This window comes from Oryzias latipes, chromosome 12 (genome assembly GCF_053564925.1).
Source record: "Oryzias latipes strain Hd-rR chromosome 12, Olatipes_Hd-rR_3.1".
NCBI lineage: Eukaryota > Metazoa > Chordata > Actinopteri > Beloniformes > Adrianichthyidae > Oryzias > Oryzias latipes.
In genome coordinates, this window is record NC_136248.1 from 6,661,186 (window position 1) to 6,946,267 (window position 285,082).

The 285,082-nt window shown below is 43.9% G+C and overlaps 9 protein-coding genes and 5 long non-coding RNA genes across 18 annotated transcripts; 6 read left to right on the forward strand and 8 right to left on the reverse strand.

The window, feature by feature from the left end:
* Positions 1-6,626: 6,626 nt before the first annotated feature.
* LOC144996608 (uncharacterized) lies at positions 6,627-8,196 on the reverse strand. The gene is made up of 2 exons (XR_013659516.1): positions 7,679-8,196; positions 6,627-6,696 (listed from the first exon to the last, which is right to left on the reverse strand). It is a non-coding gene; the product is annotated as an uncharacterized LOC144996608 (long non-coding RNA).
* Positions 8,197-44,706: 36,510 nt separating this feature from the next.
* LOC101171505 (protein SET) lies at positions 44,707-51,776 on the reverse strand. The gene is made up of 8 exons (XM_004075039.5): positions 51,529-51,776; positions 49,899-49,956; positions 49,677-49,819; positions 49,451-49,554; positions 49,254-49,367; positions 48,958-49,128; positions 46,512-46,640; positions 44,707-46,087 (listed from the first exon to the last, which is right to left on the reverse strand). The coding sequence occupies exons 1-8, from the start codon at positions 51,587-51,589 to the stop codon at positions 46,067-46,069; spliced, it is 801 nt and encodes a 266-aa protein (XP_004075087.1). The 5' UTR covers positions 51,590-51,776; the 3' UTR covers positions 44,707-46,066.
* Positions 51,777-52,216: 440 nt separating this feature from the next.
* On the reverse strand, positions 52,217-53,527 carry LOC144996409 (uncharacterized). Its single transcript, XR_013659372.1, has 2 exons — positions 53,406-53,527; positions 52,217-52,439 (listed from the first exon to the last, which is right to left on the reverse strand). It is a non-coding gene; the product is annotated as an uncharacterized LOC144996409 (long non-coding RNA).
* pkn3 (protein kinase N3) lies at positions 53,317-78,596 on the forward strand. Its single transcript, XM_011482014.4, has 22 exons — positions 53,317-53,713; positions 56,052-56,328; positions 57,335-57,507; positions 60,431-60,554; positions 62,370-62,527; positions 64,407-64,626; positions 64,775-64,948; positions 66,255-66,364; positions 66,747-66,890; positions 67,178-67,253; positions 69,309-69,453; positions 71,088-71,178; positions 71,290-71,351; positions 72,203-72,272; positions 72,960-73,051; positions 75,056-75,232; positions 75,313-75,375; positions 75,472-75,548; positions 75,769-75,911; positions 76,011-76,118; positions 76,237-76,317; positions 77,634-78,596. Exons 1-22 carry the CDS (start codon positions 53,693-53,695, stop codon positions 77,832-77,834), a joined length of 2,787 nt encoding a protein of 928 aa, XP_011480316.1. The 5' UTR covers positions 53,317-53,692; the 3' UTR covers positions 77,835-78,596.
* On the reverse strand, positions 78,230-84,206 carry zdhhc12b (zDHHC palmitoyltransferase 12b). Its single transcript, XM_004075065.5, has 5 exons — positions 83,781-84,206; positions 82,547-82,686; positions 81,353-81,445; positions 79,376-79,542; positions 78,230-79,301 (listed from the first exon to the last, which is right to left on the reverse strand). Exons 1-5 carry the CDS (start codon positions 83,875-83,877, stop codon positions 78,986-78,988), a joined length of 813 nt encoding a protein of 270 aa, XP_004075113.1. The 5' UTR covers positions 83,878-84,206; the 3' UTR covers positions 78,230-78,985.
* Positions 84,207-85,191: 985 nt separating this feature from the next.
* uap1l1 (UDP-N-acetylglucosamine pyrophosphorylase 1 like 1) lies at positions 85,192-92,303 on the reverse strand. Its single transcript, XM_004075038.5, has 9 exons — positions 91,883-92,303; positions 90,943-91,147; positions 89,304-89,479; positions 89,046-89,218; positions 87,593-87,786; positions 87,065-87,205; positions 86,790-86,975; positions 85,632-85,701; positions 85,192-85,496 (listed from the first exon to the last, which is right to left on the reverse strand). Exons 1-9 carry the CDS (start codon positions 92,160-92,162, stop codon positions 85,407-85,409), a joined length of 1,515 nt encoding a protein of 504 aa, XP_004075086.1. The 5' UTR covers positions 92,163-92,303; the 3' UTR covers positions 85,192-85,406.
* A 2,736-nt stretch (positions 92,304-95,039) lies between these two features.
* On the reverse strand, positions 95,040-123,679 carry crb2a (crumbs cell polarity complex component 2a). Of its 3 annotated transcripts, none has more exons than XM_020707833.2 (13): positions 123,547-123,679; positions 109,843-110,535; positions 108,299-108,494; positions 107,313-107,452; positions 104,504-104,674; positions 104,309-104,422; positions 102,353-103,306; positions 100,329-100,900; positions 100,073-100,238; positions 99,063-99,933; positions 98,731-98,847; positions 97,698-97,824; positions 95,040-95,801 (listed from the first exon to the last, which is right to left on the reverse strand). In XM_020707833.2, the coding sequence occupies exons 2-13, from the start codon at positions 110,459-110,461 to the stop codon at positions 95,580-95,582; spliced, it is 4,269 nt and encodes a 1,422-aa protein (XP_020563492.1). In that variant the 5' UTR covers positions 110,462-110,535; positions 123,547-123,679; the 3' UTR covers positions 95,040-95,579. The 3 variants fall into 3 exon arrangements, with proteins under 3 accessions (XP_020563492.1, XP_004075112.1, XP_078811992.1); XM_004075064.5 differs by lacking the exon at positions 123,547-123,679 and adding an exon at positions 120,036-120,298; XM_078955866.1 differs by lacking the exon at positions 123,547-123,679 and adding an exon at positions 111,255-111,386.
* LOC144996408 (uncharacterized) lies at positions 106,124-108,455 on the forward strand. Its single transcript, XR_013659371.1, has 3 exons — positions 106,124-106,249; positions 106,390-106,463; positions 108,320-108,455. It is a non-coding gene; the product is annotated as an uncharacterized LOC144996408 (long non-coding RNA).
* fbxw2 (F-box and WD repeat domain containing 2) lies at positions 123,327-134,188 on the forward strand. 2 transcript variants are annotated; one of them, XM_078955868.1, is made up of 9 exons: positions 123,327-123,381; positions 124,243-124,297; positions 126,014-126,306; positions 126,582-126,804; positions 126,880-127,074; positions 127,426-127,559; positions 127,629-127,715; positions 127,854-128,023; positions 130,985-134,188. In XM_078955868.1, exons 3-9 carry the CDS (start codon positions 126,040-126,042, stop codon positions 131,271-131,273), a joined length of 1,365 nt encoding a protein of 454 aa, XP_078811994.1. In that variant the 5' UTR covers positions 123,327-123,381; positions 124,243-124,297; positions 126,014-126,039; the 3' UTR covers positions 131,274-134,188. The 2 variants fall into 2 exon arrangements, with proteins under 2 accessions (XP_078811994.1, XP_004075085.1); XM_004075037.5 differs by lacking the exon at positions 123,327-123,381 and adding an exon at positions 123,685-123,852.
* A 151-nt stretch (positions 134,189-134,339) lies between these two features.
* Positions 134,340-165,855, reverse strand: LOC101170286 (ras-specific guanine nucleotide-releasing factor RalGPS1). Of its 2 annotated transcripts, XM_004075033.5 has the most exons (20): positions 165,567-165,855; positions 160,261-160,399; positions 158,835-158,939; positions 156,433-156,483; positions 156,087-156,170; positions 154,537-154,626; positions 153,618-153,710; positions 151,744-151,870; positions 151,047-151,184; positions 150,166-150,259; positions 146,773-146,840; positions 145,755-145,881; positions 143,334-143,485; positions 142,838-142,886; positions 141,151-141,231; positions 140,609-140,714; positions 140,425-140,517; positions 140,050-140,155; positions 139,872-139,963; positions 134,340-138,660 (listed from the first exon to the last, which is right to left on the reverse strand). In XM_004075033.5, exons 2-20 carry the CDS (start codon positions 160,315-160,317, stop codon positions 138,631-138,633), a joined length of 1,743 nt encoding a protein of 580 aa, XP_004075081.1. In that variant the 5' UTR covers positions 160,318-160,399; positions 165,567-165,855; the 3' UTR covers positions 134,340-138,630. The 2 variants fall into 2 exon arrangements, with proteins under 2 accessions (XP_004075081.1, XP_078811993.1); XM_078955867.1 differs by lacking the exon at positions 154,537-154,626 and having other exon boundaries at positions 165,567-165,843.
* Positions 165,856-169,761: 3,906 nt separating this feature from the next.
* Positions 169,762-175,256, forward strand: derl2 (derlin 2). The gene is made up of 7 exons (XM_011482013.4): positions 169,762-169,936; positions 172,797-172,862; positions 172,968-173,041; positions 173,375-173,468; positions 174,260-174,455; positions 174,532-174,622; positions 174,716-175,256. The coding sequence occupies exons 1-7, from the start codon at positions 169,844-169,846 to the stop codon at positions 174,819-174,821; spliced, it is 720 nt and encodes a 239-aa protein (XP_011480315.1). The 5' UTR covers positions 169,762-169,843; the 3' UTR covers positions 174,822-175,256.
* A 2,976-nt stretch (positions 175,257-178,232) lies between these two features.
* Positions 178,233-196,731, forward strand: LOC101169626 (SWI/SNF-related matrix-associated actin-dependent regulator of chromatin subfamily B member 1). Its single transcript, XM_004075030.5, has 9 exons — positions 178,233-178,636; positions 180,083-180,194; positions 181,380-181,488; positions 184,991-185,128; positions 185,648-185,775; positions 185,860-186,026; positions 186,564-186,754; positions 193,876-194,007; positions 195,626-196,731. The coding sequence occupies exons 1-9, from the start codon at positions 178,547-178,549 to the stop codon at positions 195,663-195,665; spliced, it is 1,107 nt and encodes a 368-aa protein (XP_004075078.1). The 5' UTR covers positions 178,233-178,546; the 3' UTR covers positions 195,666-196,731.
* A 37,799-nt stretch (positions 196,732-234,530) lies between these two features.
* On the reverse strand, positions 234,531-235,362 carry LOC144996313 (uncharacterized). The gene is made up of 2 exons (XR_013659311.1): positions 234,798-235,362; positions 234,531-234,720 (listed from the first exon to the last, which is right to left on the reverse strand). It is a non-coding gene; the product is annotated as an uncharacterized LOC144996313 (long non-coding RNA).
* Positions 235,363-249,240: 13,878 nt separating this feature from the next.
* LOC144996411 (uncharacterized) lies at positions 249,241-252,117 on the forward strand. Its single transcript, XR_013659373.1, has 2 exons — positions 249,241-249,389; positions 249,426-252,117. It is a non-coding gene; the product is annotated as an uncharacterized LOC144996411 (long non-coding RNA).
* The last annotated feature ends 32,965 nt before the right edge of the window (positions 252,118-285,082 follow it).

Below are 285,082 nucleotides of genomic sequence, written 5' to 3' on the forward strand. Positions count from 1 at the left end.
GCAGAAGTGCCCCTCTCGGGCTATTGCGCCCGCCCCTTCCAGGGGGGCCACAGCAGAGGCTTCTACCTGGCCACTCTCCCCAGGTAGAAGAGCTCCCAGCCTTTTCAAGGGGGGGGGGGGGGGCAGAGCAGAGACTCCCTTCATATTAAAAAAAAAATAGATAAAAACTTCTCTGGGCCTAATTTGGGCTTCATCCTTTGGTCATCATGCAGACCGCCCTCCCCAGGCAGATTAACCCCCCTCGGCCTGCTGTGCCCGGTTCTTCAAGGGGGGGCCACAACAAATACTTCCATTCCAATGACGAAAAGCTTTTCTGGGCCACAGTGGCGGCTGCCCTTTCTCAGGCAGAAATGCCTCCCTGGGGCTATTGTGCCCGCCCCTTCCAGGGGGGCCACAGCAGAGGCTTCTACCTGGCCACTCTCCCCAGGTAGAAGAGCTCCCAGCCTTTCCGGGGGGGGGTGGGGGCAGAGCAGAGACTCCCTTCATATTGAAAAAAAAAAAAAAAAAACTTCTCTGGGCCTAATTTGGGCTTCATCCTTTGGCCATCATGCAGACCACCCTCCCCAGGCAGATTAGCCTCCCTCAGTCTGCAGTGCCCGGTTCTTCAAGGGGGGGCCGCAACAAAGACTTCCATTCCAATGACGAAAAGCTTTTCTGGGCCACAGTGGATGCCGCCCATCCCAGGCAGAAGTGCCCCTCTCGGGCTATTGCGCCCGCCCCTTCCAGGGGGGCCACAGTAGAAGCTTCTACCTGGCCACCCTCCCCAGGTAGAAGAGCTCCAAGCCCTTCCATGGGGGGCAGAGCAGAGACTCCCTTCATATTGATAAAAAATTATCTCTGCGCCGAATTCGGGCTTCATCCTTTGACCAATCTGCAGACCACCCTCCCCAGGCAGATAAGCCCCTCACGGCCTACAGTGCCCGATTCTTCAAGGGGGGGGGCACAACAAAGACTTCCATTCCAATGACGAAAAGCTTTTCTGGGCCAAAGTTGAGGCCGCCCATCCCAGGCAGAAATGCCCCTCTCGGGCTATTGCGCCCACCCCTTCCAGGGGGGCCACAGCAGAGGCTTCTACCTGGCCACTCTCCCCAGGTAGAAAAGCTCCCAGCCCTTCCATGGGGGGCACAGCAGAGACTCCCTTCATGTTGAAAGAAAAAAAAAAATCTTCTCTGGGCCTAATTTGGGCTTCATCCTTTGACCATCATGCAGACCACCCTCCCCAGGCAGATAAGCCCCACGCGGCCTACTGTGCCCGGTTCTTCAAGGGGGGGCCGCACAGCAGAGGCTACCGTCCCAATCAAGAAAAGCTTTTTGCGGCCTGAGCTTGTGCTTCTCCCATTGGCCGCAGTGGAGGCTGCCCTCTCCAGATAGAAGAGCCCCTCTCTGCCAGCTGCGCTCAGTTCTTCAAGGGGGGGCCACAACAAAGAATTCCATTCCAATGACGAAAAGTTTTTCTGGGCCACAGTGGAAGCCGCCCTTCTCAGGCAGAATTTCCCCTCTCGGGCTATTGTGCCCGCCCCTTCCAGGGGGGCCACAGCGGAGGCTTCTACCTGGCCACTCTCCCCAGGGGAGGGGGGGGGGGGCAGTGACCTCCTTCATATTGAAAAAAAAAAAAAAAAAAACTTCTCTGGGCCTAATTTGGGCTTCATCCTTTGGCCATCATGCAGACCACCCTCCCCAGGCAGATTAGCCTCCCTCAGTCTGCAGTGCCCGGTTCTTCAAGGGGGGGGCCACAACAAATACTTCCATTCCAATGATGAAAAGCTTTTCTGGGCCACAGTGGATGCCGCCCATCCCAGGAAGAAGTTGCCCTCCCGGGCTATTGCGCCCACCCCTTCCAGGGGGGCCACAGCAGAGGCTTCTATCTGGCCACCCTCCCCAGGTAGAAGAGCTCCCAGCCCTTCCATGGGGGGCACAGCAGAGACTCCCTTCATGTTGAAAGAAAAAAAAAAATCTTCTCTGGGCCTAATTTGGGCTTCATCCTTTGGTCATCATGCAGACCACCCTCCCCAGGCAGATAAGCCCCACTCTGCCTGCTGCGCTCAGTTCTTCAAGGGGGGGCCACAACAAAGACTTCCATCCCAATGACGAAAAGCTTTTCTGGGCCACAGTGGAGGCCGCCCTTCTCAGGCAGAAGTGCCCCTCTCGGGCTATTGCTCCCACCCCTTCACGGGGAGGGCACTGCAGAGGCTTCTACCTGGCCACCCTCCCCAGGTAGAAGAGCTCCCAGCCCTTCCATGGGGGGCACAGCAGAGACTCCCTTCATGTTGAAAGAAAAAAAAAATCTTCTCTGGGCCTAATTTGGGCTTCATCCTTTGGTCATCATGCAGACCACCCTCCCCAGGCAGATAAGCCCCACTCTGCCTGCTGCGCTCAGTTCTTCAAGGGGGGGCCACAACAAATACTTCCATTCCAATGATGAAAAGCTTTTCTGGGCCACAGTGGATGCCGCCCATCCCAGGAAGAAGTTGCCCTCTCGGGCTATTGCGCCCGCCCCTTCCAGGGGGGCCACAGCAGAGGCTTCAACCTGGCCACTCTCCCCAGGTAGAAGGGCTCCCAGCCTTTCCAGGGGGGGTGGGGGGCAGAGCAGAGACTCCCTTCATGTTGAAAGAAAAAAAAAATCTTCTCTGGGCCTAATTTGGGCTTCATCCTTTGGCCATCATGCAGACCACCCTCCCCAGGCAGATTAGCCTCCCTCAGTCTGCAGTGCCCGGTTCTTCAAGGGGGGCCGCAACAAAGACTTCCATTCCAATGACGAAAAGCTTTTCTGGGCCACAGTGGATGCCGCCCATCCCAGGCAGAAGTGCCCCTCTCAGGCTATTGCGCCCGCCCCTTCCAGGGGGGCCACAGCAGAGGCGTCTACCTGGCCACCCTCCCCAGGTAGAAGAGCTCCCAGCACTTCCATGGGGGGCACAGCAGAGACTCCCTTCATGTTGAAAAAAAATAAAAAACTTCTCTGGGCCGAATTTGGGCTTCATCCTTTGGCCATCATGCAGACCACCCTCCCCAGGCAGATTAACCCCCCTCAGCCTGCAGTGCCCGGTTCTTCAAGGGGGGGGCCAAAGCAAAGACTTCCATTCCAATGACGAAAAGCCTTTCTGGGCCACAGTGGATGCCGCCCATCCCAGGCAGAAGTGCCCCTCTCAGGCTATTGCGCCCGCCCCTTCCAGGGGGGCCACAACAGAGGCTTCTACCTGGCCACTCTCGCCAGGTAGAAGAGCTCCCAGCCCTTCCATGGGGGGCACAGCAGAGACTCCCTTCATATTGATAAAAAATTATCTCTGCGCCGAATTCGGGCTTCATCCTTTGACCAATCTGCAGACCACCCTCCCCAGGCAGATTAACCCCCCTCGGCCTGCTGTGCCCGCCCCTTCAAGGGGGGGCCACAACAAAGACTTCCATCCCAATGACGAAAAGCTTTTCTGGGCCACAGTGGAGGTCGCCCTCCCCAGGCAGAAGTGCCCCTCTCGGGCTATTGCGCCCACCCCTTCCAGGGGGGCCACAGCAGAGGCTTCTACCTGGCCACTCTCCCCAGGTAGAAGAGCTCCCAGCCCTTCCATGGGGGGCACAGCAGAGACTCCCTTCATGTTGAAAGAAAAAAAAAAATCTTCTCTGGGCCTAATTTGGGCTTCATCCTTTGACCATCATGCAGACCACCCTCCCCAGGCAGATAAGCCCCACGCGGCCTACTGTGCCCGGTTCTTCAAGGGGGGGCCGCACAGCAGAGGCTACCGTCCCAATCAAGAAAAGCTTTTTGCGGCCTGAGCTTGTGCTTCTCCCATTGGCCGCAGTGGAGGCTGCCCTCTCCAGATAGAAGAGCCCCTCTCTGCCAGCTGCGCTCAGTTCTTCAAGGGGGGGCCACAACAAAGAATTCCATTCCAATGACGAAAAGTTTTTCTGGGCCACAGTGGAAGCCGCCCTTCTCAGGCAGAATTTCCCCTCTCGGGCTATTGTGCCCGCCCCTTCCAGGGGGGCCACAGCGGAGGCTTCTACCTGGCCACCCTCCCCAGGGGAGGGGGGGGGGGCAGTGACCTCCTTCATATTGAAAAAAAAAAAAAAAAAACTTCTCTGGGCCTAATTTGGGCTTCATCCTTTGGTCATCATGCAGACCACCCTCCCCAGGCAGATAAGCCCCACTCTGCCTGCTGCGCTCAGTTCTTCAAGGGGGGGCCACAACAAAGACTTCCATCCCAATGACGAAAAGCTTTTCTGGGCCACAGTGGAGGCCGCCCTTCTCAGGCAGAAGTGCCCCTCTCAGGCTATTGCGCCCGCCCCTTCCAGGGGGGCCACAGCAGAGGCGTCTACCTGGCCACCCTCCCCAGGTAGAAGAGCTCCCAGCACTTCCATGGGGGGCACAGCAGAGACTCCCTTCATGTTGAAAAAAAAAAAAAAATCTTCTCTGGGCCTAATTTTGGCTTCAGTCTTTTCTCTCTCTCAACAACAACAACGGAGGAGGAGGAAAAGAGAGAGACTCTCTCTCTCAACAACAACAACGGAGGAGGAGGAAAAGAGAGAGATACTCTCCCAATCAAGAAAAGCTTTTTGCGGCCTGAGCTTGTGCTTGTGCTTGTGCAAGAAAGACTTCCATTCCAATGACGAAAAGCTTTTCTGGCCACAGTTGAGGCTGCCCTCCCCAGGCAGAAGTGCTCCTCTCCACCTGCTGCACCTTGTTCTTCAAGGGGGGGGCCACACAGCAGAGGGTCCCATCCCTGTCAAGAAAAGCTTTTTTCGGCCTGAGCTTGTGCTTCTTCCATTGGCCGAAGTGGAGGCTGCCCTCCCCAGGTAGAAGAGTCCCTCTCTGCCTGCTGCGCCTTGTCCTTCAAGGGGGGGCCACACAGCAGAGGCTCCCTTCCCAATCAAGAAAAGCTTTTTTCGGCCAGAGCTTGTGTTTCTTCCATTGGCCTCAGTGGAGGCTGCCCTCCCCAGGCAGTAGTGCCCCTCTCGGGCTATTGCGCCCGCCCCTTGCATGGGGGGCAAGAGCAGAGACTTCTACCTGGCCACCCTCCCCAGGTAGAAGGGCTCCTCTCTGCCTGCAGTGCCTTGTTCTTCAAGGGGGGGCCACACAGAAAAAGGCTCTCGTCCCAATCAAGAAAAGCTTTTAGCGGCCTGAGCTTGTGCTTCTTCCATTGGCCACAGTGGAGGCCGCCCTCCCCAGGCAGAAGTGCCCCTCTCGGGCTATTACGCCCGCCCCTTCAAGGGGGGGCCACAACAAAGACTTCCATCCCAATGACGAAAAGCTTTTCTGGGCCACAGTGGAGGCCGCCCTTCCCAGGAAGAAGTGCCCCCCTCGGCCTGCAGTGCCCGGTTTTTCAAGGGGGGGCCACAGCAGAGGCTTCAACCTGGCCACCCACCCCAGGTAGAAAGGCCCCTCTCTGCCTGCTGCGCCTTGTTCTTCAAGGGGGTGCCACATAGCAGAGGCTCCCGTCCCAATCAGGAAAAGCTCTACCTCTTCTACCTGGCCACTCTCCCCAGGTAGAAGAGCTCCCAGCCCTTCTAGGGGGGGGCACCGCAGAGACTCCCTTCATATTGATAAAAAAACATCCCTGGGCCGAATTTGGGTTTCATCCGCTGAGTATCATTCAGACCACCCTCCCCAGGCAGATAAGCCCCTCGCAGCCTGCAGTGCTTGGTGCTTCCAGGGGGGGTGCACAGCAGAAACTCCCTTCATATTGAAAAGAAAAACTTCTCTGGGCCTAATTTAGGTTTCATCCTTTGGCCACAGTGGAGCCCCCCCCCCCCCCCCCCCCCCCCCCCAGGCAGAGGAGCCCCTTTGAGGCTGCCCTTCCAGGGGGGGCCACAACAGAGGCCCATTTAAAAGCAAAAAAGAGCTTTTCTCAACTTGAGCTTGAGGTTTTTCCTTTGGCCGAAGTGGAGGCTTCCCTCCCCAGGAAGAAGAGCCCCTCTCAGGGTGCTGCCCCCGGCCCTTCCAGGGGGGGCCACATTAGAGGCTTCCGTCCCAATCAAGAAAACCTATTCTTGACCTGAGCTTATGCGTCTTCCTGGGGCCATTGTGTCCAGCAAACAACAAACGTTGTCTGCAGGGAGATGAGTGCATGGAATGACGTGGGTTTGACTCATCTCCTGCATACAGCAAATGCTGTAAGCGGGGAGGATGAGTGGCTGGGGTGGCACGGTTTTGACTCATCTCCCGCAAACAGCAGATTTGGACCATTACTAAACGACCTTGGGAACGATTTCAGAAACCTGGTTTTCGGAAAGCGAGAAGCTCCAGGAATCGGCAGGGGAGCGACTCGGGTCACTCCGGCCGTACTTTGAAAGCTCAGAAGCTGCCTTGGGACGTGCCACTGTGGCGCTGACCCCTCCGCACATGCGACCGACCGACTGGCACACTCTACCTGCCCTCGGAGAGCCACCGCTGGCCCCGGCTTCACGCCGGCTGTCCAACGGAGGGCCACTCCAGCCTGCAGGTGCATTGCTCAAGCCCAGAGACCTTCCCAGTGAAGAAGAAGAGCTATTCTTGGCTGCGGCTTGTGGGGGCCACCCACCCCAGGCAGATTAGCCCATCTCGTCCAGCTGCGCCTGGTTTTTCCAGGGGGGACCACAAAAGAGGCTTCCGTCCCAATCGAGAAAAGCTATTTTCGGCCTGAGCGTGTGTTTGGCCACAGTGGAAGCTGCCCTCCCCAGGCAGAGGAGCCCATACGGCCTGCTGAACCTGGTTCTTCAAGGGGGGGGCCACTACAAAGACTTCCACCCCAATGACGAAAAGCTTTTCTGGGCCAAAGTTGAGGCCGCCCTCCCCAGGCAGAAGTGCCACTCTTGGGCTGTTGCGCCGGCCCCTTCCAGGGGGGCAACAGCAGAGGCTTCTACCTGGCCACCCCTCCCCAGGTAGAAGAGCTCCCATCCCTTCAAGGGGGGGGTGCACAGCAGAGACTCCCTTCATATTGAAAAAAAAAACTTCTCTGGGCCTAATTTTGGCTTCATCCTTTGGCCATCATGCAGACCACCCTCCCCAGGCAGATTAGCCTCCCTCAGTCTGCAGTGCCCGGTTCTTCAAGGGGGGGCCGCAACAAAGACTTCCATTCCAATGACGAAAAGCTTTTCTGGGCCACAGTGGATGCCGCCCATCCCAGGCAGAAGTGCCCCTCTCGGGCTATTGCGCCCGCCCCTTCCAGGGGGGCCACAGTAGAAGCTTCTACCTGGCCACCCTCCCCAGGTAGAAGAGCTCCCAGCCCTTCAAGGGGGGGTGCACAGCACAGACTCCCTTCATATTGATAAAAAATTATATCTGCGCCGAATTCGGGCTTCATCATTTGACCAATCTGCACACAACCCTCCCCAGGCAGATAAGCCCCTCGCGGCCTGCAGTGCCCGATTCTTCAAGGGGGGGGCCACAACAAAGACTTCCATTCCAATGACGAAAAGCTTTTCTGGGCCACAGTGGAGGTCGCCCTCCCCAGGCAGAAGTGCCCCTCTCGGGCTATTGCGCCCGGCCTTTCCAGGGGGGCCACAGTAGAAGCTTCTACCTGGCCACCCTCCCCAGGTAGAAGAGCTCCAAGCCCTTCCATGGGGGGCAGAGCAGAGACTCCCTTCATATTGATAAAAAATTATCTCTGCGCCGAATTCGGGCTTCATCCTTTGACCAATCTGCAGACCACCCTCCCCAGGCAGATAAGCCCCTCACGGCCTACAGTGCCCGATTCTTCAAGGGGGGGGGCACAACAAAGACTTCCATTCCAATGACGAAAAGCTTTTCTGGGCCAAAGTTGAGGCCGCCCATCCCAGGCAGAAATGCCCCTCTCGGGCTATTGCGCCCACCCCTTCCAGGGGGGCCACAGCAGAGGCTTCTACCTGGCCACTCTCCCCAGGTAGAAGAGCTCCCAGCCCTTCCATGGGGGGCACAGCAGAGACTCCCTTCATGTTGAAAGAAAAAAAAAAATCTTCTCTGGGCCTAATTTGGGCTTCATCCTTTGACCATCATGCAGACCACCCTCCCCAGGCAGATAAGCCCCACGCGGCCTACTGTGCCCGGTTCTTCAAGGGGGGGCCGCACAGCAGAGGCTACCGTCCCAATCAAGAAAAGCTTTTTGCGGCCTGAGCTTGTGCTTCTCCCATTGGCCGCAGTGGAGGCTGCCCTCTCCAGATAGAAGAGCCCCTCTCTGCCAGCTGCGCTCAGTTCTTCAAGGGGGGGCCACAACAAAGAATTCCATTCCAATGACGAAAAGTTTTTCTGGGCCACAGTGGAAGCCGCCCTTCTCAGGCAGAATTTCCCCTCTCGGGCTATTGTGCCCGCCCCTTCCAGGGGGGCCACAGCGGAGGCTTCTACCTGGCCACCCTCCCCAGGGGGGGGGGGGGGGGGCAGTGACCTCCTTCATATTGAAAAAAAAAAAAAAAAACTTCTCTGGGCCTAATTTGGGCTTCATCCTTTGGTCATCATGCAGACCACCCTCCCCAGGCAGATAAGCCCCACTCTGCCTGCTGCGCTCAGTTCTTCAAGGGGGGGCCACAACAAAGACTTCCATTCCAATGACGAAAAGCTTTTCTGGGCCACAGTGGAGGCCGCCCATCCCAGGCAGAAGTGCCCCTCTCGGGCTATTGCTCCCACCCCTTCACGGGGAGGCAACTGCAGAGGCTTCTACCTGGCCACCTTCCCCAGGTAGAAGAGCTCCCAGCACTTCCATGGGGGGCACAGCAGAGACTTCCTTCATGTTGAAAAAAAAAAAAAAACTTCTCTGGGCCGAATTTGGGCTTCATCCTTTGGTCATCATTCAGACCACCCTCCCCAGGCAGATTAACCCCCCTCAGCCTGCAGTGCCCGGTTCTTCAAGGGGGGGGGCCAAAGCAAAGACTTCCATTCCAATGACGAAAAGCTTTTCTGGGCCACAGTGGATGCCGCCCATCGCAGGCAGAAGTGCCCCTCTCAGGCTATTGCGCCCGCCCCTTCCAGGGGGGCCACAACAGAGGCTTCTACCTGGCCACTCTCGCCAGGTAGAAGAGCTCCCAGCCCTTCCATGGGGGGCACAGCAGAGACTCCCTTCATATTGATAAAAAATTATCTCTGCGCCGAATTCGGGCTTCATCCTTTGACCAATCTGCAGACCACCCTCCCCAGGCAGATTAACCCCCCTCGGCCTGCTGTGCCCGCCCCTTCAAGGGGGGGCCACAACAAAGACTTCCATCCCAATGACGAAAAGCTTTTCTGGGCCACAGTGGAGGTCGCCCTCCCCAGGCAGAAGTGCCCCTCTCGGGCTATTGCGCCCGCCCCTTCCAGGGGGGCCACAGCAGAGGCTTCAACCTGGCCACTCTCCCCAGGTAGAAGGGCTCCCAGCCTTTCCAGGGGGGGTGGGGGGGCAGAGCAGAGACTCCCCTCATGTTGAAAGAAAAAAAAATCTTCTCTGCGCCTAATTTGGGCTTCATCCTTTGGTCATCATGCAGACCACCCTCCCCAGGCAGATAAGCCCCACTCTGCCTGCTGCGCTCAGTTCTTCAAGGGGGGGCCACAACAAAGACTTCCATCCCAATGACGAAAAGCTTTTCTGGGCCACAGTGGAGGCCGCCCTTCTCAGGCAGAAGTGCCCCTCTCGGGCTATTGCTCCCACCCCTTCACGGAGGGAGGCCACTCCAGAGGCTTCTACCTGGCCACCCTCCCCAGGGGAGGGGGGGGGGGGGGCAGAGACCTCCTTCATATTGAAAAAAAAAAAAAAAAACTTTTCTGGGCCTAATTTGGGCTTCATCCTTTGGCCATCATGCAGACCACCCTCCCCAGGCAGATTAGCCTCCCTCAGTCTGCAGTGCCCGGTTCTTCAAGGGGGGGCCGCAACAAAGACTTCCATTCCAATGACGAAAAGCTTTTCTGGGCCACAGTGGATGCCGCCCATCCCAGGCAGAAGTGCCCCTCTCAGGCTATTGCGCCCGCCCCTTCCAGAGGGGCCACTGCAGAGGCTTCTACCTGGCCACCCTCCCCAGGGGGGGGGGGGGGGGCAGAGACTCCCTTCATATTGAAAAAAAAAAAAAAAAACTTCTCTGGGCCTAATTTGGGCTTCATCCTTTGGCCATCATGCAGACCACCCTCCCCAGGCAGATTAGCCTCCCTCAGTCTGCAGTGCCCGGTTCTTCAAGGGGGGGCCACAACAAATACTTCCATTCCAATGATGAAAAGCTTTTCTGGGCCACAGTGGATGCCGCCCATCCCAGGAAGAAGTTGCCCTCTCGGGTTATTGCGCCCACCCCTTCCAGGGGGGCCACAGCAGAGGCTTCTATCTGGCCACCCTCCCCAGGTAGAAGAGCTCCCAGCCCTTCCATGGGGGGCACAGCAGAGACTCCCTTCATGTTGAAAGAAAAAAAAAATCTTCTCTGGGCCTAATTTGGGCTTCATCCTTTGGTCATCATGCAGACCACCCTCCCCAGGCAGATAAGCCCCACTCTGCCTGCTGCGCTCAGTTCTTCAAGGGGGGGCCACAACAAAGACTTCCATTCCAATGACGAAAAGCTTTTCTGGGCCACAGTGGAGGCCGCCCATCCCAGGCAGAAGTGCCCCTCTCGGGCTATTGCTCCCACCCCTTCACGGGGAGGCAACTGCAGAGGCTTCTACCTGGCCACCCTCCCCAGGTAGAAGAGCTCCCAGCACTTCCATGGGGGGCACAGCAGAGACTTCCTTCATGTTGAAAAAAAAAAAAAAACTTCTCTGGGCCGAATTTGGGCTTCATCCTTTGGTCATCATTCAGACCACCCTCCCCAGGCAGATTAACCCCCCTCAGCCTGCAGTGCCCGGTTCTTCAAGGGGGGGGGCCAAAGCAAAGACTTCCATTCCAATGACGAAAAGCTTTTCTGGGCCACAGTGGATGCCGCCCATCGCAGGCAGAAGTGCCCCTCTCAGGCTATTGCGCCCGCCCCTTCCAGGGGGGCCACAACAGAGGCTTCTACCTGGCCACTCTCGCCAGGTAGAAGAGCTCCCAGCCCTTCCATGGGGGGCACAGCAGAGACTCCCTTCATATTGATAAAAAATTATCTCTGCGCCGAATTCGGGCTTCATCCTTTGACCAATCTGCAGACCACCCTCCCCAGGCAGATTAACCCCCCTCGGCCTGCTGTGCCCGCCCCTTCAAGGGGGGGCCACAACAAAGACTTCCATCCCAATGACGAAAAGCTTTTCTGGGCCACAGTGGAGGTCGCCCTCCCCAGGCAGAAGTGCCCCTCTCGGGCTATTGCGCCCGCCCCTTCCAGGGGGGCCACAGCAGAGGCTTCAACCTGGCCACTCTCCCCAGGTAGAAGGGCTCCCAGCCTTTCCAGGGGGGGTGGGGGGGCAGAGCAGAGACTCCCCTCATGTTGAAAGAAAAAAAAATCTTCTCTGCGCCTAATTTGGGCTTCATCCTTTGGTCATCATGCAGACCACCCTCCCCAGGCAGATAAGCCCCACTCTGCCTGCTGCGCTCAGTTCTTCAAGGGGGGGCCACAACAAAGACTTCCATCCCAATGACGAAAAGCTTTTCTGGGCCACAGTGGAGGCCGCCCTTCTCAGGCAGAAGTGCCCCTCTCGGGCTATTGCTCCCACCCCTTCACGGGGAGGCCACTGCAGAGGCTTCTACCTGGCCACCCTCCCCAGGGGAGGGGGGGGGGGGGGCCAGAGACCTCCTTCATATTGAAAAAAAAAAAAAAAAACTTCTCTGGGCCGAATTTGGGCTTCATCCTTTGGTCATCATTCAGACCACCCTCCCCAGGCAGATTAACCCCCCTCAGCCTGCAGTGCCCGGTTCTTCAAGGGGGGGGGCCAAAGCAAAGACTTCCATTCCAATGACGAAAAGCTTTTCTGGGCCACAGTGGATGCCGCCCATCGCAGGCAGAAGTGCCCCTCTCAGGCTATTGCGCCCGCCCCTTCCAGGGGGGCCACAACAGAGGCTTCTACCTGGCCACTCTCGCCAGGTAGAAGAGCTCCCAGCCCTTCCATGGGGGGCACAGCAGAGACTCCCTTCATATTGATAAAAAATTATCTCTGCGCCGAATTCGGGCTTCATCCTTTGACCAATCTGCAGACCACCCTCCCCAGGCAGATTAACCCCCCTCGGCCTGCTGTGCCCGCCCCTTCAAGGGGGGGCCACAACAAAGACTTCCATCCCAATGACGAAAAGCTTTTCTGGGCCACAGTGGAGGTCGCCCTCCCCAGGCAGAAGTGCCCCTCTCGGGCTATTGCGCCCGCCCCTTCCAGGGGGGCCACAGCAGAGGCTTCAACCTGGCCACTCTCCCCAGGTAGAAGGGCTCCCAGCCTTTCCAGGGGGGGTGGGGGGGCAGAGCAGAGACTCCCCTCATGTTGAAAGAAAAAAAAATCTTCTCTGCGCCTAATTTGGGCTTCATCCTTTGGTCATCATGCAGACCACCCTCCCCAGGCAGATAAGCCCCACTCTGCCTGCTGCGCTCAGTTCTTCAAGGGGGGGCCACAACAAAGACTTCCATCCCAATGACGAAAAGCTTTTCTGGGCCACAGTGGCCAGGCAGATTAGCCACAGTGGATGCCGCCCATCCCAGGAAGAAGTTGCCCTCTCGGGCTATTGCGCCCACCCCTTCCAGGGGGGCCACAGCAGAGGCTTCTATCTGGCCACCCTCCCCAGGTAGAAGAGCTCCCAGCCCTTCTATGGGGGGCACAGCAGAGACTCCCTTCATGTTGAAAGAAAAAAAAAAATCTTCTCTGGGCCTAATTTGGGCTTCATCCTTTGACCATCATGCAGACCACCCTCCCCAGGCAGATAAGCCCCACGCGGCCTACTGTGCCCGGTTCTTCAAGGGGGGGCCGCACAGCAGAGGCTACCGTCCCAATCAAGAAAAGCTTTTTGCGGCCTGAGCTTGTGCTTCTTCCATTGGCCGCAGTGGAGGCTGCCCTCTCCAGAAAGAAGAGCCCCTCTCTGCCAGCTGCGCTCAGTTCTTCAAGGGGGGGCCACAACAAAGAATTCCATTCCAATGACGAAAAGTTTTTCTGGGCCACAGTGGAAGCCGCCCTTCTCAGGCAGAATTTCCCCTCTCGGGCTATTGTGCCCGCCCCTTCCAGGGGGGCCACAGCAGAGGCTTCTACCTGGCCACCCTCCCCAGGTAGAAGAGCTCCCAGCCCTTCCATGGGGGGCACAGCAGAGACTCCCTTCATGTTGAAAGAAAAAAAAAATCTTCTCTGGGCCTAATTTGGGCTTCATCCTTTGGTCATCATGCAGACCACCCTCTTTCTGGTAGAAAGGCCCCTCTCTGCCTGCTGCGCCTTGTTCTTCAAGGGGGTGCCACATAGCAGAGGCTCCCGTCCCAATCAGGAAAAGCTCTACCTCTTCTACCTGGCCACTCTCCCCAGGTAGAAGAGCTCCCAGCCCTTCTAGGGGGGGGCACCGCAGAGACTCCCTTCATATTGATAAAAAAACATCCCTGGGCCGAATTTGGGTTTCATCCGCTGAGTATCATTCAGACCACCCTCCCCAGGCAGATAAGCCCCTCGCAGCCTGCAGTGCTTGGTGCTTCCAGGGGGGGTGCACAGCAGAAACTCCCTTCATATTGAAAAGAAAAACTTCTCTGGGCCTAATTTAGGTTTCATCCTTTGGCCACAGTGGAGCCCCCCCCCCCCCCCCCCCCCCAGGCAGAGGAGCCCCTTTGAGGCTGCCCTTCCAGGGGGGGCCACAACAGAGGCCCATTTAAAAGCAAAAAAGAGCTTTTCTCAACTTGAGCTTGAGGTTTTTCCTTTGGCCGAAGTGGAGGCTTCCCTCCCCAGGAAGAAGAGCCCCTCTCAGGGTGCTGCCCCCGGCCCTTCCAGGGGGGGCCACATTAGAGGCTTCCGTCCCAATCAAGAAAACCTATTCTTGACCTGAGCTTATGCGTCTTCCTGGGGCCATTGTGTCCAGCAAACAACAAACGTTGTCTGCAGGGAGATGAGTGCATGGAATGACGTGGGTTTGACTCATCTCCTGCATACAGCAAATGCTGTAAGCGGGGAGGATGAGTGGCTGGGGTGGCACGGTTTTGACTCATCTCCCGCAAACAGCAGATTTGGACCATTACTAAACGACCTTGGGAACGATTTCAGAAACCTGGTTTTCGGAAAGCGAGAAGCTCCAGGAATCGGCAGGGGAGCGACTCGGGTCACTCCGGCCGTACTTTGAAAGCTCAGAAGCTGCCTTGGGACGTGCCACTGTGGCGCTGACCCCTCCGCACATGCGACCGACCGACTGGCACACTCTACCTGCCCTCGGAGAGCCACCGCTGGCCCCGGCTTCACGCCGGCTGTCCAACGGAGGGCCACTCCAGCCTGCAGGTGCATTGCTCAAGCCCAGAGACCTTCCCAGTGAAGAAGAAGAGCTATTCTTGGCTGCGGCTTGTGGGGGCCACCCACCCCAGGCAGATTAGCCCATCTCGTCCAGCTGCGCCTGGTTTTTCCAGGGGGGACCACAAAAGAGGCTTCCGTCCCAATCGAGAAAAGCTATTTTCGGCCTGAGCGTGTGTTTGGCCACAGTGGAAGCTGCCCTCCCCAGGCAGAGGAGCCCATACGGCCTGCTGAACCTGGTTCTTCAAGGGGGGGGCCACTACAAAGACTTCCACCCCAATGACGAAAAGCTTTTCTGGGCCAAAGTTGAGGCCGCCCTCCCCAGGCAGAAGTGCCACTCTTGGGCTGTTGCGCCGGCCCCTTCCAGGGGGGCAACAGCAGAGGCTTCTACCTGGCCACCCCTCCCCAGGTAGAAGAGCTCCCATCCCTTCAAGGGGGGGGTGCACAGCAGAGACTCCCTTCATATTGAAAAAAAAAACTTCTCTGGGCCTAATTTTGGCTTCATCCTTTGGCCATCATGCAGACCACCCTCCCCAGGCAGATTAGCCTCCCTCAGTCTGCAGTGCCCGGTTCTTCAAGGGGGGGCCGCAACAAAGACTTCCATTCCAATGACGAAAAGCTTTTCTGGGCCACAGTGGATGCCGCCCATCCCAGGCAGAAGTGCCCCTCTCGGGCTATTGCGCCCGCCCCTTCCAGGGGGGCCACAGTAGAAGCTTCTACCTGGCCACCCTCCCCAGGTAGAAGAGCTCCCAGCCCTTCAAGGGGGGGTGCACAGCACAGACTCCCTTCATATTGATAAAAAATTATATCTGCGCCGAATTCGGGCTTCATCATTTGACCAATCTGCACACAACCCTCCCCAGGCAGATAAGCCCCTCGCGGCCTGCAGTGCCCGATTCTTCAAGGGGGGGGCCACAACAAAGACTTCCATTCCAATGACGAAAAGCTTTTCTGGGCCACAGTGGATGCCGCCCATCCCAGGCAGAAGTGCCCCTCTCGGGCTATTGCGCCCGGCCTTTCCAGGGGGGCCACAGTAGAAGCTTCTACCTGGCCACCCTCCCCAGGTAGAAGAGCTCCAAGCCCTTCCATGGGGGGCAGAGCAGAGACTCCCTTCATATTGATAAAAAATTATCTCTGCGCCGAATTCGGGCTTCATCCTTTGACCAATCTGCAGACCACCCTCCCCAGGCAGATAAGCCCCTCACGGCCTACAGTGCCCGATTCTTCAAGGGGGGGGGCACAACAAAGACTTCCATTCCAATGACGAAAAGCTTTTCTGGGCCAAAGTTGAGGCCGCCCATCCCAGGCAGAAATGCCCCTCTCGGGCTATTGCGCCCACCCCTTCCAGGGGGGCCACAGCAGAGGCTTCTACCTGGCCACTCTCCCCAGGTAGAAGAGCTCCCAGCCCTTCCATGGGGGGCACAGCAGAGACTCCCTTCATGTTGAAAGAAAAAAAAAAATCTTCTCTGGGCCTAATTTGGGCTTCATCCTTTGACCATCATGCAGACCACCCTCCCCAGGCAGATAAGCCCCACGCGGCCTACTGTGCCCGGTTCTTCAAGGGGGGGCCGCACAGCAGAGGCTACCGTCCCAATCAAGAAAAGCTTTTTGCGGCCTGAGCTTGTGCTTCTCCCATTGGCCGCAGTGGAGGCTGCCCTCTCCAGATAGAAGAGCCCCTCTCTGCCAGCTGCGCTCAGTTCTTCAAGGGGGGGCCACAACAAAGAATTCCATTCCAATGACGAAAAGTTTTTCTGGGCCACAGTGGAAGCCGCCCTTCTCAGGCAGAATTTCCCCTCTCGGGCTATTGTGCCCGCCCCTTCCAGGGGGGCCACAGCGGAGGCTTCTACCTGGCCACCCTCCCCAGGGGGGGGGGGGGGGGCAGTGACCTCCTTCATATTGAAAAAAAAAAAAAAAAACTTCTCTGGGCCTAATTTGGGCTTCATCCTTTGGTCATCATGCAGACCACCCTCCCCAGGCAGATAAGCCCCACTCTGCCTGCTGCGCTCAGTTCTTCAAGGGGGGGCCACAACAAAGACTTCCATTCCAATGACGAAAAGCTTTTCTGGGCCACAGTGGAGGCCGCCCATCCCAGGCAGAAGTGCCCCTCTCGGGCTATTGCTCCCACCCCTTCACGGGGAGGCAACTGCAGAGGCTTCTACCTGGCCACCTTCCCCAGGTAGAAGAGCTCCCAGCACTTCCATGGGGGGCACAGCAGAGACTTCCTTCATGTTGAAAAAAAAAAAAAAACTTCTCTGGGCCGAATTTGGGCTTCATCCTTTGGTCATCATTCAGACCACCCTCCCCAGGCAGATTAACCCCCCTCAGCCTGCAGTGCCCGGTTCTTCAAGGGGGGGGGCCAAAGCAAAGACTTCCATTCCAATGACGAAAAGCTTTTCTGGGCCACAGTGGATGCCGCCCATCGCAGGCAGAAGTGCCCCTCTCAGGCTATTGCGCCCGCCCCTTCCAGGGGGGCCACAACAGAGGCTTCTACCTGGCCACTCTCGCCAGGTAGAAGAGCTCCCAGCCCTTCCATGGGGGGCACAGCAGAGACTCCCTTCATATTGATAAAAAATTATCTCTGCGCCGAATTCGGGCTTCATCCTTTGACCAATCTGCAGACCACCCTCCCCAGGCAGATTAACCCCCCTCGGCCTGCTGTGCCCGCCCCTTCAAGGGGGGGCCACAACAAAGACTTCCATCCCAATGACGAAAAGCTTTTCTGGGCCACAGTGGAGGTCGCCCTCCCCAGGCAGAAGTGCCCCTCTCGGGCTATTGCGCCCGCCCCTTCCAGGGGGGCCACAGCAGAGGCTTCAACCTGGCCACTCTCCCCAGGTAGAAGGGCTCCCAGCCTTTCCAGGGGGGGTGGGGGGGCAGAGCAGAGACTCCCCTCATGTTGAAAGAAAAAAAAATCTTCTCTGCGCCTAATTTGGGCTTCATCCTTTGGTCATCATGCAGACCACCCTCCCCAGGCAGATAAGCCCCACTCTGCCTGCTGCGCTCAGTTCTTCAAGGGGGGGCCACAACAAAGACTTCCATCCCAATGACGAAAAGCTTTTCTGGGCCACAGTGGAGGCCGCCCTTCTCAGGCAGAAGTGCCCCTCTCGGGCTATTGCTCCCACCCCTTCACGGGGAGGCCACTGCAGAGGCTTCTACCTGGCCACCCTCCCCAGGGGAGGGGGGGGGGGGGGGGGCAGAGACCTCCTTCATATTGAAAAAAAAAAAAAAAAACTTTTCTGGGCCTAATTTGGGCTTCATCCTTTGGCCATCATGCAGACCACCCTCCCCAGGCAGATTAGCCTCCCTCAGTCTGCAGTGCCCGGTTCTTCAAGGGGGGGCCGCAACAAAGACTTCCATTCCAATGACGAAAAGCTTTTCTGGGCCACAGTGGATGCCGCCCATCCCAGGCAGAAGTGCCCCTCTCAGGCTATTGCGCCCGCCCCTTCCAGAGGGGCCACTGCAGAGGCTTCTACCTGGCCACCCTCCCCAGGGGGGGGGGGGGGGGCAGAGACTCCCTTCATATTGAAAAAAAAAAAAAAAAACTTCTCTGGGCCTAATTTGGGCTTCATCCTTTGGCCATCATGCAGACCACCCTCCCCAGGCAGATTAGCCTCCCTCAGTCTGCAGTGCCCGGTTCTTCAAGGGGGGGCCACAACAAATACTTCCATTCCAATGATGAAAAGCTTTTCTGGGCCACAGTGGATGCCGCCCATCCCAGGAAGAAGTTGCCCTCTCGGGTTATTGCGCCCACCCCTTCCAGGGGGGCCACAGCAGAGGCTTCTATCTGGCCACCCTCCCCAGGTAGAAGAGCTCCCAGCCCTTCCATGGGGGGCACAGCAGAGACTCCCTTCATGTTGAAAGAAAAAAAAAATCTTCTCTGGGCCTAATTTGGGCTTCATCCTTTGGTCATCATGCAGACCACCCTCCCCAGGCAGATAAGCCCCACTCTGCCTGCTGCGCTCAGTTCTTCAAGGGGGGGCCACAACAAAGACTTCCATTCCAATGACGAAAAGCTTTTCTGGGCCACAGTGGAGGCCGCCCATCCCAGGCAGAAGTGCCCCTCTCGGGCTATTGCTCCCACCCCTTCACGGGGAGGCAACTGCAGAGGCTTCTACCTGGCCACCCTCCCCAGGTAGAAGAGCTCCCAGCACTTCCATGGGGGGCACAGCAGAGACTTCCTTCATGTTGAAAAAAAAAAAAAAACTTCTCTGGGCCGAATTTGGGCTTCATCCTTTGGTCATCATTCAGACCACCCTCTCCAGGCAGATTAACCCCCCTCAGCCTGCAGTGCCCGGTTCTTCAAGGGGGGGGGCCAAAGCAAAGACTTCCATTCCAATGACGAAAAGCTTTTCTGGGCCACAGTGGATGCCGCCCATCGCAGGCAGAAGTGCCCCTCTCAGGCTATTGCGCCCGCCCCTTCCAGGGGGGCCACAACAGAGGCTTCTACCTGGCCACTCTCGCCAGGTAGAAGAGCTCCCAGCCCTTCCATGGGGGGCACAGCAGAGACTCCCTTCATATTGATAAAAAATTATCTCTGCGCCGAATTCGGGCTTCATCCTTTGACCAATCTGCAGACCACCCTCCCCAGGCAGATTAACCCCCCTCGGCCTGCTGTGCCCGCCCCTTCAAGGGGGGGCCACAACAAAGACTTCCATCCCAATGACGAAAAGCTTTTCTGGGCCACAGTGGAGGTCGCCCTCCCCAGGCAGAAGTGCCCCTCTCGGGCTATTGCGCCCGCCCCTTCCAGGGGGGCCACAGCAGAGGCTTCAACCTGGCCACTCTCCCCAGGTAGAAGGGCTCCCAGCCTTTCCAGGGGGGGTGGGGGGGCAGAGCAGAGACTCCCCTCATGTTGAAAGAAAAAAAAATCTTCTCTGCGCCTAATTTGGGCTTCATCCTTTGGTCATCATGCAGACCACCCTCCCCAGGCAGATAAGCCCCACTCTGCCTGCTGCGCTCAGTTCTTCAAGGGGGGGCCACAACAAAGACTTCCATCCCAATGACGAAAAGCTTTTCTGGGCCACAGTGGAGGCCGCCCTTCTCAGGCAGAAGTGCCCCTCTCGGGCTATTGCTCCCACCCCTTCACGGGGAGGCCACTGCAGAGGCTTCTACCTGGCCACCCTCCCCAGGGGAGGGGGGGGGGGGGGGCAGAGACCTCCTTCATATTGAAAAAAAAAAAAAAAAACTTCTCTGGGCCGAATTTGGGCTTCATCCTTTGGTCATCATTCAGACCACCCTCCCCAGGCAGATTAACCCCCCTCAGCCTGCAGTGCCCGGTTCTTCAAGGGGGGGGGCCAAAGCAAAGACTTCCATTCCAATGACGAAAAGCTTTTCTGGGCCACAGTGGATGCCGCCCATCGCAGGCAGAAGTGCCCCTCTCAGGCTATTGCGCCCGCCCCTTCCAGGGGGGCCACAACAGAGGCTTCTACCTGGCCACTCTCGCCAGGTAGAAGAGCTCCCAGCCCTTCCATGGGGGGCACAGCAGAGACTCCCTTCATATTGATAAAAAATTATCTCTGCGCCGAATTCGGGCTTCATCCTTTGACCAATCTGCAGACCACCCTCCCCAGGCAGATTAACCCCCCTCGGCCTGCTGTGCCCGCCCCTTCAAGGGGGGGCCACAACAAAGACTTCCATCCCAATGACGAAAAGCTTTTCTGGGCCACAGTGGAGGTCGCCCTCCCCAGGCAGAAGTGCCCCTCTCGGGCTATTGCGCCCGCCCCTTCCAGGGGGGCCACAGCAGAGGCTTCAACCTGGCCACTCTCCCCAGGTAGAAGGGCTCCCAGCCTTTCCAGGGGGGGTGGGGGGGCAGAGCAGAGACTCCCCTCATGTTGAAAGAAAAAAAAATCTTCTCTGCGCCTAATTTGGGCTTCATCCTTTGGTCATCATGCAGACCACCCTCCCCAGGCAGATAAGCCCCACTCTGCCTGCTGCGCTCAGTTCTTCAAGGGGGGGCCACAACAAAGACTTCCATCCCAATGACGAAAAGCTTTTCTGGGCCACAGTGGAGGCCGCCCTTCTCAGGCAGAAGTGCCCCTCTCGGGCTATTGCTCCCACCCCTTCACGGGGAGGCCACTGCAGAGGCTTCTACCTGGCCACCCTCCCCAGGGGAGGAGGGGGGGGGGGGCAGAGACCTCCTTCATATTGAAAAAAAAAAAAAAAAACTTTTCTGGGCCTAATTTGGGCTTCATCCTTTGGCCATCATGCAGACCACCCTCCCCAGGCAGATTAGCCTCCCTCAGTCTGCAGTGCCCGGTTCTTCAAGGGGGGGCCGCAACAAAGACTTCCATTCCAATGACGAAAAGCTTTTCTGGGCCACAGTGGATGCCGCCCATCCCAGGCAGAAGTGCCCCTCTCAGGCTATTGCGCCCGCCCCTTCCAGAGGGGCCACTGCAGAGGCTTCTACCTGGCCACCCTCCCCAGGGGGGGGGGGGGGGCAGAGACTCCCTTCATATTGAAAAAAAAAAAAAAAAACTTCTCTGGGCCTAATTTGGGCTTCATCCTTTGGCCATCATGCAGACCACCCTCCCCAGGCAGATTAGCCTCCCTCAGTCTGCAGTGCCCGGTTCTTCAAGGGGGGGCCACAACAAATACTTCCATTCCAATGATGAAAAGCTTTTCTGGGCCACAGTGGATGCCGCCCATCCCAGGAAGAAGTTGCCCTCTCGGGTTATTGCGCCCACCCCTTCCAGGGGGGCCACAGCAGAGGCTTCTATCTGGCCACCCTCCCCAGGTAGAAGAGCTCCCAGCCCTTCCATGGGGGGCACAGCAGAGACTCCCTTCATGTTGAAAGAAAAAAAAAATCTTCTCTGGGCCTAATTTGGGCTTCATCCTTTGGTCATCATGCAGACCACCCTCCCCAGGCAGATAAGCCCCACTCTGCCTGCTGCGCTCAGTTCTTCAAGGGGGGGCCACAACAAAGACTTCCATTCCAATGACGAAAAGCTTTTCTGGGCCACAGTGGAGGCCGCCCATCCCAGGCAGAAGTGCCCCTCTCGGGCTATTGCTCCCACCCCTTCACGGGGAGGCAACTGCAGAGGCTTCTACCTGGCCACCCTCCCCAGGTAGAAGAGCTCCCAGCACTTCCATGGGGGGCACAGCAGAGACTTCCTTCATGTTGAAAAAAAAAAAAAAACTTCTCTGGGCCGAATTTGGGCTTCATCCTTTGGTCATCATTCAGACCACCCTCCCCAGGCAGATTAACCCCCCTCAGCCTGCAGTGCCCGGTTCTTCAAGGGGGGGGGCCAAAGCAAAGACTTCCATTCCAATGACGAAAAGCTTTTCTGGGCCACAGTGGATGCCGCCCATCGCAGGCAGAAGTGCCCCTCTCAGGCTATTGCGCCCGCCCCTTCCAGGGGGGCCACAACAGAGGCTTCTACCTGGCCACTCTCGCCAGGTAGAAGAGCTCCCAGCCCTTCCATGGGGGGCACAGCAGAGACTCCCTTCATATTGATAAAAAATTATCTCTGCGCCGAATTCGGGCTTCATCCTTTGACCAATCTGCAGACCACCCTCCCCAGGCAGATTAACCCCCCTCGGCCTGCTGTGCCCGCCCCTTCAAGGGGGGGCCACAACAAAGACTTCCATCCCAATGACGAAAAGCTTTTCTGGGCCACAGTGGAGGTCGCCCTCCCCAGGCAGAAGTGCCCCTCTCGGGCTATTGCGCCCGCCCCTTCCAGGGGGGCCACAGCAGAGGCTTCAACCTGGCCACTCTCCCCAGGTAGAAGGGCTCCCAGCCTTTCCAGGGGGGGTGGGGGGGCAGAGCAGAGACTCCCCTCATGTTGAAAGAAAAAAAAATCTTCTCTGCGCCTAATTTGGGCTTCATCCTTTGGTCATCATGCAGACCACCCTCCCCAGGCAGATAAGCCCCACTCTGCCTGCTGCGCTCAGTTCTTCAAGGGGGGGCCACAACAAAGACTTCCATCCCAATGACGAAAAGCTTTTCTGGGCCACAGTGGAGGCCGCCCTTCTCAGGCAGAAGTGCCCCTCTCGGGCTATTGCTCCCACCCCTTCACGGGGAGGCCACTGCAGAGGCTTCTACCTGGCCACCCTCCCCAGGGGGGGGGGGGGGGGGGGGGGGGGGCAGAGACCTCCTTCATATTGAAAAAAAAAAAAAAAAACTTCTCTGGGCCGAATTTGGGCTTCATCCTTTGGTCATCATTCAGACCACCCTCCCCAGGCAGATTAACCCCCCTCAGCCTGCAGTGCCCGGTTCTTCAAGGGGGGGGGCCAAAGCAAAGACTTCCATTCCAATGACGAAAAGCTTTTCTGGGCCACAGTGGATGCCGCCCATCGCAGGCAGAAGTGCCCCTCTCAGGCTATTGCGCCCGCCCCTTCCAGGGGGGCCACAACAGAGGCTTCTACCTGGCCACTCTCGCCAGGTAGAAGAGCTCCCAGCCCTTCCATGGGGGGCACAGCAGAGACTCCCTTCATATTGATAAAAAATTATCTCTGCGCCGAATTCGGGCTTCATCCTTTGACCAATCTGCAGACCACCCTCCCCAGGCAGATTAACCCCCCTCGGCCTGCTGTGCCCGCCCCTTCAAGGGGGGGCCACAACAAAGACTTCCATCCCAATGACGAAAAGCTTTTCTGGGCCACAGTGGAGGTCGCCCTCCCCAGGCAGAAGTGCCCCTCTCGGGCTATTGCGCCCGCCCCTTCCAGGGGGGCCACAGCAGAGGCTTCAACCTGGCCACTCTCCCCAGGTAGAAGGGCTCCCAGCCTTTCCAGGGGGGGTGGGGGGGCAGAGCAGAGACTCCCCTCATGTTGAAAGAAAAAAAAATCTTCTCTGCGCCTAATTTGGGCTTCATCCTTTGGTCATCATGCAGACCACCCTCCCCAGGCAGATAAGCCCCACTCTGCCTGCTGCGCTCAGTTCTTCAAGGGGGGGCCACAACAAAGACTTCCATCCCAATGACGAAAAGCTTTTCTGGGCCACAGTGGAGGCCGCCCTTCTCAGGCAGAAGTGCCCCTCTCGGGCTATTGCTCCCACCCCTTCACGGGGAGGCCACTGCAGAGGCTTCTACCTGGCCACCCTCCCCAGGGGAGGGGGGGGGGGGGGGGGCAGAGACCTCCTTCATATTGAAAAAAAAAAAAAAAAACTTTTCTGGGCCTAATTTGGGCTTCATCCTTTGGCCATCATGCAGACCACCCTCCCCAGGCAGATTAGCCTCCCTCAGTCTGCAGTGCCCGGTTCTTCAAGGGGGGGCCGCAACAAAGACTTCCATTCCAATGACGAAAAGCTTTTCTGGGCCACAGTGGATGGCGCCCATCCCAGGCAGAAGTGCCCCTCTCAGGCTATTGCGCCCGCCCCTTCCAGAGGGGCCACTGCAGAGGCTTCTACCTGGCCACTCTCCCCAGGTAGAAGAGCTCCCAGCCTTTCCAGGGGGGGGGGCAGAGCAGAGACTCCCTTCATATTGAAAAAAAAAAAAAAAAACTTCTCTGGGCCTAATTTGGGCTTCATCCTTTGGTCATCATGCAGACCACCCTCCCCAGGCAGACTAAACCCCCTCGGACTGCTGTGCCAGGTTCTTCAAGGGGGGGGCCACAACAAAGACTTCCATTCCAATGACGAAAAGCTTTTCTGCGCCAAAGTTGAGGCCGCCCTTCTCAGGCAGAATTTCCCCTCTCGGGCTATTGCTCCCACCCCTTCACGGGGAGGCCACTGCAGAGGCTTCTACCTGGCCACCCTCCCCGGGGGGGGGGGGGGGGGGGGCATATACTCCCTTCATATTGAAAAAAAAAAAAAAAAAACTTCTCTGGGCCTAATTTGGGCTTCATCCTTTGGCCATCATGCAGACCACCCTCCCCAGGCAGATTAGCCTCCCTCAGTCTGCAGTGCCCGGTTCTTCAAGGGGGGGCCGCAACAAAGACTTCCATTCCAATGACGAAAAGCCTTTCTGGGCCACAGTGGATGCCGCCCATCCCAGGCAGAAGTGCCCCTCTCAGGCTATTGCGCCCGCCCCTTCCAGGGGGGCCACAACAGAGGCTTCTACCTGGCCACTCTCGCCAGGTAGAAGAGCTCCCAGCCCTTCCATGGGGGGCACAGCAGAGACTCCCTTCATATTGATAAAAAATTATCTCTGCGCCGAATTCGGGCTTCATCCTTTGACCAATCTGCAGACCACCCTCCCCAGGCAGATTAACCCCCCTCGGCCTGCTGTGCCCGCCCCTTCAAGGGGGGGCCACAACAAAGACTTCCATCCCAATGACGAAAAGCTTTTCTGGGCCACAGTGGAGGTCGCCCTCCCCAAGCAGAAGTGCCCCTCTCGGGCTATTGCGCCCGCCCCTTCCAGAGGGGCCACTGTAGAGGCTTCTACGTGGCCACTCTCCCCAGGTAGAAGAGCTCCCAGCCTTTCCAGGGGGGGGGGGCAGAGCAGAGACTCCCTTCATATTGAAAAAAAAAAAAAAAAAAAACTTCTCTGGGCCTAATTTGGGCTTCATCCTTTGGTCATCATGCAGACCACCCTCCCCAGGCAGATAAGCCCCACTCTGCCTGCTGCGCTCAGTTCTTCAAGGGGGGGCCACAACAAAGACTTCCATCCCAATGACGAAAAGCTTTTCTGGGCCACAGTGGAGGCCGCCCTTCTCAGGCAGAAGTGCCCCTCTCGGGCTATTGCTCCCACCCCTTCACGGGGAGGCCACTGCAGAGGCTTCTACCTGGCCACCCTCCCCAGGGGGGGGGGGGGGGGGGGGCAGAGACTCCCTTCATATTGAAAAAAAAAAAAACTTCTCTGGGCCTAATTTGGGCTTCATCCTTTGGCCATCATGCAGACCACCCTCCCCAGGCAGATTAGCCTCCCTCAGTCTGCAGTGCCCGGTTCTTCAAGGGGGGGCCACAACAAATACTTCCATTCCAATGATGAAAAGCTTTTCTGGGCCACAGTGGATGCCGCCCATCCCAGGAAGAAGTTGCCCTCTCGGGTTATTGCGCCCACCCCTTCCAGGGGGGCCACAGCAGAGGCTTCTATCTGGCCACCCTCCCCAGGTAGAAGAGCTCCCAGCCCTTCCATGGGGGGCACAGCAGAGACTCCCTTCATGTTGAAAGAAAAAAAAAATCTTCTCTGGGCCTAATTTGGGCTTCATCCTTTGGTCATCATGCAGACCACCCTCCCCAGGCAGATAAGCCCCACTCTGCCTGCTGCGCTCAGTTCTTCAAGGGGGGGCCACAACAAAGACTTCCATTCCAATGACGAAAAGCTTTTCTGGGCCACAGTGGAGGCCGCCCATCCCAGGCAGAAGTGCCCCTCTCGGGCTATTGCTCCCACCCCTTCACGGGGAGGCAACTGCAGAGGCTTCTACCTGGCCACCCTCCCCAGGTAGAAGAGCTCCCAGCACTTCCATGGGGGGCACAGCAGAGACTTCCTTCATGTTGAAAAAAAAAAAAAAACTTCTCTGGGCCGAATTTGGGCTTCATCCTTTGGTCATCATTCAGACCACCCTCCCCAGGCAGATTAACCCCCCTCAGCCTGCAGTGCCCGGTTCTTCAAGGGGGGGGGCCAAAGCAAAGACTTCCATTCCAATGACGAAAAGCTTTTCTGGGCCACAGTGGATGCCGCCCATCGCAGGCAGAAGTGCCCCTCTCAGGCTATTGCGCCCGCCCCTTCCAGGGGGGCCACAACAGAGGCTTCTACCTGGCCACTCTCGCCAGGTAGAAGAGCTCCCAGCCCTTCCATGGGGGGCACAGCAGAGACTCCCTTCATATTGATAAAAAATTATCTCTGCGCCGAATTCGGGCTTCATCCTTTGACCAATCTGCAGACCACCCTCCCCAGGCAGATTAACCCCCCTCGGCCTGCTGTGCCCGCCCCTTCAAGGGGGGGCCACAACAAAGACTTCCATCCCAATGACGAAAAGCTTTTCTGGGCCACAGTGGAGGTCGCCCTCCCCAGGCAGAAGTGCCCCTCTCGGGCTATTGCGCCCGCCCCTTCCAGGGGGGCCACAGCAGAGGCTTCAACCTGGCCACTCTCCCCAGGTAGAAGGGCTCCCAGCCTTTCCAGGGGGGGTGGGGGGGCAGAGCAGAGACTCCCCTCATGTTGAAAGAAAAAAAAATCTTCTCTGCGCCTAATTTGGGCTTCATCCTTTGGTCATCATGCAGACCACCCTCCCCAGGCAGATAAGCCCCACTCTGCCTGCTGCGCTCAGTTCTTCAAGGGGGGGCCACAACAAAGACTTCCATCCCAATGACGAAAAGCTTTTCTGGGCCACAGTGGAGGCCGCCCTTCTCAGGCAGAAGTGCCCCTCTCGGGCTATTGCTCCCACCCCTTCACGGGGAGGCCACTGCAGAGGCTTCTACCTGGCCACCCTCCCCAGGGGAGGGGGGGGGGGGGGGGGGGGCAGAGACCTCCTTCATATTGAAAAAAAAAAAAAAAAACTTCTCTGGGCCGAATTTGGGCTTCATCCTTTGGTCATCATTCAGACCACCCTCCCCAGGCAGATTAACCCCCCTCAGCCTGCAGTGCCCGGTTCTTCAAGGGGGGGGGCCAAAGCAAAGACTTCCATTCCAATGACGAAAAGCTTTTCTGGGCCACAGTGGATGCCGCCCATCGCAGGCAGAAGTGCCCCTCTCAGGCTATTGCGCCCGCCCCTTCCAGGGGGGCCACAACAGAGGCTTCTACCTGGCCACTCTCGCCAGGTAGAAGAGCTCCCAGCCCTTCCATGGGGGGCACAGCAGAGACTCCCTTCATATTGATAAAAAATTATCTCTGCGCCGAATTCGGGCTTCATCCTTTGACCAATCTGCAGACCACCCTCCCCAGGCAGATTAACCCCCCTCGGCCTGCTGTGCCCGCCCCTTCAAGGGGGGGCCACAACAAAGACTTCCATCCCAATGACGAAAAGCTTTTCTGGGCCACAGTGGAGGTCGCCCTCCCCAGGCAGAAGTGCCCCTCTCGGGCTATTGCGCCCGCCCCTTCCAGGGGGGCCACAGCAGAGGCTTCAACCTGGCCACTCTCCCCAGGTAGAAGGGCTCCCAGCCTTTCCAGGGGGGGTGGGGGGGCAGAGCAGAGACTCCCCTCATGTTGAAAGAAAAAAAAATCTTCTCTGCGCCTAATTTGGGCTTCATCCTTTGGTCATCATGCAGACCACCCTCCCCAGGCAGATAAGCCCCACTCTGCCTGCTGCGCTCAGTTCTTCAAGGGGGGGCCACAACAAAGACTTCCATCCCAATGACGAAAAGCTTTTCTGGGCCACAGTGGAGGCCGCCCTTCTCAGGCAGAAGTGCCCCTCTCGGGCTATTGCTCCCACCCCTTCACGGGGAGGCCACTGCAGAGGCTTCTACCTGGCCACCCTCCCCAGGGGAGGGGGGGGGGGGGGGCAGAGACCTCCTTCATATTGAAAAAAAAAAAAAAAACTTTTCTGGGCCTAATTTGGGCTTCATCCTTTGGCCATCATGCAGACCACCCTCCCCAGGCAGATTAGCCTCCCTCAGTCTGCAGTGCCCGGTTCTTCAAGGGGGGGCCGCAACAAAGACTTCCATTCCAATGACGAAAAGCTTTTCTGGGCCACAGTGGATGCCGCCCATCCCAGGCAGAAGTGCCCCTCTCAGGCTATTGCGCCCGCCCCTTCCAGAGGGGCCACTGCAGAGGCTTCTACCTGGCCACCCTCCCCAGGGGGGGGGGGGGGCAGAGACTCCCTTCATATTGAAAAAAAAAAAAAAAAACTTCTCTGGGCCTAATTTGGGCTTCATCCTTTGGCCATCATGCAGACCACCCTCCCCAGGCAGATTAGCCTCCCTCAGTCTGCAGTGCCCGGTTCTTCAAGGGGGGGCCACAACAAATACTTCCATTCCAATGATGAAAAGCTTTTCTGGGCCACAGTGGATGCCGCCCATCCCAGGAAGAAGTTGCCCTCTCGGGTTATTGCGCCCACCCCTTCCAGGGGGGCCACAGCAGAGGCTTCTATCTGGCCACCCTCCCCAGGTAGAAGAGCTCCCAGCCCTTCCATGGGGGGCACAGCAGAGACTCCCTTCATGTTGAAAGAAAAAAAAAATCTTCTCTGGGCCTAATTTGGGCTTCATCCTTTGGTCATCATGCAGACCACCCTCCCCAGGCAGATAAGCCCCACTCTGCCTGCTGCGCTCAGTTCTTCAAGGGGGGGCCACAACAAAGACTTCCATTCCAATGACGAAAAGCTTTTCTGGGCCACAGTGGAGGCCGCCCATCCCAGGCAGAAGTGCCCCTCTCGGGCTATTGCTCCCACCCCTTCACGGGGAGGCAACTGCAGAGGCTTCTACCTGGCCACCCTCCCCAGGTAGAAGAGCTCCCAGCACTTCCATGGGGGGCACAGCAGAGACTTCCTTCATGTTGAAAAAAAAAAAAAAACTTCTCTGGGCCGAATTTGGGCTTCATCCTTTGGTCATCATTCAGACCACCCTCCCCAGGCAGATTAACCCCCCTCAGCCTGCAGTGCCCGGTTCTTCAAGGGGGGGGGCCAAAGCAAAGACTTCCATTCCAATGACGAAAAGCTTTTCTGGGCCACAGTGGATGCCGCCCATCGCAGGCAGAAGTGCCCCTCTCAGGCTATTGCGCCCGCCCCTTCCAGGGGGGCCACAACAGAGGCTTCTACCTGGCCACTCTCGCCAGGTAGAAGAGCTCCCAGCCCTTCCATGGGGGGCACAGCAGAGACTCCCTTCATATTGATAAAAAATTATCTCTGCGCCGAATTCGGGCTTCATCCTTTGACCAATCTGCAGACCACCCTCCCCAGGCAGATTAACCCCCCTCGGCCTGCTGTGCCCGCCCCTTCAAGGGGGGGCCACAACAAAGACTTCCATCCCAATGACGAAAAGCTTTTCTGGGCCACAGTGGAGGTCGCCCTCCCCAGGCAGAAGTGCCCCTCTCGGGCTATTGCGCCCGCCCCTTCCAGGGGGGCCACAGCAGAGGCTTCAACCTGGCCACTCTCCCCAGGTAGAAGGGCTCCCAGCCTTTCCAGGGGGGGTGGGGGGGCAGAGCAGAGACTCCCCTCATGTTGAAAGAAAAAAAAATCTTCTCTGCGCCTAATTTGGGCTTCATCCTTTGGTCATCATGCAGACCACCCTCCCCAGGCAGATTAACCCCCCTCGGCCTGCTGTGCCCGCCCCTTCAAGGGGGGGCCACAACAAAGACTTCCATCCCAATGACGAAAAGCTTTTCTGGGCCACAGTGGAGGTCGCCCTCCCCAGGCAGAAGTGCCCCTCTCGGGCTATTGCGCCCGCCCCTTCCAGGGGGGCCACAGCAGAGGCTTCAACCTGGCCACTCTCCCCAGGTAGAAGGGCTCCCAGCCTTTCCAGGGGGGGTGGGGGGGCAGAGCAGAGACTCCCCTCATGTTGAAAGAAAAAAAAATCTTCTCTGCGCCTAATTTGGGCTTCATCCTTTGGTCATCATGCAGACCACCCTCCCCAGGCAGATAAGCCCCACTCTGCCTGCTGCGCTCAGTTCTTCAAGGGGGGGCCACAACAAAGACTTCCATCCCAATGACGAAAAGCTTTTCTGGGCCACAGTGGAGGCCGCCCTTCTCAGGCAGAAGTGCCCCTCTCGGGCTATTGCTCCCACCCCTTCACGGGGAGGCCACTGCAGAGGCTTCTACCTGGCCACCCTCCCCAGGTAGAAGAGCTCCCAGCACTTCCATGGGGGGCACAGCAGAGACTTCCTTCATGTTGAAAAAAAAAAAAAAACTTCTCTGGGCCGAATTTGGGCTTCATCCTTTGGCCATCATGCAGACCACCCTCCCCAGGCAGATTAGCCTCCCTCAGTCTGCAGTGCCCGGTTCTTCAAGGGGGGGCCGCAACAAAGACTTCCATTCCAATGACGAAAAGCTTTTCTGGGCCACAGTGGATGCCGCCCATCCCAGGCAGAAGTGCCCCTCTCAGGCTATTGCGCCCGCCCCTTCCAGAGGGGCCACTGCAGAGGCTTCTACCTGGCCACCCTCCCCAGGGGGGGGGGGGGGGGCAGAGACTCCCTTCATATTGAAAAAAAAAAAAAAAAACTTCTCTGGGCCTAATTTGGGCTTCATCCTTTGGCCATCATGCAGACCACCCTCCCCAGGCAGATTAGCCTCCCTCAGTCTGCAGTGCCCGGTTCTTCAAGGGGGGGCCACAACAAATACTTCCATTCCAATGATGAAAAGCTTTTCTGGGCCACAGTGGATGCCGCCCATCCCAGGAAGAAGTTGCCCTCTCGGGTTATTGCGCCCACCCCTTCCAGGGGGGCCACAGCAGAGGCTTCTATCTGGCCACCCTCCCCAGGTAGAAGAGCTCCCAGCCCTTCCATGGGGGGCACAGCAGAGACTCCCTTCATGTTGAAAGAAAAAAAAAATCTTCTCTGGGCCTAATTTGGGCTTCATCCTTTGGTCATCATGCAGACCACCCTCCCCAGGCAGATAAGCCCCACTCTGCCTGCTGCGCTCAGTTCTTCAAGGGGGGGCCACAACAAAGACTTCCATTCCAATGACGAAAAGCTTTTCTGGGCCACAGTGGAGGCCGCCCATCCCAGGCAGAAGTGCCCCTCTCGGGCTATTGCTCCCACCCCTTCACGGGGAGGCAACTGCAGAGGCTTCTACCTGGCCACCCTCCCCAGGTAGAAGAGCTCCCAGCACTTCCATGGGGGGCACAGCAGAGACTTCCTTCATGTTGAAAAAAAAAAAAAAACTTCTCTGGGCCGAATTTGGGCTTCATCCTTTGGTCATCATTCAGACCACCCTCCCCAGGCAGATTAACCCCCCTCAGCCTGCAGTGCCCGGTTCTTCAAGGGGGGGGGCCAAAGCAAAGACTTCCATTCCAATGACGAAAAGCTTTTCTGGGCCACAGTGGATGCCGCCCATCGCAGGCAGAAGTGCCCCTCTCAGGCTATTGCGCCCGCCCCTTCCAGGGGGGCCACAACAGAGGCTTCTACCTGGCCACTCTCGCCAGGTAGAAGAGCTCCCAGCCCTTCCATGGGGGGCACAGCAGAGACTCCCTTCATATTGATAAAAAATTATCTCTGCGCCGAATTCGGGCTTCATCCTTTGACCAATCTGCAGACCACCCTCCCCAGGCAGATTAACCCCCCTCGGCCTGCTGTGCCCGCCCCTTCAAGGGGGGGCCACAACAAAGACTTCCATCCCAATGACGAAAAGCTTTTCTGGGCCACAGTGGAGGTCGCCCTCCCCAGGCAGAAGTGCCCCTCTCGGGCTATTGCGCCCGCCCCTTCCAGGGGGGCCACAGCAGAGGCTTCAACCTGGCCACTCTCCCCAGGTAGAAGGGCTCCCAGCCTTTCCAGGGGGGGTGGGGGGGCAGAGCAGAGACTCCCCTCATGTTGAAAGAAAAAAAAATCTTCTCTGCGCCTAATTTGGGCTTCATCCTTTGGTCATCATGCAGACCACCCTCCCCAGGCAGATAAGCCCCACTCTGCCTGCTGCGCTCAGTTCTTCAAGGGGGGGCCACAACAAAGACTTCCATCCCAATGACGAAAAGCTTTTCTGGGCCACAGTGGAGGCCGCCCTTCTCAGGCAGAAGTGCCCCTCTCGGGCTATTGCTCCCACCCCTTCACGGGGAGGCCACTGCAGAGGCTTCTACCTGGCCACCCTCCCCAGGGGAGGGGGGGGGGGGGGGGGGCAGAGACCTCCTTCATATTGAAAAAAAAAAAAAAAAACTTCTCTGGGCCGAATTTGGGCTTCATCCTTTGGTCATCATTCAGACCACCCTCCCCAGGCAGATTAACCCCCCTCAGCCTGCAGTGCCCGGTTCTTCAAGGGGGGGGGCCAAAGCAAAGACTTCCATTCCAATGACGAAAAGCTTTTCTGGGCCACAGTGGATGCCGCCCATCGCAGGCAGAAGTGCCCCTCTCAGGCTATTGCGCCCGCCCCTTCCAGGGGGGCCACAACAGAGGCTTCTACCTGGCCACTCTCGCCAGGTAGAAGAGCTCCCAGCCCTTCCATGGGGGGCACAGCAGAGACTCCCTTCATATTGATAAAAAATTATCTCTGCGCCGAATTCGGGCTTCATCCTTTGACCAATCTGCAGACCACCCTCCCCAGGCAGATTAACCCCCCTCGGCCTGCTGTGCCCGCCCCTTCAAGGGGGGGCCACAACAAAGACTTCCATCCCAATGACGAAAAGCTTTTCTGGGCCACAGTGGAGGTCGCCCTCCCCAGGCAGAAGTGCCCCTCTCGGGCTATTGCGCCCGCCCCTTCCAGGGGGGCCACAGCAGAGGCTTCAACCTGGCCACTCTCCCCAGGTAGAAGGGCTCCCAGCCTTTCCAGGGGGGGTGGGGGGGCAGAGCAGAGACTCCCCTCATGTTGAAAGAAAAAAAAATCTTCTCTGCGCCTAATTTGGGCTTCATCCTTTGGTCATCATGCAGACCACCCTCCCCAGGCAGATAAGCCCCACTCTGCCTGCTGCGCTCAGTTCTTCAAGGGGGGGCCACAACAAAGACTTCCATCCCAATGACGAAAAGCTTTTCTGGGCCACAGTGGAGGCCGCCCTTCTCAGGCAGAAGTGCCCCTCTCGGGCTATTGCTCCCACCCCTTCACGGGGAGGCCACTGCAGAGGCTTCTACCTGGCCACCCTCCCCAGGGGAGGGGGGGGGGGGGGGGGCAGAGACCTCCTTCATATTGAAAAAAAAAAAAAAAAACTTTTCTGGGCCTAATTTGGGCTTCATCCTTTGGCCATCATGCAGACCACCCTCCCCAGGCAGATTAGCCTCCCTCAGTCTGCAGTGCCCGGTTCTTCAAGGGGGGGCCGCAACAAAGACTTCCATTCCAATGACGAAAAGCTTTTCTGGGCCACAGTGGATGGCGCCCATCCCAGGCAGAAGTGCCCCTCTCAGGCTATTGCGCCCGCCCCTTCCAGAGGGGCCACTGCAGAGGCTTCTACCTGGCCACTCTCCCCAGGTAGAAGAGCTCCCAGCCTTTCCAGGGGGGGGGGCAGAGCAGAGACTCCCTTCATATTGAAAAAAAAAAAAAAAAAACTTCTCTGGGCCTAATTTGGGCTTCATCCTTTGGTCATCATGCAGACCACCCTCCCCAGGCAGACTAAACCCCCTCGGACTGCTGTGCCAGGTTCTTCAAGGGGGGGGCCACAACAAAGACTTCCATTCCAATGACGAAAAGCTTTTCTGCGCCAAAGTTGAGGCCGCCCTTCTCAGGCAGAATTTCCCCTCTCGGGCTATTGCTCCCACCCCTTCACGGGGAGGCCACTGCAGAGGCTTCTACCTGGCCACCCTCCCCGGGGGGGGGGGGGGGGGGGGGGGGGCATATACTCCCTTCATATTGAAAAAAAAAAAAAAAAAACTTCTCTGGGCCTAATTTGGGCTTCATCCTTTGGCCATCATGCAGACCACCCTCCCCAGGCAGATTAGCCTCCCTCAGTCTGCAGTGCCCGGTTCTTCAAGGGGGGGCCGCAACAAAGACTTCCATTCCAATGACGAAAAGCCTTTCTGGGCCACAGTGGATGCCGCCCATCCCAGGCAGAAGTGCCCCTCTCAGGCTATTGCGCCCGCCCCTTCCAGGGGGGCCACAACAGAGGCTTCTACCTGGCCACTCTCGCCAGGTAGAAGAGCTCCCAGCCCTTCCATGGGGGGCACAGCAGAGACTCCCTTCATATTGATAAAAAATTATCTCTGCGCCGAATTCGGGCTTCATCCTTTGACCAATCTGCAGACCACCCTCCCCAGGCAGATTAACCCCCCTCGGCCTGCTGTGCCCGCCCCTTCAAGGGGGGGCCACAACAAAGACTTCCATCCCAATGACGAAAAGCTTTTCTGGGCCACAGTGGAGGTCGCCCTCCCCAAGCAGAAGTGCCCCTCTCGGGCTATTGCGCCCGCCCCTTCCAGAGGGGCCACTGCAGAGGCTTCTACGTGGCCACTCTCCCCAGGTAGAAGAGCTCCCAGCCTTTCCAGGGGGGGGGGGCAGAGCAGAGACTCCCTTCATATTGAAAAAAAAAAAAAAAAAAACTTCTCTGGGCCTAATTTGGGCTTCATCCTTTGGTCATCATGCAGACCACCCTCCCCAGGCAGATAAGCCCCACTCTGCCTGCTGCGCTCAGTTCTTCAAGGGGGGGCCACAACAAAGACTTCCATCCCAATGACGAAAAGCTTTTCTGGGCCACAGTGGAGGCCGCCCTTCTCAGGCAGAAGTGCCCCTCTCGGGCTATTGCTCCCACCCCTTCACGGGGAGGCCACTGCAGAGGCTTCTACCTGGCCACCCTCCCCAGGGGGGGGGGGGGGGGGGCAGAGACTCCCTTCATATTGAAAAAAAAAAAAACTTCTCTGGGCCTAATTTGGGCTTCATCCTTTGGCCATCATGCAGACCACCCTCCCCAGGCAGATTAGCCTCCCTCAGTCTGCAGTGCCCGGTTCTTCAAGGGGGGGCCACAACAAATACTTCCATTCCAATGATGAAAAGCTTTTCTGGGCCACAGTGGATGCCGCCCATCCCAGGAAGAAGTTGCCCTCTCGGGTTATTGCGCCCACCCCTTCCAGGGGGGCCACAGCAGAGGCTTCTATCTGGCCACCCTCCCCAGGTAGAAGAGCTCCCAGCCCTTCCATGGGGGGCACAGCAGAGACTCCCTTCATGTTGAAAGAAAAAAAAAATCTTCTCTGGGCCTAATTTGGGCTTCATCCTTTGGTCATCATGCAGACCACCCTCCCCAGGCAGATAAGCCCCACTCTGCCTGCTGCGCTCAGTTCTTCAAGGGGGGGCCACAACAAAGACTTCCATTCCAATGACGAAAAGCTTTTCTGGGCCACAGTGGAGGCCGCCCATCCCAGGCAGAAGTGCCCCTCTCGGGCTATTGCTCCCACCCCTTCACGGGGAGGCAACTGCAGAGGCTTCTACCTGGCCACCCTCCCCAGGTAGAAGAGCTCCCAGCACTTCCATGGGGGGCACAGCAGAGACTTCCTTCATGTTGAAAAAAAAAAAAAAACTTCTCTGGGCCGAATTTGGGCTTCATCCTTTGGTCATCATTCAGACCACCCTCCCCAGGCAGATTAACCCCCCTCAGCCTGCAGTGCCCGGTTCTTCAAGGGGGGGGGCCAAAGCAAAGACTTCCATTCCAATGACGAAAAGCTTTTCTGGGCCACAGTGGATGCCGCCCATCCCAGGCAGAAGTGCCCCTCTCAGGCTATTGCGCCCGCCCCTTCCAGGGGGGCCACAACAGAGGCTTCTACCTGGCCACTCTCGCCAGGTAGAAGAGCTCCCAGCCCTTCCATGGGGGGCACAGCAGAGACTCCCTTCATATTGATAAAAAATTATCTCTGCGCCGAATTCGGGCTTCATCCTTTGACCAATCTGCAGACCACCCTCCCCAGGCAGATTAACCCCCCTCGGCCTGCTGTGCCCGCCCCTTCAAGGGGGGGCCACAACAAAGACTTCCATCCCAATGACGAAAAGCTTTTCTGGGCCACAGTGGAGGTCGCCCTCCCCAGGCAGAAGTGCCCCTCTCGGGCTATTGCGCCCGCCCCTTCCAGGGGGGCCACAGCAGAGGCTTCAACCTGGCCACTCTCCCCAGGTAGAAGGGCTCCCAGCCTTTCCAGGGGGGGTGGGGGGGCAGAGCAGAGACTCCCCTCATGTTGAAAGAAAAAAAAATCTTCTCTGCGCCTAATTTGGGCTTCATCCTTTGGTCATCATGCAGACCACCCTCCCCAGGCAGATAAGCCCCACGCGGCCTACTGTGCCCGGTTCTTCAAGGGGGGGCCGCACAGCAGAGGCTACCGTCCCAATCAAGAAAAGCTTTTTGCGGCCTGAGCTTGTGCTTCTTCCATTGGCCGCAGTGGAGGCTGCCCTCTCCAGAAAGAAGAGCCCCTCTCTGCCAGCTGCGCTCAGTTCTTCAAGGGGGGGCCACAACAAAGAATTCCATTCCAATGACGAAAAGTTTTTCTGGGCCACAGTGGAAGCCGCCCTTCTCAGGCAGAATTTCCCCTCTCGGGCTATTGTGCCCGCCCCTTCCAGGGGGGCCACAGCAGAGGCTTCTACCTGGCCACCCTCCCCAGGTAGAAGAGCTCCCAGCCCTTCCATGGGGGGCACAGCAGAGACTCCCTTCATGTTGAAAGAAAAAAAAAAATCTTCTCTGGGCCTAATTTGGGCTTCATCCTTTGGTCATCATGCAGACCACCCTCCCCAGGCAGATAAGCCCCACTCTGCCTGCTGCGCTCAGTTCTTCAAGGGGGGGGCCACAACAAAGACTTCCATCCCAATGACGAAAAGCTTTTCTGGGCCACAGTGGAGGCCGCCCTTCTCAGGCAGAAGTGCCCCTCTCGGGCTATTGCTCCCACCCCTTCACGGGGAGGGCACTGCAGAGGCTTCTACCTGGCCACCCTCCCCAGGGGGGGGGGCAGAGACTCCCTTCATATTGAAAAAAAAAAAAAAAAACTTCTCTGGGCCTAATTTGGGCTTCATCCTTTGGCCATCATGCAGACCACCCTCCCCAGGCAGATTAGCCTCCCTCAGTCTGCAGTGCCCGGTTCTTCAAGGGGGGGCCACAACAAATACTTCCATTCCAATGATGAAAAGCTTTTCTGGGCCACAGTGGATGCCGCCCATCCCAGGAAGAAGTTGCCCTCCCGGGCTATTGCGCCCACCCCTTCCAGGGGGGCCACAGCAGAGGCTTCTACCTGGCCACCCTCCCCAGGTAGAAGAGCTCCCAGCCCTTCCATGGGGGGCACAGCAGAGACTCCCTTCATGTTGAAAGAAAAAAAAAAATCTTCTCTGGGCCTAATTTGGGCTTCATCCTTTGGTCATCATGCAGACCACCCTCCCCAGGCAGATAAGCCCCACTCTGCCTGCTGCGCTCAGTTCTTCAAGGGGGGGCCACAACAAAGACTTCCATCCCAATGACGAAAAGCTTTTCTGGGCCACAGTGGAGGCCGCCCTTCTCAGGCAGAAGTGCCCCTCTCGGGCTATTGCTCCCACCCCTTCACGGGGAGGCCACTGCAGAGGCTTCTACCTGGCCACCCTCCCCGGGGGGGGGGGGGGGGGGGGGGGCAGAGACTCCATTCAAATTGAAAAAAAAAAAAAAAACTTCTCTGGGCCTAATTTGGGCTTCATCCTTTGGCCATCATGCCTGCCACCCTCTCCAGGAAGAAGAGCCCCTCTCCGCCTGCTGCGCCTGGTTCTTCGGGGGGGGGGGGGGGGGGGGCACAGCAGTGAGCGAGTAAGTAAGGTAAGGGAGCAGAGGTTCCCTTAAAAGCAAATAAGAGCTTGTCTCGTACTGAGCTTGTGCTTCTTCCTTTAGCCACAGTGTAGGCCACCCTCCCCAGGCAGAAGATCCCCTCTTGACTCTCCTGAATGAAGCTGCATTTTTTGATTCAAAAATAAAATGAAAAAGCAATCCACCAAAATGCTTTTTCTTTTACTTCCTCAACACAGCTTATTCTGTCACTTGATTAAAATTAAAATGCAAATGGTATTTGATATTTCATTTTCAAGACGTTCTCTGGTAAATGTGTAGCATTTTTCATTTAGGATGTCTAATTTGACAATTAAAATGGATTAACAGAAATTCTTTTTAATTTTCGAAATGTAGCTGCATTAAATGACTCAAAATTCAAATGAAAAAGCATTATTTCAAAATGCTTTTTCATTTTATACTTAAAAAATGCTTATTCTGTGTCATAATTAAAACGAAAATGCAAAGAGGGCATTGCATTTGCATTTTCACATCCACCCTGGGAAACTTGTAGCAATATTCATTTCTTAAACGCATTAGCAGAGGGGAGGCGGGGCGATGACGTCACTGCTTTCTCCTGGTGAGAGACCTGGTGTGTCTGTGATCGCATTAAGATCACCTAAAACCGGGTCCTATTCACAAACCACTGGACCTGGACTGCTCAAACATGGATTCCTAGATCTTAATGCGAAAAATGCATTGGAATGTTCCTTTAGTGCCCTTGTGAATCAAAAGCTGTGAATCGCAACCCAACTTTTTCAGCGTCGTCTGACCGCACGGATTTAAAACCATATGATCGAGCAGAGCAGGCCCTTAATAATAATCATGACAGTAATAAAAGCACATTATGAAGATAGTCTCCTGCAGCTTCGCGCTGAGTGAGTGTTTTTTGTCCAACCAGCAAACCTTTAGCATGGAGGAATCTGCCATCTGTTGGGGCTCCAGCTGTCATCAAACGGCAAATTCAGCGCGAACCTGCAAATAAATGTGTAAATATGTGGGAATTCCATCAGTCTTTATTTTTGTTCTGGACACCACTGGAAACACAAATTCATATGATGGTTTCTCAGATCGCAGCAGCATTTCCGCCTTCAGCGATCATCGGAGGTTCGCGCTCCGCTGTGCGAAGGCAGCTAGCTAGCGGTCTGAAGAACAAAAGCTTGTCCGCGGTGCGTCAGCAGAAGGCGGACATGCTGCTATGTAGTCCTGAGAAGCTGTGGAAACTCATCAGAAGTTCACAACCATCACAAAACCCTCTTCTCTGTCGCTAACAGCTCCACTGCTCCTGGATGTTGATGTGTGTGTCTCTCAGCGGCCGGACACACGGAGAAAGCAGTGACGTCATCGCCCCGCCTCCCCTCTGCTAATGCTTTTAAGAAATAAATATTACTACAAATTTCCCAGGGTGGATTTGAAATTGCAATCCCCTCTTTGCATTTTCGTTTTAATTATGACACAGAGAATAAGCGGTTTTAAGTATAAAATGAAAAAGCATTTTGAAATATTGCTTTTTCATTTGAATTTTGAGTCATTTAATGCAGCTACATTTTAAATATTAAAAAGCATTTCTGTTAATCCATTTTAATTGTCAAATTAGACATTACTAAATGAAGTTTGTAACACATTTACCATGGACCTTTTTGAAAATGAAATGTCAAATACCATTTTCTTTATCATTTTAATTAAGTGACAGAAAAAGCTGTGTTGAAGTATAAAATAATAAAGCATTTTGAAGTGCAGTAAACCCTTGTTTTTCGCAGGTGTTACGTTCCAAAAAGAACCCGTGATAGGCAAAATCCGTGAAGTAGAAACCTTTATTTTGTTTTTAACAATTACTATACAATTAAATACTCTATTATTCATTGAAAAGAAAGAACAAACCATTTTACAGGCTCAAGCATTTGTTTCACAAATAGAAGTACTTTAGAAACGTTTTTTCAACAAATAACCTCTGTACTGCTGTCAAATAATAATTTCAATCATCAATGTGGACAGAAGGCTTCAAATCGCGGAGATTAGCCCCGCCCACCGTGACCCGAGTAATTGGATTAAACGGGAGGAAATTTAAAATGATTCTGAAAAAATACAAAGTACAGTGGGACAAATAGTGACTCAGGTGTATTTCACTCCTCTACAGACTGAGCCGCTGCATCCTGCAGTGTTTTCTTCATTTGAAGCCCGCAGTGCAGGTGTGTTTGATCGGGAGAAGAACATAATGATTGGCAGTTGAAGTCGCTCTTTTTTCTATGGGTTTTGAGAAACTCGAAATTTCAAAGATGATTTGCACCTGCGTAATGTAAATTTGGCAAGCTGTTTTACGTACGTGTACATATTAAACTGCAGCGTTATTGACGCACAGGTAGAGAAGAAGCGGAGTGACTTTTTAGCCAATCAGAATGCAGAACACAATGCACGATGCAAATCCGTGAAGTAGCGAAACCGTGAAAAGTAAACCGCGTTATAGCAAGGGATCACTGTATTGCTTTTTCTTTTTAATTTTGGTCAAAATATGCAGCTTCATTTTGAAAATTTAAAAGCATTTCTATTAATCCATTTTAAATGTCAAATTAAACATTTCTAAAGGAATTTTGATACACATTTACCATGGAACGTCTTGAAAATGAAATGTCAAATACCATTTTCATTTTAATTAAGTGACAGACTAAGCTGTGTTGAGGAAGGAAATAAAAAAGCATTTTGGTGGATTGCTTTTTCATTTTATTTTTGAGTCAAAGCTGCAGTGTTAGCAGGTTTAGTTCCTCAGTGTAGGCTTACACCTTTTGCCTACCTGCAGCGGAATAATTATGAAGAAATTACGACGGGCAGCCACGTCTCTCTTTAGCCATTCACCGGCTTGACTTTATTAACAGGACCGAACAGAAAGCTTGCTCCAACATCCAGAGTAAAACAGCGCCTCCTTCAGGTCACTAATAACAGATACAGTTACAAAACAGTCACACCTGTCCAAGTGGTATCTCCTGAGTCATACCATTTGTCAACACTCCCACTTATGAATGACTTGTAGACTGTACATTAACATTGTCAAATAAAACAAAAATAAACAAATCAAATCACTTAAATGTCAAAACACTTATTCACCAAACATGATCTGTGAAAACCTCATCAACTTCAGTTTAGTGACAGGTTTAGTCATAACATCTGCGACCATGTCTTCTGTGGGGCAGTAGACAAGTGATATCTTCCCATCTCTTATGGTGGACCTGATAAAGTGATATTTTATGTCCACGTGTTTGCATCTTTGTCTGTTCACTGGGTTTCTGACAAGTGCAATGGTCCCCTGGTTGTCTTCATAAACCACAGATTTCAAATACTCATGTGTATCCATGCCTTTCAGCAGCTGTTCCAAATAGATACACTCCTGAATTGTTAGGGCGAGAGCCATGTACTCGGCTTCACAAGTAGATAGGGCTACTGTTGGTTGCTTTTTGGTCTTCCACGAGATCAATGAGCTGTCTTTGCTCATAGTTACGCAGTAACCGGTCGTACTCCGCCTATCACTGGTGTCTGCCCCCCAGTCTGCGTCGCTATATGCCTGAAGACCCAGGCCCTCACTGCTTTTTCGGAAACAAAGTTGTTTGTTAGCAGTCCCTCTGAGGTAACGCAAAACGTGTTTGACTGTAACCCAATGCTCATCTGTGGGATCAGCAAAATGTTGTGAGAGTTTGCTTACCACAAAACATAAATCAGGTCTTGTGGAGGTGGCCAGATAGATAAGGCTGCCAACAGCCTCTCTGTATGTTTTAACATCTGCCATTTTAGGTGCGTCCTCCGAATAATTTAGCTTTTGGTCACATGGAGTCTCCCTTGTTCTACACTCCTGCATGTCAAAGCGCTTCAGGATCCTTTCAACATACCTCTCTTGAGACATTTTTACACAGCCATCAGATTGGCTGAAGTCTATGCCTAGAAAGTGTTTTAATTGACCAAGATCCTTCATCTTAAACCTGGTGGAAAGTAACGCCTTCACCTGGTTTAGACTTTTGATGTTACTGGCTGCAAGGATAAGATCATCCACCCAGATGACGATTATTACCTTTTCTCCCTGTTTCGACTCTTTTGTATAGACACAGTGGTCTGCTGGGTTCTGAGTAAAATTGTTATCTGTCAGACATGTGTGAAGCATCTCATTCCAATTGCGCCCCGACTGTTTCAGACCATAGATGGATTTTTTTTAGCTTACACACCAGGTTTCCTTCCCCTTTTTCGTAACCTTCAGGTTGCTCCATGTAAATGTCTCGATCGATGGGTGCATGCAGATAAGCTGTTTTGACATCCATCTGGTGTAATGTTAGGTTGTCTTGGGCTGCCTTCTGCATCACAACACGTACACTGGTCAGATTAGCTGTAGGTGAGAATGTCTCGCCAAAATCAATCCCGGCCCTCTGACTATATCCTTTAGCCACAAATCTGGCCTTGTATTGTTCATGTCCATCATTGTTCTCCTTAATGGAGTACACCCACCTACCTCCCACTGTCTTTCTGCCTTCTGGCAATGTAGTCAGGGTAAAAGTCTGATTATCCTCTAAGGATTTGATCTCTTCATCCATAGCTCTCTTCCACTTTCCTGATTCTGTCGATGACATAGCTTCTTTAAAGGTTAGTGGCACACCACAAACTGTTCGGTAGCAGTAGTCTATGCTAGTGAGCATACTGTCTTCCTCCTTGGCATCTCCCTGAATATAATCTTTCAGATACCCCGGGGGTTTACGTTCTCTGGTGGGGTATTTCCTACTGCTCGAAACCTGTGTCATCACTCTAGGGTGTTCTTCTGCGTCATTTTCTGGTGACTGTAGATCATCTGTCTGTTCATCTGTGATGGGGCAACTGGGCTGCAGTGCCTCTCTCTCCTCACAGTCTCCTAAGGAGTCAACATCTAGCTCCTGAGTCTGGGTCTCGTTCTCACAGGTTGTCTTTGTGATGAATTTCACCAGTCTGTGCTTTTGTACTTTCCCTGTACTGGGATAATAGACCAGAAAAGCTGGACTGCCTTTATCATGTCCTACGAAGAGCCCTTTTTCACACTTGGAGTCTAGTTTACCCCTATCTTGTTGGTAGGCATAACACACTGATCAGAACTTATGCATCTTTGCCAGATCACACCTTTTACCTGTCAGAGCTGTATAGGGGTAGTACCCGTGTGCTTATTAAAGCATCGATTCCTGGTGTAAGCTGCCTCCTGAATGGCATAATGCCAAAGGCTCTTAGGCAGATTACTGTCAATAAGCTTACACCGAGCCATCTCAAAAAGGGTGCGCCCTTCCCTCTCTGCTACCCCATTCTGGTGTGGGGAATATGGGCAGGACATCTCATGTCTGATTTTGTTCTTCCTCAGTAGCGTCTGGAACTCTTTACTGGTGAACTCAGTCCCATTGTCTGACCGAATGCATTTCACAGTACCATAAGGTGCTACATCAGCCAGAAACTTCTCAGTGGCTTGAGTTGCATCACTTTTTGCTTTCAGGAAGTAAACAAAAACAGCCCCTGTATACACATCTGTAAAAGACTGCATATACTTGAAACCATCTATTGATTCATTGTTTACTGGACCGGCTAGATCTGTGTTCACAAGTTCAAGTTGTGTCTTAACTTTGTCAGTTGGATTTCTGTTTGTCGTTCGGGTGAACTTTCCTTTTATGCATACATCACATTCTTTATCAGGCTTACGTTTTGCACCTTTAATGTGCATGCCGACTGTTACATCCTGCAATCGCAGTATGTCTTCGTAGTTGCAGTGACCCATGATCTCGTGCCAGGTTTGGATATCATAACTGACATTACAAACATCATTTTCACCAAAATCTGTCTGTAAGTAGTACATCCTTTTAAACACATGAATGGTAAATTTGGTGCCATCAGGCACCTCAAGAACATCTTTACCTTCATCAAAGTGTACCTTGGCACCATTAGCAGTTGCACACTTCACCGAGAAGAGTTCTTGTGGGAATGAGGGGATGTAGAGGGCGTTCTTCAACGTCACTGTACAGCGGCGCCCTTTACTGTCCAGGAGACATACCTGTGCATCCCCTCTGCCTTGTGCCAACCCAAAAGTACGCTTTCCGTCTGCAAGCTCCATGCTGTGTCTCTGGGCCCATAACCTGTTAGCAGGTTTAGTTCCTCAGTGTAGGCTTACACCTTTTGCCTACCTGCAGCGGAATAATTATGAAGAAATTACGACGGGCAGCCACGTCTCTCTTTAGCCATTCACCGGCTTGACTTTATTAACAGGACCGAACAGAAAGCTTGCTCCAACATCCAGAGTAAAACAGCGCCTCCTTCAGGTCACTAATAACAGATACAGTTACAAAACAGTCATACCTGTCCAAGTGGTATCTCCTGAGTCATACCATTTGTCAACATGCAGCTTCATTTTGAAAATGAAAAAGCATTTCTGGTTTTGACTTTGCTTTTTATTAATGCTACAGAATCGCTTCCATATCCCTGTTTCTAACCAAGTGATAAGCATTACGAAGGTTAAGTTTTGTAAATACCTTGGCCTGCTGGTGTTGGTCAAAATAGAGGTCATTTTTACTGGGGCCACAGTTTAAAGATGATTGATAAAAATCCCTAGGACGAGTTTTGGTTTGAATCTGGTACTAAAGGTGCTTTTTATTTTTTAATTCAAGATGGCCACCTCTTCCCAAGGTCAAAGGTCAACGAAACTTCCTTGGTGGTTCTATGAAGAACCATAGACCTTGGATTTTATCTATCCATATCATACATAAAATTAATTATTAATAAAAGCATAAATATCCAGAACCTTTCTTCTTGCAAATCAGTTATTAAAATAAAAACTAAATTGTAACACAGATAAAAGTTATGAATGCATAAAACATTCATATATTGGGATTCATTAAATTTCCATCCAATAAATTACCAATAAAACTGGTATTAAAAGATGAGAATGAAGGTACTCAAGACTTTTGCTTAACTCTTTATGTAAATGACACAAGAAATGTTCTAATGCTAAAAAAACAAAAAAATATTTCTTTTATACAGAGAGAAAAAAAGCCTTCATGGAAAAATGTTAATAGTTTGCTTAGACTCCGCAACCTGTTCTGGGATGACAAGTAGACGTATGGATGAAAAATTTATTTTTTTAGGAAACACAACGTTAACATATATAAAGAAATCCAAATATCTTGATTCAATTAGTGTAAAGGTTTTCTTAGAAGGAAGTAACTAAATTGAACAAAAAACACATTTTTGTTTTGAAGTTTTTCTTTAGCAAAAATAACTGGTTTGTCTGCAAATATTGAGTTACTCTGACCTGAATGATCTCAAAATGATCTTTGACGCATTCCTAACCTCTAATGAGGATCCGACAGCAATCTGCATTTCACTGTAGAAGTTTATTTACAGCATCTGACAAAATTCAAACAAACAGCTTGTAATCTGGTTTGGAGGCATCTATTATTCAGGTTACAAATAAAGTCATCTTTGTCATGAAGTAACAAGAATAGAAGCAGATTGCTATAGAAAAGACATGAATTAAACATCATATCCTAATGCCCTAGCATGTGGGGTGACAAACATTTTCCTCATTCTTTCATCAATGCTTTTTGTGAGTCCATAATCAGTCAAAGGTAGAGAAAAAAACATTTAAAAAAAAAAGCCACAATTTTTACTTTTAAACAAACTTAAACCAGACGGGCTTTACTCTACTCAATAGATCTTTACACATGCACAGATCAGAGCTAATAACATCCACCAAACTTGACAAAAAAAAAAAATAATAAGATTTTATTGTGTTGTCAAGCTATCACTCCATTCTAAGAGCTACAAATGATAAACATGAAAAACACTCCTTAAAAATGATCAACACTAAAATGGGACTCCAAAATAATAATAAAAAAGTGTTTGCATTTATTGTAACAAAGCAACAGGTACACTTAATGTTTATGTGAACACAATTCCAGTGGAGCAGGAGAAATGTTGCAGACTACTGTATCCCATGATGAAATATTACACAGACGCTCTAAAATATTCAGGTTTCACTGGAACAAAAAACATTTCAATTTCAGGGGCTGAAAAACTAGATTGAATCTTTATTAAAAAAAAAAAACTAGTTGTGTTGAAAAAGAGCAAGGATAGTTGTGAACAAAACATTTAGGAAAGCCAAAGAACAAGCTGGTGCTTTGTTAAAATCAGTTCCATTAGTACAAGAAATCACAAAAGGAAAATATAGCCATTAATTCCTGGTTTTCTCCACCATTGGACATATACATATATATGTATATATATTTAGAAAAGTTGCTAAGGATGCTATGATTCATTTATCACTGCACCATGGCTTATCTTAACTTGAACAGAAATGATTTTTTATTGTACATACAAATTGCTTTTGTTGGTACATTAGATCTACGTAGGATGATGTGCAGAATGCTACATTTTTACCTTTAATGTTTTGCATGTCTTTGTAAAATGAAGAGAGAAGGATGACAGTTGAGATTTTTGAAGCGTCCTTTCCATCTCTCAGCCCTGCTGCGTCTGGACATTTTCAAACAGGCTGTCGCAGCGGCGACAGACAAACAGCCTGACAAAAACTTCAGGTGAGAGACAACAAATTCTTTTTTTCCTTTTTCTTTCTCCTATTTAAATACAAAACCCCACCCACCCTAAATAATACATTTTGCTCCCCAAGCCTGTAGAATAACCCCGGAGGGACAACAGGAAAGTTTTAGACTAAATCTTCAATCTTCATCTCCGTCATCCTGAAAAAAAGAAAAAAGAAGAGAAGTTGGGCTCAAGCTGTGTTTTCACCAAATGTTTGACACTTTATCATCGGATTTGTCGCCAGTTTTTGACAAACCATGAAGCTAAGTTCAGGGGTCAAGTGGACACTTCCAATGAAAAGTTTATGTAATTAATCAAGACCATTCTCTGGCTATAAACGTGCAGCTGTTAAATGCGCATTGCTAGTTAAACCAGGATGAACTCTGACCAATCAGGGACTCTGATTTGGTAGAGATGTATGGATGACGTCCCCTGTAATTATGTGGAAAGGGTTAACAATAAAGCCAATATGATAATTTCCCTTCCTTTAACAGAAAACTGTGAAAAGGTTCATAGTCTTATCATGTTGCTCATTGGTGACCTGATGTTCCTGAACGCCACACCGGGTTTCATTTTCCTTACCTCACCATCATCGCCTTCACCATCATCATCTTCACCCCCTTCTTCTTCCCCCTCATCAATATCTTCCAGACCCTCCTCATCATCGTCATCATCATCACCGTCACCCTCTTCGTCCTCCATGTCTGGGACCTGAAAACAGAAAAAGTATCATCAAATGCTCTTAAAGCTTTTCCGCTTAGTGAGCTACTTAATTAGAGCAACAAGAAACAACAAACATAAAGTCGACCAAATCAACACAAAATGCCGCACAAAGGGAGACCAAAATCCATTTGAGAAACAAATCACCTTTGAAATGTTTATTAACTTGATCAAGCTGAGCAGTATCGTCTTGGCAGCACTACAGTAACCCAACACTATTGGAGCCATCTCAACACAACCTTTGTAGAGGCCAGTGAACTGCAGGTAACGCAAGTCGAATTCTAACATTCATAAATCATTTGAGACAGTCGTGATCTTGATTTAAAATTACTATAAAAAAAAAGCAGATATACCAGGATGTTTTTGTCTGTGTGTTTTAAACTGGCTGTTCTGTAAATGAACAGATAAAACTGAAAGAAGGAAATGAATTTGAAAAACAATGAATCATAAAGCCTGAAAGTGTCTGGTACATACGCAGTGTGGTGTAGTGAGGAGATGGAGGCACATCTCAATAAAAAAACTGATTAGAATAATGGCGTCTATTTCATTTGCTTGTCAGAGCTACTTTACTGTCCCCAAGTGGGCAGATGAAGGAACTGCAGGGTTCATTTTTAGGCAGTCTGGTCTGATTTAGTTTTGTTTCAGAGAAAGAGCCATAAATTGGTCTCTCCCTTTGCAGTCTCATTGTTTACAGATTTTTTGGGTGCAGATTTGCCCTTTTTTTGTTCTCTATCCTGGTTGCCTGGTAACATTGTCAATCAATCTTTGAATGTGAGTGGAAAAATGTTATTAGTGACTTACGTCTTAAACTGGGGAATGAGTAAAGTAGGTTACCGCTTCATCCAGTAACTACAGTAATCAATTACTCTTTAAACCTAATTTACCCAACACTGATATTTGTTGATAAGTTTGTTTGCACACATATTTAATTTACACTTGATCTTGCCAGAAATCCAAGGAATCTGGAAAACTTCACCTGCACTGTTCAGTACCAGGAATTTCTTTCTGAGCCACACTGGTTGAAGTTTTGGCTAAAGATGTTCGGATCAAATCGGTTCATTTAAAATGAAAAAAATATCGACAAAGAATTGTACCTACAGCCACGAATTATAATATAAATCAAATGGTTGTTAAATTGAATTGTTACACCATTAATGCAGATAAACGCAGATGATAACAAATCCCGACTGTAAATAAAAATGTAGACGGGGCTTTGTGGATTAACCATTTTAATTGATTATTGTACGAAAGAACTCAATAACTGCAGAAAATGTACCTGCTTTTTCATCTTTGTTAACTTTAGCTTGTACATAATCATCACTTGCAATCAGGTTATTTGAGTTAAGTAGATAATTAGTTGATGAATCTCAGTTTAAAACAGTCATGTCTTCAACAATCTTCCCTGCATTGTTCTTTTCTCAAAAACTTTTTCAAATATAAATTAATTTCTTTTCCGCATTTTTCACTTCTACCATTGCATTAGGTTTTATCCTGGACTATCAATCACAATAGTGCTAAGAAAACTGTAAGAATCATTTATTGTTTTTCTTTTCCTGTTGCAATGTAACCTCCAACTTGCACAGAAATATGACTCTTTGAATGGGAATTTGAGACAAATCTAACGTACCATGTAAGATGTGCATGCAAGTGTGTTTGTTTAGGGATTTAGCGGATAACATGAGAACAGACGGACTTCAATCCAATATTTCCAATATTTTTGCGCACAGTCGTGCGCAGATCATATAACGGTACGCAGTACCGGACCGTAACAGCTGTGTCCCCCCTTTTTTGTTTATTTTTTTTTTTTTTAAATCAGCAGTTGCCAACTGCTGATTTAATTTAAATGATAGTGCCTAACGTGCTTTAATTGTATATTTGTGGTTAAAAAATAAAACTTTAGACCACAAAGTAAACGTTTTTAAACTGGAATATATCATGGAATATGACCAAGATATCAACATTTAAGAGTTTTTAAATGTTTTTTAAGGCATCATTTCGAAATTCAAGGCTTTTAGGACTTTTTAAGACCCTGCAGGAACCCTGTTCTATAATACTGGACTAATTTAGCCATAAAGGTTTGAACTCAGAGTTTAAACGAGAGAGAAGATGTGACAATGTTCATGCCTGTGAGGAGTGAGGAATTTTACAACCTGAAAAAAATTCATAATGGCACTGTACGGATTTCACTTATTGCAGATTTCTAGAACTTGACTCTTGCAATAAATGAACCCTGTGTGTGAAAGCTAATCAAAGCTGGTGAAAGTGTGAAATCATTTGAACCTAAAGGCAGACATTAGCTTCATCTCACCAGATAGTACTGCAGTGGGTTAGGCCAGATGTCATCCTTGATCACCTCTCCCAACTCATCAGCTCCTGCGTCTGAGTGGTCGGTAAACCAAGTGAAGAAGCTCTCCGGCTCCTCGTGCTGCCTCTTTTTCCCAGCTTTGTTTGATGTCTGCCCTGAACGTTTTGTCAGATCCTGAGGAGTCAAATCATGGTTCATTGCATCAATAGATATTGATTTTTTGCTGCTTTCAAATAACAAACTGAACAAAGCCAAGCACTATATTATGTCAAGTTAGCATTAGGGTGCTGCAAACCCACCTTTCCAGTTTTCCATTTGATCTCAGTGGATTTGGAAATGGGATCTCCACCCTCGTTCACATTAAACTCTTTGGAAAGGGTTTTGTTCTCAAAGTACGGATTCTCATCAAAACACTACAAAAAAACAAAAACAAACAAACAAATGTCTTAGAATTTCAGACCAAAAGTGCAAAATCAAAGTGAGATGGGAAACTTACAAAATCTATTCTATATCCAGACTTAATGTCTTCAAACTCTGTGACCTCAACCTTCGACAAGTAATGGAGTGCTTCCTCATCATCCTCCCCCAGAAGAGCGGAAACTACCAGAAAAATAAATATCAGAATAATTAAAACAGTAAATAAATTCATACAACTATTGTAAAATAGATTTCAGATTTGATCAAATTTGATTTAAATAAACAAATAAATATGTTAAATGTACCTTGTGGATGGTTGACAAATGTCGTGACCCAGAAGTTCGGGATTTTGGCGATGAGTTCTGATCTCTTTTGAAAAAATGGCTGCCGTAATTTGTTGTATTTCTGCTCTACTTTTAATATTTCTTCGCTAGCCTGTTCGTTCAGTCTGGTGGGCAGAGAATACAAACGAGTCAGAAGAATACACATTTGTTTCTTTATTATTAATTTTAAACATTTAAACTCACCTGTCAATTTCATTCTGTACTTCATCAATGTGTTCGATTGCTTCCTGCTGCTCTTTTTCTGGAAAGACAACAAGACTTGAAATGATCTGTGTCAAACTTTCAAAGACAAGTACCAAAACACCTAAAGTATACAAGACCAAACTTGCTAAATAGATTTTGGATAAATCTGGATGATCGTATTAAATTATTCATTGATGTAATTTGTAAACCTCTCTAGGGGGCTGAGGGGTTGTTGGTGTCCCAAATAATACACCCTCATTCGGGTTTAGCGTTCTCTAAAAATACAGAGGGGGAATCGCATCTTGAATCATAATATAAAGGGCCACTCCGATTATATTTTTTTATTTATTTTAATAGTGTTCCCATGGTCTTAATTATGATTCTGCAATTTTTGGGCAAAATGAAAAAACCCTGTGTTGTTTTTTTAGGACAAAGTACCCGTAGAGTGGCAGTTCATTAGAAATTCACTTCTGAGTTATGGGCGGAACCAGTAGTGTGGCGTAAACCAGTCCCCCCTTCCCATCACCCATCTGTTTACACTCTCCCACTACTAGCTTACAGCTTCTTACAACCCCAACCTAAAACTAATAGTGCAACAACAATCCTGATCCATATATTGAAGCTATCCGCCTGTACAATTCAGATCCAGATTCCAGCTCAGAAAAGAAAAGCAGACATACATACAGAATAGAGCGGAGCAGGGGGACTTGTAGCGCCGCAGACTATAACTTCTGAATCACAAATAGGCTTTTTTATTTATTGCAGGTTTTGACCGTAAATCCTCCATTATGAGAAAAACTCTAAGATGTTAAAACACAATGTCACACACACATTAAAAAATTTTGATTATTCATTATGTGGATTTAAAAAAAACATCAAAAATAAAGTTATAGTGGAATAAAGATCAAAGAAGAAAAACGCTGGCGTGGATTTCTGCCCTAAACCGCGGTCAAATCCTTCGCTCTCTTACGGCTTCCTGTTGTCCCTAAGGCGGTATCGTTTGAATAAGCTTTTAACGTTGCGACACACGGTCCACGCCGCCACCTAGACTCAAAAACACGCTGAAGATTAACTAAACTTTACTTCACTGCAGAAGTCAAAAATTAAAAATGTGTTTACATAAAAGACATAAAACACATTCTACCTCACGTAAATATAAAGTGTTCTTCGGAAAATAGACGCTACGATACTGGTTAGAATGTCTCCCTCCCTGTGCCTTAGTTTGTATTGACGGGGATAACATAATGAGAGAACTCAAATAACCACTTCTAAACAACTAGACATGTAAAGCGACGCTGTGCAAAAAATACTAACATTCTCCGGTCACAACTCCGGCTTGTGGCTAGCTCGTGTGCGGTTAGCATGCTACCGCCTCACGCTGCATGACGCGCGAAGCTAATCTAAGCTACACGCTAGCTAACATCTAACGCAGGATGTAGGATTAGCCCACGCTACAACTCTGAAAATGCCCCGCTCAAGATACACCTACCAGCCTGCGTATGAAAAATTAAAACAAACCCCTGCACTTCACAAAAGAACAAGTCTATATGCAGACATCAGAACGGGGAATTCAAATGACGATAACACATGAAAATGGCGTTGTGCATCATGATAACCGCCATTCCTTTACCAGAGGTCTCGTCCGCAGCGTCGTGATTGGAATTCTCCTTCCTGCTGGCTTTTGCCGACATGGTTGATCGTTTCCTGTTACACCTTACGACCAAGTCAGTTGAAAATGCCCTTTTGTTCGACTAACGTTGTCTTCCCTTAATGCAAAGTGCGAAGCTGTCAGCCCACAACAAAAAGAAACCGACGCAACCTTGCACGCTCGTTTCCCTTCTTCAGCGCCTCGACAAACGTCAGCAGTGAACTCTACTGCCCCCGAGTGGACTGGATGATAATGTAGTTATGAGCGCAACAAAACAACAGTATCGTAAATCTCTACTAATTTCATTATATATTTATTGATTTATATTATTTTAACTATCATCAGTATAATTGATAGTGTCTGGTGTTTAAAAATCATATAAATAAACATATTTAATAATATTGGCAATTTAACAAACAGCAGCTGAAGCTTTAAAGACATTCTATTTTTCTTGTGCAGAACCAGTCATGGAGAGCCAAGTTTTGCATTTTTGTCAAATGTAAGCTTCACACAAACCTATGATTGACATGTACAATAATCTGGTTGAGTTGCAGTCACCGACTTCTTTCCCTCCCTTGTTGTGCATTGTCCTGAGAGTTCCCATTGTAATGGTTTTAACCCTTGTGCTATCTAAGATGACCCCACCCTTACATTGACGTGTTCTCCCTACCTTGACAAAGGTGGAAAGATTTCATGTAATCCATGGACACCAGTGAAGATCACAAATCATTAAAGAAAAAAGATTCAGCACACTGTCTAGTGGGTCTAGATGACCCAACTCCCAACATTAAAGTGCCTAGGATAGCACAAGGGTTAATGTCAACCCAAATTGTTTTCGTCCTCCATGAAGTGTTTGGTTTCAAATATCTTGTGATGCAGGGCAAAAGAATTCCCTGCAAAAGAGAAATAGAGCAGAAATACTAGTTAGTTTTACTTTTCAGCTGATGGCATTGTTTTATATTCAAATTATTTAAAGTTTGATTGGCGACTTGTCCAGAATGTATGTGATATTCGCCCTTTTGCTAAGGGGACAATTTTTTTGAAATGCAAAATCTTTGATAGAGTTTAAAATTCTTACTCCTAGCAGCTGACATGTTTTCTAAAATATTTTTTTCTTTGTAGGGTTGTTTTCTGGAGACTGTCTAAATAAAACCAAATAAATATTTAATTTTAGATTAACTGCACAATTAAGATACATCTCAACCTTTACAAAAAGAAATTCTATTTGAGTGTACTTGACGCATGCTTGAAGTTCACTTTTTATATACTATCTATATATTGTAAACTTCAACGGTTCCAATATAGTCTGAAGAAGTAGTTAGTTAGTTAGTTAGTAAACTCTTGTTAGTATATTCTATACCAGTACACTGCACATACCAGGTCTACAGTGTACAAGCTAAACTTATAGTCAAGTATATTTATTGAAATAAACTTTTTTTTTTTTGCTAAGGGTATATTTATGTAAAGTATGTTACATAAAGATTAACTAATACAAGTACTTGCAAATCCAAAAAGTTCATTCTGGATACCCTAAAAGTTGGTTTCATCTTTATTTTTGTGTTATTATTTTTCTCTTCCTAACTTTTTCTGTCCAACAACTGAGTGATCAGATGAGAGCTGAAGGCATTTTGTTGGACAGGAAAAGTTGGTTTCATTTTTAAAACAGACCTCAGCGGTAATATTTTTGAAAGACAACCTTTACTGGGACGATAAATCACGTACAGTGGGCGTGTCTCAACGCGTTTAACTCCGCCCACGTTCAGTCACGGCACGCCTTGGTTAGTCAGGTGATTCTCAAGACATGAGGAAATGTTCCTACTGCTGGAAAGACGAGCTCACGGGGACAATGCCAAGCTTACCTGGGCAGGTGCGCCAGACCGCTGCCTCTGATTGGTTCTTTCACCGTCGCTGTAACAGTTGTCCACCAATCGCCGCAGAGTGACGTCAGACCGTTCTTGAGTCAGCTTAAGTGGGTTCAAACATTTGGTTAGATTTGTTTTGATATGAGCTCAGGTGGAGCTCGCCCGGGACGCTGCTCGGTCGATGTAATTCTTCCCATGTGACGGTGACTTTCCTGAGGCTCACGGAAGCTTTTGCTCACCATTTTTGATCAGGGAAGGGTCCCCGGGAGGGTCAAACCTCCATCATGTCAGGTGCAGCTCCACAGGTAAGAGACACGCTTTAAGGAAACCTGGATTTTGGTCTCCTCGGGTTCACATGAAGCTGAGTTGGCCGTCTTTCGGGTTTTTTCAACCACAGTTAAACCTTTAAAGTATCACCAGATTTTCCTGTTTGTCTTGGTTTTGACTTTGACACCCCTCTGATTGTAGTTGTCACTCACCTGTTTCACCATCCACTGCAGGACATAAAACAACATTTATTGAATGTGTTTTTTAAATTGTTAGTTCGGAATTATTATTTGCTTTTATTATCTCTCATTATTTGATGCAGACAGGCAGTATCTTTAAAATAATGTCTAAATCTAATCATTTGGGTACGTTTGCTGGATAAAGATCTTCTACTTTCCATTACTCTGTCAACCTTTTGTTTTACTTCCATAATAAAGGTGATCCATCAAAGTGTTGTTTGCCATTTCCAGGTGCTCTTACTGAGTCTGGATTAGTTGAGTTAGATTCTGTCTTGTGTTGTTCCTGCAGTTGATCAGATATTCTAGTGCTTCCTTATGGTAATTGGAGTCCTTCGGGGCTCAGTCCGCTGTTATCCAACTTAAACATACTTTCCATTATTCAAGTCAATGCAAGTCAAGGCTTTGTACCCAAAGAACAGTTTTCTATTCTTCCCCAAGTCATCAAAAGCAGAATCTGGTAATAATTGGTTATATTTAGTTGCATCAGTACCTTTTAGAAAAAACATCCTGCTTTACTTTTACTTGAGTAGGTTAATGTGATTTAATGTTGTTCATTTTTAGCCTTTACTAATCATATCCGTGTTATTGTTATGAGATTTTATATTAGGTTTCAAAATGTATTATTTTCTCGCCCACCTGGTGGTAATAAGTTCCAAACAATTATTTAAACCTAACTTAAAAATTTTATTTAGTCCTGAAGATTTTAATACCTTTTGGATTTGATTAATATCTCTAGAGTACTTGAAAGTATTATTGTGTAGTATGAGTTTTAGCTGCTTTTCCAGCCCTTGAGCCTTAAATTTCTTCCAACAGTGTCTAGAGAACAAGTACATTTTTAAGAAGTCAAATCCTCCTCAGATAAACGATAATAAAGATATGAATGCAACACGTGTTTTCTGTTGTTCAATGAAAATGCAAAGCTGTATTCTACTGGCATACAGACTAATCCTTGTCTTGACCTTTTATTTATTTATGCTCTGACTTTTAATTGAGATAGTACAGCTGTAACTAGAACAGCTTTATTCAATAGCAGGACTTGATGTTCAGAGATGGGTGCTTCTTCATTTGATCCGGTCTGACTTCAGTCACTGCATGTGGTGTAATGGTGAGCACTCGTGCCTTGCAGCAAGAAGGCCCTGGTTCAAATCCCTCCTCTCTGTGTAGAGTTCTCATGTTCTCCCCGCGCCTGCGTGGGTTTTCTCTGGGGACTCCGGTTTCCTCCCACAGTCCAAAAACAAGCTTCTTAAGTTGCTTGGTGATTCCAAATAGTCCCTAGGTGTGTCTGTTAGTGTTTGAATGGCAACCTGTCCAGGGTGTATCCCGTCATCGCCCAACAGTTGACGGGACTGGTTCCAGTGAGTTTGGAAAATATATTGACTCCAGTCTTTTGAAATGGATTGTTAGACAAATGCTGGCTGTCAGTGTTAGTGCTTTGAGGTTTAACCAGAATTGCGACGACACGGCTCCTCTTCAAATCCCTGGTCACTGTTACCTACAGAAGTCCATTAAATACGCTTGCTTTCAAACCAGCAGGGCTCTGAGACCAGAAGTAAATCAACTGGTGGAACCTCAGGTCAGAAACAGACAGAGTTGAGCTGCTTTTAGCCTCTGTGCTGCAGACAGATGAAGCCAGCTTTACAATCACCTGAAATACCCTTAAGTTTAATACATATTCATATTAATGTCCAAACATAAATCATATCTCAAGCTAGTTTCACATCACGTTTTTATGCGTTCAAAAATCCACAAAACGCTGATTCTTAAACGTGCATTTAGCCCATGGTGTTCACGCTGGACAAGCAGGAAGGGGCTACTTCTTCTTTTTCCTACTGTTTATATGGAAGGGGTTGCTTGAACGCGTGTGGCGGAGGTTGGTGTGAACGCAGCTTCAGACTAATGTGGCGCAATCTGCTGTCTGACTGCTGCAAATTTCTCTTAAAATCTCCTAGATTTTACTCAATAGTTGTTCAAACCCCCCCCCCCCCCCCAAAAAAAAAAAAAAAATAACAAAAAAAACAACAACAACCCAGCCTACATCATTCATTCTATTTAAATTTTGCATAATAAACAGAAAGGCATGATGCACTATGTTGTTGAGTGTGAATGGATGACGTTTACCTGCTGCTTTGTCCCTTAGAACTGCAACCTGCAGTGCTTGGAGGAGTGGGATATTCTGGACCCAGAGGTTCAGCAGCGATTGGAGGATGCGCGCACGTCCATCAGGCAAGAGATCCAGCGGGAGCTGAAGATCAAGGAGGCGGCTGAGAGACTCAAGAGAGCCGTCACTAGTCGCAGGAATGCAGCGGATGTTGAGGGTCAACTGAAGGTTTCAAGTCGCAAGCTGGAGAAGTTGCACTTGAAACTACAGGAGCTGAACGCGAGGTCCATGACTGCAGAGAAGGAAAGCGCAACAGGTAACCTACACTTAGAAACTGCCTTGGTTCATTTGTGCTTCTAATTACTTGAGTAAATATTATAAATACAGTTAAAAAATTAGGATAAAAAGGATTACAAGTTACAAATGCAAACATTCATATTAGTTCAAGTGAGGTAATTTAAAATGCTTAGAAGTTTAAAGCTGGTGTGATTAAAGTAAGTACATCTGATGACAAATTAGAATCTGATCATTTTCAGGGAAGCAGAGCTTAAAGATGCACTCAGATGAAAATGGTGTTTTTGGATTTTTCTTGTAACCTTTTTCTGATAATGGAGGACATATATGAAGAAGATTAAGCTGAGTATGTCTTTATTTAAATCATTTTGACACAGGAGAGGGAAAAGATAAAAAGTGCAGTTTCAAAAGAGCTTAATTGTGACGCAGAATATAGTTGGTGGCCCACAATGCCCCGCTTCACTTGTAGACAAAAAGATTCATGTGCGTCTTTGTTTTCCTCATCCGAGCTGGTATATGGATCTAAACTGAACGGCTCCTATATTGCTAATGATAGGTTGGGGGGGGGGCTGTAAGCTAGTGGGAAAGAGTCAAAATAGATGGGTGATGGAAGGGGGGACTCGTTTACTCCACAATAACAGTCTCGCCTACCACTCGGAGGGGAATTTCTAATAAACTACTGGCACTCTGCAGAAATTATTTCCTAAAATGACAGGTTTTTTCAAAATTTGGCTAAGAACGGCATAATCGTAATTAAACGGCTGCTGGGAACACTTTTGCAAAAGATCTAAAGATGATCAGATTGGGACTTTAAGGTTATGATCATGTCAGTTTATTTTTTATTTTAGACTTTAGATTTATATGTGGTTTTACTGAGTAAAGAGGTTCTAGGCATGGATATAGACAAAAGCAGAGGGAAATGGGCTAAAACCAGACTTATTTTGGCAATGCGATTTTAAATTTGACCTCAAAGTTGGAAAATAAAGTGAGTTTTGCGAGTATCTGATTGTATATATATATTAATGCAGGTTCCGTGATCAAAGTAGACAGCCAAGTCTCAGACGAGTCCTGTCAGTGGGACGAGGCCACTTCACCGCTAGCCAATCGGATCAAGACCCTGAAGAAACAGCTGACCATGGAAACCAAAGTAAAACAGGGGGCTGAGAACATGATTCAGATTTACTCAAACGGCTCATTCAAGGTACTGTAACAGAGTATTGGATAAACTGATTTACACTTTTACCCATCCGTTTATGCTTCAAAGTTTTAAAATTTACTGTTCAAAAATTACTACAGTTTAGTAATTCCTGTCTCTGTGAAATGCTTAATGTTCTTATGCAACACTGTGATGTCATGGCAGCCTGACAGGCTTTCTTTACAAACCAGGAAGGAATGTTTTGTGTTTGTGCATTGTGGTAAAAACTGTGGGAAAACACGAGTGATTGTTGATTTATTCTAAGAAATCTCTTTCATTTGTGATAAAATTTTAGGGACCGTCAATTAGAAACTTGGCATATTCTTAATCTATGGAAGACGGGGTTAAACAAATCCTCTCATGTTAGCGCTGAGTCCAGGAAGCCCAACTTCACTGTCTCAGTGTGTCTTTAAAGTCTCACTCGGATCAATCCAAAATCATTCCCTGTGGTCTTTTAATTATGATTAAAAAATAAAAAACGTTTTCGCTTTGAATCATTAGGACATGTGAAAAACAAAAAAACAAGTTTTTTTTTTTATTGTGGACTTTTTAATTTAATTTTGCTCAAGCACAATTAAATCGGAACATAATCCTGGATATTTTTGAGAAAATAATTCTAGTTATTTAAACATGTCAACACATGGCCGACATTTAAAGCGTGCTCAACAATAGTGAATATTTTCTTTTGTTGTTTATTCTGATGCTGGATGTAGTTCTGGTTTAAACACATTCCTCACTATTTATACTCTGGCTCTACTAGCAACTTTCACTAGTTTCTACAGTTCTGAAGGTCACCCATATTCACACTCCCTCTCCAAAAAGTAATTCTCAACCAGAACCAGACTCTTTAAAGTCAACAGTTACCCCCAAATGAAACACCCCTAAATGAGTCAACACTTGCATTCATGGAGCGTTTAGAAAACACACCCAGTTCAAAATGAAGTTAGCACTCTGTGATCTTGACCTGTACCAACAGAACTAAAGGTCATGCTGCCTGGCCTTAACCATTTCTAGCCTTGAAGGTAGGAAGGTGTCAGCCTCCTAAACGGAAGCAGGACCGTCTTTCACTAGAGCACATTACCAATGAAGGGCTTTCTCACTTCCAGTTTCAATCTTCACGGGAAACATTCAAATGAGTTAGAACTGACGTTTATGACAGTAGTCATAGAAGCTTGACCTGTCCAGATGACATGCGAGAAGTCGTATCTGTGAAGCTCCATTTGAATTGGAATATCTTGGTGAAAATTTGCAACTGTACTTGATACACTTTTGCACTCATACTAACACTATCTGTTTCATGAGACTTCAAATAGTCTATGTAATCAATTTTCACTTTTAAAACACCCCTAAAGCCCCACTTGGGGGTCTAGTTCTAGTTGTTACTAAACCCTTAATGGCAGAGCTGGTCCTCAAGAGCCATAGTCCTGCCTACTTTCCAGTTTTCCCTGTCCAGCTTGCTGCTGATCAGCTGACTCAAGCGATTCCACATCCCGATTGAATGAACACACCTGATGTAGTCAGCATAAAGCAGTCCAGAGGGAGATGGAAAACAGGCAGGGTTGTGGCTCTCAAGGACCAGGTTTGGCCTGCCTGCTTTATGGTCTCAGACAGCATTGCATCCACCTTAACTGCTCTGTAGGATTTACAAGGGAAAGCTAATAGCTTCTTCAAAGTGCAGACCTTCATAACAAAAACAATCCAACAATTTACTGGTCTGCAGCATTCAGGTGTGTTTACACATAGGAGAAGGATATCGGCAATGATATTTGAGGATTTAGCTGAACATCACTCTGAGAGTCATTATTCATTGTTGTCTAATTAAGTGTCATTAAACAACGAGGAAGAAAAAGTTTACTTTTTTTTAAGGTTAAGGTTGTTTCAGGAGTTTGACCGAAGCACAATTACTTCCGTTTTGTGTATTTAAGAGTCAAACTGAGGCCATAGAGTTAAACAAAAAGGGAGGATATAGTCAGTGCTGGAGCAGGTGCTTCTACAACCTGATGAGTCACCGCATGAACTTAATTATTGACACACCTGCAGACTTTGAATAGGCATTTGCAAATCTTGTCTGGTACTACAGGATTTTCTCCTAATGTTTAGTGTATCATGTGTTCAAAATATGTCACAGTGTCATCATTCCTGCCTGGAGTCAGGAGAAAATCGAGTTTACCAAGACTGGAGACTGAACTTGAGTTCAGGCTTCCAAAGAATCAAGATCATTTATCTGACCATCTAGCTGACAATTCATGTTGTTTTTTAAAAAAAAAAAGACTTTGGGGAGAATTAACACATTCCGTAATTGAAAACTTTGCTTTATTTTCTACATTTTTATTAAAAAAAAAACCTTTGAGCTGCTTAGTTTTTTTATACAGATTGTTAAAGTTCCACTCCGGTTATCTTTTGATCTGTAGTAAGTAAGTATTCCCAGTGGTCTTTTTTATCATAATCATGCCATTTGTTGTAAAAAAAAAAAAAAAAAAAAATGCTGCTGTTTTCTAAAACATAGTTTTTTCAGGGTGGCAGTAGTTCCCTAGAAATTTGCCTCTGAATTATGGGTGAGACTGATAACGCACAGCAGCCCCCCCACACACACACACACTCACCCAGTTGATGCAGAAAAAATCAGCATCCTTCCTATAAAACAAATAAGCTCTTTTTCAAACTGCATTTTTTCCTCTGCTCCTAATTCACAATGATTTGAATAAAGAAATACTCAAATGCAATTTTGATATTAATTTTCCTTATATATCCTCCATCATCACAAAAATGCCATAAGAACATGTTAAAAACACCACAAGCACCATTTTCATCAGAGTTGATTTTTAAACACGTTTCTTCATATTTATTTTCTCATTCTGCTTTGTGTTATGATCTGAAGTCAGGTTAAGCACATGCACTGCTTGTCTGATGTGTCTGTGTTGGATTGCAGGACAGGAAGATGCTTTCTGCCGCTCAGCAGATGTTACAGGACAGCCGCACCAAGATTGAGCTGCTTCGCATGCAGATCGTCAAAGTCAGCCAAGCCAGAGACGGAGACGCAGAGGGCACACCAGGTCAGTGTCAACACACAAAAGCACTTTAGGCATTTAAGCAAGAATACACAATATCTAAATGTTGTCAGTATTTTTGCAGTTTGAGACATAATGAGTTACACTGGTTAAACACAAAGATGCATTTAAAAAATGTTAACGTTGAAACCATTGCTCATCAAGTACGGTAACTGCCCATGCAGTCTTTATGAAAGTAGCAAAAAAAATTAAGTTTCATTAACTGAACTACAGTAAAGGAGCAATAAAAGTTTGCTAGGTCTTAGGAATTGGGTTTCTTTCTGTGACAAATAATTGTGAATAAAGGCAGGAAGGAACACAAGGAAATATGAAGATGCTTGCTCTTGGAAAAGTGTTTAATGGGGGACATTCTGCCATGTTTACTTCTTAAGCTACATTCATACTGCCCTCGGCAACACTGGTTTAAGCGGCCACCTCCAATTAAAAAAAAAGGTGAATGCTCGTATATGTGCACTTCGGGCTTCTCTTACTCTTGCATCATTACGTATGTTTCTTTGACCATTTTCTGGCTCTATGTACGAAATGTGTGGCCATCGAACGCACGTTGAAAGTTCAACCAGGTGAAACTTTGACTAATCATGGACTCAGATTTGGTAGTGACACATGGATGGTGTCCCTTTAAAGTCACTGAAGTACCAACCATTTAAAAATTGATCATGAAGGACAAATGTATAATTTCAGTTTGTTTCCAGCTGGAATTCTATGACACCAAGTCTTTCATATATATCGGAATAGAACTGTGAAAGAAAAAGCCTGGAGGAAGATCCATGAGATTTGTACCGCTTCCACATTTCTCACCAAGCCTCTTCCAACTGTAAAAGATGGACGCGTGCTAGTAAACAGTAAAAAAAGAAGAAGCCCCACCCTGCTTGTTCAGCATGAACACCATGGTCTAAATGCATGTTCAAGAACGTGGCCCACGTGCCCGGTGTGAAAGTAGCATTGAGTAATTTAAAGGGGAAACTTAAAACAGAAGTCCTTTCCTATCATTTAATAGAAGGGTTTAAGTAGTTTAAAAAAGTAGTTCAAAGTTCATTTCCATATGCTGATGTTTATATATTTTGTTATTTTTATGTATTTTGGGCAGTAGTTGTATAATTATAGTGTTTTTCTTTGTAGCATTTTGTTTTTCTGCTCAAAAAGGTTAAATGTGTCTTATTCTGTGACAATTAGGTTTTTGAAAAGAAATTGGCAGCAAAAAACTGAAAGAGAGATGGTCTTCTTACATTTTAATATAATAAAGTCATTTGTGGAATTGACTTCCACATCTTGTGAAAACGACAACAACAAGAACAAATCTTTGAATCTCCAGCCCGACAAATTCATCACACGTCTCCACACCCTGTTTCTGTAGGATCCAAATGAGAGCTCCTTGTGTTATTTTAGCCCCTCGGTTCTTGACTAATTTTCAGGTTTTTTTTGTTTTGTTTCCTGCATGAATCTATACTGGGAAGGAAGGGACAAAATTTGTGATAAAACTTCCTGGATCTAAGTGAAACACAAACTAAACGCTAAGCGAGTGTGTTTTTGCTGGAACCAATTTGACAAAAGGAAGAACAAAATTCCTAAAATTTATTCCCATTCCCTTTTCAGAGCATTTGGCCACAAGTAGGGATCAAACAAACAAAAAACCTTACAGCAACACAGGTTTAAAGAATAATAAACCTAGAACATTAAAGTGGCAACATTTAAAGCAGCTTCCATATTACAAAACAAAAAATTTAATTATGGTAGCAAACTAGAAATCAATGTGTCCGTGTCCTTGTTGTTCATGCAGCTGTGTGTTTCTCTTGTTCTCAGGTCACCCTGAGAAGGAGATCATTGATCCTCTTGAGCTGAGAGTGGCTGAACTCATGCACCACATGAAAATTGAATCGGCCGTAGCCGAGGGAGCTAAAAATGTGGTGAAGCACACCATGAATGGACGAATGGTCATGGACCGCCGCATTCTCGCAGAGGTCAGTGTCCTTTTGTTTATTGCTGCATCACACCATTAACCACAGGAAACCAGCTGAGTGAGAACTCTGTTTTCAAATGTAACACAAGAATCATGAGTAGGGTGTTAACGTTATTTTATAGAATGAGGATAAATTAATCTTTTTTTTAAATGATTTAGGAACTTAGTTTTCTCAGTGAAATACGTGGTATTTCCTTCTGAGTATCAGTCGTATTCTAGCAGAACTACAGAATTATTATAACTAAAAATAACTGGGGACTGTCATCATTTTAAAGCAGCAACAGAGGACGTCCCCTTGTGTTCACAAGCATGGTTATGTGATGTAAAAAAAAATGCAGGATATTTTTAAATGCTTATACAATACCAGTTGCTCTCTGCTTTAAAAAAAACATATGTAGCTGCAAAAAGTATTTGTAAATAAGAGATTTACGGATTCAAGACATTTTCTGTCTTCAGGAATATTTTTCATGTCTTCAGAACGGCACATACACAAGCTTTTTTTTTTTCTTTTAAGTTCACACACACAGATCTGGAGACACAAACTCAAGTTTCAAGCTTTTTCAAATGAACTGATTAACCACTCAGCATTTTTCTCCTGTCTCCAGCCAATCAAAGGGCCTTCTCCTGCTAGCCAATCAGATGAGTTTAAATGAATGTGTTTTTTTATTGAGCTTTTTTGGTCAGTTTTTATTACTAAAACTACTGTTAGTGTGTCGTCATACAAAACCCACTGTTAGAACTGTGGAAAGGGGTTTCTTCAATCTTAGTTCCAACTGCCTGTAGGGGTGGAAAAATGGGAAAACCTGTACAGGGCACGTAGCTGGCCTGCACGCAATTTTAAATCGTACAACCCAGTGAGCCTGTAGAGCCTAAATGTTCATGCATGTTTTTCTATGGGTATGCAGCAGGTGTCAGGATGTAGTAAACACTTAAACAACACATAAGGGGAAAGTAGGTGAAACATAGGCATGTGGTAAGGATTTTTCTTTTTTTCTTTTTCTTTTTTCAACCATCCCGAAACCTGCACACTGGGCAGGAAACTCACTGGTGCTGGTCAAGTGAAAGTTGCAAAATCCTTGGTCATCCTGTGATTGCAGCCTTGCTGTTAGAAATGATGAAATTAAACAATCACAGGGTGGGCGTCCCACTGGGCATCCGACAGGATCTTGCGTATCACGTGTACACCCTATGTGTGCAGCATTCTCGTGCAGTCAGTAGGAAACCAGTGCACGCCCCTTACTAATGACTGGTCACCGTCTAGGACACCGTACGACAGCATCACCCGTTTGTCATAGGTGTGTGTAAATTACATTATCCTTGCAAATACTTCACGATACACTCACCACATGCACGACAATGAAACATTCCATTTCAGGTGGTCGCACAAGGCTTAGGCTAACTGCAAGACAAACCTGCGCTCCTCTTAAGCCGCAGTTACTCCGCTCCACGACCTACTACAGGCCCAGAAACCAAAGAAATCCTGCTTCACCCGTATGGGGGTTGACCCAAATGGGTGCCCTGGGTTTTTGCATGTGAATGTGGCATTTGCAAGACGCCCTTCAAAATCACTCATAGTAGATCATTAGATGTGGAAACAAGCCCCATAACGTTTAAACACTCGTTTTCAATTGTATCTCTTCACTTGACATCAGACGATCAAACATATTTCTTTCATTTTAAGTTATTCTTTAGAGATAGAAGGTGACCAAAAATCTGTTTTCACACAGGAACAAACTGCTTTTGCAAAAAAAAAGAAGTATTTTTTACCTGCACTTCTTTTTAATTTACAAATGCACACTTTTTTGTGAATGTCATTTAATTCCCACAAAAAAATAAAATAAATAAAGACCCCCCTTTTGTTTCATATTTTGTGAATGTAGGCTCAGGAACGAATGCAGGAGTCTTCTCAGAAAGTTGATCTGCTGCGACTGTCTCTGGAGAGGCGTATAAATGAGCTGCCTCAGGACCATCCCACACAGGCTGCCATTAAAGAAGTACTATCCTCTGGATTCCCCCACTCCTGCAGCACTCCAGACAAACAGCCCGGAGCTCCAACCTCTTCCTCCTCATCCACCTTCTTCAAGCCAGCCAGTCTCACAGGTTTACTTTAATCATCAGATGTATTCATATCTTTAAACATCTTTAAAATGCAACATTTTTGTCTTATCTGGAAAGCACATCTACTTAAGCGTTGCAGATTAAAACTCTTTAAGAAGTCTTGTTGAACTCAAACTGTGTTCTTTTTTAGGTCGTATAGAGGTGTGTTTAATGGGCTGCCAAGACCTGGTGGAGTCGGTGCCAGGTCGAACTCATGTGACCTCCGCCCTAACCTCCTCCAGGAACTTATCAGATGAAAAGTCTTTTAGGCTGAGAGGTTCAGGACGCATCAACGGCAAGACGAACAAGAGTGACGAGCTGTCCTGTAAGCTAACACTCTGAGCTTTCTTTCTGACTCCTATTTCGGCAAACACACCAACTATTATTTGATGGTAGAATAACACAAGTAGAAAATAATGTCCTTAAAATAACAGAAATTTAAATGTCATACCAGCAAATTTCAGAAGAATTAAAATTATGTAGTGATGAAAATTTGCCATCTAACTACTCAGACCTCATTAGAAATTATTTTATTTTCTGTCACATTGAACAGAATAGTTTAAGTAGGTCAAAGGTTTTTTCAGAATAAAAGGGTTTTAAAGACCAGATGGGGAGGCTTATATGATAGCCATGAATGTATCTAACATGTGTCTCTGACTTTGTGGCTGTGCTTAACGTTTGACCTTGTGTGTTTAATGGTGGCAGACTTCAGATGAGGAAACCGCCTCTATTATTGTTTTATTTATTGTTTTATTGATTTTGGTTTATTTCAAGCATTGTAGTCAAAGCAAAAAATAATTCACACAGATTGATCTAACTTGTTACAGAAATGATAAAATGCATAGATAGAAAAAACAGAAAATAAAACAAAAAAAGACACTTAAATCACATATGCTTAAATAAAAACAGTGATCATTAACTTAATTCAAGTAGAGCTTGATTTATTGCTTGAAAAACAAAAAATCTGAAATTGTGTTTTGACATTTAAAACAGAACATTTCTAGATTCTTTTGTTTTTCATGCACAGCGGAACATGCAAGTCTTCATCATATGTCACTCACAAGCCCTGTGTTTGCGTCCTAATACTCTAGATGTATTACTGCTCCATTGTCAGAAAACCAAGTACCGGTAGTTCTTAGGCTTTCTGTCAAGTCTTCCCATAGCATTACGTTTCTAAGCATCAATGCTGTGATTTTCTTTTTTCTTTCTTTTTTCTCCCTTTTTCTCCCAATATTCATCACTGATGACCGTAACAGCACTTGTGCCAACATTAGAAGTTATGTTTCCTGCATTTCCCTGTGTTTACATTAGTTCACACAGAAGGGGTTTAAAGTGTCTTATCTTTCAGTCACTAAAGCTTTGAACTGTTTAAGTCACAAATGCAGTTTTAATTCTGTAGAACTTCTTACAGGTGGTCTCAGATGTATGCCAGCTCTGATTTCAGACAGAAACCTGAATTATTGTGAGACTGCATACAAATAGACTCCAGAAAATACAAGAAAACTGTAATTTAAAGTTCAAAATCACAGCCTAAAAAAAAAATCTGTCTGAGGTGTAGAAACTGTTTAGAAGCAGCATTATGGGTAACTGATTGCAGCTGAGACTGTTCCTTCCTGTCGTATCTCTTTCAGCGGAGGTCAGTGCTGTGCTGAAGGTGGACAACAGAGTGGTGGGGCGCACGCACTGGAGGCAGCAAGGCAAAGATGCCTGGGGTCAGAGCTTTAGCACTGAGCTGGAACGGGTCAGTGGCTCACACTTCTTCCAAAAAAATAATCATAACAAACACCTTTTGTGTTTCTTCTTAACTTGACACAATTTTTTTATATAGTTTTAGTGAAATATTGGTGCTTTGGTCAAAACATTCCAGCTCCCTTGCCAGTCATCTTTAAACTTGTATTTAGAGCATTTAGCCCCTTCAGTCTGGATGCCTCTCTCCAATGCAACTTGTGTCTAAAACTCAGTAGATTTTCTTTTTAGGGATTGGTTTAGATTAATCCATTTATCAATCTTTCCTTAAAGTAATTGTTGTATTTATTTTGTATGTATTCTTCCTTTTGTAATTAGTTATGTAAAATGTAGTTTCATACCAAAGAAATGTGTCTGAATTCTGTGTGCTGACCCAGTCTAGGGAGATTGAAATCGCTGTGTACTGGAAGGACTGGCGAGGACTGAGTGGAGTGAAGTTCCTGCGTCTGGAGGACTTTCTGGATAACCGACGGCATGGCATGTGCCTGCAGCTGGAGCCTCAAGGCATCCTCTTCATCGAGGTTCTTTTTTGTTGTTTATATGTTCTCCTATCGCACATTTAACCTCCACCTCCTGACAACACTGGAACTTTAGTCAAGTGAGGCACATCCAAATAAAGGAAAATATAAAAAAAAAAGAAATCAAATCTTATAATAATGAAAGCAAATCTTTTTTCATAATAATTTAATGCATGCATAACATTTTATAGCATAAGGAAAATGAATTGTATTCAAATTGAAATGCACTTCTTTAGAGAAACCTACCTGTACATCAGTGATGTTCCTGAGTGACCTTTCTTAATATTTAGGTGACCTTCATCAATCCTGTCATCGAGCGACGCTCAAAGCTTCAGAGACAAAGGAGGATTTTCCCCAAAGAAAAAGGTTGGTTCAAACCGCACTGTGTCCTGTTTCTAAGGAGATAAATATCTGTAAACAAAGTGGTAAAATCAACACTTGGTTTTTTATTTAAATCTGTTTTCAGTTTTAACCTTTTAAGACCTGGTATCCAGTTACGTGGACATCACATTTTGGGTTATATTACCATAATTCTGCTGGAGCCCTGTGTGTAGAGGGTAGCTCAAATGTTAGCTTGGATCATAGAGGTTTAAAAATCCAATTTGATCTTTTTTTTAAATCCATTTTCAATGTGTTCCCAGTGGTGTTTTAATCATGATTATGCCATAAATGTGTCGTGTGCAGCAGAGCAGGGAACATGTGGCCCACCCAGCATATTTTTTACTTCACATATACAATCTTTGTCAGAAGGCTTTTTTTCATCAAGATTTGAATAAATAAATACTCAGAAATGCAGTTTTAATCTTAATTTTTCTTTATAACAGTCCTCTATCTTGAAAAAAATGCTACAAGAACATGTTTAAATCACCATTTCTATCTGAGTGGGTCTTTAACGAGAGACAGTAGCACTCTTTGATTTAATAATTATTCTGATGAAGAATCAAAGTTTTAACATTTGCTGCTAAAAGCTTCAATCAGGCTGATGAAAGTCATCATTACTCTGATAACTATGATCTTCTTCAGAGAGTAAAAATACATTTCTATTCAAATAAATGCCCGATTCAAGGAGGGAAGATCATAACCATGATGCACCCACATACCATCACTGGTTGTTACTTTTACACCCAGTCTTTGACATTTAAAAAAAAAAAATATTTACACGACAGTTTACCTGTACATTTGCTTTCATCTTGTTGGCATTTATGTGTAGTCTATTTCTCCTATGGCGAGTTTTGTCATTCTTTTCAGCAAAAAGCACCTCAAAACAAATCTAGAATTTTATTCCAAGTTTATGTTGTCTCTATGAAGTATTTTTTCTCCCTGCTTTGGTCAGCTTAAACTGTTAAAAGCTTTTAAAGGTGAGTGCAGATTCAAGTTTTTTTTGTTTTGAAACACATCCATCAACTGTTCCTTAAAGACCCACTCCAATGAAATATGGTGTTTTTAGCATTATCTTCTGGAATTTTTTGGGTTAATGGAGGACGCATGTACAGAAAATTAAACCTTAAACTGCATTTATGAGTTGTCATTGTAAATCAAGAGTAGATGAAAAAATGGCGTCCAGAAAAGCTTGTAGGTGCGACATTGAAGCCACAACAGCAAACCACAAACTCTCTGCTCTGCTCTGCTCTATTCAAATGCATCCATTTGAAGACAAATGGATCCATGCACGTCTTTGCTTGCTTGCTAAAATCTAGCTCAGATCTGTACGGATATATAACTCCGATATTGCTCGCCATTTTTGTTGCACTGGTATTGTTAGGATGGGGTGTGAGGGGCTGTAAGCTAGCAGGAGAGACTATAAACAGAAGTAAGAACGGACTTACTCCATCCTAACAATCCCGGCCACAACTCTGAGGTGAATTTGTAACCCTTGTGCTATCCTAGGCAATTTAATGTTGGGAGTTGGGTCATCTAGACCCACTAGACAGTGCACTGAACCTTTTTTCTTCAATGATTTGTGATCTTCACTGGTGTCCATGGATTACATGAAATCTTTCCACCTTTATCCACCTTTGTCATGGTAGGGAGAACACGTCAAAGTAAGGGGGGGGTCATCTAGGATAGCACAAGGGCTAATGAACTCCCGCCGCTCTGCAGAAACAATGTCCTAGAAAACAACACAGGTTTTTAATTTTTTGGCAAAAAGCAACATAATCGTAATTAAAATACCAATGAGAACATTTAAAAAATGGATCAAAAGATGATCGGATTGGGGCTTTAGTAACAAGTAGCAGGCACTTTTTCCACAAGTGCTCTAAGATAAACTTTTTATCAGAAGTATAATTGATGACACATTTTATGGCTGAGATTATGTAAATAATGTCTGATAATGCTTTGATCTTAAATCCACTCTGGCACAGGTAGTTTAATTTTACAATACAATAAAATTTCAAGTGTGATGCTTTTATTTCCTCACAGGGAAGAACTTCATGCGTGCCGCCCAGATGAACATGAATTTTGCCACATGGGGCCGTCTGATGATGAGTGTTCTTCCTCCTTGCAACTCGTTGGACCCCATGAGCCCCCCATTGGCAGCTCCATCACCCACTGCAGTTCAGTCCCGGTGAGAAACATGTCTGGAGCTGAGACCCAGAATCCCCTTCCAGAAAGTAGACACACAAAGGGATGGTGTTTTCCTCTCATCTTTTCTGAAACCCTGAGTACCATCAAAACTCACATGTTTGGATAACTTTGTCAAACATAAACGGTTTTGTACTGTAACATTCTTGAAAGATGACAGTGTTGTTATTGCTCAGTTCCTCTTGCCATCCTGCTGCTCCAAATGTTTTGGTAAATATCTGTTGCTGAAATTTGCCTCAGAGAAACGCACATTATTTCTGAATATTTAGTTTTTTATTTGTTTATACAAAAAAAAAAAAAAAGAGTCTGGTGTGCTGCTTCTACAAAGATGAACACATAGGCGAAATGATTCATTCATGTTCATGCATCAGATCTGTTCATCTAAAAGAGGGGCTCCAGCAACAGAGAGAGCTTGTACGCCTGTAGAGGAGCGGGCATGCTAAGTGATTTCCAGATCAGAGTGCCGTCCTGCTTTATATCTGTATTCCTGAGTGTCCCACACTCTGCTCTGCTTTTTCCAAATGCTTCAAAATCTAACAAATGCGTGCAGGAATTCATTTCATACGTTTATCATTTGCAAGACGTGGTAAAATTTTGCATGATGCTTGTAATTTCAAGGAAAATGTGTCAAATCATTTGGAGCTTAATCGTTGGAACATTTAAAGCCTGTTTGAGCTCAGAACCTTTGTATCGCTTAGAGGAACCCGAGGCTCCAGAGCTGTGTGCGGCTCTTTAACCCCTCCAATGTGGCTCTACGGTTAAAGAAAATTTTAAAAATTGTAATTTTATAAAAGGAATGTATTTTTTTAGACTACAAGGTTCATCAAGCGAAACAAAACAGTCAGATAAGTCAAACTTAACTCATTCACAAACAGTTAGGCATCTATGACTCTTGAGGCTCTTGACAGCAGTACTCCTAATGCTCCAAAGATCCATCAAGGGGTGAACCTTCATAGTTTACCAAAGTCGTACTAAAACATTTAACAGGTTTTTGAGCGCCGTGTACCACAAAATATCCAATGGAAATCAGAGGGCACAGCCAGAATTCATACACTAGGGGGCGCCGAATTATGAAGCCGATTGAAAGGTTGAAAAATTCAAGGATTTTAAAGTGCACCTTATGGGCAGAAAAATATGTCACTTATCTTAAGGGTCACTTATCTTGAAGTTAAGTCATAGCAACTGAACTTAAAATTTTCAAGGAAAAAGACTTTTAGTCAAATTTATTTGCGTTGATGTTACTATACGGTACAGGATGTCTTTTATTTTGAAAGGAAGTCATGTGAACCTCTATTCAAAGTTATAAACTATTTCATACTTAGAAAAAAAGGCCATTTTAGCTTTGTTTGATTTATTTATACCTAAACATTTCAATTCATTAAAAAACAATAAATTTGTATTTATCATTAGAGCAACAGTAACACAAATATAAATCAGTTTCTTATTTTTCTAGAGGGGTAAGTCAGACTATGTGGCTCCTTTTGGGTTGTTTTCAATAAGAAATGGACCCGAAAGGCTCTTCAAGTGTTAAAGGTTGCAGAGCCCTGTTCCAGAGGGTAAGACTGTGTAAACCAGGTAAAATGTGACCGCATCAATGTGTGTTTTCTCGTCTTTCAGAGAACCTCCTGTTGTGAAACTGAACTTTGGTGATGAACCAAATGACAGATCTCCTCATCGCTCAATGAAAGTCATTAAAGACTCCTCACTGGTGAGTGAAGCTGACCTTCTGACATGTAATGATCCATTTATTCTGTTATGTGTGAAATAAACCATCTACTGCACTGAGCTTCTGTCTTTCCTTCCTCTATTGTCTCAACAGTCACCTAGTTTGAGTAAAAGGCTGAAGCCAAAGAGAGATCCCTCTGTCCGTATTTCTCAAGAGTAAGTTTATTTATTTATTTTATTTTATTTTTACCAGGAAATTCCATTGAGACTAAATCTCTTTTTCAAGGGAGACCTGGGCCAAAGGGCATCAATACAAAATAAAATACGGTTAAAACAACTGAAATAAAAATACATTACAAAATACAAATGCAAAAAAACTTGAAATGAACAGTAGGACAATGACTAATAGGCTAATTAAAACTGGTACAGATAGGTCAAGGGTGACATGTGCATGTTTCTTTTAAGAGCTCAGAAAGTTTTGCTTTAAAACAATTCAAGGGAATAAGGTCACTTAAATGCAGAGAGTTTTGAATATTATTCCAGTATATTAAGTATATCTGAATGAAAACGTTTTTTTATGTCTAATCTTTATTTTCGACTATTTCCAATTAATAGTTAGAACTGTTCCACCAAAGTTTGACAGAGTTCTTTTGAACGGGCAGACCACACTTGAATTGAATCCCCCGTCAAAGTTTTCCTTTATTCTCCATTCTAATCTGACAAATCTTTCCTATTTGAACTGTTTTCAGTGGAGGAAAGGTTTGATTTCCTGAAGTAATTCGTCTTAATCCTTCATTGAAGTTTAGTTGCAGTTGCAGGCAGGATGCTGAGACCTCTGTACAGCTTCAAATTTGTTACTGTGGTAACAATGATGGCAGGTAATAACAAAACACTTAAGAGCAGTAGGGCAGTACTGCAGAAAAAAAGTCTTTAAATGTAATTATTTCTCTGAGCTAATGTAGAAGTACCTGGAGCTCTCACTGAAATAGTCACTTTTGAAATGATCTGTGTGCCAAAATGTTGTGTGGAAAACCACTCTCCACCTAAGCAGCTGTTCTGTCTTGTAGGAAGGATGCTGGACTTCAGATGGAAGACTTCCAGTGCCTTTCAGTCCTTGGCAGAGGTCACTTTGGAAAGGTACACATGCAACTTTCCACCCTGTCTTTTAAAATCACACTCCTCCTCAAAGCTGTTTGTTTCTTGTACATTGTGGCAGAGTAGTAACTTCTGCTAACTTTGCTGCACGCTCCAGTACAATCCAATGAATTCTGGGACAAAGACTCGTGGCTCGACTGCTTTTATTTTTGACTTAAGCGTCTAGTTTCTCCCCACAAATGCTGAACAAGAAAACAGCAAAAATGCAAAGGATGCAGGAATGAAACCAAATTTCACAACAAAGACATTCAGTTAATGCAGCACTTCAGAACATTTTTAATCAGATCATATATTTGACTCATTACTGATGTTCTCTGAATATTTGATTAAACTATTTGGATCTGCGTTTGCTTTCCTGATATGGTTGTTTTTATTACTTTTTATGGTTCATTACTTTATGCATTCACTAGTTACTAGTAATTGGAAAGGATTGAGGTTGTTATATTAACTACATATGACAGAGTGAATACATTTTACTTGCGTTTTACGTGATGGCATGTTTATAATAAACTCATTGACCAAGGAGGGAACTCTGGATGATTGCAGCAACTCATGCAATTCTCATTACTCCACTTGAATAGTCAAAAATGAATCTTGAGCATCTCTGCTCTCACTTAGTGAAAAATAAACGGTTTAAGAAGATTAATGTCTCTGTTTAACTCTGCAAAGGTTTTGTTAGCGGAGTACAAGAAGTCAGGCAAACTGTATGCCATCAAAGCCCTGAAGAAAGGCGAGATAGTGACACGTGATGAAATTGACAGGTGAGTGATTCTCCAGTTCAGCCAAAGGTTTCAGCTCAAGCAACTTAAACCCGAGAAGACATTTTAAGTCAACTTTTCCTACGCTCAAACTGTTTTGATCTTTTAAGGAATGAAATTACTCGTCCAAAAAATTTATGTCTACAAACATTATGAGAAAAATGTATTACTGAGTATTTAAGAGCCCATAAAGGAAAGGATCAAGCCTTATAGATTTGGAGCAGCTTCAAGCTTTTTTATCATGGTATGAATGGAAGAAAAAAAACAAAGCAGGAGAGATCCTGAAGGAGGAGTTGACTAAAAATGTTCTGGAGGTGTCAGATATGGTGGTTAGTCTAAAGCTGGAGGCTGAAGTTGTGATGTTGAACGTGGTCAGTGGTTATGCCCCCCAAGTCAGATGTTAGCTTAAGGAGAAGAAGAAATTCTGGATATGGATGAGGAGATCCAGGATTTCCCTAAGAGTGGTGATTGGAGCAGACTTTGAAGAACATGTTGGTGACAGAAAAAGGTTATCACACAAGTTGATTACACATTTTGTGGATTTTGTAATCTGAAATATTCATGACTAGAGTATTGTGGCTGGGTAAGGTGTAGCCAGACAGCATAGAATAGTTGTGTGAGGATGACTCTGGTGGTGAAGAAGAGGAAGAAGACGAGGATAGAACAGAACTGATGGAAGTTGAAAAAGGAAGAATGTTGTGTGGCTTTTAGGGAGGCGTTAAAACTGACTTTGGAAGATCAAGAGGTTTTTCAAAATGATTGGACAGACTGAGACAGAGAGGGAAGTTCTTGGTGAGTCATCAGAAATGAGGAAAGTAGATAGAGACACCTGGTGGTGGAATGAAGAAATTCAAGAGTGAGTTAAGAGGAAAAGGCGATCTGAGAAAAGGTTAGACACTGAGAGGACAGTAAGACAGGAAGATGCAACACAAGGGGAAGACCTAACAAAGTGCAGATGAGAACTTCTATGGCTGATTGGGCACAAAGGAGGTGGACACTATAGGTGAGGCAGAGAAACAGGGATTTAAGGATGTGCAGCAGGTTAGGATGATGAAGAAAATCTGTTGACAGGTTCCACAAGTGTGAGGAAAACTTTGCAGAGCTGATGAATGAGGAGAATGCTTGAGAGTACAGAGCGGAAGCGGTGTCTTTAGTGCTGGAAGTAGCAAAGATCAGTAAAGTGAGGAAGGCCCTGTACAGGATAAAAGAAGGTTGAGGACCTTAACTCCATAGTGTGGGAAAGAGGAAAAGAGGCATGTGGAAGCAGGTTGGAATGGGAAGAGGAAGGTTTCAGGTGTGATGTGTGACTACTAGTCATCAAGAATGAAAGGAAAGCTGTAGAAGACTGTGGTGAGAGCAGGAGACTCTGATGCAGAGGCAGGAGGCAGAGCTGGAGAGCTGAAGATGTTGAGGTTCTCTTTGGGAGATGCCCGGATGAATCAGGAATGAATCCATCAGAGGAACAAATCATTGTAGATGTTTTTGGAGATGAATGCAGGGAAGCAGATTGAAATGGTTTGGACACATTTAAGAGAAGGTAAGAAGATGCTGAGGATGGAGCTAGAGGGAAAAAGGCCTAGAGGATGACCAAAGAGGAGGTTGATGGATGAAGAGGAGGAGGACATGAGGGTGGTTGGCGTGAGCGAGGAGAATGCAGAAGAGAGGATTAGAAGAAGGCAGGTGATTTGCCCCCTAAAGAGGGGGGCGGCTGAAAAGACAAATAAAATTGCACCTCCAAGTTCTCCTTTTACTATTTGTGACTATTTTCTATGATTTAAAAACTTAATCTGGAACTAGTTTTGTTAAAAAAAAATTGGATTTTCTGTCCCAGTTCATCTGAAATTAAACTCAATCAAAAGTTTACCCTTTAATAATGGTGTAAATTACAATTCATTGGTTATATTTTCTTTCTAGTCATGTGCTGTATAATAACGAATGGATTAGTTTTCCTAGAAAGAAGTTTGTAAGTCTGCTCTCCATGTTATGTACTTGTGTGTTTGTGATCAGCCTCATGTGCGAGAAAAGGATTTTTGAAGCAATCAACAAGGCACAGCATCCGTTCCTGGTGAACCTGCACGGCTGCTTCCAGACTGCAGACCACGTGTGCTTTGTGATGGCCTACTCATCCGGAGGGGACCTAATGAAACACATTCACAACCACATCTTCAACCGAAATCAGACTTTGTGAGCGCACGGTCTATCCTGAACTCCAAAGGATCTGGCTTGAGAACTGCTGCCGTTCATCGACTCTTTTCTGTCTGCAGGTTTTACTCCTCATGTGTGCTGCTGGGTCTGGAGTTTCTCCACCAGAACAAAATAGTCTACAGGTGACTTCCTCTGATGGTGCCTTTTATTCATTTCCAGTGGCATGTTGGGAGCAGACAGCATAATGTGTCCTGTGTTTGCATGTTTGTGCCTTCAAGGGATCTCAAGCTGGATAATCTCTTGATGGATGCAGAAGGCTTTGTGAAGATCGCAGATTTTGGCTTGTGTAAAGAAGGTAAAGAAATTTTGTTTTTTACTTTTTCTAATAAAAAAGACTAAATAAAAAAAAAATCAGCAAATGGGGGGGGGGAGTAAAAAAATCCTTTGAGCAGTGATGTGCCACTAAAACATAGATTACAAATGCAACATCAATTTCTTTTTTATCATCTTTTTTAAGACAAAATGTAGTTATGGTGCATGCTGCCTGGGTAAAATGTAAGTAAACATGTGAACAGGAATGGGGCATGGCGATCGCACCTCCACCTTCTGTGGTACCCCAGAGTTTCTGGCTCCAGAGGTGCTGATAGATAACAGCTATACACGCTGCGTGGACTGGTGGGAGCTCGGCGTCCTCATCTATGAGATGCTGTTGGGGGAGGTCAGTATCCATCACAGAGAAAAGAGATTTATAATCATATATTATGGTCTTAACTTGTCAATTGAGGATTTTCATTTAACATTTATAATTTCTTTTCAGTGTCCTTTTCCTGGAGATGATGAGGAAGAAATTTTTGACAGCATTGTGAATGAGGAAGTGCGCTGTCCCGCTAGCCTCTCTAAGGAGGCCCAATCCCTCATCCAGCAGGTGAGTCTTCATCATATTTCTCACGGGCAACAAAGATTTGGAGTCGGAAGGAACCTTGAACGCTTTTCAGGCTCTTCTGTATCTGAGTGGGCCCTAAACGCTGCTTTTATTGTTTCAGCTTCTGCAGAAAGATCCCACTCTGAGACTGGGAGCGGGAGAAGAGGATGCCTCTGAGATCAAAAGACACCCTTTTTTTCAGGTGATTGTAAAACGAAATCCTGCATCAATCTGTGTTGGTTACTTTGTCAGACGACAAGGTTAGAAGCTGCTTGTAAAGCAAGGTGACACTCTGTGTGTTGCCCACAATGCATCTGGGTTTTGTGGCAGGCCTTTGCACAATTCTATTCAATTCAATTCAATTTTATTTGCATAGCCCAAATTCACAACAGTCATCTCGATGGGCTTCGTATTGGTAATTGAAAAAGTTAAACATAAAATCAAAAGGATCATGAATACATAGAATTCAATAAGAAAATACTAACCCCTGAACTGGACATCCCTGCCCTTAGACCCCCCCTTCGCGGTAAGGAAAAACTCCTAAAAAAACGGATTCTGGAAAAAACGAAGAAACCTCAGGGGTGCCCACATGAAGGAGGGATCCTCCCCCAGGACGGACAGGCGATTTACCAGAACTCATAGTTAAAAGGCATTTACAGATGTGGGAAAATAAACACTGCTTTTCTGTATTTTGTCTGTTGAGTCCTGCAAGGACCAATAGGAACTGGCCCTTATTTGAATTAAACTTGATCAGTATTTTGCAAACTATGAGAACAATGCAAGTTAGAAGTCAAGATGCAGTATTGGAGAAAGTATTTTTCAACATGAATTGATAATGATAGTCGTATGGGGTCAAATCAGGATCAGCTTCCAGTCAATTTGAAATTTAGACATTGTATATTAAAATTGGAAAACTGTTTTTAAACTTGAACGTACACATTATTCAAACTATTGAAAATTTGAAAAACAAATTTGTAAATTTAAAAAACAAAAATTAACTTTAAAGAATATAAATGCATAGAGATAGAGGTCCTCTGTTAAATTTTAACTTGACTCATTAAGATTTATTTGAATGGAATAACTTTGGCTTTCAATAAATATGACCTCATAATGCGGGTAATTCAACAAATTAACATTTCTTTAGGATCCATCAAATGTTGGGGAACTCAATTTTGTTTTAGTGTTTGGTGGAATCCAATTTTTCATTCTCTTTAACCCTTGTGCTATCCTAGGCACTTTAACATTGGGAGTTGGGTCATTTAGACCCACTAGACAGTGCTCTGAACCTTTTTTCTTTAATGATTTGTGATCTTCACTGGTGTCCATGGATTACATGAAATCCATCCACCTTTATCCACCTTTGTCATGGTAGGAAGAACACGTCAAAGTAAAGGTGGGGTCATCTAAGATAGCACAAGGGTTAAGCTGATCATGATTGGACTCCATAGAATCCTCCCCACACTGCAAAAGCTGTCGGAAGCCGGCAGCACATTCACTTTCATCCTGCTGCCTCCACAGGGAATGAACTGGGATGCTCTGTTGGCCAAAAAGTTGAAGCCCCCCTTCCAGCCCGTCATCCGGGCGCCGCAGGACGTCAGCAACTTTGATGAGGAATTCACTCAACTGAAGCCAGTGCTCACGCTGCCGCGGACGCCCTGCCCGCTCACCAGTGAGCAGCAAGAACTCTTTGCAGACTTTGACTTCTCCGCCATGAGCTGACCTCTGGGGCTCTGTCCGCTTCTGCTGGATCAGATGAGCTGCAGCCAAACATTTCTGCAGCTCAGGGATCTACACCCAAGGTTTTACTGACATACATATTACACCTAACTTCCTGCAAATGCTCCTGTTTTTACTTTTGTCCTAAAGAACACTATGTTTACACCTGAGCAACCTGTTTGTGAAACAACCATAGCGCTTTTCTGTCCGGAATATTAAAGTGTAAATACTTGAAATCTTAAGTTTTCTACTGAAGACATGACATTTTAGTTCAACCTTTGTTGGAATGTAATGTAAACACATTTTTCCTTTACATGTCCTTGGTTGTTCTAAATATTCAGAGTTGTGTAGTATAAGCCAATATTTAAATCTTAAATGTCAATGAATAAATGCTCAACTTCAAGAGTGAAACTCAATTGTTTATTGTTCGCACAACTTTATATAAATAAATAAAAAACATTGCATAAAATTCAGGAGTACACAACATGAACTGATAGTCTGAACAGAGGCTGTGTTTGTGTTGTTAAAACAGCTGGTATCTCAAACACACTTATTGCTTTCTTTTACAGAAACTATTGCACAGGGGAAAACACCTTTTGGGTATTGCAGTCTTTGTTCCAAGCTGATGGTTCTGTTCATTTCTCTGCCTAGAAATTGTTAAAAGAAAATATTACAATTGTATAAAAATGTTAAATATTTCAGTAAACATCCTGTACATCACTGTTGGAAAAAAAAAACTCAGGCAATAAAACGCTTTAAACTTGAGGTTTCAAAAACTTACTTGCACAAAAGCACACCCAGGTTTGTGGGTCAATTTACATTTTAAAAACATCACATGAAACAATTGGAACGGTTATAGTAGCTGTGTTCCCTAGTCATAGATCAGGATTGTTTTCAGATGCATTTGAAAAAACAGGCTTTTGTCATGCTTTCAGTTTCACCTGCCAACTTTAAACCAGAACTGAGTTCAAACGTTCGCACAAGAATCTCCTGAACTGGAAAATGAATGTAGTTAAAGTCGGAGCAGCAACCTGTGGCTGCAGGTTTTCATGTGCTTCCATCGGTGATCCGGAAAGTTGTCTCCTGTGCTTAGCTGAGAGTAAACTGCACACTAGGATCTAACCATCCAGTCAAAGGGAAGTTATGGTAGCTTCTTACACCTGATCGCTCTCTTCCCTGAAGTACACCTGCTCCCACACCACTGTGCCCCACAAACAGAAGAAGCTCCACAGGTTTTGGAGGGTTCCTCGGTCAAAAGGGTTTTCATCCGCGCCGCAGTGTTTGAGGTAGGATATGCGGTGGCGGGACATGAACTCCCACGTGGTGATGTTGAGAGATATCAGGTAGAAGTGAGAGCCGAGCAGAAGCAGGACGATGAGCGAGAGCAGAGCCAGAAGCACGGTGACGGCCAGCAGCACGCCGTTGGTGCGCAGCCACAGCTGCCAGCTGTGAGCATGACTCCAGCCTGTCCTGAGGAGAGGAGCAGGAACACAGTCAGGTGCAACCTGGGAGCAAAGAGGACCAACTGAAGCTTTTGTACTCACCAGGCGATGTGCATCCCCCACAGCAGCACCAGCAGCTGGACAGCCAGGTACAGGACGAACCAGCGATGGTTCCTCTCTCCTACGCAGTTCTCAATCCAGGGGCAGTGATGGTCGTAACGCCGCACGCAGTGCTGACAGGCCTGACAGTGCTTGGACCTCATTGGCTGCTTCTCAGAACAAAAGAAAGGATGTAAAGTTAAAATTCAATGATTCTTTTCTCCTCTGGTTTAGGTGGACTTCTATTTGCTCTAAAATATGTCAGGGGACAGCCTGGATGTCTTCATAATAAAGTGGAAAGAGGCGTTTTATTAGACGTTTCAGTAGATTTCTGCAATATTAGACTAAACATAACTCAGCTTTTACACCTACAAAAGTGTGAAGACAGTAATATCAATTAGTGAGTTTATCACACTCTTACATCTACATACATTTGTCTTTGTTATTATTAAACATAATACATGACTGCCTTATTATACATCACTTTCTGGTAAGATGTCAAACTCCTTATTGCAGGCAGCTGATTTATACAAGATTTCTTTGTTTTTTTTTACTCAAAACATTTCTGCCACCAGTGTGTCAGCTGTGCTCTTTTGCATAAATGTAATCATTTTTCTTTCACATTAAGATAAATTAGGCCAATGACCGTTTTAGTTTGATGTAAAAAGATGAAATGCAGGATAACTGCTGAATTTCAATAATCCAAGGACTGAAAATCCTACAGTTGGTCAGCAAAAGGGATGCCACAATTTGTAGCGTCCCCATCAGTATGTTTACATTGAAACTGTCAAACAATTGCTGTAAATTTAAGAATAGGGATGGGCCGATATATAAATTTTTTTCTGGCCGATACGATAACCGATATTTCCCCTGAAACTTTGGCCGATAGTTGATATTTGCAGATACTTGAGTATCTACAGTAACCCAAAGTTTAAATTTTCCTTTTTGTTTCTTTATTAGAAATGCACAACTTTTCTTTTACTGGACAATGACATTGTACTTGACCTTTTTAACATACAGCAAAGGATCTCATAAGAACAAGTATCACTTTAAAACGTTCATATAAATATATCTGAAAGCATTCAGACCATTTATGGAATATTGGACATAACTGTAAACAATAAACTCCCCATTGCCAGAGATCTATTAGGAACAACATGGATCCCTTTAAAAAATAACTTACCTGAAAACAGTCAATTACTGACAATGACTGTAAACATAAACTTCTATAAGGAACAAGTATATATTTAAAAAATAAAGTGTTTCTAAAAACAGTCAGAAGAATCTCGGTAGATTTTTTTAATATCGATAAACTCAAATAATGCAAATATTGGCTGATACCAATACTGGCACAGATATACCTCCAATCCCTATTTAAGAAATATTTATTATTAATTGTTTGATGACACCAGGCTTAGTATAAGCCTAATAAAAGATTTGTCTTCATTGTTATGCGCTTATTAGCAAATGTAAAAAGGAATTTTCTGAATTTTTTGTTTTTTATTCTGCAATTCACAAATCATATATCAAACCAAAACCAAACTGTGACCCAAAAAAACAAAGTTTAAACCAAATCCTGGGGGAAGTGAATCGTTGCATCTCTAAATTTCACTGTTAGCCCTTAACTGATTTACATTATTGTGTGGCTGTTTACTTCTGTAACAAACTGTTGATTTAAAACAACTTGTGTGTAAGGTGGAATCACTGGCCGTTTTCATTTGTGCAGTAATGTAAAATAACATAGCTAAGAACTGCAGCTATACAACACACAAACATATTTCCCAGTTTCTCCAGCTTTTCTCAAGGTTCTCGCACCCAGCGTGGTGCCTTTTGTTTGCTTTTTTTCTTACTTTATCTCATATTTTGCTTCTCTAATCTATAGTAGAAGTAAGATGAAATGACATAAAATAAGTAGATGTGTGCGTTCAAGAACCACCGGCATCCACATGGATCCATGGTGCAGAGGCGGATCCAGCTAACCTGCAGCAGGCAGTGGCCACAGCGGCGCTGTCGCAGCGATTTAGTGCTCGGTGGGATCATGTCTTGCTGCTCCTCCGTTACCCCCAGTGTGAACTGAAACAGTACGGGGGGGGTGACTACAGAAAGCAAAAAACTTTTCTTACATCCTTTACATTGGACTGTTTGACCTTCCTTTTGTAATGTAAAAACACATGATGTAACATTTGACCCTAAAGTCAAACCCTCTGAAGCATTTACCTGGCTCCTGTTCTTATAAAATAAAACCGAACGAAACAACCAGCATAGGAGTAATGGTTGACAGTTTGGAATTACCGCGCATGTTCAAAAAACAAACAAACCCTGACTTCCATTGTCTGGGTAAATTCATTCTGCAGTGACACATAGATGCATTCCAACACACCTCCAGCTGGACATCCCTGCTAAAATACTAAAAACTTTTAATTTTGATTCAAAACTTCACAATGTTCATATTTCCATTCAAACTCAAATTTATGGCAATAAAAAACACACAAGTAGTGATGCAAAGTGAACATAAGTAGAACTTTCACCAATAAAAGCCTAATTTTCTACATTAAAAACTAACTGAAGGCAGCTTTTGCCTGAAAATAATGGTATTTTTTTAAAGGAAAACTGATAAATGGATTTGAAAGTTTAATTTTCAAAATAAAGACCAATTCAATTGACTTTTTTTTTAACCCAGACCTAAACCCAACAAAAATGTGAAAAGAATAATTTAAGGCAAAATGTGCTCAACTCTTTCAGGTGGAGACTATGATCCTCTCAGCAGACACACCTGACTAAGAAATGTGTTTTTAATTAAATCCCATTAAAAACAATCATTCTTTTCCTTTTGGCTTTTCCCTTAAGAGATCATCACAGCGAATCAGCTTCCTCCATCTAAGCCTGCCCTCTGCATCCTCTCCTCTAACGCCAACTACCTTCGTGTCTTCATTCACTGCATCACCAAAAATGACCATAACGAGACATTTTGGGATGTTGGATATTCAAAGTTACAATTAGAGAAGGATTCTGACATACCGTCATGGATGGAAAATAGACATTTATATATTCTTTAAAACAGCTTTTTCTCAGGTAAATTAATAAATAACATCTGTGTTTCCCAAAAAGGCAGAGAAAAATGACGAAATGAATAATATCAGAAAGATACCATTCACCACTCAACTGACATTTTACCTGCAAGTTGCTGTTATCAGATAGGATAAAGCCAGGGTCCATCAGGGAAACTGCAAAATACAGAAGAACCGAAACCAGCACGAGGAACACAAAGACCACCGGCTGGATGAGCTGACCCGTTTCTTCCTGTTTCCTCAGATCTGTCAGAAAAACGCAGCATGATGAGCACAAGAGGTTTGTGTACATATATGTGTGTGTGGGTTACTTTGTTAGAGGTACAGCACTTCTAATCTACTTTCCCTCAATGAATCCAGACCTTCGCAGAAGCTTTTGGGGTTGTTGTACAAACGGCCAGCTATTATTTTGTTTTTTTATTCATTTAAATGTTTTTGTTGTTAAGTGTTAAAAAGTTTATTTGCAAATGATTTGTTTGGGTTGTGTCATTTCTAGAGTTAGAGGCTTTTAATTTCTTCAATCTTGTTCCAAATGTCAGGAGGCGTAAAAACCGTAGAATTATCTTAAAAAAAGTAAAAATAAAAAAGAAAGATATACGTTATTGTGATTATAGAAATAGCTGTGGCTGTTGAGTGTTGGTGTGCAACTGTCGTTTATAAAAACTAGATATTAACATGAGAATCGATGTCAAAATGCCACGTGGACAGTGGAGGAATTAAGTATTTGATCCCTTGCTGATTTCTTTAGATGTGCACCCTTATTAAAAAAACTGGTAATCTGTCATCCTAATAGTAGGTTCATTTGAAAAGTGAGAGATAGAAAATCAAGAAATCAACTTTAATTAATTTATATACATTTTTCTGAGTTTCATTGAGGGAAATTAGTATTTGAACCCCCTTGCCAAACTCCTTAGTAAGTACTTTGTGGTAAAACCCTGATTAGCGAGCAGAGCTCAGACGTTTAAAGGTTACCAGGGGTCCAAATACTTGTTTCCCTCAATGAATTCAAAATGTATTCATTTTGAGATTATTAAAGTTTATTTCTGGATTTTTTAGACCGACTGTCATTTTTATTTTTTTTAGGTTGGCATCAGTTCATAATCAGCAAGGGATCAAATACTTGTTTTCTCCACTGTATGCCTGTGTGATTGGAAATTGTTTCAAGAAATCAAAACAAAAGATTACTAAAGAGGTCCAAATAAATATAATCATTCTAAATCATAAATAGACATATTTGTATTTACAGATATAGTGCATAACACAAGAAATGCATTAAATGTAAATTTTGTCCAAAAAAAATTAGATTAACTTTAATTGCTTGAAAATCATGATAGACTTACCTGTATCGTACAGAAACAGTATTAGCGTTACAACCCATGTAAGGATGACATGAGCTGTTCTCACCAAAAACCCGGAACCAAAAACATTCTTGAACATGGTCCTGGCATTCTCTGGACGCTCCTGTCAATCTCCAGACGTGACACTGCTGGAATCCAGAGACCAGTGAGCTCTTAGCTAGCTTGGAGCGCTCGTCGAGCTAACCCCCTGTCTCTTGTGCAGTTCAACGCCTTCTGACGGTGCATAAAATATTCATAAAACAGGCAATATCACAGATATACTGCCCTTCCTAATGCGATACGAACCGTTCCCCTGCATTAGTGGGGCTTTTTTGGGGTCAAACATTTCTAAGATTAGCGTATTAGACAGCGGAGACAGTTCCGAGCCCACCAGGGGGCGGACCTGTGTATTTATTTGTTCGACCACGTGATCACGTTGGCCGTCATGACGTAGCATGTCAAAGCTGCACGCCAACTACCGTACCTTCGAGTGTAAACAAAGATCTGTTGAATTATTTGCAGTCGATGGTAATTTTCCGGTCATGGGATAGCACCTCCACACTGTACAGAATAGAGTAGAGTAGAATTGAATACTTAAAGATTATTAATCAAATATTTAAAATTATGTTTAATAGAATATTTTAAAATGATAAATTTATTTCCCAAAAACTGTTTTTTGGGTTATTTTGAAATTTACAACAATGAAGCAGACTTTGGTGTAAAGAAAACACAGGGAAAATATAATTTACATTTGATTAAGCATCGAGGGCTTTAGGATCAGCAGCTTTATTTGATAGTTTTTGTTTTTTTGTCCAGTTTTTTTCTAAAATAAGGTTTAGAAGCTTTTCCACTTTTGAGCACTAGATGAAAGTCAGTCTATACAATTAGATGTAATCACGTGCAGTTTTTCAATTTTAAAGCACGCTTGTTCCTTTTTTTTGTTCAGATAAAGTTGTGATTGCAATAAAAATCCTTCTTTTACATTCAACCTATTCTTACATTCAGATCTGCTCAGTTTATGTTTAACCCCTTCTTGCCTCGCTTTATTTCCAACTGTATGGGGGGGGGGGGGGGGAATCAATGTTTTTTTCTGTTTAAGGTGATGCTAAATTAAGAAGAGTCTTGAATTCAGTGGTACAGTGGGAATTAACGACCTACGGAAGGGATTAAAAGTGTATTTCTGCCCTTTAATTACATTTTTCTCCAAAGAATTCAGGGATGTTTTTCAGTTTTCTTTGCTTTCGGTTACAGCAGTTTGCTTTCAAAACCATTTGATTATGGTGGATGTTTCTTTTAACTGTTAAATATGTGATATTCTTGCAGTAAACTAAGAAACAAAGATTTATGAATGTTTGAGACATCCTTTACATATTAAATTTTTAAGTCAAGAAAGTAAAAACTACAATTACGCTCCTTCCATTTTGAAGTTTTATTTTTTCAATTTGTTGAAAAAGTGGAAAATATTTCTATAATCAGCTCTTTTCATTTCACATACATTTGCTGTCAAACAATTACTTTCATTTTTCAGTTTTAAAAACAACTGAAAAAAAAAATTGTAACAGTCTTGAGTTGAAGCACCCCCAGCCATCATCACAGGCCGTCATCTCCACGCTGCAACCACTGCAACTCTCAGGACTGGTTTTGTAGCTCTTCTGCCATTTTTATGTTCAAAATGAACGGAGTCGCCAGCTTTTTCCCTTTCAGGAGAGGCTCCAGGCCCTGACAGTGACATGAAGACTTCATTAACTGCGTTAACTATTTAAAAAAAAACACTGCTTTTATTTTATCAGAACTGCCTGTAAATGGTCTGGAGTTTAAAAAAAAAGAAAAAAAGAAATGTGTTTGTGCCATCACCTCTCCAAAGTATGAGACCAGGGGGGAAATTTCACATAAGGCCAGAGGGCTCTTCCCTGATGATACACCACTGCAAAGGGAAAATACACACATTTTCACTGGTCCCACAAATGCTATTAAACAAGGTAATAAACAATTGGAATTGGATCATTTAAAATTATAAAAAAGTAAAGCTTTGCCAAATTTGGAGTCTTTCAGTCAACCTTGGTTGTAAACTAAACTGACTTGTAACTCACGTCATTATTGCAAATACTACAGAGCGCTGGACCTGACATTCAAAAAACAAATTGTTCCCTCAAATGTCTGATTTGTCCCCATAATATTGTTTTTTGTGGCCACAATTTAGTAATTTCATCCATCTATTTTCTTCCGCTTATCCGGTAACGGGTCGCGGGGGCATCAGTCCAAGCAAAGATGCCCAGACTTCCCTCTCCCCGGCCACTTCCTCCAGCTCCTCTGGGGGGACCCCGAGGTGTTCACAGGCCAATGTGTTTATCAATTTATTTAATTGGAGCTATCCAGCCGTACAGTTTTGAGCCAGATGGCAGCTCAGACGGGGAAAACAAAGACGAACATGGATCTAGTCTTGTACAAGAGGATGCATCAGAATGGAGCAGAACAGGGAGCCTGTGGCCTGCCGACTGTACTTTGCACGGAACAACTACAAGCGTTTTTAAACTGCATTTTTTTGTCTGCTCCTAATATGCAATTTGAATAAAGAAATACTCAGAAATACATTTTTAATTCTAATTTTCTTTACATATGTCCTCCATCATCCTAAAAATGCTACAAAAACATGTTAAAAACACATTTTTTATTTACAATTTTAAATGGCTAAATGTTGTTGTTAACCTTTCAGCATGAAAAATAAATATCTAGATCCGTTTAGTTGAAAGAATTGAACTGTATCGTATTGCCGTAAAGTTAGTTACATATTTTATGTATCGATTTGTGGACCATTTATTAAGGTGCGTAACGAATCAAGTGAGAGGAAAAGTTACCCATCCCTAGAATAAACAGACTTTCCTACAGTATAAGATTTACCTCCAAAGTGTATTGTTAAAACAAACACATCATTCAAAATGATGGCAGTATTTTCTTTCTTTTTTTTTTTTTTTTTTTTTTTTTTTTTTTTTAAGAGAAACAGCATCCTCTTACCTGGCTGTGGCTGGGATGGAGTTCCCATGTTCATCCAGTAGTGTGGCTCCAGCTGATAAAGCCCACCGACAGTGCTGAGCCAGAAAGGAGTTCCTGGCTGTTGTCGGGCTGTCAGCGGCTGCACCGTCTGCGTTTTTCAGGGGGGAAAACTCTTCCTCCCTCATGGCCTCAAACACTACAAAGTTCCTTTGAGCAACAAGTTTTTAAGTATTTGTATGCAAACTAGGTCTTTCATTTAAACATATGAGCAGTGAAATAGCAGTAATAATATCTACCTTGAAAATGGGAAGACATCGAAAACAAATTTTTCCATCTTTATGCCATTGGGTTTAGTGGGAGTTACTTGGTTGCCATGAGTGTCCACATATGGCACTTTCTTTACAGCAACGTGTTGCTTCAGTTGACTCTCAAATTTCCTGCAAAAAAACCAAAAAACAACAAAAGACGGTTTTTAAATACAAAAAATATTTAAATTATAAACCATATTTGCCAATTGAGGTCAGAACAGGGTTGTATTTCTTCCCCCCCCCAGAAAGACCATAAACAGATTTGTTTTCATGTTTTTTCAAATAAAGTACTTGGCTAAAATTTGCATACAAGGCAAGGCCTTCAGCTATGCAGGAGTCATTTCTGCCCATGTACGTTAAAACGTATTTTTATATAATTTAAAGGTACAGATGTACTAGACTCCTTTTTCTTCTTTTTACTCGGATTTCTGCAGTGTGTCAGTGCTTCTGCTCCTGACAGGGAGAAGCCGTGCATTTCTGTCAGAACATTTGCTGTGATGAAGCGTGGTCTCTTACTCTGCCACATCCTGCAGAAAGGTCCTGGTGAAGAAGTGATTGCAGATGTTGCCAGCACTGTAAACTAATCCCCCTCCAGGTTCCCGGAGGTCAGCCGTCTCTAGCTGGATCTCGCTGTACTCTACCACCTGGGGGATCCCTCCCACTCTGCAGACCACGCCCACTGGCTCAGCAGGGTGTGTCTTTTCAACCACCTAATTGGCAACAAAGAACCAAACACACAAGATCACCAACAAACACCAACAGTTGTCTAAAAACACTCGTGAATGGATCTTTTCCAGCTGAAGTCTTTAGGAGACTTCGAGTATTTATTAATGTATTTAGTGTTTATCATAAAGGCATTATTGTCTGTTACATCAGTGACACATTTATATATTTAAGCTCAAGGCTGGTTGGTGTATTTTTAAATGTCATTTCTTAAAATGAAATTAAAAGAAGCCCCATCTTTCTTCATTGATTAAGCAACATGTCCCTTGCTCATTCGTCGCTCTTTAAGGAAAGTTCAGAAGATGTTTGAAAATGATCAACATGGTCACTGAATTTACCAAAAATCAAAACATGATGGTGGGCTTCCTGAAAAACAGAGTAGTTTCTGATACCAATAAAAAAAATAAGTCAAACTTAATGCCACTCAATTTTTTTATTTTTTATTATCTATGACATATTGTGTATTTCTAGTGGCTTTGCTTTTTCTTTAAATACAAAAAGAAAGACACAAAAATGTTAAATACTTATGACAAAAACCTGTTTGGGCTTATTTACAAAATTACATTAAAAAGGCAAAAGAACATCTAAAACAGAAAAAAGTGAGAATAAAATAAAACAGAAAAAAACTAAACAAATTCAACTACAAAAAGTCCGAAAATTGACATGACTGATGCGAGAATATTAGTTTTTCCATATTTCCATTCATAATTTCAAAATGTATTTTTCAATTTCAAAATTTTTCTTTTCTTTTAATTTCAAATTTCTTTTTTAAAATTAAACACTTTAGGTTCATGTTATTGTATATGAAAGATACTATCAATGAGCAAGATTTTGTGTTCACACAGCTGAGACGGTAAACTGTGGCATTTAGCCAGACCCTGTGAAAATCTCAGAGAATTAGTGTCTGCACTTCATAAATGTTACGACTCATATGGTTGATCAAATTCTAACAAGAGAAATTATAAAAGAATCTGCAAAAGTTAATAAAAAGACTGGCTCTGTACTGTGGAACCAGCCGATGCTGCATTTAAGAATGTTTCACTAAGGAACTTTGTTAGAAAACGTTTGACATTTCTGTATCAAATCATTTAGAATCAGATGTTTGGGCACCACCTTTATATTTTCTGTTTTTCCATTTTTACCTGCTGTTCTTTGTCTTTTAAAACAAAAGTTGCTATCTGAAGGTGGTTTGGTAAAAATTCGGACAAATACCTTCAAAAACCCAAATTAAATTCAATTACTGCACCTTGGCGCCGCAGTCAGCCCCTTTGGACACGCAGAAACCAATAAACACAGGGTCGGCCATCTTGACCAGGATGTTGTCCACACAGTACACATGCAGGAACTCCACCCCCCTCTTCTTCATGTCTTCCAACACTTTATTGTCCACCAGTGCTTTATACAGACCCCCATTTCCATCTGAAACAGAAAATTCCATATTTTCATCCATCTTTGAAGTGGTGGAATTTGACAGATTTTTTTTGATGCACTTCTTTACACCTACCTGGAGCCATGGCTATCTTTCCTTTACTCTGCATGATGACCTTCCCATCAAAGGTCACTGCTGGGATCATCCTCTGCTCAAACATGATGATGTTTGCTGGCTCCAGGCCAAAGTAGTGATTCTCTTCAAAGAACTTCTTTGTGGGAGCCAGAGTGAATTCACTGGTCATTATGTACCTAAAGACGTAAAAACACAAGTTTTGCCCAGTTTCTGTAACATTGTAAACTTTCGGGTTCTTCAAGAAAAATAACAATAAATATATAGAATACATCAATAAGAATCGTGTTTTTTAACATGTTCTTCTGGCATTTTTCTAATGATGGAGGACATGCATAAAGACAATTATATCTTTTAAATTAAAAGTTACTTCATGCCAATGTTTCGGCCCTAAACTTCGAGGGAAATTTCTGAGGAATTCCTGCTGCTCTGCAGAATCTATGTCTTAGACAACGACATGGGTTTTTGGATTTAGGCTAAAAACAGCACAATCATAATTAAAAGGCTAATGGGAACGCTTTTACATTAGATTAAAAGATGACTTGAGTGGGACTTTAACAAAGCGTGACAGCAAGTTCATATCAGAAACGCCAGAATACCATTGAACAGGTATAGTGTGTTTGAATCGGCTACCTAGAGAAAACCTCCTCTGCCTCCAACTTTGTGCATCTGAACATGTACAACTTTGAATTTTGTATATTAACAACTTTTTATGAAAATACATCACAAACAAAAAAAACCCCCAAAGAAGTGGGATTCAAAATAAACAAAGAATGGCCTTCTTTTCAATCTAAGTTTATGTAATTATTTGTTTTTTGCCCATGTTTTAAATATATTTTAATTTTAACTCATTTTATTTGTAAATCCAGTGTTTTCCTCTGTGGGATCCTCCTCATCGGTGACTGAGCCTTCTCAGTGAACGGGGTCGCTGCAATGGGATCTCCCAATTCTGACTCTTTTGATCAGAACTGGGGGGTCCTGTGGTAGTGTACTCCATGAACTTGGGTAGGGGGTCACTGATGTGGACATGTCCCCAAAATATCGTTTCCCCACTTCAAGACGAAGCCAGGACTCTACATTCCATCATTTTACCATTCTTTTTATCATGATGTGTGTGTGTGTGTGGGGGGGAAGTGCTATATAAATAAAGGTTGATTTGAAGTGAGAGGCTTATTTAATTGTGTATTTATTGAAATTGTTGTTGTTGTTTTAACTGTTTATTGTATTTTATACTGTATACATGCTGTGCGGCGACCTTGAGTGCCCAGAGAGGCGCCTTATAAATAAAATGTATTATCATTATATTATTATTATACAGACCTGTATGATAACCACATAATAAAATTATGCCCCCCCCCATGTGCTCATCCCATGTGTGTGGATGAGCACATGTTTCTTATCACTCGAACGAGACTGACATAAAAAAGTTAAACCCTTAACTTTAGATGGTAAATTTGGCCCAGTGATCTAGTAAAATAAACTGGGGAAGTTGATACACAAAAGTGTGTGTTTTTGGGCATTATTTGTTTTCTCTAAGCCTAAACGGGCACTTCAATCAAGACCACTGGGGCGCACCATCTGAAGTGTTTGTGAGCATCCCCTGGCCTTTTTTTTTCTCACATCGTCTGGAACTTAATCTCACCACGGAATGGAGCATGCTGTGCCGTGCTTGCAGTCTGCAATCTGCTGGATTTTGCGAATGCGCTCTGCCTGAATTTGATACAGAGTTTTGCCGCTTGGTAGACCAACGTTGTACATCCCCTTGGGATACTGAACGCCAAGACGTGTCCCTTGACCTCCAGCCAAGAGCAGGACACCGACACAGTTCTTTGAGATCTGCAACAGGCCTGTTCAGAGAGATCACAGAAAACTGCATGACAAAAAAAATCCATTTTATAGTCAATAAAAATGAATGGAGAAAAAACAGTTTTTAATTAAAGTATGTCTTTTCTGCCCTTTAGCTTTTAATCTCTCATTTTGCACTTTCAAAAGTTGTTTAGGAGCAAAAATAGTGTCAGCGAGTGATACAAAGATAAGTATAAAAGTCAGAACTTATACCTGGTAATTGCAATTTTCTTTGGTTTTTATAGTAAATGATCTGCAGGACAATTTTCCCAATTAATTAAAGGGCCTTTTTGTCCAATTTAGATGAATGTTTTTCATTTATTTAATGTTCTTTTCTCTCTAGACAAAACACTGGCAGGGTTACCCTGAGCTACTTCTTCTTTTTTGTTACACAGAGTAAAGATAAAAAGCTGAACAAGAGAAATTATTCTGGAAATGTTCATGTAAAATAACAAAACTTCAGAGAACCCGTGTTGTTCTCGTGTTCTAAGCAGCTGACTAACAGGGTTTGGCCTCTGAACTTGGAGCAGGAACCTCTTTGTGGTGCAGATGCTGACTCTGAACTTCAGGAGTCTGCAGATCAGCTGACCTGTCTGTCTCGCCTTCCGCTCATTCTGTTTGGCACAAAGATTGACTATTGACGGGGCGTTCACTTCGATTACTTTTATATTTATCGACGCAATCTCTTATTTTGAAAGACTTGAAGACTTCTGCCGTTCAGAGTTTGCAGGTGTTACCTTCGCTTTCCCACTGGCACACAGCCTTCCTGTCGCTTTTCCTCGAGCTGCCAATGAGCTCCGGGGGGATCGGCTCCATGTCTCGGTCCATGCGGGAGGGCGGTGAGGCTGCAGCCGCCGCGGCCGCCTCGCAGTGACCTCTCAGTCCCCGCAGATCCAGCTGAGCCAGCTCCCGCAGGAAGGAGTCCCTCTCCTCCTCGCTGAGCTCCGGCCAGAACTGCAGGACGTGAGCCTGTCCCGCACTTTCCAAAGTCTGCTTCGCTTCTCCAAAGGACAGCATTCTGTGTGAACAGATGACGATCAGAGATGGTGTTTAAAAAACACGCAGCTCTGTTGCGGGAGGAGTCTGTGCTTTAAGGAAGCTTTCTCCTGGAGCGAATGATGGTCACATCGCTACGGCACGTCAAAAAGGCCAGAATTAGTCAGAATTCAAATAAAATACGACTGAATAAAGTCAGAACAATGTTGGAAAATTATGACAAAAAAAGTTTCAGAAATTAAAGGGTTTTCATTTTTCGTAAAATGATTTAAATTTTTTAAATACCAAAACAATTCTAGTTGATAATCGGAAAATGTAAATAATTTTACGACACTCCAAATTAATGACATAGACTCTATGTCATAGAGTAACAATTATATGCAAACAAAGTAATACATGAATAAATTAATGATTTAAAAAGTTTCCATTTTACAAGGAAAAATTCATGCAATTTTTAAATACAATAAATCATGAAAATAAAGTTGTGGATTAACAAAATAAGTAAAGCAGATTCAATCAGAACTTCAGCAGTGAGATTTTCATCTGATTTCTCTTAATTGTTTAAAAAGGTAGGGTTTGATTGTATTTGTTTAAACATTTTAAAAGCTGTTTTCATTGAAAATAAACTGTTACACTATAAAATTCACTATTAAAATGATCAGGAGCAGGCAAAAATATGCAGTATAAAAAAGAGCTTCTGTGACATAGAAAATATGCTGGGCAGGCCACAAGCTCTGAGCTCACAGCAACAGCAATTAGAAGGGGTGTGGGGTTGCTCTCAGCCAGCGGTCCCGCCAATAACTCAGAGGTGAATTTCTAAAGTGCTACTGCTGCTCTTGAGAAACAAAAAAACGACACAGGTTTTTTGGCCTAAAAACAGCATAATTCATTCATTTTCTAATCTGTTTATTCCCTTTCGGGGTCACAGGGCTGCTGGAGCCTATCCCGGCCACTTGCGGGCGAAGGCCGGAGACACCCTGGATAGGTCGCCAGTCTGTCGCAGGGCCACAATCACACAGCCATGCCCACTCACATTCATACCTATGGACAATTTAGAGGGACCAATTAACCTATGAAACAGTCAGTGGGAAGAAGCCGAGAAAACCCATACATGAAGAGAACATGCAAACTCCACATAGAAAGGTCCTCCATTGATGTTCTGTTTCAGGTCCCCCAGCCGGGACTTGAACCAGTGGCCATCTTGCTGTGAGGCGAGAGCACTAAACACTGCGCCAAGACAATTAAAAGTCTTTTTAATTATTATTATGCCGTTTATAGCCAGAATCTAAAAACCTGTTTTTTTTTTCTAGAACATAGTGTCTGCATAGCAGCATGAATTAATTTGAAATTCACCTCTGAGTTGTGGGCGGGACCACTTGTGTGGAATAAGCCTACCTTCTTCCTCTCATCCATTTATTTAGATTACCAGTGGAACAAAAATGGCGCGCAATGTTGTTTTTCTTTTGATATGTCCTTCATCATCAGAATAATGCCACAAGAACATGTTAAAATCACCAGAAGCACAATTTTCATTGGAGTGGGTCTTTAACGAGATGGAAATGATGCAAAGTTTTGGAAGCTATGGCAGAAGATGCCAGAATCATGGATGGTAAAGTTGGAGGGTGGTGTTGGAGGTAAGAGTACGGATGGAGGCCCACAACAGCTTGTAAGTGTCTGGGGTGTTGCTTTCATGTTATGGTAGCATTCTGTCTTGACCTTGATGACACCGTCTTAGGAAGACACAAACAGGGCTCTGATACAGCTTAGATGGGATGTTTGGTTTGTGCCATTTCCTCCTGGCATCTCCCAGTGGAATGTGCTGTTCATGGATTAGATCAATCAGCATCGGATTAGGAGATGAGGGATTAGCAGACCTGGAAGACAGGGAGCTAACTGCATAAAGCAGGCAGTGTGTGGTGCTGTAGGTGTCAAAGGCTGAAAAAGTCATGTGGTGGATGAAGGGAGGACAGAGAAGGCCAAGTAAAAAAACAATCTAGATTGGAAGACTTGAGCCTGTCACAGAACCTCAGAAGTGTTATTGGGACATGAGATGATTTATGGAAGGAGACAGTAATCTTAATGTAAAAGGAATCAGATTAATTCCATAAAATGAGGCAATGAAAGCGGCTGGATGGCCCAGTTGACTGTAGGACTGGCACATGAGAAATCAGGGTTTGTTTACCAGGGGGTGCAATGAGCTTCATCCAGTGTGGGTCCATAAGCAAGACCCTTTACGCTACATTATATTACCAAAAGTATTCTCTCACCCATCCAAATGGTCAGAATCAGGTGTTTTAACCCTTGTGCTATCCTATGACCCCACCCTTACATTGACGTGTTCTCCCTACCATGACAAAGGTGGATAAAGGTGAAGAGGATTTCATGTAATCCATGGACACCAGTGAAGATCACAAATCATTGAAGAAAAAAGGTTCAGCGCACTGTCTTGGGGGGTCTAGATGACCCAACTCCCAATGTTTACAGTCTGGCCACAGGTGTATAAAATCAACCATTCAGGCATGCAGACGGTTTTACAAACAGCTGGGAGAGAATGGGCCGCTCTCAGGAGCTAAGGGAATTCCAGCTGGGAGTGGGACTGTCATAGGATTCTGCCTGTGCAGCAAATACGTCATGACATTTCCTCGCTCCTAAATATTCCACAGTCAACTGTCAGCTCTGTCGTAACAAAATGGAAGAGTTTGGGAACAACAGTAACTCAGCCACAAAGTTGAAAACACAGAAAACACAATTTTCATCAGAGTGAGCCCTGAAATTAGGCTCTCGGATGTGAACTGATATAAAAAAAAATTAATAAATCAACAGATTAACAAAATAAACATATCATTATTTTAAACCAATTTTTTTTTACTAATTTAGGCTTCACAAATCAAAACAATGTGTGCATAAATAATATTTATTGATGTTAGTTACGTTTTTAAAGAATTATACATCTTCATAGCACAAATAACAAATAAACAACTCTAAAACTGATATGAGGGCTGAGATCTGCCGAGGACAAAGTGAGAAAAAGACCTACCGGTAATTTCTCACAGAACTTCCTGGATAAAAAAAACTGACAGAGTGCAAAAAAAAATTAACCTGTCAGAAAGGCCATGTGTTGTTCTGTCTGTTTGCTGTTGCTACACCGTTAAAATCCTTTTTAAGAACTCAAATATTTGTACATAAAAAGTTCTGAAAAACATCATTACAATCGCCTTTGCTGGTGCTAAAAATTAGGTTGCATTCATCATTTTTTGACAACACAGCATTTACAGCCACAATGAACGCAAAACATGAAATGCTCCAAACAGCTTGCATGAGGCTGACTGCACTGCAGCAGCCGTGCTGCTCCTGCAAGAGGATACATTGTGCCAGGAAGCAATCCTTGCATCTGCCTGCAGTGTCCGGACCACATCCTGGTTCCTTCATGGGCAGATGCTAGATGAGTCTTTCTTCCGGCGGTACTTTGAGCATACTGTCCATCTCCAGCCGAGCTCCAGCCAGCTCCTGAGCACTGGGGCTGTACACACCTTCAGACTGGCGCTTCCTCCTTGCTGTGAGCACTACGAAGGTCAATCCAATGATCAGGATTAAAGTGCAGAGGCAGAGCAGCGGGACAATTACCACCAGCCAGGAGATGACTTGTTTATGAGATTCTCTCTGCAAGAGAGCAGACAATAAAATGGTCTACGTTACTTACAGAACCGATGAAGGAATGGCTTCAGAAATTATACGTTAGCGAACCAAAAGCTTGTCTTTAATTTCAAATGTACTCAAATCTTTTGCTAAAGACACAGGTTAAAATGAAAGATTCTGAGCATTTTGAACACACTTCCATTCAATATCTATACCAGGGGTGCCCAAAGTGGGTTAGCTTTTTGTCCGCCAAGACGTGGCCGTGGAAGCTGCTGAGTGTTTTTTATGTTCTTAACATCCCATCCGTTGTCTATCTATAGTATACCATTGACTGTAAAATTAGTATGAGTAACCCTCCCCCCATCGCAGAGGGTACCCGTTGGCTCCAAAAAGCTGAAATCCCATAGACTTATGTTGAGAAATGAACAGCTATATACTTATGAAGCACTGTACTACCTTCCTTGAAGTCCTAAAGTGTTTCACAGTGACATTTCTGCACAGTCTCACCATTGCACACACACATTCACACTCTGTTGCCAACATATAACCACCAGGAGCAATCTTGGGTTTAGGACAATGGGTGGGCAGAGCAAGAACCGAATCTAAAATTTTTCGATCAGAGGTCAACCGCTCTACTTCTTCACCACTGTTTACCCTGGTGATTACCTTGTTAATCCTATTTTTTTTCATGATTTTTTTTCTCGATTGCAAGTTATTCAGGTTATAGACTGACCAATCAGATACCTCAAAAAAGTATGTGTTTCAATCAATTGTTCAAAACGTTTGATTGACAGATTCTCTTGAGCCCACTTTCAAATGGTAAGGGTGTGGTCTTCCAACAAGCTCACTCAATATTGGAGTGTTTGACTCGGACCAATCACTGCTTACTAACTTGGTCTGTTCCATCTTGTCATCTGTATCGCAAAGAGAGGTGGTGACTGAATTGACTTCCTTTGGTTAGAGCTGGAAGGAAGTCATTTCTAAGGGTGATATCACACTCACTCGGTCCAGTTCTCCTATACAGTCAAGGGTCTACACACAATTTATCCAGATAAGGGTATGGGGATTTCTGGAGAACAGTCCAACCGTCTTTATGGAGGAGGAGGACGTACCCTGGACCTACTGCAAGTCCTTAACAGGAACATTTTCATGAGTATATAATTATACACACTCCTGATGAGGTTATGAGATCATCAAAATTACCTACACAACATGCAATAGTATCGGTTAGTTCAAAAGGGGCCCAAGTCCAAAGTTTTTTTTTTCCAGGAAATGATTTTAATTGCATATCTTAAAGGGAGGCTACACCAAATGATTAATACTTTACCCAGATTTAGCAACAGTGCATAGCTTACAAATGCTATAATATGAAGCACCTCACCTCACTTGAAATAAACAGGGGCACTGCCATATTGGATAAGTAGTGTTGCTATCTGTGGGATAAAGCAAAACCCATGCAAGAGAGGCCCAAGTCCAGGAATTTTGCACTTAATGCATTTTAAATGTCAAGCATAGTCAATACATTACAACGGACTTGGAACTTTTTTGCACATAATCAGATAGCTTTTCCCTTAAAGACCACAGAACATATAACAACTCTGTTTTGAAAAATTGTGGATTGGGCCCCTTTTGAACTAACCGATTCAATTAGACGGAATCAGGAAGCTGTCGTACGCAGAGAAAACCTATCCATGCACAAGTATATAAAACAAATTTCACACAGCAGCAGTTCGAAGCATGAATGGATGGACACACTGAAGAATAGATGTAGAATTTCCAGCAAGTTTAACAAAGGTTAGATAACAGCAACTCAACTTAAATTGCAACTTACCAGTTGTTATCAATAAAACCTATATTTGCTGGTCTACAAATGCTTACAATCTGCAAAACACTGAAAACATATAATAGTAAGAAACATACGTGATCGTCACAGACTGGACCACTGTAGCCAGATGGACATTTACAGACAAACATGTTGAAACGATCCAAGCAGGAACCCCCGTTTTGACATGGGTTAGATTCACACTCGTCCATCTCCAGTTCACACCTGCAATAATGAATAATAAATAAATAAAAAAATAGAAAAAAGCCTTACCCAAATAGTTACAGTTCCTCTGACTGTACCCAAATCACTTAAACTAGTAATTGGTATCAGATTCATTTTATTTAAATGGTTTGTTAAAAGAGAACTGAAAGTTTTCCATTTTTTCATACAAATATTTTGCCTTCCTCACACACTACAATCAGATATAATGTACCACAAAGCTCTTTCCTTCCAGCCTGCACATTCCAGTTTTTAAAGTTTCTATTATGTAAAATAACAAGCCAGAACAGGCTACATTTTTATTTATATTGCAGATAACACTAAGCTTTACTTAACTATTAACTCTAAAACATAATAAACAAATTCAGGTCAGTTTCATTGCATTTTTCTGCTAAAAATTAGGGTCCCTGTAAAAATAGGAAAGTAACATATTGATTTTCATCCATCCATTTTCCAAGCCTGTTCACTCCCTTTCAGTTTCAGTTGGTTGCTTGAGCCTATCCTGAATACTGTTGGGTGAAGTACACTCTGGAAAGTTTACCAGTCCGTCGAAGGGCCACACACACACATTCATAAGAAAGGACAATTGTCAATCACCAATTGACCAACTGTTGTCCCGATCATGTTTTTTCAGGCCAGATCTGAATACGAGTTATTTGACTTTGAGTATCTGCCGATACAGAGTCCGTAATTTTTGTTAAACATTTAAAAAATGAACAAATTTAATAAACAGATCTGGGTATTTTCCCCCTATTTTTCTTTTAATAACTTTCTTTTACCAATTAATACTTAAGCAGAGCATTTCTGAGAAGTAGCTTAAACAATCAAGTATAAACTACTGAAAATAGGTGATAAATAGTCATGTGAGAAAGTTTGGTGAGTTTAGCTTTAGTATCTTTGGTATCTTACCTGCTTCCTGTGAAGCCAGGCTTGCATGTGCAGTTAGCTCCCCACAGGCCGTCATTGCAGACCCCATCATTAATGCATTGGACATCTGTGTTACACTGTATAGGAGGAAATGTCCACCTAAAGATAAGGAATTGAAAGAAAAATGAACATGAAATGTAAAAACAAAACTGTCAACTCAGAATCAAAGTATGCAAAAGACATTTTCGCAAATATGTTGTCTTTCTGATGCAGCAAAAGACCACCCAAAAAGTGAAACCAGCACAAGCTGGTTGTCACTTAACAAAATAATTTCACCTAAATTCTCTAGAGCTGATTGCTAAATGAGTACTCACTGGCAACGGGGGCCGCTATAGTCCTTGGAGCAAAGGCAGGAGTATGCGTTTATTCCATCTTGACAGGTCCCTCCATGTTCACAGGCGTGATCTTCACATTCATCAATGTTCTCATCACAGATCCTGCCCGTGTAACCAGGGTCACAGTGACACTCATAGCCTGCCAGGTAGTCCTTGCAGCTGCCATGAACGCAGGGCTGAGATCCACACTCATCAGCATCTGTTTCACATTTAACTCCCTCCCATCCAGAGTCACACAAACAGCCAAACTTATTGAAGAGGTCTTCACACGTGGCTCCATTTAGACAGGGGTTTGAATCGCAAACTGGGGCACTGGTGCAGCCCAGCTGGACTTTTGGTTTTCCAAGTAAATAAAACTGAGACTGCTGTGGAGCTTTGATGTCATCCCTAAATGGTAAATACACTCCTCCTAACCTCACAGCACCCAAACAGCCAGTGAAGCTCTCTGCAATGGATACTTTGGCCCTGTCCTTGTTGAGAAAGCCAATACTTCCTGTGCGGTGTGGCACACTGCTTGCATCTGTGATTCCATCCACAATGATGATCCACGGGGAGACTCTGCGCTTCCTCTCCACCATGGAAACATTCACTCGGTGCCAGAGTCCATCTGCCACTTGACGGATCCCTTTAAAGGTCAGCGATTCAGCCTTGTTGTCAATGTGGATCTCCACCCAAACCACAGAATCCAGAACACCGACCATCAGAAGGTCAGAACCCCAGGTAGCCTTAAGAACCACAGCATTCTGTGATCGAGTCCGCAGCTCCATGTAGATGTTAGATATCGGTTCAACCAGTGAGCCTCCAGGGCTGAAATGGATGGGGTTGTTGTCAAATGTGGCATTATTAATACCTAAAAGCAAACACAGGGTAATGTGAGAATTTGCTTTTGATTGAATAAGCCCCACATACCCTGACTAAATCATCTAAAAATGTATAATTATAACAGTCTGGTACAAATGTATTAGTGTGGTAGTTGTAGAAGTTCTTACACTCGTATCCAGCAGGAAGGTCCACACAATGACTGCCTTCCATACAAGGATTTTTAACACACCACACTCGAGTTTCACAGGTCTTTCCGGTGTATTCCTCCAAACAAGAACAAGCAAAATCGTTGAACAGAACCGAGCATTCGCCTCCATTTCGACAAGGTTTCACCTGCAATGACAAGCGTTAGGAATTAATTTCATAGCAATCCATGTATTTTTGTCTGAAAAAAACAAAATATAGAAAACAAACATTTCTTACCTTGCATGTATCATCACTTATGCATCCCTTCTTTACATTTTCAGCTCCACTTGGTAAATAAATGGCTTCGTTTGAGCCACCCCAGGGATCTTGGTCCATTTTCACAGAGTCTATGCGTAGATCCTGGAGGCAGCCTTTGAAGTACCCACCCCACTTATCCAAGCTCCAGTCCCTGAGAAGTCCTCCTATATACGCCTGATCCCCTCTGTTTACTGTAACTTCAGCGATTTCTCCAATTCCATAGTAAAAACCTGCATGACCAAAAATCACCTGTCTCTGTTTGACCTCCACAAACAGAAGCTGCTTCTCACCAGTGGTCACAAATATTGGAGCTGTCAGTGATGCGCCATTGGGCAAAGAACTAACAAAGATTCTGCCCATCCCCAGGTACACTGAGAAGTAGACCTCGCCCTCATCTTTCACGCTGGGCCTCCTCAGCTGGAACAGCAGTCCATCTGGTTTCAATGACTTCAGGAAGAAAGAGACGTTGAAGTTACTCCCATGATTTTCTAGTACATTGAAAGCAAGGAAACTGCTGGTGTTCTCGTGGCTAAAGGTCCATGACGGGAATTCTGTAAAAGGAAAATGAAAAGCTTAGATTAACTATAAAAAATACAATAAAACCTGTATTTTGGTTCAACGATTTTTGTGAAACAACACTTAAAAAAAACGTTTTCTTAAAGACCCACTGCAATAAAAATTGTTTTTAATATGTTCTTGTAGCATTTTTCTGGTGATGGAGGACATATATTGAGACAATTTAGAAAAGACCGTATTTTTAACATAGAAAAATACACTGAGTGGGCCACAAGTTACCTGCTCCGAGCACTCAGGAACAAGTAAGGGAAGGGGGGCGGGGTTGTTCCAAGCCAACAATCCAACCCACAACTCAAAGGTGAACTTCTAATGAACTACCACTGCTCTGCAGAAACTATTACCTAGAAATGGCACAGGTTGTTTTTTTTGGGCTAAAAACAGCATTATCATCACTAAAAGATCACTGGAAACACTTGGAAATTGAACAAAAAGATGACCAGAGTGGGACTTTAAATTAAGAATCTAAACCTACCTGGACAGTATTACATACATTAATTAGAAAAATCCCTGTCTTACAAGAGCTGACAAAACTACCGTATTTCAGGAGAACTTCCTCAAGTCCATCCAAGCATTCATCATGACAAATAGAGGCAGCTCCCATGAAAAAGAGGTTGAGGTTATCCTTTTGACTGAAATACTGTCCTCCACAGCAGTAAAAAGCCTATAGAGATGGATACTGATACTACCATACCATAATTAAAATGTTGTGAAAAAAGGAAATTTTTACGCTGAAGAAAAAGGAAGTGTCTTCTAAATCCCTTTGAAATGATGTATCATTCTGATTGCTATGGGAGTTATTAGTTTCACATGTTTGAAATCTGAAAGAAAGAGTAGTTGTTATAGAAATATTGACTCATACCGACACGGACTAATCACTGCTCACTGATGACGTCTAGCTCCAACATGATGTATTCCAAAGAATAGCGTCTGAATTGATTTCATTTCATTTAGAAGTGGAAGTAAGTCATTTTCTATGGGTGACGTCACAGTCACTCAGTCCAGTTCTCTTATACAGTCAATGGGTTAAAGATATATATTTCTTTTGTCTATTGTTTTGTGTTGTTTTGGTTGTTTAAAAATAACCCAATTCCAATTCCAGTAGGTAAAAATACACAACCTTAAAATAAAGTTTCTTTTTGACCTTTTTACAAAAATTTTACAAAAATTCTTTGGTAAACGTATCATATTTGACTGGGATTATTATGAATAAACAAACTAAATAGTGACAAAAATGCCATGAGACAAAATTAAAACCTAGAGGAGAGTTTTTAATCAGATTTCCAATTTTGTCTCTTTTTTCCAGCTTTTTAACATCTGACAAAAAAAACAGAAAAGCGTTGTTTCTATTGAAGATCATTTTAGTGCAGTTCAAACTACGTAGTTTGATTAGACTGGCATTAAATTTACTAGGAAAGGTTATTTCTTACCTTCAGAGCAGTTTTCACCATGGAAAGGACGGAAGCAGTCACACTGGTAGCTGGTCCACAGGTCCACACAAAGTCCTTGTCCATCACACGGGTCATGTCCACACCAGTCCTTCTTATTACATCCAAGCTCAAAGTGTTGACCCTCTGGAAATGCTTGTGGTAGAATGGGTTTTGTGTCGATCAGTAGATCTTCCATGCATCCGATGAATCCTGTGCCACTTTGGGAGAGCTCCATCAGCTCCCCCACCGCTCCCCCCACATAAACATGAGTAAAGTCTTCCGAAGGGGGAAAAATGTGTTCATCTGTTCCACTGTCTCTGAAAGTGCATCCGTCTCTGTCACAGTCTGGGCTTTTCAGGATCAAAACCAGACCCTCTCCGTCCCAAAACACATGGACATCCCTCCACTGCCCATCGTTTACCACACCAGGATAAGTTATCTCCAGCTCAGCCTCCAGGGAAAAGGCTTTAGCGTGAATACCACCATTAACAATCTCCAAGAGAAGGTAATTATTCACGTTCCCTCTGAAGAAAAGCAGCATGTTGGGTAAAGTTGTCTGAAAACGCAGCTGTACTCCAAAACGTTGCCCTGCGTTGTGCTTGAGACTCCTGCGGGTACGTCCCTCTAGGTCAACCTGGAGGTGAATAAATCCAGAAGAAGAAAAGGAGAACGTTGTCTTTGTGGAGCACGTCTCGTCGTAGAAGCCATGAGGACATAGGCATCTGTGACCGTGCACTCCGTCTTCTAGCCATGGAAGGCAGGTGGCTCCATTCTGACACTCATGGTTGATGCACCCGTAGAGTTTCACATCACAGCGATCTCCCCCCCAGGGGTATTCCCCTGGATCGGCTTCAGGGCAGTGGCAGGTGAAGGAGGCTCTGCCGTCCTCACAACTGCCGCCGTTCTGGCAGGGCTGACTCTCACACTCATTAAAGTTTATTTCACACTGTTCACCTGTGGAGAAAGGATGCTGATTGTTAGATATGACAGAAATGGAGTTCAGTGGGGGGGTTGCAGGGGAACAGACAACAGACAACAATGCTTCTGTTTGTTGGATGAAGATTGTTGCTGGGGCAGCTGTGGGTGAAAGTAAACTGAATGTGTCTCCTATGAGCTGGGACGTTTTAAAACCTTATTCCAGTTAGTTTCAATGTGCATATCATGTATGTTTTTCTTTATTTTTCAGTACCATTTACCAGTTTTTGAACTGTACAGAAAAATAATATAATCTTTTATGCCTTAGTCACATGCATCCATACATGGGGTTGACCAATACGGGTCAAGGCTCATGCAGCCATCTTAAGGGATGTCATGAAACTGGAATGTACCATTGTCGTGTGTGTGGTAAGTGTATCATGACCCGTGAGGGCAGTTGGAACTACGGCATTACCAGCATAAATAAGATGCTAAAATTTTTTTGTAAACTTTAGTTAACAAAGTCTTATTATCGCCTCAAACCGAAGGTTTAAAAGAATCTTAAACCATTTTGTGGTGTTTTTCAGGCATTTTACAGATCAAGCGAAAGTCAAGTCTTTGGTGATATGATAATCCATTAGGGACTGATGGAATACCACACGGAAGGGCACTGTGTAATATATTTGTTATGATAAAGAGCAAAATGAGCTTTCTATAGTTGCTAAATAAACAAATGATGCAATTGTTGCATCAAAAAAAGAGCATGCATGTATGTTCTGCCTGACACACACAATCTCCACCAACTTTTTGAGGTTCAACAAATTCTTGATAATTTTTTTGATTATAAGTATCAATACAAGGGTTCGTTTCAATCACAATTATTTAAATGTTAGACGATAGTTAGAGAGAAAGGCATTTTTAGAAATGGCTTTTCTTAAACTAGAAACTATAGTTAATTAGTCCTCCTTAAGCAAACAAGGAGCTGTTAACCAGCAAATGCATGTATGACCTTTTGGATGAATACTTAGTATGTAAACTTACCTAAGAATCCAACAGGACAAGCACAGCTGTAGCCGTTGACCTTATCCTGACAAAAACCTCCATTCTGACAGGGTTCAGACTCACACTCATCAATGTTTATGGAGCAGTTCTCTCCTAGAATGTCAGTCAAATAAGAAGTTTGTCAGGTAGTTTTAATGTTGGATCATGTAAATGAAATGATGTAGCTTTACTGACCTGTAAACCCTGGTTGACAGTGGCAAATATATCCAGCAGCTTCTGCAAAGCTGAACTTCCAGTCCAGCTCCCAGTGAGACAGATCTGAGCGTTCAAAACACTCTCCGTCATTTTCACATGGATGCTCAATGCACTCATCTATGTCAACCTCGCAATTGTGTCCCTCATAACCTAGAAAACAATGAAAAAACAACCAAATTACCCTCATATCTTGCAGTTCCAGAAAACTACTTTTCTAATGATGCAGTATATTTACTTCGTTTTTACTTAAAAGTAATTTTTTTAAATAAATTGCCAGTTCTTGAACATTTACAATTTGGGGGTAAAAGGTACAGGAATGACTCCTTCAGGTTCTGACTCTTATGTCAGAGTTGTGTGTTTAGCTAAAACATGGAAAAGCACAAGGAAGTCCTTAAAAGCCGTTTTCTTCCCAGCAGCAAACTTTATATCATAACAGTATTAAAGTGGACATGAATGATGTGAAGCACAAGGGATGCAAGTGCAGTTAATAAAGTGCATCTCTGTCTATGTTCTCTAGTCCAGTGTTTTTCAACCTTTTTTGAGCCACGGCACACTTTAACCTTGACAAAAATCCCGCGGCACACCAGCATCCAAAAAATAAAAAAAAAACAGAAATTCATGGTCTGTATTGATCGACAGCCCCCCCCCCCCCCGCCCGCCCGCAATCTCACGTGTATTTTTGTGATAATTGTGGCCGGAAAAGCAGGAAGTTGCGGCTGTTTTTTCTAAGAGATGAAATGAAAGTTAAATTAGAAACATTTAGAAACTGTTTGTTTGTTGGGGTTTCAAGGCGTTTCGCAAGGACAACTCATTGTGCGCTGGGACACTGGCTCTTTAAGCCAATGCATCATGGGAGATGTAGTGTGAAAAGTGCCGAAAACTTGCAGAAAGACTGGCGTCTCTGAGATTTATTGTATTGTCCACTTGTTTCACGGTCTGACACCGGACTCTGTGGAAAGCTACACCGCTAAAGAAGAGCTTTAGCCGGTATTTTTGTTAGAACTGAGCGACTTTATCAGCAGAATTAAGAACAAGGAAGTGAAGACTTTAAGCACTTCTGATTGGTCAGACTGATGACATGTGATTAAGCCTTCAAGAATGATTGGTGGAGACAGTTAAAGGGACGGGACTTTTCCGCAAACTGTCATAGCTGCAGGTAAATCGCGGTAACGTAATCCTTATCAAAATGTCTTTAATAGAATTAAATAAACACAAAGAAAAAGTAATTTTAAGATCTTTCATATTCCTAACTACTCAGTGTTTTATCAGGGCCTGTTTGGATGAACAAAGAGCTGATATCCTGGAGATGAGAAATGTTTTTAGATCAGTGAATGATTAATGAGGGCAATTTCTCCACGGCACACTTGACCATCTCCCACGGCACACTAGTGTGCCGCGGCACACTGGTTGAAAAACACTGCTCTAGTTTAAAGCATAAAAAACGACCTTAACTAATGTAACATAAATAATGAATAATGGCATTTTGTGTTTTTTTGCATAAATGAATATCTGTGTTGTTTTTACTATCCCCAAACACACATCTATAAATCTGTGGGTGCTTTTTTTAAACGGTTTGGATCCTGTGGTGTTATTTTTTAACAGCTGGACAGCTCTCTTCTGGTTTGTTTGAACCACTGCAAAGCTATTTTCTGCAACAGCACTCTGTTCCGCACTGAGCTTCAACTTGGAGAGGATGGAGGACAACACATCACCTTGGGGTATTCTGTACGTCCAATATCTGCAAAATACAATCCTAATGCTTTCAGGCAGGTTTTTCTTCTGGATACAACTCAGGATGTTTTTTATTATTAAAGTGATTTACAGACTTTTACTAATTTGCCGTTAAACTGTTTTGTGCAAATCAGGTTTTGGGAGATCTGTGTGAGACCTGACAGGATGGTAACAGATCTGCAGCATGGACAAAGCTCCAGGAACTGAGGTTTCTTTCATTCTGTCTTTGTTGTTTTTCTGCATAATCTGACAAAAATCTCAGGTACCTGGTGACTCTTTGACTCTCTTGACCTTTTTGGGTTATTGTTAGGGTAAATATGACTCAGCAGGCTATAAATTGATCTGAGGTGGACTTTTTTTATGTCTGGCCACTCAGAGCAGGCTTTAAGTTGAAACAAAGATGTAAAATTTATGAATTTTATTTGAAATTTTTGATTTGATTTGAAATGGTTTATTTCAAGCAATCAAATAAGAATAATACACAAAAACATTGCAATCATCAGTTTTACATTCAAACAATGACGAATCACACTTAGGATAATTAGACAAATTAATAAATAGTGCTTGAAAGGGAGTAGAAGGAAGCAAACTTTTATAGTCCCACCCCTGTTGTACCATAACCATTTTATCACATGATTTATCGTTATCATTATGAATGGCTCTGGATAGTCAGTCAAAGATGGATGAAAAAATCTGAATTTAATGAACTATGGTATAAAAATTTTGAAAACCTTTTTCTTTTGGTCATTTTTAGTTGATTTCTCTGTAAAGTACGGGACTTAGCCTATTCAAAAAGATTTAGGACTATGATAGAATTCATTTAAATTGTTTGCTGTTCTCATTCTTTCAGAATATGATGGGCATCGAATTCCTCAAAGATATTGTGTCTGGTTTATTTGTGCAACCTTTCCTTCAAACTGCATCCAAATCAGGAAAACCACTTCAGCTTAAACCTCCAGACACAGATTTTGACTTCTTCACTCATATATAGCGAGTTACCTCAAACTTTCCCTCTGGATCTGAGAATATACTTTGGGGACATGTTGCTCAGTAGTACCTGGCCAACACATGCAGGTGTATCCTTTGATTCCCTCTACACATGTAGCTCCATGCTGACAGGGATCAGATGCACATTCAAGGATGTCCACCTGACAATGGTCTCCCTCAAAGCCTGTGTCACTGCAGTCACATTCATAGCTGTAAAAGACAAAACATATATAAGTATTTATCAGGATGAAAAAAAACATATAAGGTGAAAAACCTGATGTTCATCTTGTGCTTGAAAAAGATCTGATCTTGAAACACTACTTTTAGATGACTTCATTTGTCATTAAAACTTTCACAAGTTCTTTTGGATATTGTTTATTTGATCATTGGCTTGAAGAATACTTTAATGACACTTTAAAACTGTGTTGTATTTATTCACTTTCTTTGCTCACCTAGCCTTCACTAAAATAAAAAATATATTAATTTTATTTTGATGATTTGTTTGCTGCAAAACGTTTCATTGAGCCTGTTTTTCTTTTTGTCTTTTTGTTGCTTCATGTTTTGCTCAAGTCTCAAAAGAGCAAAAAAGTTAAATCCTAACATTTGTTTTCATGAAAAGGTGATTTTAAGAAATATCTCCTTTTAGAGTTTATTGGCCATTAAAAAATAAAACAGAAGTATTAAGTTGTTATTTGTAAAACAAAGATCATTTTAAATCTAACTTTTTGTTTAAATTGGGAATGTTACTTTTACTTCATATTTATTTTATTTGTGATAATTTTTTCTACATATGTTATGTGTTCTATTGCTATAGCTGAACCAAACTAACTCAGAGTTTTAACAAAAATAATTGTTTTGAGATTCTGCCCCAAAATTGACATTGGACCAATTTGGCCCCCACCATGATTATTTTTTGGAGTTCTCAATGGCCAAAATGTTTTTTTCTTTCCAAGACATCTTATATTTATTATTATATTTGGCCCTGGGACAGTAATGTCAAATAACCAGAAAAGTCAATGATATTTTTGACTGTTTTCACATCACAAAGACCATCACCTGTTCACCATGTCCCGACAGAACGCTCCATTCTGGCAGGGTTCGCTGGCGCATTCATCGACATCCACCTCACAGTCAGTGCCATCAAACCCAGGCATACACTCACAGGAGTACATTCCAAACAAGTCATGGCAAATGGCACCGTTTTGGCAGGGATGGGACTCGCATTCGTCGATTTCAGTTTCACAGTTCACTCCTGAAAATCAAGCAGAAGAAAATAACTGAATATTTTACACGGTTCATTGTGAAGATGTGGTGCTGGGGGTTATCAGTTCTGATGCTCCCAGTGGAGTTGAGTGTTATGAAATAAGCAAAATACAGACCAGATGCAAATTTGGAGATGAATTGTAAAAGTACTGTGAAAATAAATATTTGGTTATGAAAAAGACTTTTATTAGAACTGAGGTATTTTATTCACAAATATTCACAAATGTTCATATTTGTGTGTCTATTGGCCTGCAGGCGGAGGTACAACTGCAGTGATCTACACTCATTGGCCACTTTATTAGGCACACCTGGCAGTGGCCCAGGCTGTTGAGCAGGTCGTCCAGTGATTGAAGGGTCGATCCCCGCTCCCCCTAGCCAAATGCTGTTGTATCGCGGGGCAAGACACTTCCCCCTTCCTGGCTCCAGTGCGGCTCCACTGTAGTGTGAATGTGTGTGAATGTCCAGGTGATGGTCAGAGGGGCCGTAGGCGCGAACTAGCAGGCACGCCTCTGTCAGTCTGCCCCAGGGCAGCACTTGTTGATGTTTTAATTGCCTTTTCAACAAGGATATTTCTCCATTTTCTTATTTAATCTTTTTTTCTCTCTGTACCCAAACACCATCACACCCCTGGCGATCCGAACAGGAAGTACCCGCTGGTTCCAAGAAGCCAAAAAATCCTATGGACTTTAAAAAAAGCAACAACAGAAAAACGGCTATTAGTCCTTCTATTTGTCAGAGTAGCCATTCTTGTTCTGCTACCTTTGCTTAAAATATTCTTAATATAAACATTTTTATGATATTTTTTTCTTTATTGCAAGTTTATCAAGTTAAAAACTGACCAATCAGATGCCTCCATTAAAGTATGCAGTCTCACGACAAACGTTTAAAGCGTTTGAATGACATATTCTCCTTAGCCCACTTGAAAGTGGTAAGGGTATGGACTTCCAAAAATCTCACTCCTGTTTGGTGAGAGTGGTTGCCATAGAAATGTTGACTCAGACTGATGGGGGCAAATCACTGATCACTGAAGACTTCTGGCTTCATCATGGCCAAAAAGAAGGTCATATTTGTTTGGAACCAGAAGTAAGTCATTTTCTATGAGTGACATCACTCTCCTGTGGTCCAGGAGAGGTTAAAAGTTAAACACAAATATGATATTAGTGAAACAACCATCAATGATCGATGAATTAATCAAACGATAAATAGTAAATTGATTTATTTATTGATGTTGATGGTTTTAACTCATGATTTTGCAGCTCTACAACCAACAGGTTTGTTTTCACATGAATACATTGTGCTAATGTTTTAACTTTTCAGGTTTCTTGTATTGGACTCACCTGCAAAGCCTAGCAGGCAGTCACACTCATAGTGGTCCTTGTCGTTGATGCAGGTGGCATTGTTCTCACAGGGCTGTGAGGCGCACTCATTGATGTCGATTTCACAGTTGTGGCCCTGGAAACCAGGCACACAAAAACAGTGGAATTCTGCAACTCCGTCAATGCAGATGGCTCCATTCTGACAGGGCTCAGAGGAACACTCATTCACATCTTCTTCACAGGTCTTCCCTTCAAACCCAGGAGCGCAGTGACATTCAAAACCATTTGGTTTTAACACGCAAGTTCCATTGTTCCTGCAGGGTTCATCGATGCAGTCGGTCACACGTGTCCTGCAGTCCAGACCGCCATAACCAGGGGGACACCTGCAAAAGTATCCATTCAACTGGTCTACACACAAAGTTTGAGGTTCAGAGCAGGGGCTGCTGTGACACTCATCCACGTCCTCCGTACAGTTGACACCTGTAAGTCCTTCAGGGCAAACACACTGGTATTCTGTTTCACCAGGGGTGCTGATGCAGTCCAAACATGGAGCAAAGGTACAGGCTTCATAAAGTTCATCGCAGTTTTTGCCCATGTACTGCACTCCACCTTTAGCGCAGATGCAGGCATAATCGTTCATGGTGTCCACACAGGTAGCTCCATTCTGACAGGGTGCAGACAAACATTTCTCAGATGTAGCAGTGCAGAGAGTTCCTGCAAAACAAAAAGGCAATGAGCATAAATTAAGGGAGTAACAATTCTTTTTTTACAATGATTCAATTCATATAATAATTTTTGGTTGACGATACAATTCATAGTCAATTTTGGTTAATTTTGAACTATCCAATTCACTGACCAAAAATCTTTCCAGGAATTTTTTTTGTCAAAAATTCAACCAGTGACTGGGTACTGAACAGTGCAGGTGAAGTTTTCCACATTCCTTGTATTTCTTGTAAGATAGTCAAGTGTAAATTTAAAATGTGTAAAAACAAACAGGTAAACACGATAAATGGCAAATCCAATCACATTTTAGTTTCCTAAAGTTTAGCCCACTGTTGTTTTTCAGCATACATTTATGACAACTTTAATTAACAATGAAGTGCAACCAATAAAGATTCAGGTTAAACAATGGTAAGTTGACTGCTACTTCCGCCGCTATTTTTCAACATAAAAATACAAATAAAGCTAGAACATTATACCACACTGTATAGTCACATGTCTTTGCATGATTCCACATATTGGACTGTAATGGTAGCATGATCATTTTTTTGCTGACATCCGTTATCACATGTGTGTCCACTGTACTGGCACTTAGTCTTGACTTCAGATACAGAGTAAATCGAGTTCCATTCAACGTCTTTACTTTAATGTAAAGACGTTAAATGCATTATTAGGTGATCAAGGACTTTGTGGACTGGTGTGAACTCAATCACCTTCACATCAATGCCACCAAAACGAAGGAGATGGTGGTCAACTTCCGGAAAAAGGCTTCTCAGTCTCCCCCCGTGGTCATTCAGGGACTGGACATCGAGAGGGTGGATGTGTACAAGTACCTGGGCGTTCACAACGCCCAGGTACACACAATAAACAATAAATAAACACAATAAACTGGACTGGTCAGACAACACAAGGGTCCTGCACAAGAAGGGCCAGAGTCGCCTCCATCTCCTTAGGAGACTGAGGTCCTTTGGTGTGTGTAGGCCACTACTCAAGGCCTTCTATGAGACTGTCGTTGCATCAGCAACTTTCTATGCTGTGGTCTGCTGGTGTGGAGCAATCAACGAAAGGGACAAAAAGAAGCTGGACAAGCTGGTGAAGAGAGCTATCTCTTTCCTGGGCTGTCCCCTGGACCCAGTGGACTCTGTAGGTGAGAGGAGGATGCTGACCAAGCTGTCCAGCATCCGGAACAACCCCTCTCACCCCCTGTATGCGACAGTGAGGACTATGAGCAGCTCATTCAGGAGGTCCTTCATCCCAACAGCAGTCAGACTATTCAACAACATGGTCTAGGACTGTTGAAAACCGCTGCTGCTATTTATTGCCTTATTTAATCCATTATTTATGACCTGTACTTTTACTTCCACCTGGTATTATTATTATTTTTATTCTTACCCATTGCTACTTTGTTTTTCATACTTTCCAACTGCTATTTTTCTTGTTTTTGGCTGCTGTGACAACCTAATTTCCCCCCGGGGATCAATAAAGTCCTATCTTATCTTATCTTATCTTATCTTATCTTATCTTATCTTATCCAAATGGCATTTTCCAATTATATATATATATATTAAATATATATATATATATATATATATATATATATATATATATATATATATATATATATATATATATATATATATATATATATATATATATATATTTGATTATATATTTGATTTACTTCATTTGAAAATGATTTTATAATGGTCTCCGTCAATTCGATTGTCAACTTGCCTCAGACAGATCAATCTGGTTGGATCATGGGAATGTAAAATCGATTAATTGATAAAGTCAATGAATGGTTACATCCCCAGTCAAATAATTGATTTATTCACTAAAAGTTTTACTCTGACCAATAATCTCATAGTAAAAAAAGTCATAGTCACCATATGCCGAAATGGCACAAGCCTTATTGTATTAGCTAGTTGTAGCTCAGAGGGTTAAGCAGAAATCTGCAGATTGGTTGGTCATGGATTCAAACACCATCCTATAAGTTGAGATAGATTTTGCTGACAGAATCAGGAAACTGCTTCAGTCAGTGGCATCACTTTGTATCAACGGTTAGTGTTAGATTTAAACCAACAGAGGAGGCAGATCAAATCCAGTCCTGGTGAGGAGAAGATTCTCTGACCTTTCTGACATCCAAGGCTAATTCAGACTGTGACTAAGCCGAGACTTTTGCAAACGCCGAAATGGATATTTAAAAATCTGATTCTGACGTCAAACAATGTAACTAACTATATATAAATACATACACTAGAAAATCTTCTTTTCTTTTTCTTATTGTGCAGTAGCTGCTAAGATTAAACAAAAGGACCTAAGAAAAAGTGTCAATTGTTTAAGCTTTTTACTAAGATATTTGTTAAAGGTGTGGAGTCAACTTTACTGTCAAATATTCACAAAAAATACTTGGGAAAAATGATAAACAATTTCAGATCAGTCATAATGTGCCTACCAGTGTCTAAAGGGGAGAAATAAATACCTTTCATCTGTTCATAAATCCCCCTATTTTTCCAGTTGGAATTGCATTTTGCATCATGATTATTTTATAATTACTCTTTCTTGGTTTGCTTGACATATTATTCATATTATTGACATTTATTCAGTGTTTCAAACTATATTTGATTATTTCAAATTACTAAATTACAAATGTATCACTAACTTGTGGTGTGACTTAAGATTATGGCACAGAAAACCCCACGATAAACAAACACCTAAATAAAAAGACTAAAAGAATTAAGTGGGTCTAGGACCACAAGTCTCAGACCCATTCCTCTTGTTTTCCCAAAAGACCTGAAGCATCAGCGGAAGATTTTCTCAGTCATTCTTGTCAGGTCTGACAGGAATAAGCTTCTTTTCTACCATGACCCACCGTTGCTCTGGTAAAGCAGAAGGTTGTTGTCATTTCCAATTCAGCCTTAAGTGTGTAGTACATTAAGTCTTCGTTGGAGTCATTAATCTTGTTTGAACTTCACAGATTACAGTGGGCTTCAGAAGGGTTAGCTCACATCTCACAGACACAAGCAGCAGTCGAAGAGATCAATGAATCTCCATGTGTAAGACAAACGTGAGTTGAAAACAGATTAAATGGTTTTTCATGAAAAAAGGACGGCATCACACATTAAGGTTGTTTTGCGAATAAGGAGCTGCTCTTTATCCGTAACACATTCGTTGAGATGAGCCAGCAATTCAATTTATTACTGAAAATGACTTATTTGTCATCTTTTTATATCTGGCTATAGTTTCGGCACAAACTGATGACATTGGAATATTTTTTGCCACTCCTTTTTGTGTAATAAAGTTTACATTCATCTCTCTATTCAGCAGTTATAATTTCACGTTACAACTTTGTTTAACTTTGTTCTGGAAAAACTCATAATCAAGTTTTTTACTAGAGCATTTTGGGGGGGGGGCAAATGAGAACAGCAGAGTGAGAGAAATGGGGGGGGGGGGGGGCAAAGCTTTTTGCTGCCCCTGCCCCCATGTAGCTCCACCCCTCTATTTAGCTCATATTTATTTTTCAACTCCTCAGATGACATCAGAATCTGCCAAATGCAAGTCCTGAATGGTGGGAAGACTTTAACCCTTGTGCTATCTTAGATGACCCCACCCTTACATTGACATGTTCTCCCTACCATGAAAAAGGTGGATAAAGGTGGAAAGATTTCATGTAATCCATGGACACCAGTGAAGATCACTAATCATTGAAGAAAAAAGGTTCAGAGCACTGACTAGTTGGGTCTAGATGACCCCACTCCCAACGTTAAAGTGCCTAGCATAGCACAGGGTTACAGGTGGCATCCGCTCTGAGTGGGGTATAAAAGTTTAAATTAAGCAGCATTATTATTGAGGTTGAAACTTCTTCATATTTCAAAACCCTGAACAATATGCTTATTATATGTCTAAGAATCTGGTTCTTTGTCTCTCTAACCAGCGTTTTTGGTGTGTTTGAATGAAGAAATAAGGGCAATGACATTGTAAAGTTAATTTCAATAAAAATGAACAAACTTAAACACATCATTTTCCTGAAAATGCTTAAAATGCTCTTTTTTCTTAAAATGAATTTAAACAGTTTTACCTCATGACAGTCCTACACTGCAAAAACACAAACCTCTCCAAGTATTTTTGTCTTCTTTAAATACTTAATACACTTAATATAAGACTAAACTAACTTCCTAGTAACTTTTCAATAAAATGTAAAGACTTGTTAAAGACAATACATCTTGAATATCTTCTTGTGACATTTGAAACTTAGATTTATTATACAATTTGTAAGGATTCAGTGGTTTTGTTCTTGGTCATGTTTTTGGTTTTCTTTTTCTCAGTCACTCCACCTTCAGGTTCATGATCCACAGCTGTCTTCAGTTCAGTTAATTACCCTCAGCCTATTTAAGTGTCTTGGTTTCTGTTCTTCCTTGTCAGGTCATCTGCTCTGTTGTGTCACAGTTTTGTTTCTCCTCATAGTTTTGTCATGTTTCAGTTTGCCTATTAAATGTTTTAGTTCCTGTCACCAAGCTTGGTCTCCTGCATTTGGGTCCTCCACCACCAGTTCGTGACACAATTTGACAAATTTATCTTAAGCTACCAGAGTAATCCACCAAAGTATAAGTGTTTATAGCTAATTTCAAATATTAATTTTGTCTTAAAAGGGCAGGACATCTCAACTCATTTTAAGAAATCTTAAGACAATTTCTACTAATTCAATTGGTAGGTATTTTCCTTTATAACAAGAGGAAAGCATGTTTTATTCTCTATTTTTGACCTTTTTTCCAGTGTACAGTTTGTCTGAAAGTGTCAAAGGGATTACATGGTGTGCATAAGTGGAAACAGGGGATTCCCCACCTCCCCAGATCCACTTTCTCTGGTCTCTCTCGATAAAGAAATGTTCTTTTGCTAGCTTGAAACATTGTTGTGGGAAAGCTGAGGTTCCTATTCTCTCCCGTCAGAGAAAACTCACTGACAGGTCCCACACACAAAGATCTGCAGCAAACCAACGTCTGTCTTCAGTCAAGCGTTCAGATATGAACTGCATAAATAATTAGTGCCAGGTGGATGGAAACCCAGACTCACTACCAGTTCTAGAAAACACTTAAAAGTAAGTATAAAAATGTGGTTTTAAATGTAAATGTCCAGTGAAAAGACAGTTCCTTAGATCATCACAAATGTCTGATACTACCGAACAAACTGACGTTTTTTTAAGTCTTAATGTGTCCATGATGTAGTCTTATTTCTGTCAGTCTTTTTTTGGTTTACCCTTACCTTTTCGTAACAGTGTTCTGTTACAGAAAGCATGTTTCTCTACACAGAAGTGAGACAAACACAGTTCCAGAAACAGTGATGTGTTAAAACTCTGTAGTAATTTGCTTATCAGGAGATCCACATTACTCTTGTCACCTCTTATTCCCGTCCTTTAGTCCATCAGGTCCGATGGAGGTCCTGACCTCAGGATCTTCCCGAGTTTTAAAGCCTAGGATGGGGACAGTTCCCTCGACCGTCTAATGCCTCATCAGTGCGACAATTCCACAACTTAAGCCTTAGTCACATGCACCCATACAGGGGGTTAACCTGTAGAGGTGGTGTGAGTTTTTGTTTTTTTGTATGAACGTTTTCACTCTACAGCAGGGGTCGGCAACCTGGGTCACGTGGCACAGCTGACACCAAGAGGGATGGACTGTGACACGCAGGGGTGTGACATCACTAAGCACTTGATCTGTTGTTTGTTTGCATTTTTTGGATTTGAAAAAAGAATGAGGTTTGAGCGACAATCTTTACTCAAAATGAGCTTTTTCCCCTATGGGGTCATAAAGAAAGGGTCCATCCACTTGGTGGTTACTGTGACCCCGGCCACCTATATAAATACTGCCCCCCAGTATTGTTATGAACAATTTTTGAGGTAATGCTGAAATGTGTTTTAAAATGCTATTTAATGTGCTGTTTGTGAATAAAATACTATTTAAAATAATTGAAAATGTTTTGGGATTTCTTTGGAGTCACATTACAAAAGTTGGTGATGGCACAGTTGTTAAGGAGAAAATTTCCAATTAGCACCTCATGTCATAAACATTGCTGACCCTTGACCTGCAGGTCTACCCAGCAGACTATGACCTTGATAGTTCATGCAGACCATCTGCGTGCCCTGTAGGGGTTTCCCCCGTTTTTTGCCCGCAGACAGCTTGTATTCACCCATAAGGGCAGCTGTGACTAAGGCGTAACATGTTTGAACGTTAATTTCTGTCATACCCTTGATAGTAATTCCCTACTTTTTAATTATTTGTTTATGTTCATTGTCCAGTTTTTGTATGTGTTTTTAAAGAACCTAAGCAATAGAAGGATCCTCACCAGAACTTGGCTTCTCTTCAAGTTGAAACCTTTTTCTGTGGCACTTCATGTTATTTGTGTTATTTCTGAATTTTACCCTTCAAGCTTGATGCTTTGAATAAAGTCTCAGCCAAATGACAAAATAAAAAATTACAAATCCATTTCAATTCATTTAATGTATTTGGTACATTTTTGAATCAATCCATGTTACAGTTTCCTTAATGAAGAAAATTGTATCTAGGAGTTTTTACATTTAAAAAATGCCCATAATAGGCAATATTCAACTGATGTTAGACTATGGAATCATCTTGTCCATCTTTTTCAGTGACTTACATTCTGTCTGTGCTCTCCCCCTTCATTGATTAATCCAGTTTTGAGACATCAACCACCACAGCTGAATTTAAGATAATGGTTTAATGTGCTCCAAGTCAAATCATTTTATTTTCTTGTACCTATCCAGCCACTGATATGGATAGAAGCTGAGTCTCTTATTTTGAAGAAATTTTGTGAATATAACAGGAGTTATGCGATCTTTGGACATACATGTTTATATTTGAACAAACCTAGTTTGTATTTGAGGTTAACTTTCTTTTATTAATAATTGTATTAATTTTTTTAAACTCCCTTTAAGTTTGTGTGCTAACAGAGGAAGCGAGAAATCATTTTCCTCTATTTTGAATTTTTTTGACGGTTCATTGAAATCTTATTGGTCAAAGAATTGTAATGAAATAAAACCTTACTGCCTTTTACTTTGAGAAAAACTACATCATTGTGTTTAATTGGTAAAAAAAGAAATATCAGAAAAAACTGAACATCTACAAAACTTCCATCAATCATAAAAAAGTGAGTAGAAATTAAACTAAATTAAACTGTTCTGGTTTTGCAGATTGAATCTTTTTAACTCCAAAGATTAAGTCAATAAAGAAATGCAGGTTAAAGATCACACCCATGACCTAAAAAGATCATGAACTGGATTACATTTACATCCTAAAATGAATATTTGTTCTGGGTTTTGACATTAATTACCTTATTTGTTTACACTGTATAAACACGAGAAGCAAAAAGATCCATCTGCTGTTAAACTGAGCAAAACTCACATAAAGGTTGACAGATTTGAGTGGCTTAAAGATCATTTATCTCTGTTTTTGTGTGTAAAAATTAACTGTTTATTGAGATAAATGCATTCAGTCACCAGTGTGTCTTTTTTTAAATGTAAAATGGTCATTACATTGCTTTTCCTGTGACAGATCAGTGGGTTTTGTTCCTCACATTTAATTCCAGCAGCAAAGCAGCTCCATGCTGTGTTCTAGTGTCTGTGGCAAATCAGGAAATCTCAGTTTCACAAAAACCATTTGGGATGAACAAGTGATCTGTCATCTACAGAAGCCACTGACTCTCCTGTTTGCTAAGTCCACTAATGTTTCTGTTCAATGCCCTCAACACCTGCCTCTGACAGAGGATCACAGCCCACACCCTGAAGGTGTCTCAAGCTGTGAAACCTTCTGACTTCAGTCACATTTTCACAACAGAACACAATTAAACAAAAAAACACCTTTGATGCTCAGGCTCATGTTAGGATTAAAGATTTGTTTCTCTTCAAACTGTACAAGATTATTTGAGGATTTGTATACAGATGTTTTTTAGAGTTGTAAGGCACATTATTTGAGCCCCTCTAAATCATTTTTCGTTTTGTTCAACAATTGTGGCCAGTGGGCACACAGTTTGCCTCAAATGTAACCTACTACTATTATAGAGAAATATTGTTAAGTTATTAATGAATTCATAATACAGTCATAACAGATGGTGAAGCATCAGGTTTTTCCTGTTAAAACCTAAAACAGCAAAGCTCATTACTTTAACATACAGTTTTTTATCCAAACCACTACAAACACTCACATGTTTATGTGTAACATGGTTCTTTACAAACATTCCAATCTGATTTATTGAGTGGTTGATTTCAAAATATTTCAGTTGGTTGAAAAGGGCTTGGAAGAAGTAAACTTGAACACCAAACTTGTGTATCGAGAAAAGGGCACCTCCAAATGCACATCAACATGTTTTGCTTCGGTGAAGATAGCAACTGTTGGATGGTGACCTATAAAATTCTATAAACACAAGTTTTGAATACCTGTGAATGTATTCAGCTATTGAACGTTTTCTAAGATCTCTAAAATGAGCAATTGTTTGTCATTGTACAATTTAAAATCAATACATTCGGCGCAATCCTGCAGACAGGGTTTCCTTTAATTAGTGACAAAGTATGTGCCAACTGGCAACTTTTGATGCCACTCACAAAAATAACCCCTGAAACAAAAAATGGTTGAAGAAAAAGAAGGACAGAAGTGTTCTGTAACCTGTTTGCTGACATATTCTTCACTACTTGTGTTTCAGAGGTTATTTATTGATAATGATATATGATGTTGTGCAAATCTGTAAACAAAAACCTTTAACAAAGACAATAAATAGGGAATCACAGATGTATAATCCTCATAAAAAATAAATAATAAGAATAGTTTTAATACCAACCACAAATGTATTGGATTAGAGGACAAATGTGCTGCAGCAGGATAAAACGGTTCAGTTTACCCAGAAAAAGGCCAAACCTTCAGGAGTGGTTGTGACCTCGTTCTGCTCTTCTGTTCATGCGTAGACAAATATGAATGAGCCTTTCTGCTCATCTCCGTTAGCCCTCGTTAAGCATGCATGACTGAGGAGCTCTGCTTCATTTGGAACCAGTCATGTGTCAAATCTGACAAAAGTCCAACAAAGGCCTGGAAACCAGAAATGTCACACCCAAAACCTGCACAGGACTGTCTCCATCAACATGAGAGCCACTAAAGGAAACCGTGTCTGTGGGAACTGCTGTTTTATGATTTCATTATTAACAATAATCATTTATTTACAACTATTTTGATTAACACTCCTACAATCTAAAAACTAGTTTTCTCTCCTAAATGTGATGTAGCACAGATTAAAAAGAAAACATCTATAATTGCATCTCTTTTCCAACATTACTGTAGTCGTTCTAATTAGAACTTAGAACAAAACTGGCCCCTAGAGTTTGAATTGTCTCGTATGTTCAGAATCTGAGATTCTGGGATTTTTAGAATCGCAAGTTTCTGCATCATTGCAGCTTTCAGAGAAAAAAAAATGTGTCAAGCGTTTGCCCAACTCACCCCATTTGAACATCATCATAGTGAGCAGCAATGTCCTTAGGTTCAAATGAAAATTCCACAACTCCATGGCTTCAAGAGATTATTTTGGGATAAAAAAAATTCTTGACCAGGTAAAGGAACTCAAGAAACAAAAAACAAAAAAAACAAAAGAAAAAAGAAAGGAGAACAGCAGAGTTCCCGAGTTCCTGCTATGTGGACTAACTGTTGCACTCTGCTCAGGAGCTGCCAGAATGCAAGCTGCCCCTGCCCGGATAACCACAGCCTTCCCCTGCTCTAATAGACCGTTATTAGCTGGGAGAGACAATAGGAAAACAAGAGGTGGACTTGCACCTTTGAGAAGAGATGCTTAATCCCAGACAAGCTCGTTAACAAGACATTTAATGGCCTTTTTGAGAAAACAATGACTTATCCTTTCTGATCAAGATAGAAAGCCTTCACTTCGTACACCAACTGATGAAACAAATTCTTACTTTCATAAGTTCATGTGTAAGTTCTTGTCTAAACTGCTGGAAAGATTCAGGAACTCTAAAGTGAAGTGCATTTCTCTTTTACTGTAATCTTGTCACAGCTTTAAGTAGTTACATGCAGTGCTGCTGATGTGCTCCTGAGCAGACTATTCTATTAAGCAGCAACCTCCTGTTGATTTCTGTCCCCTCCAGTGAGTAAGTCACTCTTAAGTAATAACTGGAGAGAATCGCAGTATGAAAAGACGGTGCAATGTTATTTTGGAGGACTGAGGTGTCCGAACAGATCAGTCGGGGTGAGTCTGAAAACAGTTACCAAAAGCCTCTGAATGAGTCCGTAAAGAATACCAGGTCCTATCTGATTTAATCAAAGGAGGCGAGTGTAGAGCATCATTTGCTTCATCTGTTTCCAGTTTTAAAAAGAAAATAACTACCAGGAGCTGTAACAAATTGTCTGGTCACAAAATGAACGCAATAATAAATAATTTTATGGAAATGTTGTTGAATAGACGTAGACAGCGGACCAGACAGAAACAATGAACCAAAGACACACAGACAATGGACAGAAAAACATGGTTTTGGGACAAAAGGTACAAAATTTGCATTCTTAAACCCAACCCCTTCTTATCTGAGAGAAGATTTTAATGTCATCCGATAAAACGTCAATTTTAACATTTGTTTTTTAAGCCGTTTTTAACAAAAAATGAACAATGACTGACTTCAAGTCACTATAAATGGTGTTCAATCAAATCAGCACACGTGAGGACCTAGCAGTAAAGTGTTAAGCTGTTATGTATGTACACTCCAGTGACTCCAGGCCGGGGTTTGGCGTCTGGCACCTTCAGCAGCTTTACGTAGCTGCTTTATGTCGCAGAGCTTAGCATTAAGACCCAACAGTTTGCCTCTCACTGACCTGTGTTAAGCTGCTGAGAACATGAGCAATCTGCAAGTGTCTTCTGATTTTTGTTTCCCCCACAAGGACATGATACGCTATAAATAAACACTTAAGCAGTCGAAAATTACTAACCCCTGCCTGTTTTATAGCAAAAAATAGATAAATGGTAACAAATTGCATGTTAAAATAAAAAAAATGTATTAAAATCCATTTATCCACTGTTCAATCACTTTTTATAAACATTGTTAGCATACAAAATTAAAATTTGTTTACTCTAACCCTAGCACAACAAGTAAGGTTGTTTGTTAGATCTTTAACTGATGGAAAGCCTGAGTTTAATTCTTTTAAACTGTGCCACATTTTTAAAGATGTGCAGTGAAAACTTAGATCTTTTCTTCTTTGCACCCCAACAGCTTATTCTGACTGCTTTACCGAGAAACTCCACTGGATGTCGCTGTTGTACATAGATAATAAAGATGGTTCTCACTCTGTATTTCAGAACAATAAAAAGTTATGATATGGATGATTTGATTTCTTTTGGTTGATATTTTATCATAATGACAAAATTTTTGTCTATTTTAATAGAGTCACGTGAGCTTTTATCTTATGTTCTTTGCTGAGAATTCATGGCACATGAATAAGTTTAAATGTAAAATCTTGCCGTGTAATTGTCCCGGTTAGCAATCAAGGAGATACAAGCTGAGAGCCTCTTGTTTTGCACTGATAAGAATTGATGTATTTTTTGTTTTTAATGCAATTTTTCCATGGTCATAATTAGTTGCAGCCTTGTTTTTTGTTTTTTTCTTATGGGTTATTTCACTTTTTTTGTTTGTTTTTTTGTTTTAATGTTTAATATTGTTTTCAATTTTTACTAAAGTCCTGTCCAATACAGGTAAGAAAAGCTTTTTGTGCAATCCATCTTGAAGGGACCCTGAGCCTATAGGCTCACAATTCAAAGAAGGACAATATTCTAATGGGCCCTTGATTCCTGGAGAATTGCAATGAAAGTCGGCCTCAATGAATCAATTTGAACTAACCTGTAATTGTAAAAACATTAAATAAATTATGTTACCGTTCATCCATTTTCAGAACTCGCTAAATTGGGGTAATAGTAGTGAGTTGCTGGAGCCTATCCCAACTACTGTTGGGGGAAGGAGGTTATCCTAGACAGGTCAGAATGTTTGATTTATTCCTTTTTAATATTTCATTTCTGCAAAGAATCAAATTAGTGCTATAAATTTCCTGAAGATCTAAAGAATTTTTGCATTGGTCAAACCTTTTTAGATTATTTAACAGTTGTTTGCTGCTTTGCTTTCATTGCAATAAATACAAAGAAGCCAATCAAGTGAAGGGTCTTGCCTTAGGCGCCTAACCAAGTCTGGGTCCCTCTGTGCCTGTCCCCAACCTGGGTTAAAATCTCTGCCAAACCCCCTGAGCAAATCAGTGAAAGCTGATGGTGACCCCTTAATGGATATGCTGAAAAGTGAACAAACAAACTTAAAATGTTAAGAGTAAAATTGTTTTGAGTTTTCCGATATAGAGACATAGAAATATTCAAAAAAGCTATCACATCCAACAGAGAGGGGGAAAAAACAGAACAGATTATGAGTAAGCAGTAAATGGAGAAAATTACTTTTAATGAATAACCTGCAGAAATAAATGTGTGCATTCTTTTTTGTGATTCTTAATGTGAAGTTTTGGTTGTAGCCCTTTGTATTTCCCTAGGTTCCAGTTCCTATATTTGACAAATGTAAAGAGAAAGAATAATTTTAGGCGTTTTTACTGCTGACCTTGAATATTTTGAGTTGATCTTGTATATAAATAAACAGTAAAAGTATACCCGTGTTATAGAATAAAAAGCACACATTAGTAAATCGGCGCCAGATTGGAAAATTTCACATGTTTCACTACGTGCCATATTTAACGTTACACAGGAAGCGAGTCGACTTTGGCTAAAACCTTACCCGTTTTTTTGTCTTACAGTCAAGTGGGTATCATTATAATAATAGAAAACATAGAGTCGGACAAACTGCCAAATTAAACAAATAAGTTTGTACAGTGCATATCAGTAATGTTGAACAAAATACTATTTTTAAAGCACTTAAAGCAGAAGCGACAGCGCCTGTAAGACATGACTGTGGTTCAACATTACCCGCAGACAGTAGAATCCGTTTCCATTATCTTCTGGTATTCATGCTGTCAGAAACTGACAACCTTCTTTAGCCCAGCGTTTACCAGCCGCTATAATTGAAAGGGGAATGTTAGATTTATAGCATTTACATCAGATTGAAGGCAATTGAGTGCACCAGTTAAGTTGGTTCGCTGGTAAAAGCTACACCGCCACGTTGTTGTTACATGGTGGTAGAAATAAGTTCCGACAGGTTAGCTTTGCGGTGGCTATTCCGCTATTTACTACATAACCATGACGTTGGGGAAAGGATATATCCGCTACTTACTGGTTCGTGTCAATTTAAATGTGAATGGTTTTGTGTTTTTATTGACTGGTGTATACAACCTTTTTTGCTTGGTTTGATGTTCCGAATCTAAGATGATGCATGCTTTGGGTTAGCATAGACGGCACGAGTAACAGGTCCGTCAAGCCCTGCTAAATGTGTTTTTCTATGGTGCTTACATTTATAAGCTACATGTACTAAGAAATACTTGCAAGTGTCGTCTAAGATAAGTCCGTGAGGAGACTACAATGCTGAGGGTATTTTAAGCGCGCGCGCACCTAGGGTGTGTATGCGCGCGCCACAGTACAACTTAAAAGCCTTTTTTGTCCTATCAATGTATTCATCTTGAAATCTTGTGTTCAAGGTAACAAAGCATGTTTTCCTATCTCTGACAGGACTGCGGACGTCAGCCTACGGCGTGTGACTGAGAGCCGGCGGGGTTGCAGACAGGTAAAACGGATTTAATATCGTCTGATGGTGTCCGCAAGATGTGTGACTGTCACGCCTAGTTCCAACAAATACGTCTGATATCTTCGCCACGCATTAACGATCAGGCGCCCTAGTGTCCGTCGCGAGGAACTGCTGCGTTTCTGTGGGCGGTAAACCGGTGCTTTGAAGCCAGCTGTTCTTCAGTCTACCGAATTGTGGGCGCGAGACCAAAAGAAATGACGACAGAATCCAGCAGGAGCCGTCCAAAAAGATTTTTTAAAGGCTGGTGTAACTGTCATTTATGTCAAATAATTATCATTATATTCCAGGTTGTGCTTTTCCTTAAATATATATTTGTTTTCTTTCTGTTTTTGCTTCGTCCTACACACCTAGAATATTTGGTAAAAGTATAACTTTTCCAGAATAGTAGAGGACTAACGGCACAAGACGACCTCTTGTTTAGTCCAGTCATCGATTTAGGCAATTGCACAAAATTGACTTGTTTATGAAAGTAATTCTAGGGTTCAAAGTGTGGTAGTTAGCACTCTCAAATCAAAGTGAGAAGCCCCGGTTCGAATCCCAGCTGGGTTCTATCAGAGTTTGCATCCTCTTCTCATGTATGCGTGAGTTTTCTCCAGCTTCCTCCCACAGTCCAAAAAGACGTTCCTCAGGTATTCACACCTGAGGGAGGTGAGTGTATGTGATGTTTGTTTCTGTCCCCCTGCAACAGACTAGCTACCTGTCCCGGGTGGATCCCGCTTTTGCCTCAGCGACCCCGTGACCCCAAACAGGTTCAGAGAATGTAATCATCCCCAGTGGTCTTTTGATTATGATTTATGGGAGACTTTTGTCCGGCCATTTCAGTTGCTGCGTCACAAAAGAGAATCTTTTTCAAACAGCATTTTTTCATCCGCTCATGATTTATCCAGATTTAAATAAAGAAATACTCAGAAACACAGTTTTAATCTTAAATTCTTTTATATATATGTCTTCCATCAAGAGGAAACTTCCATAAGAACATGTGAAAAATGCCAAAAACAGAATTTTCATTGGAGTGAGTCTTTAATATCAAAGAACAGTTCTGAACAACCCCTAATTCATTTGTCTCAACCTCAAGCACTCACAACTTGAAATGTGTGAAGTTAAATTTGATCTAAGGCTTTGTCTGAATTCCCTCACCCCTCCTTAACTACTAAAAGACTATATAGTTCAGACTATGTTGTGCCCTGGATTTTAAAAGTAATTTGGACCCCTTTTTCCCCCCAATGCCATTATGACATCACCCATTTGAAGTACGATCTAATACATATGAACATTTTACAAAATCTATTTATGAGTCCACTATGTTCTGATGATGGAAACTTGGATGATTCATAAAAAAATTAATTTATCACATTTTTTCAAATGACAAATCGTTAAAAAACACAATGCATTGTGGTCTATAGTTCCCAATCTAGGGAGCATCGATGGGCACTAGTTTTTTGCAGAGACTTATCGGACATTTGCAGGGCACTGTCTTTTGGAATTGTAGATTCAGACACCTCAACAAAATGGCAAACACACTTTTCTCTTAAGATGTTTTTGAAACTGATTTTGTTGAATTCTTTTCTCCAAATTTTTTACAACTTTGTTTAGCCGGCTTACGTGGAGATCTTACAAGCTGTTCTTGTGGCTGGTGCTGTTTCACGAAGAAATCACAGCGAAGGCTTTTCTCATGCGATGCCATTGCTGTTGCAGGTGTTGCAGGTTGCTCCCATGTGCCCATGGACAAAACTTCCTTTGAGGGGTGGCTGGAGTCAGTCTCCACCACTTTCCTTTCTTTGAATGACCAGCAACGGAACCAGTGTCTGGACCACCTAATATCCTTAAGTGGTGCCGTCCAGCTCCGCCATTTGTCCAACGGTCTCGAGACTTTGCTGAAGCGTGACTTCCTGCGCCTGCTTCCTCTGGAGCTTGCCTTCTACTTGCTGCGATGGCTGGATCCTCAGAGCCTTCTCACCTGCTGCTTGGTCTGCAAACAGTGGAACAAGGTGAACATTTTGCTGTTTAACATAAGGAGAAATTGGCATCTTGTGAGGAACAGAAACCCTAAACCTGAAGCTAAAAACCACCAAACATGGCTAGGAGCTGAATAGTAAGCCACTTGGAAATGTCTTTTCCTCAGATATAGAATAAAAATTGGCTAATATATAAAAATACCAAATGGATGAATCGTTTCTTTACGGATATGTATTTCAACGTTTTAAAGTAATGAGCTGATGGTTGAATTAGCAGTTTTCACATCTGAACTGTTTATTTCTTGTAGGTTATAAACTCCTGCACAGAGGTGTGGCAGAGTGTGTGTCAGGAGCTGGGCTGGAAGATTGATGAGTCTATTCAAGACGCATCGCACTGGAAGGTGGTATATTTGAAGGCGAGGCTGCGTATGACTCAGCTGAAGGATCAGGAAGCCTTTGAGACGTCATCACTCATCGGGCACAGCGCTCGAGTCTATGCGCTCTACTATAAGGATGGTCTCCTCTGCACAGGTACACCTAAACTGTGGGGTTTGTAAAGGAATGGGAGGACAGCAGGGCAGAAACTTATCCATATCTGCTTTTCAGGATCTGATGATCTTTCTGCTAAATTATGGGATGTGCGCACCGGACAGTGTATTTATGGAATTCAGACACACACCTGTGCCACAGTGAAGTTTGATGAGCAGAAGCTGGTGACCGGGTCCTTTGACAATACTATTGCATGCTGGGAGTGGTGCACAGGAGCCAGAATCCAGCAGTTTCGTGGCCACACAGGAGCAGGTCAGTTCAAACACCAGACAGAATTTGTTGTAAGAAAAGGGAACTCTTGTGCATTGGTTGTGAATGTATTGTGGTGTATTGGTCAGCGCTCTTGCCTCAGGAATTATGGGATTGAAAACTGAATTCTTTCTCTTAAAAAATGCAGAGGATAAATGATGGTTCACATCTGCCACTTTGTGCCGTTGTGCCTTACTTGATAACAAAAGTCTGTTCTGTTCCTCGGTTTTATTTTCCAGTTTTCTGTGAAGTCGGTTTTAACCTGAGAACTACTTTGCAGTGGTTTTGGGTTTTTCCTTTCTTGTTGCTCATGTGTCTTATATGTGATTCCTCTGAATTGTTTTGTGTGTTTAGTCTTCAGTGTGGACTACAACGATGAACTGGATTTGCTGGTCAGTGGGTCTGCAGACTTCTCAGTCAAGGTCTGGTCTTTGTCTGCTGGATCCTGTCTCAACACTATGACTGGGCACACAGAATGGGTCACCAAGGCAAGTCCAGCTCATCTCCATCGTTCTTCTAACACCTTCTGACTTTGATAGAAATATGTTGCTTCCCAGGTGATCCTGCAGAAAAGTGAAGTTGAGTCGGTGGTTCACAGTCCTGGTGATTACATCCTCCTCAGTGCTGATAAGTATGAAATTAAGGTAAGCCAACAGTTATCTGAAGGAAAACATGCTTTCATTACTTGTGCAGGGATGAAGATTGGCTCATTAAAGGGGTTTTCTTTTTTGTACCACAACACTTTAAAAAACAAAAAAAACATACAAATTCTCCTTTTGCAGGTTTGGCCTTTAGGCAGAGAGATCAATTGCAAGTGCTTGAAGACGCTCTCAGTTTCGGAAGATCGCAGCATCAGCCTCCAGCCCCGGTTGCAATTCGATGGACGTTACATCGTTTGCAGCTCTGACCTTGGAGTTTATCAGTGGGACTTTGCTAGTTTTGAGATTCTCAGGTACAGCAGCATGCATGAACACCATTTTTAAATGGAAAGAGTATCATTTGTTTGACTGGATAAGTGTGCACACTGAGATGGCTGAGAAGGGACTTGGTGTGAACAATTACTTCTGGCTGCCATATGGTAGCTTACAGTGGGGCAAAAAAGGATTTAGTCTGCCACCAATTGTGCTAGTTCTCCCACTTAAAGAGATGAGAGAGGCCTATAATTTTCATCACAGGTATACCTCAACTATGAAAGAACATGAGAAAAAAAATCCAGAAAATCACATTGTCTGATTTTTAAAGAATTTATTTTTAAATTATGGTGGAAAATAGGTATTTGGTCACCTACAAACAAGCAAGATTTCTGGATCTCACAGACCTGTAACTTCTTTAAGAAGATCCTCTGTCCTCCACTCATTACCTGTATTAATGGCACCTGTTTGAACTGGTTATCTATTTAAAAGACACCTGTCCACAACCTCAAACAGTCACGCTCCAAACTCCACTAGTGAATGACCTGCAGAGAGCTGGGACAAAAGTAACAAAGGCTACCATCAGTAACACACTACGCCACACGGGACTCAAACCCTGCAGTGCCAGACGTGACTCCCTGCTAAAGCCAGCACAGGTGCAAGCCTGTCGAAAGTTGGAGAGCATTTGGATGATCCAGAAGAGGATTTGGAGAATGTCCTATGGTCAGATGAAACCAAAATAGAACTTTTTGGTAAGAACTCTACTGTGTGGAGGAGAAAGAATTTTGGGTTGCATCAGAAGAACACCATGCCTACTGTAAAGCATGGGGGTGGAAATATCATGCTTTGGGGCTGTTTTTCAGCAATCGGCTTGGACGGCTGATCCGTGTAAAGGAAAGAATGAATGGAGCCGTGTACCATCAGATTTTGAGTGAAAACCTCCTTCCATCAGAAAGGACATTGAAGATGAAAACGATCCCAATCACACTTCCAGGGTAACGAAGAAGTGGCTTCATAAGAAGGATTTCAAGATCCTGGAGTCTCCAGATTTCAACCCCATAGAAAATCTTTGGAGGTGGTTGAAAGCCCGTGTTGCCCAACGAAAGCCCCAAAACATCACTGCTCTAGAGGAGAACTGCAAGGAGGAATGGGCCAAAATACCAGCAAAGGTTTTTGAAAATCTTGTGAAGATTTACAGAAAATGTTTGACAGCTGTCATTGTTAACAAAGGGTATAAAACAAAGTATTGAGTTGAACTTTTGGTTTTGACCAAATACTTACTTTCCACCATCATTTACAAATAAATTCTTTAAAAATGTGATTTTTCTGGATTTTCTTTCTCATTTTGTCTCCCATAGTTGAGGTTTACCTAAGATGAAAATTGCAGGCCGCTCATCTTTTTAAGTGAGAGAACCTGCACAATTGGTGGCTGACTTAATACTTTTTTGCCTCCCTGTACGTACAGCGGCCCTGAAGTGCAAATCACATCAACAAATCACACAGCGCCAAAATACATTAAACATTAAAGCGACAATAATATGGGCATCACTGATTGGATGATGATGTTTTAGTTTTGAAAACAGAAGGATGTTTTGTTCAAACTGGTAAAGAGTTGATTGATCAATCACCAAACTCTTGCAGTGGCTGTAGCCAGAAGCTTACAGAAATATCTTCAGTCAGAAGAGATTTCCATGACTAACAGCTTCCCGTTGAAAACTTGAACAAACATCATCCAATCAGAGACGTCCCATAATACCAACCTTTTCCGGTTTCTTATTTTGTTTTAGTTTTAAAATTATATTCTGATTTCTGGAACTTACTTTTGTTTTTGCATTTTGGTTTGTGGAAATTTGTTTTGATTTCTAAAATGTTTATATTGTTTTTTGGAATTTGTTTTGGTTTATTAATTGTCATTTTCATTATTAATATGTTTCTGCGTTTAGAGATTTGTTGATGTGATTTGCAGTTAAGGGTCACCGTCTTTATCTGATGAAGTGACACATCAATGCAAACCTCCAGTTAAAATGAGCTCACTGTGAACCATTTGGTGTTGTTTGTCACTGCCGTCCGTGGTTCACAGTAGATGCAGTGAGGGTAGCTGGTGTGTGTCTCTCACAGTGTTTGTTAGACTCATTCAAAGGAGCACACAGCAATCTATGTGCTTTGTCCAGGCTTCCATTGTGTCTGCTTTGTGTTTGTGGACTGAATAATGAACTGAAAAGTACAATTTCAAACTAAAGCTAACATTTCATTTATAAAATAATACACAAGCAGTGTTTAAGATAAAGTTAAAAACTTGTCCAAGCTAAAACATTTTTGTAAATAAAATTCAACGATTCATACTTTCACTGCATTTAATTACGTTTTTTAATTCTTCTCGTAATTCAGATCCACTACAAACATCTCTAATTGGTCTCATTGACAGTCTCCTATATTTCAATTATATTTTTCATAAATAGTTTTTTTTTTTTTCCAGAGCTGCAGATTCTCACATCTGGTTTGTTGAACATGTGCTTCTATAGGACTAAAACTACTCTCTTTTAAGAGAAAAAGCTTTTTTAATATTGTGTAGTAATTGATCATTCTTAACTCAAGAATGGAAAAAAAATTTACCAGGTCCTGAAATTTGGTGAATTGTTGCTTTTGTGATTAAGTTTTAGAATATTCTTATAGCTTTTGTTTTTGGAAGAAAGATTGAATTGTGGTCTCATATGTGTTCCCCACATGTTCACCCAGTAAGACATACACAGTTTTTCCAAAAATATTCCTTTAGTCTGACTAAGTTAAAAAAAAAATCAATGTAAACATATTGTAAGTGCATAAAGTCAACAATTTTCAGCAACAATTAGAACTACAGGACTCTTTTACTATTGCTTATGTATGTGTTTTATTTTGAAAGGTTTTTCTAAACATGGCTGCTGGAATATAAAGATCTCCATAAATATTGAATCTTCATCTTCACTGTCATTCCAAATGATCAAGTGCTCTCTTTGTGTTTCCAGGGTAATAAAGCTGCAGGATCCAGCCAACCTTTCCCTGCTCAGTTTTGGAAAGGTGTTTGCACTCCTTTTCGACAACCACTTCCTGTACGTCATGGACCTGAGGACGGAGGTCATCTCAGGCCGCTGGCCTCTGCCGCCCTACAGGAAATCCAAAAGAGGCTCCAGCTTCCTGGCAGGTGTGACATCCTGGCTCAATGGCCTGGATGGGGGCAACGACTCTGGACTGGTATTTGCTACCAGCATGCCCGACCATAGCATTCACTTAGTCTTGTGGAAAGAGAATGGGTAGATGACAAGAATGTCCATAACCCCCCCACCTCCATCCCAACAGCTGAAATGAGAGCCAGCACCACGTGTGCTGTGGACGATGTAACTGCCAACATACATCCTACTCGGACCAAAGCATTTCCTTCAACCCGTTTCCTTCTCAGAGTGAATCTCCTCCAGACATTAACATGTACAGTAACGATGGAATTTGAAGGCCAGATTACCGACTTCTTTACTCAACACTGGATTAACCCCCGTCCATCAGAATAACCTCCACAAACACCAAGTTGTCTCAGCCAAAAACAAGCCGGCACTCAACGCAACACCTCTTGAAACAGATGTCAGTCAGGAGGAGTACATGTCGAGAGTTTTGCTTGATCGTCAGCCTGGCAGTGTACAGTGAAAAAAAAAAGTACATTTTCTGACCTTAATGCTTCAATAAATGTGCCATCTCCATGAGAAACTGTTTGGTGGGATACAGTAACGTCGCAGTGAACTCCATGGCCCACGCTGAGCTGTCCCGCTGAAGCTCGGATGTCTTTGATTAAAGAAAGGGTTGCCTTAAACGGTTAGATCCCAGCGCCTCCAGCTTATGTTCTCCCCCAGTTCATTAATGAAGCAACAAACGGCAAAAAACATGGGATGAACAGCCTTCTCTTAAAATCTGTTCCTTTTTCCTTTCATTGTATAGGAGAAAACGATAATTCTAGACTTAAAAACAATAGACCAACTTCATCTATTTGTCATCAAACTGGCAGATTTAGTTCCAATTAAGTTTTTGAAATACCAAACCAATGAAATGATAGAAATATCCAGAGTTCTGCTGCAAATCTACAAAAAACATTTGATTAAAAGCAGCTTGAAAGAGTTAAACCTCATCCTTCAATTTGGTCACGTTATGGTGAAATCTGCAGTGCATGCTGGGTGAATTCTAATGCAACAGAAAAGCTTCAACGCTCTCAGCTGTGTGGCTTCTAGCAGAAACTCTGCAGTTTACAGACTAGGCTGGTTCTGTTTTGCAGCTTCTGTTCTCTCCTGTGTTTTCTCAAAGTTAGCTCTCCTCCCTTTGCACTACAGGCGTTTACCAGCCAGGAATCTGTCCTAAACCTGTTCATTTCACATTTAGCTAGAACACATCTGATCAAAACCCTTAAAGACAAAAAGGAAAGTCATGAAAGCACTAAGCCAAAGTTCCAACTGTTAGCTTAGATGATGTACAGCAGACAGAGAGGCTCTTTTTTTGTAAAGCAGTGGAATATTTTGAGTAAAACTTTGTGCACATTTAGAGTGATGACCATTAATTTTGATCAGTTAGTGGAATTTTGAATATGAGAAACATTACAGATGAATGGAAAAGTCTCTTCTGCAACAGACATGCTTTTCTGTCATTGCATCCAAAATGCAGTCCAGCTGCTTCTGCAGGATGGGGGGGGGGGGGGGGGGCAATGTTTATCACAGCAGCTGCAATCCTAAAAGATTAAGTAATAGAAACTAAATTTTCCAAGTTGCTCTCAAATGTGATACAGCTTTTTTAACATTGATGTTTCATTGTGTGTTTTTGGTTCAAAGAAATATTTTTCAGTTGTGTGCTGCTTAAATCTTATTGACCAAAAAATGATTCAAACCATTAATTTAGTCCATATAGAATCAAGCATTTGGTAAAACAACAATAATAAGACAATGAATTCCTTAGCATGAGTATCTATGGAAGTACAGTCTGCCTTCAGTCATATTGATCCTGCGATAATCATCGATTGATCACTTTCTTCGCACAAGCATCTCTGTTTCATTGGATCTGCACCAAACTAAATTTATGGATCATCTTTGTTTGTGCAGTTTTATTTTCTGCTTTGATTTCAACTTTGATTTCTGTTTTCGATTCAAAAATGGAATTACTTTAAAGCAGATTTTTAACAATTATCAAAATAAGTCAACTTTAGTTTCTGTTGGATTTACTTTTGAAAAACATTTCTTACTCTTATGGTCTTTACTGTCCAGACCTTAACGTCTTCTGTGGCTGCAAAGGCAAACTTCTGGGGTTTTCCTTTGAGATGTTCACTTTTTTTTCTTGATCAAAGTAAAACTGCTTTAATTTTAATTCATTCATTTAACTTCTATGCTTCCTACAAAGTTGGTTTAAAAATAACTGCCACATTTAGCATTTTTTTAAATATCAGGAGGAGTACTTTGTCTGCATTGTATATTTTTGGGTTGTTTTATTTTTGTTAATACAGAATAAAATGATCCACCGTGAGAAGTTATTCATTGTTTACTCTTATTTTCCCGCGGATTAGGAACCCTTAAGAAGAGACTGGATCTTTTTTTTCTAAAAACAGCTTAACTTTACTGCAGTAACTGCGCTGTAAATGCTAGGGATGTGCAGATTCTGCCATGCTACTTTTTATGGCTTATACCACTTTTATGAATATGCTACTTTCAGGGTTCTTGTGTGAGGTTTTTGCACAATGCATGGCCACGGTGATTGCACTTCTGTGCGAAATTACAATTTTAGGATTGATTTTGAGATTATAGTTTTCCTATTGGTCTAGGAGAATGTGAGAAAATGTGCCTCAGTACTAACAAAATGTCTGTTTGGTCTTTAGCAGCTCTGAAACTTCAGGCTGTGTTTGAGCAAATGCCTGGATGTGTTTGCATTGGTTGGCTCCAAGTCTTTGCAGCACAACTGGTGCATATTCTGCACTCCTTTGTGTTCGATAACTCCGCTTTGTACAGATGACCTTTTCTTTTGCAGGGATACCTGAACAGCAGATGTTCCGTGGATTGTAGTTTATTTTTCAACTTTAATTAAACTATGATCAGTATAGTGGATTCTGGTTGCAGTTGACCTTTGCCCTACTTCTTTTTCTTTCCAGTCGTACCGTTTAGGTGATTTATGAATAACTTGGCTTCAATAAAGTGACCAAAAACCCCAAATAATACTGTCTTTATTTAAGTGTCGTACTTAACTGCATTACAGAGATGCACACTTTTTTATGGAAAACCTACTCAAATATATTTTGGAAGCCTTTGATCACTAGCATTATTATTATTATTGTTAAAACCTGAAACAAAGTCAAAGGTACAAGGGTCCATTGGTAGTTGTTTATTTATATAGCACAATAAAATTAATCTTAGGGCAATATACAGGAGAAAAAAAGCAAACAGGATAATATAGCAAATCACAGACTGTTCATGGCTACATGTGTTTCAAAAGGAAGGACACTGAAACCAGCTTAGAACTATTCTGAGAGGAACGGGTGGGTGTGTGGAAAACCAGCATGACAACACTTTCAACAATCATTTTTATTGACCGTACACTTGTTTACAGTAACTTTGTTCACACAAAAGAAGCAAGTATAGTTGGCTTGGTAGAGGGATTATGTAGGGTGGAAAAGTGAAAAGGTGTAAACGTCTGTCCTTGTTTTTTTTTCTAGCTTTGTCCAATGGCTCTCCTGTCTCTCACATGAGGCGACTCTGGCATGGGTTCTGTGGGACTCTTGTATCTGCAGTCATAACATTTCTCTTAAGGGGTCCAAATGACCCCAACCTTACATTAACGTGTTAACCCTACCATGACTAAGGTAGATTAAGGTGAAGAGGATTTCATGTAATCCATGGACACCAGTGAAGATCAAGAATCATTGAGAAAAAAAAAAAGGTTCAGCTTGTGTCTTGTGGGGTCCAGATAACCCCACTCCTAACTTCACGTGCTTAGGATAGCACAAGGGCTAATGGTGCTTTCCTGTTAATCAGGTGAGGTGATGACTTCAGGGTTTACTCTTAGTAAAACCAACTGCCCTTACGGGTGGATACCCCTTGTGTCATCTTGTGGGGTCATCTGGACCCCACAAGATAGCAGAAGGGATACGGGCTGTCCGAAGGCTACAAAATAGGCAAACCTGCATATGGGATACGCAGGAGGGCTGCAGGAAATAGCAAAGTCGTAGACCGCTCAGTGAGCCTGTAGAACAAACATGCTCATGCACATTTTTCTATGGGCATGCTGCAGGTGCAAACACCTATACAACATGTAAGGATAAGAAAGAATGAAGTGGATGAGATGCAGATGTGGACAATGGATTTTTCATTTAGCCCGTTAGTGCTGCCCATGTGAGGGTGCCCTATCTGTGCTCACAGCCTGACTGTTAAACATTTGGTTATTAGACAGTTTAGTTTGTGTGGACGAGCACTTACGGTTCACCTGTACACCCCAAATGGGTGAAGCATTTGGACGCGGTCGGTAAGGAGCTACTAACAACTAGAGTGCTGTGCAGAGGGCATCATACGACAGCATCCCATGTACGCCATAAGTGTGAGTAACTTGCATCATCCCTACAAATGCTTCACAATACATTAACCACAATGGTACGTTCCATCACGTCCTTTGGGGTAGCTGTACGAGCCTCCAGGGCACTATAAGACACACCTGATCATCCCATAAGACACGGCCGCGCCTCTCTACCCTCCAGGGACCCGGACAACCCCAAAAACCAGCACAGGTACATGTGACTAAGGCATTAGCCCCTTGTCTTACTAACATGCCAGTGTGGACTGGTGGAGTGGGTTCTATCAGTGAAATATGCCCTGAGGAAAACTCTTTTTCTTTCTGCCCCTTGTTTGATTTCACATTGGCGAACAATTAAAAATAAAAATTACTGTAGTTTTGTAAGATTTGAGGGGACGCAGAAATTCCCTTTTTCGATCCTGACTTTAAAGTACTGTCAGGATTAAGGCCAGAGACATCACTCTCTTTCCTTGTGTCTTTTCAACACTAAACAAGAGCCAGCCTCTGTTTAAAGGTTTCATATCTCACACAGTCAGTTTTTTTGCCTTTAAAAGTAACTTAAAAAATAATCATCATTTACACTCCATTCATTTCTAAAAATGTAGTCCTTCATTTTAAATTGCAACCGCTTCCCTCATCGCAGAGGCAACACCACGATGTGTTCACCCTGTGAGAAACTCATCAATTGCTTCTTTAATACTGTTTTTAAGGTGTCTAACCTTTTATTTTTAGGCCAGATAGAAAACATAAATTGCTTTTCACAAACCCACTGCAGAGTGCCTTAACCCAGGTCCAGCGAGATTGTGTTTCAAGGAAAGATTTTCACACACTGCCACCACGGTAAAACGTCTGCCTGAGACTCTCACAGCAAAGCAGTTCCTGCAGGACTTCTTTTGTTTGACAAACGGCCCCCCCCCCGCTCTTTAACCACATTGAACATTTTCATATCATGTCATATCTACTCTGCATCCTGCAGCTGTAATGCTGAGCAATGTTAGAAGCCTTTTAGGCACCAGCTAAAGGCAGGACTCCAGATCAAACCTTTTGAAAGTTCCAGTGCCCCCTTCCCTCCTATAACCCCCTGGGTTATATTGCAGTCAACCTTTATTTTTTTTTAAATATCAGTAGCAAACCAACCTCTGAGGTCAATGGCTTGCTGCACCCATGGATTGTAAAATTGAGGGAAAACCTTGAAGCCCCCAGATCCAGCAGCTTGAACAGAATCAAAAACCTTGTCTGAGATTCTCCATTCGACCTCCCCTTTGGTCGTTTCTCTGCTCACATTTATGACAGGATGTGGGTCCTTCACACCAATCTAATTGGGGGGCCTGCCTGATGAGTGCTTGTGGAACCTGGCTGACCTGGTTTCCCTAATGGCCAGAAGTAGGGATTGGATTTTAAGGACCTTTGATGACCAAAAGCTGGTCCTCTTCTTCCTTGGCATCGACTATCATGTATTCAAACAGAGCTTCCAGCTCTCAGATTTTCTAAATATGTCATGCTTAGCATCTGGACAGAACAGCACAGGGTCCAGGGGACAGGGGTCCTCATTTCAGACAGTTTATCTCTAGGCTGGACAGCAAACAATACTAAAACACTGTCAAGGAACAAAATTAAAGAACATTTCCACCATATTTAATCGTTTTTTGCTGTGTTTCTTTACAAAAATGTGACAAATAGTCTCAAATAAGCACAGGCACGCTTAAACAGTTCGTCAAGGATTGAATTCTCTATTTAGGAGAAGAGCATGTTGACAACCCAGACGTCCAGCTCTCACCTTCAGCCTTAAAGATGCACTCTGATGAAAATTGTTTTTTGCCGTTTTTTAACATGTACCCGTGGCATTTTTCTGATGATTGAGAACATATATACAGAAAATTAAGCTCAAAATGGCATTTTTGAGCATTTCTTTATTGTGAATCAGGAGCATATGAGGAAAAGAGCTTATTTGTGGCATAGAAAATAGGCTGGGGGGGGGCACAGGCTCCCTGCTCCAAGGAGAAGGGGTGGGGTTGCTTTACGCTAACAGTCCCGCCCACAACTCAGAGGCAGATTTTTGATTAACTTCTGCTGCTCTGCAGAAACTCTGTCCTAGGAAGCTATGGGGTTTTTGTTGTTGTTTTTTGGCTAAAAAAGGCATAATTGTAATTTTAAATAACAGCTTCTACAATACATCAAAAGAGGATTGGAGTGGGACTTTAAGAGAAAGCAATAAGACACTCATCAACAAGAGCCACTTATCAGTAAATGAGGAAAAATCTTAGACCCTCTAGTCCGATGGAGGGGGATTTCCAACAACAGGAGAAATGAGAAAGTGGAGCTCTGCACACCTCATCCCGGCCTCCTCCGGCTCTGAATGATCCAGCAGGAAGGATTTGGCACGTGTTTTTTTTCTTGGTGGGGAGGGGAATGCTGTTCCTGAAACAATCAGGCTGTGATTTTACTGGATTAACACCAAAATCTGCTTTTCACAAACCAACTGCTAAGGGCCACAAACCAGGTCTGGAGCCCATAAAGCCAATATTGTGAGTCACGGAAAGATTTTCACACACTGACAACATAGTAATCAGAACCATATACATAGAATGAAGAGATGATCTCCAGACAACAGAGAACAGAGAGCCAACAGTTTCCTGTAATGGTGTTGAAATGAAGCTTTTTTTTTTCTTGCAAAAGCAGTCCCATTTTTTCAGCACCCTCTAAGCTTTGAGTGTTCAAAGCTCAAGCCCCGGGTAAAGGCTGTGGAATACTGTGATGGAGCCAAAGATCCGACCTAAAGTGCTCAAACTGCTCTCCACATTTGTGCTCAAATGCACAAAAACTCGCTCAGATCACAAACTCCACACAGGTGGGAACTCCTTGTGCTTGCTCACACATTCACAGCAGATAATGAAAATGATAGAGGAGTGCTATAAACAGAAAGCACCTTATCAAAGTCTTCAGATGTCTGGATTACAGACATTACAGTCTCAGAGCCTTTCAGCATCCAGGTGTTTTATCAGGCAGATGCCATCGAAGTCTGAAGTTTCACTATAGAAGTCTTCCCACGTGATTGGAATTGGCATTAGAAAGTCCTGCTGGGCAAAGCATGCCTTCATTCAAACGACATGAGGTTTGCTGGTATCTGTTGAAAGAAACAGAATTCATTAAAAAAATGGAAAAAAATTCAGCTCAGAGAGAAGAAGCAGAAGAAAAAAGCTTTCATTTGAGCCCAAGGTCTGTCTATTGTGATTCAATAAAAAATGGTCTAAAACCGTGTTTTTCAACCAATGTGCTGAGAGATGCTCAGGTGTGCCGTGGAAAATTGATCAATTTCACCTAATTGTTCATTATCAGGATACAAGCTCTGTGTTCTTCCAAACAGGTCCAGGTTTCACGCTAAGTAGTTAGAAATACATAAACTCTGTGTTTATTGGAATCTTACTCAATACACTTGGATAGGAATGACTGTATTATAATTATGCCACAACTTTGTCCAATTGCTCTCGTTTTGGAAAAAGTTAATCCTTTAAACTCTTCCACCAATCATTCTGGGAGGTTTTATAATAAACCAATCAGACGTGGTTAGCGTCCTCGCTTCCTTTTTTCAACTTGGTTCACAAAGTCTGTCAGTTACCACAAAAATAACAGCTAAAGATCGCAGCTTCGCACAGGATCCGCTGTAAAAACTGAATAAAGATGTGAGTCAGTCTGGCATCAATGCCACAATTTGGTCACTACATTTCCCATGATTCACTGGGTCAATGTGACAGCAAAATAAAAGAAATAGGATTAATTTTTAAATTTAATGTTGGTCATTTATGGATAAAATGTATAAGGCATGCTGCAATTATATAGTTGTTCAAAATGTACAGTTGCTTTAGCACAAATATGAAAAAAATTCATAAATACTGTAAATCACAGTTTAAAAAGGAATATCATTGTTTCTTTGTAAGGTTTACATAAAATTGCATTTTAATAAATTAGAGGGAAAATCAACTTGTCTGTGTGAAGTTAAAAATTCCTATTATTGAAAACTATTGCATCTTTTAAGAAAAACAGATGCAACTTTGACATTTTTGTGCTGCAATTCTTAGAAAAAATACACACCAGATCCTGGAGGGACTGGTACATCCATAATAGAGCCTATAAAGTTTCTCTTTTTTTATGTTAGGTTACTGGTGTGTCTTGTGATTTTTGTCAAAGAAAAAGTGGACCGAGGTAAAACAAAAAAAAAAGGTGGTGGAAAAAATGCTGGTTTAATAGCCCAAGTTCCAAGTTCAGAGTTTCTGTGTATCACTTTGATTAAAGTCAGAATGTGTTCTGAAAGCAGTTTCCTGTGATGGCTGACCGTACCTGGGACTTACAACTCCTACAAGCCTCCTCCAGGTTTTTGTGCCAGACGATCGCGGAGAAACGGGATCCCGTCTGGAACTTGTAAACATTTCCTGTGACACAAAGTCCAAGTAAGACAACCTAAACTGGCTGAAATAGAAGCAGAGATTCTGGTCTTGTGTTTTTTTTTTAATCTGACCTCTATCTGGGTCATTTAACTGGAAGATGTTGGGTCTGGCTGGGTCATCTGGCAGCACTACCATCCACCCAGTCACACAAACCTTCTTACAGGGGGTTGACTTGTACTGTGAGAAATGAAGGAAAACAAAAACTTAAACCGTTAAAGCAAAGGACTCAAAGATGGAAAATTAGTCTCAATTTGTTCTCAGTTTTTAAGCTTTTGAGGCGACAAAGTGTTGTAAATGTTGGCAGTTCATGAACAGTTTTATAGAGCTGGTCTTATGAAAATTTCATAAAAATACATTTCAAGCAATTTGCTCTGCAGTCAACCCAAACGTCTGCATCTCTGAATATGTTTGGATGTTAAAGTTCTCCTTTGGGGTATCAGACTTACATGTTTTCTCTCGGAGGCCCTCAGTGCTTTGGCACTATAGAATATGAGTGCTGATCCAGACAGGCTGATCCAGAACCTGGTCCATGATGACAGCTGGCAGACAGCAAAATCTCTTTCAAATCTTTTCACACGGAAAACCACATTGAAAGAAGGACAAACAAGGCCTCATCGCCAGTAACGGCACCTTGGGCTTCCGTCCCTCCTTCAGCAGCGTTTTCCGTCGTACGGGTCCTTCAAAGGTCACGCTTTTAGCCTCACAGCATCTGTGGCAGGACACTGCAGCATTGGGGCTGAGGAGGAAATCAATCAATCAATCAATCAATCAATCAATCAATCAATCAATCAATCAATCAATCAATCAATCAATCAATCAATCAATCAATCACTACTTCTGGTGGTGCTCCATGATTCCAGTTGATCACCAAGACATTCAAACCCAAACAAAATGTCAACGAAATTCTCCTTTTTTTTTGTCTTTTATTTTGTCACAAGAAAAATATTATATACAGAAAATTGTACATGCCAACTTAGCACAGTCAGCAGAGGTTAAGGATGTATCTAGGCCTTGCTATCCCACAATGCACTGGGCTGCCATAATCCTTGTGTGTTGCTTGAGAAGTTAGAATATTTGTTTCTCACAAAAAGAAAAATTTGAGAAAAAAACATTTTAAATTGCTGATGAAAAAGAAAATCAACAGTTTTCTTGGCACTACATCACATGAATACCTGTAAACGTAGCTTCGGTTCCGGGGGGACAGGCGAAGAGGAACCTTCCAGTTTGGCCCCAGAGTGGCGTACATGCGGCCCCTGTCACACACGTTAACACAGTTAAGGACTTGCATTGTGGTAAATAGAACATGTTACTCTATTCAATGTGGACAGTATATCATTCAGAAAATTAGAACATGCTTTATTAAAGAACCACTCAACTGAAACAGCTCTTTTAAAAGTTTCTAATGATGTGCTCATGGCGGCAGGTTCTGGTCAATTCACCGTTCTCGTTCTTTTAGACCTAAAATCTGCATTTGATACTGTAAACCATGTCATCATGCTCGAACGTCTTCACAACGACTATGGTTTATCTGGTTCTGTCCTAAGCTGGTTTGTCTCCTATTTCAGTGGTAGATCTTATAAGGTCTGTGTTGACTATCTTTCTTCAGAAGCAAAAATCCTGTCTTGTGGCGTTCCCCAAGGTTCTGTATTGGGACCCATTCTATTCACTCTCTACATGATTCCCCTTGGGAGACTCATCAGCAAATTTTCAAATATTTCTTATCATCTTTATGCTGATGACATTCAACTTTATTGCTTCTTTGGTAAAAATAATTACACAAATCTATCAAATCTCCTAGACTGCTTGGCCAGCATTAGAGTTTGGTTAAATGACAACCATTTACTCCTGAACCCAAACAAGACAGAGACAATAATTTTTGCTCCTGATGACAAAATTCCCACCATCAAAAGACACCTTGGTTCACTGAGCTCTTCTGTCCAGCCCAGTCTCAGGAATCTTGGTGTCTGGTTTGACAAAGCTGTCTCTAGGCTCTCATCGAAGCGCTTGGTCAAAAACTGTTTTTACCACCTGAGGAATGTGACTAAACTGAAGACAATGTTGACCAGGTCTGACCTTGAGCTGATCATCCATGCTTTTATTTCCTCTCGTTTAGACTATTGTAATTCTCTTTTTACTTGTTTTTAACAAATAGTCTCTTAAACGTCTCCAACTGGTCCAGAACTCTGCTGCAAGGCTTTTAACTGGAACCAATAAGCGCACTCATGCCACCCCTCTGCTTTTATCTCTACATTGGCTTCCTGTTAAATTTAGAATAGATTTTAAGATTCTGATTTTAGTTTTTAGAGCCCTGCACGGACAAACCCCGATCTATATTTCTGACCTTTTAACTCCCTACACTCCTGCACGTTCTTTGAGGTCCACTGAAAAAAATCTTTTATGTGTTCCAAAAACTCATTTTAGAACAAGAGGAGACCTCACCTTTCAGGCAGCTGCTCCCCGACTTTGGAACGACCTCCCCCTGTCTCTGCGCCAGATTGACTCAGTCGAGTGTTTTAAAGCTCAAGTTAAGACCTTTTTATTTAGGAAAGCTTTTAGCTGACTTTTACTTGTGTTCACTTTTGCCTGTTTGTTTATTTCTATGCCTGTGTGCGTTTCATTGGGTATCGCTACTGATTTTATATTGTTTTTACTTTGTGAAGCACTTTGTGAGTCGCTCTCTGTGAGAAGTGCTATATAAAAAAAGATTACTTACTTACTTACTTACTATTTCATAAAACAGTAATATTAAGCATGAATCCAAAGCAGAGGTCTGCAGACTTCAACACTTTAAGAGACATTTGGGTCGATTTCTCACTGACAAAAAAACAAAATTTGGTGAGGGTGGGAAGTGTGACTCGCCTCTGGATTGTAGGTGAGAGCTCCTCCCCAAACGAGCTCGCACTGCTGCCTATCAAGAAAATAAACATAAAAACTTTGTGATGAAGATAACAATTAACAACCTCACATTCATATCAGTACATTGCAAAACAAAAAGTCACCGTTTTGATGAATCTGAAAACATTTTTTTAAACAGAACAGATAAAATTCCAACATCTCATGACTAACTGATCCAAACTGTAAAATAAAGTTTTTCAAACAGAAATAGTGTTTTGCTAAAATGTCGTCAAAGAATGGTAATTCTTTACAGTAAGGCACAACTGACCAGACACAAAGATAACAAATTCTTCTAAAGGAATCCCCCAAAGTTTCATTTAATACAACTAAAACAAATATTTTAGAGTTTTGATGTGTTTCTTTTGGACTTTATTTTGGCCAAGTTAAAGATTTAGTTCCAAAAGCAGAAACAAATGTTGGAATGTGACAAATGGCTTCTTCCTGGCAAACACAGACTTACTCAGTGACAGGTTGTTGGACACAGAGGTGCTGTATGGATCCCGTCTGGCTGGACTCTGAGACTCTATAAAGCTGCCGTCCAGCAGGTGGCGCTCCTTGTCTATGGTAAATGTTACACTTCTGCTTTGTGACATGCCATACTGACACATCATGCTGCAGACACACAAAAACAGGTTTTTATGAATGCTTCATTTCTACAGCACAACAAGGCTGGTATGCAAACAAGCTTGATGTCATTCACAGTATTTCACGTGTGTGTGTGTGTGTGTGTGTGATGCAACAGATATTTTAGATTACCAGAGAGAATGCAGGGCAGTGTAACTGAGTAAAGACTGAGTAGCTTTAAAGTGCTTCAAACTCTGCATGTTTGCATTCCACTGGTCTTTGAATCAGGAAATGATTCATTTCTCTGCCAATCAGCAGTTTTTTGTACTTTTGATTCTGTATGCTGATGCAAGCTTGGACACCTTCTTACATGTATGTGTTCCATTTCCTCTCATTTTGTAATAATAAAAAATAAGTAATAAATACCAAAATTAATAAAAAAAATTTGAGGAAAAGCAGCAGAAAATTTCACATGACACCACCCTGTCCATACTAAGACCGGACATTGTTTAAACCTATGAGGCCATAAGACAGTTTATGCTGCTGAAGCTGACCGTTCCTTTGGAACAGGAGAGGAAGAGGACCCAGTGATGGCTTATCAGGAGAATGGTTGGAGGACCAGATGGATCCCAGTGGAAGACGATGGTGAGGGATTTTCCCGCTACTCCATGAGTATGGCCTACGCCACACACTAGGCATAACAGGTATCAAATGAGAAAGAGCCATTAGCAACAACATGGAGGTGGCAGAGAAATCTCCATATTGGCTCTGGTTGGGGGTGAGGGGGGGCAGATCAGGCTCAGTCCTCTGGATCCCACCCAGAACTACAGGAAACAACCCCGATGATGTATCCAAGGGGACGTTTCTCAAACCGTGTATGCCTTTAGAAGTTTCGTTTATGATATGTGGGTTTTTTTCTAGCACGCTCTCATTGTCCTCATCACTCATGCAGCTCTAACGCAGATGTGTGATTGTATGAATGGGAATGTAGTCTCAGCAGTGTAGACATTTCAAGATTAACTATCCAGCTCATGGGCACAACATTCCAGGGTTGTTTTTTTTTGTGCTTAAATTAAAACTGAATCCTAAAGTTCACTTTCTTCCCTTAAATGTGAAAATCTGGCTCCTGTTCCTCCTGACCAAGAAAAAATATATCTTTAATTTGACCTTTTCCTTCTTTTTTTAGGGTTTTTATCTGAAAGCTGTTGTGTCTACTCGAGGTTTTTACTAGAGGACTACCTGTTTTAGTAGTCAATGAGTCTGCACTATGGCATCCACTATGGCATCCAGTCAAAGAGGAAAGCATGTATGAGACATCCTCATAGTTTCAGCTTAATGCATTGGTCACATTTTTTTGCCTCTTTTTAAATTCTCTTTAAAAATAGAAGATGGATCACCTCATCCAAAAAGCCAAACCCTGTTGGTGGGCAATGTTAGCAGAGCCACTGAAATTCAAGATGTTTACTTATTTTAATCATGAATTTTGACCCAAATCATGGGTTTGATATTTTTACTTTCCATTTAGGTTTTTAAAAGATATTTGGAATTTTTTTTGCTTGCATGTTACTATGAGAATATCTTTGCTAACATGTAAAGTTTTAAGGGAGATATATTTAAAAAAAATAACTGTTAGTAGAAAAACAACTGTGACATAAAATATTCTGCTCAGTCTTGCAGACCAGACCACATGCTTTTATGTTTACTCCAAATTGCATTTAAGCTTTCTTTGGGTTCTGTTTCTGCTCTGCCCCTTCAATCACCATCAGCGTCAGGTTGCCCATTAGAATAGCACAGCCTCAGTGTAGGTTTCCGTTTTAGTCACTCATTTGAGCTCATCTCTAAATTTAGTTTATGTTACTTTAAGTTTAATTCCATTTTTTTCTGTAGATTCAGTTGGTTGTTCCAGTCTCTGTCGACCCACTGCACACATCCTTTAAATTTGAGATGTGAATTTATGGAACGGGTTGGATGAAGGTTTAAAAGGAAGCAAAAGTTTACATGGATTCAAGAAAACCAACAAGACGTCACTGATGAAACTTTAAAAGGCTAAAAATGATCAATAAAAACAAGAAAAGAAATAATGTTACTACTGCATAATGCTATACAGAATGTAATTTGAATGTTTTAAGGAAAAAATAAATGTAAATAGAAATATGCAAAACATAGGGGGTTGTGAAAAGGGGTGGGGACCAGACAAGATTTTTCTTCTACACACTCCTGTTTTTGTTTTATCCGTCTATTTTGAACCCTTGTGTTTATTTTCATTTTATGTTTGAAATTAAAAACAAAAAAAAGTCGTCCAATCATTTGGACTCACTTGTTTCCCAAACTGTGACTCTTCCTGTGATGAGCTGGGGGAGGCGTGTGGATGTGCAGCTCCATGGATGCTTCTGGACAAGTCGGTCGTCGGTTATACCTTAAAGTAGCAGAGACTACAGAGAGATCTGAAACAAAGAAAGCCCCATCATTACATTCTAATCAAAGTTAAACACGTGATTATTGTGAAAATGAGCAGGTTTGACGAGACAAAGAATTCTACTTATTCTTAGCCACAACTGGCTTTACGAGTGGACAAAGGCTGTCTGTGGACAAAGAATGGGCAAACCTGTACGGAGCACACAGGTGGTTTGCAGAAAATAGCAAAGTCGTGGACCGCTCAGTGAGCCTGTAGGGGGAAAATGATCACACTCATGCAGCATGTGAGCACGGTCAGTGAGGAGCCAGTGCTCGTAGTTTACGGTGGGACATGAGAGCATCGTACAAAAGCATCACCTGTATGTCATAAGTGCGTGTAAATTACATTATCTGTCCAAATACTTTATGACACACTTACCACACACACAACAATCGTAAATCCAATTTTTGTGATGTCCCTTAAGGGGCCTGCAAGAGTCTGAAGGGAACTGAAAGACGCACCTGCACTCCACTTAAGATCCTCTCTACAGCCCTCCATGGCCCGGACAACCCAAAAACGTGCAGCATCCGTATAGATTGGGGGCATTTGACTACGGCTCTATTTAGGGGGTGTTTTTTTTTACTTTAAGTCCTATGATAAGGGCAATTTTGATCTTTAAAAGTAAATTAACCAAACTAAAAAAAGGGAATAACTTTGTCCAATACGGTACTTGTTGCCTTTTTTACCTTTCAGCTAATTGTGCATTTCTTGTTTCTCCCAGGAGCTAATTGAATTATAAATGGTTGTAAACCCTGAAATGGATCCTGAGCTCAGCTGTTACTGCAGCTCACTGCTCCCCTGAGGGATGGCTCAGATGACTTAAAGCTCAGTCAAGAATCCAGCTGTTAACCACCATTTCGGCTTAACTCAACGGTCTTACCTGCCAGGTCTTCTTTAGAGGATGCGATGCGTGGGGACCTTTTGCCAGGTTCGATCTTTAGGGATAATCTAAGAAATTGAACAAATATGCATATATTTATAGAACACTATCAATCCCTTTTATTGTACGATGACTACAGAATTAACAGTCGCTCAAAACAGCAGAACAATCCAAAGAACTTTTTCTACTGGTGTTTGTTTTGTTTATCTCCACCGGATCACTTTTATCCCACATTGACTTCTGAAAGTCCGTCTTTGTCGTATACTGGATAATTCAGCTTAAAATATTGACATAACTTTGTGTTTGAGGCCAAGCCTACTTTAACATATAAGATTTATTCTGTTCATACTCAGAAAATATAAAATGTTTAGATGTGCTTGATTAAGCTGCTCCTGCAGGTTCAGGGTCTGCTGGAGGTCTGTGGAGTTTACGGACTTGACCGACGTCTTTAGCTTTTGAATCATTTGGCATAAAGTTAGTTGAAACAAAAGGCTTAAACTGATTTGTAAAAATATACAGATGGAAATTCTATTAGTTTTCACTACATCCACCTGCTACAACTGTGATGGACAGATGGAAGGGGCACTTAGAAGAAATGATGAATAAGGTCAACAGAAAGCACAGAGGAGAAGAGTTGACTGCTGTGGAGCAGGAAGTAGCAAAGATTGATTAGGATGAAGTGAGGGAAAGACAGGAGGCAGAGGTGCAGGTAGCAGAAGTGAAGATTTGGAGGTTCTCTTTGGGAGTGAGAAAGAAAATAGGAGAAAAATTGTATTATTTGTTTGCTCCTGAGGTTTACATTCATACTAGAGGTAAGATCTTAAGCGAGAGCCAGAGTCATAACCTGACCCGACCCGAAATCATTACGTTCGGGTCGGGTCGGGTCGGGTCGGGCCAGGCCGGGCCGGGCTTCTGTCTCGCTGACTTTTTTAATAAATATATTTTATGGCTGCAAAGAAGCTCCTAAGGCGGGCGGTTGTCAAACAGCTCTTTAATGCTGTACGTCAGAACGGTTACCGCACGAACCGAAAGGCACAGTCAGCTTCTTCTTACTCAGAGGGAGAACGTTCACCGAACACACACACACACACACAGGTAGACCCCGCCCCCCAGTCACCAGCCCACCGTTGATTGACATACACTGTGGTCCAGCAACTGGCAGAAAGAGGGGGGCGCCGGCCAGCCTCAGCTCTGTCCAAACTCTGGGTCCTTACAATATGTTTATAAAAATGTATACTAAAACGATGTGTGGGTAACTAAACTAAGGAATACAAATAAATATTTGGTTAAAACAGAGAAGGCGCTGTAAGGTAATTGCTATAGAACTACTAACAGGAAGCGCAGACGCAGAGCCAGGGCACGCTTTGCGCACGTGTCGTGAATGTAATCTTCCCTCCGCAAGTCTGCATCCATTTTGTTTAGGTATCCCCGATATGGAGCAACAAGAAGTCAAGGATAAACTTAAGACAGGGGAACTGAAAAGGCAAACACGCACCGCCACGGCTGCAGTATTTCTCTGCGTACTTAAGCGAGTGCACATCAAGATCTCTCTTTGTCTGGCCTCTTATCCTTTGTTCCAGCGTTATTTCATTGTGCAAATGCATTTATCATGATCATAAGAATATGTAGACATTTTAACCTTAAGAAATCTGGCGTTTTTTTCTGCCAAAAAACTATGGGATAAATTGAAATTTCGGGTTTGCTTCGGCTCGGGCCTGCAAATCAACTTAATTGGTCGGGTTCAGGCCGAGTTCGGGTTTAACGCCCGCGGGTCTGTAGCGAGTCGGGCTGGATTTTTTAGGCCCGATCTTACCTCTAATTCATAAATCCAAATGTGTCTCCATTAGAAATCGCTGTGGAGGTTTGTGTCCCAAAAGACAGTCTTGGATTAGCTGACCACATTTCTAATTTGAAGCTTTTTAAATCACAGTGATCTTTTTGGGTAAACTTTATTATTTGTTTTTAAGTTGTTAAAAATTTTAAAATGTCATCAGATAAAAACTAACTTTTTTATTATTATTTGTTTTAATTGTCCTGTCCAACAGCTGGGCAGACAGATGAGAGCTGAAGGCCTCCTGTGTTGGACATATTTTATTTTAACAACAGGGGTTATGAATCTTCAGACAGAGGTATGTCTGAATAAACCCCTTTTGTAATCGAGGCCAAACTTTATTAATTTTAATCATATTTGAAAATCTTTTGTGTTGGACCGGATGGAAAACGAAAGAAGGGAAGAGAGAGGGATGTTAGAGAGGGGGGGCATAGGAGGGTGATTATAGAAAAGGGGGGGGTAGGGGGTAAAATCATGAAGCAGCATAAAGCAACAAGTTTCTGGATGGTTATACTCATTACGGTGAGGTTTAGATGTACTACAAGTCTATAAAGGCGGGGCCTGTCCACACACACTCAAATGTCACAAACATACCTGTTGGCTCCAAAAATGTTCACATGTCAACATGTACACGAGACAAATAATGTTCCCACACACATACTTATGCATTCAAACCAACTAGTGTGAAATATTTCATTCAATCTATATTCTATATTTTAATATTTCATTCAATTCAAGGAGGGAAAGTGTCCAGTCATCCCCACACCAAGACCCCGCCGCAGCAGCAGCGGCAGCAGATAGAGAACAACCACCACATCCGCCATCACATCCGCCGCCCAGGCCAGGGCCAACAGGACCGCCACAGGACCCCCCAAAGCCAGAGAGCAGGGAGCCATGGGGGGGACAGAGAGTGCAAGCTCCAGCCCAACCAGGAGAGCAGGCCCCCCCGCAGTGTCGGGAGGGCCCAACGTGGGACTCTGGCACCCCGCCCCAGAAGAGCGCCCACAGCCCCAGATGAGCACCTCATCACCACCCAGGAGTTCTGGGCATCCCCCCACCAAAACTCCAGGTACGAGCCAGGAGCCCCCAAGGGAGACATGCCCCAAGCTCCAGGCAGCCACCCACCTGGCCCACGATTGGTCCAGGAGAGAGCAAGACAGGGGCCAGCCATCCCAGGCCAGGGGGAGGATACCCAGAGGAAGAGGGGGTCCACAGGAAGTGTTGTGTTTTGGTAAAGGCCCAATGCTCAGGGGCAGGGACCAGAACCCCCACCACAGGGACACGGACACCCCCCGGCTCAGGTGTGATGTGAACCCCGGCTCTTGGTCTTGCCAGAGAACTCAGGGATCCCTCGCCCTACGTGGAAAGAGGGCCGCCGGGCCCAGGAAGCCAAGGGAACATGGCCGCCGTTGCCAAGGGCCAAATACCCCCTACCAGGGATGATGGTCCGAGGTCCCACCTTCCTTGTGAAATGCATGTGTGTTTGTGTTAGTGAGGGTGTGTGTGCATGTTTGTGTGTTTGTATTGGAGTGTATAATAGTGTATAATAGATTAAAACTAACTTGAAGTTGTCGTCCTCTACAAACTTCTGAAGCTCCTCAATGTAGCGAACCGACATCAGATACTTCTGGACGTGCGGCAAGGTTATCAGGTGATCTGCAGGAAGATCAGATGAAAACCTTCAGTCATTTCATAAAAAACTTAGTTCAATCCAAACACTAAAACATAAAAAGCTGATTGTTTGTCTGTAATTTGCTAAAATAAAAAAATCACCGTCTCGACTTAATCTTTTTAGATGTTGAAAAATGTGATGTTAGAAGAAACCTGGACAGCAAATATCACAGCCTTTTTTACACAAGACTTCAGCTAATAAAGACTAAGGCCGGGAACGTTAACACATGCCAATAATACAATTGAATGCCCTTTTTATTTTGTTTTTAATCTTTAAATTGAATGTAAAGTCTTTCTGAATACTGAGGCACAAAAAGCCAAACTGGATCTATGCTATTTGGCAGCTGAGGCTTCATTGTTCATATTTAACGGGATTGTTTGCAGGTTGTGACTCAGAGCCAGCGCCACAACAAACTCCTGATTTTAGAAAGGAAGCGAGGTTTTGTTTCTAAAGGAACAAAATGTTATGTCATTTTGAGAGACATTTATTTCACAAAATCATCAAGGCATTTAGGCTTTGGATCTGAACTCAACCAGCATGATGGTGTGGTGGTCAGCAATCTCGCCTCACAGCAAAAAGGTTCTGGTTCAAATCCCAGCTAGGTTCCTTTTGTGTGAAGTTTGAGTGTTTTCTCCAGACACTTTAGTTTCCTCCCACAGTCCAAAAACGATTGAAAACCCACACACCAGTTCAGTGCTGTTACTGAAGACTTCACAAAAATACTTTTTACACGAGAGGAGAACACCAGCCATAGATGGCATCACATCTCACCATAGTTACATGACATCTGCAGGTCAGAGATGACTCTCAGGAGGTTGTTCATCTGATTGGTCCGATGCTCTGTCTCCATCATGCTGCCTGACGCGGGGTAGGCGGAGTCAATGTAGATCATATCGAACAGGTAGATCCCTTTATGAAAACAAAAACACCAAACAATCCATCAACCTTTTCAAACAGAACTATTGAGCGATTACTATTACTACATGGTCCTATTTTTAATAAAATCCCCAAAGTTTGTTTTTATTCAACACTTATATTGCTAGCTTTTCTTTAAATTGTATTAGCCCTATGTTGTTTTTAACACGTCCTAAAAGTTTAGTTTTCAGTGTCTTCTTCCACATGACTGCAACTGTAACCCCAGAAATTCCCTGATGTGCTTTCAGGCATCCAGTTGTGTGGTAGAAGCTCCAAACTCTGATGGAAAACTCAACATCTCACAAAGGACGACGTTTGGATTATTTACCTAATTAATCCTCTTTGAAAATGATTTGGGAGGGTTTTTTTGTCATAAAAAACGTCTATTCCTCAGTTACCTAACAGCGTTAAGTCTAACATTTGTCCAGAGCTTCTCTTGAACCTCTTTGGAAAGCTTCTGCTTAATAGAAGAAGCAATAAGGTAGCATTTAAATATTTTTTATGTTTTTGTTTAATGAGGCATGTTTTGGGACAAGCCAAAAGAAAAACTTACCAAGGTAAGGTATGCAGGGCACCATCTTCAGAGAGCAGATGTATTCTCGCATACGAATGTAGTTCTCTTCCTTTGAAGTCAAGTAATTCAGCTTCTCGTATGTGGCTCTGTCTTTCCGACTGATCAACTACAGTAAAAAAATATATAAAATGTGAAATAAATCATCTAATCCATGTCATTGTAACCTTCAGAAACATTGTAGAGTCAAATTAACTGCTGAGAATCTGCAAAAAATATTCATAGTACAATCTGACCTTTGTACAAATGAATACATGTTTTATTTTAGCAATTAGGGGAAAGAATTTTCCAGTTTACCTGAAATTCCTGTTATAGATTTTTATCTGAGTATCTAAAGGTAATCTATGGAATAAAACCATGTTTTTCATAAAAAAGGATATTTGAAAGATTTAAATGAAGAGTATAAAAACATTTTCAACAAGCGGTTTGTTTGTGCTGCTGCTGTCACCACTTTTTAAAATATGCAAACACCTTAAAAATATATCAAAAGCAGGTGTTACAATGGAGGAGAGGTACATGTAAAATTCTTTATATATACATGGCTGCAGAAATGATCATGAACCGCACATCTCACTCAATAATGAGGATTGTATAACTAAATAATTAGGAGATGACACTACAATAATCCATGAATATATGAAGATGTTGATGCAAAACCACTAAAAATACATTTGGAGGAAAAACTCGGTGTTACATAAACAGAAATGTCGCCGCTGCCGCTCCTGCTCCAGTTCAGATCAGTCATTCCCTATTTTTCCTGTAGCAGTGGTCGTGCACATAAAAATGTTGTGACATTTTACATTTGGCCTCTCTATAAGAACCTGAATGTGCAGGGAGAGGATAATAATACATCAAATTCCACAGATTTCCACAGAAACTTAGTGCAGACAAGCCTTCCTTATATTATGAATAAAAACCTTAATGCATGTGTTAAAAGATAAAAACATTTTACAGTATTTATCTATATAAATTATATATCATAATGTTTAAAATCAGAGTATGTAGATGTCACCAAACAAATTTAAATGCAATAAAGAGATTTTCTTTGTTTTTTTACCCTTATTTTTTATCAGAACTTCAATATTTTTATGCATATTTGCCTAAATCAAGGTTCTGCTCTTTCATTCCTCCATTATGGCACTTTGGCTTTGAAAGAAAATGCTAAAACTTTAAATAAATGATGGGTTTGTAGTTTTGGCTCATTTGTTTTAGTTAAGTTAGATTTTTATCAAGTCAGATACTGATCAAAAATGATGGTGAAAGGTTTTATCTATACTTTTAGGGTGGTTTATAATCAAAATAAACTAAAAGCACACATTCGTGTCTTCTGCAGCTCAACAGTGTTTGCTTTTTGTTCTGAGACAAATTTCTTGTTTATGATTGCATGTAGGCCCACATGTAAACATGGTTTTTTAATTTGATTCAACGCCAATGTCGTCAGCGCCTGACTGAAGTCATATTAACAGAAACAGTTTTGTTTGACTTTCTTGCATTTTTAATTCAGGTAAATCTGCTGCAGCAGGAGGATCTTATTTGACACGGAGTGTATTTTATTTTGAAAGGAACTTGGATGTGCTGCTGTGAAAAGTAAAAAGTGTAACAATTCAACAACTGTAAATATTTGAAAGTTACATTTAATGAATGAAAAGCTTATTGGCCACGAAAACATAAAGTGCATTTATCTAAATGGTTAGAGGTGGAAAATTCTCAGATTTCTCGCTGGGTTTTGGTCATTTAGAAACTGGATCAAAAGGCTCTTTTAGCGTTAAAGGTTGCACACCCCTGGCCTAAAGTTACCCTGATTTAAAAACAAAACCTTCAAAATGTTTCAACGGAGGAGAAAGCTGCCGTCTTACCGCCCAGGTTTTGCCCAGTCTAAAGATGGGTGCACTCTGCAGAGCAGAAACTATGGACACCAGAGAATGAAGATTGTTCAACTCCAACAGTTTCTGCAAGCAAACACATGTCTCTTAGTAAACAGGTGCAGAAAAAACCTTGATCGTCGCTGTTTCACACTCTGCTAACTGAACCTCTTGACACCTGGAATTACTTCCAGCTATGAATAAAAAAATTCACCCGTGTTTTTGCTTTCAAGTCGATGAAGTACATTCGGGAAAGTTCGGAGCCAAAGGGATTTGATGCATAAGCTTGACGGCGTTAAAATAATTGAAAATAAAATCAAGTCTGTGAATAAAATCGAATTTTTAGGGATATCTTGAAGTATTTTTTTCCATCTCACTCTGTGGTCTCTGGCCTCACTGACAGCAGGATTCAGCAGCATTTACCTGCTTGATTTACCTGCTTGTTTCAGGAGATTCGTTTTCTCGTTTCACATGGTAGATGTTTCACATCCGAGCAGCACACATTTGAAAAGCTTTGGCAAACAACTAAACATTTAAGTTTTTATAGTCACTCGTCATGGCAACAGATGGACAGGGAAGAATAAAAGTGAAATCTGGGAATTCTTGAAGAAAAAAAGAGCAACTGTTGCTATGACACCTGACATGGTAACGGGCTGAAGGGATTCTGTGTTTCCACATACCGAATCTAAATAAAACTCATTTCTAATCATCTGGATGTTTATTAAAGGCTGAATAACAGCTTTTTCTCAGTCAGAATAAAAGTCCATCACCACTAAATTGCTGTTTTGTCGCTCTGACCTGATGGCCCAGATGATGTAACATGTACTCCCTCCTTAAGAAATAACAAATGTGCCCACGCTTTAGCAAGAATGACAGAAATAAAAATATTCGGTGTTTGCAGTTCTTAACTCACCTTAGCTATTTTGATAAAATGGCTCAGTATTTCCGCTCGGATTTTCAGCGTTTGGACCGTTAAGATTTCTCTAACCAGCCAAAAGCTCACCTGGGACAAGGAGGGAGACAAACACACAAGTCTGAAATGTACATATCTAGGAATGTACTGCACTTCTACTCATTTTCCTTGAATTTATTTGACCAGAAAAAGCACAATGAAGTAAAATTTTTGTTTCAAAGGTGTTGGAGAACAATAGGTAGCAGATGCTCCATTTGGAGAGACAGCTAGTTAATCCTATTCAGTTAGTCTGAATCTAGAAAAATGAACATAATTTAAAGACCCACTCAATGAAAACTGTTTTTGGTGATTTTAACATGTTCTTGTGGCATTTTTCTGATGATGGAAGAGAAACTATGGTTTAGAAAATGAAAAAGGGGTTTTGATTTTGGCAAAAACACAAATAATTGAAAGACCACTGGGAACACTTTAAAAAATAGATCAAAAGATGAATGATTGGAGTGTGACTTTAAGACTTTTTATGGTCTTGACCACTAAGAAGAAAAACCCTGCATTATAAAATGGTATATAGATTAGTCAAATGAACAGCGTGTGGTGTTGAGTACAAAACTGATAACAAATGTTTCTGTGATCAAAGTCTTCCAAAAGTCTGTTCAAGGGTATTCAATTCAGGAGCTCCTAGAAAGCTCAAATTAGATCTCACAACATGCGCTCAAGTTTGAAAGTTAGGACTTTTTCACTCCTTTCTGCTTCTCATCGAGTCCTCTCAAAACCCTCCCCTTTGTCTAGATACCTTCAAGAACGCAGATGGCAAACGCAGCGCTTTGCTAGAGAAAAAGAAACAAGGTCAAGCTCCTCGCTCTGACGGCAACCACATCCGCTGCTGCCTCTTTCTCTGCTGGGCTTCTGAGCTGCAGGAAGATGGCAGTGGAAAAAAGCTAACCACCCGTTTCTTGAGTGACAAGCTTTTACTCAAATCCAGTTTAAGCTTGAAAGTTCAGCAGCTTTGGCTGCACTCTGCATAATCATCATTCTCATTCTCCCAAGGCTCACGTCTCTCCTGCTGCAGAGGGGGAGCAGGCGTTCCATTTTAACAAATAGCTGCACCTTAATATATGCCTACATTTGCTCTGTAGAATTCATGATAGCTCCAAATGAAGCCCATCAATGTTTTCAGAATGTTAACACAACAAATTTGAGCAATCTCAACTGCTTCCACTGTTCTGAGATGTTTTCTCGATTCCTCAGGCAGGAATAGGTCAAACCTTTACCTAAAAATGTCTCCTTCAACAGGCAGAAAATAACATGTCTGGATCACTGATCCCAACATACCTGTCCTTTTTAAACATCTAAGTTTTTCCTTCTCACACAAACTCCTTTCTTCAAAAATAGCGACTGCTAGAAACCCTTTTTACAAAGCCGTTTGAAACCCCTTAAAACACACATATCAAAAGCAATATCTACCACTTATCCTCTAATATTAATGATTTGAGACATGAGAGAGTAACTGAGGCATCAAATGCTTGCTTCAGAAACCCCGTGGACTGTACCTGATTGAAGCGGCGTGTAAATGCAACCACATTTGGAGCCAAACTGTGCTTCTCCTTTCCATTCCATCCACAGCTTGCAAGCTCCTGCCAAAAATCACATCAGAAAAAGAGCCTTCAGTCAGTCCTGCAGCACACTTCAATCTGATCTGACAAAAGAATCTGAAGAACACACAGACGTTGAGTTTAGCGGACTGAACAGTAGATTTACTGTTTAACTTTTATCATGAAAACATTATTCAGGATTATTTAGTCTTAACAGTGGCAAAATAGCAACAAATAATTGAAAAGTCTTAGTTAAGAAAGGGTACCTGCACACATGACTTCTCCCTTTAATAGTTCATCTTACCTCTGGTTGAATAGCTTTGAAAACTGGTGCATCCATCAGAGTGATTTGGCTCTGAAATAAAAAAAAAATCTAAACTAAATATCTTAAAAACATGAAAATATCAACAACAAAACAGCCATAGAACTTTGAAATATTAAAATGACAGCTCATCATTTCTTTTGTAGAGATTTGGTTAAAAAAAAAGACTTTTTAGTCATTATGGTACATTTGCAATTAAAAACAACCCTTACAGAACATATAGACAAGGGCATCCAAAGCACTTTACACAAAATAATCACAGCATAAAATGAGAATAAATAATGTAAATACGAAATTACAAGTTAACGAATAGTAAACGGAATAAACTAAACTAGAGATAATATCACTCATCAAACAGGGGGACACAAAGTTCCCCCCATAGTATAACTATTTGGGAGTATATATAGTGTTAAGAGTTTTAAAAATTGATCAAATTCAGTAATAAATCCTAAGAAATTAGGAAAAAATATCAGTCTTACTCTGTATTCATGTATATAATTTGTTTTGAGGAAGTAATAAATTAACAGTGTTTTCCATGTCAAAACAAAAAAAGGGATTATTGTCAGGAGCTGGTGGTGTAGGACCCAAAATGCCGGAGATTGGGTTTAGTGGCAGAAAGTAAAACATTTAATAAACCATATGAAACAGGAAAACAAAAGGTGGCAAAGCAGAACAGATGACCTGAAAGCTAGACTCTTAAACAGACGGAGGGCAATTGACTGAAATGAAGGCAGCTGTGGATCACGATGAACCTGAAAGTGGCGTGACTGACAACGGGCAACTTAGAACACGACCAAAAAAACTAACTAAACTATAGAATCCTAACATTTCTATGTTTGAAGTTTATGATGCTGCTCATTTTTTATTTACCATTTACTTATAAACTGTTCAAATTGGTTCCAGAGTTCAAAAGAAAATCCGGTGATAGAAAAGTGAAGAACATATTCAGGAGAGTTATTACGAAAGCTACAGTTAATATTTGAAAATTTGGCTATGTGCATATTAGTTGAATAAATATTATGTAAGAGTTCTTTATGTGTTTCTTTGAATTTAATGCTATTTTTTTCTGGTAATTACCAGGCTTTATTCCAATTAACATTAAAAACAAAACAAAACTTTCTATGTGGTTACAACGTTGGCTGATGATAGTAACTTATTAACTTAACTTATATTGAGAGAGTAGATTTGTACAAGTACTTGGGTGTTCACCTCAACAACAAACTGGACTGGTCACACAATACAGAAGCACTGTACAAAAAAGGACAGAGCAGACTTTATCTGTTGAGGAGACTGAGGTCTTTTGGAGTGCAGGGATCACTCCTAAAGACTTTTTATGACTCTGTGGTGGCATCAGCCATTTTTTATGGAGCGGCTTGCTGGTGTAGCAGCATCTCGGAAGTGGACAGGAGGCGGCTAGAGAGGCTGGTGAAGAAGGCCAGCTCCGTTCTGGGGCTACCTTTGGACTCAATACAGGAGGTGGGAGAGAGGAGGATGGTAGCTAAGCTATCATCCATGATGGAGAACGACGCCCACCCCCTGCATGAGTCTGTGTCCTCACTGTGCAGCTCCTTCAGCGTCAGACTGAGACATCATAAGTGTCTGAAGGAACGACACCGCAGGTCGTTTCTACCTTCTGCCGTTAGACTGTACAACCTTAGCTGCTCCCAGTGAACCACGTTTACCAACATCATCGGCTCTGTCATATTTCTTTTACCCTGTGCAATAACTGACTATATGGTCATCCTGTGCAATTTTTTGGAAATATATGTGTGTATATTGACTTTATAGTTTTCTTGCTCTTGTACCTGTACTGCTGCTGCAACAAGGACATTTCCCCATCGTGGGACTAATAAAGGAATATCTTATCTTATCATACAACACCAGATGTTATCCAGTGAGAAATCACTGCTCTGTCATTCTGATACATGAAAATAAAGCTACTTTTCCTTAACCTGTTCATGAACATGTTCCATTTTTAGCCATTATTTCATTTTATTTTGAAATTGAAGTGAATAATTTTTGCTTTGATAGATTGGAATAAAATAGCATTATCTAAGAAGATCAACAGCGGTTGCAGAAGCTTTTTGAAAGAATGTGCATCTTTTTTCCTGAAAAGATCCTCAGGTTAGGAGTGGTGGGAAAGTTTGAGAACTTTAGTGAGAATAGGCATCGGTTTTTATGAAGGTGTGCAATAAAAGTCATTTGCCTTCATACTTTTACTGAAGGCTCCAAAATTTGTGTAAAAAAAACAACCTACAACTGATTTCCATATCAATCCTATTTGTTTAGGTGGACTGAGAGAATTAAAAAAAACTGCATAAATGAGAACTAGGTGCAAAAATTCAAATAATGTATATTTAAGTGACATAACATGGCATACTCACTGCAAACTCCTCAGGTGTCACCTTAAGCACGTCAAAGACGACTGCATCGTAGCTCTTGGCGCAGTCCACATACGGTCCATCCAAGGAGCATGAACTGCTGCTTGCCTGACAGACACAAATGTAACATCACTACTACTTTAAACAGATTCAACATGACAATGTAATAACTACTTTGTTGAGTCAGGATGCAGTTTTGCGACAAACTCAAATTCCCTTCTTGTGTATTTAATTTTTTTCTTCATAAGGTTATTTGACCGATTTGTGACAGTAAATTCTATCCAACCCTAATAAATTAATTGAAAGACAACCCAAAGGACATGAACTCCTCTGTCACACGTGGACCAGCGGTGCAAACATCTATGAACCTTAAGGACACTAATGAGAATTAATCTCTGTCTTGCGTTCCAACAGAACAGACTCTACCAAGTTCCTCTGAAGTTGTGGTTTGGCGAGCGGAGTTCACCAGGAGAGGCTGGGAAGCTTTTTTTTCCTGAGTAACATGCAGGTGGGATCTCACACTGATGCCCTGGATGTCATGCCAACATAAAAGAATGGGCCACGTGCTTTCTGAGAATAAGCAAAAGTCGATGCTTAAAGACCCACTCTCATTTTTTTTGGTTTGTTCTTAGCATTTTTTTGATGATGGAGGTCATATATAAAGAAAATTAGGACCAAAAATGCATTTCTGAGTATTTCTTTATTTAAATCATTGTGAATCAGGAGCAAATAAAAAAAAGATTGTATTTGTTAGGTAGAAAATAAACTGGGCGGGACACAAGCTCTCTGCTCCGCTTCATTCTGATGCATCCACTTGCAGACAAATGGATCCATGTAGATTCTAGATCAAAACTGCACGGCCGGCTATTTTTGTTGCATCAGTGATGTTAGGTTGGGGGTGTGAGGGGCTATAAGCCAGCGGGAGAGCGTCTTAATAGAGGGGTGATGGGAAGGGGGGCAGGCTTGCTCTGTGCTATCAGTCCCGCCCACAAGTGAATTTGTAATCAACTCCTGCTGCTCTGCAGAAACTATGTCTTAGAAAACGACACAGGTTTTGTTTATTTTGGCTATAAATAGCATAATAATAATTAAATGACGACAGAGAACACTGAAAATAGATCAAAAGATGCCCACGAAGGGACATGATGCCCTTATGTGTTAACCGTGTGATTAGAATAATGTCAACTTGACGACAGGCATGGAGCTGACAGAAACTTTAGGAATCCAGTCACATATAAAGACTTTGCATTCATCCCTGTGGACTGCAGCCTTGTGTGGTGTTGACTGTTGACATCAACACAACGGTGGTGAAGCACATGAAAGATATATAAACAACTAGATCTGCCAGCTTCTCTCCTGCAGTGGTGCTTCATTTAGAACAAACAATATTTCTCCAGTTTAGATGTAACTGTTGGAGTGGAGTTCTTACCTCCGAGGTGACTGAGTTGACGCTGGTGCCATCCAAGAGCCCGTTTCTGCGATACATGCTCACAAAGGCACTGGTGGACTGCACAGGTCAGGGCTACAGAGGCCTTCAGCTTGGGGAACAATTGACTTCCACTCCATGCCTAAACAGAGAAAACATGTGATTACTCTTTGGAGTCCTTCTGTAGTTTTTCTACACCGCATTTCCTTTGCTTTAATTAATTCATCCTTCAAGTATCTTGGAGTTCACCTTGAATGCAAACTGGACTGGTCCGTTAGACTCAGGCTTCTGACAAGAAAGATCAGAGCAGACTTTTCTTTTTGAGAAAACTAAGGTCCTTCAACGTCTGCAATGACATGTTTATGGTTGTTTTTTTAAGGCTGATGTCATTTGCTCGTATTTACAAGTGATGGAAATTAATGTCTGTTAATATGTAGTAGTAGTAGTAAGTAGTAGTAACAAGTTTATTTCAAATCAAATCAACATTTACCTGGAAAAGAAAATATAAGTCAATACATGACTTGGAAAATAAGATTTGAAAGGGGAATGGAAGAAGCAAAAGCTTATAAAAGTCCAAACCCCCACTCAACAACACTCATAACTACAAAACAACGAAATTAAACATTTGACATAATAACGCTAACATACAAAAAACACCTGATGACGACAGACAGACATGCCCAAAAACTCCGACCAAAAACCAAACCTGTGGAGCCAAGATGCGCATTGCTGTATAGCCTGCACGGATTTTTAATGCGTCCAAGGTTGCATTTTGTTCTTGGCTGCACGTCTTTAAAATGAAACTTAACGTTAAAGTTTCTGTCTGTGTGAAATGTGTTTTCCGCATCATTTGATCCGTCCCCTGGAGGAGCGGTGAGCTGCAGAAACAGCCGGGCTCAGGAACTTTTTGGTGGTTTAACCCGAACCACAACCATAATACTAAACACTTTCTTTTTTTCCATCTGTCAGTTATGGCTAGTGCTGTTTACTATGGTGTGGTCTGTTGGGGTAACATCACAATGAGGGACAGAAATCATCTGGAATTGATTAAGCAGTGTGTGTCGGTGCTTGCCGAGGGGCTTCACTCTGTGGGGTCTCCAGTGGAGGAAAGAAGAAAAAGCAGGATGCAGACCCTCCTCACCAACACAGGTCACCCACTGCACAAGACTCTGGATTCTCAAAGAAGCTGTCAGAGAACTGAGAGGGTCTGTACATCTTTTATCCCAGCCGCTATAAGAGTTATACTGATACGATTTTATAATGGCATTTTGGGAGTTTTTATTACATCTTTTATGAAGCATTTCAAGTATTTCTTTTGTTTTGCTTTCATTTTTACTTTTTTATTTATTGTGTAATGAATTTAAACAACTGAATGTATCTTGACAGGGATGATTAAAGTATTATCTATCTAAATATAAAGAACTTGATCAGCTCTACGGTGCACTGATATATTGAGTCGAGCTTTGAATTTGAGATGATGTGACATGACCTGGACACAGAGGCATTATGGGTAACTAAAGGGCTAAAGATCACTGCTGAGCTCTAACACTGCTGGCAGAGAAAATCTTGCACCCATTAGTAACTATAAAGCAGCAAAACTTCTGTCAATTAGAACAATTCTGAATATGGACCAACAACAGATTGATAGACTGAATATTTTCTTTGTTTTTAACTAAAACAGTGAAGTATTTCATGAATCTTTGGATGCACAGGTCTACATTATTATATATTAATTTCAAAAAGATGAAACTTACATAACATAGACTAATTTCTCACCGTCTGTTGCCAAGTGTTTATTCCACTGATAACTGTAATTTACAGCATTACTTCTGCGAGAAAGTTCAGTCTCACGCTCCATTCAATTGGTTATTTCTAAACTCAGTCAGTCTGGATCATTACCAACACAATAATGGGGAAGAACAACTTGACAGACGTTTGACAAAAGGATCCGTGACAGCCCACATGAGCAGAGCGAGACACAAAAGTCACAGCTAAACAGGCAGTCTGTTCACAGACGGCTGTATCCAAACACATTCGTGGAGAGTGACATGATAGAATACAATGTGGTGGAACAGAAAGAACACAATCAACAGCTCTGAGGGGATTTTGAGGGGATGGACTGCCGCTGGTGCCAGAACATCAGGAACAGCGCTCAGACAAACGCAGAGGCTGAATCAAGGTCACGACCTCCAGCCAGGAGGTTTTGGAGGCCTTCACCCAGACAGATCACCTCCACGCCACGCTGCATGTTTGCAGTGAATCGTGTTAAGGGGAGGCCCAAGTATCATTTGATGTATTTGCTTAAAATAGTCTAACATTTAGGTATTAAAAATGCGTTTTTCTTACTCTAATTATTCTAATTATTCATTAAAATATACTAGAATAAAAATGTTTCAAAACACTGTTCTGTTGGTAGACATTCTGTTCTTTTAACATAAGATGCCATCAGAAATTAAGAGATGTGTCACAGTTTAAAGTGAGAAAAATAACCTATGATGCTGAAATCCTACGAAAACCTCCTATTGAAATTCTCTTTACATTGCAGCAGTCAACTGGAGCTGTTTTGCACAGGTTTAAGGAGCCTCCCACACTCTGAAAGCCTCCCTGGACTCTTCCAGTCTCAGTCATAGCTGCTGCAGCTTTAGAACATCTCAGTGTAACATTTAGATATCACAAGGGTGTCATTGTTTAAAAGGATTTTGCCCATAAACCCAGTTTGTCACTTTAAACATAGAATAGACCATCGATCCTCTTCAGCTAGAACAATCAGGGCAGTAAATAGAATCTTTTTTCTAAGTAAACTGGATGTAAAAAGAAAAAAAATATGGCTAAAAGTGACTGCGTTTGTTTTTCTCCTTCCTGTCTTCTCAGAACAGAAAGTTGCAGAAAGATTCTGGAGGTTTCTACCTAGTCTACTATTTGTAGAGCTTTTCTCCCTACTGAGGCTTTTCCTTGCTCAGCACAGGGATTACACTGAAAACATTTTGATGTAATCTGCCATTTATAGGCTAAAATAATCTGGCTTTATTTTAATTATCTGGATTATAACAATTGTAGTAAATTGAGCTTTGTGTGACGTGTTTTTGGTTTTGTGTAGCGCTGAGGCAACTCTGGTTGTGAATGAGTTCTTTATAAATAAACTGAATGTAAGTGAAGTGTTAAATTATCCATTGAGTGTATAGGGGTAATTGTAATATTATTCTACTATTAACAAAGAGAAACAGAACTCTGGGGTTTTAAACCATTTTCTTAAAGTGCATGTTATAAAATCTTTAAATTAGTTGACCCTAAACTTTAAAAAAAAACATATCTTCCTCAACTAGAAATGGTTGTTCCTTTCATTCATTTTCTAAATCTGTTAAATCCATTTTGGGGTCATGGGGTTGAAGTGGCATACTTTTATTTTTTTTGACGCAGAAGAGAAAAATAGCTGAATACAGTTTAGCAAATTCACTGTGAATTTCCTATTTAAATACCATGATCCATTCTTTCTCAGTTAGCTTGGCGTGTCTCGTCTTTTAGTGCCTCTTAATATTAATCTCTTTGAACACAGTCAGTCCCCTTGGCATATTAGGCAGAAACAGATGTTTTGTATTTAACTGAAACAATTATCCAATTTCAATGTCAACTATTTTTTCATTTACAGGTGGCATCTAAGAAATAAACTGGAAATGAATTCAAAAAAGGGCTTAGCAGTCGTGTTGCCACAGGTTTAAGATAACTTATAATAAGGAGTGCAATAATTATTCAATTCATTGATGAATTGATTTCTACTCCTATGATCCAAGCGGATCAATCTGTCTGAGGCAAGTTGTTAATCAAATCAAATCAACCTAGACCATAAAAAAACATTTTAAAATTAGATGAATGGATAATCGATATTGGATCATCCCATTTGGATTGAGACATAGTAGATTTATTTTATTATAATAAAAACCACCAAGTGCATCACAGCGGACAACACACATGTCCAATGATCAACCAGTCCGATGTGTGGAAACACGTTGAATTGAGCAAAGTCATGTGACCAAACAGTGTGCTAGAATGTTCTAATTATGTTCCCTTTGGGTTCTTTGGGTGTGGAAAAAGAACAGTCGGCTGAACTTTAGGAAACCAACATGTGAATGGATTTGACATTAATTCTTGTTTACTTGTTTGTTTATACACATATCTATTTACACTTGATTATCTTGAAAGAAATACAAAAACTCTGGAAAACGACACCTTCTCTGTTCAGTAACCAGGTTTTTACCTCTGAGTCACACTGGTTGAAGTTTTTGGCTAAGGATGTCCTGCATCCATTTTAGGTCAAAATGAACCAAAATCGACTGAAATAAATCAGCAACTACAGATTATGATATGAATCAAATCGGTGGTGAAATGAATTTTTAAACCACAATAATGATGTAAATTAGTCAATCACAATCAAGACATCATACACACAGTTTATAAAAAGTGCTGCATATTATTGATTTTATGAAAGAAGCCTGCTGGCCACAGGGAATTTTGACACAATTTCAACACATACTTTGGACATGCCTGCCTAGTGGCATTAAATGATTACAATTCATTGGTCAAATTTCGTATTGTTTACAAACAAAGTGAGTTTTTTTTTGGATAGAATTAGATCTGTATGAAACATAATGGCTCATATTGTAATCCAATAGTTTAAAATGTTTTGTTCAATGGTGGATGGATGTGGTGTTAAGTCTCTCTGTCTGTAGATGAATGCAGTGGGATCAATGTTTGTCCATTAGCAAAAAGTAGCATAAAAACACATTTAAAAGCACAGCATGGAGGCAGAAGCGGCCCCAAGCTTTGACTGAGCTGTTTGAACCCCTTTTTGGAGAAGTCTGTGCGCCTTCAGGTCAGAGGAGCCTCGACTGTCATGTCTGAAGCATGAAGCTTAAGCGCAAAAATCCATATAGGAAAACTACTGTTTGTTCCTAAACGCGCCATTTATTTGTTTGTTTGTTTGTTATTCATTAGTCACGATCCTTAGCAGCACTGGCAGATCGAGTCTGCTGTTGATGTCTCTGGAAGGCCACGCCGCGTCCCCCAGACGCTGGATGAGAGGATGGATGGAGGACGCTCCTGGCCCAGCCAGGCGCAACCGCAGCAGAGCAGCCCTGCAGAACCCCGCAACACAGCACGCACCTCGAAAACCAACAATGTCACGCACGTCTGCGCACACACCGCATCCACGGCAGACACGCTAGTGACATTCGTCCCCCCCCCCCCCCCCCCCAGTGATGAAGCTGAGCTGCCTCGGCGACTCCGCGTGCCCTCGCGCCGCGGGGGCTGCTTACCGTTCCTGCGGTCAGTCCTTCCCGGCCGCCGTCGTCCTGCCTATCCAGAGGACAGCATCGCTGCTGGGGACACAGCGGCAGACGCAGAAGCTCATGAAGCCGAGGCGGGGTTACCCAAGCAGGTCTCTCATCTGGAATCCAGCCGGGCCATCATGGCGAGCGATCCGACCGAACCAGTGAGCCCAACAACACCGACGCGTCAACGAGCTCCGCTACGCCTTCAAAAAACAAAAGTGAAATTGAATAACAACAGCCAGCAGGAAGTGGCAGGTAGACGCATTGATGACAGACAGCACAGGTGTCCAATCATCGGTCCGGCTTCTCAGGTAGCCGCGCCCCCACGAAATGAGAGCCAATCAAAGGAGGGTTACAGACGGCTCAGTTCAGACGCAGGTGCACCCGAAGCTGGTAGTCCCTCTCTAGAGGGGGGTTCAGAGGAGATGGGGGAAGAATCCACGCATACAGGATCATCTGTATCAAAGCAGTTTGTTTACTGAAACTATACACCCTGGTCTGTGAGCATTTTGTAGCATAAAACCTGACTGTTAAATCAGCAAAAAGCTTCAGGAGGCGTGGAAGAAGGATGCGCCACACACATCACTCAATGTGAGGACTGTTGGTCCTGATGCAACAAGTTGCAGAGCAAAACAAGCTGTCCAGAGCAACACAAGCTTTCCATATCTCAAGTGTAATGAGGTTATTGTTCATCTTTCAGCCACAGCGAATCAGCTTTCACTGATTCACACAGAGATTTTGACACAGGAAGATCTTCCTGACACAACCCCGTATTTTATCAAAGCTGGGGACTGGCCCCCTTGTAGCTACATAGTTAGGCAGTAGCGCAAAGGGTCTTTCTTAAGGAGCCACACTGGATTAAGCTCATCGTGCCCCCTAGTAATCGAACCCTGGTTTTCGATGTCCTACATGCAGCCACCTGAGCCATCCAGCCACTAACTCATGAACAATGCGGACTGGTATTAATTCGCAGCCAACACTTGATAGACCTGTTGCTGACTGATTGTCCTTACAGAAAAAAATTATGAACAAATAATTTATACATTTGAGTTTCTGCTGGAAAATTACAGTGTTGGCAGAGACGGGGGCTTGGATCTCAAGACTAGGATTCAAAAAACACTTAAACACCCACTACAATGGAAATCTTGCTGAAACGAGAGCAAAAGGTTTAAGGAAATAAGCTAAAGTGCAGCTGAATTTAAATACATGGGTTTAGGCATGTAAACATGGTCAAGACGATCTGCTGCAGTTCAAACTAAGCATCAGAATGGAGAAAAAAGGGGATTGAGGTAATAATAATAATAATCCATTTTATTTAAGGCGCCTTTCAAGAAACTCAAGGACACTTTACAAAACAAAGGTTCAAAATAGACATTAAAAGCACAATAAATATATAGACAAAATCAAAAGTGAATCAGGATGGGAAGGCAGAAATAAACAGATGAGTTTTGAGTTTCGATCTGAAAGTTGGTAGAGAGTCTATGTGACGGAGATCAGGAAGGAGGGAATTCCAGAGTTTGGGAGCCGAGCAGCTGAAGGCTCGGCTTCCCATGGTGACGAGGCGGGCCGTAGGGACAGAAAGCTGAACAGAGGAGGAGGACCGAAGAGAATGAGAGGGGGTTTTGATATGGAGGAGGTCGGAGAGATAAGGAGGGGCCAGGTTTTGGAGGGCCTTAAAGGTGAACAGGAGGAGTTTGAATTGGATTCTGGAGGTTATGGGAAGCCAGTGCATCTGGTGGAGAAACTGCTGATCTACTGGGATTTTCACCAACAACCATCTCTAGGGTTTACAGAGAATGATAAGAAAAACACAAAATATCCAGTGAGCGGCAGTTCTGTGGGTGGAAATGCCTTGTTGATGCCAGAGTTCAGAGGAGAATGTCCAGACTGGTTTCAGTTGATAGAACGGCAACAGTAATTAAAATGACCACTGGTCACAACCAAGGTCTGCAGAAGAGCATCTCTGAACACACAACACTCCTGGCACTCCTGTCATCCAAGAACAGGAAACTGAGGCTACAATTCACACAGACTCACCAAAACTGGACAATAGAAGATTATAAAAACATTGTCTGGTCTGATGGGTCTCCATTTCGCTTCAGATGTTAGGGTCAGAATTTGGCATCGACAACACTATGGATCAATCCTGCCTTGTATCAATGGTTCAGGCTGGTGGTGGTGGTGTAATGGTGTGGGGGACATTCTGTGCACACTTTGGGCCTCTTAGTACCAGTTGAGCATGGGTCCAATGCCACAGCCTACCTGAGTATTGTTGCTGACCATGTCCATCCCTTTCTGACCACAGTGTACCATCTTCTGAAGGCTACTTCCAACAGGATAAGGTGCCATGTAATGAAGCTGGAATCATCTCAGGCTGGTTTCTTGAACATGACAATGAGTTCACTGGACTCAAATGGTCACCACTGTCACCAGATCTCAATCCAACAGAGTACCTTTGGGATGTGGTGGAAACGGGAGATTAGCATCATGAATGTTCGGCCAACGAATCTGCAGCATGATGCTGTCATGTCAATATGGACCAAACCCTCTGAAGAATCTTTCCAGTACCTTGTTAAATCTATGCCACCGATGATTTAAGCAGTTCTGAAGGCAAAAGGGAGTCCAACCTGGTACTAGCAGGGTGTACCTAATAAAGTGGCCAGTGACTGTGTGTCTTTCTTGCCGAGTCTGTTACCATGCAGTGCTTTATGATAACAAACAAGTCATGTCGGCCCCACCTACATAAAATGTTCTAGCTCCATCACTGCTTTTCTATAACAATATTTCACCAAGTACTCACCCAGAGGTCTTAATATCTTTTTGTTGAAACACCCATGCAGCTATTTGCATGTTTACATATAACACACACACTGATGTTCTGTAGAGCTTAAAAACAAACTTTAGACCATACTTCCTGTTTAGCAAAGTGATGGTTACAGCTCTTGGTCCTTTTATTTTGAAAATGTTTATTGATATTTTATGAATCTGTAATTACCCAGCCAGAGAGGATCATACCAAAGTCCTCTGTCATCTCCTAAATTTCTCAGATTTATGAACCTTTAACACCAAACAGAGACACTGTGTCACTGAGCTTTAAAACGCATTTGTTTGGCTTGTTTTTCTGCTAAGTAAAGAGAATGCTATGGTTCTGTAACCCTGCAGCCCTTATTATTAAAAAATGGACAATTAATATATTTATCCAATTTGCTAAACCCTTTTCAGCTGGCAGTCACAGCAAAGAAATATGCCATAATCTTTATGTCATTCTGTCAGGCATCATTATGCTTCTTAAAAGTGTATACAATTCCTTCCTGTTCTTTTTTCTTTTAATCATCATCATCAGCCTATCACGCCACTGCTGGCGGATGGCCTCCATATCTTACTCAACTGGTTATTTTAATAATCCAGTATAATTTGAAGTTGGGAAAATATGTTTTTAGACCACAGTAGTGATATAGCAACAAAAATAGTTATGGCACACTATATTTTAAAGAATTGATCTCTGTTCCCCATTGAGGGCGGGGCTGGAAAGGGGGACACTGTCCAGTGTTTCACCCAAGGCGCCAAAGTAGCCAGGATCGCCTCTGATACTAATAGTTCCTTATTTTGGAGATCACCCAGAGACAATTTATCACTTCATTGATCGGCTCACGTTCAATAATTTTTTGGAAAAATGAGTTCATCATAAGGACCTTTCTTTGAAAAATGGGTAAACATTTTATTTGGTTTCTTTTGAAAGAAGTTAAAAGAAGATTCTAAATTCATACTGAATTTTTTTTTATCATAGCAGCAAAATATCCCATTCACAAATGTAATTACAGTAACCAGAAATCTGATTAGTATAGTTTTATAATTATTTCACTTTCTATATTAACCATATATGAGAGACATCTATCAAAAATGTATGAAAAATAGTCTGTTTATGTACAATACATGTTAGAAGTCATGGTTGGTTTGAGTGTTAGTAATTCCCCCTGGTTCTGTTCCAATGTGTTTACATTGTTCATTGCTCTTTACCGACTGTTTACGTTTTCTAAATAATAATAATAAGAATAATAAGTAGAACTAAGAAAATTAAATTCCATAAAGGTAATGTACAAAACTCAGAGAGTAACATGGAAAGTTCTAGAGCGGAAACGTGACGTAAGGGGTTACTGCCAAAGAGCGGGACGGAGGTCTGAACATTTGTCCTACGGTTTTGAACGCCTCACGGTGTAGAATGACGTGTCAGCGCCGTGCCGGAAGCGTTCAGTCTGTCCAAGATGGCTTACCAGACCTTGCAGCAGGAGTATTTACAGATTCCTATCGTCACCAGAGCTTACACCACGGCCTGCGTCCTCACGACTGCTGCAGTGGTAAGACCCGTTCAGGGACCTCCGTTGCTCGGTACCAGGATACGGTTCTGGTTTGGCTCCAACCGCTCTGTCAGGGAGCCGTGACGTGTTGTCATGATGATGCCCAGCTCTGCTCCCGTATAGAAACATGGAAACGGGGCCATCCTGCGGTGGCGGTTTAGGTGACAAAACGGTCGTTTTCAGATCATCAAACGTGTAGCATTAGCACGTCTGTTCGTGTACGGGAGTGAGTGCGCGGATTGGGTGACAAGGCGCCCCGAAAACCTGGGTTATTTCCCATCTCCCCCTGCTTTCGTTGCCGAACCAGGTCAAAACAGTTAACATTTGGAACTTACTGGTTCCCTTTAGTGGCCTGCTGGGATGACAGGAAGCGAACGCGAAGCTTCAAAATAAAGGCTGGGATGAGGCGGACCGTCATCTTTTTTTTTTTTTTAGAAACGAGGCTTAAACTTGTCTTCATGTCAGCTTCACGTCACAGAAGTTGGTCTCTGAGGTGATGTTTCTGTTTCAGCATCATTGGGACACATTAGTGATGCTGATCTCTAAACTGTAGCATTACAGAGGGTGTGAATGATGAGGAGAGCTTCTTCAAAAATCCCAGAGAGCCTCAGTGATGATGGATTGATGTGGAAAAATGTTAAGCAAGTGTTTAATTACAGAAAAACATGTGCCAGGAGAGAGAACCCAGCTTTTCTTATTATTTTTCTTTTAAATATCAGTCCCGATCAGGTGATGCAACACAGAGCAACCTGACTTTCTCTGCATAAGGAAGGGAAAGATTTCCTCCCCGTCTGCTTTAGACTGCAGGGGGATGCGGGCGCCGCTTTTTGATCCACTTCAGATTGAATGTCTTCAGGTTCGCTGGAGGAGGACTGTCACACACAGCATGATGAGAAAGCTCTCTGTCAGGGGGCCTGTGATGGACCGGCATCCCTCCAGGGGAACCGCACTTCTGGGTTGACACCAGCTGATACGGCTGATACAGCTTCCATTAAACGATTTGGATAAATCTTATTTCCGCTTGTAAATCACTGAAAAGTACAACTTCTTGCTGTGCTATGATCACAGCTGGTGTCTGACAGACACCGGGGTTTATGGGAAAAACTACGTTTATAATAGCGATAAACTTTGGACACATTTGTGCAACAACACTTTCACCAAAACAGGCACGAAAATGACTAATCGGACTCTTCTACTCAGTTTAAAAGCCACACACTCTCCACATACTTTTGTTTTTGTTGCCGGGAAATGGTGTGTTGAAACAAGAGAAAAATGTTAAAGGAAATTAGCAAAAGTGCAGCTGAAATGAAATAAAGGGATTGTGAATGTGACCGTTTGCCTTTTTCTCCAGTTGGGAATTAAAAAATGTTGTTTTATTGCAGCTGGGTCAAAAAAGCAGCTCCTCTATGTCTAAAAATGTGTTCTTAACATTTACCAGCACTAACTGTTGCAATAGTAAGCGGCTGGATGGCTCAGCTGCCTGCATGCAGGACTGATGCTTGGGAAACCAGGGTTCGTTTCCCAGGGGCCATGGTGAGCTTCATCTAGAGGGGGTCCTTGGGCAAGACCCTTCACATTACTGCCTAACCATGTACCCACAAGGGGGCTTGAGCCTAGGTCTGCCTGTGTCGGTCTGCCTGTGTCGGTCCCCAGCCCGCCTGCCTGTGTCGGGAAGGGCATCCAGCATAAAACTCTCTGTCAAACCACCTGTGCAACTCAGTGAAAGCTGATTGGCTTGCGTTTCTGAGTTTTTCTTGATTCAAATTGTTGTGAATCAGAAGCAGATGAAAAAATGCAGTTTGAAAAAGAGCTTATTTGTGACAAAGAAAATATGCTGGGTGGGCCACAAGCTCCCTGCTCCGCTCCATTGTGATGCATTCACTTGCAGACAAATAGATCCGTGTACGTCTGAGCTGCATCTGCCTCGAAACTGTACTGCTGGCAAGCTCCAATTTTCCTCGCCATTTTCCTTGCACCGCTAATGTTAGCTTTGGGCTGTGAGGGGCTCTAAGCTAGCGGGACAGCGTGTAAACAGATGGATGATGGGAAGTGAGGTTGCTCTACGCCAAGCGTCGGAGAAGAATTTCTGATGAACTCCCACTGCTCTGCAGAAATGATGTCCAGTGTCCAGACTTCTTTGCATTCTCTGTTTTATTTAAAAGGAGGAACTCATTTCAAAGTGACAAACTATACTTTTGTAGATATAACTGGGTTCAGGACAGAAGGTCAAAGGGTCATAGGGTTTCACTGCTGGCTGCCTCTTTGATGTAGGATGATTTTTGAATTTTCTAGTAGTAGAGCTTTATAATAAATGTAAAACAAAATCGAATACATTTAAAACGAAAGCAAGTTTTCAGGAAAGTACCGGTTTGCACGTGCAGTCACACCCGCCACTACACTCAACAACATCAGTCTGTGGTAAAAATGCCACCCACAGTAATGACTGCTACACACTTAACCAAACAACTACCGGTAGACAGATTCTTATGAATTGGCAGGAACAGTAGGGATGCCACAATTCTTAGTTTGAAACCAAACAGTGTGTTACACCTTTCAACCATATTTAGGAGAAAGTGAATCATCCCTGACGTCCCTACTGCGTATGTTTGCATGTTTTTATGTTGAAAGTGTCAAACATGGGCTATGATAAATTAGATATATTTAATATTGCTTTATTATGTTACACCAGGCTTGGTATGAGACCACTAGAGGGTTTTCTTCATTCAAATTTGCTTATTAGCAAATTAAAAGGATTTCTCTGTACTTTTAGTCATTTGTTGTTGTTTTTTGATATCGAACCGAAAATATCCAAGAGTTGAGATGTTTCCCCTGACTTGATGTTTATTTGTTCCCGCTGCAGCAACTGGAGATCATCACACCTTTTCAGCTCTACTTCAATCCAGATTTGATTCTGAGGAATTACCAGGTGAGCCGGCTGACTCTCAGGGCGTTCCCTGCACGCCGTCTGCTTCTTTGGTTCCATGCAGTTTACGTATGGATGTCCTTTTCTTTTTTTCTTTTTTTTTTTTAGGTATGGCGGCTAATAACGAACTTCCTGTTTTTTGGTCCAGTTGGCTTCAATTTCCTGTTTAATATGATTTTTCTGTATCCTTCTTGGTTGAGCGGAAGACGTTTTGCATGTTTCAGTTTCAGACAGCCAGTGTTTAATGAACCAGTTTGACAGAGAGATCAGATCACTTGGAGTTTAAAGGGATCCTTGAAATCTTGTATTTTTTTCGCTCGGGGTGTGAAAAACGAACCTTTTCCTTATTTTGATGCAGCAGTCATGTGTGTTCATTCTGCCAGCCCTTTTACAGTAAATGTTTTAATGACTTTCAGATGAATTATATTCTGAACATGCTGCTGCTTGCAATCATTCCAAACATGTGCTTAATGTGGAGACTTTGTGTGCGGGCTTCCTTAACAGTCTGCCCTCAGCTACAGATACTGCCGGATGCTGGAGGAAGGCTCCTTCAGGGGACGAACGGCTGACTTTGTCTTCATGTTCCTCTTTGGGGGCCTTCTGATGACTGTATCCTCCCTGGAAAAGCAGAAGAAGCTCTCATTTCAGAAGCTTGGTGCCAAAAATGATACGTAACCCATCCGACATGATTGCTATGGTTGATGTATTTAACCCATTAGCTACCCACCAAGACAAAATCAATAAAAAATGATTTTTTTTCCTGCTACATATTGCCTGCAACCTTCAACACTTAAAAGAGCCATTTGGGTGGATTTCTCTTTGACCAAAACCTTGTAGGAGACACAAAATTTTATTTCTTCTTATAGATTTGTATTTCTGTTATGATACTTGCACATGAATTGTTGTTTGGCAAAGAGAAAATAGACTTTTTCAAAAAATAAACTAGTTGATACATTTTGACATAGGTTTACATGACTTCCTTTTGAAATAAAACACACCCAGTGTCACAAAGGATCCTCTCAATGCAGCAAATGTAGTAGGTAGTGTAATGTCAGCATTGATTTAAAAAAATAATAAAATAAAAGGAAAGAAAAAGCATAGTTTGTTTTTGTGGTGCGTCTCACCCAGAAATGTGTAAATCCAATGAACCAAAAGGAAGTCAGGTGACAGACCCCTGAACTAAGGGGAATAATACTCAAAATGTTTTTTAAAAATATACATTTTCTGAATGTGCTCTACCATTTGATTGAGCAGACAGTTTAAGGGGAAAACTCAAATCTTTTGATTTTGTTTAAATAATAATTAGTTGTGTAATGTGACTCATCTTGTGTGTTGAGTGTGTGTTGTTCATGCCAGCTCTGCACCAGCAGGATCACCCGGTTTCCTTGACAAGCGTTTAGATTTTTGGCACCTTTGTGAATCTGGTCTTCCTGGGACAAGCCTTCACCATAATGCTAGTTTACGTGTGGAGTCGGAGGAATCCGAACGTTCGCATGAACTTCTTTGGCCTGCTCAACTTCCAGGCTCCGTTCTTGCCCTGGGTGCTGATGGGATTCTCACTTCTGCTCGGAAACTCCATAATTGTGGATCTTTTAGGTAGATATTGTCATTAATCTGTACTGAAAACAGAAAAGTTGGATCTTTTCATTTCATTTTAAACCTTTTTTTTCAGGGATTGCTGTGGGCCATGTGTACTTTTTCCTGGAAGATGTTTTTCCCAACCAGCCAGGTGGTGGAAGGTGGCTCCGGACCCCATCCATCATGTGAGTTGTATTATTTACTCTTTTGTTTGTTGTTTGTGTGGAAGTTTGTCATCCCATCCTCCTTTTTGTGTGCGTGTTCCATATCCCCTGTAGAAAAATGCTGTTTGACACCCCAGAAGAAGATGCCAACTACAACCCCCTGCCTGAGGAGCGGCCTGGTGGTTTCGCCTGGGGAGAAGGACAGCGCCTCGGAGGATAACCCCTCCTCTGAAATGACGCCCAATTCCTGGGACCTTCAAAGGACTTTCACAGATATGATGGGAGGCGAATGTGGTCTTTTCTGCTATGTGTTTGAGTTCTGGATGAAGAATGCTGAACAGCCAAAAGTTAGTGGTCTGATGTTTGTGTGAATGGAAATGAATCATCCTGAGAAGCCCTGCTTGGTACCAGGTCATCGCTCCAAGTTTGTTTCTGCAAGAACACAAGCTTTGGACCCTGAACAAACTGTGGACAATGAGCTGCTGGCCTCGGGTGATGTTTGTCTTCAGATCCTTACAAGTGTGCACATACAAATATGTAAAAAAAAAAAAAGAAGAAGAAAATGACAACCTCCAAATATAAAAAGGAACTTGTTCAGATGGCAAGTGCATTTTTTATTTTTACTTTTTAAAAGAATAAATGTGTTGCAAATGTTGCTTTAGTTTCATCTTTGCACTTTATTCCAAAGAATCAATGTTAAAATTACTTCTGTACAATCATAGTACCAGATAAGAACCTTTCCTAACCTAATTCTTGCATTGTGAAATGTCAGAGAGGTTTGTAACATCTTGGTTGGGGTTTGCCTCTTCTCCCTTTACTGTCATGAAAGTATTTGATTCTAAAACCTGTTGTCTCCTGTGCTCCTAGGAGAACGCTGCTAAAAAAAAAGTCACATTTAGGATCCTAGATAGAGTCTTTATTAAACGACAAGGACGTTCATGTTTTGAGTTTCACACTTTCTTGGATTTTCTACCCCAATTATAGAAGGGCGAGAAATGTGTTTAGTAAACCATAAAGATTGGCTGAGTCATCCTGCTGCTCCTCTGCCCTGGAAGTCGAGCTCTGTTCTTTTTGAACAGATTTTCTATAAATTTGGATAAATAGTCTGTGTTTTACCTGCTGCTACCAGGAGTTGGTGATCCGTCCCAGCAGCTAATAATAGTAATGGTTTAGAGAAAACACTTATTTTTGATTATTTACTTCACACAAGTGCAGTGACACACAACTTTACAATTATAGACAACCTTGAGATCAGCTTTTAGATTTTTATTAAATTAAAACAGGTTTTGGTGTATTTATTTAATTGGTTTTCATTTTATTGCTAACTTAATATGATTATTATTGAATGAGTATTTCTGAGTCCTGAATGAGTATTTCTGAGGTTTTATCTTGACTGAATTTACACTTCGTTTCATTTGATCTTATTACCTCACCTATTTATTCTTTTATTTTCTGATGATTTTGTGTTTTAAATCGAATTGGATCAATTTTGTTATGAGTCAATATACAGCATCAAACTGCGCGTGTGAGCGTAACTCCACTTTCTATCAGCGGGGGGCGCTAAAAAACTTTATTGACCTTAAACACATTTGCAGAACAAATACACTAGTGCACCCAAAACAATTTTTTTAAACAAAATGTTTTGAGCATGTAAAAAGAAATGCTATGTTAACAAATGTAACAAAACAGAGAACAATAAGAAAAACTAAGAGAAATTCTACAAGATAAGTTCCACAGTTATTGTACGCTTTGGGAGTATAATATTTTATTGTGTTGTAAATTTGATCAAATTTAGTAATAAATCCCAAAAAATGAGAAGAACCCTTTTTACTCTGCATTATGTATATACAATTTGGTTTGAAGAAGTAATAAATGAAGAGTATTTTCTATCATTTAATTGTCAAAGCTAAAAACGTAATTAGCCTACATGTTTGAAAAAGTGAAACACATCACAACACACTATAACGTTCAGTCTCTTCCAGAGGATGAAAACATAACATTTACAAAAGTCTCCTAGATAGTCCTTACAAAGACACAATACTCAAACCACCACTTAGGTGTTACTATTTCTTTAAATGAAAACATTTCACTTTTACTTTGTTTAATTAAATACATAAATAAACAATGGGTGCACACATTTGATTAATTTGTTTTAAGTGATAAAAACTAGTTTATTCGCTTTTGAGTTTCCATCTCAGGTGAGCCCACCTGTAGAACATAGAGATTAGAACATTCCACCGGGGAATCTGCAGGGATTCCAAAACTCTCCTCATGGACTTCATTTTTGCTTCTTTAAAGTTGGTGCTGTTTTTGAAGACTACTTTGAGATTATTTTAAATGTTGTTAGTTTGCTGTTTTGCAGTCGTAGATGAGTTGGAATGTTTGATTAGTTTGTTTCCCCATCCCTCATGTGTCCAGTATGGTTTTGCCCAGAGTCATCCCCCAGTTTGTCAGGCTCAGTCCGTTCAACCTGAAATTTAAATCTGTTTTAAGAAATACAACAACAATATACATTTCATTAATTATTTTGAAATGGGTTTCTTTGATTTGGGGTAAAATGCCCGATTTAATACATTTTTAGTGACCAAATTATTGATTGATAGATTTCAAGTTTTGTAGTCAAAACAATTCACACAGATTTATCAAACTCATTACAGAAATGATGAAATGCATAAAAAACAGAAGAAACAAAAACAATGAAAGACACTAAAATCACAAGTTAATTAATTGCTTAATCAAATGTATTCATTAAGTAAAGACATGCAGAGTGTGTTTTATTGCTTGAAAAGGAGTGGGAAGAATCAGAATCAGAATCAGAGATACTTTATTGATCCCACTCGTGGGAAATTTGTTTGTCACTGTAGCAACTGACAGCAGAGGGAAAAAAAAGACTTAGAATTAAGTAAAAAAAGCAAGAAAAAGAAAATGTAGCATAAATACAGACATCAAGGTATTATAATTTAAAGAGCTATTTACAGAACAGTGCAAGTAAAAAGATGTGCAAAAGAAATGTGTAAAATAGAAAACAACTAAATAAAGAGATAATAAAATAAAAATGTGCAAAGGATATCTTTTGCATTGTGTGTTGTTGTACAGGGTTATTGCATTGGGTATGAATGAAGAAGCGAGTTTATATAATCCAACCCCCACTGGGTTAATTCATTTTATAGTTTTACATAGTTTTCGTAATCCGGTTCTGAAAATTACAAATTAATTGCATATTGATGATTGATTATCTTCGGAAAAGATTAATTCATGATTTCAGTAAACAGTATAGGTCAACATGTAATAATCATTGATTATTATTAGAACACATCACATTTAACCAGAAATTTTTGCTACACATTGCAGATCAAGCCCAAAAAAAATCAATATCTTATTAATTGTAATATCAGTAATCATTATGGATTATCATGATTATTGACTGTTTAAATTTAAAAAAATCTTTCAAAAAGGAGCCTGGTTGCAATTATAATTTTATTTGTATTATAATCTATGAAAATGCTGCCAAAAAATTGTAAAATTGGCAATGAGAGACAATTGTCCTTTGATAATTAAAAAAGTTTCTTCTTATTGTTCATTTTTTATTTGGGGGCGCTAGAGCTCTGAGGAAAAATGTCTGATGTCTCCATTTTGACGTAGAGGAGCTTTGTCCAATGCAACGTTCAAAACCTTTAGGAATTTAGACTACTATAGTCAGAAACTATGGAAGCGATTCAGCACGAACTACTAGACTTAAACGAGTAAAACAAAAAGGAGTTGCGTTGTAGTTCCTTTCATTTTTTATTTTATTTTTACATTACATCTTTGACACTCAAGGAGAAAAAACATTTTAGTTGGTATTTTCAGGTTTTGAAGCGGACGCGCTGATTTCCCACCGTTTTTGTGCGCTTTCAAATGCAGCAGAAAGCAGAACCCTCTTAGCTGCAGAACCAAAGCCCAAAGATGCAGCTTGCTCTCAGTAAAACGTTCGGCCAGAAGCCGGTCAAGTTCCAGCTTGAAGAAGATGGAGATTTTTACATGGTGGGATCCGAGGTATGCCACGTTCCCCGAGTCTCCCTCTCAACGAGCCTACGTATCCATCCTGGTGGCTAGTCCACCCTAGCATGCTAACGGGTTCGCGCGTGGGTTCAACAACAAAGGGGAAAAAAAGTCTGAGCAGTGACCAGCTTCTTAAGGAAGCATTGGTGGAGCACGCGCCCATCAACAGTAAAGAGAATAACGAGTTTATTTGCTCCTAAACTTTTCAAACAAATGTCTGTTTTCAATTTTAAACTTCAGTTCATCAAAGTTTGTCTGACTTATCATCTGGTTTGTTAATTAACAAGTCCACTCCACAGCCAATAAGCAGCATTTTCATCCTAAACATTATCATTTTAAAACACAAACGATTGTTTATATTAAGTAGGTTAAATAATTCTTTAGATGTTGTTTGTCACCTTTCAATAGATTTATGTACTGCAGTACATAAATCTATCGAAACCGTAGCTAAGGTTTCAACATGGAGAATTACAGTAAAATATATCAACATTTCTGCTTATGAGATTTAAAAAAATTGGATTATGCGTTAAAGCTTAGTCACAATAAGGTATTGTCTCTCTGGCTGTAAAAATATTTTTAGGCTTTCTTTAAAAAAACAAAAAACAAAACAGAGTTGTAATCCTGGGTTTTGTTTTTATGGCCTCAGTGTGGAAGCATGGAAGTGGCAGCACTGTTATGTGGGGTTATGCATCTGCAACAGAAACTGGACCATTTATTTTTTGGGGTGTAACGATTAATTGATGAATTGATTTAAATTCCTAAGATCAATCAGATCAATATGTCTGAAACAAGTTGTTAATCAAATCGATGTATAGCATTAAAAATAGTTTCATAATAAAATTAACTGATTTTATCAATATTGGAAAATATTAGGCCTGCACAATATACCGCAAATTTATCGTTATCGCGACATCAAGCTGTGCAATATGCATACCGCAAAAGACGGCAAAAATCCCAATAAATGGTTACCTTAAATGTGCTAAAACAAACTCATGGCAGCTTGAAATATTGAACAAATGAAATAAATCCCTTTATGCATTTAACCAATCAGAAGGACCGGTTTACGTTTTTGATCAATCAGATGAGCCCTTTTATGTTTGATGTTTGCCTCCTACGTCGACAAGGGTCATTTAGAGTATAATTTTTAAACTGTTGCAGTGAAATGGAAATGATGTTTTTGTTTTTTTTGCTATTTGTTTATATACCGCAATTTATATCGTTATCGCAATATTAATTGCCAATATCGCATATCGCGAGTTTTCCTCATATCGTGCAGCCCTAGAAAAATCATTTTATTTTTATTCTAAAGTAATTTTAAAAGTGTAAAATAACAACATAATTAAACGACTTTTGTAGCTCAGTGTTGTGTTTTTAATGAGCTTTTTTTGCTCAAGGCTTGAAAATGTTTGAAAACCATCAGATGGTCCTGTTGTTGTCCAGGTTGGGAACTATCTGCGGATGTTCAGAGGCTCCCTGTATAAAAGATATCCATCGCTATGGAGGAGGCTAGCTTCTGTGGAGGAGAGGAAAAAAATTATGGCCTCCTCACATGGTGGGTGCTTTATTTTCTTTTCACGAACAAACATGGACACGGTGTTTAACCCTGATATTGAGTTGCTTGCAGAGCAGGAGCTCTTGAGGACCACAAAGTTTGATCAATATTTGTGTGCATGTCTGGCTAAAATACTAAACAAAAAAAACTTTAGTATCATTTTTAATATATATTTTTCTGTTTTTGAGTGTTCAGATTTGAGATTGTTATTGTACTTTTGAAAAGAAAACCTCATTCAAAATCTAAAGCTGATTAAACAGACAGTGGAGACATGTGAGAGGTTGGATGTTTAGTGGAGGAGTTAAACATTTGACCACAGCCTCTCACAATTTAGGATCTTCTCAAGCCCATTTTATATAAATGATGCTAAAAGTTTGAAGGTAAGTGAGTATTCTGGGGCCAAATGTTAGATTTTCCACTTAAATTTGGGGAATTTCAATTCAAAGATGTTTTATTTGAAAAAACAAGACATATTATTTTTTGCATTAGCCATTATGATCTTAAAGCTTTTGTCATTTTCTAGGACATAGTTTCTGCAGAGCAGCAGTGGTTCATGGAAATTCTGCCTCTTAGTTTTGGGTAGGACCGTTGGCATGGAGTAACCGCCATTTGTTTACATTCTATCCTACTAACTTAAAGCCCCTCCCACCCTTAACCTAACATTAGCTGTGCAACAAAAATGTTGAGCATTACTGGAGCTATCCAGCCGAATAGTTTAGATTCAGATTCCAGCTCAGACGAGGAAAACAAAGACGTGCATGGAGCTATTTGCCTGCAAGTGGATGCATCAGAGTGAAGCGGGGCAGGGAGCTTGAGGCCTGCTGTAGTACCTTCTACACCCCCCCTCCAAGCGTTTTCAAATGTTAATTTGCGTCTGCTCCTGATTCATAATGATTAGAATAATGAAATACTCTGAAATGCCATTTTAAGATTAGTTTTCTTTATATATGTCCTTCACAATTAGAAAAATGCCAAAGGAACATGTTAAAAACACTAAAAACACTTTTTTTCATTGGAGTGGGTATTTAAACTCTGAAATTCAATGGAAAACATTTGGACAAATAAAAAGAAATGGACACACAGCAAAAGTCATTCAGGCTTTTGCCACTTTGAAAGAATTGAAAAAAGTTTTTTCTTAAATCCATACATTAAAAGTTTGTGTGTTTTTTTTTCCTTCTTGCTCAGCCACCAGCGTGACTCTACTGAAGGCGTCAGAATGTGAGGAAATCTTTGAAGGAAATGATGAGAAATACAAAGCAGTTTCTATCAACACCGAACCCCCAGCTTACCTCAGGTAATTTTCACTTCTCTGGTGTCGCTGGCACCTCTGACTGTAGGGTTAGGGTTTTGTACTATGGTTTTGTACTTTTTACAGCTGGCTTTGTAGGACTGTTCCATCTTAACACAAAAAGTATTTCTTTCTTTGATGGTCATTTGCATTTTGGTAGATTTGTTGTTGCTCAGATATTTGCCTGATGTCCATTTTTTTGCAGAGAAAATACATTTTCTATATTTGTTTGTTTTTAAGTAGATTAACATAGAGCTGTGACAGTGTGGGATTTTTGATCACCGCGGTGATGAACCAGCACGGGACGCAGTGTCGTGGTTAACCCCAAACACAAAATCCCCCGGCGGCCGCGTCGCAAATGAATACAATTACAACGCTGTATTCTTTATTAACAAATAACAGTAACAACTAACTACTAACTATCTAACTAATGAACTAACTATATAGGTGTTGTACAATGAACAAGTGTGTAGGGGTGCGTGTTCTGCAGCGGACCGCTCTCTAGCTGCACGCAAGCCTTTGCCTATGCTCTCTGGTACAGACATCTTCTCATAATATTATCTATTATCCAGTAATAAACGAGACTGCAGACACTTTGTCACCTTTCCGGTAGCCATGAAGCCTGACACCCATGGAGAACGCGGGACAGGAGGCTCCGCCTTTGTTTATACAGACACGTAACTTTTGCTAGTTTATTTTCGCTGCACAAAATAGTTTCCAAACAAAACATGTAGTGAAATTCATCGCACTCTAACAGTGCGCGTTTATGTTTGGTGTTACAGAGTGAAGGAGAACAGTAATAAAAGGTTTCCCCCAGAAACCCTTGAAGTCTGAAAACAGGACTAGCAGAAAAAGTAAATTATCAGCAAAGATGAATGTGTTTATTATAGTTCCAATCACGCACCACATGCAGAACTTTAAAAAAAAAAAAAAAGAAAGAAAACGTTCGGTGATGCGGTTATCGCGACACCCCTAGATTTACATATTTATAATAATATAACATATTAAAAATAAAGACTTTAGGACAACTTGTATTTAGTTTTTCGAGTTTTAAACATTGAGATTAAAATCAAAAGCCAGCCCCTGAAACTGCTGCAGCACAATAGATGGCTCAGTTGTGTCACAGATTACAGTGTGTTTTGTCTTGCTTTCCTCTTGACTTAAACTTACAATATTTGTGATTGCACTACAACAGCCGTCTCCAACCTTTTACAGGCCACGGACCGGTTTAATGGCGGACAATATTTTCACAGGTCTTCCTTTACGAGGTTGAAGTGGGTGTTAGATTTTATTTATTCATTTATTTTTTTTAACCTCCAGTTTCACTTAACTTTTGAGGGTAAAGTTTATCTTCATCCTTTGTAAAAGATCTGCTTCAAACTATATATGTAAACTTGAAGTCATTTAGAATCCATTAAAATGTGAAATGGATTTTCCTTTAATCCATAATTGTCAAACTGGAAGCTAAAAAAATCCGACACAAACCTCAGCCTCATTCAACTTTTATTGTGCAACAGACAAATACAAAAAATAATACTGGTATTTTCTAAATTTAATAGTAAATGTAAATCTTCTGTTTGATCAACTTTATTAGCATCATCCTGGTAACATTAGACAACCGGATGCTAAATATTATGCATTATTATGCTCTGTGGGAACAACTGTTGCAATAAATCCATGTTTGGAGTAAAGATTCTAGGTTTTTGTCTGTTAGATGCAGATTTCTTTCTTCTTTGAAGATGAAGACTCTTCTTCTGCTTCTTTACTAGATCTTTTCTGCAAAAACACACTTTCCAAATGCGTTTGGTTTTTGTTACCTTTACTAGCTTGGGGGTTTCAATTGGTCGGTGCAGCTGCTTTAAGAAAGTAGTGAATGAATTTTCAACACTAGACCGAGCGACTCTACACATCGAAAATGAGCCAAATGTATCCAGTAGATTTTCAAAGTAAAACTTCTTTCTGAATCAGTTTGTGAAAACAGAAAAAAATGTAGGTCATGTTTTTTCCCCCTGTGACCTGGGGGGTATTCCAGAAAGCAGGTTATGCTAGCTCCCACGATAAGTTTGAGGCTAAGGAAGTTGATAACCTCAGCTTTCGGTTCCAGAAATGGAGGTATGTTTCAGGGTAGGTCAAGTTGCCATGGCAACTCATGCTCTGAACATAACCTGGTCTGGAGCAGGTTTAGTTGAAGCTTAGTTTGTTTCCAGAGAGGTGAAGCAGCATGGTGTGTCCATTTGAAGATGATTTAGTGGATGAAAAAGCTCAGATAATACTTTTTCCACCATGAGAGGGTGATAAGACCACATATGGATGTTGGAAAGATAAACCTTTTTACTTTGATCTAACTTAATTATTTGCTTCAGTTAAGATAAATCATTTTTTTGTTAGGTCACCTTAAAAATAACACATAGTTTTCAGACAATTATTTTCCTTTCGTTCAAATTAATTCAATTAAGTAGGTGTAACTTTGATGCTGCTGTTAGATCGGCACCGCAAGGGATTGTGGGATATCATTCCCTTTGCCTGTCTGGACGGATTTGGGTTTAAGTGTGGGTTTTTTTCAAAATGTGTTTAGTTGTATAGCTGTTTTACCGTGTTTCACCGTGTTTTGCCGAGCTATTTTGTCCTACTATGCTTACGTCTCTGCATCATGAGTGAGAGTAAAGGATAGGATGATGAGTTTGTATAGCACCTCTACCAACCAAATCTGTTATGACAGTGCTGGAATATTCTGTGATGAATTTTTGTACTCCGTGCATTTTTTTCTGTTCTTTTTATTGTTATAAAAATGAGCATATCTGCCGGCTCAAACTTAGACATATGAAAGTTCAAGAAATATAAGTAATTAAGATGGAAAAAAGATTAATGAAGTAATGTGACATTTAGTTAGATAAATACGTAAATTTGAGTTGTATAAACAATTATTGAGTTTGAATAAATTTAACTAAATTATTTTTTCAGCCGTGTTACTTTTTTGATGGACTTATTTCTATCCGCCGTCATTAAAATCTCAGACTCCGTCTCACTTCCGTCTCAAGTGTCGCGCTTTCTTTTTTTTTTTTCTCCACGCGTTTCCATGGTGACTCCAGAAATCGGCGATCTATTGAGAATGTCTTTATGTACCGTGCGTTAACCCAGGGTTACCAAGTCGAGCGTAATTACGCCAACTCATATCCGGTCTTTTGGAACCGACATACCCAGAGTAAGCAAGTTCAGGCGGATTTCAGCCAGAGTTCAGGCTTAAAGTCAGGCTAGTTTAAACATGCTTCCTGGAATACCCCCCTGGTGCCAACTGTACCACAGGCCGGAGTTTACTTCAGAAACACGGCTATAACTGACTCAGTGCTTTATTATTATTAAAAAAATTAATAATAAAGAAGTTTAACATCAAGATTTTAGACTATCGTCATCGTTCTGGCTTCAGTGTTGTCTTTCTTTTATTTGAATTCAGCCTATTTTCCATGTTCTTACATTTATAGCTTCTGCATTTTTTTCTTTATTTTTTAAGGGAGCAGAAAGTAAAGAGAAGCAGTCAGTGGGTTCCCACGTTGCCCAGCAGCTCTCACCATCTGGATGCTGTTCCTTCCTCCACCGCCATCAACCGCAATCGAATGGGCCGCGACAAGAAGAGGACTTTCCCTCTGTGGTCGGAAGAGTGTATTTTACTCTTTCTTTGTTTTTGTTTTGTATGAATGTCATTAAAAGCAGCCTCCCCATACATTAAGGTTCAGAAAGATCCGCGTGGGATGGATTACTTCGCCTGTTTTTATTGTTTTTTAGCCCTAATGGAAGCACATGCTATGTTTTAACACTGTTTTACATTACGGTTAATAGGAGGAGACGTGGGTGGTCCAATCTGTGAAGCATTCCTCCGAATCTCTTGTATGAAAATAGAATGCAAGCCTTTGAATTTTTTGCATACCTAGCTCCTGCTGATTTAAATGTTGGAGGTTTAGCCTTAATAGCACAACTGTGATGAGGTTTGTAGGAAACTGTTGGGCCGAGCCGGATTGAGGCTGAATTTTTGCGGGCTGAATTTCTGACCGGTGTTGTGGAAAAAAGCTCAGTTTGTTTGAATTTAAGATCTGTGAACGTTTTGTGAAATTGGTAGAAAATCCTGAAGAGTTGTGGTGTGAAAACAAAAGAATCATTTCAATCCCCTCAGCTTTGACGATCATGACCCTGCAGTCATCCATGAAAATGCAGCCCAGTTGGAGGCGCTGGTCCCCATTCGCCTAGACATGGAGATCGACGGTCAGAAGCTCAGAGATGCCTTCACGTGGAACATGAATGGTAGGTTAGTTGAGCTCCCGGGCCTGACAGCATCTGCAGCCTCCAGTTTATCTGATTCTCATAAACCTCCTGTGTTCTCCTCAGAGAAACTGATGACCCCAGAGATGTTTGCAGAAATATTGTGCGATGACTTGGACCTCAATCCGCTGGCTTTTGTTCCTGCCATCGCCTCAGCTATCCGTCAGCAGATCGAGTCCTACCCCACGGAGGCCATGTTTGAGGAGCAGGCAGATCAGAGGGTCATCATCAAGGTGAGGCCCTGCAACCAATCAGAGCAGCTAAAAAAACAGAAGATTTAATGAAGGTAAACTGCTGCTGGGTGGAAAAACACTCCGATGTGAAGCTTAAAAAAGTCTGTTTTCAGGCCACCAAAGATAAATGAACACAGGAAAAAATGTCAATGATTTTTTAAAAGAATTGTTAAAAAATCAACTTTATCTTTTGGTAAAATATAACTTTTGTTTTGTTAATAAGTGATTTCAACCTGAAAGAAATCTCAACAAATCTGTTAACTTACAGATGTAATGATTATCTGCATATTCTTCTGTTACCAGAATGTCAAACTCAGCAAAACATTTTTGTATTAAATCACCTGTTGCTTGGGAAACCTCAGGATTGCATCAGAGAGAAAACATCTCAGACCTCCAAGATCGGAGGGCTTAAAATCTATCTCAGAAAACGGCTGTAAAGAGAAACTTGGTGAAAACAGAAAAATATGGCCTAAATGTAAATTTTCCCAGTGGACTCGACACCATCTGTGTAACATGTGGAATGATTTCATGTTTCAGCTGAACATCCATGTGGGGAACATTTCTCTGGTGGACCAGTTTGAGTGGGACATGTCTGAAAGGGAGAATTCTCCAGAGTCCTTCGCCCTAAAGCTGTGCTCCGAGCTGGGCCTCGGTGGAGAGTTCGTCACCACCATTGCCTACAGTATTCGCGGTCAGCTCAGCTGGCACCAGAGGACGTATGCCTTCAGGTAAACTGTTTTTCTTGCTCTTACTTTTGATGAGGAAAAATCTTTATGGGAAACTGTGTACACTTTAGAGCTGTGACAGTGTGGGATTTTTGAACACTGCGGTGATGAACCAGCAGGGGGCGCGCGGTGTCGCGGTTAACCTGGGAATATGCGTATGTGTGTCAGCGCGCTGCGTGTGTAGGAGGAAGGAGCGCGCACACGTGTGTTGGGGTGCGTGTTGATTCTTCTGCAGCGGACCACTCCCTAGCTGCACGCGAGTTTCACCTGTGCTCTCTGGTACAGACATCTTCTCAGAATATTATATATTGCCCAGTAATAAACGAGACTGCAGACACTTTGTCAACTTTCCGGTAGCCATGAAGCCTGACACCCATGAAGAACGCGGGGCAGGAGGCTCCGTCTTTGTTTATACAGACACGTAACATTAAGCTGTACAAAATAGTTCCCAAACAAAACATGTAGTGACATTCACCGAAATCTAACAGTGCGCGTTCATGTTTGGTGTTAAGGAGTGAAGGAGAACAGTAATAAAAAATTCTCTGGCGGGCGGCTTTGTCGCGCCCTCAAAAACGCACGCAGCTTGTCATGGAAATGAATACAATGGAAATTAATAATTAGAACGCAGTAAATTTGTCGTATTTCCTCAGGAGATGGAAACTTCTGTTGTACAATGAGGATGTGTGTGTGCTTCTGAAACCGCTGTGTGGGTGTAAGTAGAGGGAGCGCTCAGCGCAAGAGGGAGAGAGAGGTGTGGTGCAGGGAGTGAAGGAGAACTGTAATAAAAGGTTTCCCCCAGAAACCCTTGTTCTGAACACAGGACTAGCAGAAAAGGTAAATTATCAGCAAAGATGAATGTGTTTAATGTGTTTATTATAGTTCCAATCACGCACCATATGCAGAACTTTCAAAAAAAAGGAGGGAAAAAAAAAAGTGCAGTGATGCAGTTATCGTCACAACCCTAGCACACTTCCACCCTGAAATCACCATCCTCACCTTATCTGAGATGGAGAAGACTTTGCTCCTTATAGTGACTCTCGAGGCAAGGATGTCCTGAGTGACAGACCAGACAAAGACCAGTTCACAAGAACCCCATAAGAAATACAACATCTAGAATCCATAATCAGGATACTGATGGGCCAAAATGTAGCCTGAAATGATGCGGTCATATTGACTACATGTTACTCTGTCCAACTCTGTCTTTCTAAAAATGGGTGACTGGGTGGGACTGTAGTAGGGTTGTGCCGATGGACGATACCATCGTCCATCGTGATGGGTGACTGACATCCCGATGGAGAGACACCATCGTGATGCCACGCCCCCGCCACGCTGCGAGTCGGCACCATAAGACGCGGTTACATGTGCAAAATATCTTGAAAAGGATTATTGGTCGGATTAGAATCCAACCGTGTAGATGGGCCCAGAAAAGCTTTTTCAGATTATAAAAAACATTCACATGGGTCACACTTTCGGTCGGAATAAATCATTCGCACATGCGCAGTAGTGTTTTTAAAAACCGGAAGAGAAACGTAGTTCCGCCGAGCGGCTACTTACATAGATACGTCAGCTCAGTATTATACAAGATGATCTCCTAAACTTGCTTTTATTAATGTTACGGTTATTATTAAGCGCCTGTTCGCTCATCATTTTAATTTTAATCCGTGTGGTCAGTGCTTTTTCTGTTGAAAAACGGAGCCGGAAGCCAGGATTAGCAGTATGCCAACACGGGCTAACAACATTAGCATGAACATGAAATCCATGCTTGAAAAGCTGCAATCTGCATCTTGGCTGCACGTAAATATGTGGGAATAACATCAGCCTTTATTTAGCCGGGACACGACTGGAAACACAAATGCATGTGATTGTTTGAACGGTTTTTAAGGACTGAGCGGCATTTCTGCTTCGAAGCTTACACACTGCGTGAGCAAGCGCTCCGAGCTCTGCCCCGACACACACTTTTACCGGGAGACCCGCTTCTCCTAAATTCCCGTTGCTCGTTCACGTAGAGCTGCGGGACGGATCACAGTCCTAAGTCTCCCACACGTAACAAAGCATCCTTACTTCTCCTAAAACACAAAAATGTAAGTCTGTCTGCTCTGATAGAGACACGGTCGCTCGCTCCACCGGTCTAATCAAACGCAGGACCGGACCACTTCTTTTCTATTTTGTTTATTTTATTTTTTTAAAGTCACTTCCCTCAGTTTATACTGAGTCATCGCGGATGAGTCATTATTAGGGAAATAAAATAAATAAAGTAATAAACTAAAATAATGAATAATATTTATATAATAACAAAGAAATAACACCTCCCCCGACGATATCATCGTCCATCCCGATGGTTGACTGCAAACATAGTCAACTGCCAATTTAGGGGACATCGCCCAACCCTAGACTGTAGACGTATATCGGTTTGTCGGGTGTTCCCACCATTTACTGTATAACTGGACGAAGCTCGTGTGACGTCACCCGGAGAAAATGCCTTGCTTCCGGGTCCAACCAAACGAAGGTAATTCGGTCCGTTGCCATGTTGGAACCTGATGTCCTCAGTAAGCTGTGACTGGTCAGTCTATATTGCTATGGCAACCACTCTATCCAGTCAGGAGTGAGCATGTTAGAAGGCCACACCCCTACCAATTAAAGCAGGCTCGGGAAAATCTGGCAATCAAACGCGTGGCCATCTACTTTTATTGAGGCTTCTGATTGGTCAGTTTGTAGTTTGAATAACTGGCAGTACAGCAAAAATATCATAAGAAAAATAGAATTAGCAAGAACGTTTAAAGAAAAGGTCGTAGAGCAAGAATGGGTATTCTGATGAACTTAATGACTAAGTAATAGCTGTTTATTTCTCAGTAGAAGTCAAAGGGATTTTGGCTTTCTTCCCCTCAGATTTTAGCTGAGTGCCTCTTCTGATGAACATGTTTTACTTTTTAACTGGGGTTGTGTGATACTTTCTCTAGTGAGTTGCTTTAAACCCCTTTTGTACATGAAGGTGAACTTTATCAGATGAAATGTATCCGTCTGGACAAATGGGTTGGGAACAAAGAGGTGGGAAGATTGGGGGGGGGGAATGATGATACAGGGTCATAACATCAGAGTGTCATTAGTAAATTGCATGAGTTAGTTCTCACATACACAGACTAACAAAAGGTCTGCACACAACATTTTACAGTATATTCCTACATTAATGATAGACTCATCTCAAAGGATTTACATATCCAACATTCTTGGAGAGAGGTGTAAAAACAATACCCATGGCCATATATAAGCAGGTGGGCTGAATGGATATGTGCTCCTTAGAGCAGTGGTCCCCAACCTTTTTGTCACCGCGGACCGGTACAACGCAAGACACGTTTACCGCGGACCTGGGGGGGTTGAGGTGCAACGCAAGGCACGTTTACCGCTGCCTGTTAAAGGCAGATTTCCCTTTTTTAGCGGGTGCAGGTTCCTCTCCTGTCCCTTCATTGGACCGTTTCCCCTTGTCAAAGCAACTTTCTAAAGAAGTTTGTTTTTTGCTCATTTTGGTTGTTTGGGTTTAATTTTAGCGGGGTGTACCACATGACGTTTGGTGTGTCGCGACTTTGACGTGTGCTAAGTGTGACGGATGTAACAGAGAGAATCCGGTCACTTTTCAAAATAAAACGTTTTTTTCGAGAAAAACAACAAAATGGAAAAAAAATTTTCTTTCTGTTCGTCACGGTGCCAAAATTTCCCACGGCCCGGTGCCAAGTGTCCCGCGGACTGGTACCGGGCCGCGGCCCGGTGGTTGGGGACCACTGCCTTAGAGTGTACCTTGATCACATTGAATGCTCATGCAAAGGCAGGAGGCCCGGCTCCCCATACCCCAGAGCCCCCCAGCGGGTACTTCCTATTTGGAACGCGAGGAGGGAGGGGTTGTCAAGTTCTAAATTACTGCCAATGCCAATAAAGCAAACACGCCACTAACTTTAGCTTTAAGCTCCACTAAAATGAAAACAGCTGATTTTAAAAAATCATGTACAAAAACACAATTGATAAAATATATAAAAATTAAGCTATAAATATTAAACATTTTACGGCAGCTGATTGTGTGAGAAGTTTTGTTTTTAACATTGGAGTCAAAGGAAAGTTGCTCATGTATGAAACCAGCCTTCAGTGTTTGTTTGAGAAACTGCAGCATTTGGTAACTTTAACCCTTGAAGATCTGGTGTTGATGCTTTATGAACCATAGTTCTTCAATCTTTTACGCAATTGAAATTATTCTGAAGCAGCAATCTGTTGGGGCGGGGCTCATCGTGAGTGCCTGATAGCTCTGCTGTAGTGGGCAACTTGGGTTGCTGAGACTGGTTGTTGGCGTACAGGGGGTTTGTTCTTTCGGCTTCATCAGCATCTGCTCCCTGTGGAATGTGTCCTCCACCTCTGAGGTCTTTGCTATCAGCCAGTAAGAGGTGGAACAGATGTAACTGCGGGAGACCCATTGGTAGACCCAAGACATGCTGAGGAGATTCTGGAAATGGAAACATTGGAGTAAACTGGAACTAGTTCCAGCATTGGTCATCAGTCTTTGGACTGGGAATCACTGACAAAACTCTGACCTCATACATGACTCAATCCTGTTTAACTCAAAGCTTTTATAAACATTTTCCCTCATCATAGGACAAAGACAGGGATTGTTTTTCTTACAGACCAATTATAATTTCTATTCCAAAAAGACATATCTATCATCAACAGTTTACCATATTGTGTAAAATGACAAAGAGGGGACATTCATGTACAAAATCACAAATCCTTTCTTTAACGCCTGGAAGACCAATTCTCTGTCAACGACGTCACCTCTGTTTGGAGAGGGCTTAGGCAAATCACGAACTACAAGCCCAGAGCCCAACATGCTGCTGACGACCTACAACTGGCTGAGAGGCTTAACACCTTTTATGCCAGGTTTGAGGTCCCACACACCTCCTCCTCCCCCCTCACTTAACAGGTTTCCTCAACAACTTTGGTGCCACATTCCTCCACCACCACCATCACTGAGGACAGTATGACCCCCCCAGACCACCTCTCCCCCACCACTGTCCTCTCAGTGACAGAAGAAGAGGTGCATAAGCTTTTCCGGAAGCAAAACCCATGGAAGGCCCCGGGCCCGGACGGCATCTCCCCTGCCACCCTGAAACACTGCGCAGGCGAACTGGCAGCGGTCTTCACAGACATTTTCAACACCTCCCTGGAGTCCTGCCACGTCCCGGCCTGCTTCAAACTGTCCACCATCGTCCCTGTCCCCAAGAAGCCCCGCATAACTGGCCTCAATGACTACAGGCCTGTGGCACTCACGTCTGTAGTCATGAAGTCATTCGAGCGTCTGGTCCTCCCCCACCTCAAATCCTTCACCTCCCCCCTCCTGGACCCTCTGCAGTTCGCCTACAAAGCCAATAGGTCTGTAGACGATGCCATCAACCTGGCCCTACACTTCATCCTGCAGCACCTGGACTCCCCGGGAACCTATGCTAGGATCCTGTTCGTGGACTTCAGCTCTGCGTTCAATACCATCCTCCCCTCTCTGCTCCAGGAAAAGCTCCTCCAGCTCAACGTGCCTGACTCAACCGGCAGGTGGATCACTGACTTCCTAATGGACCGGAGGCAGTGTGTGCGGCTGGGGAAGAATGTCTCCACCACCCAATGCATCAGCACAGGAACTCCACAGGGCTGTGTACTTTCCCCTCTGCTCTTCTCCCTGTACACCAACTGCTGCACCTCCAGCCATGACTCTGTCAAACTGATCAAGTTTGCAGATGACACCACCCTCATCGGACTCATCTCTAATGATGATGAGTCTGCCTACAGGAGGGAGGTGGACCGGCTGGGGTCGTGGTGCAGCATCAACAACCTGGAGCTGAACACCCAGAAGACAGTGGAGATGATGGTGGACTTCAGGAGAGTCACAGCCCCCTCACCCCCTCTCACCCTGTCAGACTCTCCCATCACCCTAGTGGACTCTGTGCGTTTCCTCGGCACCACCATCACGCAGGACCTCAAGTGGGAGCCATCCATCTGCTCTCTCCTCAAAAAGGCCCAGCAGAGGATGTACTTCCTGCGGCAGTTGAAGAAAGCCCGGCTGCCGGCCCAGATGATGGTGCAGTTCTACACGGCCATCATTGAGTCCATCCTCACCTCCTCCATCACCGTGTGGTACACTAGTGCCACAACCAGGGACATTAACAGGCTACAGCGTATTGTGCGCTCAGCAGAGAAGGTGATCGGCTTTAGCCTCCCATCTGTCCAGGAACTATATGTCTCCAGAACCCGGGGACGTGCAGGCCGGATAGCTGCCGACCCTTCTCACCCTGGACATTACCTGCTGAAACAACTCCCTTCAGGCAGGAGGCTAAGGTTCATCAGGACCAGAACCTCCAGACACAAGAACAGTTTCTTTCCCTCTGCAGTCAGACTCTTAAACGCCCTGTAACCCCCCCCCCCCCCCCCCCCCCCCCTAAATTTCACTTCAATGTCCAATCAGTCACCAGCCCACTACCTGCACCTTGAACATTCTCAGTTTGCACTGTTTTGTCACTCCTTGCACTACTGACTCTATTTATATTTTTGTTCTGTCCATTGTGTAAAAATGTTGTTGTTTACTGTTCTTCTGTTTTATGTTGCACATTTGCACCGAAACAAATTCCTACTCTGTGTAGCTACACAGAATATGGCAATAAAAACATCTTGAATCTTGAATCTAAAATTCATTATAAACTGACAGAAGTTTTTTGTCTCAATAAATATAAGAAGCTGGTTTAAAGAAAGATTTGCAAATGGATTGGATGAATTAATTGAACTTTAACTTCTAAGTTAAGTATAATGTAATTATATTAATCTCATCTTTGTATTGAACTACACATAGTTCACGCAGCAGAGTAAGCAGATTTTGCTTTGATTTGGTGTTTGCAGTGATGCTTCAATAAAAGAACTGGTGATAAAATGAACTCATGGTTCTGATAGTTTTATCCGAACTTAATAATAAATAATTCTAAAGTGTTTTTGCAGCTGTTAGTCATTTTTTAATGTCTTGCCTTCATTTTACGACCTTGTGTATTTTTTTTAAATCTGTCACATCTCTAAACTTGTTTATGATTTCTTTCCTCTTCTCCTTATTCCAGTGAGAACCCTCTTCCTACTGTAGAAATAGCCATCCGTAACACTGGAGATGCTGACCAGTGGTGCCCCCTGCTGGAGACCCTCACAGATGCTGAAATGGAGAAGAAGATCCGAGACCAAGACAGGAACACCAGGTCCAAACAGCACACGCCCAGAGACATCATCAAAATGAAACCTAGATATAGAACTGTAGTGTTCCAGACAAACAATTTTAACCTAAGAAAGTCATTTATCTACCAAACATCATAATTTCATTTAAAGTATAAATCTGTTAATCAGGTGCAAAGCAGAGATGAGAGCCAGTGATTTAAAATTAGCTAACAATGTACTTTCCGTTAACTATCAGACCACAAAATAGAATTTTTAGTCTGATTATTTCTACTGTTATGTTTAAAAAATAATTAATATTAAATTCAATCTTCACTTAGATTCATAAAAGCTATGAATTATTTTACTTTGAACTTTTTTTTTTCCAGTTTACTATGAATTTTATTACATAAGTAAAAACTCATTATTTAAGTTTATGTCACTAATTATGTTCAAATAAATGTCATAACCAAAAATATTCAGTCTGGAATAGAATCTTGACCAAAAAAGTACATTTTGATCAAACCTTATTGAATAACTAATGAAATCAAACTGAACTTGAAATGTAATTGATTCAGTATTTTTGGCAGTAAATTCCAGCTTTGGTCATTTGAAAACAGAACAAAGTTGACAAACACATTTTTCCTAGACGTTTAAAGCAGCACAGAGCAGCAAGGGGCTGCTGGACTTTACACGCAGTCCTTTTTCTGTCCATGCCACAAACATAGGAACAATCATCATCTCTTTTCATAATTAGTCAGTCTGTATTATGGTAAGAAAACCCCTCCAATGGTCACTGTACTGTCTGCCTCCTAAAGTCCCTCCCCGATTATCTGTTGCTCTATTTTAAAGCTTTCCCAGTGGTCTTCTAAATATGATGATGCCAGTTTTAGCCAAAATGAAAAAGCCTGTGTTGTTTTCTAGAACATAGTTTCTGTAGAGTGGCAGAAGTTCATTAGAAATTCACCTCTGGTGAGTTGTGGGCAGGACCCCCCCCACACACACTTTCCCCTCCTCGTTGCTGAGATTTTGGAAGAGGGAGTTTGTTACAGCCCTTCTTTTAAACTGCACCTTTGCTCGTCATTCACGTTTTGAATAATAATAATAATAATAAATGACATTTTAAGCTTTATTTTCTCTATAAATGTCCTCCATCATCAGAAAAATGCTACAAGAACATGTTAAAAACACTATTTTCATTGAAAGGATCTGAAACGGGGTGGATGTATCTCACAAAGCAGTTCAGAATCTTGACTCTTCTATCCTACCTGATTATTCAGACTGGATACTGACGGCATGTAACATAAAACTCATCTATGGAGGCAAAATCAGTCCCTGGGGAAGGGCATGGGTGTATTTTGGGGGAGAATGACAGATTATTGCAGCAGGTTCATCAAAAAAGCCAAAATAAAATGATAAATAGCATATAAAAGTCATGTTCCAATACTTCAGACTTAAACCTCTCAGTAAATTGAATTCTAGTGTGTAATTCTTAAATAGTTTGGTCACCTTTATAGCTTCAATTAAAGTCAGGATCATTCTTATTTACTGTGACATGGATAAATTGATGACCGTCCATTTCAGTCAATGACTGTTTCTAAGTATTACAAATAGCTGACCATTTTTGCAGTTCTTTCCTCTAATCTGCTTTTCGTTTCTCTGTAGACGCATGAGACGGCTGGCCAACACTGCCCCCTCCTGGTAGCAGGAAACCAGAAGATGCTTCAGGATCCAAGCCGCCCTGGAGACTTCTCTGCCTCATCAATGATGTTTTAGCAAATTCGTCACTTACCGTTGGACATTTACTGTCCAAAAACATGGACATGGACGACGAAACACATGACATTCCTCTGCACAGAAGGACGTTTGTAGCTCAGCAGCGACTGCAGCAGCTTATGTCTACTAGCGTGAAATGATGTCACACACAAAGTAGACATTACACTATGGCTATTCATTTCAGGGCTGCTTTGGTACACATTATTATAGTTGTAACAACGCTGTTTTCATTGTAGTTGTTAATGATGAGCATTTAGAGCAAATGTGATGGTTGCTGAGTCTGATTACCAGCGCTTGGACTTACTGTCACCACGTCCCACTAAAGTCATTCATCTGCTGTACAACAAAACAGCAACGATTGCTTACTTTGAAAGTTTTCCTCCTTTTTTAAATTAAAGAGGTAAAAGTATCTAAAGATCGTCAGTCTTTCCCATAACGGGGTCTCTGTATTACGCTGCTTAAGTGTTCTTGTCTTTATATGGCACTTTAGTCATCCCCGTTGGAGCTTAGTGCCTTTCTGGGTAGCGTGTGACTGCGGGTCAGAGGGGTGGTCGTTGTCTCTGTACCGGCTGCGGCTCATCTCTGTGATCTGTCACACAGCAGAAATGTCAGAAGCCTCAAATTGGGTCAGATTTATGTGTCGATGTGACTCCGGTGCTGGTCACAAGTTAAAGCTCCTCCGTGATTTTCCTCAAGTTGAACATTTCATGCTATCATCACTGCTTAGTGAAGAAAATCTGTTATTCCTGTTATTCCACTCTATATTTTTCACAAATTTTTAGCATGAAGTTTGATTTCCGGAAAGATCCGGACCAAATCTGACTTTGCAGAGTAGTGATGCCGTCGTTTCTTTCTCATTGGTTTTTATAAACATTTGTCACGTGTTCCGCCATGATGTTTTTGAAACCAGATGTCAGTATTGCATATGGAAAAACTGAATAAACACAAAAACTTTGAAGTTTTGATTATGTTAATAAAATAGAAATAATCCAAAATCTTTTGATATATTTTCCTCACATATCCAAAAAAAAAGCCTCCAAAAACAGGTTTTTGGCAATAAAACTCTCTATTACAAACATTTGCTTTTTAAAAAAAATCTCATCTAAATTCATTAAAACTAAAAAATGCAAGAAAAATTCCCCCTTTAACACACCAGGACAAATTTTTTTTTTAACAACTTTATTGCACATTATGCCATTTTACAAGAAAGTACTTTTAGGTATGCAATAAAAAAAACACAACAGCATATATCAAATACACATCTGTATTATACAGAGGAACAAGAATAGAAATAGAAATAAGCTAGGGGGTTAAACTCTATGAAAAAATACTGAATCTATCACATACAGACAATGTTCTGATTGCTTTTTGCTTCTCTGAATTTCGAATACTGTTAATATAATGACCTAAATCAGAAAGGAATACAGTGAAACAGGGTTTTCTACCAGAAAATTTACATTTATGGACATGGAATTTAGCCAAAATGAGTAAAAGATTTAAAAGTAAACCTAAAGTAAGTCCTTTTGCATATGTTTTGATATTAGACCCAACAAGACATCTTTCCAGAATAAGACAAAACAAGAATCAATTTTATCATTAATAAAATCACACAACTTCTGCCAAAACACCTTCACTTTGGGACAATACCAGAAAAGATGAATAACCGTTTCAGGGGAATTATAACCAAAACTAAAAAATGTCTCAGTGTTTAACTTAAATCTGTTTTGAATAAACATTTTAGCTGGATAAATTCTATGGATAATCTTAAAAGAAACTTATTTAACCTTATTAGTGATTAAAAATTTATTGGGTATTTGCCAAACCTCCTTCCATGCAATATCTGATACAAACATGTTCCAATAAGACATACTACGAGGTAGTGAAACAACATTCGTTTGAAATAATGTTCTAATGGCTTTGTTGTTTTTCCTGGGATAACCAGTCAGACATAGTTTCCCCACAGGAGTATTAATGGGAGAGAGTAGAAAAGGCTCCTCAACATGAACTCTGTGTTGGAACTTAAACAACATGCAGACACCAGAGGGAATCGCTCCAAACACTCTAACATATTCTAAAGGGGGAACAGGGAAGTTAAATTTAGATAGGAATTCCTCATAAGTTAAAAGTAAGCCCTGGTTGTTAAATAATTGAAACACAAAAATAATCTTATTTCGAAACCAATGTTCTATGAAGAGTGATTTACGTTTATATAAAATGCCTCTGTTATTCCAGATAGAATATTTGTGAGGTGAAAAGTTGTGTTTGTATACAAGGGACCATGAAAGGAAGGCTTGGCGATAAAATGCAGATAACTTAAGTGGGATTTTACATACATCATAATTACACATGAGAAAGAAATCAACACCACCAACTTTAGATAAAATATGAACAGGTATAGTGTTCCAAATGGAGCTGGGATTTCTAAAAAGTTGTTTCAGCCAATTAATTTTAAATGTGTTATTTAAGGTATAAAAATCGAGAAAATTGAGGCCACCTTTGTCATAGGAGTTCATGAGAACATTTTTTCTTAAGTAATGGGTTCTGTTTTTCCAGATGAAATTAAAAAGCATTTTGTCAATTTCTTTGATAATTTTATCATCAACATGTAAAGCCAAAGCTGCGTATGTTAAGCGGGAAATACCTTCTGCTTTGCTGAGTAAAATCCTTCCTCTCAAAGATAAATCTCTGGAGAGCCACTGATTCAATTTCCTTTGAGTTTTTTCTATTATTGGGTTAAAATTTAGGGAGCTTCTTGCATGTTGGTCTTTTATTAAAATACCTTAATATTTCACTTCAGATTTAACTGGAAGATTATACAAAGTGGTAGCAGCACATTCTTTAATTGCCATTAATTCACATTCATTCACATTCAAACAAAGACCGGACGCCTTTGAAAATGTCCCAATAACGTCAAAAGCAACAGGAATTTGCTTTTCATTTTTTAGAAAAAGTGTAGTGTCATCTGCAAGTTGAGTAATGATTAGTTCTTTGTCAATGAGATTGATGCCTTCTACTGCACTGGATTTAATGTGATCTGTTAACAGTTGAGAAACTAAAAGAAAAAGATACGGAGAAACAGGACAACCTTGCCTAATTCCTCTCTCTAGATTAAATCTGGGAGAGGTGCCACCTGCTAATTTAATAGAGCTGTTACAGTTTTTGTATAATGTAACAATAGCTGAATAAAAGTATTCACCAAAACCAAATTTTTTAAGACAATGCAAAATGAATTTATGTTCTACGGTATCAAATGCTTTGTAAAAATCCAAAAATAAAATAAAACCATCGTCATTTATAATGTCTGGATGATCAAGAATGTCCAAAACTAGCCTGATATTATTCATTATATGTCTTCCTGACATAAAGCCAGACTGGGTCTCATCAATTACTGAGTCCAGTGTCAGTTTTAGTCTCTTAGCCAAGATTGTTGCAAAGATCTTATAATCATTGTTGAGTAGTGATATTGGACGTCAGTTATCTAAGAACAATGGGTCTTTTCCGGATTTTGAAATTAATGTTGTCAAGCCTTGAGTCAATGTCGTAGAAAGAAGTTCTTTATCTATACTTTCTAAAAACATTTGATGCAAAAAGGGAGACAGATCCTCAGCAAAACATTTATAAAACTCTGAAGTCAGCCCATCTGTCCCTGGTGATTTATTGGATTTAAGTTGTTCTATGGCCTTTTGCACTTCCTCAAGTGTAATCATGCTCTCCCATTGCTCCTTTTCACTTTCAGTGATGGTTTTGACTGTTAACGAATCTATGAAGGCATCTGTTGAAACTTGACTAAATTTAGAACTATAAAGTTTCTGGTAAAATTCACAACAATAGTTAGAAATGACTTTATGGTCTTCTGAAATAGTTCCATCTATATTAATTCTGTGAATGCTACTACCTTTAGAATGGTGTCTCTCCATATTAAAGAAGTAATGTGAATTTTGTTCACCGTTTTCAAGCCATCTTGATCGAGATCTCACAAAAGCTCCCTTGGCTTTTTGAAGATATAAATGATCCAATTCCGTTTGAAGATTAGAGGGTTGGAGTCAGAACTCAACAGAGACTCAAAGATCTCAAGAGATTTCACACATAGTGGTTTTAAATCGGTTTTCACATTTACATTTTCACTTCATTTCATTTTTTCATTTACGACTTACACCTCAGAAACATGAAAAAAAAGGGCAAATCGACTAAACCTGTGGCCTCTGAAACCAAACCTCCAGCGGTTCCACAAGTTCAGAAAATGTCTGATGAGGAAAAACCAAAAGGCCCGTCTGTCAAAAAGGATTTGTCTGCTCTGATCCGAGAACGGGACCTTTTACTGAATAAACTGTACGACAGGAATGAGCAGTTATCTGAACTGAAACAGAGAAGAATTGCCACTGAGGAGAGCTGTGTCCTGCACTGGGAGTTGCTGCAAGACATGGAAGTGGCCTTGGAAGAAAAACGCCGACTCAGACAAAGACGTGAAAAAGAACTCCAACATTGCAAACGGTTGATGAAGGCAAAAGCCCAAAAAGTCAAGCAGGATCTGGAGGAACAGGCCAGCTTCAAGCATCAACTGTGTACAAAATTGCAGTTGGAGATGACACTGGCGAACCAACTTGAGTCCCAGGTGGCAGAGCTTTCTGAGGAAATGACAACACTGCAAGCATCTGTCCAACCTGTGGAGTGTGCTGGCCAAAATGAGGGACCGAAACTTGGACCAGGCTCCAGTCCAAGTCCAAGTTTCAGACCAAGTGTTTGCTTCTGAACAACCAGTGACTGCAGAACCTTCCAGAAAGTGCAGGAGACCTATGGAGATGGACACAACAGAATGTCCTCCCATCAAAAAACAGAGGATCTGTAAACCAGTCCTTGTAAGGACTCGTCTGGCCAAACGAAGGAGTGCAGTCAAGGCCAAACTTGAGGAGACAACAGACAAAACTGCCTTAGGACTGCCATGGACCTTTATCAGTGAGAATGACCCTGAAACAGAGGAAACAGTTGTGTCTGAACTTCTGAGAGAAGAAGCAGACGCTTCCAGTCAACCAGAGCCACCCAAAAAAGAAAAAATCTCCCTGTGGAGGAGATTCAAGAAGGCTCTCACACCTGCAAGATGGCGCAAGTACAAGAGCGACACTCCTGTGGTCATCCCAGATGAAAGATTGACAGACACTGCAGAGGCAGTTGAACATCTGCTTCAAAGTCCATCTGTGGATGATCAAGACAGTGACTCGCTCACCTCTCTGTCTACTGATTCTGGACTGACTGAAGAGGAAACGTCAGATGAAGAAGAAACTTCAGATGATGAGGACGAAACGTCAGATGAAGAAGAAAAAACTTCAGATGATGAGGAAGAAACTTCAGATGACCAGAGAGAAATGCCAGATGAAGAGGAAGATGAGTCTTCTCATGGTCAGAGGAATTCTGTGTGGAGAAGATTTAAAAAGGCTCTCACACCAGCAAGCAAACGCCAGAATAAAAATAGACTGGAAATCTAGATTTTAGCCAAAACAAACTTGGGTTTTCTCCTGGTGCTCAGGTTCACCCTTAAAAAAATCTGCATCATTTATCTTTTTTTCAATTGTTAAGAGATGAAGAACAAAACCTTTTTTTTTTTTTGTGTTTGATCTTTTCGGATTTTCTCCTGGTACTCAAGTTTTCCCTTAAAAAATGTATTTTTAATATAAATTTTGTTTTATTGTTAATAGATGAAGAAAAAAGACTTTTATTATTTGTGTTAAATCTGTGTGGGTTTTCTCCTGGTGCTCAGGTTCGCCCTTAAAAAAAAATCTTCATCATTATCATTTTTTTTTATTGTTAATAGATGAAGAACTAAGCCTTTTTTATGTTAAATCTGTTTGGGTTTTCTCTTGGTGCTCAGGTTCGCCCTTAAAAAAATATTGTATTCATTTATTAATGTTGTGTTTTGTTAAAAGATAAAAAAATAAAAAATAAAAGTTTTGATTAATGTTTGTGGGGTTTTCCGATGTTGCTCAGGTTCACCCTAAAATGTAATTATTAGCAATGTTGTTGTGTTTTGTTAAAAGAGAAAAAAGTTAAAAAAAAAGTTTTGTTTTTTATTTGTTATTTAAGTTTACTATGAGTAAAAAAAAGTTAAAAAAAAAGAAAAAAGGAAAAAAAAAAAAAACAGAGTGTGTGTGGTTGTGATGGGCTGGATGAATGAATGGATAAATAAATGAATGAATGAGTGAATGATGGTTTGAATGTGTAATGCAACCACAAGGGGGAACAATCCAGTGCCCACTTGTGCCGGTCCCAAGTCCGGATAAATGCAGAGGGTTGTGTGAGAGAATAGAAATCAAACTGAACATGTGAATCACAGAAATGAGTTAATGTGTGTGTGTGTGTGTGTGTGTGTGTGTGTGTGTGTGTGTGTGTGTGTGTGTGTGCATACATGTACAGTACAGACACCTTCCTATTCATTTGGATGAGAATGTGTTTCCAAACTTTTGGTCTGTACTATATATGTATGTACACACACATTAACTCATCGTGTGTGTACATACATATACATGTATGTACAGGTATATACACACACACAAGCGGCAAGGCACAGGGAGTGGATGAAGTCCACCTGGAGTACCCCCTGGTATTTCTCTAGTTTCTCATGTTCCTTCTTCCTGATGTTCCCATCACTTGATTCTACCACATCCTCCACAACAGCTTTCCTCTGTTCTTTTTCCACTGCAATGTCAGTTTGGTTCACCATTACCATCCTGTCAGTATGTGGAAGTCCCACAGGATCTTTGCTCTCCATTCTGTACCACTTTTGAAGCTGTTTGAGACTCTGACTTGGGGTTTCCGGTCTAGATTCTCTAAACATGTTTCTGTATATTATTCCAGCCACTTGATTGTGTATGTTTTCCCTGCAAGCATCTTACACCCTGCAGTTATGTGCTGGATTGTTCCAGGTGCCTCTTTGCATAGCCTACACCTTGGGTCTTGTCTGGTGTGGTAGATCTGAGCCTCTATGGCTCTGGTGCTCAGGGCTTGTTCCTGAGCTGCCAGGATGAGTGCTTCAGTGCTGTCCTGTAGGCCAGCCCTTTCTAGCCATTGGTAGGACTTCTTAATATCAGCCACTTCAGTTATGGTCCGGTGGTACATCCCATGCAGGGGTTTGTCCCCCCATGACGATCTGTCCTCCAGCACAGCATCCTCTGCACTCCATCGTCTGAGACATTATTGAGCACACTGTCAGTTGGGGCTTTGTCCTTGATGTTTTCATGCATCTTGAATGTTTCATCCAGGATAGTGGCTTCCATGCTAACTAGTCCTCGCCCTCCTTCCTTATGGCTAGCATACAGTCTCTTGAGATGGAACCCTCCATGTTGGAGAGGAGCTTTCGCGTCTTAACATCTGTGGGCTGTATCTCTTCCTTTGGCCATCTTATTATTCCTGCAGGGTATCTGATAACTGGCAGTGTGTAACAGTTTACTGCCAGGGTCTTGTTCTTGCCATTGATTTGGATCCTCAGGATTTGCCTTAAGGCCTGTACACACCGGGCAAATATTCGCCAGCGTTTTTCGCCAGCGTTTTTCGCCAGCGTTTTTCGCCAGCGTTTTTCGTCAGCGTTTTTCGCCACGTTTTTTGTGTTCACACGATTTTCGCTGACGATGAGCCGAGCGAACATGCAATTTCATTCCCTGACGTTAGATGGCGTTTAATATAAAACAGAAATACCCCCTGTACACAAGGTGGCGCTGCGCAACTTTACGCTTCTTAAAGTCGCTTTTCACTCAGAAGAAGAGAGCAAGTATTTACACGCTTGTCAGAATCAAACAAAGAAAAGATCAATATTTCCAGCACCAGTAGCTCTAGCTCCAGTTCCAGCGATGAAGAAATTATTGTTCTGTTGAATGATGAAAGACGCCGGAAAAGATGTCGATTTTGGGTATATCCCATAGATACGAGAAGAGAAGAACATGGGGAGTTTTATCGACTGGTACAAGAGCTGAAAATGTATCATGAGCGTTTTCGGGGATATTTTAGAATGTCCGTCAGTGAGTACATCTTCTTCGTCTTATTTCTTCGCGGCAGTGTAGACGCTACTTGGCGTATATCTTCTTCGCCGTGACGTATGTGGGCTCAGCAAGTTGTGTTTTACTGTAACTTCAGAAGCTCCAGACACGTGTCCAAAAGCGCCATTCTCATTGGTCGTATAGTTTTTGACGCGGCGCGTCAAACCAAAAACAACGAACCCGAGGCGTTTTAAAAAAAAAAAACGCTTTTACGGGTGGCGTTTTTCGCGTCGGTGTGCACACTCACATTGGTGCCCTTTGTTTAGTCACGAGGCGTTAAACGTCGGTGAATATCGCGCGCAAAATTGGTCCTGGTGTGTACGGGCCTTTACTCGTTGGAGGTATTTGGCTGTTACGACTTGCCTTGTTGCCGGCTCCAGGTTGCCATTTTCCTGAGGAGTTCCAAGGTACTTATAACTGTCCTCAATGTCAGCTATTGTTCTTTCTATGTTGACTTTGTCCATAGCAAGTCCTATTGACAATTTGGCTGAGGGTGTAAAGTCATATCCAGAACAGTAGTGGGGACAGAGCATCGCCTCGGTACGTGCCATATTTGATTAACACTTCTGCAAGAGTCTTACCATTGGCTTCAAGGATCAAAAAAGAAACAAAAAAGTGTGTCAATGGCTGCAATATGCCTGCTTTGTGCTGCACATCTTTTCAAAAGCAGGTTGCAAGTTTGTTACTGCAACTCTCAGGTCATGCTCAATATTGAGCCTAGCTCTGTTCTTTGTTTTCAAAGTGGCAACAGTAGAAAATCTCCGAAAGATAGGACGTAATATGGAAACAGTATGTCCACAGCCTTCTACCCTATTAAAAGATGCTCCCTCACCACACCCAGCAGAACTCAGGGAGTGTCTGTGCTGTAAACTTCATCCTCAGGGTGGAGTCTGACGTGATTTCAATGAATTGATCCTCCTCAGTAGAGCTCAAATCAGCAGCTGCTGTGTTAAATGGATCACGCAGCCAAATATTGAGCACTGTTGTATGGGAAATATTTGAGAAAGAATCCTGGCAGGGAAAACATGTACAGAGTGAATAATCCTTTATGCAAAGTATAAATAAATTAAATAAAGGAACATTTATTTTGTATGTTCTCAAACTGTGTGGCCCTCCTCCCTGGGGGGGGGGGGTACGATCTCTGACTGTGGTCGGAGGCCGCAAGGGAGATCTTCCTTCAGGGTTCACTTCCTCATTAGAACCCTCAGAGCCTCCAGATTGGGTTAAACAAAAAAAAGTCTAAGTTCTTTAAGATAAACTTTCTTAATTACTTTTTTTCTTGACTCCAACAAGGGTGACTGACTGCGCGTATATGCGCTCCACACACTCACCCCTCCCCCCTTCCTGCAGCATACGAGATCAGACACCCTGGTTTCATCACACACACTCATCTCACAACACATGCATTTCACTATTCTTCAACAAATCTGATCACAGTTGCAGGGAAAGGCAGAAGTTGGTATCCAATCCGTATCGGTGGCGTGTGCGAAATCCAGGCGGCATTACGGGGTGCAAGACACATTTACATTTAAGTTATAACCAACAACAACAAATCTGGTACAAACTAACAAATCATGAAGCACTAAAAACAATCTTGGAACAGATGAACAAATACTGAAACACAAAAGCAAATCCGGGTGCGAATTACCAAATACCAAATTAATAAAACAATCTCGGTACAAATGAAGAAATCTAGAAACACAACAACGAAAGTGGAGACACAGCTTCTAACAGAAAGGGAACGACCTGAATCCCGAAAGTGACGTAATATAAAACTAATTGTGTATGATTTTTTACATTTATTTATTACCTTTTTTTTATATGGACATTTTAAATAATTGAGACAATCCAAAAGCATTTTTTAAAATTGTATTAATACATAAGAAATTACAAAAATACTTCCGGTATTAAGGGTATTCCTTTACATTTAGCTTGCAAAACTAAGGTGGCCGAGAGGTGCAAGATACGCTTACATTTAAGATACAAATACAACAATTCTCAGAACAAATGAACAAATCATGATACACAACAACTAATCATGAAACACAACAGCTAATCACGAATCACATTGCAGAGTCCTGAAACACAAAATCAAATCCGGGTGCAAATGACCAGATACCAAATTACAAAAACACAACCCCATTACAAATGACCAAAACCAGAAACACAACAATGAAAGCGGAGACACGGCTTCTAACAGAAAGGGACTAAATATAAAACCAATAATGTATGATGTTTTAAAGTTATTTATTTGTTTTCTTTATGTGGACATTTTAAATACATGAAACAGTCCAAAATCATTTTTTATTGTATTATTTCGAGAAAAAATGACAACAATGATTAGCAAGGTAAAGTTTCACGTCACATCAGGTAGTAAGAAAATTCCCTTTCCGTTAGCAGCTGCTCGTTTTTAATTTTTTCTCCGTCTTCTGCTGTGTTTTTTTGCTAAAGGTGGGTTGATTGTTCCTTTTGTATATTCAGTGCATGTTAATAATGTAAAGCTATTTTTTGCATTGTAGACATTTTTATTTCATGTCTTCCCCTTCCCTTCCCTTTGATAGGTCAAGTATGTTGTTTATTTAGTGTTTAGATCTGATGTAAAGCTGCACTGAAAAAAGAGGCAAGAAAACAAATGAGCTTTTGGTGATAATATAATAGATCATTTGTTTTATGAATGCATCTTTAAGTTTTTGGGAGGATTTTTACTGTTGGTGTTGGAAAAACTACAAACACTTTTTGGAGTAATCTCTGGTTATATTTGATTTAGTTCCTAATGATTTATTAATACTTGTAAATGTAAATAAAACTCTATTACAAGCATTTGCTTTTTATTTTTTAAATCTCATCTAGATTCATTAGAAGTAAAAATGAAAGAAAAATTCCCCCTTTAGTTTATGATAGGCTAATACATTAAACTAGAACTCCTATAGAGTTTAAATATTTGTGGTATTTTTTTTACTTTGCTTTTTTTATTGTTCTTAATATTTTAGCAAACATCAGTGGTTGTTAGTAAAGTTCAACAGGAGTCCATTTTTTGCTGTTTTTTCTCTGTTTAACTTCAGTCAAGTCTGGATGGACGGAACATCCAGAGGGTGGATGTGTACAGGTACCTGAGTGTTCACATCAATAACAAACTGGAATGGCCAGAAAACATAGAGAAATGAACTCAGCAGATGCAGATGATTTACTCATGGTGGCTTTTGAGGAGGACAGGTGTTTCAGTGTTGCTCCTTCCAGCATAAAGGGATTCGAGCTTCTACTTTGGTTGCTGTCCATGGTGCTGAAATAAACCAATGCTGATGGATAACTACATAGATAACCCATAGGACATTTGAATAATCAGATGTAGGCAATCTATGTAAACAGACGACTAAACCTGATCAAATGTTACTGAATATTCGTCTTTTCTTGAGTTAAATCCCTTCAGAAATCAAAAACGACTTCTTCAGTCTGACTTTAGTCCAGAAAACAATATTATGTCAAACTGGACTACATATGTACACAATACCTTCCCTGCATTTAATAAAAAGTCAAACTGTTCAATATTTATGAAATTAGAAATCCTGTTTACTTATTTGTTTGAGAGACTGTATAGAAATGGGGCTCAGCTCATAGGAATGTACACAGAGGACCAATAATCTCATGATTTGCATTCTGAACTGAAAGAAATGAAGTTTGAAGTGGGCGGGGTGGTACTTTATCCCACCCATTTCCACAAATAGTATTGGGGCAGGACAAAGTGAGTTTGTATTTTAGTTGGCCCCCCTGCCAATCAAAGAAAACCGCACTAATGAGCAAATTTGAGCTCTAATCAAGAAAGAAAAACTTGTCATAAATTGGAAATTAAGCAATAAATATTTGTTTTAAATGTCATTAGGCTTTAAATTGTTTAATTTTGCTGTAAGTTTTGAGTTTTTAACAAGAGAGTTGGTGAGAAATTGCTCTCTTCTGCCACCAGTGGTCTTTTGAGGAACTCCATCTGGTCTTTCTGGGTTTGTGTAACGGTCATTTGTTAGTCTGTTGTGTTTTGTTTAATAAATGTTGGTTAAGTTATGAGAAGTTTATTTTGAAGGTAATTTTATTTTGAAAATACCGGAAGTGCTTACCTTGCTTAGCGCACATTGTATGGACAGAGAAGAGAGACGCTGGAAGCAGGAGTAACATGTTTGTATGCAAAGAATACCAGATGTGGATGAGAGGACACTAAGAGTAACTCCCATCTCGGCATGCAGCCAACGAGGTGATTTATTCATTTGTTTTAACAGTCTGTTTACAATGTATGTTCGTTGTCAAAGAAGTTTCTATTATGTTTGGATGTGCAGTTTTCACGGTGGATTTGGAGAGACCAAATAAACCCGTTATGAGAACCATTTGCGTCTGTAAATGCCTGGTGTGGAGAAACAGTGAAAACTCGACTGCTCCTCGACGTGAGTGGAGAAGAAAAAGAGCGCAAGTGACCACGCAGCCAGCACGTGCCTGCAGCATGACATCAAAGGACAGTCAGATGAGTGGTTAAAAGCGATCGCAAACGTTTGAAGCTACTCTTGACTTGCATATTTGGTGCGTCGGACTGAAGCATGACAAAGATATTTATATCTGGATTTCAATTTTGAACTCAAAGTGTGTTTTGAAATGAGAGAAATGTGCATACTGTTTTATACTCAAGTTAAGTGTTCTAGTGAGTTAAGTGTTTTAAGTTAAGAGTTTGAAATTTACATGGTTAAGGTTTAAGAATTTGTATTCTGCAAAGATAAGTGTTTGAAAAAATATACCAAACTTGAGTTTAAGATATTGAGGTTTCTGATTTCAACTAAGTGTTTTTGATTGAAAGGTAATCATTTCTAAAATGTCACAAAAGGGTGATTTTGCTGTTCATAATCAAGGGTAGGGCTGCACGATATGAGCAAAACTTGCGATGTGCGATATTAGTGATCAATATTGCGATAACGATATAATTTGCGGTATATAAACAAATAGGAAAACAACCCAAAACATCATTACCATCTCATTGCATCAGTTTAAAAAAATGATACTCCAAATAACCCTTGCTGACGTAGGAGGCAAACATCTAACATAAAAGGGCTCATCTGATTGGTCAACATCGGAAAGGGTCCATCCAATTGGTCAAATGCATAAATGGATTTATTTGATTCGTTAAATGCTTCAAGCTGCTATAGGATTGTATTAGCACATTTAAGGTAACCATTTATTGCGATTTTTGCTGACTTTTGCCATATGGATATTGCACTGCTTGATATTGCGATAACGATAAATTTGCGGTATATTGTGCAGGCCTAATCAAGGGGAATCAAATTCTGAAGAAAAATCCACCAAATTAGCTGAAGAGTTGCTACCTAGACGAAGTCAGAGGGCTAGAACATTGACAGAGAAAGGGAAAGAACTGCAAGATGAAAAGTTAAAGTCTCTTCAGCAAAGATTTAACTACATATACTCCAAATGGAAATCTCATGTTAAGTTTTCTAAGCAGTCCTTATCACAGTCTGCAGTGTCACCTTCAGACGAGCTGCTAAATGATATTATTGGTGATATCACAGGTCTTTCTGCAGATGTTCAGCTTGTTTATGAAGAACTGCATAACATTTCAGTACCAGATCAGGACACAAGACGAAGAGTAGACCAGTGTGTAGAGGTCTCCAAGTTTGTTGTAAAAAGAGCAACAAGTCAACTAGGTGGTTATTTGCCAGCTGAAGAAGAGCAAGAGTGGCCAGAAGCAGGCTCTCTTTTTGACTCTAGCACCTCTAAAACTGGTTCCATTTTGTCTTTCTTGAAAAGTGCTTCACATATTTCAAAGGACTCGTCTTGTAAACAACAAGAAGTTGCTGCTGAAGTTGCTGCAAATCAAGCTGTTCTGAAAGTGTTAGAAGAACAAGAAAAAGAGCAGTCAGAAATACAGAATCTGGAAGCAGTAGTGAAGAAGAAAATTGCAGAACATGAAGCAGATGTTGTGAGACGTCGTTTGGAACGAGAAGCAGAAGAGGTTAGGCACAGGATCCAGAGAGAAGAGGAAGAAATTAAAATGAAAGCCCAATTAGAAGAGGAGCACACATTTCTGCAAAGGACTCTTGAAGAAAAACGAAGAAGAATAAAACATTTGGAAGCAGTTAAAGATCTGAGTGTAGCAAAAGCAAAGTTGCAAGTGTATCAAGGTCAAGTTTTGGAAGAAGACAGAAATGAAGTTGCAAACAAAGTTGCACTGACAGATGCTAAAGAACAAGAACCCCCAAATCCCTCATTCATGCAAACAGCTACACCACAGTCTTCCTCTGCTTCTGCGAGTGAAGGGACAGCAGATCTCGTTAAGATGCTCGCAAGCGCTTTAAGTGCAAACAGAATTCCTGTCCCCGAACCAACAATGTTCAATGGCGACCCCTTGAAGTACAATGATTGGAAACTCTCTTTCCAAACCATAATTGATCAAAAGAGCATTCAAGATAAAGAAAAACTCTATTACCTTCGCCGATATGTTGGTGGTCAAGTCAGACAAGCACTCGATGGTTTTTTCCTTCTCGGAACTGAATCTGCTTATGTTGCATCATGGGTAATGTTAGAAGAAAGATATGGAAATCCGTTTGTGATTGCAAAGGCATACAGAGACAAACTGCAAGCATGGCCAAAAATTGGATCCAAAGACAGTTTTGAGTTAAGAGAGTTTGTTGATTTTCTTCATAGTTGTGAAACAGCTATGGCTCATATCAAGACATTGGAAATCTTAAATGACTGCAATGAAAACAGAAAAATCTTGTCAAAGTTGCCAGACTGGTTGACAGCACGATGAAACAGAAAAGTCATTGAAATAGAGGAAGAGAGTAATCGTTTTCCATCATTCAGTGAGTTTGTTAAGTTTCTAACAAGAGAAGCTAAGATTGCATGCAATCCCATCACTTCCCTGCATTCAATAAAACAAGGTGAAGTTGAAAAACAAAAAACAAAAAGCATTCCAGTTTTGTAGCTAAATCACTGAACACAAAATCCACTAAAAGACCGCTGGCTACATGCATGTTTTGCAAAAAGACTGGACACACTTTACATAAATGTCGAAACTTCATGGAGAAAGATCTCAAGGATAGAGTCAAATATGTTCAGTCTGAGAGATTATGCTTTGGATGTCTACAATTTGGTCATCATTCGAAGAGCTGCAGTAATAGGAGCACCTGTGACATGTGCAAAAGACGACATCCTACTTGCCTGCATGAAGAGAGAGAGAAAGAAAAGCAAAGGTCTTCACAAATCAATCAACCGTCTAGAACCGGCTCTCATACAATGCAAGTGAACAAAAGAGAGTGTTCACCTAATCCTCACCCCGAAATAATTCCATCTGCAATTTCAAACAGAGTGGTGCATGATGGGGCCACAACACAAACAGCTGCAGTTGTTCCTGTATGGCTTTCATCGACAACCCATCCAACCAAAGAAGTCCTCGTATATGCACTCCTAGATTCTCAGAGTGACACAACTTTTGTTCTCAAGGACGTGGCAGACACTTTGGACATCAGCAAGGAAGCAGTCAAACTCAAACTCTCAACAATGGCATCAAAGAACACAGTGATAAACTGTCAAAGAGTAAATCATTTACAATGCCGTGGTTTTTCCAGCACTAAGAAAGTTTCTTTACCCCCAGCCTTCACACGTGAGTTCATTCCAGCCAATAGGACTCACATACCAACAAACGAAACAGCTAAAGCCTGGTCCCACTTGGAACATCTTCAAGATGAGATTCCAGCTATGCAAAACTGCAAAGTCGGTTTACTCATTGGCTATAACTGTTCTCAAGCTTTACTGCCAAGAGAAGTTATGTCTGGCAAAGAAAATGAGCCTTATGCACAACGCACAGACCTTGGGTGGAGCATTGTTGGCCATGGAAACCCTCATGTGGACTTTAGTGATGCTATAGGTTTAAGTCATCGCATAATAGTGCAGCAAGTGACACCGATGGTTAAACCTTATGTCAACCTCAAAACTAAAGTGAACCCTCGTTAACAGAACAAAAGTGAAAGAAATAACTCAATCTGACCTCATCAGAGCCCTGGAGCTAGATTTTCAGGAAAAAGGTGAGGAAGAGAATTTTGTTTCTCAGGAAGATTTCACTTTCATGACAACATTAAAAGACAACATCACACAAAATGAAACAGGTCATTATGAAATGCCTTTACCATTCAAAGTTTCAAGACCAAACTTACCTAACAACAAAGTAAGTGCTTTACATCGCCTAAAGTCTCTTGAAAGAAGATTAAGGAAGGATAAAGGATATTATGAAGACTATGTTAACTTTATGACTGACATTATTTCACGTGGAGAAGCAGAAAAAGTCCCTGAAGAAGAAACTGATAACAGTCCATCCTGGTACATACCACATCATGGAGTCTATCATCCACACAAACCAGGCAAAATAAGAGTGGTTTTTGACTGTTCAGCTAAATTTCAAGAAACTGCCCTCAACGACAATTTACTGACTGGTCCTGACCTGACAAACACATTGTTGGGTGTCTTGTGTCGCTTTCGAAAGGGACCTGTTGCAATTATGTGCGACATTGAAAGAATGTTCCACCAGTTCCACGTGAGAAAGGAAGATCAAGATTACCTGAGATTCTTGTGGTGGGATGATGGCAACTTGGATGTCTCACCCTCCATTTATAGAATGAAAGTCCATTTGTTAGGAGCAGCCTCATCCCCTGGCTGTGCCAATTTTGGCTTGAAACATCTTGCAGTCCAAGGACAAGGTCAATGCAGTGAAAATATTCTACATTTCATCCAGAAGAACTTCTATGTGGACGATGGCTTGGTTAGTGTCCAAACTGAAATTGAAGCCATTCAACTTATAAAAGAAGAAAGAGAGTTGTGTTCTACAGCAAAGTTAAGACTCCACAAGTTTGTATGCAACAGTAAAACTGTTATGTCAACCATTCCAGAGCAAGAGCAAGCGACTGTCAAGAATCAGACCATGGATTTGAATATGCCACATATGGAGTAGAATGGTGTGTGTCATCAGACTTGTTCAAATTCAGAGTTCAAGTAAAATCAAATCCATTCACAAGAAGAGGAGTACTCTCAACTGTAGCCTCTGTATATGATCCTTTGGGGTTCATTGCACCCTTTGTTCTTTTGGGTAAACAGATACTCCAGCGAATGTGCAAAGACAAGATCGACTGGGATAATGATCTCCCAGAGCAGCTAAGACCGCAGTGGGAATCCTGGATCAGGGACTTGTCGACACTTGCTGAAATGCAAATACAGAGATGCTATACCCCTTTAGCTACTGACAAGGTCAAAAGGTTTGAACTTCATCATTTTTCTGATGCAAGCAGTGCTGGATATGGTGAATGTTCCTACTTACGAGTTGTAAGTGAGTCTGACGAAATTCACTGCAGTCTAGTTATGGCAAAGTCACGAGTTTCACCAACTAAACTAACAACCATTCCAAGACTTGAGCTAACAGCTGCTACCGTTGCAGTCAGAGTCAGTGATATGCTCAGAAGGGAGCTAGAACTCCAAGAGTTCTTTTGGACTGATTCTACAGTGGTTCTTGGCTACATAAATAATGAAGCCAAAAGATTTCAAGTGTTTGTGGCCAATCGAATACAAAGAATTAGGTCAAGTACAAAACCTGAACAGTGGGCCTATGTGGCTTCAGAGGACAACCCAGCAGACCATGCCTCTCGAGGTTTGAGGCCGGAACAACTCAAGAACTCTAATTGGTTCACAGGTCCAATGTTTCTCTGGCAAAGTACTTTACCTGTTAGAGAGTCCATGGTGGGAGAAATTAAGGACGATGACCCCGAACTCCGAAGAATAGTGTGTAACACGACAACACAGAAAACGCCATCATTCGTAGATCATTTTCAGAAATTTTCTGATTGGACAAGACTGGTGAGAGCAATTGCCAGATTGAGGCGATTTATCAAGGAATTCAAAGAAAGGAAGCAAAGAACAACAACAAGCACAAATTTGGAAGAAAGAAGAAATGCAGAAAACCTGATCATAAGACTTGTTCAAAATGAAGCATTCTGTAAAGATATCAAGACTTTGACGTCAACGAAAACAATCACAAAGGCTAAGGACAGTAATCTGTGGAAGTTAAGTACATTCTTAGATGACAAAGGCATTCTGAGAGTAGGAGGACGCTTAAGTCAATCTACACTACACCCAAACATTAAGCATCCAGTTATACTACCCAAGAACAGTCATCTTTCAAGGTTGCTTATTAAACATTTCCATGAAAGAGTGCGTCATCAAGGAAGAGGAATGACAACGAATCATCTGCGAGCAAATGGCTGGTGGATCCTTGGGTGCAGTAGTGCTGTCTCATCATACATTTATAACTGTGTTAAGTGCAGAAAATACAGGAAATGTACTGACAAACAAAGAATGAGTGATTTACCTCTAGACAGAACAGAACCGTCACCACCTTTCACTTACGTTGGGATGGACTGCTTTGGACCTTTCCTTGTCAAAGATGGAAGAAAGGTTTTCAAAAGATATGGCCTTTTGTTTACATGTTTATGCTCCAGAGCCATACACGTTGAACTGCTTGAAGATATGACGACTGATGCATTTCTCAATGCCTTGAGAGCATTTATTGCTATCAGAGGAAATGTGCGTCAACTAAGAAGTGACAGAGGTACTAATTTTGTGGGTGCAAAGAGAGAACTTGAACAACTAATGAAAGGGATGGATCAAGACAAAATGAAGGTTCTTGGCTGTGAGTTTCTTTTGAATACTCCATCTTCGAGTCACATGGGTGGGGTTTGGGAAAGACAGATAAGAACAATAAGAAGTGTTCTTACTGCAATTCTTGACCAGTCTGCACAAAGACTAGATAGTGCCTCCTTACGGACCTTTTTCTATGAGGTCATGGCAGTTGTTAACAGTAGACCACTCACTACTGAACATCTCAACGATCCGAATACACTCGAACCTCTGACTCCTAACCACATTCTGACAATGAAGTCTACAATTCTCATGCCTCCTCCTGGAGAATTTGTCAAAGAAGATTTGTACCTGCAAAAAAGATGGCGTCGAGTACAGTATTTAGCCAATCAGTTTTGGACTAGATGGAGGAAAGAATATTTGTTAAACCTTCAACAAAGACAGAAGTGGTACAAGAACAGGAGGAATTCAAAAATCAATGACATTGTTCTTCTTCATGATGATTCAGCACCACGCAATCAATGGAGGTTAGCCAGAGTCAGTGAGGTTTATTCAGGATCAGATGGCAGAGTAAGAAAGCTAAGGTTGCAAGTTAGCGATACCACACTTGACAGAGGTGGAAAGTCCACGATTGGAACAGTATTTCTTGAAAGACCAGTTCATAAGGTTGTAACTTTGATTGAGGCAGACTAATAATACTTATGAGGTGTTGTTAAAGACAAATTAAAGGACCTGAGAAAAATCCCACATTAAGATTAGTGTGATTTGGTGGGAGTGTAACGGTCATTTGTTAGTCTGTTGTGTTTTGTTTAATAAATGTTGGTTAAGTTATGAGAAGTTTATTTTGAAGGTAATTTTATTTTGAAAATACCGGAAGTGCTTACCTTGCTTAGCGCACATTGTATGGACAGAGAAGAGAGATGCTGGAAGCAGGAGTAACATGTTTGTATCTAAAGAATACCAGATGTGGATGAGAGGACACTAAGAGTAACTCCCATCTCGGCATGCAGCCAACGAGGTGATTTATTTATTTGTTTTAACTGTCTGTTTACAATGTATGTTCGTTGTCAAAGAAGTTTCTATTATGTTTGTATGTGCAGTTTTCACGGTGGATTTGGAGAGACCAAATAAACCCGTTATGAGAACCATTTGCGTCTGTAAATGCCTGGTGTGGAGAAACAGTTTGGTTTGGGTTGAGTTCAGAAATGGAAAGTGGAGACTTTGGCTATGTCAAGAAAAAAACAGAGTTGTCCAAGAGTAGAGCACTGGAGAAGATCTGAAAAAATGCTACCACATGTTTGACAGCAAAGTGACAGTTCTTTGGCCCCTTTCCAGGATCTGAATCAGGTTCTAGCTTCTCTTCCTCTGTGCTGCTGTGTGTCTGAAGGCTCTGGGCCACATGGAGGCGGCGACAGAAAGCTGCAGCAAGGTGAAAGCCCTGAAAGCCCTGGAGTCCATGTATGACAGCGATACCCCGGTACAGGACGCCAACGCTGCACAGAAGGTGGGCTGGTCGCTCAGGAGACCTTCAAGCTGCCTTCATTTCTTAAAGTGGTTGCTGAATATAGTTGAGTCCAGGTTTATGCGATTCATCCGTTGATGACCGGTCCAAACCTTCATCTATGTGGAGTTGTTAATAATGGTTCAGTGCTGAGAAACATCAAAAGAAACAGTCAGAAGAAGGAAAGCTGCTGTTTTTGGAGGTCCAGCAGCAACACGTTCTGCTTTTGAAGGAGTTGAAGTTTTTGCTGCATCACTGCACACTGCTGAAGACCCAAGGCTAACCGGACCACTAGCTGGATGCTGTGACCTCCATGACAACCATGGTTGTTGTTTGCTCCTCAAAGAGCAGTCGGTTTTCCTGGAGGGGCGTGTCTTTAATGACACACTCCAATGAAAATGGTGCTTTTAATACGTCCTTGTGCCCAGATCTCAGCCTTGTTATTCTGATTTCAACCCTGTAAATACATCATTTTAATAAAAAATAATAATTCTCAATTCATTTCTCAAACATGCTGTTTTTGAAAAGTTGATAGAGACAGATTTGGAAAGTTGTTAAAATGATTTCAAATCAAGTCATAGGTGACATCAAATAGTTCTTCAGAGAGAATATTATAATGACCTTAATGGGAAAAGAATTCCATTTCAGAATCAATAATGGACTTTTTTCTTAGCTTGTTCAGTGTTGGTAACAGGGTTGTATCAAATGTTTTAAACACCAAATAAATTATTATTATTCTGAGGCCAAAATGTCCTCCAATTCTGGAATTAACCACACGCTCTTTTGCTAGCTTACAGCCGCTCACAATCCCAAGCTAACAGTAGCGATGCATCAAACATGGTAGCAAAATTGGAGCTATCCAGCCGTACAGTTTGGAGCCAGATTCCAACTCAGACCAGGAGCTCGTGGCTCGTTGTTGTAGGTCCTACGTCACAACAAAAAGTTTTTCAAACAGCGTTTTTTTTTTTCTGCTCCTCATTCACCATTTGAAAAAGCTTTACTTGTGTTATTTAGCTTAAAAAATTATTGATAAGAACTTCAGGACAACTGCATGAAGCTAAATGCTTCTCTCTTCTGGTTAAAACACCGATTTGTTTTAGTTTCATGCAGCCGCATGGATGGATGGGCGGTTCCAAAATCTTTCCAGAAGCTTGGTTTTCATTTCACGAACCCAGCTTAGCGTTTCCATCTCCAAAATCACCAAAATGCTTCCAGAAGCTGCTGTTTCCCCACACGCGAGCTTTTCAATACGAATCTCCACGTGTTTACCTGGACTATACCACTACGGTCCCCCCCCCCCTTCCAAATCTCAAGTAATGGTACAGGCCTCGTCTAATTGGCTAAATGCTTTGGTTCTCCTGAGTAGGAGTCGGCTCTTTCATCCCCAATGAATGACACAATGACGTCAAATGACATCATCTGTGATGAAAGACATAATGATGTCATTTGACGTCACATTACGTCGTTTGACATCATTTGATGTAATTACATCATCAAATGACATCACTGGGCAGTGGCCAAAAAGTTCTTAAATATAAGTCAAGAGTCCTGTTTCAGAACTCAACAGAGACTCAAAGATCTCAAGAGATTTCACACATAGTGGTTTTAATTCGGTTCTCACATTTACATTTTCACTTCATTTCATTTTTTCATTTACGACTTACACCTCAGAAACATGAAAAAAAAGGGCAAATCGACTAAACCTGTGGCCTCTGAAACCAAACCTCCAGAGGTTCCACAAGTTCAGAAAATGTCTGATGAGGAAAAACCAAAAGGCCCGTCTGTCAAAAAGGATTTGTCTGCTCTGATCCGAGAACGGGACCTTTTACTGAATAAACTGTACGACAGGAATGAGCAGTTATCTGAACTGAAACAGAGAAGAATTGCCACTGAGGAGAGCTGTGTCCTGCACTGGGAGTTGCTGCAAGACATGGAAGTGGCCTTGGAAGAAAAACGCCGACTCAGACAAAGACGTGAAAAAGAACTCCAACATTGCAAACGGTTGATGAAGGCAAATGCCCAAAAAGTCAAGCAGGATCTGGAGGAACAGGCCAGCTTCAAGCATCAACTGTGTACAAAATTGCAGTTGGAGATGACACTGGCGAACCAACTTGAGTCCCAGGTGGCAGAGCTTTCTGAGGAAATGACAACACTGCAAGCATCTGTCCAACCTGTGGAGTGTGCTGGCCAAACCGAGGGTTTGCTTGAAGAGAGTGACCCACAACCGGAAAGATCTGAGAATATGACAAAAGATGCATCATTGGATGTTACAGTTTCAGACCCACAAGCAGTTCCAGAACCTTCCAAGAAACGCAAGAAGCGTAAAAATAAGAAGGGAAAGAAAATTCCTGCCCCGGAGGAACTGGAAACCTGCAAACCAGTCAGCGCACCTCTGGCTGACCAAAAAACTCCAGAAAACATCAGTCTGGATCATATAAACACAGAGGAAACCAACTCAACAGCAGCAGAGTGCTTTCCCCAAGAGACTGTCACAGAATCTAGGGAAAATGTTGCTGAGGAGCTTTCTGAGGAAATGACAACACTGCAAGCATCTGTCCAACCTGTGGAGTGTGCTGGCCAAACCGAGGGTTTGCTTGAAGAGAGTGTCCCACAACCGGAAAGATCTGAGAATGTGACAAAAAATGCATCATTGGATGTTACAGTTTCAGACCCACAAGCAGTTCCAGAACCTTCCAAGAAACGCAAGAAGCGTAAAAATAAGAAGGGAAAGAAAATTCCTGCTCCGGAGGAACTGGAAACCTGCGAACCAGTCAGCGCACCTCTGGCTGACCAAAAAACTCCAGACAACAGCAGTGTGGATCAAATAAACACAGAGGAAACGGACCGAAACTTGGACCAGGCTCCAGTCCAAGTCCAAGTTTCAGACCAAGTGTTTTCTTCTGAACAACCAGTGACTGCAGAACCTTCCAGAAAGCGCAGGAGACCTATGGAGATGGACACAACAGAATGTCCTCCCATCAAAAAACAGAGGATCTGTAAACCAGTCCTTGTAAGGACTCGTCTGGCCAAACGAAGGAGTGCAGTCAAGGCCAAACTTGAGGAGACAACAGACAAAACTGCCTTAGGACTGCCATGGACCTTTATCAGGGAGAAAGACCCTGAAACAGAGGAATCAGTTGTGTCTGGACCTCTGAGAGTAGAAGCAGACGCTTTCAGTCAACCAGAGCCACCCAAAAAAGAAAAAATCTCCCTGTGGAGGAGATTCAAGAAGGCTCTCACACCTGCAAGATGGCGCAAGTACAAGAGCAACACTCCTGTGGTCATCCCAGATGAAAGATTGACAGACACTGCAGAGGCCGTTGAACATCTGCTTCAAAGTCCATCTGTGGATGATCAAGACAGTGACTCGCTCACCTCTCTGTCTACTGATTCTGGACTGACTGAAGAGGAAACGTCAGATGAAGAAGAAACTTCAGATGATGAGGACGAAACGTCAGATGAAGAAGAAAAAACTTCAGATGATGAGGAAGAAACTTCAGATGACCAGAAAGAAATGTCAGATGAAGAGGAAGATGAGTCTTCTCATGGTCAGAGGATTTCTGTGTGGAGAAGATTTAAAAAGGCTCTCACACCAGCAAGCAAACGCCAGAATAAAAATAGACTGGAAATCTAGATTTTAGCCAAAACAAACTTGGGTTTTCTCCTGGTGCTCAGGTTCACCCTTAAAAAAAATATTCATCATTTATCTTTTTTTTAATTGTTAAGAGATGAAGAACAAAACCTTTTTTTTTTATTTGTGTTTGATCTTTTCAGATTTTCTCCTGGTGCTCAAATTTGCCCTTAAAAAATGTTTTATTAATATACATTTTGTTTTATTGTTAATAAATGAAGAAAAAATACTTTTTTTTTATTTTTTTGTGTTAAATCTGTGTGGGTTTTCTCCTGGTGCTCAGGTTCGCCCTTAAAAAATCTTCATCATTATCATTTTTTTTATTGTTAATAGATGAAGAACTAAGCCTTTTTTATGTTAAATCTGTTTGGGTTTTCTCTTGGTGCTCAGGTTCGCCCTTAAAAAAATATTGTATTCATTTATTAATGTTGTTGTGTTTTGTTAAAAGATAAAAAAAATAAAAAATAAAAGTTTTGATTAATGTTTGTGGGGTTTTCCGATGTTGCTCAGGTTCACCCTAAAATGTAATTATTAGCAATGTTGTTGTGTTTTGTTAAAAGAGAAAAAAGTTTAAAAAAAAGTTTTGTTTTTTATTTGTTATTTAGGTTTACTATGAGTAAATAAAAAATGTTTAAAAAAAAGAAAAAAGGAAAGAAAAAAAACAGAGTGTGTGTGGTTGTGATGGGCTGGATGAATGAATGGATAAATAAAGGAATGAATGAGTGAATGATGGCTTGAATGTGTAATGCAACCACAAGGGGGAACAATCCAGTGCCCACTTGTGCCGGTCCCAAGTCCGGATAAATGCAGAGGGTTGTGTGAGAGAATAGAAATCAAACTGAACATGTGAATCACAGAAATGAGTTAATGTGTGTGTGTGTGTGTGTGTTTGTGTGTGTGTGTGCATACATGTACAGTACAGACACCTTCCTATTCATTTGGATGAGAATGTGTTTCCAAACTTTTGGTCTGTACTATATATGTATGTACACACACATTAACTCATCGTGTGTGTACAAACATATACATGTATGTACAGGTATATACACACACACAAGCGGCAAGGCACAGGGAGTGGATGAAGTCCACCTGGAGTACCCCCTGGTATTTCTCTAGTTTCTTATGTTCCTTCTTCCTGATGTTCCCATCACTTGATTCTACCACATCCTCCACAACAGCTTTCCTCTGTTCTTTTTCCACTGCAATGTCAGTTTGGTTCACCATTACCATCCTGTCAGTATGTGGAAGTCCCACAGGATCTTTGCTCTCCATTCTGTACCACTTTTGAAGCTGTTTGAGACTCTGACTTGGGGTTTCCAGTTTAGATTCTCCAAACATGTTTCTGTATATTATTCCAGCCACTTGATTGTGTATGTTTTCCCTGCAAGCATCTTACACCCTGCAGTTATGTGCTGGATTGTTCCAGGTGCCTCTTTGCATAGCCTACACCTTGGGTCTTGTCTGGTGTGGTAGATCTGAGCCTCTATGGCTCTGGTGCTCAGGGCTTGTTCCTGAGCTGCCAGGATGAGCGCTTCAGTGCTGTCCTGTAGGCCAGCCCTTTCTAGCCATTGGTAGGACTTCTTAATATCAGCCACTTCAGTAATGGTCCGGTGGTACATCCCATGCAGGGGTTTGTCCCCCCATGACGATCTGTCCTCCAGCACAGCATCCTCTGCACTCCATCGTCTGAGACATTATTGAGCACACTGTCATTTGGGGCTTTGTCCTTGATGTTTTCATGCATCTTGAATGTTTCATCCAGGATAGTGGCTTCCATGCTAACTAGTCCTTGCCCTCCTTCCTTATGGCTAGCATACAGTCTCTTGAGATGGAACCCTCCATGTTGGAGAGGAGCTTTCGCGTCTTAACATCTGTGGGCTGTATCTCTTCCTTTGGCCATCTTATTATTCCTGCAGGGTATCTGATAACTGGCAGTGTGTAACAGTTTACTGCCAGGGTCTTGTTCTTGCCATTGATTTGGATCCTCAGGATTTGCCTTAAGGCCTGTACACACCGGGCAAATATTCGCCAGCGTTTTTCGCCAGCGTTTTTCGCCAGCGTTTTTCGCCAGCGTTTTTCGTCAGCGTTTTTCGCCACGTTTTTTGTGTTCACACGATTTTCGCTGACGATGAGCCGAGCGAACATGCAATTTCATTCCCTGACGTTAGATGGCGCTTAATGTAAAACAGAAACCCCCCCTGTACACAAGGTGGCGCTGCGCAACTTTACGCTTCTTAAAGTCGCTTTTCACTCAGAAAAAGAGAGCAAGTATTTACGCGCTTGTCAGAATCAAACAAAGAAAAGATCAATATTTCCAGCACCAGTAGCTCTAGCTCCAGTTCCAGCGATGAAGAAATTATTGTTCTGTTGAATGATGAAAGACGCCGGAAAAGATGTCGATTTTGGGTATATCCCATAGTTACGAGAAGAGAAGAACATGGGGAGTTTTATCAACTGGTACAAGAGCTGAAAATGTATCATGAGCGTTTTCGGGGATATTTTAGAATATCCGTCAGTGAGTGCATCTTCTTCGTCTTATTTCTTCGCGGCAGTGTAGACGCTACTTGGCGTATATCTTCTTCGCCGTGACGTATGTGTGCTCAGCAAGTTGTGTTTTAGTGTAACTTCAGAAGCTCCAGACACGTGTCCAAAAGCGCCATTCTCATTGGTCGTATAGTTTTTCACGCGACGCGTCAAACCAAAAACAACGAACCCGAGGCGTTTTTTTAAAAAATGACGCTTTTAAGCGTGGCGTTTTTCGCGTCGGTGTGCACACTCACATTGGTGCCCTTTGTTTAGTCACGAGGCGTTAAACGTCTGTGAATATCGCGCGCAAAATTGGTCCTGGTGTGTACGGGCCTTTACTCGTTGGAGGTATTTGGCTGTTACGACTTGCCTTGTTGCCGGCTCCAGGTTGCCATTTTCCTGAGGAGTTCCAAGGTACTTATAACTGTCCTCAATGTCAGCTATTGTTCTTTCTATGTTGACTTTGTCCATAGCAAGTCCTATTGACAATTTGGCTGAGGGTGTAAAGTCATATCCAGAACAGTAGTGGGGACAGAGCATCGCCTCGGTACGTGCCATATTTGAATAACACTTCTGCAAGAGTCTTACCACTGGCTTCAAGGATCAAAAAAGAAACAAAAAAGTGTGTCAATGGCTGCAATATGCCTGCTTTGTGCTGCACATCTTTTCAAAACCAGGTTGCAAGTTTGTTACTGCAACTCTCAGGTCATGCTCAATATTGAGCCTAGCTCTGTTCTTTGTTTTCAAAGTGGCAACAGTAGAAAATCTCAGAAAGATAGGACGTAATATGGAAACAGTATGTCCACAGCCTTCTACTCTATTAAAAGATGCTCCCTCACCACACCCAGCAGAATTCAGGGAGTGTTTGTGCTGTAAACTTCATCCTCAGGGTGGAGTCTGACGTGATTTCAATGAATTGATCCTCCTCAGTAGAGCTCAAATCAGCAGCTGCTGTGTTGAATGGATCTCTCAGCCAAATATTGAGCACTGTTGCCTGGGAAATATTTGAGAAAAAATCCTGGCAGGGAAAACATGTACAGAGTGAATAATCCTTTATGCAAAGTATAAATAAATTAAATAAAGGAACATTTATTTTGTATGTTCTCAAACTGTGTGGCCCTCCTCCCTGGGGGGGGGGTACGATCTCTGACTGTGGTCGGAGGCCGCAAGGGAGATCTTCCTTCAGGGTTCACTTCCTCATTAGAACCCTCAGAACCTCCAGATTGGGTTAAACAAAAAAAAAGTCTAAGTTCTTTAAGATAAACTTTCTTAATTACTTTTTTTCTTGACTCCAAAAAGGGTGACTGACTGCGCGTCTATGCGCTCCACACACTCACCCCCCCCCCCCTTCCTGCAGCATACGAGATCAGACACCCTGGTTTCAGCACACACACACACTCATCTCACAACACATGCATGTCACTATTCTTCAACAAATCTGATCACAGTTGCAGGGAAAGGCAGAAATTGGTATCCAATCCGTACCGGTGGCGTGTGCGAAATCCAGGCGGCATTACGGGGTGCAAGACACATTTACATTTAAGTTATAACCAACAACAAATCTGGTACAAACTAACAAATCATGAAGCACTAAAAACAATCTTGGAACAGATGAACAAATACTGAAACACAAAGGGTGCGAATTACCAAATACCAAATAACAAAAACAGTCTCGGTACAAATGAAGAAATCTAGAAACACAACAACGAAAGTGGAGACACAGCTTCTAACAGAAAGGGACTAAATATAAAACCAATAATGTATGATGTTTTAAAGTTATTTATTAGTTTTCTTTATGTGGACATTTTAAATACATGAAACAGTCCAAAATCATTTTTTTTGTATTATTTTGATAAAAAATGACAATGTTTATCAAGGTAAAGTTTCACGTCACATCAGGTAGTAAGAAAATTCCCTTTCCGTTAGCAGCTGCTCGTTTTTGTTAATTTTTTCTCCGTCTTCTGCTGTGGTGTTTTGTTAAAGGTGGGTTGATTGTTCCTTTTGTATATTCAGTGCATGTTAATAATGTAAAGCTATTTTTTGCATTGTAGACATTTTTATTTCATGTCTTCCCCTTCCCTTCCCTTTGATAGGTCAAGTATGTTGTTTAGTGTTTAGATCTGATGTAATGCTGCACTGAAAAAAGAGGCAAGAAAACAAATGAGCTTTTGGTGATAATATAATAGATCATTTGTTTTATGAATGCATCTTTAAGTTTTTGGGAGGATTTTTACTGTTGGTGTTGGAAAAACTACAAACACTTTTTGGAATAATCTCTGGTTATATTTGATTTAGTTCCTAGTGATTTATTAATATTTGTAAATGTAAATAAAACTTTATTACGAGCATTTGATTTTTATTTTTAAATCTCATCTAAATTCATTAGAAGTAAAAATGAAAGAGAAATTCCCGCTTTAGTTTATGATAGGCTAATACATTAAACTAGAACTCCTATAGAGTTAAAATATTTGTGGTGTTTTTTTTTCCTTTGCTTTTTCTATTGTTCTTAAACCTGATCAAATGTTACTGAATATTCGTCTTGTCTTGAGTTAAATCCCTTCAGAAATCAAAAACGACTTCTTCAGTCTGACTTTAGTCCAGAAAACAATATTATGTCAAACTGGACTACATATGTACACAATACCTTCCCTGCATTTAATAAAAAGTCAAACTGTTCAATATTTATGAAATTAGAAATCCTGTTTACTTATTTGTTTGAGAGACTGTATAGAAATGGGGCTCAGCTCATAGGAATGTACACAGAAGACCAATAATCTCATGATTTGCATTCTGAACTGAAAGAAATGAAGTTTGAAGTGGGCGGGGTGGTACTTTATCCCGCCCACTTCCACAAATAGTATTGGGGGCAGGACAAAGTGAGTTTTTATTTTAGTTGGCCCCCCTGCCAATCAAAGAAAACCGCACTAATGAGAAAATTGGAGCTCTAATCAAGAAAGAAAAACTTGTCATAAATTGAAAATTAAGCAATAAATGTTTGTTTTAAATGTCATTAGGCTTTAAATTGTTTAATTTTGCTGTAAATTTTGAGTTTTTAACGAGAGAGTTGGTGAGAAATTGCTCTCTTCTGCCACCAGTGGATTTTTGAGGAATTCCATCTGGTCTTTCTGGGTTTGGTATGGGTTGAGTTCAGAAATGGAAAGTGGAGACTTGGGCCATATCAAGAAAAAAACAGAGTTGTCCAAGAGTAGAGCACTGGAGAAGATCTGAAAAAATGCTACTACATGTTTGACAACAAAGTGACAGTTCTTTGGCCCCTTTCCAGGATCTGAATCAGGTTCTAGCTTCTCTGCCTCTGTGCTGCTGAGTGTCTGAAGGCTCTGGGCCACATGGAGGCGGCGACAGAAAGCTGCAGCAAGGTGTTGGAGATGGTGCCGCAGCATCTGGAGGCCCAAGTGTCCCTCGCAACCCTACAAGCTGCCTTCATTTCTTAAAGTGGTTTCTGAATATAGTTGAGTCCAGGTTTATGCGATTCATCCGTTGATGATCGGTCCAAACCTTCATCTATGTGGAGTTGTCAATAGTGGTTCAGTGCTGAGAAACATCAAAAAAAACAGTCAGAAGAAGGAAAGCTGCTGTTTTTGGAGGTCCAGCAGCAACACGTTCTGCTTTTGAAGGAGTTGAAGTTTTTGCTGCATTGCTGCACACTGCTGAAGACCCAAGGCTAACCGGACCACTAGCTGGATGCTGTGACCTCCATGACAACCATGGTTGTTGTTTGCTCCTCAAAGAGCAGTCGGTTTTTCTGGAGGGGCGTGTCTTTAATGACACACTCCAATGAAAATGGTGTTTTTAATACGTTCTTGTGCCCAGATCTCAGCCTTGTTATTCTGATTTCAACCCTGTTACTACATCATTTTAATAAACAATAATAATTCTCAATTCATTTCTCAAACATGCTGTTTTTGAAAAGTTGATAGAGACAGATTTGGAAAGTTGTTAAAATGATTTCAAATCAAGTCATAGGTGACATCAAATAGTTCTTCAGAGAGAATATAATGACCTTAATGGGAAAAGAATTCCATTTCAGAATCAATAATGGACTTTTTTTTTTAGCTTGTTCAGTGTTGGTAACAGGGTTGTATCAAATGTTTTACACACCAAATAAATAATTATTATTTTGAAGCCAAAATGCTTCGAGCTCGTGGCTCGTTGTTGTAGGTCCTACGTCACAACAAAAAGGTTTTCAAACAGCGTTTTTTCGTCTGCTCCTCATTCACGATTTGAAAAAACCTTGCTTGTGTTATTTAGCTTAAAAAAATTATTGATAAGAACTTCAGGACAACTGCATGAAGCTAAATGCTTCTCTCTTCTGGTTAAAGCACCGAATTGTTTTAGTTTCATCTTCTGATTAACAAGCAAAAGCTTCTGACAGAGTTTGGGGTTTTTCCATTGAAGTCTTAGTTTTTACTTGACTTTAGAATTGACAAACTGATAGAAACCTTTAAAAACAGAAACAGGTTCTTTGATTGGGGCTTCTAAAAATGAGGTTTAAGGTCTGGAAAAGACCAGTTTGTGTCGCAGAAGAACGTGGTCTACCTGCAGTTTTCAGGAAATCTGCATGGCTGCATTTCACCTGTCTTCTCTCCTGCAGCCGCATGGATGGATGGGCGGTTCCAAAATCTTTCCAGAAGTTTGGTTTTCATTTCACGAACCCAGCTTAGCGTTTTCATCTCCAAAATCACCAAAATGCTTCCAGAAGCTGCTGTTTCCCCACACGCGAGCTTTTCAATACGAGTCTCCACGTGTTTACATGGACTATACCACTACGGTCACCCCCCCCCCCCCCCTTCTAAATTTCAAGTAATGGTACAGGCCTCGGCTAATTGGCTAAATGCTTTGGTTCTCCTGAGTAGGAGTCGGCTCTTTCATCCCCAATGAAAGACACAATGACGTCAAATGACATCATCTGTGATGAAAGACACAATGATGTCATTTGACGTCACATTACGTCGTTTGACATCATTTGATGTAATTACATCATCAAATGACATCACTGGGCAGTGGCCAAAAAGTTCTTAAATATAAGTCAAGAGTCCTGTTTCAGAACTCAACAGAGACTCAAAGATCTCAAGAGATTTCACACATAGTGGTTTTAAATCGGTTCTCACATTTACATTTTCACTTCATTTCATTTTTTCATTTACGACTTACACCTCAGAAACATGAAAAAAAAAGGGCAAATCGACTAAACCTGTGGCCTCTGAAACCAAACCTCCAGAGGTTCCACAAGTTCAGAAAATGTCTGATGAGGAAAAACCAAAAGGCCCGTCTGTCAAAAAGGATTTGTCTGCTCTGATCCGAGAACGGGACCTTTTACTGAATAAACTGTACGACAGGAATGAGCAGTTATCTGAACTGAAACAGAGAAGAATTGCCACTGAGGAGAGCTGTGTCCTGCACTGGGAGTTGCTGCAAGACATGGAAGTGGCCTTGGAAGAAAAACGCCGACTCAGACAAAGACGTGAAAAAGAACTCCAACATTGCAAACGGTTGATGAAGGCAAAAGCCCAAAAAGTCAAGCAGGATCTGGAGGAACAGGCCAGCTTCAAGCATCAACTGTGTACAAAATTGCAGTTGGAGATGACACTGGCGAACCAACTTGAGTCCCAGGTGGCAGAGCTTTCTGAGGAAATGACAACATTGCAAGCATCTGTCCAACCTGTGGAGTGTGCTGGCCAAACCGAGGGTTTGCTTGAAGAGAGTGTCCCACAACCGGAAAGATCTGAGAATGTGACAAAAGATGCATCATTGGATGTTACAGTTTCAGACCCACAAGCAGTACCTGAACCTTCCAAGAAGCGAAAGAAGCGTAAAAATAAGAAGGGAAAGAAAATTCCTGCCCCGGAGGAACTGGAAACCTGCAAACCAGTCAGCGCACCTCTGGCTGACCAAAAAACTCCAGAAAACATCAGTCTGAATCAAATAAACACAGAGGAAACCGACTCACCAGCAGCAGAGTGCTTTCCCCAAGAGACTGTCACAGAATCTAGGGAAAATGTTGCTAGGGAGCTTTCTGAGGAAATGACAACACTGCAAGCATCTGTCCAACCTGTGGAGTGTGCTGGCCAAACCGAGGGTTTGCTTGAAGAGAGTGTCCCACAACTGGAAAGATCTGAGAATGTGACAAAAGATGCATCATTGGATGTTACAGTTTCAGACCCACAAGCAGTTCCAGAACCTTCCAAGAAACGCAAGAAGCGTAAAAATAAGAAGGGAAAGAAAATTCCTGCCCCGGAGGAACTGGAAACCTGCGAACCAGTCAGCGCACCTCTGGCTGACCAAAAAACTCCAGACAACAGCAGTGTGGATCAAATAAACACAGAGGAAACCGACCGAAACTTGGACCAGGCTCCAGTCCAAGTCCAAGTTTCAGACCAAGTGTTTGCTTCTGAACAACCAGTGACTGCAGAACCTTCCAGAAAGCGCAGGAGACCTATGGAGATGGACACAACAGAATGTCCTCCCATCAAAAAACAGAGGATCTGTAAACCAGTCCTTGTAAGGACTCGTCTGGCCAAACGAAGGAGTGCAGTCAAGGCCAAACTTGAGGAGACAACAGACAAAACTGCCTTAGGACTGCCATGGACCTTTATCAGTGAGAAAGACCCTGAAACAGAGGAATCAGTTGTGTCTGGACCTCTGAGAGAAGAAGCAGACGCTTTCAGTCAACCAGAGCCACCCAAAAAAGAAAAGATCTCCTTGTGGAGGAGATTCAAGAAGGCTCTCACACCTGCAAGTTGGCGCAAGTACAAGAGCGACACTCCTGTGGTCATCCCAGATGAAAGGTTGACAGAAACTGCAGAGGCCTTTGAACATCTGCTTCAAAGTCCATCTGTGGATGATCAAGACAGTGACTCGCTCACCTCTCTGTCTACTGATTCTGGACTGACTGAAGAGGAAACGTCAGATGAAGAAGAAACTTCAGATGATGAGGACGAAACGTCAGATGAAGAAGAAAAAACTTCAGATGATGAGGAAGAAACTTCAGATGACCAGAAAGAAATGTCAGATGAAGAGGAAGATGAGTCTTCTCATGGTCAGAGGATTTCTGTGTGGAGAAGATTTAAAAAGGCTCTCACACCAGCAAGCAAACGCCAGAATAAAAATAGACTGGAAATCTAGATTTTAGCCAAAACAAACTTGGGTTTTCTCCTGGTGCTCAGGTTCACCCTTAAAAAAAATATTCATCATTTATCTTTTTTTTAATTGTTAAGAGATGAAGAACAAAACCTATTTTTTTTATTTGTGTTTGATCTTTTCAGATTTTCTCCTGGTGCTCAAATTTGCCCTTAAAAAATGTTTTATTAATATACATTTTGTTTTATTGTTAATAAATGAAGAAAAAATACTTTTTTTTAATTTTTTTGTGTTAAATCTGTGTGGGTTTTCTCCTGGTGCTCAGGTTCGCCCTTAAAAAAATCTTCATCATTATCATTTTTTTTATTGTTAATAGATGAAGAACTAAGCCTTTTTTATGTTAAATCTGTGTGGGTTTTCTCCTGGTGCTCAGGTTCGCCCTTAAAAAAAATCTTCATCATTATCATTTTTTTTATTGTTAATAGATGAAGAACTAAGCCTTTTTTATGTTAAATCTGTTCGGGTTTTCTCTTGGTGCTCAGGTTCGCCCTTAAAAAAATATTGTATTCATTTATTAATGTTGTTGTGTTTTGTTAAAAGATAAAAAAAATAAAAAATAAAAGTTTTGATTAATGTTTGTGGGGTTTTCCGATGTTGCTCAGGTTCACCCTAAAATGTAATTATTAGCAATGTTGTTGTGTTTTGTTAAAAGAGAAAAAAGTTTAAAAAAAAGTTTTGTTTTTTATTTGTTATTTAGGTTTACTATGAGTAAATAAAAAATGTTTAAAAAAAAGAAAAAAGGAAAGAAAAAAAACAGAGTGTGTGTGGTTGTGATGGGCTGGATGAATGAATGGATAAATAAAGGAATGAATGAGTGAATGATGGCTTGAATGTGTAATGCAACCACAAGGGGGAACAATCCAGTGCCCACTTGTGCCGGTCCCAAGTCCGGATAAATGCAGAGGGTTGTGTGAGAGAATAGAAATCAAACTGAACATGTGAATCACAGAAATGAGTTAATGTGTGTGTGTGTGTGTGTGTGTGTGTGTGTGTGTGTGTGTGTGTGTATACATACATGTACAGTACAGACACCTTCCTATTCATTTGGATGAGAATGTGTTTCCAAACTTTTGGTCTGTACTATATATGTATGTACACACACATTAACTCATCGTGTGTGTACATACATATACATGTATGTACAGGTATATACACACACACAAGCGGCAAGGCACAGGGAGTGGATGAAGTCCACCTGGAGTACCCCCTGGTATTTCTCTAGTTTCTCATGTTCCTTCTTCCTGATGTTCCCATCACTTGATTCTACCACATCCTCCACAACAGCTTTCCTCTGTTCTTTTTCCACTGCAATGTCAGTTTGGTTCACCATTACCATCCTGTCAGTATGTGGAAGTCCCACAGGATCTTTGCTCTCCATTCTGTACCACTTTTGAAGCTGTTTGAGACTCTGACTTGGGGTTTCCAGTTTAGATTCTCCAAACATGTTTTTGTATATTATTCCAGCCACTTGATTGTGTATGTTTTCCCTGCAAGCATCTTACACCCTGCAGTTATGTGCTGGATTGTTCCAGGTGCCTCTTTGCATAGCCTACACCTTGGGTCTTGTCTGGTGTGGTAGATCTGAGCCTCTTTGGCTCTGGTGCTCAGGGCTGGTTCCTGAGCTGCCAGGATGAGCGCTTCAGTGCTGTCCTGTAGGCCAGCCCTTTCTAGCCATTGGTAGGACTTCTTAATATCAGCCACTTCAGTAATGGTCCGGTGGTACATCCCATGCAGGGGTTTGTCCCCCCATGACGATCTGTCCTCCAGCACAGCATCCTCTGCACTCCATCGTCTGAGACATTATTGAGCACACTGTCAGTTGGGGCTTTGTCCTTGATGTTTTCATGCATCTTGAATGTTTCATCCAGGATAGTGGCTTCCATGCTAACTAGTCCTTGCCCTCCTTCCTTATGGCTAGCATACAGTCTCTTGAGATGGAACCCTCCATGTTGGAGAGGAGCTTTCGCGTCTTAACATCTGTGGGCTGTATCTCTTCCTTTGGCCATCTTATTATTCCTGCAGGGTATCTGATAACTGGCAGTGTGTAACAGTTTACTGCCAGGGTCTTGTTCTTGCCATTGATTTGGCTTCTCAGGATTTTCCTTAAGGCCTGTACACACCGGGCAAATATTCGCCAGCGTTTTTCGCCAGCGTTTTTCGCCAGCGTTTTTCGCCAGCGTTTTTCGTCAGCGTTTTTCGCCACGTTTTTTGTGTTCACACGATTTTCGCTGACGATGAGCCGAGCGAACATGCAATTTCATTCCCTGACGTTAGATGGCGCTTAATGTAAAACAGAAACCCCCCCTGTACACAAGGTGGCGCTGCGCAACTTTACGCTTCTTAAAGTCGCTTTTCACTCAGAAAAAGAGAGCAAGTATTTACGCGCTTGTCAGAATCAAACAAAGAAAAGATCAATATTTCCAGCACCAGTAGCTCTAGCTCCAGTTCCAGCGATGAAGAAATTATTGTTCTGTTGAATGATGAAAGACGCCGGAAAAGATGTCGATTTTGGGTATATCCCATAGTTACGAGAAGAGAAGAACATGGGGAGTTTTATCAACTGGTACAAGAGCTGAAGATGTATCATGAGCGTTTTCGGGGATATTTTAGAATGTCCGGCAGTGAGTGCATCTTCTTCGTCTTATTTCTTCGCGGCAGTGTAGACGCTACTTGGCGTATATCTTCTTCGCCGTGACGTATGTGTGCTCAGCAAGTTGTGTTTTACTGTAACTTCAGAAGCTCCAGACACGTGTCCAAAAGCGCCATTCTCATTGGTCGTATAGTTTTTGACGCGGCGCGTCAAACCAAAAAAACGAACCCGAGGCGTTTTTTTAAAAAATGACGCTTTTAAGCGTGGCGTTTTTCGCGTCGGTGTGCACACTCACATTGGTGCCCTTTGTTTAGTCACGAGGCGTTAAACGTCTGTGAATATCGCGCGCAAAATTGGTCCTGGTGTGTACGGGCCTTTACTCGTTGGAGGTATTTGGCTGTTACGACTTGCCTTGTTGCCGGCTCCAGGTTGCCATTTTCCTGAGGAGTTCCAAGGTACTTATAACTGTCCTCAATGTCAGCTATTGTTCTTTCTATGTTGACTTTGTCCATAGCAAGTCCTATTGACAATTTGGCTGAGGGTGTAAAGTCATATCCAGAACAGTAGTGGGGACAGAGCATCGCCTCGGTACGTGCCATATTTGATTAACACTTCTGCAAGAGTCTTACCACTGGCTTCAAGGATCAAAAAAGAAACAAAAAAGTGTGTCAATGGCTGCAATATGCCTGCTTTGTGCTGCACATCTTTTCAAAACCAGGTTGCAAGTTTGTTACTGCAACTCTCAGGTCATGCTCAATATTGAGCCTAGCTCTGTTCTTTGTTTTCAAAGTGGCAACAGTAGAAAATCTCAGAAAGATAGGACGTAATATGGAAACAGTATGTCCACAGCCTTCTACCCTATTAAAAGATGCTCCCTCACCACACCCAGCAGAATTCAGGGAGTGTTTGTGCTGTAAACTTCATCCTCAGGGTGGAGTCTGACGTGATTTCAATGAATTGATCCTCCTCAGTAGAGCTCAAATCAGCAGCTGCTGTGTTAAATGGATCTCTCAGCCAAATATTGAGCACTGTTGCCTGGGAAATATTTGAGAAAGAATCCTGGCAGGGAAAACATGTACAGAGTGAATAATCCTTTATGCAAAGTATAAATAAATTAAATAAAGGAACATTTATTTTGTATGTTCTCAAACTGTGTGGCCCTCCTCCCTGGGGGGGGGGGGGGGGGGGTACGATCTCTGACTGTGGTCGGAGGCCGCAAGGGAGATCTTCCTTCAGGGTTCACTTCCTCATTAGAACCCTCATAGCCTCCAGATTGGGTTAAACAAAAAAAAAGTCCAAGTTCTTTAAGATAAACTTTCTTAATTACTTTTTTTCTTGACTCCAAAAAGGGTGACTGACTGCGCGCCTATGCGCTCCACACACTCACCCCCCCCCCCCCCTTCCTGCAGCATACGAGATCAGACACCCTGGTTTCAGCACACACACACACTCATCTCACAACACATGCATGTCACTATTCTTCAACAAATCTGATCACAGTTGCAGGGAAAGGCAGAAATTGGTATCCAATCCGTACCGGTGGCGTGTGCGAAATCCAGGCGGCATTACGGGGTGCAAGACACATTTACATTTAAGTTATAACCAACAACAAATCTGGTACAAACTAACAAATCATGAAGCACTAAAAACAATCTTGGAACAGATGAACAAATACTGAAACACAAAGGGTGCGAATTACCAAATACCAAATAACAAAAACAGTCTTGGTACAAATGAAGAAATCTAGAAACACAACAACGAAAGTGGAGACACAGCTTCTAACAGAAAGGGACTAAATATAAAACCAATAATGTATGATGTTTTAAAGTTATTTATTAGTTTTCTTTATGTGGACATTTTAAATACATGAAACAGTCCAAAATCATTTTTTTTGTATTATTTCGATAAAAAATGACAACAATGTTTATCAAGGTAAAGTTTCACGTCACATCAGGTAGTAAGAAAATTCCCTTTCCGTTAGCAGCTGCTCGTTTTTGTTAATTTTTTCTCCGTCTTCTGCTGTGGTGTTTTGTTAAAGGTGGGTTGATTGTTCCTTTTGTATATTCAGTGCATGTTAATAATGTAAAGCTATTTTTTGCATTGTAGACATTTTTATTTCATGTCTTCCCCTTCCCTTCCCTTTGATAGGTCAAGTATGTTGTTTATTTAGTGTTTAGATCTGATGTAATGCTGCACTGAAAAAAGAGGCAAGAAAACAAATGAGCTTTTGGTGATAATATAATAGATCATTTGTTTTATGAATGCATCTTTAAGTTTTTGGGAGGATTTTTACTGTTGGTGTTGGAAAAACTACAAACACTTTTTGGAGTAATCTCTGGTTATATTTGATTTAGTTCCTAGTGATTTATTAATATTTGTAAATGTAAATAAAACTTTATTACGAGCATTTGATTTTTATTTTTAAATCTCATCTAAATTCATTAGAAGTAAAAATGAAAGAGAAATTCCCGCTTTAGTTTATGATAGGCTAATACATTAAACTAGAACTCCTATAGAGTTAAAATATTTGTGGTATTTTTTTTTCCTTTGCTTTTTCTATTGTTCTTAAACCTGATCAAATGTTACTGAATATTCGTCTTGTCTTGAGTTAAATCCCTTCAGAAATCAAAAACGACTTCTTGTCATGACTTGTAGGATGGACAGACCCAGATGCTGTAACCCAGAATGAGGACAATGGTAGGTGAGAGTTAAGGAAGAGATTTTATTTTCTTTCCAGGAGAGATGGTGATGGCTTGGTAAGAAGCTGGCGAGGACAGTGGCTTGTGGCGTGGCTGGAGGTAGTAGAGCGGCTTTACTGAGCTTGAAGTTTTCACAGGGCTTCTGGAGGGCTCGGACTGACTTCCACACAGGAGACAATTGAAGGCTGGAATCCTGAGGCAGGGAAAGATCAGTTAGAAAAGAGGCAAGACTTGAACACGTGAACTTAGACTGAGACCAGGTTTAGTCACCATAAGGGGCAACGAACTGGCGTCGAATACTGAGGCTGAGTCTCCTTAAGAGCTGAAGCAGGTGATTAGGTGAATAGGTCCCAGCTGGTGGAGTCAGGTGCAGAGCAGGAGGGGGAGGGGGAGGAGACTGACAGGCACCATAACAGTACCCCCCCCTCAACGACCGCCTCCAGGCGGTCCAGGGCGGCGATCCGGGTGGGCACGGTAGAAATCCGTGATGAGGGTGTGGTCCAAAATGAGGGAGCGGGAGACCCAGGAGCGCTCCTCAGGGCCGTACCCCTCCCAGTCGACAAGGAACTGATGGCCGCGACCCCGCCGCCGAACATCAAGGATGCGACTGACCGTGTAAGCTGGAGCGCCGTCAATGATACAGGCGGGAGGTGGGGAAGCGGAAGGCGGGCACAAGGTGCTGTCCAACACAGGCTTTATTTGAGAGATCAGAAACCCCTGATGAAAAGAAACAACAAGGACCCGATTACGTCGTCCGGATTGGCGTCACCGGGGCCCCACTCTGGAGACAGGCCCAGGGTCGGGGCTCGCAGGCGAGCGCCTGGTGGCCGGGGCACAGCCCGAAGGAGCGACGTGGGACCACTCTCCCATGGGCCCACCACCCGTAGGAGACCTCAAAAGGGGCCGGTGCAATGTGGTTTGGGTGGCAGTCGAGGGCGGGTGCCTCGGCGGCCCAAACCCCGATCATGGAACCTGGCTTTTGGGACATGGAATGTCACCTCTCTGGGAGGGAAGGAGCCTGAGCTGGTGCGAGAGGTTGAGAGATACCGTCTAGATATAGTCGGGCTCACCTCCACACATAGCCTGGGCTCTGAAACTCAGTCCATAGAGAGGGGTTGGACTTTCTACCACTCTGGAGTTGCCCAAGGTGAGAGGCGGCGGGCTGGCGTGGGCTAACTCGTGAGCCCCCCAGCTCAGCCGCCAAGTGTTGGAGTTCACCCCGGTGGACGAGAGGGTCATGTCCCTCCGCCTCCGGGTGGGGGACAGGTCTCTAACTGTGGTTTCGGCTTACGGGCCGAACAGCAGTTCGGAGTACCAGGCCTTCTTGGTGTCTCTCGAAGGGGTACTGGAAAGTGCCCCAACGGGGGACTCCATTGTCTTCCAGGGGGACTTCAATGCCCACGTGGGCAATGACAGTGGCACCTGGAGGGGTGTGATTGGTAGGAACGCCCCCCCTGATCTGAACCCGAGTGGTGTTTTGTTATTGGACTTCTGTGCTCGTCATAGTTTGTCCATAACGAACACCATGTTCGAGCACAAGGGTGTCCATCAATACACCTGGCATCAGGACGCCCTAGGCAGGAGGTCAATGATCGACTTTGTAGTTGTTTCAGGTGACCTTCGGCCCTGTGTCTTGGACACTCGGGTGAAGAGAGGGGCGGAGCTGTCCACCGATCACTACCTGGTGGTGAGTTGGATTCGCTGGCGGGGAAGGAGGCCGGAAAGACTTGGAAGACCCAAACGTACTGTGAGGGTCTGCTGGGAACGTCTGGCTGAGCCCTCCGTCAGGGAAGTCTTTAACTCCCACATCCGGGAGAACTTCAAACAGGTACCGAGGGAGGTTGGGGACATTGAGTCAGAGTGGACCATGTTTTCCGCCTCCATTGTCTCTGCTGCTGCTCGGAGCTGTGGTCGCAAGGTCTCTGGTGCCTGTCGCGGCGGTAACCCCAGAACCCGGTGGTGGACACCGGAAGTAAGGGATGCCGTCAAGCTGAAGAAGGAGTCCTACCAGGCCTGGCTGGCCTGCGGGACTCCAGAGTCAGCTGACAGGTACCGGCAGTCTAAGCGAGCTGCGGCCCGGACTGTTGCGGAGGCGAAAACTCGGTCCTGGGAGGAGTTCGGTGAGGCCATGGAGAAGGACTATCGGTTGGCCTCGAAGAAATTCTGGCAAACCATCCGGCGACTCAGGAGGGGAAAGCAGTTCTCCACAGGCACCGTTTTCAGTGCAGGTGGGGAGCTGTTGACTTCGACTGGGGACATTGTCGGGCGGTGGAAGGAGTACTTCGAGGATCTCCTCAATCCCACTGACACGTCTTCTTTTGAAGAAGTGGAGAATGAGGACTTTGGGGTGGGGCTGTCTATTACCTGGGCTGAAGTCACTGAGGTAGTCAACGAGCTCCTCGGTGGCAAGGCCCCGGGGGTGGATGAAGTCCGCCCTGAGCACCTCAAGTCTCTGGATGCTGTGGGAGTGTCTTGGCTGACACGTCTCTGCAGCATCACGTGGCTGTCGGGAACCGTACCACTGGACTGGCAGACAGGGGTGGTGGTTCCCCTCTTTAAGAAGGGGGACCGGAGGGTGTGTTCCAACCATAGGGGAATTACACTCCTCAGCCTCCCTGGGAAAGTCTATGCCAGGGTACTGGAGAGGAGAGTCCGTCCGATAGTCGAACCTCGGATTCAGGAACAACAGTGCGGTTTCCGTCCTGGTCGTGGAACAGTGGACCAGCTCTACACCCTATCTAGGGTGCTGGAGGGTTTGTGGGAGTTCGCTCATCCAGTCCATATGTGTTTTGTGGATTTGGAGAAGGCGTTCGACCGCGTCCCCCGTGGCATCCTGTGGGGGGTGCTCTGGGAGTATGGGGTCCGGGGGAGCCTTACTGAGGCCTGTCCGGTCTCTGTATGACCGGAGTAGGAGCTTGGTCCGCATAGCCGGCAGTAAGTCAGACCTGTTCCCGGTCCACGTTGGACTCCGGCAGGGCTGCCCTTTATCACCGGTTCTGTTCATAGTTTTTATGGACAGAATTTCTAGGCGCAGCCAGGGGCCGGAAGGGATCTGGTTTGGGGACCACAGGATTTCCTCTCTGCTTTTTGCAGATGATGTTGTCCTGTTGGCTTCATCGAACCGGGACCTCCAGCGTGCATTGGGGCGGTTTGCGGCCGAGTGTGAAGCGGCTGGGATGAGGGTCAGCGCCGCTAAATCTGAGGCCATGGTCCTTGACCGGAGAAAGGTAGTTTGCCATCTCTCGGTGGGTGGAGTGTCCTTGCCCCAGGTGGAGGAGTTTAAATACCTTGGGGTCTTGTTCACGAGTGAGGGAAGATCGGAGCGTGAGATTGACAGGCGGATCGGAGCGGCGTCCGTAGTTATGCGGTCGCTCTATCGGTCCGTCGTGGTGAAGAGAGAGCTGAGCCGAAAAGCAAAGCTCTCAATTTACCGGTCGATCTACGTTCCAGTACTCACCTATGGTCATGAGCTATGGGTCATGACCGAAAGAACGAGGTCCCGAATACAAGCGGCTGAAATGAGCTTCCTCCGCAGGGTGGCTGGGCGCTCCCTTAGAGATAGGGTGAGAAGCTCGGTCACCCGCGGAGAGCTCGGAGTAGAACCGCTTCTCCTCCACATCGAAAGGAGCCAGTTGAGGTGGCTCGGGCATCTAGTCCGGATGCCTCCTGGACGCCTCCCTGGAGAGGTGTTCCGGGCATGTCCCACTGGGCGGAGGCCCCGGGGAAGACCCAGGACATGCTGGAGAGACTACGTCTCTCGGCTGGCCAGGGAACGTCTCGGGGTCCCCCCAGAGGAGCTGGAGGAAGTGGCTGGGGTGAGGGAAGTCTGGGCATCTCTGCTCAGTCTGCTGCCCCCGCGACCCGGTCCCGGATAAGCGGAGGAAGATGGATGGATGGATGGATGGATGGAAGGAAGGATGAATCTTGAGGGCGGCCGGGAGTTTGAGGCGGACACAGGAGGGGTTAATGATCTTGTCAATGGTGTACGGACCGATGTACCTGGGGGCGAGCTTGCGAGATGTGGCCTGAATAGGGATGTTCCTAGCTGACAGCCATACCTTCTGTCCGAGTCGATAGTCGGGTCCCACCACCCTGTGACGGTTCGCCGTCCGGCAGTTGCTCTCCTTTGTGCGGGTGAGAGCTGCCTTGGTCTGTTGCCAAACGCGTTGACATCGCTGGAGGTGGTCTTGCACCGAGGGCACAGCCAGGTCGAGTTCGTGGGACGGGAACAGCGGTGGAGAGAACCCGAGGGATGCCTCAAACGGGGAAATTCCTGTGGCGGAAGAAAGATGTGAGTTGTGTCCATATTCGACCCAAACCAGGTATTTTGACCAGTCAGAAGGATTATCAGCTGCTAGGCAGCGGAGAGAGGCTTCCAGCTCTTGATTAGCACGTTCAGCCTGGCCGTTGGACTGAGGATGGTAACCTAACGTGAGACTGACTGTGGCTCCCAGAGCAGAGCAGAAGGCCTTCCACACCTGGGAGATGAACTGTGGTCCGCGATCAGATACAATGTCCGATGGGATGCCGTGATGTCTGAAGATGTGCTGGACCAGAATGTCTGCGGTTTCAGAGGCCGTGGGGAGCTGATGGAGTGAAATGAAGTGACAGAACTTAGAAAAACGGTCGATAACCGTGAATATAACTGTGTGACCTTGAGAATCAGGGAGACAAAATCCACGGCGATATGGGACCACGGTCAACTGGGCGTGGGTAAAGGCTGGAGTAACCCCGACGGTGGCGAGTGAGCAGACTTTGAGCGAGCGCAGACGGGACATGCGGCCACATACTCCCTGACGTCTCTGTTCATGGTGGGCCAATAGAAACGTCTGCGGATGAGGTTGAGGGTACGTTGGACTCCCCCATGGCAGGCGATGCAGGAAGAATGGGCCCAGGTTATGACGTCTGACCTCAGGGAACTGGGAACATAAAGGGTGCCGTTAGGGGGAACAGGATGGTTAGGTTCCTCACCTTGGGCTTGGATCACTCTGGCCTCGATGTCCCAAGTCAGGTTCCCCACCACACAGGTGGAAGGCAGGATGTTGGTGATGGAGGTGCTCTCAGATGAGCAATATTTGCGTGACAGGGCATCCGGTTTGATGTTGCAAGATCCTGGTCGGTAAGTGATGGTGAAATTAAAGCGGTCGAAGAATAAACACCAACGGGCCTGACGAGAATTAAGTCTCTTGGCAGAACGGAGATAAGCGAGGTTTTTGTGGTCAGTCCAAACAATGAAGGGGTGAGCCGCTCCCTCCAGCCAGTGACGCCATTCTTCGAGAGCTAACTTGATGGCGAGTAGCTCCCGGTTGCCTACATCATAGTTCCTCTCCGCCGGGGAAAGCTTCTTAGAAAAGAAGGCACAGGGTTTAAGCTTGTTCGTGCCCTCCTCCCTTTGAGATAGAACCCCCCCAACCCCAGAGTCCGAGGCGTCGACCTCCACAATAAACTGCCTGTTGGAGTCGGGCTGAATTAAGATGGGGGCGGAAACAAACAGTTTCTTAAGTTGGTCGAAGGCGGCTTGAGCGGTGGTGTTCCAGATGAAGGGTTTAGCAGTGGATGTGAGTTGAGTGAGCGGAGCAGCAATGGAGCTATAATTTCTAATGAAGCGCCTATAAAAATTGGCGAAGCCCAGAAATTGCTGTAATTTTTTGCGCGTGGTCGGTGGTTCCCATTGGGACACGGCTTCAATTTTACCAGGGTCTGGCCGGATGCTGCCAGCCTCAAAAATGTAACCTAAGAATGGAACAGAGGTGGTGTGAAATGCGCATTTTTCGGCCTTGACGAACAGTTGGTTTTCGGACAACCTCTGTAACACAGATCTGACGTGTTTCTTGTGTTGGGCGATGTCCCTGGAGTAGATTAGAATATCGTCAAGGTAAACAAAAACGAACTGGTTCAGGAAATCCCTGAGGACGTCATTGACGAGACGTTGGAAGACGGCAGGGGCGTTGGTTAACCCAAAGGGCATGACCAGATACTCATAGTGACCTAATGGGGTGGTGAAAGCAGTTTTCCATTCGTCACCCTCTTTGATACGTACAAGGTGGTAAGCGTTGCGGAGATCGAGTTTCGAAAACATACGGGCTTCTTGGATGGAGTCGAAAATCGAGCTAATGAGAGGCAAGGAGTATTTATCTTTTATAGTGATCTGGTTAAGCTTGCGATAATCAATGCAAGGTCTCAGGGATTTATCTTTTTTCTCAACGAAAAAAAAAACCAGCCCCTGCGGGAGATGAAGAGGGACGAATGTGTCCCGAAGAAAGTGCCTCCTGGATATATTTTTCCATGGCAACTTTCTCGGGACCAGACAGATTAAATAACCTCCCCTTGGGTAAGGTGGCACCGTCTAATAGCTGGATGGCGCAGTCGTAGGGTCTATGAGGGGGTAGGGAGCCGGCCTTGGACTTACTAAAAACTGAACAGAGATCGTGATAACACTCAGGAACATTACTGAGGTCAATGTCTTCCGACTGACTGCTAGCATGATTTGCAATGGAGGGAACAGCAGAGCGGAGACAGTTAGCCAGACATAGCTCACTCCAGTTTATGATACGGGGATTAGCCCAATCGAACTGTGGGTTGTGTTTCTTAAGCCATGAGAACCCTAAAACCACGGGAGTGTGGGGGGTGTGAGTAATGAAGAATTGGATGTCTTCTCTATGATTACCTGAGGTGATAAGCAGTACGGGTTTAGTGCGATGGGTAATGAGGGAGAGATGTTGTCCTCCCAAACCGGCAGCTCTAACTGGAGAGTCAAGCTTCTCTACAGGGAGCGAGAGACGGGAAACAATACTGTGATCCAGGAGGCTGTGTTCAGCGCCAGAATCAATAAGGGCCTGAAGGTTGGCAACATTGGAACGATTACATAACTTGACAGGGAGAAAAAGAAAGTCTTTAGCAGAGATAATAGAAGCACCCGTACGCGGCCTGTTTTCTAGCGGAAAGGTTCTGGAGTTTAAACGCATTTTGCATTGATATACCTGGTGTCCTTGGTTTCCGCAGTAAAAAAACACGCACCATCCTCCCTGCGTCTTTTGCGTTCTTCAGCGGAGATTTTCGAGAGGCCAATCTGCATGGGCTCCTCATGAGAGCTGTGTGATCGTTCTGGAGCACAGGCAGGGAGAAAAAGAGCGTCAGCAGCAGGTTGCACGGGTTTAGGAGTCTTACGTGCCTGATGAAGTCTTTCGTGTTGGCGCTCCCGAAGGCGGGTGTCTGAGCGCAGGGCAGCGGAGACTAGTTCCTCAAAGTTGCTGGTTTCAGGTTGCATGCAGAGGTGATCTTTTATGGATTCATTGAGGGATTGATAGAAGACGCCGTGAAGCGCCGGGTCCGACCAGCAGGCCTCCACCGCCAGGATTCTGAAGTCAATGACGTGGTCTCTGACGGAGCGATTATGTTGCCTGAGAGCAAGGAGTTTCCTGGTAGCTTCTTCTTTTTTCTTTGGTTGGTCAAACACTAAACGAAACTCATTGATGAAGCGTTCAAACGGAAGGTGGGTTATGGGATTGGCTGCCAGAAAAGCTTGGGCCCACTGCAAGGCTTTATTTCTCAGACAGTTAACAATGAGAGTGATCTTGCTGGGATCAGAAGAGTAATACCTGAGAGCTTGATGAAACAGAAGCTGACATTGCAGGAGGAACCCGCTGCATGCTTCTACGTCGCCGTAGAATGGCTCTGGTTGCAGGCGGAAGTTTTCCGGGGTCGGAACGGGAGGGTTAGTGGAAGTGTTACCGGAAGTAGGAAGAGTTGCTGTGGTGACAGAGTTAGACATTTGTCCAGATAAATCCGTCAATTTTTGCATCATACCATTGAGTCGTGAAAGTAGATCCTCTTGAATTTTAGACATGCGAGAAATGGCGTTGGAGTGCAGTTCCAGGAAAGCTCTTTGCTGGTTAACTGCGTGGCGGAGTCCTTCTGGGTCAGCTGGGTCAGGAGTTTGGCCAGTTCGTTCTGTCATGACTTGTAGGATGGACAGACCCAGATGCTGTAACCCAGAATGAGGACAATGGTAGGTGAGAGTTAAGGAAGAGATTTTATTTTCTTTCCAGGAGAGATGGTGATGGCTTGGTAAGAAGCTGGCGAGGACAGTGGCTTGTGGCGTGGCTGGAGGTAGTAGAGCGGCTTTACTGAGCTTGAAGTTTTCACAGGGCTTCTGGAGGGCTCGGACTGACTTCCACACAGGAGACAATTGAAGGCTGGAATCCTGAGGCAGGGAAAGATCAGTTAGAAAAGAGGCAAGACTTGAACACGTGAACTTAGACTGAGACCAGGTTTAGTCACCATAAGGGGCAACGAACTGGCGTCGAATACTGAGGCTGAGTCTCCTTAAGAGCTGAAGCAGGTGATTAGGTGAATAGGTCCCAGCTGGTGGAGTCAGGTGCAGAGCAGGAGGGGGAGGGGGAGGAGACTGACAGGCACCATAACACTTCTTTAGTCTGACTTTAGTCCAGAAAACAATATTATGTCAAACTGGACTACATATGTACACAATACCTTCCCTGCATTTAATAAAAAGTCAAACTGTTCAATATTTATGAAATTAGAAATCCTGTTTACTTATTTGTTTGAGAGACTGTATAGAAATGAGGCTCAGCTCATAGGAATGTACACAGAGGACCAATAATCTCATGATTTGCATTCTGAACTGAAAGACATGAAGTTTGAAGTGGGCGGGGTGGTACTTTATCCCGCCCACTTCCACAAATAGTATTGGGGGCAGGACAAAGTGAGTTTTTATTTTAGTTGGCCCCCCTGCCAATCAAAGAAAACCGCACTAATGAGCAAATTTGAGCTCTAATCAAGAAAGAAAAACTTGTCATAAATTGAAAATTAAGCAATAAATGTTTGTTTTAAATGTCATTAGGCTTTAAATTGTTTAAATTTGCTGTAAATTTTGAGTTTTTAACGAGAGAGTTGGTGAGAAATTGCTCTCTTCTGCCACCAGTGGATTTTTGAGGAATTCCATCTGGTCTTTCTGGGTTTGGTATGGGTTGAGTTCAGAAATGGAAAGTGGAGACTTGGGCCATGTCAAGAAAAAAACAGTTGTCCAAGAGTAGAGCACTGGAGAAGATCTGAAAAAATGCTACTACATGTTTGACAACAAAGTGACAGTTCTTTGGCCCCTTTCCAGGATATGAATCAGGTTCTAGCTTCTCTGCCTCTGTGCTGCTGAGTGTCTGAAGGCTCTGGGCCACATGGAGGCGGCGACAGAAAGCTGCAGCAAGGTGTTGGAGATGGTGCCGCAGCATCTGGAGGCCCAAGTGTCCCTCGCAACCCTACAAGCTGCCTTCATTTCTTAAAGTGGTTTCTGAATATAGTTGAGTCCAGGTTTATGCGATTCATCCGTTGATGATCGGTCCAAACCTTCATCTATGTGGAGTTGTCAATAGTGGTTCAGTGCTGAGAAACATCAAAAGAAACAGTCAGAAGAAGGAAAGCTGCTGTTTTTGGAGGTCCAGCAGCAACACGTTCTGCTTTTGAAGGAGTTGAAGTTTTTGCTGCATCGCTGCACACTGCTGAAGACCCAAGGCTAACCGGACCACTAGCTGGATGCTGTGACCTCCATGACAACCATGGTTGTTGTTTGCTCCTCAAAGAGCAGTCGGTTTTTCTGGAGGGGCGTGTCTTTAATGACACACTCCAATGAAAATGGTGTTTTTAATACGTTCTTGTGCCCAGATCTCAGCCTTGTTATTCTGATTTCAACCCTGTTACTACATCATTTTAATAAACAATAATAATTCTCAATTCATTTCTCAAACATGCTGTTTTTGAAAAGTTGATAGAGACAGATTTGGAAAGTTGTTAAAATGATTTCAAATCAAGTCATAGGTGACATCAAATAGTTCTTCAGAGAGAATATTATAATGACCTTAATGGGAAAAGAATTCCATTTCAGAATCAATAATGGACTTTTTTTTTTAGCTTGTTCAGTGTTGGTAACAGGGTTGTATCAAATGTTTTATACACCAAATAAATAATTATTATTTTGAAGCCAAAATGTCCTCCAATTCTGGAATGACCCACACGCTCTTTTGCTAGCTTACAGCCGCTCACAATCCCAAGCTAACAGTAGCGATGCATCAAACATGGTAGCAAAATTGGAGCTATCCAGCCGTACAGTTTGGAGCCAGATTCCAACTCAGACCAGGAGCTCGTGGCTCGTTGTTGTAGGTCCTACGTCACAACAAAAAGGTTTTCAAACAGAGTTTTTTCGCCTGCTCCTCATTCACGATTTGAAAAAACCTTGCTTGTGTTATTTAGCAAAAGCTTCTGACAGAGTTTGGGGTTTTTCCATTGAAGTCTTAGTTTTTACTTGACTTTAGAATTGACAAACTGATAGAAACCTTTAAAAACAGAAACAGGTTCTTTGATTGGGGCTTCTAAAAATGAGGTTTAAGGTCTGGAAAAGACCAGTTTGTGTCGCAGAAGAACGTGGTCTACCTGCAGTTTTCAGGAAATCTGCATGGCTGCATTTCACCTGTCTTCTCTCCTGCAGCCGCATGGATGGATGGGCGGTTCCAAAATCTTTCCAGAAGTTTGGTTTTCATTTCACGAACCCAGCTTAGCGTTTTCATCTCCAAAATCACCAAAATGCTTCCAGAAGCTGCTGTTTCCCCACACGCGAGCTTTTCAATACGAGTCTCCACGTGTTTACCTGGACTATACCACTACGGTCACCCCCCCCCCCCCCCCTTCTAAATTTCAAGTAATGGTACAGGCCTCGGCTAATTGGCTAAATGCTTTGGTTCTCCTGAGTAGGAGTCGGCTCTTTCATCCCCAATGAAAGACACAATGACGTCAAATGACATCATCTGTGATGAAAGACACAATGATGTCATTTGACGTCACATTACGTCGTTTGACATCATTTGATGTAATTACATCATCAAATGACATCACTGGGCAGTGGCCAAAAAGTTCTTAAATATAAGTCAAGAGTCCTGTTTCAGAACTCAACAGAGACTCAAAGATCTCAAGAGATTTCACACATAGTGGTTTTAAATCGGTTCTCACATTTACATTTTCACTTCATTTCATTTTTTCATTTACGACTTACACCTCAGAAACATGAAAAAAAAGGGCAAATCGACTAAACCTGTGGCCTCTGAAACCAAACCTCCAGAGGTTCCACAAGTTCAGAAAATGTCTGATGAGGAAAAACCAAAAGGCCCGTCTGTCAAAAAGGATTTGTCTGCTCTGATCCGAGAACGGGACCTTTTACTGAATAAACTGTACGACAGGAATGAGCAGTTATCTGAACTGAAACAGAGAAGAATTGCCACTGAGGAGAGCTGTGTCCTGCACTGGGAGTTGCTGCAAGACATGGAAGTGGCCTTGGAAGAAAAACGCAGACTCAGACAAAGACGTGAAAAAGAACTCCAACATTGCAAACGGTTGATGAAGGCAAAAGCCCAAAAAGTCAAGCAGGATCTGGAGGAACAGGCCAGCTTCAAGCATCAACTGTGTACAAAATTGCAGTTGGAGATGACACTGGCGAACCAACTTGAGTCCCAGGTGGCAGAGCTTTCTGAGGAAATGACAACACTGCAAGCATCTGTCCAACCTGTGGAGTGTGCTGGCCAAACTGAGGGTTTGCTTGAAGAGAGTGTCCCACAACCGGAAAGATCTGAGAATGTGACAAAAGATGCATCATTGGATGTTACAGTTTCAGACCCACAAGCAGTTCCTGAACCTTCCAAGAAGCGAAAGAAGCGTAAAAATAAGAAGGGAAAGAAAATTCCTGCCCCGGAGGAACTGGAAACCTGCAAACCAGTCAGCGCACCTCTGGCTGACCAAGAAACTCCAGAAAACATCAGTCTGAATCAAATAAACACAGAGGAAACCGAATCACCAGCAGCAGAGTGCTTTCCCCAAGAGACTGTCACAGAATCTAGGGAAAATGTTGCTGAGGAGCTTTCTGAGGAAATGACAACACTGCAAGCATCTGTCCAACCTGTGGAGTGTGCTGGCCAAACCGAGGGTTTGCTTGAAGAGAGTGTCCCACAACCGGAAAGATCTGAGAATTTGACAAAAGATGCATCATTGGATGTTACAGTTTCAGACCCACAAGCAGTTCCAGAACCTTCCAAGAAACGCAAGAAGCGTAAAAATAAGAAGGGAAAGAAAATTCCTGCCCCGGAGGAACTGGAAACCTGCGAACCAGTCAGCGCACCTCTGGCTGACCAAAAAACTCCAGACAACAGCAGTGTGGATCAAATAAACACAGAGGAAACCGACCGAAACTTGGACCAGGCTCCAGTCCAAGTCCAAGTTTCAGACCAAGTGTTTGCTTCTGAACAACCAGTGACTGCAGAACCTTCCAGAAAGCGCAGGAGACCTATGGAGATGGACACAACAGAATGTCCTCCCATCAAAAAACAGAGGATCTGTAAACCAGTCCTTGTAAGGACTCGTCTGGCCAAACGAAGGAGTGCAGTCAAGGCCAAACTTGAGGAGACAACAGACAAAACTGCCTTAGGACTGCCATGGACCTTTATCAGTGAGAAAGACCCTGAAACAGAGGAATCAGTTGTGTCTGGACCTCTGAGAGAAGAAGCAGACGCTTTCAGTCAACCAGAGCCACCCAAAAAAGAAAAAATCTCCCTGTGGAGGAGATTCAAGAAGGCTCTCACACCTGCAAGTTGGCGCAAGTACAAGAGCGACACTCCTGTGGTCATCCCAGATGAAAGGTTGACAGAAACTGCAGAGGCCGTTGAACATCTGCTTCAAAGTCCATCTGTGGATGATCAAGACAGTGACTCGCTCACCTCTCTGTCTACTGATTCTGGACTGACTGAAGAGGAAACGTCAGATGAAGAAGAAACTTCAGATGATGAGGACGAAACGTCAGATGAAGAAGAAAAAACTTCAGATGATGAGGAAGAAACTTCAGATGACCAGAAAGAAATGTCAGATGAAGAGGAAGATGAGTCTTCTCATGGTCAGAGGATTTCTGTGTGGAGAAGATTTAAAAAGGCTCTCACACCAACAAGCAAACGCCAGAATAAAAATAGACTGGAAATCTAGATTTTAGCCAAAACAAACTTGGGTTTTCTCCTGGTGCTCAGGTTCACCCTTAAAAAAAATATTCATCATTTATCTTTTTTTTAATTGTTAAGAGATGAAGAACAAAACCTTTTTTTTTTATTTGTGTTTGATCTTTTCAGATTTTCTCCTGGTGCTCATATTTGCCTTTAAAAAATGTTTTATTAATATACATTTTGTTTTATTGTTAATAAATGAAGAAAAAATACTTTTTTTAAATTTTTTTGTGTTAAATCTGTGTGGGTTTTCTCCTGGTGCTCAGGTTCGCCCTTAAAAAAAATCTTCATCATTATCATTTTTTTTATTGTTAATAGATGAAGAACTAAGCCTTTTTTAAGTTAAATCTGTTTGGGTTTTCTCCTGGTGCTCAGGTTCGCCCTTAAAAAAAAATCTTCATCATTATCATTTTTTTTATTGTTAATAGATGAAGAACTAAGCCTTTTTTATGTTAAATCTGTTTGGGTTTTCTCCTGGTGCTCAGGTTCGCCCTTAAAAAAATATTGTATTCATTTATTAATGTTGTTGTGTTTTGTTAAAAGATAAAAAAAATTAAAAATAAAAGTTTTGATTAATGTTTGTGGGGTTTTCCGATGTTGCTCAGGTTCACCCTAAAATGTAATTATTAGCAATGTTGTTGTGTTTTGTTAAAAGAGAAAAAAGTTTAAAAAAAAGTTTTGGTTTTTATTTGTTATTTAGGTTTACTATGAGTAAAAAAAAAACGTTTAAAAAAAAGAAAAAAGGAAAGAAAAAAACAGAGTTTGTGTGGTTGTGATGGGCTGGATGAATGAATGGATAAATAAAGGAATGAATGAGTGAATGATGGCTTGAAAGTGTAATGCAACCACAAGGGGGAACAATCCAGTGCCCACTTGTGCCGGTCCCAAGTCCGGATAAATGCAGAGGGTTGTGTGAGAGAATAGAAATCAAACTAAACATGTGAATCACAGAAATGAGTTAATGTGTGTGTGTGTGTGTGTGTGTGTGTGTGCATACATGTACAGTACAGACACCTTCCTATTCATTTGGATGAGAATGTGTTTCCAAACTTTTGGTCTGTACTATATATGTATGTACACACACATTAACTCATCGTGTGTGTACATACATATACATGTATGTACACACATATACATGTATGTACAGGTATATACACACACACAAGCGGCAAGGCACAGGGAGTGGATGAAGTCCACCTGGAGTACCCCCTGGTATTTCTCTAGTTTCTCATGTTCCTTCTTCCTGATGTTCCCATCACTTGATTCTACCACATCCTCCACAACAGCTTTCCTCTGTTCTTTTTCCACTGCAATGTCAGTTTGGTTCACCATTACCATCCTGTCAGTATGTGGAAGTCCCACAGGATCTTTGCTCTCCATTCTGTACCACTTTTTTTTTTTATAACTTTATTTATTGAACATTTTCTGTATTAAACAGACATACAGAGTGTAAAATGAAATGTAAAAAAGGCAATGTGTAAAAATAAACACTCACATGTCAACCCGTCCCACCCACCCCCGTCAACAACCCCCAGAGGCCAAGTCAGACACAAAAAAAAATAAAATAAAATAAAATAAATAAATAAAAAATAAATAAGTAAATAAATAAAAAACACAAACCACTTGGGCTTTTTTTTTTCTTTTTTTTTAAAATAAGAAATACGTCCAGAAAAAAAAAAAAAAAAAGGTAATTAAATACGTAGTAATAAGTGAGAAAACCAGGGTAACAGCAGTGGCTTTTTGTTGCACTGGTGCTCAGTCAGCCTCCAGATTGTGAGGAAATGTCAAGGAGTCCACATATTGTAGGAAAGGGCTCCAGGTCTCATGAAACACCCTGAGTGAGCCATGAAGTGAGTACCTAAGCCTCTCAAGTTTGAGATTGTAAAGCACCTCGCGGACCCAGCGGACATGCGAAGGGGGACGGGGGAGCTTCCAGTTCAGCAGGACCAGCCTGCGTGCTAATAGGGTGGTAAATGCAACGGCCCGCTTTAGTGCACTCGGCGTGTCTGAAGTTGGGGGGAGACCAAATATTGCCGACATGGGATTTGGTGTGACGGTGTATCTGTAAGCCCTCGTTAGTGTATCAAATACATCTGTCCAAAGAGCTGCGATCACTGGGCATGACCAAAACATATGGGCATGATTGGCAGGAGAGAGATGGCATCTGCTGCAGGCATCACTAATAGAAGGATAGATTTTGGCCAGTCTGGCATTGGTGTAATGGACCCTATAAACAATCTTACATTGAATCAATCTATGGCGGGCGCAAATAGAGGACAAATGGACAAGAGACAATGCCGACCTCCATTGTTGTTCCGTAATGTTAAGGTTTAGACCGTCTTCCCACGCAGTTTTGACAGTATCGGACGGCTTTGAGGATGCTGTCCAAATTGACTTGTAAACGCTTGAAATGCATCCATTAACAAAAGGGTCTTTGGAGAGAAGAACATCCAGAAGAGTTTCTGGTGGGCGATTTGGAAAATGAGGAAACAGTTTTTTAACATAGTCCCTGATCTGGAAGAAACGGAAGAGATGCTGATTCGGGAGGGCATATTTCTTTGACAATTGTTCAAATGAGGAAAATACATTGTTAGTGTATAAGTCAGAGATTGATTTAATCCCATTCCTGTGCCATAGTTTGAATGACAGATCTGTTTTGGACGGATCGAATCTGCAGTTTTTGTAGACTGATGTGAGGACTGTGGAATTTATAAGGCCGAAATGTTTCCTGAATTGACTCCAGATTTTCAAAGAAGTGGACACCACTGGGCAGGTATGGACACTGGGAAGGGGAAGCTGTGCACACAGTATTGAGCGCAGACAAAATTCTGAAGATTTCCCTTCCAGCTGAGTCCAGCTTGAAATGGCCTCATTGTCATCGTTCATCCAGAAAAGAAGTTTCTGGATGTTTGCTGCCCAATAATAAAATCTTAGGACTGGCAGGGCCAGTCCTCCCTCATCCTTCGGGGCTTGTAAGACTGATTTTCGGATACGAGCCGGCCTGCCCGACCATAAAAATGATGAAACGGTCCTGTCTAGCTTGTCAAAAAATGATTTGCCTAGGAAGATTGGAAGATGTTGGAATAGGTAAAGAAACCTGGGAAGGACGGCCATTTTGACCAGACTAACCCGACCTGCAAGCGAGATCGGCAGAGCTGACCAACGTAAAAAATCCCTCTCTGTCCTGTCAATCAGGGGGGTAAAGTTTGTATGGTAGAGCCCAGACAATAATGGGGTGACCTGGATGCCTAGATATCTGAACCCACCAGGTGACCACCGAAACGGAAAAGTAGAGGAAGGGATCATTCGGGCTAGGTCATTGATAGGCAAAAGTTCGCTCTTCTGATAATTAAGTTTGTAGCCAGATATATTGCTATACTCTTGTAGGATATTAAGGATGATGGGAACGGAGGTGATAGGGTCTGAAACGTAAAGCAAAAGATCATCCGCATATAGCGAGACCTTATGAACTGTGCCTAGACGCTTGATGCCAATAAAGGCTGCTTCTGAGCGTAACCAGATGGCCAAAGGTTCAATAGCCAGAAGAAACAACAAAGGAGAAAGAGGACAGCCCTGCCTTGTGCCACGATGTAAAGAAAAGGAAGGAGAAAACGTATTGTTAGTGCGAACTGAAGCTTTGGGGGAAGAGTAAAGCAGTTTAACCCAGTCGACAAACCCTCCCCCCAGTCCAAATCGGGATAGAATGTTAAATAGAAAGCTCCACTCGACCCGATCGAAGGCTTTTTCTGCGTCAAGAGAGAGAATGACCTCAGGCATTACAGAGCAAGGCGAAGAAATTATGTTAAAAAGGCGTCTAGTATTACACGACGATAATCTGCCCGGCATGAAACCTGTCTGGTCCAAATTTATGATGGTAGACAAAACGCATTGTAGACGGGAAGCCAGAATTTTAGACAGAATTTTAAAGTCAACATTGAGAAGGGAAATGGGTCTGTAACTGCTGCAAAGTAGAGGGTCTTTGTCTTTCTTAAGGAGAAGAGATATTGTGGCTTCTGAGAGAGTGTTTGGAAGGCAGCCGGAGAGAAAGGCTTCATTATACATATCTTTTAAGAAGGGGCTAAGCACGGAGGAAAAGGTTTTGTAGTATTCAGTGGTAAAACCGTCAGGGCCAGGTGCCTTACCACTTTGGAGTGATTTGATGGCCTCAGAGACTTCTGCCGTAGTGATGGGTTTACCTAAAATTTCAGCATCCTCATCAGTGACACGTGGAAAAGTAATTTTATCAAGCGCAAGATCTGGAGAGTGTGGACACTCAGATGTATAAAGAGTCGAGTAGAACTTCGCAAATGTCTCGTTTACACTAACTGGGTCTGTGATCGTCACACCCGCTGGAGATAATATTGCTGGAATAAGCCTAGAAGATGCCTCAGCCCTTGCCTGGTATGAAAGAAGCTTCCCCGCCTTGTCACCCGATTCATAGAAACGTTGTCTGGATTTAAGCAGCAGCGTTCTGACCTCCGTGGTAGAGATAAGATCAAGCTCTGTCTGTAGTGCGAGTCGTTTCTTATACAAGTCTGGATCAAAACTAGCAGCTAATAATTGGTCTGTGTCCTTGATGTCGTTCAGAAGTAAATTTGTACGAGCAGACTCCACTTTCCTCTTATTAGAAATAAAAGAAATCAGTTGACCTCTAATGTACGCCTTTGAGGCCTCCCAGAGATTGCTTCTATTTGTTTCTGGCAGGTCATTAAATTCAAAAAATAGAGTGAGTTGTGATTGTATAAACTCTTTATAGGATTCCTCAGCTAGGAGGACGGCATTGAACCTCCACTGGTTCAACAGGCGAGGCCGGGAGAGTATGGCCAGATCAAGAGAAACCGGAGAATGGTCTGATATAGCTATACCGTGATAGTCGACAGAAACCAGATTAGACAGAAGTCGTACATCTAAAAGAAAAAAGTCAATACGAGAAAAGGTGCGATGAACATGAGAGAAGAATGAGAACGATTTTCCCCCCGGGAATTTATGCCTCCATGGGTCAGTAATACCGAACTGTTGAGAGAGAGTCGATAGCATTTTGGCTGCTCTAGTAGGGGGGGCAGAAGTGTTAGAAGATCGATCAAGCTGCGGATCCTGCACAAAATTAAAGTCACCACCCATAATTATATAGTGATTTTGGAGATCTGGAAAAGATGAAAAAAGTTTTTTAACAAAAGCACTGTCGTCCCAGTTAGGGCCGTAAACACAGATGAATAGAAAGGATGTTAGTTGAATCTTCCCAGAAACTATTACATATCTGCCATTCGGGTCTAGCACTGACTTTTCTGCAATAAAAGGAAGATCCTTATGGAAAATTATGGCTGCACCACGGGCCCTGCAATTAAATGTGGAGTGAAAGACTTCCCCCACCCAATGTTTTTTAAGTCGCACAACTTCCTTATTGGGCATGTGAGTTTCCTGGAGAAAATAAATATCTCCTTTAACCCTTCCGCTCCCTTAGGTTGGCATGTGCTTTGGGGTCTGCATGACCCCCCTCCAAAAAAATATAACTCCCTCCGCTGTTTTACAGGGCATAAGTGACCCCACGAGGCATTTCTCGGTGGCCAGCACGAAACCCATTCCCTCCGCTGTTTTACAGGGCATAAGTGACCCCACGAGACAATACTTTATTTTTTTTTTTCTCTCCATCCTCTCCGCTGTTTTACAGGGCATAAGTGACCCCACGAGGCATTTCTCGGTGGCCAGCACGAAACCCATTCCCTCCGCTGTTTTACAGGGCAGAAGTGACCCCACGAGACAATACTTTATTTTTAATTTTTTCTCTCCATCCTCTCTTCATTTTCCTTACACCCCAAGACCACCAGAAGGTGGAGAGGGAAGGAGGGGGGTAATCAATTTTTTTTTAAATTTATTTTCATACCCCTCGCGCTGTGCTTTCGCTTGCATTCGACCCCGTATTATTAAAAAAACATTCACTCCGCTGTTTTACGGAGCTCAAATGACCCCAAGAGACAATACTTTTTTTTCTCCAAAAAAAGCGTTCACTCCGCTGTTTTACGGAGTGCAAATGACCCCACGAGACAATGCTTTTTTTTTTCACCCACTATTCATTTCCTTACAGCGCACGACCACCAGGGGGAGGGGAAGGGGGGGCATCAATTCATTTATTTATTTACATACCCCTCGCGCTGTGCTTTCGCGTGCATTCGACCCCTGTATTATTTAAAAAAAAAGCGTTCACTCCGCTGTTTTATGGAGCTCAAATGACCCCAAGAGACAATACTTTATTTTTTTTTCTCCAAACAAAAGCGTTCACTCCGCTGTTTTACGGGGCTAAAATGACCCCAAGAGACAATACTTTATTTTTATTTTCCTCCAAAAACAAAAGCGTTCACTCCGCTGTTTTACGGAGCTAAAATGACCCCAAGAGACAATACTTTATTTTTTTTTTTTCTCCAAAAACAAAAGCGTTCACTCCGCTGTTTTACGGAGCTCAAATGACCCCAAGAGACAATACTTTATTATTTTTTTCTCCAAAAACAAAAGCGTTCACTCCGCTGTTTTACAGAGTGCAAATGACCCCACGAGACTATGCTTTTTTTTTCCTATCTTCATTTTCCTTACACCGCACGACCACCAGGGGGAAGGGGGGGGGGTATAATTTTTTTTTTTTGTTTATGGCATTTGGCAATTCCCTCGCGCTGTAGTTTGGGGTGCATTTGACCCCCGTATTTTTTTTCAAAAAAAAATAAAAATTCCAACCGCTGTTTATCGGAGCACGTGTGACCCCACGAGGCGTTTTTTTTTTTTTTTTGGTGGATGGCATTTGGCAATTCCCTCGCGCTGTAGTTTGGGGTGCATTTGACCTCCGTATTTATATAACCCTCCCACTCGCTCAGGTGGGCATGTGCTTTGGGGTCTGCATGACCCCCCAAAAAATCCGCTGTTTTACGCAGCTCGTGTGACCCCACGAGAAATTTCTCAGTGGCCGGCATAAAAAACATTCAGTCCGCTGTTTTACTGATCGTAAACGACCCCACGAGAAATTTCTCTGTGGCCGGCATAAAAAACATTCAGTCCGCTGTTTTACGGATCGTAAACGACCCCACGAGACAATACTTTTTTTATCATCCTCTCTTCATTGTCCTTACACCCCACGACCACCAGGGGGTGGAGGGGGAGGAGGGGGGCATCAATTTATTTATTTATTTTCATACCTCTCGCGCTGTGCTTTGGCGTGCATTTGACCCCATATTTTTTATCATCCTCTCTTCATTGTCCTTACACCCCACGACCACCAGGGGGTGGAGGGGGAGGAGGCGATGAGGGGGGGCATCAAACTATTTATTTATTTTCATACCCCTCGCGCTGTCTTTTGGGTGCATTTGACCCCGTATTTTTAAAAAAAAACATTCACTCCGCTGGTTTACGGAACGTAAAGGACCCCATCCTCTCTTCATTGTACTTACACCCCACGACCACCAGGGGGTGGAGGGGATGAGGGGGGGCATCAATCTATTTATTTATTTTCATACCCCTCGCGCTGTCTTTTGGGTGCATTTGACCCCGTATTTTTTTTTCTTCATTGTCCTTACACCCCACGACCACCAGGGGGTGGAGGGGGGGAGAAGGGGGGCATCAATTTATTTATTTATTTTCATACCTCTCGCGCTGTGCTTTGGCGTGCATTTGACCCCATATTTTTTTCATCTCTTCATTGTCCTTACACCCCACGACCACCAGGGGGTGGAGGGAGAGGAGGGGATGAGGGGGGGGCATCAATCTATTTATTTATTTTTATACCCCTCGCGCTGTCTTTTGGTTGCATTTGACCCCATATTTTTTTAAAAAAAAAAACATTCACTCCGCTGTTTTACGGAACGTAAAGGACCCCATCCTCTCTTCATTGTACTTACACCCCACGACCACCAGGGGGTGGAGGGGATGAGGGGGGGCATCAATCTATTTATTTATTTTCATACCCCTCGCGCTGTCTTTTGGGTGCATTTGACCCCGTATTTGTTTTCTTCATTGTCCTTACACCCCACGACCACCAGGGGGTGGAGGGGGGGAGAAGGGGGGCATCAATTTATTTATTTATTTTCATACCTCTCGCGCTGTGCTTTGGCGTGCATTTGACCCCATATTTTTTTCATTTCTTCATTGTCCTTACACCCCACGACCACCAGGGGGTGGAGGGAGAGGAGGGGATGAGGGGGGGCATCAATCTATTTATTTATTTTTATACCCCTCGCGCTGTCTTTTGGTTGCATTTGACCCCATATTTTTAAAAAAAAAAAAAAAACATTCACTCCGCTGTTTTACGGAACGTAAAGGACCCCATCCTCTCTTCATTGTACTTACACCCCACGACCACCAGGGGGTGGAGGGGATGAGGGGGGGCATCAATCTATTTATTTATTTTCATACCCCTCGCGCTGTCTTTTGGGTGCATTTGACCCCGTATTTGTTTTCTTCATTGTCCTTACACCCCACGACCACCAGGGGGTGGAGGGGGGGAGAAGGGGGGCATCAATTTATTTATTTATTTTCATACCTCTCGCGCTGTACTTTAGGGTGCATTTGACCCCGTACTTTTTAAAAAAAAAAAACTTTCACTTTCACAAACTTTCATTTACACAGAGTATAAATGACCCCACGAGACATTACTTGGTGGCCTGCATTTGGCAATTCCCTCGCGCTGTACTTTAGGGTGCATTTGACCCCTGTGTTTTCTTTTTTTTTTTTATCCATCCACTGTTTTACTGTGAGTGACCAACCAGACATTCTTTTTTTTTTCTCTCTCTTCATTTCCTTACCCCTCGCACTTGCTTAGGTTGGCGTGTGCTTTAGAAAAATCCCCTCCCCAGACACAGGGACACAGACACAGAAAGCTGTAGAACGAGCTCAGAGAACACGCGCGAGAGAGATAGAGGGGGGAGGGAGGCATGCGGAGACCTCCGCTCTGTGAGGCCGACCGAGGCACGTTAGAGAAATCCCCTCCGCTGTCAAGCCAAGAGAACAGCCAGAGAAACAGCAGGCCAGACGCAGAGGAGGGACCGTGCTGCCTGCAGCTGCGAGGAAAGACCAGAGTTTTTTTTTTTTTGAGGAAGCAAGGGAACTCGGCCGATCAGCAGCTTTCTTCTGTGTTTCAAAGCAGGGAGGTTCTCAGCTCAGGGAGCGGGCAGGGCCCTGCAAGAAAAGCAGCGTCTCGCAGCTATGCCGAGCAGGATTTTCAATGTCACTAATCACAAAGAGAAAATAAAAAGGATGCTCGTTGGAGCATTGCTGGTTTTACACGCCTGAGTGTCTGCAAGTCACGTCCAAAGCCGCTTGGCTTCGGCTCATTCGCAGAGCTCCCTCCCTGAAGACGACGTGTTTGCATTTTTACACACACCAAATACGTGTCCACAGCTCAGCTTTTTGTGGGGCCAGATCAGAGATGAGGGCAGTGGGCAGACACAGAAAGCTTTCCGAAGGGGCTCAGAGAACGCTCGCGACAGAGAAACAGAGAGAAAGGGAAGAAGGAGGAGGTGGAGGAGGAGGAGGAGGAGAGAAGGAATGTGAGGCAGAGACTGGGGAGAGGGGGTTGGAGACAGAGATGATTTGGCCTCGGCTCTTGGAGAATGACTGACTCGGACCGCCCAGTGGAGCCTCACTCACGAGCGGGCGGGAGAAACAGCAAGGCAGACCCAGAGGAGGAACTGTGGTGCCTGCAGCTGCGAGCAGGGAGTTTTGAGGAAGGAGGGGGCAGGGAACTCGGCCGATCAGCAGTTTTCTTCTGTGTTTTCAAAGCCGCACAGCCTCTGAGCTCTGCGAAGACAGGGGCCACGGCTCAGGGGGGAAGAATGCAGCCTTACTCTCAGACGAGTCACACAGCCTCTGAGCTCTGCGAAGACAGGGGTCAGCCCAGGGGCAGGTCGCAGCCTTTCTTGGTGGGGGAAGAATGCAGCCTGTCGAAGTTGAGCCAGCCGCACAGCCTCTGAGCTCTGCGAAGACAGGGGCCACGGCTCAGGGGGGAAGAATGCAGCCTTACTCTCAGACGAGTCACACAGCCTCTGAGCTCTGCGAAGACAGGGGTCAGCCCAGGGGCAGGCCGCAGCCTTTCTTGGTGGGGGAAGAATGCAGCCTGTCGAAGCAGAGCCAGCCGCACAGCCTCTGAGCTCTGCGAAGACAGGGGCCACTGCTCAGAGGGGGAAGAATGCAGCCTTACTCTCAGACGAGTCACACAGCCTCTGAGCTCTGCGAAGACAGGAGTCAGCCCAGGGGCAGGCCGCAGCCTTTCTTGGTGGGGGAAGAATGCAGCCTGTCGAAGTTGAGCCAGCCGCACAGCCTCTGAGCTCTGCGAAGACAGGGGCCACGGCTCAGAGGGGGAAGAATGCAGCCTTACTCTCAGACGAGTCACACAGCCTCTGAGCTCTGCGAAGACAGGAGTCAGCCCAGGGGCAGGCCGCAGCCTTTCTTGGTGGGGGAAGAATGCAGCCTGTCGAACCACAGCCGCACAGCCTCTGAGCTCTGCGAAGACACGAGTCAGCCCAGGGGCAGGCCGCAGCCTTTCTTGGTGGGGGAAGAAAGCAGCCTGTCGAAGCAGAGCCAGCCGCACAGCCTCTGAGCTCTGCGAAGACAGGGGCCACGGCTCAGGGGGGAAGAATGCAGCCTTACTCTCTGACGAGTCACACAGCCTCTGAGCTCTGCGAAGACAGGGGTCAGCCCAGGGGCAGGCCGCAGCCTTTCTTGGTGGGGGAAGAATGCAGCCTGTCGAAGCAGAGCCAGCCGCACAGCCTCTGAGCTCTGCGAAGACAGGGGCCACGGCTCAGAGGGGGAAGAATGCAGCCTTACTCTCAGACGAGTCACACAGCCTCTGAGCTCTGCGAAGACAGGAGTCAGCCCAGGGGCAGGCCGCAGCCTTTCTTGGTGGGGGAAGAATGCAGCCTGTCGAACCAGAGCCAGCCGCACAGCCTCTGAGCTCTGCGAAGACAGGGGCCACGGCTCAGAGGGGAAGAATGCAGCCTTACTCTCAGACGAGTCACACAGCCTCTGAGCTCTGCGAAGACAGGGGTCAGCCCAGGGGCAGGCCGCAGCCTTTCTTGGTGGGGGAAGAATGCAGCCTGTCGAACCAGAGCCAGCCGCACAGCCTCTGAGCTCTGCGAAGACAGGGGCCACGGCTCAGGGGGGAAGAATGCAGCCTTACTCTCAGACGAGTCACAGCACGGCTCAGAGGCAGGAGGCAGGCTGGAGGCGGCAGCCTTTCGCCATCAGAGACGCACAGCCTCTGAGCTCTGCGAAGACAGGGGTCAGACCAGGGGCAGGCCGCAGCCTTTCGAAACCTGAGCCGCACAGCCTCTGAGCTCTGCGAATGAGCCAAAGCCAAGCTCTTCCTCTCAGAAGAGTCACAGAGGCCACAAGACAGAGCCGTGGCCTATGTCTTCGCAGAGCTCCTTGGGAAAGGTTTTTCTCTAGCTGTATAACAGAAATCAAAAATAAAAAAAAGTGACAGAAAATCCAAAGCAGCACAGAAATTTCTTTGGTGCGCGATGACTTTTTATTTATTTTTTTTTCATTACAACCCAGGGATAGCTCAGCGAAATGGAGAAAGAGTTGGAGCAGGATATTCAATGTCACTAATCACAAAGAGAAAATAAAAAGGATGCTCGTTGGAGCATTGCTGGTTTTACACGCCTGAGTGTCTGCAAGTCACGTCCAAAGCCGCTTGGCTTCGGCTCATTCGCAGAGCTCTGAGAGCCTGCCCCCACAGAGGGCCCCTGAGGAAGCAGCGGCAGGCAGGCCAGAGTGGAATTTTCCTCTCTGAAGACGACGTGTTTGCATTTTTACACACACCAAATACGTGTCCACAGCTCAGCTTTTTGTGGGGCCAGATCAGGGATGAGGGCAGCGGGCAGACACAGAAAGCTTTCCGAAGGTTCTCAGAGAACGCGCGCGACAGAGAAACAGAGAGAAAAGGAGAGAGGAGGAGGAGGAGAGAAGGAATGTGTGTGACTGCAAGAGGCACAGACTGGGGAGAGAGGGGGGAGAGAGACAGAGATGATTTTGCCTAGGCTCTTGGAGGCTGACTGACTCGGACCGCCCCAGAGCCACACAGCCTCGTCGCTCTGTTTGCATTTTTACACACACCAAATACGTGTCCACAGCTCAGCTTTTTGTGGGGCCAGATTAGGGATGACGGCAGCGGGCAGACACAGAAAGCTTTCCGAAGGGGCTCAGAGAACGCGCGCGACAGAGAAACAGAGAGAAATGGAAGAAGGAGGAGGAGGAGAGAAGGAATGTGTGTGACTGAAAGAGGCACAGACTGGGGAGAGAGGGGGGAGAGAGACAGAGATGATTTTGCCTAGGCTCTTGGAGGCTGACTGACTCGGACCGCCCCAGAGCCACACAGCCTCGGCGCTCTGTTTGCATTTTTACACACACCAAATACGTGTCCACAGCTCAGCTTTTTGTGGGGCCAGATCAGGGATGAGGGCAGTGGGCAGACACAGAAAGCTTTCCGAAGGGGCTCAGAGAACGCGCGCGACAGAGAAACAGAGAGAAATGGAAGAAGGAGGAGGAGGAGGAGGAGAGAAGGAATGTGTGTGACTGCAAGAGGCAAAGACTGGGGAGAGAGGGGGGGAGAAAGACAGAAATGATTTGGCCTCGGCTCTTGGAGGCTGACTGACTCGGACCGCCCCGTGGAGCCTCACTCACGAGCGGGCGGGAGACACAGCAAGGCAGACGCAGAGGAGGAACCGTGGTGCCTGCAGCTGCGAGCAGGGAGTTTTGAGGAAGGAGGGGCAGGGAACTCTGCCGATCAGCAGTTTTCTTCTGTGTTTCAAAGCAGGGAGTTTCTCAGCTCAGGCAAAGACCAGAGTGTTACTTGTTTGTTTATATCTTTCTTTATTTTCCTTTACATATGTAAAATACATTTAAAAAAAAAAATACAGATTGCGAGAGGAGCAGGAGGGATAGACCAGCATTTCAACAGTTTGATTTCTGCCTGAGGCCTCCAGCACAAGCCTTGTCTACAGAATCAATGTCTTTTCTCTTTCTTTTATCGCGAAGCCCTTTTCGCACCTTAAAAGAGTTGTAAAGTGCTATATGTATGAACAAAGTGTCATTCGTTCAGGTTCCCTTCAATGAAATAACAATATTTATTAAAATATAACTGCCTCATCCAGGCCTGTGTTTGTTGAGAGTAATTTCTGTTTCCCTTCATCTGCCGTATGAAAAACAGCGATGCAGGACAGCCTCCGGGCTACATGCTGAATTTGACCAACATGATTCCAGCTGGAGCTCCAGACTCTCCTCCTCCTCCAACATACTCCAGTTAGGTTTTTCTAGTAACCGTAACGGCGATGCTGCTCTTGGTTATTTTCATCCTCACCTTGTACCCCCTTTACGGTCCAAAATGCAACACAGAACCAACGATAATGTAAAGATTTGTCTGAAATGTTCACTGATTTTTGCGTGCGTGTGGAGTGAGGAATTTGGAAAACAAATCTTCAGGCTTTGAAGCGAGCCGGACTTTCCTGGAGAGTTCTGTTGGTGGAGCAACACCAAGGTTCTGTCTCTCCTCGTGCTGTTTTTATTAAGAACACAAGAAGAAGGTAAAAATTTCAAAACACAGAAAAAAGTTCATTGTGGGTGTCGTATAATGACCCATTTGGTGCATTCTAACTTCAACCAGTCCTTATCAGCTAAGGACAGTGTGTCGTCAAACCCCCTCAGCCGTGCTGGGATGAGAAGCAGATGAACAAACACACAAATCTTTCTAAAAAGGTAAAAAGGTCAATCTGAGTTAACATTTAAGCATACACATTTAAACCAATGATAATACTAAAACAATTTCCTTTACATAATCCAACACACACACTTATCTTGCATGTCAGAACGAATGGGGGGAATGGCTGTAAAGAGTCCAGCCTGGTCTCATTAAAAAATAAAATAAAAAAAAATAATGAAAAATTAAGCAAGGCATCGTTCTGAGCTGACGGTCCTAGTACTACCGAGAAGGTCTCTCTGCAGTTTTAGTCAGGCGCAGTAAGAGCGACCGTCTGAGAAAGCGGGCTGCGCGGAGGCCGGGCCGGACGTCCGGTCCTGGACGGCCTCCGGGCGAAGGTTGTCCCACGTGGCTGAGTCCCCGGCGTCAGAGCTCCACTCGAAAGACCGACCGTCTGAGATAGCTGGCTGCGCGGAGGCTGACATGTACCCCTGTTGTAGGAGCAGTGCATCCAGCCCCTCAACGTAGCTTATGGCGTTGAGGAGAATGTCCATATTGGTCGGCTTCTTGGGGGGGTCGAACGGAGTGCACCGCCTCAGCTTTTCTAAGGTGTCCCTGAACCGTGCTCTCTTACAACGTTCAGCCCATCGTCTTCCACCTTGGGGCTTTTGCTCCTCGTCGTCCTCGGTTTTCAGCCGCTGGGGCGGACGCGAGACGGATGAGAAAGCCGAGGAGGAGGGCAAAATCTCGACTGAGCCCCTGGCATCAGAGCTCCGAGCAAAAGAACGACCGTCTAAGAAAGCAGTCTGAGCCCGCGTCCCTCCTTCCTCGCGTGATGGCTGAGATGACAGAGAGGACTTGAACCCCTGCTGCAGCTGCTGCGCCTCCACGTAGCGTATGGCCTTGAGGAGGATGTCCATCTGGGTGGGCCTCTGGTGGGGGTCGAACGCAGTGCACCGCCTAAGCTTTTCTAAGGTGTCCTTGAACTGTGCTCTCTGCCGGCGTTAATAAGTAGACGTTTTATTTTCTTTTTGACTAGGCTACTGTCAACTCGACGTTTTTTATATCTGGGCTTTTAGGGGTGAGGGTCAATCGGTGACCAATCGGTGACCAGCTGCAGGGGGTGTGCACGCTTTTGGGTGTGTGCGAGCGGGCGTTATGACTGTAAGTCAGAGGGGGATGCTCCACCAACAGAACTCTCCAGGAAAGTCCGGCTGCTGTTAAGCACTGCGTGCCGCAGCCCGCCTCAGCCTGCCTCGTTCTCCGCGTTGGCCCCTCGAACTGTGGTGGTAGGATGCAGTGTCTAGCGGGAGCGTTTCGTGTCCGGGGAGAAAATACGCCTAATAGCTCTGACGCTTGGTTCCCTGACCATCGCTTCAAAGCCTGAAGATTTGTTTTCCAAATTCCTCACTCCACACGCACGCACAAATCAGTGAACATTTCAGACAAATCTTTACATTATCGTTGGTTCTGTGTTGCATTTTGGACCGTAAAGGGGGTACAAGGTGAGGATGAAAATAACCAAGAGCAGCATCGCCGTTACGGTTACTAGAAAAACCTAACTGGAGTATGTTGGAGGAGGAGGAGAGTCTGGAGCTCCAGCTGGAATCATGTTGGTCAAATTCAGCATGTAGCCCGGAGGCTGTCCTGCATCGCTGTTTTTCATACGGCAGATGAAGGGAAACAGAAATTACTCTCAACAAACACAGGCCTGGATGAGGCAGTTATATTTTAATAAATATTGTTATTTCATTGAAGGGAACCTGAACGAATGACACTTTGTTCATACATATAGCACTTTACAACTCTTTTAAGGTGCGAAAAGGGCTTCGCGATAAAAGAAAGAGAAAAGACATTGATTCTGTAGACAAGGCTTGTGCTGGAGGCCTCAGGCAGAAATCAAACTGTTGAAATGCTGGTCTATCCCTCCTGCTCCTCTCGCAATCTGTATTTTTTTTTTTAAATGTATTTTACATATGTAAAGGAAAATAAAGAAAGATATAAACAAACAAGTAACACTCTGGTCTTTGCCTGAGCTGAGAAACTCCCTGCTTTGAAACACAGAAGAAAACTGCTGATCGGCAGAGTTCCCTGCCCCTCCTTCCTCAAAACTCCCTGCTCGCAGCTGCAGGCACCACGGTTCCTCCTCTGCGTCTGCCTTGCTGTGTCTCCCGCCCGCTCGTGAGTGAGGCTCCACGGGGCGGTCCGAGTCAGTCAGCCTCCAAGAGCCGAGGCCAAATCATTTCTGTCTTTCTCCCCCCCTCTCTCCCCAGTCTTTGCCTCTTGCAGTCACACACATTCCTTCTCTCCTCCTCCTCCTCCTTCTTCCATTTCTCTCTGTTTCTCTGTCGCGCGCGTTCTCTGAGCCCCTTCGGAAAGCTTTCTGTGTCTGCCCACTGCCCTCATCCCTGATCTGGCCCCACAAAAAGCTGAGCTGTGGACACGTATTTGGTGTGTGTAAAAATGCAAACAGAGCGCCGAGGCTGTGTGGCTCTGGGGCGGTCCGAGTCAGTCAGCCTCCAAGAGCCTAGGCAAAATCATCTCTGTCTCTCTCCCCCCTCTCTCCCCAGTCTGTGCCTCTTTCAGTCACACACATTCCTTCTCTCCTCCTCCTCCTTCTTCCATTTCTCTCTGTTTCTCTGTCGCGCGCGTTCTCTGAGCCCCTTCGGAAAGCTTTCTGTGTCTGCCCGCTGCCGTCATCCCTAATCTGGCCCCACAAAAAGCTGAGCTGTGGACACGTATTTGGTGTGTGTAAAAATGCAAACAGAGCGACGAGGCTGTGTGGCTCTGGGGCGGTCCGAGTCAGTCAGCCTCCAAGAGCCTAGGCAAAATCATCTCTGTCTCTCTCCCCCCTCTCTCCCCAGTCTGTGCCTCTTGCAGTCACACACATTCCTTCTCTCCTCCTCCTCCTCTCTCCTTTTCTCTCTGTTTCTCTGTCGCGCGCGTTCTCTGAGAACCTTCGGAAAGCTTTCTGTGTCTGCCCGCTGCCCTCATCCCTGATCTGGCCCCACAAAAAGCTGAGCTGTGGACACGTATTTGGTGTGTGTAAAAATGCAAACACGTCGTCTTCAGAGAGGAAAATTCCACTCTGGCCTGCCTGCCGCTGCTTCCTCAGGGGCCCTCTGTGGGGGCAGGCTCTCAGAGCTCTGCGAATGAGCCGAAGCCAAGCGGCTTTGGACGTGACTTGCAGACACTCAGGCGTGTAAAACCAGCAATGCTCCAACGAGCATCCTTTTTATTTTCTCTTTGTGATTAGTGACATTGAATATCCTGCTCCAACTCTTTCTCCATTTCGCTGAGCTATCCCTGGGTTGTAATGAAAAAAAAATAAATAAAAAGTCATCGCGCACCAAAGAAATTTCTGTGCTGCTTTGGATTTTCTGTCACTTTTTTTTATTTTTGATTTCTGTTATACAGCTAGAGAAAAACCTTTCCCAAGGAGCTCTGCGAAGACATAGGCCACGGCTCTGTCTTGTGGCCTCTGTGACTCTTCTGAGAGGAAGAGCTTGGCTTTGGCTCATTCGCAGAGCTCAGAGGCTGTGCGGCTCAGGTTTCGAAAGGCTGCGGCCTGCCCCTGGTCTGACCCCTGTCTTCGCAGAGCTCAGAGGCTGTGCGTCTCTGATGGCGAAAGGCTGCCGCCTCCAGCCTGCCTCCTGCCTCTGAGCCGTGCTGTGACTCGTCTGAGAGTAAGGCTGCATTCTTCCCCCCTGAGCCGTGGCCCCTGTCTTCGCAGAGCTCAGAGGCTGTGCGGCTGGCTCTGGTTCGACAGGCTGCATTCTTCCCCCACCAAGAAAGGCTGCGGCCTGCCCCTGGGCTGACCCCTGTCTTCGCAGAGCTCAGAGGCTGTGTGACTCGTCTGAGAGTAAGGCTGCATTCTTCCCCTCTGAGCCGTGGCCCCTGTCTTCGCAGAGCTCAGAGGCTGTGCGGCTGGCTCTGGTTCGACAGGCTGCATTCTTCCCCCACCAAGAAAGGCTGCGGCCTGCCCCTGGGCTGACTCCTGTCTTCGCAGAGCTCAGAGGCTGTGTGACTCGTCTGAGAGTAAGGCTGCATTCTTCCCCCTCTGAGCCGTGGCCCCTGTCTTCGCAGAGCTCAGAGGCTGTGCGGCTGGCTCTGCTTCGACAGGCTGCATTCTTCCCCCACCAAGAAAGGCTGCGGCCTGCCCCTGGGCTGACCCCTGTCTTCGCAGAGCTCAGAGGCTGTGTGACTCGTCAGAGAGTAAGGCTGCATTCTTCCCCCCTGAGCCGTGGCCCCTGTCTTCGCAGAGCTCAGAGGCTGTGCGGCTGGCTCTGCTTCGACAGGCTGCTTTCTTCCCCCACCAAGAAAGGCTGCGGCCTGCCCCTGGGCTGACTCCTGTCTTCGCAGAGCTCAGAGGCTGTGCGGCTGTGGTTCGACAGGCTGCATTCTTCCCCCACCAAGAAAGGCTGCGGCCTGCCCCTGGGCTGACTCCTGTCTTCGCAGAGCTCAGAGGCTGTGTGACTCGTCTGAGAGTAAGGCTGCATTCTTCCCCCTCTGAGCCGTGGCCCCTGTCTTCGCAGAGCTCAGAGGCTGTGCGGCTGGCTCAACTTCGACAGGCTGCATTCTTCCCCCACCAAGAAAGGCTGCGGCCTGCCCCTGGGCTGACTCCTGTCTTCGCAGAGCTCAGAGGCTGTGTGACTCGTCTGAGAGTAAGGCTGCATTCTTCCCCCTCTGAGCAGTGGCCCCTGTCTTCGCAGAGCTCAGAGGCTGTGCGGCTGGCTCTGCTTCGACAGGCTGCATTCTTCCCCCACCAAGAAAGGCTGCGGCCTGCCCCTGGGCTGACCCCTGTCTTCGCAGAGCTCAGAGGCTGTGTGACTCGTCTGAGAGTAAGGCTGCATTCTTCCCCCCTGAGCCGTGGCCCCTGTCTTCGCAGAGCTCAGAGGCTGTGCGGCTGGCTCTGGTTCGACAGGCTGCATTCTTCCCCCACCAAGAAAGGCTGCGACCTGCCCCTGGGCTGACCCCTGTCTTCGCAGAGCTCAGAGGCTGTGTGACTCGTCTGAGAGTAAGGCTGCATTCTTCCCCCCTGAGCCGTGGCCCCTGTCTTCGCAGAGCTCAGAGGCTGTGCGGCTTTGAAAACACAGAAGAAAACTGCTGATCGGCCGAGTTCCCTGCCCCCTCCTTCCTCAAAACTCCCTGCTCGCAGCTGCAGGCACCACAGTTCCTCCTCTGGGTCTGCCTTGCTGTTTCTCCCGCCCGCTCGTGAGTGAGGCTCCACTGGGCGGTCCGAGTCAGTCATTCTCCAAGAGCCGAGGCCAAATCATCTCTGTCTCCAACCCCCTCTCCCCAGTCTCTGCCTCACATTCCTTCTCTCCTCCTCCTCCTCCTCCACCTCCTCCTTCTTCCCTTTCTCTCTGTTTCTCTGTCGCGAGCGTTCTCTGAGCCCCTTCGGAAAGCTTTCTGTGTCTGCCCACTGCCCTCATCTCTGATCTGGCCCCACAAAAAGCTGAGCTGTGGACACGTATTTGGTGTGTGTAAAAATGCAAACACGTCGTCTTCAGGGAGGGAGCTCTGCGAATGAGCCGAAGCCAAGCGGCTTTGGACGTGACTTGCAGACACTCAGGCGTGTAAAACCAGCAATGCTCCAACGAGCATCCTTTTTATTTTCTCTTTGTGATTAGTGACATTGAAAATCCTGCTCGGCATAGCTGCGAGACGCTGCTTTTCTTGCAGGGCCCTGCCCGCTCCCTGAGCTGAGAACCTCCCTGCTTTGAAACACAGAAGAAAGCTGCTGATCGGCCGAGTTCCCTTGCTTCCTCAAAAAAAAAAAAACTCTGGTCTTTCCTCGCAGCTGCAGGCAGCACGGTCCCTCCTCTGCGTCTGGCCTGCTGTTTCTCTGGCTGTTCTCTTGGCTTGACAGCGGAGGGGATTTCTCTAACGTGCCTCGGTCGGCCTCACAGAGCGGAGGTCTCCGCATGCCTCCCTCCCCCCTCTATCTCTCTCGCGCGTGTTCTCTGAGCTCGTTCTACAGCTTTCTGTGTCTGTGTCCCTGTGTCTGGGGAGGGGATTTTTCTAAAGCACACGCCAACCTAAGCAAGTGCGAGGGGTAAGGAAATGAAGAGAGAGAAAAAAAAAAGAATGTCTGGTTGGTCACTCACAGTAAAACAGTGGATGGATAAAAAAAAAAAAGAAAACACAGGGGTCAAATGCACCCTAAAGTACAGCGCGAGGGAATTGCCAAATGCAGGCCACCAAGTAATGTCTCGTGGGGTCATTTATACTCTGTGTAAATGAAAGTTTGTGAAAGTGAAAGTTTTTTTTTTTTAAAAAGTACGGGGTCAAATGCACCCTAAAGTACAGCGCGAGAGGTATGAAAATAAATAAATAAATTGATGCCCCCCTTCTCCCCCCCTCCACCCCCTGGTGGTCGTGGGGTGTAAGGACAATGAAGAAAACAAATACGGGGTCAAATGCACCCAAAAGACAGCGCGAGGGGTATGAAAATAAATAAATAGATTGATGCCCCCCCTCATCCCCTCCACCCCCTGGTGGTCGTGGGGTGTAAGTACAATGAAGAGAGGATGGGGTCCTTTACGTTCCGTAAAACAGCGGAGTGAATGTTTTTTTTTTTTTTTTAAAAATATGGGGTCAAATGCAACCAAAAGACAGCGCGAGGGGTATAAAAATAAATAAATAGATTGATGCCCCCCCTCATCCCCTCCTCTCCCTCCACCCCCTGGTGGTCGTGGGGTGTAAGGACAATGAAGAAATGAAAAAAATATGGGGTCAAATGCACGCCAAAGCACAGCGCGAGAGGTATGAAAATAAATAAATAAATTGATGCCCCCCTTCTCCCCCCCTCCACCCCCTGGTGGTCGTGGGGTGTAAGGACAATGAAGAAAACAAATACGGGGTCAAATGCACCCAAAAGACAGCGCGAGGGGTATGAAAATAAATAAATAGATTGATGCCCCCCCTCATCCCCTCCACCCCCTGGTGGTCGTGGGGTGTAAGTACAATGAAGAGAGGATGGGGTCCTTTACGTTCCGTAAAACAGCGGAGTGAATGTTTTTTTTTTTAAAAAAATATGGGGTCAAATGCAACCAAAAGACAGCGCGAGGGGTATAAAAATAAATAAATAGATTGATGCCCCCCCCTCATCCCCTCCTCTCCCTCCACCCCCTGGTGGTCGTGGGGTGTAAGGACAATGAAGAGATGAAAAAAATATGGGGTCAAATGCACGCCAAAGCACAGCGCGAGAGGTATGAAAATAAATAAATAAATTGATGCCCCCCTTCTCCCCCCCTCCACCCCCTGGTGGTCGTGGGGTGTAAGGACAATGAAGAAAAAAAAATACGGGGTCAAATGCACCCAAAAGACAGCGCGAGGGGTATGAAAATAAATAAATAGATTGATGCCCCCCCTCATCCCCTCCACCCCCTGGTGGTCGTGGGGTGTAAGTACAATGAAGAGAGGATGGGGTCCTTTACGTTCCGTAAACCAGCGGAGTGAATGTTTTTTTTTAAAAATACGGGGTCAAATGCACCCAAAAGACAGCGCGAGGGGTATGAAAATAAATAAATAGTTTGATGCCCCCCCTCATCGCCTCCTCCCCCTCCACCCCCTGGTGGTCGTGGGGTGTAAGGACAATGAAGAGAGGATGATAAAAAATATGGGGTCAAATGCACGCCAAAGCACAGCGCGAGAGGTATGAAAATAAATAAATAAATTGATGCCCCCCTCCTCCCCCTCCACCCCCTGGTGGTCGTGGGGTGTAAGGACAATGAAGAGAGGATGATAAAAAAAGTATTGTCTCGTGGGGTCGTTTACGATCCGTAAAACAGCGGACTGAATGTTTTTTATGCCGGCCACAGAGAAATTTCTCGTGGGGTCGTTTACGATCAGTAAAACAGCGGACTGAATGTTTTTTATGCCGGCCACTGAGAAATTTCTCGTGGGGTCACACGAGCTGCGTAAAACAGCGGATTTTTTGGGGGGTCATGCAGACCCCAAAGCACATGCCCACCTGAGCGAGTGGGAGGGTTATATAAATACGGAGGTCAAATGCACCCCAAACTACAGCGCGAGGGAATTGCCAAATGCCATCCACCAAAAAAAAAAAAAAAACGCCTCGTGGGGTCACACGTGCTCCGATAAACAGCGGTTGGAATTTTTATTTTTTTTTGAAAAAAAATACGGGGGTCAAATGCACCCCAAACTACAGCGCGAGGGAATTGCCAAATGCCATAAACAAAAAAAAAAAATTATACCCCCCCCCCTTCCCCCTGGTGGTCGTGCGGTGTAAGGAAAATGAAGATAGGAAAAAAAAAGCATAGTCTCGTGGGGTCATTTGCACTCTGTAAAACAGCGGAGTGAACGCTTTTGTTTTTGGAGAAAAAAATAATAAAGTATTGTCTCTTGGGGTCATTTGAGCTCCGTAAAACAGCGGAGTGAACGCTTTTGTTTTTGGAGAAAAAAAAAAAATAAAGTATTGTCTCTTGGGGTCATTTTAGCTCCGTAAAACAGCGGAGTGAACGCTTTTGTTTTTGGAGGAAAATAAAAATAAAGTATTGTCTCTTGGGGTCATTTTAGCCCCGTAAAACAGCGGAGTGAACGCTTTTGTTTGGAGAAAAAAAAATAAAGTATTGTCTCTTGGGGTCATTTGAGCTCCATAAAACAGCGGAGTGAACGCTTTTTTTTTAAATAATACAGGGGTCGAATGCACGCGAAAGCACAGCGCGAGGGGTATGTAAATAAATAAATGAATTGATGCCCCCCCTTCCCCTCCCCCTGGTGGTCGTGCGCTGTAAGGAAATGAATAGTGGGTGAAAAAAAAAAGCATTGTCTCGTGGGGTCATTTGCACTCCGTAAAACAGCGGAGTGAACGCTTTTTTTGGAGAAAAAAAAGTATTGTCTCTTGGGGTCATTTGAGCTCCGTAAAACAGCGGAGTGAATGTTTTTTTAATAATACGGGGTCGAATGCAAGCGAAAGCACAGCGCGAGGGGTATGAAAATAAATTTAAAAAAAAATTGATTACCCCCCTCCTTCCCTCTCCACCTTCTGGTGGTCTTGGGGTGTAAGGAAAATGAAGAGAGGATGGAGAGAAAAAATTAAAAATAAAGTATTGTCTCGTGGGGTCACTTCTGCCCTGTAAAACAGCGGAGGGAATGGGTTTCGTGCTGGCCACCGAGAAATGCCTCGTGGGGTCACTTATGCCCTGTAAAACAGCGGAGAGGATGGAGAGAAAAAAAAAAATAAAGTATTGTCTCGTGGGGTCACTTATGCCCTGTAAAACAGCGGAGGGAATGGGTTTCGTGCTGGCCACCGAGAAATGCCTCGTGGGGTCACTTATGCCCTGTAAAACAGCGGAGGGAGTTATATTTTTTTGGAGGGGGGTCATGCAGACCCCAAAGCACATGCCAACCTAAGGGAGCGGAAGGGTTATATTGACAAACCAATACCTTTTTACATGCTTATCACAGGTAAGATTGATAACCCTTGTGCTGTCTTAGGGGGAAAGAAAAGCATGGATTAAAAAAAAGGTAAGGAGGGGGGGTCATTTTAAAAACGCATACCCCCCTTTGGTATTGACCCCAGACAGGTACACCCGGTACACCCTCCCGCAATCGAAGAGGGTCGAGTTCTTGAATTTATTTTCACTGTGGATTTACTCAGTCAAATTCAGTGGGGAAATCCAGCTTCTTTCAGTCAAAGCAGCTGGTTAAAGTCAAATTGTTTTTATCAATAAAGCACTTTGACACAGTAATCCGCGCCTTTATTTCTATTCGACTGGATCAGTGTAACTCTCTTTCCATCTCTCACTCGTCCTTATCCTGTCTCAAACTGGCAAAGATCGCTGCTGTATGTTTGTTAACTGGCATGTGGAACAGAGAGCATATTACTCAAGTTCTGACTTCTCTACACTGGCTGACTGTTCATTTTAAAATTCTTTTATTTGTTTCTAAATCTTTAAACAGTCTGGCTCTGCCCTGTCTCTCTGAGCTGCTACAGCTGCATTCCTCTTAGATCAGCTGACCAGCTGCTGCTGGATGTGCCAAGGACACAGGGGAAACTCAGAGTGTATGGGGCATTTTCCTTTGCTGGCCTCAGCTTGTGGGATGCACTGCTCATGCAGGTTAGGCAGGCCAATTCTTCGAATGATTTTAAATCCAAGTTGAAAACTCCGTTTTTCTCACTGGCTTTTAACTGAGTTTGAGTTGGTGATTGTACTGATTTTTATTACTTTTGTATTATGTTGTTCATTTTGGATCGTTGTCTTGTTTTATCTTTCATCATTAAGCACTTTGGTCAGCCTCTGCTGTCACAAAAGCGCTTTATAAATAAAGTTTACTTGACTCATGCCTTGCTGGAGTGAAAACATAGTTGAAAGAAAGAAACAAAAACAACAAACAAAACACATCAACCCCGTCATTGTTTTTATTGAGTTTCACAGGCAAGTTTACTGTAGCACAAGCAACAGTAAAAAAAAAGCAAAAGCATTTTTAAAACTAAAAAAAAAACTATATTTCACACACTCAAAGCGTCTGCCAGCACAGAGTCCTTTCACTGCTAGCGCATTTCACAGGAACAGGCTGGACTGTGAATAGTAGTCGCCATCCCCGTATGTTTTGGCAGCATTAAGACCGTCTCGATGAGCGTTGTGCGACATGAAGGCGTCTGTATTTCTCCCGTCGCCTTGCCTCTCTTTGAGCACTGTGGAGGTGAGCACCATGGTGATCACGTACATGGCGTATATGAGAATGTTGAACACTGCTATGGCGCACTCCACGTTGTGCATCCTGTGTTCGTCACGAATCAGCGGCCTGTACAAGAGCTCCATGCAACCAGAGACGACTGCCATGAACAGCTCCAGATTCATCATGATCAGACAGGCCAGCACCGTCCGGGTGCTTTTGTTGAGCCTTCTGGTTCCTTCCTCGGCGTCGTCCATCTTGCGCTTGCTCTTGGCCGCGAAAAAGCTCAGCACCACGCTCACGACCATCGCCAGACAGCCCATGGTTATCACAGCTATGCCGCCGTGTATGTAAGCGTGATCGTAGCTACTCCTCTCCTGAGCCGTAGAGGAGCCGAAGGAGACGTCCCGAGCGCTCCCCCTCACGGCGTGACTGCTATCTATCAGGTAGAGGATGTTGTTGGGCAAGGCGAGGAACCCGACAATGAGAGAGGTGATGACCGCGATGGCGGCCCCCAACTTTCCCCTGAACCTGGCAACGCTCAGTACGGGGTTGGACGTCCTCCCCATCAACATCTCTTTTCCGGACGAAATCAAAGAATCGAAGCCTCCGACGAGGCCGGACCTGGTCCGCTGCATCCCGCCCAGCAGAGGTGGGCAGACGGGGTCGCGTCCTGTGCACGAGAGGGCGGAGCCAGCATAGGTTACCTACCCCCCTTTAACGGTTACTGCCGCACAGCGTCTTGGTCCACCCCGAGACATTTAATACGATGAAGCTCGGGAGGCCCGTGATCGAGTTCAGAGGGTCGAGAAGAGACCTCCAGGCGAAGGCCGTGACGCAGGACCGGTGGTACAGGGTCCGCGGCATCACGAGGACCTTGAATTTGATCGCGCGCCGCAGGAGAGGCGTCCGATCTCACAACATGATATGTGTGGACCTATACGCTAGGTTCCTTAGCCACCTCGTCCGTGACCGACGAAACCCGCTCGGCTGGTTGTCTCATCACTTGGCCATCCTGAACGCGCCTGAGGACCCAGCCCGTAAGTTTGAGGGCGAGTTGAGACGCCTGCTGGCATACGGCTCTCTCAACTTTGAGTCGTGCAGGCGCGCCTGGGACAGGAGCCGCATGTCCAGGGGCATAGGAAACGCAGTAGACGCTCAGTGCAAGGACGTGTTCAACGGAAAGAAGGCTGCTTCAGAGACCGGGCCCGTGTCTCGCCTCCTGCTCGCCCAGCTCGAGGCCCTGCGCCTCAAGCCGATCTGCGCGGGCCTCAAAGTGGCCGGCGTGCCCACGCCCGACCGAGGCGGCAGCACGTACCACAACGGCTGCACCCGGGGCTGCGGGCCACTGCCTGGACGGAACACCTTCTACACGGAAGTGGACCTGCTGGCTCACGATGCAACGACCGACACTGTGGCCCTCCTAGAGCTCAAGACCCGAAACAGCGACGTTTTGGATGCCCCTACCCTGTGGCGGTACAACGCCCAGCTGTGGCTGACCTGGACGATGTTCTCGCTCACGTACCCGAGCGTGGCGGAGCGCTCAAACGCTTACCTGGTGATCGTGAGGCCAGGCACGAACACGGTCACCATAAGGAGCTGTCTGAGGCCCTCCGTGACCAAGACGCTGCGCACCAAGTTCCCCTGGATAAACTGCCTTTGTCCGCAGGTGCTCAACTGCCTCACGCCGACCTGTGTCAACGTGAGAGTGCAGGCCTATCCGAAGCCAGGCTCTGGCGGCAGGGCGAGCATCGACCCAAAGGACCTCTGTTACAGGAACGTCATGTTCAACCGAGAAAAGGCCAGAGTGCGTCAGAGACGTTACCCCGATCAGGGATCGCAAGGCCGTCCACCGCACCCAACGCCCTCCTCCGAGACGAGCGGGGCCCCCCAGGGGTCCTGGGTCCGCATCACGTGGGAGCCGAACACGGCTCCCACGCAGGCATGACACTCGATAAAAAGCCCCGCATGTTCGAGCGCTGGATGGAAACTGACGGACAACTAGAACTGACATGGGTCTGAGGCACCAAGCGCTCCACGGCATGCTGGCCAACCCAGACGTGTCCCCTTTCAAAGTAATCGAGAAACCCAGCGAACAGCAGGACTGGATCCTGATAGACCATCTCATTGTCACACACACAGTCAGAGAAAGCGATTACAGGGAGAGCGAACCGGAGATGTCGGTCGCGAGGATGGCGAGCTATTTCGCATCCTGGTACGTCAGAGAGAGGGCCCACGGCCGATGCGTCGTGCTCGTAAAAGACGGTCCGGGGGCGCAGAAGCCTAGCGTGAGGGAAGAAAGGGCCAACAGGACGGTCCCTGGTCACTTGAAGTTCTGTAAGGCTCACCTGGCCGAGATAGAGTACGGCACGATGAAACTGTTGGCCGACGTGGGCATGAGAGACAGCTTTTTCTTAGTCACAGGGGCGGTAGGCGAGTCGCGCTGGGCCCAGACCGCCGGCGAGCGCGCCAGCAACCTGGTCTCGTTCCACAACGAGCGCGGGGGAGAGGGGGCCAGTCCACTCACGGAGCCAGACCACTTCAAAATCGAGACCCTCCATTTTCCCGTCGTGGATCTGAGCTACTGCGACGGCAAGACCTACAGGCCTGAGGGGACGCCTGGAGTTTTCTTGACAGCTTTCAGGAGCCCGGAAGACGAGCGGCTCCAGGGCTTGCTAAAGGCTTGCGTCGAGTGTCGAGAAACGGAGGCCGACACGCTGATGGTGGAGTTGGCCAACGCCCTAACGGGCTCAGTGACAGTGTGCACAGGGGACACAGATCTGATAGCCGTGCTCGCTGCGAGCGGACGGCCCGGCCTGACACTGAGGTTGGACAACAAAAGCTACACTGAGGACAGAGCCATGCACGAATCGCCCTTCGGCGAGCTCCTTGTCGAGCCAGCGGTCCGACGGACCGCCAACAGAGCGCCGGGTGCCACAGACGACTGGCTGAGCGCACTGTGCGACCTGGGCTCCGCAGAGCACCACCTGTTGCCCAACGGCGCGGCGGAAAGACACGCCGATCTGGGTCGCCTTCTGGAGAGCCACGGGGGCGAGGCGTTCAAACTCTCAGTGTACGAGTTCTTGTACCGGGGCGGTGTTCGAGGCTCGGTTTACGTCGCTTTCCTGAGCGCGTTCTTCGAGTCTGACGCGAGGAGCAAACTGAGTGAACTGGCACTGGAGAGCCAGAAAACGTACCCCCCCGGCACACGCAGCGCAAACACGTTACGCTTCGCCTTCACGGTCCTGTGCGGCGCGGATGACCCGAAAGTCTTAGGCGCGGGGAACGCGCCCTCGTCGCAACTTTTCGGTAACGCAGCACGCTCGGTCGAGCGGGGATCTAAGCGCCCCCGCGAGCCAGAGGTCGACCGGGAGGGCGAAGCAGAACCAGAGATCGGATCCGACCCCCAGAAGACCAAGGTAAAGATCACGGCTGGGCTCAAGCGCACGGCCAAAGCCTACGCGGACGGAGCAATCCCGGAGTCCACTCACGCCCGTTACCTCAGACTGGCTCGCTCCGGAAGGCACCTGTTCCTGAGAGCCAAAGCCAGAGCGCAGGAGGACCAGAGCGTCCGATCCAAACACTTGCTGTTCATGGCCCTCTGCGGAACAGACTACAGCTTCACTCCAGTGGGGCTGGGAATCAAAAGGTTGCTGAGTGGCGCGATACGCAACCGAGAGAAGTTCAGCTCTTGGTGCGCCAAGCTCGTGACCGCGCTGTGGTCCCAGGAGGGAGCGAAAGGTCCCTTGAGTTTCGCGCCATGGGCGAACAGTTGGCCAGCCTCACAGGAGTCCCCAAGTCTACGAGCTCAAAGCATTGGACTGGAAAAAAGTTTGAAATCATGTGCAGGACGCTCAAATACGTGTGCGACCTGTGGACCCTGAAGGGTCCCCGGATCGGTCCCCATTATGGGTTTCGTGTGCACGACGGAGTCGTGCGTTTCATAGAAGAGGAAGACCCAGAGTCTGTGTCTTGAGAGTTGATACAGGGGCGAGATGTATTTCATTTCATTTTCTGTGTAAAAAATGAAGAAGAAAAAAAAAAAAACGAGCGAACAAACACAATAAGAGGATGACCCAGAGTCTGTGTCTTGAAAGTTGATACAGGGGCGAGATGTATTTCATTTCAATTCCAATTTCTGTGTAAAAAATGAAGAAGAAAAAAAAAAATAAGCGAACAAACACGATGGAAACAATAAAAGTAAATTCAAACACACCAGTGCAGTTTTCAGAGTTTTATTTCATTCGGACACGTCTGTATTTACACCACACAATGTCGATTTCAACTCTCGAAGCCATCTCTAAATTACCACTGGAGTTCGTCGTGTGTCAACCGAAAGGATGATTGGCGTACTCGAGCTTGCTCATCCATGTACATTAAGGTCATAGGCGGCGCTAAGGATGAACAAAGGCCGCAAAAGAACACTAAGAAGCAGGTCGAGGCCCCTGGCCCACAAGCGGGGAACAAGAGCGGTCGAGCCAGAGGATCCTCGGCCCGACTCGCAAGGGCAGCGCGGGGGGCCGAAGCCGGGCCGCTACGAACCCTACGACTGGGATTCGGACTCAGACGGGGGACACAGAGACGGAGGGGGTCACGGTCGAGTCGGCCGCAAAACTCGCGCGGGCCGGCGATCCCATCCGCCGGGGGACAAAGCCCGTGAGCCTGATGCGGCAGCGGTGGAGCCCGTGGGTCCTCGGCACGACTCGGAAGGGCAGCGCGGGGCCCCGAAGCCGGGCCGCTATGAACCCTACGACTGGGATTCGGACTCAGACGGGGGAGACGGAGGGGGCCACGGTCCGCCGCGGGACGAAGCCCTCGAGCCTGATGCGGCAGCGGTCGAGCCCGAGGGTCCTCGGCACGACTCGGAAGGGCAGGGCGGGGGAGACGGAGACAGAGGGGGCCACGGTCAGGTCGGCCGTGAAACTCTCGAGGACAGGCGATCCGATCCGCCGCGGGACGAAGCCCTCGAGCCTGATGCGGCAGCGGTCGAGCCCGAGGGTCCTCGGCACGACTCGGAAGGGCAGGGCGGGGGAGACGGAGACAGAGGGGGCCACGGTCAGGTCGGCCGTGAAACTCTCGAGGACAGGCGATCCGATCCGCCGCGGGACGAGGCCCACGAGCCTGACGATGGAGCGGTCGAGCCCGGGGGTCCTCAGCATGAATTGGAAGGGCAGGGCAGAGGCGACGAACCCTCCGATTGGGATTTGTACGAGTGTGAAACGGACGTGGACGAGCTCGATGGTTCTCAAAGTGAAACGGAAGAACAGCACCGGGGCCCCAGGTCATCGGGCGAGGAAGACGTCGAGGAAGCCGTTGAGGAAGACGCCGAGGAAGACATAGAGGAAGAACCAGCCGCAGAGAGCGCGAGCGTGTACCCGGATACATTTTCCTCCAAGAACGGTGAAATAAAGTGGTCAGCGAACGAGCGTGATCGGTCGAGCGTCCGGGCGTCCCCTCCTCACCAGGCCTCAGGGCCTACCACTGAGGCGAGGGAGGGGGCTCAAGACATCCTGTCTTCTTTTCTTTTGTTTTTCACTCCGAATGTAGAAAGACTGATTTTGATAGCTACCAACCGCCATAGCGCCGATAAGGCCCACGCCTTAAAGACTCCGAAACCCATGGACGAGATTGAACTGAGAGCCTACGTGGGACTGCTGATCTTGGCCGGGGTGTACAGGTCTCGAGGCGAAGCGTTGGTGAGCCTGTGGGAGCCCGAGTGCGGACGACCGATCTTCGGGGCAACCATGTCCCTTAGAAGCTTTTACCAGCGCTCTGCGACGCTCAGGTTCGACGATCGAAGCACGAGAGCCTCTAGGAGCGCTTCGGACAGATTGGCCGCAGTCAGAGAGGTGTGGGAAGAGTGGTGCGATCGGCTGCCCAGGCTTTACGACATCGGACCCGAGGTGACTGTGGACGAACGAATGGTTCCTTTCAAAGGTGCGGTTTCAGCCTCCCTTTTTACTGTTCTCAGGGTATCCTTGACGTATTCGCGTCTGTCTTAACTCTTCCTTTTGTTTTTCTTTCTCTACGCAGGACGTTGTTCTTTCAGACAGTACATTCCCAGCAAGCCTACCAAGTACGGCCTCAAACTATGGGTCGCTTGCGACGCAAGGACGAGCTACGCTTGGAGGGTCCAACCGTACATGGGCAAGCTGGCTTCGGGTGCTCGAGAGACAAACCTTGCGTCCCGAGTGGTTTCGGATCTCACCCGGGGACTGGAGCACCGTAACGTCACGTGCGACAATTTCTTCACTTCGTACGCGCTCGCCACCGAGCTCCTGAAACGGAACATCACCCTGCTCGGTACGATCAAAAGCAACAAACCCGAACTGCCTCCGGAGCTCGCGTCGGCCCGCGGACGAGAAGCACTCTCCTCCAGGTTCGCCTTTACGGACTGCGCCGCGGCCCTTTCCTACGTGCCCAAAAAGAACAAAAACGTCCTGCTCCTTAGCACGAAGCATTCGAGGGTCGAAATATGCCACGAACGCAGGGACAAAAAACCAGAGATGATCTTGGATTACAATAAAACCAAGGGCGGCGTGGACAACCTGGACAAGCTGCTGGCCACGTACAGCTGCAGGAGAATGACCAAGCGCTGGCCCTTGGCCATGTTCCACAACATGATCGACATGTCGGCGTACAACGCGTACGTGATATGGAGGGAAATGCACCCGGACTGGATGCCGTGGAACCGCAACCGAAGGAGAATCTTCCTCGAGCAGCTGGGCAAAGATCTCGTCAGACCGCTCGTACTTCGCAGGAAGCGTGTTCCTCGCGCAAGGCCGGCCTACGACCTAATGGTCAGCATGCAAGAAGCCGGCGGGACGAGCGCGCGCAGCGAGGGCAAAAGAAAACGATGTCAGATATGCCCGCGCTCCAAGGACACAAAGACGCTGATCTCCTGCAAGAGCTGCGGAAAGAGCATCTGCAGAGGCTGCACTGTCCCCTTTTGCCCCCTTTGCTCCGAGCGCCAGGGAAGGGACGCCGACACAGACGCGTCCCAGTGAAAGGGATCGAGCTGTCTGGTAGCGCGACCTGATGCCTCGTTTCCCACTCGAGTAACTGAAAATCTGTTCTGTTTTGATATCAGCGAGTCTGTCCTCTGTGCCGCCCTGTATGTCCTCTGAAAATAAAACTGAGAACTGCTGTCGTACAAAGGTGTCTGTGTGCGCGTGTGTCTGTGTGAACATTCGAGAAGCAAAACTGTTGAAAGGGTTTGAGGGGTCTACGCGAAGGTACGGATATTTCGATCCAACGCGTTCGATTCACAAAGAAAGGCCTACAAACAGGGCTGGTTTGAGCTTGCAAAGCCTCTCAGCGCCCACAGGCCAACTCTGTCCTCGTTCGAGTGGATAAACAGAGTCAGCAGGGATTCTAAGCTTTACGGGGAGAGAATTGGCCTGCAAGCTCTGAGGCTTGGCGTTCTGGAGGTATCTTCACATTCAGAATGCTTGAGTCCGGAAAGATTTTTTTTTTCTTCCCACTCGAGCTGTCAGAATTACATGTGGAGCCAGTTTGGGGAGGGAACCGCAACAGCCGAGAGCTCAGCGGAAGGGGAAAAAAATGAGTTGGCCTTGTAGCACCAAATCTCTTATGAATCCTATGAGCTCTCCACCTAAACCTACTGTGAATGTTGTGTGAGATTTTCACTGGGTGTAAAATAAAATAAAAACAGAACAAATAATCGAAAAGAACCCAAACATTATAGTTTTTTTTTTTTTGTGTGATTCTGGGATGTCTTCTGATGCAAAAGGCTCGTAGCGCTGGCCAGCCTTCGCGATCTGGTCTGCGCCCTGGAAACGAGCAGCGTGGGTTTGCGAGGGTAGCCGAGCTGCCACACGGCTGCTCGTTCTGGGATAGGATTGGCCTGCGAGCTCCTCTCATCAACGACACGCTTCAGTTTGCCTCTGATTCGGCTTCCCTGACACAGCGCGCTGTGATGTGACTCGCAGAGCCACACATCAAACCCTTCCCATAGAGCTTCATGTGCTGTCAGAGGGGAGGCGATCGGCCTGCTCTGGGGCTGGGCTCCCCTTGGGGTTGCTTCACATTTGGAACATTTGGAGATACAAGCGGAGCCAGCCCGGAGAGGGAACAGAAACGGACCACAGCTCAACGGAAAGGAGAGAATGTTGGTCTTTGAGCACTCCGCCTGAAGCTATCGCGAATATTCCGTGAGGTTTTCACTGTCTGTAAAATAAAAATAAAAAAACAGGACAGAAAATCCAAACGAACACAGAAATTGTTTTTATTTTGTAAGACTTTTTTATTACAACATGACCTGGGTATCCAACCCAGGGTGGAACCGAAACGGTCAGAGCTCAGCGGAATGGAGAAAGTCGGCCCTCCCTGACACAGAGCGCTGCGGTGTGACTCGTGGCATCCAGCCTGTCTCTCAGTCAGCTCACTCTCAGGCGCAGGCTGCGTGTGTTTTTCAGACGCGAAAGGCCCCAGCCTGTCTCTGAGGATGCCCCCCTGCCCCCCGACACAGAGCTCTGTGGTGTGTGGATTGTGTTCTGAAAGGGTTTTCTCACTCGAGCGGTCAGAATTACATCCTGAGCCACGCAGAGCCGCTCGTGCGGTTCCCTTCACCCAAACCTGAGCCTCTCCACGGAGCTTCATGTGCTGTCAGAGGGGAGAGGGTCTGCATGCGGGCTGCTCTCAGCCAATGCACGATCTAGCCTGCCCCTGCGCGGTCCAGCCTTCCTCTCATTCTCCTCCCCTGCAGGCGCGGGCTGCGTGTGTGCCTCAGACAGGAAAGGCTCCAGCCTTCCTCTGCCTCGGCCCCCCTTGAAACAGCGCTCAGTGGCTTTACTTCACGCAGAGCCGCTCAGGATTTTTCCCTACACACACCCCAAGCCTTTCCGTCGAGCTTCATGTGCTGTCAGAGGGGACAGGCTCTGACTGCGGGCTGCGCTGCAGCTCGGCTTCCTTGAGGTTGCTTCAAAGTTAGAACGCTTGTGTTCGGAAAGGGTTTTCTCACTCCGGCTGTCAGAATTACATCCTGAGCCACCCTGGAGAGGGAACAGAAATGGCCCAGAGCTGAACAGACTGAAGAGAATGTCCTTCTTAGAGCTCTACGCCTGAATCTATCGCAAATGTTCCGTGAGGTTTTCACTGGCTGTAAAATAAAAATTAGAAAAAAACAGAACAGAAAATCCAAACGAATTTCCCCCCGGGAGGGGCTGCGTGTGTTTCTCAGACGCGAAAGGCTCCGGCCTGCCTCTGAGAGTGCACCCTGAGCCTCTGCAGAGAGCCTCCGTAGAGAGCCTGCCTGCGAGTGGGGACTTCCCGACAGAAGCGGAGCCCTGTGCCTTGTGACATCTGTTTCGAAAGACCGCAGCCTGCTTCTGCTTCTGCAGCTTGCTTGACACGGATTTCTGCGGAGCGTGGCTGGTGTTGGGAAAGATTTGTTTTCTCACTCGAGCGGTCAGAATTAAGTGCAGGGCCAGCTCTGGGAGTGAACCGAACGGGCCCGGAGCTCAGCAGAGTGAAGAGAAAGTTTGCCACCGAGCTCTTTGCCCGTTGCTGTCTAGAGTGTTCTGTGAGGTTTTTGCTGGCTGTGAAATAAAAATGAAAACGAAGTAAAAACGGGACAGAAAACCCAAAAGAACACAGAAAATTTATTTTGTGTGATGACTTTTTTTATTACAACACGAGCTGGGTATCGAACCCAGGGGTGGAACAGAAACGGTCCGCAGCTCAGCCAACCCTGCCTGACACACAGCTCTGCCGTGTGACTCGTGGCATCCAGCCTGTCTCTCGCTCGGCTCACTCGCGGGCGGGGGCTGCCTGTGTTTCTCAGACGCGAAAGGCTCCGGCCTGCCTCTGAGGGTGCGGCCTGAGGAAAGGTTTTTTTTTTTTTTTTTTCCCTCTCGAGCTTTCAGAATTACATGTGGAGCCAGCTTGGGGAGGGAACCGCGACAGCCAAAAGCTCAGCGGAATGGAGAAAGAGTTGGCCTTCTAGCACTAAATCTCTTATTGTTTTTGCAAATGAGCTGTCCACCTCATGCTACTGTGAATGTCGTGTGAGGTTTTCACTAGATGTAAAATAAAAAACAGAGCAAAAAATCCAAAAGAACCCAAAAATTATTGTAATTGTTTTATTTTTTATTTTTTGCATGATGATTTTCTTTGTTGTGACTCGGGGATGCCTCCTGATGCAAAAGGCTCATCGCGTTGGCCAGAAAGAGTTGCATTCAGAAAGAGTTTTTCTCACTCGAGCTGTCAGAGATACAAGCGGATCCAGCCCGAAGAGGGAACAGAAACGGGCCACAGCTCAACGGTCTGCCTGCGGGCCGCTCTCAGACAAAGCACGATCCAGCCTGCCTTCAGTCGCTCCCCTGCACGATCCAGCCTGCCTCTCATTCCCTCCCCTGCAGGCTTGTGTGCCTCAGACGCAAAAGGCTCCAGCCTTCCTCTGCGTTGGCCCCCCTTGACACGAGCCTCCGTGTCTCTACTCCACACAGAGCCTGCCTGCGGGCCGCTCTCAGACAAAGCACGATCCAGCCTGCCTTCAGTCGCTCCCCTGCACGATCCAGCCTGCCTCTCATTCCCTCCCCTGCAGGCTCGTGTGCCTCAGACGCAAAAGGCTCCAGCCTTCCTCTGCGTTGGCCCCCCCTTGACACGAGCCTCCGTGTCTCTACTCCACACAGAGCCTGCCTGCGGGCCGCTCTCAGACAAAGCACGATCCAGCCTGCCTTCAGTCGCTCCCCTGCGCGATCCAGCCTGCCTCTCATTCCCTCCCCTGCAGGCTCGTGTGCCTCAGACGCAAAAGGCTCCAGCCTTCCTCTGCGTTGGCCCCCCCTTGACACGAGCCTCCGTGTCTCTACTCCACACAGAGCCTGCCTGCGGGCCGCTCTCAGACAAAGCACGATCCAGCCTGCCTTCAGTCGCTCCCCTGCGCGATCCAGCCTGCCTCTCATTCCCTCCCCTGCAGGCTCGTGTGCCTCAGACGCAAAAGGCTCCAGCCTTCCTCTGCGTTGGCCCCCCTTGACACGAGCCTCCGTGTCTCTACTCCACACAGAGCCTGCCTGCGGGCCGCTCTCAGACAAAGCACGATCCAGCCTGCCTTCAGTCGCTCCCCTGCACGATCCAGCCTGCCTCTCATTCCCTCCCCTGCAGGCTCGTGTGCCTCAGACGCAAAAGGCTCCAGCCTTCCTCTGCGTTGGCCCCCCCTTGACACGAGCCTCCGTGTCTCTACTCCACACAGAGCCTGCCTGCGGGCCGCTCTCAGACAAAGCACGATCCAGCCTGCCTTCAGTCGCTCCCCTGCGCGATCCAGCCTGCCTCTCATTCCCTCCCCTGCAGGCTCGTGTGCCTCAGACGCAAAAGGCTCCAGCCTTCCTCTGCGTTGGCCCCCCCTTGACACGAGCCTCCGTGTCTCTACTCCACACAGAGCCTGCCTGCGGGCCGCTCTCAGACAAAGCACGATCCAGCCTGCCTTCAGTCGCTCCCCTGCGCGATCCAGCCTGCCTCTCATTCCCTCCCCTGCAGGCTCGTGTGCCTCAGACGCAAAAGGCTCCAGCCTTCCTCTGCGTTGGCCCCCCCTTGACACGAGCCTCCGTGTCTCTACTCCACACAGAGCCTGCCTGCGGGCCGCTCTCAGACAAAGCACGATCCAGCCTGCCTTCAGTCGCTCCCCTGCGCGATCCAGCCTGCCTCTCATTCCCTCCCCTGCACGCGTGTGTGCCTCAGACGCAAAAGGCTCCAGCCTTCCTCTGCGTTGGGCCCCCCCTTGACACGAGCTTCAGTGTCTTTACTCCACACAGAGCCTGCCTGCGGGCGGCTCTCAGACAAAGCACGATCCAGCCTGCCTTCAGTCGCTCCCCTGCACAAATCCAGCCTGCATCTCATTCCCTCCCCTGCAGGCGTGTGTGCCTCAGACGCAAAAGGCTCCAGCCTTCCTCTGCGTTGGGCCCCCCCTTGACACGAGCCTCGCGGAATGGAGAAAGAGTTGGCCTTCTAGCACTAAATCTCTCATTGTTTTTGCAAATGAGCTCTCCAACTCATGCTACTGTGAATGTCGTGTGAGGTTTTCACTAGATGTAAAATAAAAAACAGAGCAAAAAATCCAAAAGAACCCAAAAATTATTGTAATTGTTTTATTTTTTATTTTTTGCATGATGATTTTCTTTGTTGAGACTCGGGGATGCCTTCTGATGCAAAAGGCTCATCGCGTTGGCCAGAAAGAGTTGAATTCAGAAAGAGTTTTTCTCACTCGAGCTGTCAGAGATACAAGCGGAGCCAGCCTGAAGAGGGAACAGAAACGGGCCACAGCTCAACGGTCTGCCTGCGGGCCGCTCTCAGACAAAGCACGATCCAGCCTGCCTTCAGTCGCTCCCCTGCACAAATCCAGCCTGCCTCTCATTCCCTCCCCTGCAGGCGTGTGTGCCTCAGACGCAAAAGGCTCCAGCCTTCCTCTGCGTTGGGCCCCCCCTTGACACGAGCCTCGCGGAATGGAGAAAGAGTTGGCCTTCTAGCACTAAATCTCTCATTGTTTTTGCAAATGAGCTCTCCAACTCATGCTACTGTGAATGTCGTGTGAGGTTTTCACTAGATGTAAAATAAAAAACAGAGCAAAAAATCCAAAAGAACCCAAAAATTATTGTAATTGTTTTATTTTTTATTTTTTGCATGATGATTTTCTTTGTTGAGACTCGGGGATGCCTTCTGATGCAAAAGGCTCATCGCGTTGGCCAGAAAGAGTTGAATTCAGAAAGAGTTTTTCTCACTCGAGCTGTCAGAGATACAAGCGGAGCCAGCCTGAAGAGGGAACAGAAACGGGCCACAGCTCAACAGTCTGCCTGCGGGCCGCTCTCAGACAAAGCACGATCCAGCCTGCCTTCAGTCGCTCCCCTGCACAAATCCAGCCTGTCTCTCATTCCCTCCCCTGCAGGCGTGTGTGCCTCAGACGCAAAAGGCTCCAGCCTTCCTCTGCGTTGGGCCCCCCCTTGACACGAGCTTCAGTGTCTTTACTCTACACAGAGCCTGCCTGCGGGCGGCTCTCAGACAAAGCACGATCCAGCCTGCCTTCAGTCGCTCCCCTGCGCGATCCAGCCTGTCTCTCATTCCCTCCCCTGCAGGCGTGTGTGCCTCAGACGCAAAAGGCTCCAGCCTTCCTCTGCGTTGGCCCCCCCTTGACACGAGCTTCATGAAGTGTCTTTACTCCACACAGAGCCTGCCTGCGGGCG

Excerpts from the sequence above, each read along its gene's own strand:
- LOC101171505 (XM_004075039.5), bottom strand. The coding sequence starts at position 51,589 with ATGTCGGCAAAAGCCAGCAGGAAGGAGAATTCCAATCACGACGCTGCG. Across the intron at positions 49,957-51,528 it reads CGCTGCGGACGAGACCTCTG|AAAAAGAGCAGCAGGAAGCA; the intron begins GTAAAGGAATGG and ends TTGTCTTTCCAG. Across the intron at positions 46,641-48,957 it reads ACCCACTGCAGTACTATCTG|GTCCCAGACATGGAGGACGA; the intron begins GTGAGATGAAGC and ends TTCTGTTTTCAG.
- pkn3 (XM_011482014.4), top strand. The coding sequence starts at position 53,693 with ATGTCAGGTGCAGCTCCACAG. Across the intron at positions 67,254-69,308 it reads GATTTTCCCCAAAGAAAAAG|GGAAGAACTTCATGCGTGCC; the intron begins GTTGGTTCAAAC and ends ATTTCCTCACAG. Across the intron at positions 69,454-71,087 it reads CCCACTGCAGTTCAGTCCCG|AGAACCTCCTGTTGTGAAAC; the intron begins GTGAGAAACATG and ends CTCGTCTTTCAG.
- zdhhc12b (XM_004075065.5), bottom strand. The coding sequence starts at position 83,877 with ATGTTCAAGAATGTTTTTGGTTCCGGGTTTTTGGTGAGAACAGCTCAT. Across the intron at positions 82,687-83,780 it reads ACTGTTTCTGTACGATACAG|ATCTGAGGAAACAGGAAGAA; the intron begins GTAAGTCTATCA and ends TTTTTCTGACAG. Across the intron at positions 81,446-82,546 it reads CTGATAACAGCAACTTGCAG|TTCACACTGGGGGTAACGGA; the intron begins GTAAAATGTCAG and ends GTACTGTTTCAG.
- uap1l1 (XM_004075038.5), bottom strand. The coding sequence starts at position 92,162 with ATGCTGTCCTTTGGAGAAGCGAAGCAGACTTTGGAAAGTGCGGGACAG. Across the intron at positions 89,480-90,942 it reads ACAGCATGCTCCATTCCGTG|GTACATAATGACCAGTGAAT; the intron begins GTGAGATTAAGT and ends TTACGTCTTTAG. Across the intron at positions 86,976-87,064 it reads GATGTCTTCCCATTTTCAAG|GAACTTTGTAGTGTTTGAGG; the intron begins GTAGATATTATT and ends TGTTGCTCAAAG.
- crb2a (XM_004075064.5), bottom strand. The coding sequence starts at position 120,102 with ATGGAGTTGTGGAATTTTCATTTGAACCTAAGGACATTGCTGCTCACT. Across the intron at positions 107,453-108,298 it reads TGTCGGGACATGGTGAACAG|CTATGAATGTGACTGCAGTG; the intron begins GTGATGGTCTTT and ends TGTCTTTTACAG. Across the intron at positions 100,901-102,352 it reads TGGTGAAAACTGCTCTGAAG|AATTCCCGTCATGGACCTTT; the intron begins GTAAGAAATAAC and ends TTCCTTTTACAG.
- fbxw2 (XM_078955868.1), top strand. The coding sequence starts at position 126,040 with ATGGACAAAACTTCCTTTGAGGGGTGGCTGGAGTCAGTCTCCACCACT. Across the intron at positions 127,560-127,628 it reads ACACAGAATGGGTCACCAAG|GTGATCCTGCAGAAAAGTGA; the intron begins GCAAGTCCAGCT and ends GTTGCTTCCCAG. Across the intron at positions 127,716-127,853 it reads CTGATAAGTATGAAATTAAG|GTTTGGCCTTTAGGCAGAGA; the intron begins GTAAGCCAACAG and ends CTCCTTTTGCAG.
- LOC101170286 (XM_004075033.5), bottom strand. The coding sequence starts at position 160,317 with ATGTATCGCAGAAACGGGCTCTTGGATGGCACCAGCGTCAACTCAGTC. Across the intron at positions 156,171-156,432 it reads TCAAAGCTATTCAACCAGAG|GAGCTTGCAAGCTGTGGATG; the intron begins GTAAGATGAACT and ends GATTTTTGGCAG. Across the intron at positions 146,841-150,165 it reads GTAGAGGACGACAACTTCAA|ATTATCCCTAAAGATCGAAC; the intron begins GTTAGTTTTAAT and ends TCAATTTCTTAG.
- derl2 (XM_011482013.4), top strand. The coding sequence starts at position 169,844 with ATGGCTTACCAGACCTTGCAGCAGGAGTATTTACAGATTCCTATCGTC. Across the intron at positions 173,469-174,259 it reads TTGGGGGCCTTCTGATGACT|ATTTTTGGCACCTTTGTGAA; the intron begins GTATCCTCCCTG and ends ACAAGCGTTTAG. Across the intron at positions 174,456-174,531 it reads CATAATTGTGGATCTTTTAG|GGATTGCTGTGGGCCATGTG; the intron begins GTAGATATTGTC and ends CTTTTTTTTCAG.
- LOC101169626 (XM_004075030.5), top strand. The coding sequence starts at position 178,547 with ATGCAGCTTGCTCTCAGTAAAACGTTCGGCCAGAAGCCGGTCAAGTTC. Across the intron at positions 180,195-181,379 it reads AATTATGGCCTCCTCACATG|CCACCAGCGTGACTCTACTG; the intron begins GTGGGTGCTTTA and ends CTTCTTGCTCAG. Across the intron at positions 186,027-186,563 it reads ATCAGAGGGTCATCATCAAG|CTGAACATCCATGTGGGGAA; the intron begins GTGAGGCCCTGC and ends TTCATGTTTCAG.